Genomic DNA, 288,358 nt, shown 5'->3' with positions numbered 1-288,358 from the left:
TTCTCATTGTCCTTTTCTTCCGTCTTATTTCCTGCAATAATTATGATGTCTATAAAAAGCTTCAATGATGCAAAGAACAAGATGTGAATGTGTGAAAACATTTGCCAACGCTTGATGTCATGGTAACAACTTGGTTGTAAATTAATGTATCTTTGTTGTTCGGCTGCTGAATAGAGGGAGGAACGCGACACTGAAAGGCTGCTCATTGCGCCGCTGGATGAATACTAATAATCATTAGATGACTAATAGTCATCTTTTCTCTCTGTTCTTTATCCGGTATCCTTCAGCGCCTGGTTCTCATTCGTTCACGCAGCTTTGTAAAAAAAAGAAAGGGTCAAAGAGGAGCCTCATCAAAGGGTCATTTGTAAGTCCCAATGGGGATGTAGGTCTGCTTTTTTCCCTTAATGGGCTTGGCCTAATGCAACTGTTTTTAGGCGACAATGGGAATGGTTATGCTTCTAAATGAAGCTTTTTGAAAGCAAACTGTGAAATCAGGCAACTTTGTTTGCTGAAGAGAATAAATAATGTAGATCGGCAGAACAGTTTGCTGGAAAGCTATTTATATGGAAACAAATTTATGTAAAACCGTGAAGCTTGGCTTCCCAACCAGTCTCCCCTGCATGTATTTGCCACAAATGAAAATAAATGCACATGCTTACCTAAATTATATTAATTATTTGAGTAAGCCACTTTTAACTCAAATTTGCAGTTATATTAGACCTTATTTTTTTTAACTAAGCTGGTTTAAGTGTGCTGGATGTAAATGCATAATCATAGTCACTAAACAGATAAAAAAAAAATCCTGCCCTCATAGCATAACTTTGAAGTAATCTACTAATTTATAAAAACACACACATGAACACACACACATGGGAGCTGCTCCTCGGGCAACAATAATCAATTAGAATATTCTGGCAAAGGCTGGCTGCACCATGTAAATGATTTGATACAAATGAGCCTTTCCTAATTAAACGGTCTAATTTGCTAAAAGGTGTGTGAGCATGTGTGTGTGAGAGAGAAAGGAAGGCTTGTGCTAGGGCCAGCTGAAACATGTAACAACAACTAAAAAGCCCGGGGTGCTGTGGTAGATGATAAATGGTAGTAGAGCTGTGGCTTTTTTCTGAAGGTGTTATAATAAGCACGGAATATGCTTTTGTTTTTGAGATCCGTAGTGGTGCTTGTTTAACAAAGGAATGATTTTGTTTAGTTTCAGTTCAGTCGAGATGATCAAAAGTCATGTGCCTTAAGGAAAGATTATGTGAGTTAAATATGTTCAGATGTGCCCTGCAGAATCACTCTGCTTACCGGTATTTGTGCTCAGGCCGGCCCGCCTGACCCAAACCGCAGACCTGATCTCCAGGTTGAAAAGTGCAAACTTTAACTACAACTTGGACTTGGAGTTTTGGAAATGTATGCGAGAGGTCAGTGGTGTCCAGATTTTTTTTCACAGGGGCCAAATTAATCAATTCAGAAGTGCTGGCATGCTCCAAGAATATAAAGAAAGAAAAAAAGCAAAATTCTGCTGTGATTCAATTAAAAAAATTGTCCACCCAATACAATTGTAATTAAACACATTAAGTTTAATGTTTAAAGTTTAAAGGAATGTGTAAATCATTTTTGAACCAAAACCGAAAAAGCATTTTGAATGTTTTCCTTTATTAGAAGAAAGGCGACTAGGCTTTCTTTTGGACTTGATTGAATAAAAAATGAAAAGAAAAAATCGTCAGTGATCACTAAATACAGAGAGCATTTAGGCAAGTTTAATAAATAATTACCACCAAAGTTTGCTTTTGATTAAAAGTCACTGGATTACTCACTGTCCTGTTTACTCTGGAATTAAAGAGAATCTAAAAATTGTGGTTATTAAAATATAAGAGGAAAGAGAACACTTTGTGTTCTCCCTGACATTATTTCCATCGTAAGAAGATTTTAATTTGTCTGTAATAATTCAGCATTCCTTGAAAATAAAAAAATCTGCATTTACATCAATTGCTTGTGCTGGTTTTCTAGATTCTTGAATTACAGTCAAGAGCCACATAAAATCAGGCCAGGAACTGCAAATGGGCTCAGGCCAAACTTTGGACATTCCTGCAATATGTTGTGGGAAAGTGACTTCAAAGTCCCAGGAAAGTACAAGTGGTGTTATACAAAAATAAATACTTGCAGTTATTTTCTACATCATTAATGTCCTGTTTAAGTAAGTATTAAGTATTTCTTACTTTCGAGAAAAATCACCAATGGGGTAAATACGTATTATCAGCCATGTGATTAGGGGAAAGCAGATTTTCCTTTAAGAATAATTGTCTCCTTGTATTTGATACCAACTACGTCAGATTTATACACAGTTTAACAAGTTCTGCGGTATCAGAATCCCTTATTAAATCAATCAACAGGAGAGCAAGGGCTACATGTAGCACAGTTCTCCCCTGTGTTTCCTAACAGAAATGTGATGTATTAGTCCAACTAATGAGGCATAGTCTTAGCAGCATCAGCAGGTGATGTCAGGATCTGTGTTTTTCTGTGTTTATTTAGAGTTTTCTGTGTCCTTAAGTCTCTTCGTTGTCCTGTCCTCCCCTTGATTGTTCCCAGGTGTGTCTCGTCTCTGTGATTACCCTCCCATGTATTTAACTCCACCTGTGTTCTTTGTTCCTCGTCGGGTCCTCGTCAATGTTACGTCAATGTCTAGTCCGTTCGTCGTCGGTGTGTCTCTGTGCAAGCTGCCGTGTTACTGGACTTATTTATTATTAAATCATCATAATTCATCTAACCTGGGTCCGCTGCATCTGCCTCACCACTCTCACCACCCGCACTTCATGACAGAAGGACCCGACCAGACCGAACGGTGAGGCTGCTCATGATGGACCCAGCTGCATTCAGGAGGTTCCCTCCAAAAGAGCAGAGCGGAAGGAGGCGGAGATCCGGCAGGGAGGAGAGGGAGCTAGCTGAAGCCCTCGCCGACTTGCAGCGGGAGCTTTTCCGGGGGACAAGACTGGTGTTGGCACCCCCTGGATACGGCCCCCGTCGATACCTCCGTCCGGGAAGCCAGCGACCTGAGCCGCCGGTGGAGCCGGCCCCTCGTCGCCTTCCGGAGCTGTCACCTCCGCTGTCTGCCCGGAGACAGCGACGTGAGCCGCCGGCAGACCCGGCCCCTCGTCGCTTTCCGGAGCTACCACCTCCGCTGCCAGCTCGGAGACAGCGACGTGAGCCGCCGGTGCACCCGGCCCCTCGTCGCTTTCCGGAGCCGCCACCTCCTCTGCCCGCTCGGAGACAGCGACGTGAGCCGCCGGTGCACCCGGCCCCTCGTCGCTTTCCGGACCCGCAGCCGTTTCCCAGGCTTCGCTCCGGCTCACCTCCGCTGCCGGTTCCCAGGCTTCGCTCCGGCTCACCTCCGCTGCCGGTTCCCAGGCTTCGCTCCGGCTCACCTCCGCTGCCGTTTCCCAGGCTTCGCTGCGGCTCGCCCCCGCAGCCGTTTCCAAGGCTTCGCTGCGGCTCGCCCCCGCAGCCGTTTCCAAGGCTTCGCTGCGGCTCGCCCCCGCAGCCGGTTCCCAGGCTCCGCTCCGGCTCACCTCCAGCCGGCGCACCCGAGGCCGAATCAGCCGGCGTTCCAGCCGGCGCACCCGAGGCCGAATCAGCCGGCGTTCCAGCCGGCGCACCTTCCGAGACTCCCAGTGTTCCTTCCGAGACTCCCAGTGTTCCTTCCGAGACTCCCAGTGTTCCTTCCGAGACCCCCAGTGTTCCTTCCGAGACCCCCAGTGTTCCTTCCGAGACCCAGACCCCCAGTGTTCCTTCCGAGACCCAGACCCCCAGCGTTCCTTCCGAGACTCCCTGCGTTCTGACTCAGACTCCCTGCGTTCCTCCAGAGACCCTCTGCGTTCCTCCTGAGTCCCTGACCCTCTGTGTTCCTCCTGAGACCCAGACCCTCTGTGTTCCTCCTGAGACCCCGACTCCTGAGACCCCGACTCCCTGTGTTCCTCCAGAGACTCCCTGCGTTCCTACCGAGACCCAGACCCTCTGCGTTCCGACCGAGACCCCCAGTGTTCCGTCGGAGACCGAGACCCCCAGTGTTCCGTCCGAGACCGAGACCCCCAGTGTTCCGTCCGAGACCGAGACCCCCAGTGTTCCACCCGAGACCGAGACCCCCTGTGCTCCGACCGAGACCCCATGTTCTCCACCAGAGACCCTGCCTCGGGGGGCTCGTCGTCGCCGTCTGTGGGCGGCCCCCGGGGCTCATCATCGCCACCTCCAGGGCCGCGGACGGCCGCTGGACCGCCTCCTGGGGTCCCGCCTCCGTGGTTCCCGCCTCCAGCGCCGCGGACGGCCGCCGGACCGCCTCCGTGGTTCCCGCCTCCAGCGCCACGGACGGCCGCCGGACCGCCTCCGTGGTTCCCGCCTCCAGCGCCGCGGACGGCCGCCGGACCGCCTCCGTGGTTCCCGCCTCCGGGGTTCCCGCCTCCAGCACCGCGGACGGCCGCCGGACCGCCTCCGTGGTTCCCGCCTCTGTGGTTCCCGCCTCCAGCGCTGCGGACGGCCGCCGGACCGCCTCTGTGGTTCCCGCCTCCGGGGTTCCCGCCTCCGGGGTTCCCGCCTCCGGGGTTCCCGCCTCCAGCACCGCGGACGGCCGCCGGACCGCCTCCGTGGTTCCCGCCTCTGTGGTTCCCGCCTCCAGCGCTGCGGACGGCCGCCGGACCGCCTCTGTGGTTCCCGCCTCCAGCGCCGCGGTCGACCGCCGGACCACCTCCGTGGTTCCCGCCGCCGCGGACGACCGCCAGACCACCTCCGTGGTTCCCGCCTCCTTTGCCTCCGCCCACCCTGTGGGTAGTTTTTGTTTGTTTTTGGACTCTTGGCCCTTCCTGTGTTTCCGCCCACAATGGTGGGTTGTTTTTTGTTTTTTCTGGACTCTGGCCCCCCGTCCGGCGCCCCTCCGCCCACCCTTGTTGTGTTTTTGTTTTGTGGGCGTCTGGTAGCCGCCCTTGAGGGGGGGGTACTGTCAGGATCTGTGTTTTTCTGTGTTTATTTAGAGTTTTCTGTGTCCTTAAGTCTCTTCGTTGTCCTGTCCTCCCCTTGATTGTTCCCAGGTGTGTCTCGTCTCTGTGATTACCCTCCCATGTATTTAACTCCACCTGTGTTCTTTGTTCCTCGTCGGGTCCTCGTCAATGTCTAGTCCGTTCGTCGTCGGTGTGTCTCTGTGCGAGCTGCCGTGTTACTGGACTTATTTATTATTAAATCATCATAATTCATCTAACCTGGGTCCGCTGCATCTGCCTCACCACTCTCACCACCCGCACTTCATGACAGGTGATGCGATTGAAACAAGCCTAAAGGCTATCACAAGGCATTTTAATGATGGAGGTGTTTGATGTTAAAATGATTCATTTTCTATATGTTGAGTCTGAATTTTCAGAATACAGAAGATTCCAGCATAGATCTTCTCAGGTTGTTTGCTCTTGTTTACCCCCAGTAAAAGGAGGAGGGAGAACATCACAAACTGATGTCTTCGTCCGAGAGGCCAGATCACGGCACTGTGGTTATTTGCATGTAGGTCATGGATTGTCTGTTTCAGCTGCTTGGTCGGATCTCTGCTGCCAGTGCAATGGCAAGGCACAAAGCCAAGTTGAACTGCAAAGTGTGTTACATTAAATCATGTGCAGTGCTACCAGCTCAATGTTGTTATGATGAGCCGGTAAAATCCGTTGTGACTAGTCCTAGTCCAGCTTCAGATTCTCCAGTGACCAGGCAGTTGCTCAATCGTTGATAAGCTGCTGCTGCTACAACCAGGCTCCTCCATGCTGTAGCAAAGATGCAGATATGCTGCCACTAAGATAATGAACCCTCACCACTGAAACATGGAAGTACTATGATTTCTTAAAACTATTGGAGAGCTATAATGTTTTATCATTTGTGACAGGGAGCTTGTTTGTATTTTCCAAAAGGTCTCCTTAGGACCTTAGAGAGACCACACACATTCTGGCTGCTTTTGGTGCTGTTTCATAAAGAGGCCAAAACAGCAGCTATCCACTGAACCACAACACATTTTAAAGAAGTATTTTGTTGTTGTTGTGATCAAATCTTAGAAATTTGTTTTTAATCCCATCTTAATGCCCTATTAAGGCATTCTCAAGCGAATTTTCTCAAACTCAAAGTTTGACAGCATTCAAAACTCAAGTTCCCAAACTACGCAACTTTAAATGTCAACTTCTTACTGCTCACCTCTTTTATCTGGAGCCTATGCATATCACACCAACCATTTGTCACAGATTCTCTGTATGATATGCTATAAAAGCCTGTTACCAGCTCCACACAATAAGGTCACACATCAGAGTGTCAGGATGAAGGTGTTTGCTTTTTATTTTGCTTCACTCATCCACCCCCACAATCGCTCTTCAGCTCCATGCGCCCTGAAAGATGCGCCGACTGATGGATGAAGTATTTGGGGGCGTAGACTGTATTTATGACAGATCTGGGTTGACTGCTTCTCATCCTCGTCTCTGGATCCCCCGTGTCGTCTGCTTTACAGGAGCAACAGGCGGTCTTCTTCGGTGTTCCAGCACTAACCATCTGTATGCCGCATTAAACATGCAGCCACATGCAGGCATGCTCCGGTGGCTGTTTTACAATCTCTCCTCTCATTTCTCCCCAACATTTCCAGACACACCTAACTCGTCCTGACCCTGTGGCTCTCTGAATCTTCTGCATCACACTTTCTAATACGAACAGCTAGGCGTCCCCTGGTGTCAATAAATCATTGTTGAGCAGTTCCATCAGACTTAATCAGCCACTATGTAAACACGGCTACTAATCCATCGCCAGACAGCCTAACTCCCTCTTGGTGGTGTCCTCGACTTTATTATATCTGGCAGTGCTCACCTGGGACTTTCAAGTCAGTTAAGTTGTGAGAAGGACAATGTCTTGATGTTTTCACTGTCCATGGCCTTCAGTAACCTGCTACTCTCAGAGAGAGAGACGCATCGGACACAAAGGTTCTGATGGCACTCTGACAAAAGACAGATAAAAGTATTTGACTTTAGATGATGATTATTAATAAGAGATCTGATGACCAGAAAAATTTCTGGTCAAATAAAAACAGAGGAGACTTATAATAAAATAAAAATGTGGTGCTTTTACTCAAGGTATTATGAAAACCTTATGTAGTAGAAAGCAATGTAGTCTGGACTTTAAAGCTCTGTAATACTTACTTGCTTAAAAAGATTTGTGTGCAGACAAGCATCAACACCTAGAATACTAAATTAAACCAGATGTCATAAATGCGTGAGCTACAATCAATTTCCTTCATCTTAAAGTGCAAAACTTTATCCATTATCTAACCTACACTTGAAAACATGCAGTATAAAAGATAACAATTTCAGTATTGAACAACTAATATTAACATTGTAAGTGACCTTCCACTACCAAGCCAATGATTTTTCATTCTCACTCTCCCAAGACAGCAACATTTCTTCCTGCAGGGCTTCCCAAGGCACTTATTGATTTTTCTGCAGGCTATACATTAACCAGGCCCACTGGACAATATGAGAGAACAACACAACGTAAAGTTCAAAATAGATGATCTCACAGAATTTGAACTAACAAGACACTGTGGATCTGTCTCAGCTGCAATTTCACCATGTCCACACAAAAAACACACAGTAAGCATTTAATATCATGGTAAATCAGAGCTAATATCATGAATTAGTTAAAGTGTGGAAAGGGCAGAAAAAAAGAGGGTCAGAGGACATCAGTCTAATTTTTGTGACCATCATTAGAACAACATAATAAGAAGGAGGGTATCTAATTTAAAGGGAGTGCTAAGGCAAATTGCAGACACTAAAGCAGAAGTGAAGCAATTAAAATACAACAGTTTAATTTTCATGGGTTTGTTCCTCAGCTGCAGCCTCCTTTAGAAACATATTTTTGTCAAACGGAACCCAAACAATTGCATATCTGATTGCACAGTGGATTCAGCAAGAGAGATAAAGGGAAGGAACAGAAATGAGAAGGGGAATACATGCTGAGAAACAAAACTGAGTTCCATTAACATGACAGTAACCTCCTCTGAGAGATGCACCACCTTGCAAATGTGACAACTATACTGTCATATTTTCAGTTCTGTGTAGTGCACTTTGTCTTCTAGCAAGTTGCTGTGAGCCCAGGTTTTGTGTCTGTTAGTAAGCCGTGCTCCTCTTGCAATGTATTTGTCATTTAAAAGAAAAAAGACAAAATTGGTAGCTATGCTAATTGGGGCACAAAAAACATTAAATATTTTCAGATGTGATCCTAATGTAAAATACATCCTGAAAATAGGGATGGGTATATGTACAGCAATCCGCACACCACAAATTAATATGAAAAAATAAAAAAAAATACAAATTACACAAAGAGACATGATTATAGAGTATGTTCAAATTGCAGTAGCTGGTATAAGATTGAAATGATCCTACTATGTGTATCTGGGTAAATTGTACCAAGTTATTGTTATTATTGCAGAAATATTAGGTATCAAATACTCTGGGAAGAAAAACAAGAGTATCTCAAGGTAACAGCTTTTCCTGTTGCAAGTGCATTGTTTTCTACCACAATTTTTTCTTCCACTCAACTTTGCCTTAATGTATATGAGTACTGTCTGTCCATTCTCATATTTTTTTTTACTATGACCCTGCCTTCCATGTGCAGAATGGCTTTCTGCTGATCAAATATCAAGTTGACATTTTTCAAATGCAAATCATAATAGACTATTTTTACATAAAAATACACATTTCAATATTCCAATGATGTTTTCAAATCATAGTAAGATAACTCACGGAGACATTATCCATTACTGTATGCCTCACCCGTCTTTGGAATATGTGTGAAAAAGGACATGTAAATGTCACCATCCAATGTACTGTCACAGGTTATTGTTTTAGCTAGTTCCCATCTTCAGTCCCTTGTTAAGTTGTAATTGCAAAGGCTTAACAACAAAGTCCAGAAGTATTCATGTCTGGATGCAGTTGAAGCCCTACTGCATCCAGTAGGGCTTCAATTTTCCACATTTGTAGCAGCATCGGAGTTTTTATGTAAATGCAATCACAAGAACAACAACTAACCTTCTTCCAGACAAGCAACGATGGCTGAGAGTAGACTGTTGAGCTCAGGCTTCACAAACAGTTTCTTTTTGCTTTTATTTCAATGATAAAAAGTGTTTTGAAGAAGAAGAAATAAGGACAGCATAAAGAGCTGAGAAGCACATAAAAACAAAAAATTCTTCAAGACTAAACAATTTATGTTTGTCCTCGGAGCAAAATAGCATTCTCTGAGGACCTTGTCTATATACTAGAAATGTTTTTCTTTTGATGGTTCCACATAATGAAACATGTACATATAGATCTGACACATTTTTGTCAGACCTATCGTAAAAACGCAGCCTGTTTATAGATTTTGGAGACTGTATTGTTAAACTGCCACATTCTGGTTCTCTGGGATGACTAAAGGAACTTCACAGTGACTTTGCACAAACAGCAGCGAAGAACATTGCGGTTCTATAAGTGGAAATGTTAACTAAAAACGAAACATAATTTCCACTAAACTTTCTGTTTACACAGAGCCTAACCAGGTCACCATGGACAGCTAGCTGCTAAAAGAAGTTAGCAAATTCTACATGCTTACATTCATGATAGTGGGACAGAAAAAGTTTTGTTTTTTTTCTGGCATCACTGCCAGACATGTTGGCATGTTGTGACGGCACCTAAGTGACCTCAAAATGCTGCTTTTTGCTGCACATTGCAAACAGAGAGTTTTGGCTTTCTGCACAGTTTGCATTGTGGAAAGACAAATATTGGAGCAGTCTTGTGTCAAGTGCCTAAAACAAAATGGGCATGTGTGTCACATACAGTGTTTATGCCTCATAAATAGAAATACTTTTATTATCTAATGAAGATGGGTTTTTTTTGTTTTTTTTACAATGTGTGTCGAAGATTATAATATCATGTTCGAAAATAAAAACCTTACTGCCTTACAATAATAATAATAATAATAATAATAGTTTGTTAATGGATGAAGAATCAAAATATAGCTAAAATAACATAGTGCATAGCATTCAGAAAAAATACCAAGCATGTTTGTTAGATATTAAAATAGGCCATGACTGAAACTATTTTGCTCTCCGATAAGAGGCAGTTATTTACTTAGCTGTGCATGAAACCATGAAGCTCAATTTTAGCTGTTTGCCGAATTTATTTTCTAAGAAAAGGCAAATATAAAATGAGAATGACTTCGAAGCAATGAAATAGAAAGATGATTTATAAGTAAATGCAGGCCGTGTGTTTGTGTGAAAGAGAAGAAGAGCAGCAAAGTGTGTTGCTGCTTTATAAAATTCTAACAAGGGGGCAAAGGGATATCTCCCCTTTTCATTAGCTGACTGTTTTTGGTGCTCTCACATCTCCCTGGCTCTGTGCCAGTCCACACTCTCCCACTGTCTCGAACTCTAAATAACCGAATGCATTATTCAGCAGGGCCCTGTGCCCTTGCTTCTCTTAAATATTAAAATCTGAAAACTGATTTATCTTTCAAAATCCATCCGAATCACACAAGTCTTTCCTGTGCAAACATTTGATTTCTCAAGCAGATAAATGAGATGGTGGCTGGGTGCTGAGAAGGAAAAAGGGCAGATTTAGGACATTTCTAGCTGATAACATTATAACAAAGAATTTGTGTTGCCGAAGATTTATGATGACAGGTGTATGAGGCTTAATCACTTCTATTACTGGGGAGTGAAATTATTCATTCTCACTTTTCTTTTAATTAATCTGACATTTTTGACATAATTATTATTTCAGAACTTCACAAGAAGGAGGTTTAAGTTGTGGGTATAGTGCTGTTCAAAAGTCTGGGGATGTAAAATAAGCTGCACTGTTGACAGCTGACAGTTTCTAAAACTAAAACTAACATTTAGACTTTTAAAGGCTCAATAAAGGCCTAATTATATATCGTTCGTTTATAAGTTTTTACAAGTAGACACGTCTCCACATTTGTAGAAATTGTTCAGGATTTCCCAATCATTTCTGATCAGTATTGGAATCCAAATACAATTTCTTGTGTTTCAACAAGTTACACTTAATTGCTTCAAGTCATTAAACCACCTTTTTTTAGTGAGGTAAATATATTCTGGTTAACTACAAAAAGCAGATTTCAATAAATTTTAATGATTTTTCTGAAATTAATGAAAATTGATTTAATTTATTAAAGCTGCAGGATTCAACTTTTATTTAAAAATTGTTTTACATATTAAAACTGTATTACATATACATAATATTACATATTAAAACATAGTGATGTTGTGACACTATGAGAGAGATAATCTGTTAAAAAAAAAAAAAAAAAAAGACTCAAGCTCCTCCACCTGTCTTACAGCTATTGCAGAAATACACCGCTTGGTCAGAAACAACCAATCAGAGCCAGGACATTTACAATGGAGTAGATCTATTCTCCAAGTTTTTTCATGCACACAGTAAAAAAGAAGCACAAATGCTGATTTTCAAAGATTTGCGTTAGTTTGTCTTAAAGTCATGAAGTTTTTCTTACAAGCCAACTTTTTTCCCAGTTACTCTCAGGTTTGTATTTATAGTTTTTACTAAAGAAACCTGGGTTTGTAAGTAATCTTTGATGTAATACCTTTTTTTTTTGCATTAAGACAATGGATTAGGTCTTAAAACCTAATAACTCCCAAATTAAGAAAGAATAGCTTCTAACAAAATTATGTGTGTCACAGTTAATGGCTTCACTAGAACTTTGCTCTGTCTGCTTTTGCTAACAGGACAACTGTAGGCGTTTGGTGAGGAGGCACTATAAATATGGCTCCTTAATCAGCTTTGTTTGTTTTTATATTATCACACACATATATACAGAAAAAGGTTTATGAGAGAAACTACTTTATTGTAATCATTTCTTAATTTAGGAAGATTCCTCAGTTGACAGTTGCGTTTTCTTGTCTCTCTCATTTTGAAGAATGACTTGGGGCTTTGAGTTGAGTTGTATTTCTATCTTAGGAAGGGAAACAAGAAATTATGCATTGTAAAAATGACACACTTAAAACGTAAAACATGCATTATAAAAGATGCATCATACGATTATTACTTAATATTAAATTTCCCCTGAATAAAAGTTTGAATTTATTTTTTAAATGAGGAGATTGCTTCTTAAATGGAAGATGAATTTATTTAAAGGCATTTCACACACCACTACTTGAAGAGTCAGTGATTCTGGAGGGCACATGATGCTTAAACATCTAGAAGAATAGAAAGAATAGCTTTTTCCCCTCATTTCATGTTTAGCAGATAATGCATTTCCTTTTTGCAGTCTGGCAATCTGTTCTGAAGCACAAAAACAGTATTCATGGGCCGCATCTTCAATTTACTTAATAAGTCTATTCTTTTTGGAACATTTTTATAAATACCCGCTCATTTGTCTGTTGTGGTAATTACAAGCCACAAGCTATTGTGTAAGCTATACGCAGAAGCTACATCTTAAATAAAATGTCTGCGTGGGAAGCTGTGTGGGTGGTGGAATCATAAAGAAGCCTCTCTAATGTTTTAGAAAATATTTCTATTTGCCTTATGAAAAATGTTTCAAAAGCTTTCCAGACACAAGGGAGTGATCTATTTAAGTTGCTGATAGTCAGAGGGTAATTTTATTTGTTTGAGTGGCAAAATGTAATCTGAATCAAATTACACTCCATGAAGAAAACCAAACATAAGCACTTATAATAATCAGAGTGAAAACCTTAAAGAAGATGCTCTACTTATTGTCTCTGATTTTTTTATAACCTCTTTTTATATATGTTTGCTGTATTTGATTTGGTGCACTGTGGTTGTTGCTACTTCCAGAAGGTGATTGGGTTTTTCAGCAGCAAGGCATTTCAAAGTGCTTTAGATCATATCAAACACAGAAACACAATGCAACATAGAATCAACAATAAAAACACGACATTAAGTCAGGTTCCATCAATAAATTTGTAATTGATTACATTTCAAATACAATCCTAAACAGGTGAGTTTTTAGTTGAGTTTGCATCCATAAAATGTTTACCTGTTACACTCCAATCATAGGTCTGTTCTGTTTGGGGTTTGGACGTTCTCACAGTATATGCATTTTTCTTTCTCTGGACGCAGCCCAAAACAACAAGCATGTTAGGAAATTTGTGTTCTTCTATAACATAAAAGAGCAGATTATGGCATAAAATTATTATTTTCCCATTATGTCTAACCAAACATCAGAAACAAACACCCTTATCCAATGCCGTTGCTCTAAGAGCAACACACACCCTTATTAAAGTTAAGGATTTCAACATTAAAAAAAATTTATACACTTTGTATTTTGCTGGTGCTGTTCTACATGTAACAAAAATATTCTCTCACGGCCTAGACTAAAAAGTAGGGTTGAAGCTGGAACTATTGTTTTCCAAAGAAAACACTCAGGTCTGGCTAAGTTCTCAGAGAACAATGTAAAAAAATATACATACAGTATATTTGAAGGATATATTTGTTTATAATTTCAGAAGGCATGTTTAGCAAGAAACAGCCCTGATTATCAAAGATAAAACTGTGAACAGCTCTGTTTCCTCAGCCTCATGTCTGGCTTAAATTCTGAAGGGATTCAGAAGGAAAAAAATGAAAGTTTTGGAATGGCCTACCTACCCTGAGTGCAAAACTGAATGTCAGGAAAGCCAGTGAGCTTACCTTATAGTGGCTGAGGACAAGAGATCTGCTCAGGGACGGAGTTTAAACTGAGTAAATGTTTATTTTATTTCAATCAGATTATACATCTCAAATGTTACATTCAAGTTTTGGGATGATTTATTAGGCTCTTTTTTAAGGATGCTTAACCTTTTGAAAGCCAGTGCATGTGCAGTGATGCAACAAGGAGAATACAATATGTATTCTTTGTTAGGGTAAAGTTAAGTGTGAAAATTGTTTGTTATTATTTTTATTTTGCCTTCAGCATCTACTAAATCAGTGTTTGTCTCTTTGGGTTCAGTGTTGCTTGTAGAGCCTTTACTGCACTACATCATAAACCTTCAACAGGTTTTGAATCTGTCTTTTTTTTTTTAAAAAAAAACAAAAAACAAAATGAATGCTTTAATATTAAGTGTTTTAACAAGTGACTGATGTTCTACGACCAATTGAGATCTTAATGTCCCACTGTCCTCCTCCAGCAGAAGTCTAATTATCTCAACAGAAAATTTAGGTTTCAATTTAAACTCTAATTATATTATTTCCTATTCAATTGAACAGGTTTTCAGTTTCCAGAAAGAAACCATTCAAAACAGTGAAAAGTTGGCCGATGCTGTGAAGTGAAACTATTTCAACTGGACTGTTTTGCCCTTACTACAAAACTGCTCACTTATTAGAGATTATTTTGACTAAATCTGAATCGCTTTCCCATCTTCATTCAAATTATATTGACGGCACCTTGAAGATAAACCACATATCCAGCCACTAATAATTGGAGCATTTACTCTGGATATACTGCATTGGTTCCATTATCTTCACTGTGAATCCACTGCCTTCTGAGTATATTGCATCTGACATACGAGAGCACAAAAAGAAAATTCAGTGCTATGCATGGTCACTCTAGCATGGCAGCATTCATCTCTTTCTGTTTTGAGTTGCTGTAAATAATAGGCAGAATGCTCATAGTCTTCCTTCTTCATTTCCTCTTTGTCTCTCTCTCCTTCTGTCTGTCGTCCCCATTTTATCGATCTGATTCAATGCGCTGATGATGACAGAGAAATTGGCTTTCCCTACATCTACTTCCTTCCTCAGATAAATACGCTCATCAGCTCAGACCTCGAGGTCAAGCTCTGTAAGCTGCTATTTATTAGGCGCATTGATTCCAGACCAGCTGGTATTAAGAATACTTGGTCAAACTGAAAGACTCGCATCCCCGTTTTAATGAAATACTTAGCATGAGCTCATTTGTTTGTGTCTGCAAGGGTAAATACTGTGTCAAACGCCAGTCGATGCCCCTCAGGAATGTTTCTAATAACGGAGAACTCAGTTAAGTTGGGAGAAATGCAATTTTATTATGTTTTTTTTGGGGGGGGGGACGAGGGGACTTTTCCTCTAAGGGAAAATAGGTGTTTTAAGATTTATATGACACATGCAATACTTATATGCAAATGGACCAAACATTAGGGGTAGAAATCAAAAAGTGATTGTCAATATTTCCACTTCTATTTCAGAGACACTGAAACTTTTCCATAGTACATTGCAGAAACAACCCTCTCAGCATTACTAAAACAGCAGACTTCAATTATTCCCTGTGGACTGTAGATCTTTACCTTAATGAGCAGGTTTGCGAAAGGATGCCATCGTTTTCTAATCCAACTTTTTCTAAGACAGACCAGGATTGTAAACTCAAATGTGTGAAGCAGAGCAACTTAGCTGTCATATGTTTGGGGTTTCTTATAAAGTCTCAGCCTTTTTCCCCTCGCAGACACGCCTCGAAATACCTCTGCATGACGTCATTGTTAAACACCCTCTGATACAGAAAATAGCCACCATTAAAACTTCTTCGCTCAGTCTAAGTGTCCACATTGTAACGTGTCAAATTACTGTGACCTGGCTGCTGTATGGCATGGTGTGTTTTTTTAGTGGAAAAGCGTTTCTGACAGGCAGTTCAACAATCCTAGCTGAGCAAGCTGGAAATTGGCAGACACCAGTCAGCATTTGGTTTCTCTCATAAATGCTTCACAATGCAGTTCTGTAGGACTGGAGTTAAGTATTGAAGGGCTGCTATATATACCATGAGGGCGGTACAGTCGGGATATCAAATAATACAGGTAGTTGGCTAAGAAAGTTTAAACTGTGTGTATATTGGTAACTTAAGGGAGAATACATCTGACTAGCAGTAAGTTTTTCTCAAGCTAAATGTGGAACTTTCAAATGGAAATGTAAAACCTCATAAATAGTAAAGCTCACCAATGTCACCCTAAACTTTATGCTGATTTACTTTAATCAGCATAAAGAATGCCAATATTAAAGTCTGATTATATTCTGCCTGATTCCTACCTTGATAATACATTTATTTTTAATTTGTCATTTAATTCAGTCTCAATTTAGTTTATTTATACAGCGCCAATTCACAACTCATATCATTTTATGGCACTTCGCATTAAAAAGGTCAGTTCAATCCAACCATACAACCAGATTCCAAGTCAATTCCATACAAAGTTGTGAAACCATCCCGGCAAGTTCATTTTATTGTTCAACTTGGTTTAAAAGTTTTCGATCGAAGGAACCCCATCGAGTCACTCACTTGCAGCATTCATACCTTCTGAACAGACGTCGCAGCAATCCCTTATGATTAAATTGCATGTAGCGAGTGTGGGAAGGAAAACTTCTCTTTAACGGGAAGAAATCTCCAGCAGAAACACCATCTGCCACAACCGGCTGGGGATTTGAGAAGACAGAACATAGACACAAAAAATACAGAAGCACTCATCCAGGAGTACTTTCTATACTAAAAGAAAGTAAAGATTTAATGTCAGTAGAAGCTCCTTGAGTAGCTTTATCTAGGTGAGAAACAAATCTAGCAGATAAAATCGTTTCAAGTATAAAGGACAAAAGAGAGAACATAAAGGTAGTCACAGTCAAAGCTCAGGCAGTGGCTGTATATGTTAGAAACAGGGTTAAACAATGAAAGACTGGGTAAAGTGTTGCATCTGTAGAAGAACATAAAGTTGTTGGTAGCACAACTTTTTAAAATAATAATAAGAAATTCTTTTGGATGCATTAAATGGAAGCCTTTAAATCCATCAACCCACCCAGGATCCAAAAAACTAAAAATGACAGCCATTTGGGAGTTTGTTTTTACAGGATTATAACAGATGGTTTTCAAGACTGTGGAAAGAACTATAGAGAGCTTTTAATTCACATAAAAAAAATCACATCAAATCAGCAAATGGAAAAGCAGACATCTATGTCTGAGCTTGTCTTATTTCCCATGTTTTCCCTCTGTGACAGGAAACACTCTGAGTCTTAATTAAAAGCAAAACCACCCAGATTATTGTTTTGAATTGGTGTTTCGAAAACTATCAATAAATCGTTATTGCTTTTTGCTCAGAACATCTATAATGGCATCAGAGAAACCGCAGCTCAGCAAAGTGCTCCTCAAATACCTATTAACCTGCCTTTCAATGTGTCACACTGGAGAAAAAAAACTTGCATAACTTTACCTCCCAATGGAAATATCAAACAAATTGCTTACATAACATAAACATAGGGGCACTTGGGTTTTTGAGACTTTTTGTTGCTCCCTCGTCTCACTCCATTTTTATTGGTAAGGATGTGTGAGTTATTAATCTCGCCTCTGTTCTTCCCATGGCACATGAAGCACCCATACATTTAATTAGATAAGGTGAGAATATAAATATGCATTTTATATGTTGCTTTGTGTTAATGAGTCGGGATTTACAGTGGCTTTTATTCATATACTGAATTCTATGGTGCTCAATGGACTTAAGATATTGTTATCCAAAAGATTATTTACATATTTTAGGTTTTTCAGAAAACATAGACCTTCACAAGAGTTTTTCTTGCTTTTACAGTTTGTTCTTAATTTTAAATTATTTGTGCAGTAGACACACATTTCTGGGATGAATGAATATTATTTATGTGGACAGTTTTTACATGGGGATTTGCCCAGGTTGAAATTAGAAAGAGGGGATTAACAAGCTTCTTATAAATTTATATATAAATTGCACACTGAAAACATTTCCTACTAGTTTTATGCACTCGCACTCAAAATTAGAGGATCCAACTACAGCATATCTGCAATCACTCTCCCTGATTGAAGCACAGAAGACATAAAACACATTAGCATGATTTTTAGTTATTTATGTCAGCACATCAAAATAGTTTGAAGCTGGATGTGCTGCTTTGCCACGTGCAAAAAAGCTGAGGCCTTATGAAAACAGTTCTAGTTAGCAAGAAGATTTCTGAGATAAGCAATGAAAGATTCACAGATTTACTCTCATCTACAGTCATACGTTCTGCTAAAATTTTGCTTAACCAACGTTAAAAAAAGATGAATTGTGCAGAACTTTTTTTTTTTCAAATCAGAACTAAAAACATGATTGTTGCTGCATCTTTCCCACATTGCAGCAGTTCACTTTTGTCATGCTGTGGCTATTTATTTGTTTTGGAGATCAATATGTTCTATTTAAACCATACTGAAATTTAAACTATCTCAATATTTTAAATTTCAACATAGGGTCAGTTGTGTGTATGTTCAGTTGTCATTGGACGAGAGGCGGGACATACCTTTAACAAATCCCCTTTTTAATTATAACAATATGTTGGCATTTATTACTAATCATTAAGGCAACTCTTGAAAGTTTATTTGTGTACGTTTTGCTTCATTTGAGTTCACCTTATAATCTGTTAAAACGCACATCTGTTATATCCTACATCAGTGCTTCCCAAACCTGTTTTTTAATTACCCTTCCCCCGCATGTTTAGATGTGTTTCTGCTCAAGCACACCTGAATCAAATGATTGCATGACCTCCTCTGCAACTATCTAATGCTACAGAAGCCTGTTAATCACTCATTCATTTAAATCAGGTGTTTGGAATCAAGGAGACACCTAAAACATGCAGGGCAGGGTCACTTGCAGACCATGCTTGGGAAACAATGTCCTACGTCATTTAGTAGTAGACAGATAAAGAACGGCACAAACTTAAATGAATATAAATAAATATCCATTAGCATGATCTTTGTTACTGGGGTCCCACTGGACAGCCTTAGCAGTTTAAGCCTCACAATGGGATTCAGAAGCGAGATTGTTCTTTTGCAGCTGCAACTGACCCTGGTGAATAGCAGATTTCCCTTGGAGAAAATGCTCTTTTCTTTCTGAACAGTTTGCTAGCCTTTGCAGAACAGCTTGTGCAGACTGTGTTTAGCGCTTTATAAACGTTTTTAATCTCGCACGTTTACGTTTCATTTCGTTCAGTATAAACTACCACGGATTCTTGTTGGCAAATAATTAAAAACTTTTAAGATCTAAAGTTTATCTTTTTTTTTTTGTAATCCGACATGCTAAACTGAAGCGATACAATAAGGCCGTCAAAATGGCTCAACCCTGGTGACGCTTAACCTCTTCTTATATTCTGAATCATGCATTTTCTTTAGATGAGATAAGGAGCAATCAGGCAGAAGGGAGTAGATTTATTGCTTGTCAACTAATCTTGCCACATTGTTTTGTTTCTTTGATTATACTGGGAAAACTATTCCTCATACCATCACCAAAATCATTGTTCACTCCACTCAATAATTTGCTGTAAGTTTCCTAAATGCCTTGTGATTAATTCCAAATCATCATGAGTGTGCTTTATGTACACAGTTTGATTGAAACACGCATTGCATTTGCATAATTACAGTGCAGCAGAGTGGGGCTTATTGTTCAGATCCAATCTTAACCACTCAGACTCTGAGCTTTGTGTATTGAAGGGGTCTAATACGAAATCACACAAATGCATTGTGTACAGTGTTCTCAATTATACACAATTACAAAATGGCCTTTTGGAGATGCAGATGTCTATTCCAGGCAAACAATGTTTACTATAAATGGTTGGTGGTGGTTTTATAAAGTTAAATAGAAGCATAATAATTAGGATACAGTGAATTGTGCGGGAGCAAAAGGTGACAAAAGTCTGGCAACAAGCAAACTTTTCCATTTCCTCTACTCTCCTGCTAAGATGACTAAATATAACAACTTTAGGTTAGATTTAATTTGTTACATTTCTCTGTCAGTTTTATTTGAAAAGTGCCATTTGACTTTAAAATATAGACTCTGAATGTTAAAACTCCACGATTAAAAAATATGCAAAAAAAAGTGGGGGGGGGGGGGGGGGTTTATGGTGTTTGATAATGTGATCTCAAGTAGTACAGAGTGACAACTTGGATGAGCAGTCTCATTGATCAGTGCCAGAACAAACAACAGAGGATTGTCAACAAAAAGACAGAGCAAGTGTTGAAGACAGTAAATATATTCACAGATTTCTCACCAGTAACAAAAGTTGGAAAGCTGCTTTTTTTTTTTTTTTTAAACTGTGAAAGCCACAATTTCTCTTTTGTTTCCACAATCCCGAAAGACGAGCCAAAATCAAGACTGAAGCACTGCAAGCTAAATGTCACCTGATAGAGGACGTTCAAATCTTGATTTAAATGTAGCCGAGAACAATCCACATCAAGAAGAAATGAGGATGTCACCTCAATTTAGTTTTCATTGAGAATAGAATATCAAATTATGCTTATAAAATGTACCTTTTTACTTATTACACTGTGTCCTTCGATCTCAATTCCAGCCTCAAATTCAATATAAGAGAAGGTCAAAAATATTGAAAGCTCTCCTTGAACAAATAAAACCTGATCTTGGGAAACTTATTATTTGGCAAATATAGACAAAAGCAAATGTTGCCATTCGAAAATAGCTGCTTTCTTGTTTTTCTCTTTCTAATTGGGTGTAGGGATAAACTTCAGTGATGTACAGTGGACCCCTGCCCATTTGCCGTTCAGTATTGAAGAATTAAACTATTTATTGATTTGAAAAGAATGTGGAATGTAACTCCAATTTTTTTTTTTTTTTACTAAATATTTGCCTATTCACAAATTTTTATTACAACACATTCAAAATATTTAAAAAATTTTAAAGAAAAGAAAATCTTGGAGCTAAAAAATAACTTGCTGCAATGCTACTTGACACACTATTGTGCTGCCTTTTGCAAAGTAGTCCATGCAGGAGCGCCATTCGTTTTCCTTTACACTGATCAGCTAACAGTGAAGAGCAAAGATAAGGAAAACTGTAGAAACCAGCTTTTGGATTAGTGCAAAAGTGGCTTCTGCTGTCTGTGTTCATGCATATGGCAGGTGTTTGAACTATTAAAATATGCAGTTAGAAGTGTTTTTAGATGGGGTCACAAGTACTTGCAGATTTTTTGTAATTTGTAGGTGGCTGTGGTCCCTACCCCCCACAAATTATGAAGTCCACTGTACAGCAGCATAGAAGACTGTATAGGGGTTGGAGGGAAAGCTGACCAAATGCTAAAGAAGCAGACAGTCAAAATAAGACATAGACCACAGCATGCTTGTAGACAGATGTTGGTGCTAACCTGGCACTGCTTCCACTTTTCACTCTGTGATAAATGGATTATTTACAACTGCAAGTTAACTAACATGATCTGCACCTTCAAGTTAAAGTTGGCTGTGTTTTTGTTTTTGACCATCAATGCAACATTGGACAATTGTCTGGGTGTACTTTCTAACATCCTCCAGTCTAGATCAGTGGTTCTGAACATTTTTCTAAAAAGCTTGTGTTCATAAGGGAAGGGGGCCAAATGGAAGACTGAGTGTGAGAACAACAACAAAGAACGGAAGAGGAAAGAAAACCTAAATGGTAACAGAAACAAATACGGAATCTGACGGAACAAATCCAAACAATGGGGATAGCTGAATTAACACAAGCAACACACTAAATTGGGAAGATATAAGAAAAAAACCCAACAGAAATCAAAAGAGAAAATAACTGAAACTGAAAGTCCAAACAACCTGAGGATCATAACAGTTTTGCCATTTCTCTATTTTTCTATGTTTTCTATTCATACATTGTGCTTCATTTTTTATGTTTTTCAGAGATCAGATGCATTACCACCACACGCAGACAAGTTCTTTAATTATTTACAAAACAGTCTCAGTAGTCCAACATAACCTATTTTGTTTCCTGTCCCTTAATTTTTCTTCTTTTTTTCTGTTACTTCTAATCTGTGTTTTCTCCTCATTTGCTCCATTGCTGGTGAATAATAGAGAAGCTGCATGCAGTACTCGTGCTGTCAATCAGCCAGCAAGAAGCAGGGTGCCTGCAGTGAATACATATGTGCGTCTGGTGTGTGTTCATCAGGCTGCATACTGACGATTAGCCTTGAGGGGATCCCCTCCTCAACTCCACAGCCCCGCATATGCACACACACACACACGCATGTGCACCCCCACACACCCCCACACACGCACCCATTCGGACACATAGAGAACATGCACTCAGCTGTAAAACCCCTGCCTGCTGAGAGTATCGCGTTCGCGGCCTTTTAAATCCAAAATGTCAGAATTAGTTACAGTGCTTCTTCATTATGCAACCACATATGTTGGATTGACTCCAGTCTCATTAACTAACAATGCAAGTATTGAATATGGTTATGCCGCATTAGATGCGAGTGTCTTCCTGTAGTAGGAAGATCACAAATTAGGTCAAAACAGGGGATAAAAACTGGAGCCACAAGCAGCAATCGGGAGGATGGAAATCAAGGCACTGCAGGGCAGACAAGCAATTATTTTACATCTGATACTTCATCTGCTAGACTTGTGGCGAGACTACCGGGGCCCCTGCTGCTACAAGCAGCTGGTAGGTGGACTTGAGACATTCAATCTCTGTCTTTAAATTGACAGACTGACAGAAATACACACTGCAATAACCTGTGAAGGCCTCTCAACATGGTCCTCCTATTCAGCTGGCCAAATTGCTTGGTTGTTGATGGCATCTTTACATCCCTTTTAACTCAAGGAGAGCAATTGGACAAATGCAGCATTTGAGGTTCATGGCCAGTGGAGTTGTGCATACAGAACAGAAAGACTTTTCAGAAAAAGGCAAAGAATACAGAGTGGTATTGATCCAGTTACAGTTTAGATAAATTAATAAATAAGCAAAGAAATTCTCTCTTCCTCTGTTGCTTTTTATTCCTCTATTCTTCTCTTTCCCCAGTCCAGTGCCCGTCACAGCTGGGAAGGGGTTTTTGCTTGCCTTTGGCCCAATTAGTCAGAGCTTAAAGCTCAAAGCATGTTGAGTGGAGGAGGTCCAAGCCCGGTTTAGGCTAGTTCAGCATGGCTTGGTTTGGGCTTGGCTTGGCTCCCGTCTTTGAGCTGCTATGCAATTATAATTAAGGTTGTCCTCTGACACACACAAAGGGAATTATTCTGCTGTCAGAAATCTTTGCATTCTGTCTTTTAGCATAGACTCTCTGTGTTGCTTGTTTTCTACACACACACACACACACTCTGTTTGGGCTCAGTGATCTGGCATAGCTTCACAAAGATACTAAAACTCCCAGAAGGAAAAAGAGGAACAATACCATGTCATCCCTCTGTTGTATAGCCCCATCCTGTCTGCTTCCCTATTCTCTCTCTCTCTATTTTTTTAGAATCTCTTTTTTTCTGTTTATGTTTCTCTCTCCTTTGCTCCCTTATCACAATCACTTTGTTCTGTGAATTCATTAAGCTTTGCTCTTTATTGCCAGAGTCAAGGATCAATGGCTGCCATCGGAAAAGCTCCCCGCATACGCTGCCACGCATGGCCATTTTTAATGAGGCACGCTTCCATCTTCTCCACATAGGGAAAAAGATTCAATTTTCTGTTTTAAATTCATGCAGAGGTGGTAATGCTAATGATCCTTTGTGGGTCTGCAGTTGTAATGAATTGCATTTAATACCATAAATAAGTACTTTCTGTTGATTAGCATTTGCTTCATGTTGTCTGGTGTTGGAGTCACTTTACATAGAGCTTTGGTGCATCAAGACTCCACCAAAATGTAACAGAACAATAGCACAACCTTTTAGGTCCTAACATTCCTGCAGCTTTGAGGCTTTTAATGAGATGCCAGATAAAGTTTCAGTTACCTAAGTTTTCTCTGTGTGTATGAAGCCTGAAGCAGCACTACACTTCCCCTCCCAGTCTTGTTTCTGTGCACAGCTGACTGACTGAAGGTCCCGACACGTTTTCCTTGCAAGGAAAAACAAATTTGTGTGTTTGGGCATATTTCTATTCACAAAAGACAGTGATGGCAAGGAAACTCTAGTACAGAGTTTCCCAACCCTGGTCCTCAAGGCACGCTGCTTTGCATGTTTTAGGTATTTCCTTGCTTCAGTCCAGCTGATTTCAATTGATGACTGATTAGCAGGCGTTTGTTGAACTGCAATCAGTTGAATCAGGTACGTTAAAGCAGGGACACCTCTAAAACATGTAGGACAGTGTGCCTCGAGGACCAGGGTTGAGAAACACTGCTCTAGTAGTCCCACCCACCCATCATTATTATTTTACTATATTATTTTACTTTATTACTTAAAACGTACAGCTGGCATGGTTTAGCGTGTTGGTGGAATATCTTGTCACCACTGCACTGACAAGGTTCATGTAGATAGGCCTCTAATGCTTTGGGTTGTTTTTGCACAGAGGCATAGATAAACACTCTGTGACTCACAGAAAGACAAACGCAGAAGTGAACTCAGAGACACACACCACCGCCAGATAATTGGACAGGAAACCTTCCTCTAGATCAAAAACTTCTGTGCCAGCTGAATTCCTGCCTGGTCCACCAATGAGTCTCCAGATTGTGAAAAATGTAAGACTGAAAACAGGATGGGGGGAAGAGGGGCGAAAAAAAGCCACAATGACAAATCACCAATGCTCGTTCCAGAGAGAGAAAGATTTGTTGGAGACGCAACATGATGCATAATGAAAATAGATGCCTGTACCAAGGCATTCTGGGCACGCTGTTGGTCTCCATTTAAAATCAATCCTGTCAATGCATCATAAGTTACTTTGACAGGGAGCAAGAGGCACTTCAGGAAACACCAGTTTAATGATGTCTTTAACCTGCCGGTAATTGACCTCCAAATTGAAAGGGAGAAATCGTATTAAAAGCCCGGGGCAGGCGATTATAGTTCTCTGCTACTTCTGCACACTATACATCATTTCTGATCAGACCTGGGTCAGCATAAACCAAAGTGTTTTTCTTCCCCCTTGCAGAAAAACAGAAGTCTCTGTATACAGTAGCGAATGACTTTACTGGTGCTGGAGCGGATTTATGTTCTGTGTTCACTGGTGCCTTGTACTTTCACAGCATGGTTGGGTTGTTTTTACCCTAAATATAAAGACACAGATACAGCCAAAGCCTGAGAATCCCAAATATTTTGGGAGTCTGCAGATAACTGTGGCACACAATCAGAGTAGCATGAAAAGGAGCAGTACATAACAGAAGCTTATAACATAAAAGAGACTTGCATACTTACACTCCAACACAACAACAACAAGCTTACAAAGAGCATCATAGAGTTTAAAAAAAAAGCAGCTTGAATACCCACCATCTGGCTGCGTTTAGGAAACAAATGACTTCAGATTTATGTGTGACTTCAGGAACGGAGACATTATAGTCTGCTGTCAATTTACTTTTGCTTTGTCATGTTGCTCAAAATTTTAACCCCACATCTAATCGCATTCATTTTCTTTTGTTTTGTGGCAGCTTGCCTCATCTTGACATTGAGTCCCACGTCACATGATGCAAGTAGTATCAGAACCGCACAGCCCTGGCCACCCAGCACCACACAGGCATCAGCTGCTTGTGTACCCCAACCACGGCCAGCAGCAGCTTGCAGAGACATGAGTGCTAGCCGCTGTCCAGAGACGACAGAACCCGTTCCAATTTAATTAATACTAGAGCAGCCCACCCAGGCATCCTGAGCATCCCTTCTTTCCTTTTCTGGTTTCTCTGCTGTCTTAACCCCACAGCTTTTTTCAGGTGATAAAAAATAGTCTTGGATTCAGTAAAAGCTGCTTTTCCTGTTGAAAGGATGTGATTATGGAGTTTTAAATAGTTATACACATTTCTCTCAACTTTGCTTAGGCAAAAGTTCTTGGATATATGGATTTATGAATAGGTGAAATAATGTAGCTTCTCATTTGATTCTCCCACCGTAGCAGTCAGGTTTTCTTAAAAATCATAGCATAATAACGGCTTCTGTAAGGATCATAAGAAATGACATGCTGTTCATGTCATCCAATCCAAATCCATTGGATTTGGATTAGCCAAATCCAATGTTTTTGGATTTGGCTAAAGCCTTGCATGCTTTTGATCAGTTGATTATTATTAAATATCTTACAGATAGCTTTATGGTTATTCCCAAACATGATTTTGGTGCTTTTACAGATTTTCTTGAGGGTTGAAATAGATCCCACTGAGGATTAGATCTGATTTTAATTATAAGGTTCAACAAATACCTCATTTATACATGAGGGAACATTAAATCTATGAGTAGACCTGCTTTATTCATAAACATGTCATCCACTTTCAAGGAAAGAAAACCTACTGTGTCTAAAAGAGGCCCAAACTTGAGACATACTGTATATACAAACACAAACATTTAAAACTTGGTAAGGACTACAAAACAGAATGTATACCACACAATAAAATACCAGAAAGCCCCAAAAATAGTCTCAAGAGAGAGATTAGTTTGATTTAGTAAAAAATAAAGTTTTTACTGTTCTAGTGATGATGTTGCTGTAATAATATGCAGAAAAAAATTGTATGTGGCAGATTTGTTAATTTCTATAAAGCTGAAGCTCTGGACTTCATGATAGAAACACATTCAGCTTTTATTTTTATGTGAAGTCAACGTTTGTACAATTGACCATTTTGCCTGCTATTGATTGTGAAGTTATATTGTCATCATAATTGTCTGCTCAACATCCTATTCATCTTATGTACATCCTTATCACTACAGTGTAATTAAACACAAAGTCATTCTTGATAACTATCCTGCTATAAGAACAAGCAAATCATGGCAATTGTGATGATGAAATGATCAATTACCTGGAATGACTTTATTGATTCTGGAATGAATCAATAAAATCAAATCTTCAATTTGACTTGAATCTGCATAACTTCATGCACTCTTTATAGTTTTTTTGTGAAAACTATAAAGCCTACACAACCTTTGTAAGTGTTTCAACGTATTGTTTTCAATTAGTTTACTACTTTTTTATGTCAATAAAATGTGATTCAGCAACTTTGAGAAAATCTCCCTAGCAAAAGGAAACAAACCCGATTGAATAATGGGTAACGTCACACAGACAGCAGGGGAAGTAATGGAGACAACAGTGTGCTGTTGTTGAACAGGATATGGCAGAGTAGGCCTGCATGCTTGATTGTAATTGCAATCATGTTCTATGGGTTGCTCAGGAGTCATGGGGTGGAAGTAGGAGGACTGATGGTGGTTTGACTGACGATGAAGTAGAATGAGGAATGACAGGAGAGGCGGAGAGTAAGCATGTGCCCATATGCTGCTGGGATGGAGGAAGTCTCTGAAAGGAAATTTCACCTGGGCCAAGTCTCCACACAGCCTCAGGATCGATCCAAAGTTGAGCAGACCAAAACAGAGTCTCAGAGGGATGGAGAGGAAGAGGGTTTGTGGGGTGTCTGTTGTTTTCTGGAAGAGTAAAAAAAAAAAAAACAGAAGAAGGATATTTTAATGAACCACCAAAAGAAAAAAAAAAGGCTACTGGGAGGTTTTTCTTTTCTTCAAGATAAATGACATTGACATCATACTGTTTAATGCAGCTGAAATCAGTGAAACATAATTCATCCAATAACATTTGGATGACAAGAATATAGAGCTATACATCCTAACAGTTAAAAACACAAATTGTGCTGATTAGCTGCTTTGTATAATGAATCTACACCACAACATATATAGGAAAATTTTAAAAATGAATAATTTTACTTTAAGTATACAAACAATATAATGTATGTTATTTGAAAAATGAAACAAATTTAAAATTCAGAATTGGAAATTTAATTTTCTCAGAATTGAAGCAATAACAAATAATCAAATAAGTGCCTCCAGTTCCAGAACTTTGCCAGAGACGTACTATGTAACGTTATTTCACTCCTCTGGATTGAAACAATGTCATTATCAAACTCAACAAAAATAAAGCCAATAGCGAAAAAAATCTAGAAAATAAAGAATTATTCCTTGCATTGCCCTGCTGATGGTAATCCAATCTGTTATCATGTTGAGGCATCCTAGCCACTCCCAACCCAGCTGGCCTGATACTGTACAAACACAGTCATCCTGTCACCAACGCCGAGAGCAGCAGAAGGGACAACACGGGACAGGTGGTGGCTACATGTGAATCATTGTTCCTGTAAGAAAACACAACAAGTCCCACTGGTCCTCAAACACTCCTCCTTCTCCTTATTTCTTTCCTCTTTCTTCCTCTTCACCCACTCTTTTCTGTTCTTCCTCCTCTTTCTCAGATTAGGTGTGAAGAATAATTAGCAAGTACTGAGGAGTACTGGGTGGACTGGATACTCTCGGGAGCCTGGTCACTTTGCCACCAAATGTCCCTGGCAACACAGATGACGCTGCATCTATAGATCTGATCCAAGTTGGAGAAATATGTATCCTTTAACATGTTACATGAGCTTTCATTATTATAGTATACTGATTAGCTACTAGTATTCACTTCCGATTAATTAATTCTTTCTGAAGACATACAACAGGTCTAGATTGAATTTGTATTAAACACTAAGATTATTTTTTGGACCAAGAAAACTAAGCCTTGATAACGGATCCCTATTTAAAATGTGGAGGTGCCAGGCGAACATAAATTTAACCAATCTACAGATATAGTACGAAGGCAGTGACTACATAATTTCATATCAAGCTGTTGAGCAAACACTTGGCTCAATCCCCAGATGGCATCAGGAAGCAGAAGAGATGGAGCTTTGCAGAAGCATCCATACAGATGAGTGGAAAACTGTGAGTCTGTATAATATTGGTAGGGGGTGTTCCTGACACCCTGGCAAGTCCCATAATCGGCTTTCCTCAATGACAGCGAGGAGCCCAAAGTACAGTGCTGTCTGTCTGTCTTACAAAAGCACGCACACATATATACAAATGCAAACACACACAAACACCTGGCCTGAAACGTAGGAGGTCCAAGACTGCCAGCTGAAGAGCAGGATGCACATCAAGTTGGAGGAAAACTCGCACAAACATTCTGTGAGTGCAGAATTAAACCAGCAAGAAGCAGCTTCTGGTCCAGAGATGAAACGGAGATATGCGTAGCATGTGCATACTTCACACAGAAACGCATTAGAGTTGCATCTTTAAGAACTAAAACAAGTTGTGTATCTTTAGTCTTTTTGATTCTTACCACTTGCATGTAAGATGCTAGAGAGCACTGCTAAAAAGTGTGAGGGGATCATGCAGAGCAGCTGAGCGTACTGAATGCTTTAATAATATATTTCTAATGTGACTTTTGATATGAAATGCATACCAGATGTCAGTGACATTTCAGATGATCCACAAATGTAACCTAAATCAAACAATCAATACAAATAAGTCCTTAAATTTGGGTTTATGTGATTCAGAATAATGACAAAGGGAATAAGTATAGATCATATAAACATATTTGTCAGTATTTAGAAACTAATCCTACCTCCTATCAGGGCAAAATGTTAAAGTCATGTTACAGTCCAACTATGAAAATGTTTTTCATTTTCAGGTACAGAAGAAGACGCATATTGAGAAAGGAAGAGCAAAGAGCTCTCTCAGGACCTTCACTGCATTATTGTTGCAAACATTCCAATAATATTAGATACAGAAGTGATGCTTATTTTTGAATATTCTAATAAGTGGAAAACAACCTTTTAGCATAAATCAACAATTATCTGTCCAGATGTACCTCACCTCTCACCCAATGACCACGGGAGATGGGCACCAGCACCCCTCGCAACTCCACTAGGGATAAGCATGTGAGATAATGGATGGACAGTAATAAAGCAAAAAATAATAATGAAGCAGTGGTTTGTTATAAGATGAACCTTTTGATGGTGTTGGAGATTTCTTGTTTTTGTCTGGCTTATTTTCTGCTCCATAAATATTGTTTTTATTTTCGATAACTGCCTGTGGCTCTTACAAGTCACCGTGTTCGACAGCTTCATGAATAACCGAGCACGCTTACCTGTCCTGACCCACCTGGGGACATAGCAGGGAGGAAACAAATGTGAAACCCAGCGAGGATCAATACTGCCAAAAATGTGGTGGACTTTTGGTGGCAGAGGGGGTAATTTGGGATTGTTTAGCACTTAAACTTACGGGAGGAGAAACTTGAGGCTAATTATATTGCTCCATGAGAAAATTTTACATTTGAGCTTTTATCTCATGCTGTGAATAAATTTCATGACACATAAAGAGGGATCTCGTATTAATAAACAAACCGCTGCTAATGCTCATCTTGTTAGTTCGCTTTTAATCAGCGCAAGACCCAGAACTATTGATTACTTTGTTCTGTATGTGTATGTACTGGAATTTCTTTATTAATTAATTTCTACTTTTTTCTTTCTTGCAGCAGTACAGTGACCGAAATATTACTAAGGCCTTCTGCACATTTTCCCAGAACCATCTCTGGTTACATTAAATATTGTCTTTAATGGAACCAGTTGTCCTGACTGAAAACTGATATTAAAATTAGTTTGATGAGGTGAAACATTTAAGTATGAAAGAATCCAAAACAGAAGAAATCTAAAAGGGGGCAAATAATTTTTCTGTAGCACTGGATTCCACACAGTACAACTACATCATATCATGCACTAAATGAAGGAGGTGCAGGTTCACTGGGACATGCTAAATGTTACGCTAATGTTTTTGCAATATTTACAACACGTCTCTACAACTGCTTGCTTTGAAATATTTATTAGCTACTTGCATGTATATTCTTTTTAAAAGAATATTGGAAAAACTAGACTTAGTTATCAATAGTAGTGACCTGCTTGTATCATTAAGAGTTTATTGGCAGTATCCATACAAACTTGCTACCATAAAAAACCTGAAAGCTGTTTAGCATGTAGTTTTGTTTTTCTTGTTTTATTTTAGTTAAGTAACTAAACTTTAAACCTAAGAGAATTCAAACTTCCACAGTTTATTAAGTAAATATTAACCATGCAACAAATGCCAGACAATCTCATCTTATTATGGTTTTATTGCATGGCAGTAGTAGAGGCATGCTGGAAAAATAAAAAGGCAACATTGAAGTACATAACATTAAGTAGGATAAAGGCTTTGTTCAATAATGGTGATCTTTTTTTTAGTTTGTGTTGAGTATTTGAAGCAGACTTCAAAGTGCATTTTTTCATTATTTGTCACACCAATTTTATTGTACTTCAATCTCACAATAATTATGTACCGAGAAACATTACTGCAAATTTTACTGTACATGCAAACTTCTTATAGTTTTAAGCCTGAACAAATTGCTTCCAAAAACTATACAAGTTGCTCTCAAAGCCGTTCCAAAAACTGAACAATTATAAATCATTAATTGATAAAATATCAGTGTGTATGAAACTGGTGTCTCTTCAAAATACTCAAGTACCCATGAAGTAGTTCTCAGTTGCAAAAAGGTTGGTGACCCCTGCTCTGTAAACTGAACAGGGGTCACCTGCTCAGTTTACAGTTTAAAGCTCTAGTCTAGAATCTCTGCTGACTGTAAAACATAAAAAAAAGAAGAAGAAAAATCAATAGTCATGGTGAATATCTGAGTATCTTGTGTGAAGTAGGAAGTGTGAACATGTTAAGCTCATCCATCCTGGCAGACTTCAAGCTGACAAGTCTGTATTCTTAATGAACCTAGGGGGGATAACACAGCGAGCACTCACTCACTCTCCAGTCAACCTGTGCAAACGTCCTCTGGTGGCTGCTGCAAATGACTCGAGGCAAAACCCAACACTAACTGGCTGAAGCCCGCTGTAGATGGGGAGTGTCTGTGCATCTGCTACAAGACTGCAGAGGACCAGGTGGATGGAAGCAGGTGGACGCACATGTATACCATCTAACACACAGAAAGTGTAATTGCCTGCCAGCTGGTGACACTGGTATCCCTCACTCCTGCGGTGATCAATCTTAAAGAAAAAGGTAAACAATGCCGTGGCGATGTCCTTTAAGTCAGTCTGTCTGCCCTTGTTAAGAGGTGCAGCTCCTCTAAAGAAGAAACAAAGACACAATTGACATGCAAAATTAATTCTTACAGATTGAGAGCAAAATCTGTCTTTTTTTTTTTTTTAATGAGTATTAACCAACCACAGCTTAGCACCGTATGATAGAAGCTTATATCAGTGCTGAGATTGCTTGTTAAAGATATAGCAGAGAGTTGCAGCATAACTGCATTAATTATATCCCCATCAAAGGGAAGCACAGCCGACTGAATAAGCGTTAGCTGCTGTGTCTCTTCATGCCTACCTTTATGTCTTAATGTCCCATATGTGTTTGCACTTGAGTTATAAAATAACCCATCGACATTTTGCCAAATAACCGTCAGTATCTTGTGTATGTTTGCGTGAACGCTGCGAGGAGAGAGAGAGATGACACGTCGAGAGTAAAGCCATGACTGGTTAACAGTAAACACACCGCTGAGGGCTCATTAGAGTAGCTCTTCCTGCTTCTCGTTGCTCTGCTCCAGTGACGGGGCTTTGGTTCCAACCATATCTGGCATCCAGCAACAAGCTAATTAGCGGCTAGCACTCATTACAGTAAGGCTAGTGAGCGCAGTTCCTCTCCAGCTCATCATCTGTAACCTGTCAAAGAAGCAGCATGTAATGTTTTGGCTGCGCCTCGCACAGGAAGAAAGAATGGAAAAGGTTTTTCTAAACAACCTGTTCTTCCCACACTCACACCATGGCTCGGCACAATTACTGTGCCTTTGGAAAAGTTGTCGTGCCGCGCAAACTTTTCCATATTTGTCACATTCCAACCACTATCGTCCTTGTATTTTATTCAGATTCCATTTGACAGACCATCACAAAGTAGTACATAATTGTAACGTGAATGGAAAAATCTGTGGTTTACCAAGTGTCAGGCCACATAATTTTTTTGTTTATCTTGTTAAAATTTAGTGCCACAAGCTGCTTCAGGATGAACATAATCAGTGACTATCGTCCAACTCTTCAGTGAGGGTTTCAAAGGTCTGTTAGAAAACAACAGAGAACATTGTACAGATCAATAAACACAGCAGACATGTTAGGGAAAAAGTTGTGGTGAAATTTCAAGCAATGTTAGGGTATAAACAATATCCAGATATGTTATCATGTCATTGTTGAATGTTCAGTTCCAGTTAGCAAAACCAACAAGACCTTGATGTGGACATAAAATGACAAATCTGGCAATAAGAACATTAATTAGAAAAACAGCCAAGAGGCCCATGGAGCCGCAGAGATCAAGAGCTCAAATGAGAAAAAAAAAAATTGATATGACAACTATTGGTATACTCCATAAATCTGGCCTTTAGAGAAGTGTGGCAAAAAGAAACTTATTATAGAAAGAAAACCATTTGCAGATTTAAAAAGGCTATGCAGCATCAAAACATGTGGAAAAAGATGCTCTGATCAAATTAACTAAATATGGAATGTTTTTGCCTTTATAAAAAATTCTGTTTGAGAAAAATAATAACTTGCAATTTCTCTGAATCAGCACTAACGGCTCATGAATGTCACACCATTATGATGTCATCAGATGTGGACCACATCATAGCAAACTAATGATGTGGGGGACTGGTGCCGTACTTCAGCAATCATTGGGCAATACAACCTGGACAGGTTGGGAGTTCATCAGGGCAACATAGACACACACAGGACAAATAACCATGCACACACAATTTAGAAAGACCAATACCAGTCATATTTTTGGATTGGGAATTCAGGGGAAAACTTGCAAACTCCATGCATCTTCATTACTATTATTATCATCACTTATACAGTGGTTTCACACCAGCCACAGCTGAAGCGAAGCAAAGTGCTGAACATCAACTATAAATAGGATGAAAGAAAGCAGCAAATGAAATGACAAAGCTAAACAGGCTTATTTGAAATATAAATGTATTATACATCATTTTCTCAAGAGTATTTTTCATAAGTCCTATGCACAACATGACAAGCCTCCAAATTAAAAAAAAAAAAAAAAAAAACTAGTGCTGGACAGTACACCATTATAACACAATACAGAAAGTGGTGGAGACTTTAGTGCAGCTGCACAGACTAAACTAAGTCCATATGTTAGCCAAAAGGTAGCATGCAGCCTTAATCAAAAAGACTATTCATCACACAGGTTATATCCGCCATAATGATGCGGAAAGATAAGGAGCTAATAAGGTAAATGAAAGGGAGAGTTACGACAATGCCGTAGTCAGAATGCTTCATGCACTGTTGCATTGGAGATGAATGACTCTCCTCCTCTCGCTTTTCTTCCCTTTTTCCTCGCTGCCCAGTGCAGCCGCTTCTGATATCTGGAAACTGCACCTAATGATTCTAATGCAGCTTGTCAAATGCATCCTGACCTATTTGTGGCACAAGTAGATGTACAAATCTTTAGAAAGATGCTGGTAAGTAGACATGAACCTCTTGCAACTCACCTGTTGGAGCTGGCAGATGGTGGAGCCTCAGAGAACTGGTAATAACACGACAATGGCCAATTAAGGAGTGACGGAGAAGCTGGGGAGGACCAAGGCAGTTAATGGAAAGATTCATCCAATTAGTCAAATTTTCCATTAGGACCAGTGCCACAGAGACACACTCACACACAAAGTTGTGATTGCTTTCTTTTACCCACAAATCAAAAGTTTTCCATCATACTATTGTATGTAAAACTGATGAGCAGTACCGGAGACAGTCATCCCAAATAGACAGTGTAAAAAAAACTGAGTAGGCAGGAATTAATCCAAAGGAATGTGTAACCTTGCAACTTAAGTCAGCATTGACTGCACAACTGCATGCTCAGACATCTTCCAAAAAGCTGAGAAAAGCTTGGAGTTCAGACGCTGTTTCCTCTTTTCACACTCACGGGCGCATAACGGCAACTTTTTCATGCATTAAACATGCACAAGCATGCATGACAAACCACATAAACACAAACAGAGAGCTGACTCTTCCATCTATTTCCTCCACGTATGATGCACACACACGCCCCTGCACGCACACACACACATGTCAAAGATCCCCTGCCTTCAGATGTGCTCCTCCCTTCTTCATGACCTTAAGCTGTCAGTGTTACCTGCTCCAGACACACGCAAACATGCTGAATGCATACACACAAACTCACTTTGCCTCAATACACACACCCACACGCACATATGAATTGTAACAAACCTCATGGAGGCAATTAAAGACCTGAGCCTTTCATGTTGCTTTAAAAGCAAATAAATCCTCCTTTCTCGTACGGCGCTTTTAGTTTGTAACACTCATAGCTCTGTATTCTAAGCCTTCAAAACTGGCTGACAAAACTCCAACACTTTGATCATTGTTTGATTTATTTCTGTTATTCTGGGGATTTAAGATCATTCTGACTCTTTTGATACTCATAATTTCCTTTAATGTGTTCCTTATGTTCAGCGCTGTTTCCCCTTCATCCTTCATTTTTCCCTCACTGTTAACCAACTACTGTTGTATTGTTGAGTGTTCAGATCAGCACAGTGCTTTCTCACCCCTTTACTCCAGCATGCACAAGTAAAGTAAAGAAACCTGCCGGTTTCTGTCGCATAACCTAGTAACAGGAGCCATAGCAACCCTTCGCAGCCAGACACTTTGCATACAAATGATTATGCTCGGAGGAGGACATGCATTCGTGTTCGTATGCATGGGAAGAGATGGTGCCAATGTGCTGGTGGGTGGCGCTGCAAATTTAGTTGTGTGTCAGCGTGTTCTCACTTGCACACATGTGAATGTGATGGGAGAAGAGGGAAGAGCAGAAAAAAAAGACTAAGACAGACACTAATTAAATTTTACTCACCCTTTGATGATAGAGGAAACACATTATAAGTGCAGTGCAGGATTGGACAGGGCCTTTAGAAAATGTCATGCTCCTTTATGCATGAGATTCAAATTTCAACGATTTTATTGGGACTTTATGAGACAGAGTATTGCAAAGTTGCATATAATTAAGTCCATGGAAAATGTAAAATTTTTTCAAATTATTTCTCAAATATATTCAATTTAACCTCTCTTACTCAGATGCCCCTAAATAAAACCCAGTGAAACCAATTACCTTTACAAGTCACCTACTTAAATAAGTAAATTCTGTCTAATTTAAATACTGTCTATTATAAATTCTGTCCTTTATATAAATACAGCTGCTCTGAAAAAACCCGAGAGGTCAGACAGAAAGCTATGAAAAAGTTTGAAACGTGGTCAAGTTAGAAAGTGATCCTGCATTTCCACAGGGACAAACTAACAATAACAAATAAAGGCCCATCTGTTATTCCAGGCTCACACACTTTGAGGACGAGCTGAATGGGTGTATGTGTATGTGTATCCACTGTAGGTGCTTTTATGCTTGTAGGTGTGTGTAATTTGCGTCTGCCTGTAAATGTTCAGTTGTGTGCGTAACAGAGCAAGGAGGAGGCAGCATTTGTTTAGCAGTGGGGGGAGATTGTTCAGATGGTTTCTGCCTGGCAGCGCTCCCAACATCTGCAGGCCTGTGTAGTAGCGCTGCCGCGATATCAGGGTGGGCACAACCCATGATGGATTACACTCATTGCACAGGTACCCATGCAAAACTAATGTGTCTATAAGTTGGTGTTAACAGCTACGTGTGTGGGTGTGCGTGTGTGTTTGCATTTGGACTATATTCAGTATTTATGAATGTTTTAAAGGATCTTGAAAGAAACTGCTCATAGTATGAAAAGAAATAAAAATGTGGCCCAACTGGCTGTAAACATTTTGAGTATGTGTTTAATTGTGTGTTTTAAAAAAAAAAAAATTCATGTCAATTCTTCATCCATTTATGAACTCTGAAGACCAAATCCAAACACAGCATTCAACCGATTTTATCTGTCATACAGTAAAACGTTGTTACAAATCAAACTATTTTAACAATTCCTGGATTAAGAAAGTATGTGACGAATAGGAGATGCCCTTGAAAAATTACCCAACATGGCAATAAATTACTTGGTGGAATTATAATCTTGAATGAATTCTTCTCGAGAATCATAGAAAGTTCCCTTGGGTAAAAACAATAAACTCCACTTTGCCATTACTGATCTAAAAATTTGTGTATGATTGTGGAAACAAATCCTATGAATGTTGTAGTTTTACCATTTCACACACTGGTTTTAAATTGAATTGCAAAATAAAAAAACTTTTCCTCTATATTTCTAGCTTATAGTTCACAAAATTCCTGGTGTGTTAAAAAGCACTTTGATATTTTAAAACTTTAAATCAGATGTCATGATCTCGAAATTCAAAATAGTTAGCAGTTTTGATACACTGCTTTCCAATTTCAATATTTAACACATTAATTTATGTCGTTGTTGAGGTGGTATTTGCCTCATTCTAAGACCAGATAACGACTAATTGATTTTAAAGACCTCAGCGTCCTAAAATGTGACTGAGCCCATGCACGTCTCCACTCATCATCGGCTGCAACACCCAGAGCAGCCAGCCAAATCAGGCAGCTGACAGTTGGAGCTTTATCTATCAGATTTTTGCCCATTTGAGTGTGTTTGGTTCTCCCATTGGCTCCCCCTCTCTTCACATCGCCTGCATTGGCCAAGACTAAATGCCTGTCTATGAAAATGGATTTCTCGCGGTCTGTATTGCTATGGTGATGCACAGCTTAACGCCACTTGTGCTCTTTTAAGGAATTTGTATCAAAGTCGCTGCAGATAAGGAGAGCTATGGACCGGTGTGTCAAGTCTGATTCCCCTAATAATTGTTTTTCTCTTTAAAAAATAATTAATTTGACATTGTACAGAGAAACTCTACACACTAATACATACTTAAAGAAAAACAGGGATGAAATTTAAAGAATTATTATGTCCAGAAGAGGAAGTCACATTTCTACCAGCCATTACATCTGATTTAACTCGAGGTCAAAACCAGAGTTTGCAAAATCTAGGGCAACATTGTCCTATATTATTCAGATTCTGGGCCATTTTCCAAGCCCAAATAATTCATCTGACTTTTTTTTTTCTTCTTCATCGCTCAACAAAGATCCCAGGGATTCTAATTTTGCCACACGCTTCAAACATTTTTGACATCTCATCTTCCTGTACCAAACAAAACCTGCAATTCTTTGTGGATATCTGCCACTCTATCACAACAATCCCGCGACATTCATCTTTTTATGAGCCGCACAAGACACGTGGCAAATCACTGTGAAGTGTCTCGCTTGGAAGGATTTGGCAAGTTCTTATCTTACCTTTGAACAGAACTCTGATTAGCACAGAGATTTCAGATGCCTTGGATAAACAACCGGAGGTAATGTGGAGAGGGAGCTTCATAAACAAGCGTCTGAACTGAAAACGCAGAAACATCACAAGGTCTCCATTTCTACAGAGAAGTCAAAACATCAACCGAGTTTCAAAAATTTCACGAGCCTTTTTTTGATAATCACCGCTGTCATTGCTGCGAGTCAGGGGAAGAGAAAAAAGAACAGGAAGTGTTTTTGATCAATATTTCAAATGCATCCATCCCTGTCTGAAAGGATTAACGAGACAGGTAGTAGCTATTTTAGAGTTGGGTTTTAATGAGGCAAAGTGCAAGACAGCAATGATTAGACACATTTGTTTCTATTGTTCTGTAATCTTTGGCATAGACCCTCATGTGCAACTGATTTCTCTGTATTAAGAAGCATTTCTGCTGCTGAGTGCTTTGCAATGCCAGTTTTCTAGCATTCATTAGACGGCAGTTCTGAACAGACCCTTAAGTCTGCCATAGCCTTTCAAATCTTTAAGATCCCTTTAAGTTTACTCATTTGTCGTGTTACAACCACCAACTTTCATATATTTTAATGACAAGTAGGCTAAAAAGCAAATTCACTGAGAAGTTTGGCATTCATTTGCATTAACAAGCCTTCACAGTATCAACACATTTATAGTTAAACAGTTAGGTGATTGTGAAGGCAATAGGGTGCACTGGATTTTATTTAGTGATATCAGAGTAAAGTGGGGTGGATGCATACAGATTTGATACTTTTTCTGGTTTTCATTTGCCAGAAGAATTCATCCTACCAAACATCTCTTATCCTTCCACATCATAGTTTTGCACTACTTTGTGTTGGCTTGTCATGCAGGCTCTGAATAAAATACAGTAGATGGATGGATGCATGGATGGATGGATGGAAGGATGGATAGATGGATGGACTTTCTTTTTCAAAATAGGGTATATGCTGTATATATTTTTGAAGGGCAATGGATATTTTGCACTCAGGAACTTCCAGTAGGATGCATTCACAAGACTCTCTTTCACTTAATTCCATTGGATTCACACAAAAACTGAGATGACCGAAAGCTTCAGTTCCACAGTTTTGTTTCCAATTCATCCAGCCAGCTCCTTCCTTCCTACTTTGTCATCACCCAGGTATGATATTAAGATTATGGGTAATCAAACTGTTCCTGAAACTTCCTATCTTTTTAATTTTTGAAAACACTTTTTTTTTTTTCCTTACACCTCGATTCTCACTCCATCCTAACACATCCCGCCTCCTCTTTGTCTCGCATCAGTCCTTGTTTCACCTGCATCCTCCTTCCCCTTCCTCCTCCTTCTCTGTTTCCCTCTTGCATCTGTTTGGTGTATTCCCAGGGGCAACGAGGGGCCAGAAGGGTCCATGAATAAGTCATTAACATTGGCCCCTCAGACTCTGTGATCATCGGCAACCTGTTCAAAAACACGGTTCCCTGCCACCTCTCATGCTCCCTCTGCACCCTTCACTCTGCATTCATAAGAAATGAAAACATAAATAAATAACATGTTATGAAGTTTGAGTTTGTGTGTTTGTGCGTTCTCTTCCCAGTTTCTGTACGCTGAGCTTCAACATGTTCATTGGCTGATTGAACTGACATGGAGATGATTTTGCACTATTATTAAAAATGAGTGAAGGAAACGTGAAGGTCAAACTAAAGTTGTGTTTTAGTGCACAAAAGCTGGAAAACGTAAGAAGAAAAAATAAATTTTTGAATATAACTTTTATGCCTTGTGCTGTGTTGGTGGTTTTACACAAAAAGTATTTTGAGATTCAGTTTGTTTTTGCTCAGCCGTAAATAATGGCAATTAAATGGCATTAATGTTCAAAACTGGATATATTTGGAAATATTTCAGCTTTACCTGCAACATGCAATCTTATCCAGAGTGGAGACTGCTGCTATACGTTGTTGACTAAATAAATTGCAAGATTACATTTTTTTTTTCACATCACTTGCTAGTTGATATACACAACTCAATACTGCCAGAGACTTGCACAAATGTTTAAAACACAAGAACTGTAACTGTGTTTCTTGGCTCAGTGATAGCAAATCTCTGTTGAATTTAATAAGTGAAGGGTGTGAAGTAATGCTTAAGAACATAAACATTACTGTTATGTAGTCCAAACACAATAGGCTGAAACCGAATCAACTTTAAATGCCACCTCTGTGACAAACTCTCCTTCTCCCCCTAAGCTCCGAGCGGCTGCATAAAACAGCAGACCATGCAGGAGCGGCGGAGAATTTTAAGGAATTCTGGGTTCATGTTGTCAGCAAACACCATGAATTATAGATTTTTGTACCTATTTGTCGGCTGCATTACAAAGCTAAGTGAGTGTTTTTCGGGGGGCAGAAAATCAAGCAGAGTAGCAGTGGAAATCCCCACGAGACTTCGAAGGGTAAAATAAACGTTTACTTGTCGTGTTTACAGTAAATTGATGCAAAATATTAAGATGGAAATGTTTTTGCTCCTCTTCTTGTAGACGTATGGAGAAGCCATATGAAACCAAGCAGACTGGCATTAATTTCAGTTCACTGTGAGAAAAGACATAATTGGAGCATGCTGGAAACTTTACCTGATTTGACTGAGAGTAGTTTTTTTTTTTTTTTTTTTTTTAAACCACTCACAGGGGAGCACCTCCACTGTGTTGTCTGACACTTGCAGAGCAGATGGTCAGTCCCGTATCTGACTGGAGGACTCCTCTGTATATTTATGTGAACAGGATAATGAACCAACCTCTATCAAGTGGGAACATCCTTGTAGACTACCAGAGGCTCTCCTGCTGTTCCTAGCAGGGTGCTCGCAGCACATGAGCCAGCTCATCAGAAGTTGCACAAGGTGTTTCTCTTCCCCCTGCAGAGTTCAGCTTGTTTTCGTTGCTGCTGTCTTTGTGTATATGCGTCCATGCGTAAAATTGTCCATATGATCAATACCTCCTTTGTTGTGCATGTTAACAAGGCAATCAAAGTGTGCACTTAATCAAAGGGAGATTATGTGCACACTTTCTGATTCAAAGTCGAATTTATCATTTCAATTAGCTATGTGTGGATGAACTCTGTAACTCTGACATGAAATCTAAGTTGCGTTTTAGAATCAGAAACTTTGCTGGGTGTTTTGTTTTTTTCTGTTGGTTTTTGTGATAATGCATCCTCTTCAGGTTACTTTATGTTGTCAGACTCAAATCAAATATTATTATTTTATCTTTCCAAGTCATTACTGTGGTTGCCAAAGAGCTAACTAAAGCACTTAAGGCCACAAAAACATATATATGTATATATACAACTATGCTTATCAGAGTAAGTGACTGTAGGCCGCGGATGTAATGCTCTTATACAGTTTGCTTTATTCTTGTATCGACCTCTTAAGACATGACATTTAATCTGTTAAATAATTTCCTGGAGTCATGTTCAAAATGCCATCATTTACATTTTGATTTTAGCCTGAGCAGTTCCTAGCTTCGATTTGTAAGAACGCAAGACCTTAGGTATTCCAGACCTTTCTAACACTGACAGAGAAATCTAATTTCAATACATTTGTGCCTTGGTTATTTCACTTAAGGGTTAATATGAAAAAGAACGACAAGTTCATTTCATTCTGTAACTCACGGCAGTGAGAGAGGTTCTTGTTGCTGACTGCGTCCCTGACATGTCAGTGAAGCTCCCCCCCCCCCCCCCCCCCCCCCCCAACCAAGCAAGACTGGACGATTCGAGCAGAGTTCAGGCTGATCAGTTGTCCAAACATCCAGAAATCATTTTTGTCAGCACTGCTGCACTGGTTGTTCCTGCAAACTACATCAGAATTTGACTGCCTTTGCCTTTTTACTGTGAGACTTTGCTGCTTCCTCACTGTGACCTAAACAATCCAAACTGTCTGACATGCATGGTGAGAGCAACAGCAACACGCAATCTGTGAAGTGACCCCGAAGGCTGTTTCAAAGAATTTCGCAACAGAGTGGTGTACTAGACTAGTCTGCTTCTCTGCTGGGGAGCCTGACATGCAGGCAGCGACAGAGCAGTTTCTGGTCGGACGAGAAGTCACAAATGTAAAGGCTAATAAATGATTACAAACAAAGATAGTTTTATTCAAAAACTAGTAACTAAAGGGTAATTGTTATGAATGGGAAAAGAATGATTAAGATAATTAAAATGATCAAATCTAAGAGTAACCAGGACTTTATGATGTTTTTGATTGTAGTACTACAGCAGAAGAACCCTTACAAAATAGGTTTTAAAATGTAAAAAGGGAAGTTATAGGTGACCAAAATTTCAGGTTAATAGATGGCGTCCTGCTATTGAACATATTTCATCTCAAAGATGTCTCTGGACCTTTCATGTTTCAAATAAACTTTGCATATGCTCAACTCCCTACTGCTGAATTCACCCTGCTACGATTTCTGGTTTCAGTCGTCAAACGTCTGAAATATTGCATTCATATTTAGTAACACTTAGTACTAAATAAGTACAAAGAAGATTTAATGCTGGATGGAGAAGATGGACAACAACGTGTTTGGTTGTAGTACTACAGCAGAAGATAATGATTTCTGCTGTGTGTTTCTTATATTTGTCATATGAATCTTATATCAACTGTAAGAAGCATATTTCATATACTGAAATGTATTGCAGCAGCCTCAAACACAACAATGAACTGTATAACTACAAAAGCTGTAGCTATACAGTTTTTTGTCTCTCAGCATCACGTCACCAGAGTTGCAGATTGATTTTGGTCACTACACTGCTTCCATTCGACTGAATCTGAACTATACATCACTTCTCAGTCCCAGAGTAGCTTAATGTTCCTTATCTCAGCACAGCAACCTGTGTATTAAGGGAATTACAGAAACAAATGTGACTTTTGTACATTTTAAAACCCCTCAAGCTGAGCTTGCAATTCTGCAGTCCCCAGTCAGCAAGAGATAACAGCCAGGAATTCACAAAACTTAGAATAGCCTCATTACTGCAAAATGGTGTAATGTGTTATTGTTAAACTTCCAGACATAATTCATTCATTTTTAGTCTCTTAATGTGGGCTGAGAAGTAATCTCCAAGGCAGCATTCTCAGCTATTTGTAAATCCGGCTCTCTACAGACAGTGTGCTCCGACTAAAATGTAGGGGAAAGTTATATAAGTTGTGTTGTTCTAATAATTGGCTTTATTGCAGCTTTAAGGGGAGGATCTGTGTTTTTCAGTAACCAAAGCCAAATTCATACTTCAGACTGCATCATTATATTTTAATAGCTGTTGTTCCATTTCAATGTTTTAAATTTTAAAGGTCCAGTCCATCTGCCCTGCTCCATGCTTTACTCTCATTAACCTCAAACTTTATTTTATCCTATTTTTTTTCTTTGTACAAACTTTATAGGTCTGTCTCATATTCTTGGAGGCTCTTTTGCTCATTTTCAGTCCAGTAGCCATTGATTAAAAGTTGTTTTTTTTCTGTTTTAAAAATGTCCTTAAACTTAAGGGATGTCTAACCACAAAATCGGTTTGAACAATCTTGCAGATGATCATACAATCATAATATCAGATTCTTTTTATCCTTCAGTAATCCTTCAACACCTATTTTAAATCACAGTTAGCATAATACCCTAATTTTCTTCATTAGAGATTCCTCTACCGTCGCTCTTACTTGGAGCCTCCTCCAGTTTTTATCTTTTGCTGCTTACCATCCTAATCGTTTCTTCTGGAAGGTTTTGTCCCCTGTTGCTTAGCATGCAGAAGTCATCCCTACATTAATAAATAACAACTTGAATGCCAGTTTACTTCCTATTAGCCAATTACAAAGCTCTAAGTGGTAGAAGATCAATTCAAAATTTTATGGGCCAGTCTGGAAAAACTACTGGTGAAAGGTTCTTGGACCTGTGGTTCTTCTCCAAGGCCTGATTAGTGGCCCATTATTTTTATTTGATATACTTCACTCTGCCCTCTCAGACACATAGATGTTAGGCACAGATTTGGATCAGATTTATAAAGTTTAGTATTTGGAACCTGGAAGAAATGTTCAATTCTGGCCTCAACCTGGATTTGCATGTAAAATTAAACTCATGCTCCTCCTAACATCAGACCTGTTGAATACCTACTAATCCTAAAAACTTTTTCATACTTTTATTTCTTATCGGTGAAGTTGATAAGTTTCCTTTTGAGTGAAGCAATGTGACAGTGTGCTTTTCGCTGTCATTTAGTTGGGATGGGAATCTCAGCTCAGCAGCAGCCCCAGTTAGTTAGATTGATAAATTGCAGATTTTCATACGCCATGCAATTTTAATGTGCTTTGAGACAAGCTAGATGCAGATTGAAGGGCTCTTCTGGGACACACTCAAGGCAGAGGAGTTGCAACGCACAGGGAGTGGCTTTGCAGCCGTGTGGCATGCAGGACAGAAGAGGAGGACAGCAAGAGGATAAAAGGAGGGAAGGCAGGTGGGGTGGACTGGGTGGGGAGGTAAAGGCATCTGCCAGGGAGGGGGGCTGGCTTGGCTCTACATCGGAGAGAACAGAAGGAAGAAGAAAAAGTCTCTGAGGCATTCTGCAATTTTCTTTACCCATTTATCAGTCTCTGGCTTTTCACTCTCCACCTTCTCCACCCCTTTTTCACACAGCATCTGGACTCACTTTTCCCTTTTCAGCTCTGTTGGATTCCTCACATTGCCTCTGTTTCTCCTTCCTAACCAGGCGTTATGTGTCCCCGACTCTTTTCATCGTTGCTCTTCTTTCATTTCATTTCACAGCCCTCTATCGCTCCTCGCCACCTTCTTTTTGCTTGCGTCTCTGTCTTTATTTTAAAGATCTCCTCATTGCTCCATAAATTCAAACAGGGAAGAAAAGATTGGCTCGGGATCTGTGCTGGTGCAGTCGAGATTGCACCACCCTACCAAGAGAGTGGGTGTTAAACACAGACATCGGCGCAGCCTGCCAAAGAGATGGCACCACACTGATGCCGATGGCTGCAGAGAAACATGAATATATGTCTGCTTCCACCCACTCACACAAGAGCATGTCTTTGGTTCACTTTTACACAAACGAGGTTCCTGATGTTCTGTCCTTAGTTTTGCCAGAATGGCGCTGCAGTCGGTCAAATGCAGTGTCCTAATGCATCCAGAACTTGTTTACATTCGTTGCCGTCACAAATCTCAGTGCATTCTGCTGAGATTTTATGTGCAGCTCCATCACAGAGTGCTGTAATTGTGAAGTGGAAGGAAAGTGAAACGGCTTTACAAATTACTTTCCAAATAATCTGGATAGAAAACATCTTTAGGCATCGATTTTCAAGTCTTGTCAAACATTCTTAATTGCATCGAGGTCTGGACTTTGACCGGACCTTCTAACAAACAAATACGCTTTGGCGTTTAAGGATTGTCCCATTTTTAACGCCATCCATCTTTCCATCAACTCAGTTCAACTCAAGAACAAGTGAGACCACCCATAAAAAAATAAAAAAAAAAAAAAAAATAAAGGAACATTAACGCCAAAGCAGAACTGTATCCTGAAACATAAAATTGACCCATAACGTAGCAGTAAATCCCCTGAGGACTGACTGCGTAGAGTCGATGCTCAGGCCCTGATCTCATTGAAATGCTGTGGAGGGACCTGGAACTGCCTTTACATGCAAGAAACCGATCCGACATCTCACAGGTGAAGGAGAAAAGTGAGTCAAACTTTACTCAGATGTTATGCCAGATTGCTACAAGACATGTCTCTTTGAACCTAATTCAGCCAAAGGGGAAAGGATGTCCTAATCTTTTCCTCAGAAAACACACCTTATTGATACATTTTGTTAAATGAGTAAATTCTTGGTGCTTTCCCAGTAAGAAAGTATTTATCAGAAATAAATATTTAAAAGAAAAAAAAAAGCAAATGAGCTATCTCATTAAAAAAAAAGAAAAAACTTAACTTGCTAAATCAACATATGACATTTACATTTTGTGGAACGTTGGTCAGAATAGTGAAAACTATATTTAAGTGTTGAATTTAAATCCCCGTCTCAAAGCGTGTGTGGCGGGCCAGTAGGGCAGCCCAGTTCTCCCATCCTCGTGCCAGCTGTGCGGGATTACACACAGTCTGTCCCTCTGACAGTCATCCTCAGTACAGGCCTCTAATGCAAGTGTCGATACACTGTGAAATGCTGTGTGCTGTCATAAAAATACTCTGGAAGGCTGTCTGGAAATGCTGCTGTTGGCTTGCTTAGTTCTGCGTCATGCAGATTAAGACTTGCAGTCTCTACCAGATCGGAGAGATCGCTAAGCTACAGCCCGACACTTTGAAATTCCCCATCAGCTGAATTTAGTTTTTTCAAGCATTTGTTTAAAGCGAGTCAAGGAAGTAAACTAAAGAATTTCATAAAAGAGTCAATATGTATAACAATAAAAAAAAGTGTGCTTACATTTCACTCTCTTCAGCACAACAGCTATATTTTTTGTTGATTTCTATATTTATATCAGGCATTTAAAAAGAGAAACCAAGTTCATTTCAGAAGTCTCTTGCATGCACATTTGTTTTAATTAGGTGTGTAACATTGGACATTGAAAATGTCCCCCATAGACTGTACCGTGTCTTTGGCTATACATAAAAGCCAAAGGCACTAATTGAGCATTGCCATTTATACATTGACAGCACATAAAAAACAATAAATCCAGCTATGTCTGCCATGTTTTTTTGGGTCGCTGCTCTTGTTCCTGCTGTGAGTTTCTATTGCAAACCATTTCACAGGAACGTCTTGAATCTCACAGCAAGTAGTTTATAATTGAAAGACAAATTTTGGTGAAATATTCAAAAGACGTCTCCAGTAGCTCTGCTCAGAGTCTGACGTGGTACAGCAACGTTTTTCTAAAGAGTTTTATTCATAGATTGTGTTTTGATTCCACTTCGAGCCTCATAAATCAGCAGAACCACAGAGCTCCCTTCAGGTAACTCAAAGTGAAAACATAATTTAACTTTACCTTATCAGGGAGCAAGTCTAACAACACCTTTCAAACAGTCAACAGCAAGGATTGTGTTGTATCTTACCAAGTTGTTTATTTCATATATATATATATATATAAGAATTTGTGAAAGAGTGAAAAACAAGACAGAAGGGAGAGATTAGGAGACAAAATGGAAAAGCTCTGTGCAGAGATATACACAGAGACAATTAGAACACAGAACAGAAAATGATGGTTGAGGTAAAATGATGTGGTGCATCTCAATAAATTCCAAACATTATTGGACATTTGAAAACATAACTGTTCAAAACGAGCAGAAATATGGAAAACTGAGTGGAAGGAAAAAGTGTGGTAGCAAAAAAAGTCCAGATAACTACTACCCAATTCAATAATTTGAGAAAGGTTTACAAGTTTCGCTGCCACTGACAAATGACCAAGGCATTACTGTGGTTGACTGACAGGCAGCCTGGCCTAAACTAAACACCATTAAAAATCTATGGAGGTTTGTCAGAAGAAGCATGATAGACACCAGACCCAACAATACAGGTAATTCAGTTGTTCATGCAAAAGGAGCCTTAATCAAAACGTTAGAGCAATAGGCCCACATTTCTGTATTAAATATGTATTTCAGACACTTTTGTAAGTAATATTCAACATTCTAAGTTTCTGAGAAAACTGAATTTTGAGTTCTCCATTAGCTGTAAGCCATAATTGTCTAAATTATCTAAATACCAGTCTGTGTGTCCTGAATTTACTTTTTTTTAATTTACTTACTAGCATTAATGTATTCAGCAGGTAAACACAGCTCAAACATTTCTATTATTAATGCACTAACTTGCTAAATTAGGAACAGGCCCTGGAAGATGTAATGTTTTCTCAGATCTGAGGACGGGTCACCATGGACTCAATGACTCTTTGAAGTTCTGAAGGAAAACATTGTGACAATAAACACTGAAGTATGAAGGCATCAAGACAATCCAAGATAAAACAAAACTAATGCAGGGCTGGGGAAAAGATGTAGAACATGCTATTTTCAGAATACCGAGATGTTTTGATAAATTTAACATATAATTTGGCAAAAGTCTTCAAAGTGAGGCACAACATCAGTAAAATATCAAGACAGTTCCTATTAGCAGACGCTAAAAATCTCTCCACAACTCCTCTACATAAATCTCTCTCGACATGCAGGGAAAAATATTACACCCTCATACCCCTCCTGTACGCCCCCAGCCCCAGTGGAAGCACCCCGAGATCAGCAGTGCGACCTCCGGGTGGCGTGTGGCCCGAGCCGGTGTGACGACCCCGCTCTGACAGAGTGTCAATACAAAGCAATTTACAAGCGCATGAAAAATCGACCCTCGATAACAGGCAATTTCTCTGCTCCGCTGCCTCAAGAGGCATGACCCGCCTCGCAAAAAGTGAGCGAATGGAGGGAAGAGGAGGGAAGACAAAGAAGAAGGAAGAAGAGGAAGAGGAGGAAAGGGGTGATCATGGTTCACTGGGTGTGTTTACAGGCCACTGTGCTCCAAAAGCATGGGAGGGAGGGAAAGTTGGCCTGTAATGGGGTAAGCAGCTGTAATAGCAATATGGGGAAACAAATAAATCACTATTTGGAGTTGAGAGACAAAGATGACTCAGAAAGGAGGAAGTTTCAAGAAAATCATCATAGAAGCCGTCAGGAAATGGGGATGAGTTCAGCCAGAGAAAAGTGGTTTGTGGAGAAAAAGCAAGGAGGTGGGGAGAAGAGGGGCTGCTGTTGTTGATGAAATGTGGTATGTGATCGTCTTTGTGTGTGTAGACTTGAGGCCACAGGTGAGTACAGAGCTAATGACCTCATTCCTCTTCTCTTTTTGCCACGACACTTTCCTCAGCACCACTCTATTCATCAAACCCCATATCCATCTCTCTGTCCCTTTTTCCTTGATTCTCCATGCTTTCTGCAGAAGAGCCAGAGGTCACAGCTACTCCCAGACAGACAGGGACACACACAAAGGAACATGTCGCGGTATGTGTCTGAGAAAAGTGCCTCATCACAGCAAGCATACGTGTTTGTTTTGGTGATTTTGGTAGAACACAAATTTATCTACAGGTGTTCAAGTGTGGGATTTCTTTGGAGGATTTCATTTTTTTATCTAACTGCTCATTCTGGGTTGCGTGAATTGGGGTTGATGACATCACAAGTGGCACAAGACCAGAGCTGATCGGCTGACATTAGTCAACAATATTGCAAATGAACAACTTTTGGCGGATTCTGAAGCGTTCGAGTTGAAAGGGTGTTCGACCTCATCTGTTTGAGGCAAAAGACTTTCATTTTCAGAGAACACTGAGTTCCTTTAAATCAAGACTACAAACCCACCTGTTTAGAGTTGCTGGTGAACCATAATAAATGGAACATTGACCCAAATATTTGATGTGTATTTATGATCTTTGATGATGGCACTCGTCAAAATGTAATGTCACTGGTTTCTCAGTTGTTGACTGCATGTTGCTTTTATGAATTATTTTTGTGTTTTTATGATGTACAGCACCTTTGTACAGCCTTGTTGCTGAAATGTGCTACAAAAATAAATTAGATTTATAGATTTATCGAAGGTATAAAAGAAAAAATTCACAAACATTAATGTGCACAGTGCAGACTGCTCGGAACGTGCTTAAAAAATTTGCGGTAATAGATTCGCTCTGACCATCGCATCAGAGGGTGGAAAACTTCTGGCAACATTGTGAGCTTTCTGTGCTAAAATCTGATTGGTTAGAAGAAGAAAAAAACACGGCTCCACAGTTATATCATCTATTTAACGTAGCAGGTCTGCTTTACTGAAACAATGATAACGGGAAGTAGCGCAGCCAGGAGAAACATAATAAAATAAGAGAAAAGACCTTTGGAAGTGAAATTTTATTGAAAAACATTATAAATCAGGTGGTAGATATACGTTGGCAGTATTTATGCCAGTAGAAACGGCTCACCACTGATATATGCCACTAAGCCAGACGCACTGAGGACCAGCCCCCAACATCTCTGTTCACAGCCCAAATTAAGACACTGAGAACATGAGATAATCTTGAGTTATTTTCTGAAAATTGCAAGCTTGGCTTACTGATAAATGTACTGCACAGGCAACACTTCTTATAAATTGACTTCCAGGGTGCAGCTCAAGCAAGCTACAGCCAAATAAGAAGAACTTGTTGCCTCATTGTACAAAGACCTGCTGCCTTATTGTTCCAGGTTCGATTACTCACACTCATGCTTAGACACACAAATGAGGGCGTCCAAGGAAATGTGGCACCTGTGCTATTGGTTTTTGAAGGTGTTCCTGAACCGCAGAAGGGAAAGGCTGTAATGCAAAGAGACGTATTCAGGTCACTCACACACAGCTGGGTTGAAAGAAGAGAAGAAAGAAAGTGCGTGTTGAAGTGGTGGAGGAGAGTAGGTGGAAGAGGACGAGGACGGAGAGAGCGAGAAACCGAGATGGAAGGAGTGTCACAAGTCCTGCAAGAAAATCTATGTGGCTGAGAATGTGGAAGCTGTGCATGCAGAATAAAAAGAAAAATACAGTATAAGGCAATTGAGAAGGGAGGGCTTGTGGGATACAAATGGAGAAGGTGCAGGAGAGGGCCAGGAAGAGAGGAGAAAGAGCAGGGAGATGGTAATTGACATAAAAGGAAAGTGACAAGTGAAAAGATGACTACATAGGGAGGGGAAGAGTCAGAGAGAAAAAGAGAATTACTATTGAATGAGGAATGCGAGGGAATAGAAAAAGCTTTGGAAGGCGATGCAGATGGGAGGGGAGAGAACATGCTGTCATACGGCGCCACACTTGATATACAGAACTCACAAACGTCTTAAATCATTGAACAAAATAGCCTTGTGTAATGACAAGAGATTGTACTTTGCTGGCACATAATTCATGAAGCAGCGGTCACACCCATTTCTGAAGTCAAGATAAATGGGGACTTCAATTTTCTCTTCATCTGAAAGATGCTTGGCAATTTTTTTTATTTTATTTTTTTTAACTTTCATCAGCCAAAACATTAAAACCAGGAACATATGAAATCTTGTTACAATGATGTCTGGGAAACATTTGGATTTTATTCTGATGCATAAACTACTCAAATGTGGTTGTGGATCAGGTTCTCCAGGGCCCAAAGAGCCCAGAGCCCAAAGAGAGACATGTCAGTTCTTGGGAATGTCAATGTTGCATCATCTTTTATTTCCTGTATTCGTTGGCATAATGCTCCTCTAAAATGAGTTTGAACATAGTGGTTAAAATGAGCCACCACATGAGAGAGTGTGCTCACTTATGCAACAATATTTTAGTTTTTATATCTCTCTTACATATTTTAGCTTGTTTTTCAGTTGATTTGTAAAGGTTATAGATCAATTTAAATGTGGAACATGTTCGTAAAATGTTTATTTTTGGTTTTAGACCTTACAAACCTGGTATTTTAGCAGGGACGCGTTGGTTTTTTGCCTCGACTGTAAATTTTAAACTGTGTGTGCAGATGTGGTGTGAGATTTCAGATGTGTCTGGTATGTTGTCTGTAATTGCCTGTCTGGTACCATCCATCACAGTGCTGTTATTTTTTTTTTTTCACTCTCTTCAGTCAAACTTGTTCCTGTCTTTGGCTGAAAGCAAAATAAACTCTTTTTTTTGAGAATAAGTCTTGCAAGTGTTTTTTTTTTTTTTTCTTGGTTTGTTTCCACGTTGAATGAAAGCATGCATAGCAAACTTTATAGAGGAAGGTTTTATGAGTGTGTGTGTGATTTTTGGGAGGGGGGCATAAGGGGAGGAAGAAACATCATATCTGCCAAGCACCAAAACAATAAAGGCAGACAGCATTGAGTTGTCAACAAGTGTGACACCACCAGATCCCATCCTGGGAAAATGAAAAACATTGCAATGACACAAAACAAAGCCTTCTCTATAAACTGAGTTTTTTTTCACTCATCTTCTCACACAGTGGTTCTGCTTTTATTTTCCCAGCTTAGATAAACTTTCCTCAGGAATTTTCTTGGATTGTCAAAGTGACTTGCAGTGTTTCAACACTTTCAGATGGTTCAAGTCAAGAGTTACATTACAGTAAAAAAGCAAAGATAATTATTTACCAACAAATCATCCAGACCATTCAGTAAATTGTTCACAACTGTGGTAAAATTTAACTCTTACGTCCAAGAATCAATAAATTAAGGTCTATGATATAAGAGGGACCTTTATAACTCTTTATAACTTTATTACCCTACGTTTGACTGTTTTGGAGTAATAAATTAGGACAGGGTTTTGCCAGCTATTAACCACAAATTATATGAAGGGTGTTTACATTACCACAAAAATACTCTCCGGTCACTTTAAAGAACAAGTAACCATTGTAACCATGGCAACACATGCAGGAATAATTGATAAATCAAGAATCATAAAATTATCAAAGGGCTGTTCTAAAATTGCCTCAGTTTTTTGCAGGCCAAGATGACATTTCATCCCCGTTTTAACTGAAATTTTAAAGTAATTTGTGATAATCCGCTTTGTCTTCTTTAAGGCAAGTTTGTACAACTCCAAAAAAAATCCTCAGGGTTACTTTGGGTTGATTTACAGAGTAAAATCTGTCATTTTGTAGGAGTCAACTGGCCTACGTGGGGATTAGAGCCACAATCAATGTTTCATACAGAATAAGTAAAAAACAAATCTGTTCATAAGGAAAAGAAAAGATTTTTTCAATATGATTTTTTTATCAGTAGAATTCATCAAAAGAATAATGAATAGTTAAAAACAAGCACAACTGATGGATAGTGGCTACGAATGGGTAGAAACTCGTAAAAGAAGAGACAAAATGTGACTGTGTGGGTAAAAAGTAGCAAAGGGTCAGAATTTGGATTCGTTACATGTTTTCTCCTAAGATTTGTGACACAGTCTTCACTGTCATTTGTTCGTTTAGATTTTTTAATGCCACATCTTTTGAGATTTATGACAGCAGTGAGAAATTTTGCAGTTTTGTCTCAAACATATTTAGGAAACATGAGTCGGTAGCAAAAGTGTTGAGGAGCCTCAGAGGAGCTCTCTGACAAGCGAACTGAACTGTCGACTGCCAGCTACATATATAGAGAGAAATAAAAAAAAGCACACAAAGATACTTGAATGGCGATTTGACAAGAATATAAATGAGTTCAGCTGGTTTCTTGTAATTTGTAAAATTCAAGCTCACATGTTTCGCACTGCTGAATCTCTTTTGTTGCTAGGCTGCATTAAATATACTCTCATCACACTAAAAGCATAAATAGTCTGGAAGTCGGTTACGCTTGGCACATATAGCTCTTTCACATTAACTAACACCACAGATACAATACCTTGTGTAAGCACCCAGGCATCAATTAAAAGACAAACGAAGTGGGTATGATTTAAAAATATCACTGCATTCATGTCTTGATGTGAGTTACAGAAAACACTGTGAGCAAATTCTCTGAAACCAGAAAGGAAAAGGAAGATGCTAATTGTTTTTTTCTTGCTTCTCTGGGGACCCAATTCATTTTTTAGGAAAGACCCTAAAAAGAAAAAAAATTTAAATGAAAAAATTGAAAATGATCAAAGTGATACTTCCTTATAACATGACGGCATAAACCTTACTGGACTCAGTTTGGGAGCAATAGATATTCACATATTCATTGTAATTCCCTGACTATTAAACTAACTGATAGCATGTAGGCTTAAAAAGACAATTTACTCAGCTATTCATGTTCTGATTTGTAGTTGGAGGGCATTTTTATCATGTTGCCAGGGTACTTCTCACTGACAAATAACTCTTCAATGACACTGGTCACGGCGGCAGGTGGTTAGGATTCAGTCACTGATCATTTTTAGAGCCTTTTGATCAAAAGTAATGGATGTAGTTTAATAAACCGCCACCTGATTTTTTTTTTGTGACAACTTCAGGTTAGTAAGTGAAAAAGGCACATAACTCACTTTATCCAAAAAAGGTTAAAACCTCCTATGTAAAAAGAAAAAAAACAACTAAAACTACAGGTACCACAAAACAAGTGGTTGTTGTGAGGCAATAATTAATAACCACTTGATGACAGACAGATTAATGCCAAATTATTAATTAAGCCCCAACCTCTCTGGTCCTCGCCACAAAATCCCACAGTTACAGCATAACATGGCACCACTGGTACAGCTAATTAAAGCTGAGATGGTATCTAAATAACAGAGTAGAAAATGATCAATGCCTATATGCAACTCTGCAGAAAGTCTCATAATAAAAAGCCTTTCTCCATTTACTGTTCACAATGTGAAATCAGATCACAGCATGTTAAGTCGATAATTGAAGACTCTCACAGATCCACTAAAAACTCATTTCACATGCTGATGCACATCGGAACAGATATCATCATTAGGAGAATTTGACAAACTGAAATAGCATGTAATCTATGACAGCAAAGCTGAACCTTCAAGGTCTTCCATCATCACCTCTGCTGCTACACAAACGTGTGAAAAGGATGTAATTTACACATCATTTTCAGTCAATGAAGCCCAAAATAATGTTTCATTTGTAAAACCTTGGTCTGCTGTTTTTAATAGCCGTTTTTTGAGCTTAGTTCTCATGACAGAGCTGCAACATCTGAAGTGCTTTGCAAAGGATTTAGATCGTTTTTTTCCTCTTTAGAAAACCGTAGAAGTACACTGTGTTAACTGGATCCTCATTGAGAGTTTGTCAAGCAGAAGATGTCAATGCAGTAAGACAGAATAAGCAGAGGATGAGGATTTCTATCCATCCATCCATTTTCTAACACCCTTGTCCCTAGGGGGTCGGGAGGTACTGGTGTCTATCTCCAGCTAACGTTTCGGGCGAGAGGCGGGGTCACCCTGGACAGGTCGCTAGTCTGTCCAGGGCACCGTTAACAGGTGGAGAGTTTGTCGTCAATACAGGATAAATCCATGATGGACACTGCAGCTCGTGTAGCACAGGTGGGTAAAACTGGGTCGTAATGACTGCATTTGTCTTTCAGAAATGTTTTCTCACCCTTTCAACGTCATACTTTTTGGGTTAGAATCACAAATTATAATGTTCTTTATTACGGGGTTTTTTTTGTTTTCTTTTTTATTGGTGTTTAATGTTAGTTTTCCCACCACAGTGCATTTTATTTTCCATATTGTGGTTAAAATTGGTCTCATCTAACTGAACTACATTCTTCCACATATCTGCTGTGTTGCTGTGAGTTCTTATCCATTAATAATGTTTTTTTTCTTAACACTCCTCAATAAATTAATGGAGGGAATGACACATAATTGTCCTGTGAATGTGAAGTACAATGGTACTTACTGTATGTTGGGAATAAATTACACACAGGTGGAATCAATTTCTACTAATTAGGTGAATTCTAAAGATTTTGGGAACAAATTTTAATAAGAGAAATCGGTGTAAAGGGGACTGAATACATACACAAAGAATATTTACAAGGAATATGTAACATAAAAGAGGGCCTTGGGTCATGATGGAAAACTTTTACTGATTCTGATGACAATGGTTAAGTGCAGCACTAAGTTGCAGGCTAGTCCCCTTGTCTACTCCCCAGCTGTCCAATCAGCGATCTGGCTGAAGGGCCTGAAGTCATTAAGAACCCAGGTGGAGGGAAACGTTGGAAGGTGCAGCAGAGATGGAGAAGACGCGCCATCTCAGAAACACTTTTCCCGGCTCTCAGATCCTCTTGTCTTCCTTCCACCTCTCTTTCCTCCACTGTCGCCTCTTTTGCCCTCGAGGACACACTGGAGTGATGGAGGAAACAGAGCCGAGCTATCTCCACCTGGTCATTACGAGACACACACCTGCTGCCATTTTGGACTCATTTTCTCCCGTCTCTCACCTGGCTTAGTTCCTTATTTTCCTCCAATAGGATTGACTTCTCTCTCTTTCTTTTTTTTTTTTTATTACTCGAATCAACTTTTTTTGTGTCTCGCACATTTTGTTCCGCAAAGTTCCATTTTTATTTAGAACCCTTAGGTAAAAACTAAGGTGAAATTGGTTAAACTGGTGCTTTTTGTCGCTGAGAACTCTCTCCTAACTGTGAGGATGCTTGTCTGATAGGTTACCATGACTACCTGACACCGAATGGACCTCTTCATCCATCTGTGCAGTAGCAATCGCTTCCACCATGGCAAGCACTAACCTTGCCTCTGTGCCTTCCATCATTTTTCTCCCCCCTCACCTCCAAACCCCCTGCAATACAAGTGCCATTAATTCAGAGAGGGGAAGATAAGGTCGAGGCTGCTGGCTTTTTGAAAGCTCTGCCACCAGAAGAACCGAAATCAGTCCACAAAGGCAGTAGAGAGGCAGCAACAAGCAACCAGAGCTATAAATGATTTATAGTCGATATAAACTCCCTGTGAGGCTGAGACGTGTGAACTATGCACTGAAAACTTCAAGTCCGGACCGTTTTCATTTCTCAGAATTTTACTGGACGTGAGACAATTGGAAGCAATACACATCTTGTTAAAAACACAAACACACACACATACAGGTACATATCGATCCGGCTTGAATTCTCACTTTTCTCTGCAGTGTCGTCATGCAAACAAATGCTCTCTGCATCTGAGCCAACACACTCATCCCTTCTTACTAATTGCAAAGAAGATGAACAACGCAGCAAGATGTCTCTCACAGTGGTCATTTTTATGTGTCCACTGCTCAAGCTGATGTATGTGCTGTGATATCCTTGCTGCTGCACCATAAAAGCGTATCTGACCATTCGGCAGCCTGCTCGGTTGGCGGAAGAGCAGAAGCAGCAGAATTTTCATATCAGGCAGTAATTCAAGCAGCAGTTTGCAGCGTGAAGTAAGTAGCAGCATGAATAAAGGGTGTCACACTTTAATGATTTGTGGACTGCTGAATTGCGTCCCCCTTCAGCAAAAGTGTGCAAGGGTGTCTTTCCTTTATATCCAGATATTCAAAGTGGAGATTTCAAGAGACGGTCGGTCTTCTTGTGTGTGTTTGTAAATAATATGGAGGCCGGGAAAGTACATTTCAGCCAATGTCTGGTTTAAACAATTGTGAGGGATTTACCCTCTCACTAACAGGTGCTGTATTTTGTACTTTCTATATTCTAACTAATCTAACTGGTAAACATATTGTTTTTGTTTGGGAGAAAGTTTAAACCTGATTTATTTAAGAGTTTGTTCTAATCATTCCCTTCTTCTCTTTGAGTTCACCTGGTCATGTGTTGCCATGGAACCAGGACCTGGTTCCGGTTCAAGGACCTGATGTTTTCAATCAGCCTCCCTGGAAAAATCTACATTGTTTGAGAGGGAGGGGAGATGTTTTAGATTTTGCTTGGGCCCAGATTTTGTTTTAGTTTTGAAGTTGTTAAAGTTAATTATAATTATGTAAATGTTTTTTTTTAGAAATACCGTTGAGTATACATGTGTATTTTCTATCTGAAAATGTAAATGCTGACTCCACCCCTTAATTAGGCCTGATGATTTAAAAGCCGGGCGGCTCAGAGAAGAGGGTGACTCTCTTTGAAATCACGTTTTGCTGTGAAACTGTGACAAAGTGTTTTTGAAGAAGTGCATATATAAAAAAAGAGCAACATTTTTGAATCCTGTCTGGTTCTTGCATATTTGGTGGGCATGGTTTTGCTGCAATTTTTAGGTCTGAAAGAAGTTTGACACAGATTTCAAACCACCAACAACAATATTGGGTCTAGAAAATGAAAGAAGAATCACAACATCAACATTACAGTTGATTGGTTGAAATTGGTCATTTTTTATTAAAATTTGAGTTGCTTAAAGGCAAAACAAAAATTGTCGTTTTAAATGTCATCAATATTAGGATATCCAAATAAATTTTAAGAATGAGATTACAGAAAGGAATCTGGAAGATTAAACTATGCTACTATTTGCAATAAATTTGATTAATTTGCTGTTTTTCTAATCTCCAACATGTCAGCCTCGTTATCTTTCACCATATGTAATTTTGGTGGCGTTTTGGGATTTTATAGCTCCATGCATCTGTTTTTGCGGCAGCTTCTCTCACGGAACATTTCTGTCATAAACCAACAAAGACGTGTGTCCTCTGAGCTCCCTCTGACCACTCATAGATCACAGGTGATGGTTTTATTCCACACAGCTGTGAGGAAAAAGTATTGCTTGCTGTGAGGCGCCATGCAGCATCGACGAAAGCCCTACTTGTACCATCTGTCGTATCATTGTTTTTTTAAGAAACAAACTCACTGTAGTAACCATGTTGTTGGCTGAACGATGCAAATTTAAATGAAACGCATCACCGTTTTTGCTTTTTCTGGTAGAACATGATTCCTGAGTCTTGTGTTTGTGATTGTAAATCAGTCGCTTGCTGGTCACGCAAACTATGTCATCACCACATCATTTCCTATTTTAGTCAGTCAATTCAGGTCTGACTACTTCAGTTTGGCTGATTTTTGGCCTCCTTGCTGTACTTCTTTCACAACACATATAGGCGACACCTTAATCCTTTCTTGAAATATTTCATAAAAGGGGCAAGACTTTGCAAACTCATCAATTCATTCAGCCATCACGACCATACGGTTGCCCTTTAAGATGGCAATATGTAGTCATTTTTCCAGTGTAAGACAATTCACAGCACATATTTATCAACAGTGCCACTGGAGATGAAGTGCACTGGTTTTTTGTATTTTTTTGTTAAACAGTAATAACAACAACCATGATCATGAATAATTGAGGGGGAGCTAACTCTCCTCACTCAAGACTTAATAACTAAGCTCAGTGTCTCTCCGTTCTCAGGTATTTCTGGACAGACTGCCTGGATTCATTATATTTAAAGCCAGGACTGTTGACCGAACTTGTCAAATGTTTACAGGTTACGGCTCACACAGGAGACTCAGGTCATTACTCAAGTTCACATGCCGTGGTTTGAGCGTTGTCTCACACCATCCCATATGGCATCTATAGTTATTAAACTAAAAGGTCAATAAGAAATCTTATCTGCTTTAGTCAGGAGGTAAGGGAACGCCGTGGAGCACATCAGTACTCAGAAACATTGTTCGATTCTTTCGTCTTCGCTCAGTGGCCTCATGATGGACTGTGCACCAGTGGTTTAAATTCGACCCCCAGCCCTCCAAGCCCTCAGCTTCCTGGTTAATAAATTGAGCTAATTAAGGCCCCCGTTGTTAGTTTCCCTGCCAGGGAATGTCAGCTTCTTATCTCAATCCCACAATGCACTAGATCAGAAGCGGCGGTGTTCGAAATGTTCCAAGGGGAGCGATTCGTTAATTCATGAGAAATCGGCTGTTAAAACACCCTGCGTCCCTCCGACATCAAAGTGTGCAAAGAGAAGGGGAGCAAAAGGAGAGCTTAAAAACAGCAACTTAGTGCCTTTTATTGTTTATCTCATGTTTGAGACAAACTGACAAGCTGAATGTGTGGGGTCAAAGGGCAAAACTAAGGAAAAAGTAGGAGGGATTTAGGATTCACGTATCAACCTCTAATGCAACTTATCAGCACTAGAGATACTTGTGTGATGTATTCATACCACAAACTGTCACGCTTTGTTGACCTCATGCTTCAATGTATTTCATTGCGACTTTATCTGATAAACTGACTCTGTTAGTAGTGACTAACAGGAAGTTGGAGGAAAATTAGCTTATTGACATATAGGCCTACACTATAAAACAACTTTATACATGACATATCTTCCTTTGCTGTTGACAATGAAAGCTGAACAATTCAGAAATACAGAGTATAGCACAAACTTGGAAATAATCTCCAAGAAGCTTAATCTTTGAGTGAACAAGTTATCAATCTTGATACCAATGAAAAGCCAGCATCACATTTGTCTCCCCATTAAAGAGGAAAGGATACTTTTTTTTCTGTATTTGATCTCCTCATGTCTCAGACTTTTCTCCATATCCTGTTCTTAACCTGAATTATTTGCAGTCCTCCAGGAATGTTTGTAGGTCTAATTCTTATACAAAGATCCCACAATCCTTTGCAATTCTGGATATCTGTTCAATTTCCTTATCCTTGCCACACGTGTTCTGCCATATTTTGAACATGCCATATTCTTTTCTTAAAAGTTGGGTAACTTTATGCAACTGTGTTGTGATCATATTAGTACAAAGCCACTAAATCCTCAGAGTTTCAAGCATCCTAAAGGTTGAATGATCTTCTTTCCTGTACATATCCAGGTGAAGAAATGTCATTGGCTTCTTTGGCCAGCTGTTTCTGTAGTTTTCACTTTGATTCTCTGACTTGCATTTCTGTGTGCCATCTGTATTTTGGCATGTGACAGGTTTTGTTATCTTCATTTGCTCTCCATTCCCACACAATTTTTGTCTCATTATGTTTTTCTTTAAGTAGTTTTTTTTTGTTTGTTTGTTTTGGCTTTGAGATCAACAATGCCCAGGTGTAACTCTTCCTTATGAGGCACCTCTAGATCAGAGTTTAGTCAGGTCACAACAGAACTGCACTTCACTTATAAAAATACGGTAACTAAGCCGCAAATTGTGAGTTGTCAAACTTGTTCTTCCTGTCTGGTCAAAAAGGCGGATGAGAACGTGACTCATTACCTTCTGTTTACTATTTGAGATTAGTCAGAAGAAGAGAAGGGTTAAAAAAACTGATGCTCTTCTCTCAGCACTTCAGTTTGATGAAACAGTAGCACTTAGCAACAGGGCTCGTTTTTAGCATACCGCCCAGCAACTGTGGCTCATGAAGTTTAGAAAGACGTACATTTCCTGTAGTTGGTTTGGATTGAGGCCGCTCAGTATTCACATCAGAAGAGACCCAAAGTTCGTTTGAGAGCAGACCAAGGCCACCTCAAAAAGTGGGTCTCAGTCCATTCGTTTGGTCCACATGAGTGGACAAAATGACTAAGGGGGAAAACAAACTCTGGTCCATTTTAAGTGGACAAAATGTGTCAGGTGTGAATACACACTAAGAAAAATATATACTCGCAAAAATCTGTAAGTATCTAATGTCAAGGCAATATATTTTTTAAAAAGTGCTGAACTAAGTTTGCATTGCTACAACGCACGTTTAGAAGACTGAGGCCAGATCTTCTGTTCTCAAAAATCCAAAAAGTTCCTACACAGTCCTACAGTCAGTGACAAAAAGAGTCAAAGCTGTAAGGAATCAAGCGTACAGAGAGCAGTGAATTGCGTAAATACAAAAAGCAGTTTCCAGTGATCATTTTGTTCTTCGAGGGGAAACAGCCATCAAAAGGAATTAACAGGAGATGATCATGTAAACAAACAACCTGAGGGCACCTGGTGCCGACAACCTGCTCCTAAACTCTGTCCTTTATGGCTGCAAATGACTGGAACTGGATCGGAATGATTATTGTCTATAGCAGCTCATTACAGTAAGACTGAATAAAGTGATTGTAAACAAATTTAAGGAGAAAAAGGAGAAAATGACAGCAATTCTTTTCCCACTAATGCAGCTTCATACCAACTCAGTTTTCTGTCCCTTTTTTTTACTTACTGTTTTTATTTTCAAGGTTAACTGGAAGGATTATGTTTGCCTGACTTATGGCACATTTTTGAGCTAAAACCAGAAATAATGCTTAAAGTAAAGAGGATCTGTTTCAACACCAGGAGTGTAACAAATAATTAAGTAATCAAACAAAGTTGGGGTTTTGAGGATGCTAACAGAGAAAATTATGCCATGTCACTAGAAAAGTGGATACTTAAATTTCGCTGCATTGTTTTCCATTTACACCGAGAATGCCAATTTTCACCTTGAGGCACAAAATGAAATTAATAAATTAGTTATCTTTGTCCAAACTCAAACTTTTAGATATGCGATTCTTTAATCTGTTCCCGTTCATTTTCATTTGTAATGTAGTGGAGAAAAAAAAAAAAAGCTTGTAGAAAACCTTTATGAAACCTGCTGGATCTTTTATATGTTACTGCCATATATTGTGGCTAATTGCTTAGTAAGGGAAGCAAGACAGATAATTATTCTCTGTCTAAGGAATTCACCTTTAAAGAATTATTCAAATAGACTAGTGAAAAATGTATGCACAACTATTTGTCTTTTCTGTCGCTCCCAGTCTAAGCTTCACACCACAATAGGCCGAAAGAATGTCAGTCTTCTCTCTGAGGAAACGCAATGCCTTTCATGTTTCACTGAAGCTGCAAGTGAAAGGAAAGAGGAAAAAAACAAAACAAAAAAAAACAATCCTGCAGCCAGAAATGCATATTTGAAGATCAAAACAGCAGGCTGGACGGGGTGTATATTTGTATGTCAGCACGTGTGTGAGAAAGACAATGGACTGCAGCCATTAAAAACCATTTTTATCAATTTACTGCACACACTCAGCTTGTTGAGTGGTGATTGAGTTGACCGACGGCCTCCTGTGTGGGATGTGTGCAGTTTATCTCAGCGATCGCATGACTGCATGTGAGCCATTCATGTAGGCCGAAGGATAAAACATCTGCATGCGGAGGCATTTCGCGTTCATGCAGGCTGCCTCACTTCTGAGCGAGGGCATAAGGCTTGGTTGCGCTAATCGGACATGCTCCTCTGAATCCCTGGAGTGTGTGACCCCCAACCTGGGAGGGGGAGCAAAATCAAGACAGACCTCTTACCATTCACAGCAGGGGTGGCGGCGGGGGTTCTCAGGAGTATTCTTGAAGCGAGTGCACACCTGGAAGACAGAGAGGCTCGATCAAAGGTGGAGGAGGTGACAGTTAAAAGTTTTCAGCTTTTTGATTCCAAAGAAATTGGAGGGAATATGTGTCGAGCGATTTAAGAAAAACCATTAAATCACAAACCCCCATCAATCCAGAGTCTGTGTTCAGAAGATTAGAACCAGAGGAGACTATAGATGGGGTCTTTAAGAGGTCTGGAAAGCTCTATATAGATTGTTATCCCATGTGTGTTAATCAGACATCAGGACGCTTTAGGTCAGTGGAGCAGGGAATGGATTTTCACTGGCTCTGACAGAGAGCTGGAGTGCATAATGGCTTCTACCTGTGGAGAAATTAACAAGCCAGTCAGAGCAGAGAAACATCCCATCTGAAATAGTGAAGCTCAATTCCCTGAGACTGATATGAAGTGAACGCATCCTTTTACAATCTTCCTGAGTTGATATTTAGAAAGCTTTCATGACAAGTATGAACAGTTAGTAGAGATTTGACCCCTGAACCAAATGTCTGTTGCAGATAAAGTTATGGGGAACAGAAAGCACAACCTTTTTCAATTCCAAGGTTTTGCACAATCTGGTGTTAAATTTATTTAAATCTGACAGAGTGTGCTAAATTACAGCAGAAATATTAATACCGAGCCATAATAGAGAGGCTGTTTGTGAAAAACTAAGAGTTTAGGTATAGTCAGTCGAATGTAATTGTTTAGCTAATTAATAAAATGAGTGACCACCTCTATAAAAGCAAAGGGTTCGGTTAGCATTTCAGCTCACACAGTCTGTGATAATCAAATGACATAAAAGATTCAACAGCTTGTTTGGAAGAGTTTCCAGGTCCAAGTTTCTGACCCGAGTACGCAAAGCAGAACCAGAACCACAAATCTTCTGGAACAATGTTTTCTTTGGACAGAGGAGGCCAAATACACAGAAATATATCTGGTGAAAATCAAACACAGCATATCAGCACACACATAACTTGCCAGTTTTTGCACATGGGAGGGTGGAAAGAAGATCTGAGCTGATCTGCAGCCACAGAATCTGCAAATGATATTTCATGAATGCTTAAACCATCAAATTTATTTTAAAGCATTTCTGGTCAGCATAACTGTCTCATTTAAAATTAAATTAGTATTTGCTAACTGCGCAAATTAATAACATTTTATTGATTTTTACAATACCTCGTCAGTCTGACTGGAAAAACTTTTTCACTTTTTATGTAAATAAACAACTTCCCAGTAAATTACAGCATAATGCAGACATTAAGATAAGTAAAATAGCAGATGCATAAACTATTATGGCGTTCAGCTGGACAGTCAAGCAAGATAAATGTTTGTAGAGTTTTCTTCTGCATCTAAGGAATTAAGAGCTTCCAACCTTTTAGCAAAGCATCAACTCAAAACTCCTGAATTGTCCCTTTAAGGCGAAGAAAAGCTGTGCAGAGAACTGCTTCATGTTATTTTTCTCACTTTAACCATGCCTGGATTTACTACGCAGAGAATAAATTGGCCATGAATTGAACCAACATCATTGTATTCTTCTTCAGCTGAGGTTTCTAAATTGCAGCAGCGCTCCAATATGGGTGTTTATGTCAGTAGTAGGCTGAACGTTGGCAAACACCGGTACTTAACACCCACTGCTTGTTTTCCAAACAGGGTTGTTTTTTTTTTAGCAGCACAAGTTAAAAAGGTGACAGTAATCCAACTTGTAGCTTCCCTCAACGAGTCACGCCTGTCACCTTTCTCTTGCTAGGAGCGACTGAACCACACACCGGATTTAGTGGCCCTATGGATACCGTTGCCAGTCACGGGGTTTCGGATACGCCACGCACTTGATGTGAAACACTTTGACATACACCAAACGGGCTGAAATAGAATTTCAATTTCACTCGCTGCGATAAAACAGAGAGCTCTCCAATTGTGACTAAACGAGATTAAAAAAGGAAAGAGAAGAAAGGGGACAAATTTAGATGGTTGCTTTTTTTTAACTATGGCGACGGAAATTAACATGCAAAGAAAAGGTAGAGGGGTGGGAGGGCAGAGGAACGAGCGTCGTGTGCTCTTTGCAAGGAATTCATCATAATGTTTGAGCCGTGAGATCATTTGCCTCTTGACAGGATCATTACGAGAATCAGCGCTCCCACGACCATTACGCAATTTCAGCGTTCTTCCTTGGATGGAATTTTAATTGAATTAGCCAGGCTGGTTACACATGGTGTGAACGATAACATTTTCTGTCTATCCAGCCTCCTGGAGTCCATTGAGATGAGTGCTGACGTTTTAAGGCAGGATACGGAGGGAGAGGAGGAATTAAAAGTAGTGTACTCCAGCCATTTCTTCTTGGTCTTTCTTCCCTCCGTCTCTCTGCTCCATCTCTTCCTCTTGTTCAGCAACAATACGTGCTATAAAAGTCAGCAGCCTGGCCCATCTGAGTCGACTGACACTCTGCTGTGTTCCTCACACAGAGCTGCTCTTCCATGCAAGTGCTCACGTAAGCTGAGGGCAGTGCAAGCGTGATGTATGGCTACGAGCTAAACGTGTTAGTATTACCTCGGCTGGAGAACAAACCCCCCAGCAGCCAGCCGAGTACATTTCTGTGAAAATGATTAATGACGCCCGATCGGGTTGTGAAACGAGACCGCTGTCTTCGCTGCTGCCTGACAAGAGGGTTCCTCTTGATTGGAAATATTCAACATTAAACAGATGATGGAGAATGACACATTCCATAAAGAGGCAAGACGTGCAGCACTTAGAATGTTTTTTTTTTTTAAAATCAGCGTAATATAAAAAAAAATCCAATTGAGAATTTGTGACATGAGAATGTATGTTCACAGACTTTTTCCATCCAATCAAGATTTCGCCTGACCTGTTTTGCGAAGAATGACGAGCAAAGAGCCTAGTTTCTAGATGTGCCAAACTAGAGGCAGGCGCCAAAAGACTAAGTAACATGGGCAGAAAATAAATGTAGACCACACTTTTCAGAGTTTTCCACCAGAATCCAAAGGAGGTCCATTGGATTGCGATATGGTGACAATGAAGACTATTGGTTTGCAGCAGACTCATTGGCTGCCCAAAGTTGTGAGAGGTTTTGTAACCCGATGCAGACTGACAGATATCAGTGAGTTTATTGCTGTAGTCTTCATGTTGCTATGCACTCTAACAAGCTTCCCAAGCCAATAGCATCACAGCTCCTCTGTCATACTTACAAGATTGAAGCTCTTTCCACATGTTCATATTTAATTTCATGGAGGACTGTGACCAAACCACAAAAGTCCATGCAGAGTTCAACAAACTCCACCTAGTCTTGTTCCCGTGGACATGTGTCTAATTATGCCAGGTGGTTGTTTGGTTGAACAGAGGAGTCGCTGGAATGCATTTGGGTTTCTTCACACCTAAAACAATAATTACAACTTTCTACGGAAACTGTGTAAGCTTACCTCAAAATAAAAACTTCAAGCCACTTTTTTTTTTTTTTTTAGCAAAAAATGTTTAATCTCTTCTTGATGCGTGTTTATTTACAAGTAGTAAATCTGCAAAATAGGAAATAACATAATATTTACACAATGAGTGTTAACCTGCAAACTCGTGACAGTCGCTTCAAGTCTGAAACTCTAAAAAAGCATCAGTAATTGAAGTATTAAAATTCTCTTGCCGACTATCTGAAATTCATTTGCTTTGTGTTTCCATGGATCCTAAGGAACAACCACTCTGGGACAAAACTAAGGGGGGAAAAAAAGTATTTTCCAGATGGAAAGGAAAGCAGGAAAACCAACTGGAAACCAGGTCTTACTTTGATTCAGCAATTTTTTTTTTTTAAAAAAAGGGCCAAAAACGACCAAAAAAGTAAGGAATTATACACCACTGTGTGCTGAGTCCACCCAACCTGAAAGTGGAACTGTAAAATCTGACATATTTCTAAGTTTTGAGGCATGAAATCCAGCAAAAAACAAAAAAACGAGTTTCTTGTGAAGAGCTGCAACTTGGTTGCTGACGGCGGTGCTTCAGATGACACACTTTTAGACATTCCACCACCTCAGTTACAGTAAATGCAAATCATCGGCCATATTAACCAACGCAAGATGAGAGATGGAGGAGCCAGCAAAATGGTTTAGACTTGCAAAGCAGGTCAATTTAAAAAAGCAAGTAACCATGAAAAAGTGATAAATGAATCTGACCTCCGTATTCAGCCAGGATGACACGAACAGAATCAAAAATAAAGAAAGCTGAGAAGGTTGAACTATTTTTAACGAGTCCGACGGATCGCCAGCTGGATACTGAGCAGTGTGCTGATTCTGTCCTCTGCACTTAGACACATCAGTCAACAGAGGGCCCTTTGCTGCACATCTGAGCTTCAGCAATCTATTTTCATGCCATGTTATTTATACAATAAGAGCACCAAAAATGTTAGAATGCAGCAAAACGTCAGAGGAAAGAGACAGTGAATGTTCATGGGTAAATTAACCACAGTAACCCTAGACTTTGTGATTTTAGATTTTGAACTAGATATGACCAAATGCACTCCAGAATCCTTAAAAGACTCGAATTCAAAGTGTACAGGAAGTTGCTTATTTAAAAAATTAATAATCAAGTTTAACCTAGCTAACATGCCACAAGGTGGCACTATATTTCAGTACAGTGTTTACACTGTCCACAAACATTTTTTCACACACTTCCTACAGACTGAACGTGGAAAAAGGCTAAAGAAAACTTATTGGGGGCATTTCATGGGATGGGGATAGCTTGTGCCGCCCCCTAGAGTAAAGGCGTCCTGGGCATTCAGCCATATTGTTCATATACAAAGCACCAACTGCTGACAGCACAAAGAAAGCTATATTTAACAAATCAGATTATTGTGGAGTGTTTTGTCCCTTATTCCATCTAACAGGAGTGACATAAAAGCCAACGTTTGGATCTAAAACAGACAATTTTCCATTATTGCATGGGTAGGCTTGTTTGCTTACAGTCTACAGGGTAAACAGTCAAATTCAAACAAGTTTCCAGTTAAAAACAGGTTGTGACGCATGTCAGTTCTCAGACATGTATGGTAAACAAAGTGGTTGGGTTGAACAGCGACAGCATTCATGATGACAGCCCTAATGTTGGATAGAAAAACAAAGGTACAAGAGTTAAAGCAGCAAGTCACATTTCCATCACGACGACACAGAGGCTCATCTGACCCGAGGAACCGTTTCACTCCGATCCTTCAGATCAGGGAAAACAAAACCTGGAGTTCAGTCAAGTACTTCAACTTCCGGTGAGCTGAAGAAAATTTTTTTTTTCTCTTCCATGTACCGTAAAAATGTACAATTTACATGTCGAAACAGAACCAAAACCAAAAAAAACAAAATAAGAAAAAAAATGGTGAACCGCTTTTGTTCATTATGAAAAAGTATACAATTTACAAATGAAAACATTAACAAAAACATTATACAGACCACAGTTTGGTTTCTCGGCAAGCAGAAAAAAAAAAGTAAAATTCTCACCACAAGGTCAGAAACTATGACGTCAAGGCCTAAAAAAAAAAAAAAAGAAAGGGAAACAGAAATCCTCTTAAGAGAGAAGCAATATAAAAAAGCTTAAGCCACACGTGGCAATAGGCTAGTTTTAAAACAAGAGCTGCAGGCTGAGGAGAGGATTACCCAGCCTGATGTGGCTAATGAACAGAGCTGCTTCTACAACCTCAGTGTGGATAAAAAGCTAAAACCCATATCTCAAATTCAGAAGTTTAGAGGTGGAGAGAAATGCTCAGTTGATCTTTTCCATGCCCCGTTTTTGGGGGGTATTAACACAGAGGAATGCTGGGGAATAATGGCTGGAGGATGAAAACAGCTTTTCTGACTTAGTTTTACTTTTTAAGGGGCAAAGCTAAATGCTACCTGAACTCATAGTAGTAGTCTGTAAGCACCAAGAGTTTGGGAAAACGAATAACTCTCTCAGTAAGGGTAAACAGAAAGTAACAAGCGGTGGAGTCTTGATTGCTGCTGCATCTCAGTAAATAAGAAGACTTGAAAACTTCATTTGCTTCAATATTTCAAGACAAAAAGTGAAACTCGCAAAGATTCACCATGTGCAGAGTGATGGATTCCAACAGTTTGTTTCTGTTCATTTTGACAATAGGAGGTTACAGAGAATGAAAACCAGCCATTCAGGTTGTTAGAAAATAATATTACATATAATCAAATATAGTTTTTAAAACAGAAATGTAATTTTGTAGACTCATTAGTCATGGGGAAGACTGTTGAGATGCTGACATTTACACACTGCATGGGGAAAGGACGCCACACAAGGTCATTGTTAAAGGAACGGCACGATCAGAGTGCTGCGTTCAAACATACTGAGGGAAAACTGAGTGGAAGGAAGAAAGAAAATGACAGAAAAAGGTGGACAAAGGATGGCGAAGGAAAGAGAGTTTTGGGTTTGGACTTCAAATTCTTCAAGAGCTTTCACACACACACTTCTAGGACTTGGGCTACAATAGTACATTCCAGTCCTGAATCACAGATTATGACAAAAGCACCTAAAGGATAGGAGTGTTGCTCCATGCTCCGATGTACTGATGTAGTAATTCCAGCCAAATTCTGACTCACATGGACATATTTGTTTTGTAGAATTTGAGGTTTTCATAAGCTGTAAACCACAGTCATCAAAGGTAACAGAAATAAATTGAAAAACATTTCTTTGTGTACAATAAATCTGTATAAAATATGAGCTTAAGTTACTGATTATCATTACTCAAAAATGCTTTAAATGACTGGGATGCAGCCGTGTGACGTTTGCGAAGCATCGGGGAAAACTACGGTAAAATATTTTAGGTAGTGCAACGTAGCCGCTTCATTGCTCAGTCAGTAAATGACAGATCAATCAGCTTAGACAAAAGCTGCTGAGGAGCTGGAAGCTAACGATTAACTAGCTACTGTGTGATATTTGGCTTTTGAAAACCAACAAATTGCACCGCCTGAATCCAAACAGCATCTTAATGAAGCTTTTGTCTGTCGCTATGTTTACTTCCACGTTCAAACGATGATCTCGATCAGCTCTTTTCAGTCACTAGGCAATTTTCATATTTATAAGTCAGACTGTATCACATTCCATCTAACAAAATGTCTCTGCACTAAACAACATTCAAAGAAAACATGGCACAGTACAAATTTTTTTATTTTTGCTTTTTTTTTTTCATTCAGTTTCTGCCTACTTTTGAGTCTTTTCTTCTGTACTTCAAGTAGCAAATCGTGTTTGACTGTTTTGTTTTTATTGTATTTGTCGGTTTAAATGAAAAAGAACAACAAAAATGTTTTCTCCCTAATCTTTCATTAAAAACTGTATTTATATATAATATCTATATAAGTCTTGCTTTGTAACCTTTCTGTAAATTGTGCAAATTCAGCAGTAATACAAGTGGCGAGAGATCAAAGAGTGGGCAGTTGATTACATTTATACAAAAAAAAAATTTAAAGCGTGACGACTGAGTCACATGACCTTCCAAGCCACTCTTCACTGGCTACAACAGATTGGTCCGCTCTGTTCATGACACCATGTGTAGAGAGTCTGAGCTTCTGTCGTTTTTCCTGATCATCATCGGCGTCATAATGACTAATTCTTCTGAAATCCAAAAGGAAAAAAAAAAAAAAAAAAAAAAACTCAAGCAAACCACAAACACCAACATCCACGATAATCAAACGCTGTCAAGGACTTGTTCTCCACGTATAATAGAGTGTGTGAAGTTGTCTGGAGTCCAAGTGTCTCTCACACAGACACAAGCCCACGCGCCGCGCTGCGCCGTGCCGGGGCTGCAGACGAACACAAACATACACATGTAAGCGTACACAGGCCCGCCCATCTCTGCCGAACCCCGGCCCGAGTCCGGAGTATACTGCTTCGGTCCTTTTGCAGTTCGTGTTTCTGGGGTTTGGATTCTTTCTGTTCGTTTGTTTGTTTGTTTGTTGTCTGAGAAGAGCGAAGGGAGACAGAGCAACAGATGGAGACGAGTAGTGAGCAGAGGGAGCAGGTGGATTGTCCTCAGCTGGCCAGGGCCATTGTGTCGATGACCTGCTCCAGCTTGCTCCTCAGTCTCTGTCTCCTCGCCTGCTCGTCCCGCTCCAAAGCTGACAAGATCTGAAAATAGAAAGGAGAGCAAGTCAGCCAATGTCAAACGTGCATCAGCCTCAGTTTTCACAGCATGTGTGGTCTTTTGAAGGCTGGCGTTGAATAAAATCTTGTTTTCAAGTAAGCCGCTGAATTTTTCTCATTTTATCGTAGAAGAAAACTGTGAACCAGCAAGCCTTCAACTACTTTAGAGCCATAGTCATAAGAAGACCAAATGCCTTTAAAATGTTGTTTCAGCACTGATTAAACACAAGCTAATCCATCCATCCATTTTCTGTACCCCCTTGTCCCTACTATAGTCGGGAGGAGTGCTGGTGCCTATCCTCAGCGAACATTTGGGGTGAGAGGCGGGGTTCGCCCTGGACAGGTCGCCAGACTGTCACAACACAAGCTAATATAAACTAATCTAAACCATTGCAGTATCGACTTCACTTTTGACACAGAACAGCGTTCCAGCAGCTTAAGGTGGGATTCCTTCCCGTCTCTGTGACATAAACAGTCTAAACACCCTATAAAGCCAAGTTATTTAAAACAAGGAGTTTTTGTGTTGTTTTCACAACAAGAAAGATACCGGTCAATCTTGGACTTAATACAACGTTCTGACCTTGTATTAAGGTCAGAACGTTAATACACTGTTTTGTGAGGCACTGTTTTGTCCTCAATTAATGTTTTATTTCCACCTTGCTACCTGTGGTGGTTTACTTTTCTTCCTCTGTTCCTGTGAAGGTTACCATTTTCTTTTGAAAAATTTTAAGTTATGAAAATTGCAATTCCTAACTCACTTGACAACTTAAAGTTAAACTGTGTTTTTTGGAATTTAACTTGAGTGCTTTCACACCTACATTTCTTAACTTTGATCGATTAATTATATGACAAGCTTCATAACGAGTCAACAAGCAAATCATTAAAATCTCTGTGTTGGATTTTAATTGCCTAAACTTCTCCAAATCACCCCAAAACAGCTAAATTCCTCAGCTAGAGCAAAAAATCGCACAACAAAGAAATCCCAGTAACACATTAAAAAAAACAAAAGAAGCAATGATGCAATACATGTAGAAATTTATTCTTATCTAAAAATAAATCTGGGCAATTGCAGAATGTTTTATGGCCTTTTTAAGATCTTGCAGAAACCATATAGTAGGTTGGATGTACTTTTACTGCTTTTAATGTCCACACCTGACATTAAACAATGGAGAGCTTATTGAAAGAGAAAGATTTGAAAGAGTTGACATAACGACAACAACAAAAAAATGAAGAAGAGTGAAGAAAAAGTAGGTGATCGCAACCAATATCGTCATCTTGGTTGTCGGTCTAAAATTGTTTCCTGATTTGCTGGTTATCAAATTTCTGAACTGTTTAATAGGAAAAACATCTAATCTGACCTCATCTTTGTACTTGACAATGTAGGAGTAGATCTCGTGTAGAGCTGACATGCTGTTGAACTGGTTGGCATGCAGCCGGGACTGCTCTGCCAGGTAGGCACTCATGTCCTGGTCACTGATGGCGGGCATCCTGGAGATGTCCGAGTAGTACCTGGGAAAACCCGAACAGGAGCTTACAGCCTGAAGTGCTGGAAATAATCGTGAAGTATTCGCCATAAATTCCATCAAACTGACTCACCTTTCAACCCAGTTCTTGTAGTTGGGGATGTCTTTAGCATAAAGCAGCTTGTTGGAAGGAGAGTCCTTCCCCAGTTTGTGCTCTGATGTTGAACATGAGTCCATGAACGTCTGAGCCACCACAGACAAGCAAGCGTCTGTGATGCTGTTCTTGTGGATGTCAAAGACAAACTGCGGGTTCTTGATCACATTCACCCAAAACCTTAGTGGAAGACTACAGGGATGGAGGGGAAACGAGGTGGAGGTGGAGGAATGGAGAGAAAGACGTGTGGTGTTAGAACCAGGTGGCGTATTTCAGAGAGAGCATCCACACTAAGACTGAGAAAGGGCAAAGAGACGAAGACGACAGTCAATGCTGCTGCATTTTCCCTCACCAGTTGCTCTTCCAAGTGTGCCGTACGTCAGGGTCTGTTATGGAGTGTTTGTCCGCCTGCTCGTCCAGGAAGTCAAACATGTATTTGATGGCGAGCGGCAGGGCGCTGCCCCGGTGTGCTGTGCTGAAGATGGTTTCAAACAAGTCATCCACAAACTTTTGGAGGGTACCCTGAACAAGAGAAGGTTGGGAAGCATTCGTGAGACAATACCAGACAGAATTTTATGATTAAAAACTGATACAGAAGGTAATTCGACTCTAAATGGACAGGCAACTTCTAACAAACGACAACATTCGGAATAAAGTCTGAATAAAGAAGGAAGCTTCTTCTTATTCAAATCTTTAAAAAGCTCAAATCAACTTCCGAATGTTTCCAGACTTTACAGACTGTAGGAACCTTCTAAATATTGATAAACCTGGTAAATGTGCACACATCAACTATAATACAATTTTTTCATACCATTCTTTCCCTTTCCGGGAGTGATCTGTTGGGTTATGCTTAATTAATAATTAAGAAGTCAGTCTAACCCAAAACGAGTATCCCAGTTTGACCTATTGTGTTGCAGCTGAATCGGCTTCCACCATCTAGCTGCAGGCGCAACCTGCCAGGAAAAGGTTTTTAAGAATGACAGTGCTTTGCTTTCAGTGCTCCAGCTTCCTGAGAGTTTGTGATGATGGAGAGTGCTCAGGAGTCTTTACTGTACTCAGGAAGGGGCTCAATGGGAGTTCAGCCTAAGGCTCCTCTGCCATGTTTCTTTTTTTTTTTTTTTTTTTTTTTTTTTACTACATAACACAACTCTGGAGAGACTGAATCCTTACAAAGTTGTTTGAAGTTGAAACTGTTTTATATTTTCTACAAGCCTTTCCTTCAAGCAACCTGGCCACTTTCTGAAAAACTTCATTTAAACCAGACAGAAAATTCAAGTTGCAGTTTTGTACCAACACATTAACAAATCTGCCTCCTAAACACACAAGGCTGAGGGGGATGTAATAAGTAGAAGCAAACTGCAGAGCTCCATGTTGCCCACATTTTGTTCCTCCTCAATCATTTCCTCATTGAGGTTGTGGTAATACAGCTATTCTTCCTGGAGCCATCAGGAGGAGAGGAACAATGAGGCCATGGATCTTCTCATTGCTTTCATTGTAAATACGACACAGAAAACACAAAGTTATTGCCAGAAAACAGTTGTGTGGATTCGTTGAGCTCCCAGGCTGTTTTTAGAAGCAGTTGAGACCCAAAAAAGTTAATTTTGTATATGAGATTAGGGTTTTTATTGAGTCAAAAAAAAGTATTCACTGTCCCTTCAAGTAGGGCTGAGTGGTTAATCAACGGTTTTTTTTTGGTTTTTTTTTACCCCAAAACATAACTTTTAACACTTTGTTTACCACCTGAACAAAACTTGCTGCATAAAAACGACCAGCTCTCACATCTGTGTGTTTTGGAGGACACGGTGAAATATGGTGCGTAATGACCTGGATCTAGAAGCTCAGAGGCCGCCAACAGAGGGACCAGTACCACCAAGCTAACAACTCAATAGTCAAAGGTCAACCTCCTAATTAAGACTGTACATATGTGTGTCTTTGTGGAAAAGGTTATGAAAAATGTTAATGAGCTTTGAGACCACCGCCAAACAAAGGTCAACAGAGACTGCAGGTTTAAATGGACTACATGACACGGTCCGTGTCGAAGGGGGAGGATTGGTTTCTTGTTACCTTAGTGGCAAGCAGTCTGGTCAGGTAGATCTCTGAGACCATCTTGCTCCCCCTGTCTCCCTCCCTCTGGTCCGAGTGGTCGTGGTTCTTCACCAGATGCCACAGCTTGGTGCCGCTCTCGAGATCAGGGGTGATCATAGGCGTTCGGGAGCGCAAGCTGTCCGGACTGCTGGCAGTCCTCAGCATGCTCTCTGGAGATGATTAAAGGAAGGTCAGTGAGATGTATAGAGAGAAATTAGGAATTTCACTTGGATTTTTTTTTGTGTGTGTTTAGTGAATCATTAAGACAGAGAGAGAATTTCAAATAATCACTTCAACTGGAGTAAATCTATATGTGCAGAAAACAGTGTCCTCTAGTGGAGAGGGCAGCACTGTTTAGTGTACATTTACTGAAAGAATAAATGTTTGCAATATACCAAAACTATAATGTTTTTCATAGGGATTTTAAGTCACACACCGAAACAAAATAGTGCATAATTGCAAAGTAGAAAGAAACCTTCTTGTTTTTAGTTTGCATTTGTATTTATTATCCTAGCAATGACAGCTACAAGTCCTTTCATTAGTAGTTCCACCAGCTTTGCACATCTAGAGACTAAAACATTTGTCAATTATTATTTGTAAAATAACTCAGGTCCAGTCAGTTCAAGCCTTTCCATTGAATTAAAAAGTCAACTTTAGATCTGCACTGCACCTTTCCAGCACATCCATGGGGTGTCCCTCACTTCAGTTAAAAGCTTTTTGAAAGGTGACAGCTGTGTCAGTCTTTCATTCCTGAATAAAAATGTCTGTCATCCTCCACCTCCCTCCACTCCCCATTTATCGAACAATGATCCCATATTTGTGACACAGAGCATTATACTTTCCCTCCGAATGCTTGTCACTTGTGTGACAAAGCAGGAAAGGATTGAGAGGTTTGAGACGACAGGCGGGAATGTGGACCAGGGACAGGCGGAGTAAAGGTAACAGGGTATGTGTGAGTAGATATCTGCAGCAAGTATTAGACTGCTAAAAAGCAAAAACTAAGAAATAAGGTGCATTTCTGTAATTGTCTGCAAACTGTTTACATACTTTCTCCAACACTTTTGATCATTTTATATCTTGTTGCCGTTCCACAAATGGATCGAGCATTCTTTCTACAGTGGAGAGGTGCAGTTCATACATTTAACACTGTTCACACAAATGACAGTGACAAACAACAAACCCACAGACAGTAGTGCACGCAGACAAATATATACACAGACACACATAACACACACACACACACCTTCTCTCGTACCATATCTGCTGAGGGACTTGGTGAATGTGGAGGAGTTGGAGATGTTGTAGGCTGAGTTCTGTTTGGGCACCAGGGCAATCACAGAGCCATCTGTCACCTGCAACACAATTTCCAAGTTGAGTTTTACAGCACAGCAGAACGGCCACCAACAGGACTTTACCGCCCCAAATGTTTTCTAGAATCTGTTTCCAATTCGGCAGATTTAAAGTGGCCTTAATCGATTGACTTTCTGATCCGGTTTAGGTGTTTATTGGCATCTGCTGCTTTTTCATTCTTGTTTCCCCTTTTTTGGCCATAAAAGCAGGTTGAACAACTGGAGCATGAAAAACCAAGCAGCTATTGGGTCCTTGGGACTCAGCTTGTAGATTAATGGTATGGCCAGGCTACTCGTATGACCGTATAGCAAACGTTTTAAATTTACAAATTTAGAATAGCAAAAAAATATATATATAATAACATGCCTGATATGCTTTTAGTGAGATGCCAGAAAAGCGTCACAATGTCAGAGTTTTCTCCAGCTTCATTAAGTATGGCGTAATGCAATAATGACCCTTCTTCACCTGTTGCTCTTCAGCACTAATCACCTGGTTAAAGAAAATCTAATGCTACATGTTTTCATTTCCTGGGGTAAAAATACCAGGATTGAACATCACACTTTTTGAGGTAAAAAACTACAGTTGGGAAAACTGCAGCTAATTGGAGGCTAGTAACCTCAGCAGACAGTACAACTTATTAACCAGTAAATACCAGTCCCTTATATTTGTGTAACACTACAAAGGCCGTAAACTATTAATACATTTAGTAGGTACTTTTTCCTAAGTTTTAGTATCAAACTAACAAATAATGTTATAGAAAACATAAATCTGTTACATTATTTCAGAAGAAGAGGAATAAATATTGCTTTTCTGTTCAAAATAAAAGCAATTTTAGTTTTAAAGCCCTCGGTAAATTGTATAACTGTGGTATTTCAGCTCAAGGAATGATGGTTAAATACTCATACCTCACCTTTGTCCTAGTGACAAGTAAACTTAACGCATGTTTATTCTTTGAGTTGAAGAGCTATTCATATCTGAATAACTTATAGCTAAGACTAACATGACGACAAAATGCACTACTTTGAAAATGACCAGAATCTGGAGTGCAAATGAGCTAAAAAGAACTTTAACAGATTACAATTAAGTTTGATTTCATGGTTTAAATCTGTAAGAAAATTAGGGCTGGATTAAGTCTTTTGCACTCTATTGCACTTGAACTAGACTAATTATTTCAGATAAAATAAGACATATAGAACTGTATATATGGAAGATCTCTGCAGCTGGATACCTGGTAGTGAGCGAGGGTGTTTAGTCTCTTCCAATCGTTATCGATCTTTGTGGTGACGTCCTCGTCCTGAAGGATGATCCGTGCCATCCTGCCTTGCCGCCACTCTGTCAGAAAGCAGAAAACAGATAAAAGGAATCAAACAAGGCAAGGACACGTTTGCACCAATTTACCACTTCAGAACAACAATGCATGCAAGGAAATTTGATATTTTTGTTGAAGAAAAGGAGCAATTTTAAGAACTCTTGAAATGTTTCTTTTATTCTCCTTTTCTTCCAGGTGTGCATTCTCTTCTCTTTTCTGAAGGGCACCCTACAGCTTCAAAGAGCGCTTGAAAAGATTCCTTCTTCACCCCCTTTTCCCCCCTGCGCGCTGAAACACGCCTTTGTCAAGTGCGATAACTCGAAGTGTTTGCAGCATTTTATTCTAGCCAAGTCCTCACCCAGATCCATATCTGAAGCCTTCGGTCTCTGGGAGTACGGGGTCCCCTTGTACACAGCGTCCAGCAGCTTTTCCTTCACCTGAGTCACTGTGTCACAGTTAAGGGTCTTCACGGTCACCTCGGGGGCATTTTCATTCTCTGGGTTCACACAGTGCAGCGTCTACATGGAAAAAATAAAATGCTTTACGTATGGACTAGGAGGTGGGAATGGCTAATTTAGAGGAATAAATTCTGTTTCAGGCAAAAAAACCCAAACAAAAATAAGACATTTATATTGATCACATGCATAAGAATGGGTTTACAAGACTGCATGAGTACTGACCAAAGTTTTGTAGTCAATTTGTTGTCTGATGAGTTTATCCTCACTGAGGGAATAGCGGGCTTCGCCTGTGATTGCATCTATTGGCCCTTTTTCCATTTGCTGCTTCATAGCACAGTAAAGCATGAAGAGAGGCTCACCAGCACATTCCTGAAAAAACCCCCCCAAAAAACATAGAATCAGATGTGACTTTTGTATAAATGCAACTTTACAAAAACATTTTAGCAAAAAAGGTACATGGATAATTCTGTTGAGCATTCCACTAGTTATATTTATAATCTTCTCTGAGGGCAGCAGAAGAAGAGCAGGAAAGGACAAGGCCATGACCAATGTTGGCAAACAGCACAGGACAGACAGAACAACTCTCCCCAGAGTCCCGTCTCTGAGGGGGAAAAAAACGAGAAAAAAACCACGCTGTGAAAATCTCTATTTGTGTGCGAGGGACCGACTGAATGGGCGGGGAGGAGGAAAAGAATCAGAGAAAGTGTGAGTGAGACTGAGTGGCAATTGATGGAGGAGTTAATAGAAGGTTAATGACTGAGGGCTGGAAAACGCTTGGAGAAGCACTTTGGTGTGCGAGACGTGTCAGCCAGGCAACAAGCGCTGGGATGTGGGGGTCCCCTGTCTGTTGCTCCGTCTCTCTCCCTGCTCACTTTCCCCGCCTTTTCATCCAGTTGTTCAGCTGACCCTGCCATCTAAGCACTGCCTGCGACACCACTTCTTGAAGTCAGGCACTGTTTCTTGCAGCGTTAGCCGTCTTTCTTATTTATATAATAATGCCATTCAGAAATGGAGACGGAACCATAACCACACCACGTACAGTTTCATAAAATACAGAATCATTTCAGATCTGAAGACACTCTAAAAGGAAACTTCACTTCTCTGTTAAGATGGGTTTTGTTTTAAATTGCATACATCAAGTTTACGTTCAAATCACATAGATTCAAACCATCTATGTGCATGAATTTGTGTATTTACAGATGATCTTTGAATGATTAGTGTGAAATGCTTTCCAACTATGTCAATTTAAATGGATGAATTAAATGCATCTTAGGTTTTTGCAGAATCATTCATAAATTTTCTCATTTTGTCAAGTTACAACCAAAAACTACACAGTATTTTAATGGCTGTAAGTAATTTATCGACACAAGGAAAGAACATAATTGTGAAGATTGCTATAAAATATCTGACCCCTGTTACTCCAACAACCCTAAATAAACTAAAGACAATGTAGCACCACTACCAGCCCAAAGCCTTCAGAGGGATGAAACTACCAGTTTTGTAAAATGTAGGGACTTAAATTTTGAAATCCTTTTCTAGAAAGCAAACCATCAATCAATTTCTCATTCATTTTGCAGTTGTAACAATTTTGGCTGCAGGAATGTTCTGTCTTCAGCTCCAGATGACCTCCCATTACTTTTGACCAACTTTTTTGTCCTCGATGAAAACATCCCCACATCACGATGCTGCCACCACCATGTTTCACAAAGAGTCATGTCTTCAGAGTGATGTGTAATATTGGTTTTCCATTGTCTCGATTGATCGTACTGGAATCTATTTTGGGGTATTAAGAGTTAATGGAGGTTAAAAAGCAATACAAAGTCATTGCGTTCTCATTTCTCCAACTCCCCAAATTAAAAAGTAAAAAAAATAGCTTTACCATGCCAGTAATGTATTTGGTGAAACTTTAAGCAGCAGAAAAGAACGAGAGCTTTAGGAGAATATTAAGATATTTGTGCAAGTTATTAATAAAATATATCTATGTTGCTTCATGGTCAAAACAGCAACTAGTCTTTCCTTATGTGGTGTAAGTGTTTGCTATGAACATCAACATGAGGACATTACCACAGTCTGGACAAGTATTTATCTAAATATATGTCTTCACATTAATGTGACATTAGCCAACTATATAAAATTTCACTTTTACCTAATACTGTGCAGACCCACAATACACAATCTGTTACTGCGATGTCGCAAAATGCAGAAAAGTTCAAGAAATGTGAATATGTTTGCATGGCACAGTATTTCCCTGTTCTGCATCCTTCAACCAGGTTCACACATCAACAGGACACAGCCATGTTGGCGAGCTAGAAGACGAACTCTGTGGGATCATCTAGCTCCGCCTGCCTCCAACGGTGAAAACACAGCAGACCAGCAGACGTCCTCTCTTTCTAGCAGCATACGAATCTCAGCCCTTCTGTCTCCTTCAAATGCTGCCAGTGTACAAATCGGCAGCTCTCACTCTGTGCAGGCTTTAGCGCTACCTCTCCCTTGTTGACATTTTTTCTTTTGCAATGACAAAACAAAACCAATTTTATGCAATTATGTGTGATTTCACCAAAAGCAACAACCAGAAATTCCAGGTTTAGAAACAGAACAAAAACATGAGGTCCCTGACCCTCCCAAACAGGCCAGGGAAAAGAGGACAGGTGAACTTTAAGAACAGGGTAATGGATTGAAGATTTCTTTTTTGTTCTTCTGCTCTATGTTTCCTTTTATGGGTAAAAGCTCCATCTCGTCTGCCCCACCGAAACACTACTTGACCTTTACCCATCTCTGTTCACACCTGGCTGAATCTTGAAATTGTTCCGGGCCTTTCTTCTCCGTGACCCTTGAAAACTCAGGAGAAAGTAGAGTCGCAAAGGTTGGATAAAAGCTGTCGTGTTTTCTCCATTCCAATTTCCGTCCCCCTCCCCTTCTCCGTGTTTCTATTTTTTTTTCCTTTACAGCTTCTAAAACGTCTTCTTCTGAATAAATTTCACCTTTTTCGCCTTTCTCTAAACACTTTCCACCTTTTTCGTGTTTTGCCTCTGTTGTCTTAGGCTGGTCTAAAGTTCATAAACACAGCTGCTGAATAAATCCCCAACAGCTTCTCTCATAACCCACTCTCCTTTTACTGAACTCCACTCCGGCTGTCCAGTCTCGCATTTGAAGCCAATTCACACACATGAGCGCAAGATCCAAGCCCGACACACTCTCATACACAGATGCTAACTGGGACCCCTTGGGGCTTGGCCGGTTTGCTGTCCAGCAGACTGGCTGTTCTGACAGGGTGTTTAAAGCCCCAATGCTAACTGATTAGCTCCAGCAACATTTGAGTGGAGGCAGCGCATGAATTTAGCAGTATTTAGTGATTCCCTCTCATATGAAATCAGACGGAATTATTCAAAGATGCAAAAACACACATACAGATTGAAAGAAGCAAGAAAAAGACATACGATTCTACATCCTAAGAGAGAACGGCTTATAGAGACACCAATATCACCGACTGGTGAAGAGGCTTCAGTTTCTGCAGATGCAGTTAGGAAATAGGAGTCTTTCAAATGAAAGGCGAAGGTGTGGCTCTGCTGTCTTTTCTTATACTGCAGCTGTGTGTGAGTGGGTGTCAGAGCTGCTACCGCTCCAGAAGTTCGGTGTTTATCCTTGTGACAGTTTTACCTTGAGGAACTTGTAAAGCAGGAAGGTGAACCAGTTGGTGAGCATCTTCTCCGCTACCGACTCAGTCCTGCGAGAGAAGGAAACAATGATTAATCTGATTGGTTGGAGTCTGAGCAACAGAATAATGTAAAGAGACTGAGACAAAAGATGTTTATATCCCTCCACACACACACACACACATCCCCGGCTCATACAGGTAGACCTCAATAAATTAGAATATCATTCAAAAGTGAATATCTTTCCAAAATTCGATTACAAAATTAAAACATTTATTTTATTGATTCGTTACACAAAGAGAGATATATTTACATTGTTAATTTTAGTTTATTTCACGATCTTGGTCTACAGCTAGTAAAACCCAAAACATTTGATTTTCAAAAAATTGTAAAATATTACATAAGACCAATAAATATAAGGATTCTAATGTTGAAATATCAGCGTACTGAAGAGTAAATCCTCTGTATAGAGTAAATGAACTCTTACATGTTCTGGCCTCCTTTTGCATGAGTTATTGCATCAGTCCAGCTTGGCATGAGGGTGGTCATGCTTTAGCAGCATCTGCATCATTGTTTCTGGTATCTCTCTGCTTCTTGGTACCTTTGTGAGTGTACTGTAAAGGTAAGGTACGACGCCTTTCTTGTTTTGGCTAATTTAGGAGAGATTTAACACAAGGAATGCAACTATTGTAGCCCATGTCTTTGATCCGTCTGTGCTCCTGTGAATCTCCTCCAGCAAAAGCCTGTAATGTTACCCCTGTTGTACATTTTCCCCCAGTGTTTTTTTCCACTTACATTCCCAGTAATATGCCTGGATGCAGAAACCAGTGTATAGCTAACTCCTTTAGCAATGATCTGTATCAAAAGTATTTTTTATTGGTCCAATGCAATGTTTTAATTCTCTGAAAAATTCAAATGAAAAACAATGGAACTAAAGCTTGAAATATGCATTCTGTGTGACATGAATCTATGCAATAAAATAGATTTACTATTTAAACTGAATTACACAAATGAATTATCTTTTGAGTAATTTCTATGTTTTAATGTTTACATGCACATGTATTGTAGCTACAATTGGTTCCCATTGAACAACGCTTCGATCAGATACAGCGGGACACGATCAGTCTCCATGCAGTAAATCTCTGGTCTCCTTTAAAAACCAAATTGCTTTGCAGAACAAATGCCTGCATTTCATTTATTGCTAAAGCCCCTTCTCGCTTTCCCTTTGTTTTTCTAAGTGGGCTTGCTTCCCATAAGCAAACCCACTTATAAAAACAACAATTAGTGTAATTCAATCACCTCTCTTGTTAATCATAAATTTGCAACGCTATGAGGGGAACATCTGCTCATTTACTTATTTCGTAAACAACAGAAGCATCAACTAAATGAAATAAAAAGAAAACAATTAAAAGGACAGTTCTTAGCAGATGCATTCTGTTCAACTTTCTGAACACCTGAGAACAGTTTCAGCAAAGTCAGATTTTCTTATTTAAGGGAATCGGCTTAACTAACCTGTAACATTAACAATTATGACAGTAACTCTCTCAGGACTTGTTCATGTAAAGCAAGTGGAGCTAGAATTAATGGACCAATCAACATATGCTGAAAGGAAAAGAAAAAGCCAGGAAATGAGCAAATTTATCTATTTATTAATCTGGCAGCTGAATTATTAAGGCATGATTAAAAATAGCGTTTTGTCATTGAAAATGATGTGTTTAACTCTGCATGTGTCACCAATTGGACATCAGACAAAGTGTCAGTCTTAATCTCTTGCAGGCTGTTAATTTGCTGCCATTCAGAGTACATATGTCACATTAAACATTTTGTGGATGGTTTGTAATTTTAAACATTTAAAATGTCCTTTTCTTGACAGAAAAATGCATCCATCAATTTGCGTATGGATGCGCAGACTTGGAGAGTACGATATGGTCAGACATTTCAGTATCAGTGTATTTTTTCAGACAAAGGTATTTTTTAATATTTTTTTTTTCTCCCTCCAGGGGGTCTTTTGTGGGCTCTAGTGTCCCTTATATAAAAGTAGTCTGACAGGAAAGGGGGAAGGGGAGAGGAAAAGACATGCGGCAAATGTCACCGGGTCCGGGAATCAAACCCGCGACGGCCGCGTCGAGGACTCAAGGCCTCCAAACGTGGGTCGCGCTAACCCCTACGCCACCACAGCACGCCCAGACGAAGGTATTTTAATTAAGAAACCATATTCGTAGTTTTTAAATTTGAGCTTCAGATAGGATCTAATTTTATCCTAACCAGGTTATATTTTAGGTATATTGACATCTATTCTACTGAGATCTTGGACAAAAATGTTGGTTAACCGGTTTATATTTTTCATTTTCCTGGACAGTATCTCGTTCAGAAGTGTGCATATATGAACATACATATCATCATGAAGAACTTCCAACAGATCTCCAACTGTGTTTTTGTCCAGTTTGGACGCGACAGAAGTGATAGACGGGTTGTCCAACAGGGGGATCCGTCATTCCCCTGATGTGCTACTGTTAGAAAATTACTATGCTATTTATTTTTCTAACATTTTGATTACATTTTTAATGTAATGCAAAGTAGGTTAATTGCTATCAGGACCATCCTCTCAACATACAACAATTAATTTTTAATGTTATGTATTCTCTGTCAATATGCAGTCCAAAACATGCTGTTTTCTGGTCAATCTTCCACTAATGTTAAAAGCTTTTCATGATAACTGAAGAACAGAAAAAAAACGATGGAACAAAGGAAAAAGTAGGCCACTATTTGAGGGAAATCAGTGTGAGCCTATGGACAAAGATGGGAGATGAACTCTTGCATTTCTAGGAGCCTCCCGGTTGGACAGGTAAGTGTTATTTGATGTATGTCACTCTTTTTTTTAATTCATCTGTCAGAAACCTATCAGATGAAAGGAGATGCAATGGGGAATGAAAGTGCTAGGAATGAAAGAGGGCAGTGAACAGGGACAGAAAATGCTGCTGGGGTATACTTTTGCATCGAGAAGCTTGAATACCCACAAACTGGGTTGACAGACTTTAAACAGAGCAGCAGGTGATGTTTTCCTGGTCGTATGCCCACAGGTCTCAACTTTTAATGAAGACACAAATATGTCCAAAGCAAGAGAATATTTCAGCAAGAGAAGTAGAATTAACACAGAAAACAGTTTCCTATGAATAAAATCATTATATATCTGTTAGAATGTCTAACATTAATTTTAATAAGCTTAATGAGCGCCGCTCCTGACGCTGCTGCAAATAGCAGGGACAGTGTGTTGTGACTATATGCCCCAGGAGCAGATTGGAAAAAGGCTTCACACGGACTCGGAGTCATTTCTTGATTAGATTTTTAATTAAATATCTTCCCAAGGAGTGGAGGAAGAGAGGGGAAAAAGTAGCTTTTTATCATTAAATGTCTAATTCCAATTTATTTGGAGACAGACCATTTCTTTAATTGTGTCTTTCCTTAACTATGGGTATCTTTTCATGGCTGTCTGTCGCAGCTTCCTTTTCTCTCCCTACTTTTAGGCTCTCTCACCATATTGGACGGCTCTACTGTGCAACAGCCGTACTCTTCTCCCTCTATATGTTTCTCCCCCATCAATTTCCCTCAAGCCTAAATCTCCCTGTAGACATTTTGCCTTCTGTTTCTGTCAATCACCACTTCCCTGCGTCCCTGGAGCTCCATCCACCTTTCTCGTGCTGCCTCTTCCTCTTTCACCTCTCATAATTTTTTCTCCTCCATTGCTCATCTCTCCTTTCCCTAGCAAGGCCCTCCTCTCTCTCTGTTCTTCACACCTGCTCTGTTCCTCATACTTCCTCCCCTAACTACGTCTCTCGCTGAGAGTGCAAGAAGAGGGGATACGGCGGCCTGTCTCGCAGCAGCAGTGCATGTGTGCTCAGGGGTGTAATCCTCTCTGACAGGGACAGGGCCGAGAGATAGAGACAAGCTATAGTCACAAACGCCTCAGAAGCCGTAGTCACCGTCCCTCGCATTCACTTCTCTTAGCACAGGCCATCAGGACAGGAAAAATCACTGGCCTGACAATCTCACAGCGCACTGTCCTCCGCTTTTGACAATATTCTTTTCATTTGATTTTATCATCTTAAGAAAACCCAAACACAAATCCTTGCAAAACTACTTACACCCCTTAAATTTGTTTTCCCCATTTTGCCACATTACAACCACAAACTTCAGCGTATTCAATTTGGATTTCTTGTGATAGACTAAAACTAAAACATCATTAAAGAAGAAGGAAAAGGATGAATGCTTGCGTTTCTTAAGTTTAAGATTTGAAAAGTGTGGCATGCATTTGTATTTAGCCCACATGAGTGAATACTTGAACAACATTACAGCTGCAGTGTGTACGGTTTATGTCTCAGGCCTCTTTGAACATCTAAAGTCTGACAATATTGACAATTCTTTGTAAAAATAACTCGAGTTAAGGCTTGCCACAGATTCTCAGTTGTTTTGCTCTGAACTTTAACTGGACCATTCCAACGATTGAATATGTTTTGATCAAAATCTTTCCACTGTTGCTCCAGCTGAATCTTTAAGGTTGTTGTACTGCTGGAAGAGAAATCTTGATTTTAAGGTTTTTACAGTTTGCCTAGTCTATATTTAGCTCCAACAATGTTCCCATCAATTTTGACAGCTTCCTTGTTTTCAGCATCATGCTGCCATCGCTAACTTTTATCTTGGTGATTTTTGTGCTCAGGGAACTGCAGTGTTGGTTTGGCAATATTCACCATAAAGTTTAGTTTTGGCATCATCCTATCAGAGCCCCTTCTTACACAAGTACAAAGTGTCACTGCTATGCCTCGTGGCAAAATGCAAACAGGATTTCTAAAGTGTCCTTTGAACAGCTTGCTACTCTGTTATCAATTTAGTAATAAAGCAAATAGCTAAATATTTTTATTTAGCCAATTAGCGCCAACTTACACTAAAAAAAACTCTCCTAAAAGACCCTCTGAATGTGTGAAGAGTTGACTAAACAAAGATTTGAACCCACACACAGGCACAGTCCATAGAGCATTAACTTGAAGCTGCTCTGGAAGAACCGACATGTTTTGGTGCCGTTTTAACTGCTCTCCCACCCTCTGTTCATCCCTCCTTTTCTTACCGCCTGAGCAGCAGCTTCGGGTGGTTCTTGCTCTCCAGGTTTTTGTCGATAAGGTCAGACAGGAGCTGTTTGAGGACACCTGTGGCGTACTCCATCTCCCCCTGCAATGCTGTCATGATGAGAGAAGCCACGTTGCCTCTGTCTCGCATGGAGAAGGACCTCTGAGCTTCCAGCGTGCGGATGAATGTCAGCAAGAAGTGCTTTTTGGTCAGCAGCTGGCCAAACAACGTCAGGGCCTTCTCCACATTTGCTTGGACCTGGTGGAAAAGGGAAGACAGAAAGAGTGAAAATAGAGAAGAGTGGGGAGAATACGAGACATAAAAAGGCAATTGTTAGAATAAAAAAAGATGAAGGAGGTGTAACTGAAGCAGGTTTTTGGTGAGAAGAAGAGAAGTATGTGAAAAAAAAATGAAGGATATGAAACTAAGAAGGCGGGTGGGTAAAGGTGTGGAGTAATTGGAAAAGGTCACAGACAAAAATAGAAAAAGAACAACAAGAGTCGACTGAGAGAACAGAACTGATTGTGAAGCATAGTTGTGAAATGAGGTGCGTGTGAAAATTCGGGTACATCTACAAATAAATCTTCAATTTGTTCCTTTACACGCATGTATGTAAATATCTCCGGCACAAAGTGCCTTGCTCATTTTCCTCACAACCCTCTTTTTCTATACCATCAGGTGCAAGCCTCGCTTTGCCATTTTCTCTTCTATCTTAAAGCAATGGCCAGGCCTCCCCTTGTGAGAGCCACAAACACAGATTTGAAGAAAGAATGTGAACTTCATGCTGTAATAAGAAATTGATCTGCCTGCTAGCGCACCACTGTGGCCTGTGATTGCCTGGGCCATACAAATGAAAATCCAATGCTGTGTTACACTATCCCTTTGGAATACAGTTGATAGCACAAGCACATAGAGAACGTCTCCAAGGCCTGCTCCTGCAGCCATGACAGAGGAATACAACTCTGCATTTTCCAAAGGGTGTAAACATTTCGGGCTGGACGGTGATGCGGTTTGCAGTACTGTTGCAAGATTGCAGGAAGGTCATGGGTTCAAATTCCAACCAGGGTTTTTTTCTTGTACACACCTCACCTCAGATTTGTGCTAATTCTCAAAGCGGTCAATTAAAGAGGTCTAGCGTTATCTCAGGATATTAATACAATATTTCCGGACAGTTCCTATTAGCATCTGGTGCAATAAGTGTAAGTTATTATCATGACTCCCAGATAAAAATACATGTGCTTAAATCTCTACAGCCTCTATTTATGTTTAAGACTCTTATTATGAAGAAAGAAATGAAGCAGTTCCTGTGTTATCATGCATTTTGGGTACTGAACAGATAACAGTAACAGAGTTACAGACGAGATATAAACGATTTGCAAGCAGCTGGAGAACCATCAGTCATTGCCGTCGTTCACAACCTCTCTTTCTGACCACTGATTGTTCTGCTCAAAAACCAACCAGAGAGGAGAAAGGGACAAAGCCCAGACTGAGCTGGAAGCAAGAACTTTTTTTTAAGCGGAATTACATGTGAAGGCAATAGCCAGGCTAATCCACCTCTAATTTACTAATTCCAATTAACTATTTCAAAGTCACAAGGATATAAGTGACTGCTATATAAACTTGTTAAATAAGGCTTATTTTGTATGTGGGTGTGCATGAGTGCAGAGCGCTCTTTACTGACCCGTACCTCCATCTCCTTGAGCACAGGATGGTCCTCAATACCAGGAAAGAGGACCCTCATGGCATATGTTCGGTAGTCCAGGAAGGGGATTCCTGCACCATCCAGCTCCTGGGTCAGTTCATGGATGTCTGTCTGCAACTCTGCAAAGGCTGCGAAAATGGCAAGGAACATTGCTTAGACATGTCAAATGAGCTTATAAACCATCCTCAAGAAAAAAGTAATTGCACTTTGAAAGCTTTCATGTTTCAAAGACGAAAAAGCTCAAAATATGAGGCTAGTAGGAAGAAAAAGAGAAACTAAAAGGTGGAATAGAGGAAAGGCATTTGGATCTGGGAAGCTGGAGGGGAGTGCAGAGTGTTAGAACCCACACATTACATGCTGCCACCTCACAAACTCTTGTTACACACACACACATTTGTTCTGCTTTGGCCCACAGCTAAACACTCACCCTTGCGCCCAGATGATTTATGTGAAAGAATGTCAGTGTTTGTACACATTCTCAGCTCCCGGACAGCATGTGTTCTGACCCCATTCATTGAATTCGACTCCTTTTAATAGGGGAAAAAACTCTCAAACATATCCTAACTTTTGTTAAACTGTCTCAAATGTGTTTTATATAGAAAACTCCTTGAGGACAAAATATGGAACTCTGGCATTAGGACAACTGTGTGTCTGTGTGCTCTGTTGCCTCATCTGAAATACGGCACACACATCGATACGTAATCCAAACAAATAAACCAAAGCCCAGACTAACAGATGGCTCGTGTCACCCTGTCTTCCCTCCCCATCTCTCTTTCTCCCTCTCTCCTGCTATCAATGTGACATCTTTAAAGTCACCTTTCTACCTCTTAATCTTCCTTTCTTTCCTCCCTTCAGATTCCCCATGTACTCCACTTCTCTCTCTACTTTACACCCACGTCGCTTTCTGGTAAAATACCTGGTCTCTCATGCATGGCCCCTTGAACTTTTTCACATTTTGTCCCTTGACAAAAAACTTCAATATATATTTTTTGCTATTTTATATGACATACCAACACCGGGAAGAATATAATGGACAAGTGCACTAATGATTGGTTTGGTGGTGAAATCATTTTCAGGCACAGCGTTTTGCAAGGAGAGCATTTTCCTGAGAAGCTGCATTGAGGTTATAACTCAAGAGGAGCCTCAAAAATCCACAACTCAAATGGGAGAATTTGTCAACAAGAAAACTATTAGTTGTGCACTCCACCAATCTGGCCTTTATGGAGCAAGGCCAAATAGATTTGGTGTGGTTTTAGGGCCCACACAGCGGTGGATTCTTCCTTGTCGCAGGAGGCTATATCCATTCTGAAGCCAGCGTCTGATCCGATTAATGACAGACTGGCACTTTTACCTAAACCAATTAAGTTGATATCCTTTCTGAAAACATTTGCACTTTAATTTATTGCCCTTGTATATATAAGGATATACAAAGTTTTAAATCATTTCTTTGTTAGATTTTACTTTGCTTAAATCTGTAGTTTGAACTTTTAATGTATACTTCATGGTACCTATTTTGATGTTTCTGAAAACATGTTTATAGTACATTAAAAAAGCTAACTGTCAAAACAACACAACAATGCATCTAATGTATTGTGTTTACATATTTTGCATGCCAACAACTTTTCTTGATAGAGTTTTCGGTAACACTTTATTTGACGGGTTGTGAATAAGACTGTCATGACACTGTCATAAACATGACATAACACCTGTCATGAACATGAATAAGTCTTCATGAATATTTATGACTGTTGTCATAAAGTGTCATTCAGTAAATCATGACACTTTTAATACAAAGTTGACATTATTCAAAATGCTTTAATAACATAAAGCTACATAATTTTTAAAGTTTAATCAGTAATACTTTTATAATAAATTTATGTCAGATCATGATTTCTTGGTTAATGTCAAGTTGTCATAACTTTGAATGACGTCAAATTTGTATTAAAAGTGTCATGATTTACCGAATGACACTTTATGATAGCAGTCATAAATATTCATGAAGACTCCTTCATGTTGATGACAGGTGTTATGTCATGTTTATGACAGTGTCATGACAGTCTTATTCACAACCCGTCAAATAAAGTGTTACCGAGTTTTCTTTAAAGACAAAAGTACGAGTCGCAGGTGATCAGCATAGGCAGCTGATGCTAACGCCAGCATATTAATTTAATGAATTAAATTTGACTTATCTGAATAAGATTTGAAAAAAAGAAATGGAAATGTATTTTTTCCTTCAACTTCACAATTAACTATTTTGTGATGGTTCATCACTCAAAATCTCAGTGGTTGTAAAATAAGAAAAAAAAAGTTCTTCACTGTATTTGCCTCTTCTCATATCGTTTTTATCTCCAATTTAACCTCTTTCTTTATAAACACCTCTTCCATTCCACACATTTTTCATAACCTCCTCTGGGATTTTTTCCCCTTATCTGGCTCCCCGTTTCAATCTATCACTTTGTTCATGTTCATCTACCTTTCTTCTCGCAGACAATAGTGACAGCTGGGAAAAGATGGGGTCGGGGAATGTAGACTTACTGTTGGCACACCCCAGCCAATCGCAGCGTGACCCGCTGTGTGTGTGTATATGTGTGTGGGATTGCAGGTAGTTTCTAAAGGGCAGGAAATGAATACAAGACAGGGGGAGAGGTGTGAAGTGGCTACAAAGAAAAAACAAAAGTGTTGATGTCTTTATCTGAGGGTCTCTGCTTTAAAGGCCATCTAAAATCTCTGGGTATGAAACGCTGAAGCCTCACAACATCACAAGATAATTTTAATACAGCATTTTAAATTAAGCCTGATGTTTTTACTGTATTTAAAAACCAGCCTGGCTGATGAATGTAAAAGAAATATCACAATCTGCTACTTAAATCCCACACTAGCAACTTGTCTTGAGGCAGTTTATTCAGAGGTTGCAGGTGTGTTATGCATCAGCTCATGTAGCCTCGAGCTGCTTCAGCCCAAGCAAACACTTTTAATGCAGTGTGAGAAGCTCAATCTGATGTTTCAACTTCCTCCAGGCAGTTTTTCAAAATATACAGCAGTACTTTCCTGGTCCTATAAATATATTCTGTTGTCATATCATGTCTACGACTGTCTTGGTTACCGGTTTCTCTAGCCATTTATCAGACGGCATAGCACAGAAGAATATTTGATGTCTATGACTCAATTAAAGCTCCTTTGGAGTTAGAAACTCACCATTGCAATATTGTCGGCCTCTGCTGACTATGTCATTTTTATTACTGGAATCAGTTGATACCTGTACTGATCAAGACAAAGATCCAGACTCCATAATCTGATACTAAAATGTGATGCAGTTAACTTCTAAACCTGTTAGTTCTTTGGGTTGGACACATTTAATATTATTAATTCAGTGTATTCAAAATAAGGGTGAGATTAAAAAAAAAATGTATGTGAGCTTATGGAAATGAAATAAACAATGATTTTAAGACGTTTGAAACATCTTTATCAGGGATGCCAACAAATATCTCTGAATATCTGAGTACTTTACTCTGTATGTAAAGTTTTGTGATTTCTGAAACAGAAACAAGTTGGTATTTCATTTTGCTGAATACAGGAGGTAATTACAGAAAATAACAGGACCTATAAGAACACAAAAGTAATTCCATAAAAACAGAAATTTAGTAATGCGTCGCAATAAATCTGCTTGATTTTATTAAACTGCAATGGTGTTTTTCTGGATGTGTCTTTTTTTTATTCTGATAAGAACATCAGGACAGTTTCCTGAGTTAAACTTGAACAACTAGCTAAAAACCAGTGCAGACTAAACTGTACATTTATGATGCGAATTTATTCAAGTCTCTCAAAACAATGGAACAAATGGAGTTATTTCTTTTAGATATATTAGGATGATCATGTTATCAGTATTCTCCTTTTCCTTCACCCCATCTGCTTCACTCACTGCTCTGCCAGCAGCCCAGCATCAGCAGCCTCTCCCTGGATCCATGCTGCTTCTTGCCAAATGAATATATGCTAAAGCACTGGTGTGTAAGTTTCATTCAATCCCTCCCTGGGCTTCAGCTGTTGCCAAGCCACTCCTTCCCTATAACCCCTTACTTTCCCACCTCCATGCCCCGTCTCTTTCTATCCCTCTCTACCCTCCCAACACTTCTTGGTGTAGATGATAGTAAGGCCAGCCAGGCTGCTCCCTCATGGGGAGGAGAGACAACATCTGGTGGCTGGCTCAGATCAAAGTGCTCCTCTGGAAATGCACCAACACCCATGCAAACATACACACACACACACTGCTGCGACCGAACAGCAGGGGAGTGTTGGCATCGACTTGGAGAGCAAAGCAGGAGACCAAGGGAGAAAGAGCAGACAAACAACTTGATAGGACTGTTAATAGTATGTTGTGCAGCTTTGATGGAAAGTTCGAAGGATGGAACACAGTAGAGGAACAGCAGCATCAACAGTGTTTGTCGAGTTTGTTGAGAATTGAGTAAGTTGGCTTAGGGAAGCACCTCTTACCCACCACTCACCTTCTTTGCACTCCAGGGCGACCCTAGACTCTAGATTATCCATCTGCAGCTGCAATCGTTTCAGGGTGCGGTCGGCATCCCGGGACTTCCTCTTGTAAGCGATCAGAACCGCAATGATGACAAACAGAAGCAGGCCGCCACCTATCCCAATGCCAATGATGGCAGGCAGAGTGAGCAGACTGTCGGAGTAGATCTGCAGCGTCCCAGGTGAAGCCTCAAATCCTCCGACGCGGACCTGGCAACAACATTAAGGCAATGAAATTTTGGAAGTTCATGAAAGACTGAAAAAAGGGGGAGATAGAATAATAATAGTGTCCTGTATTCAGCGACATGAGAAACCTTTAAAAAAAAAAAGTTTTTTAAAATGCCATTGGCATTTTTATTGCTCTCTAACCTGCAACATTTAAGAACCTCACATGGACTCAGGATGAAAGCAACTTATTCAAAAGGCAACACCTGCACAAGGAATATAAATCCAACAAAATTAAAAATAAAGAGACACAAACCATATTTTTGCAAAACAAAAAATAACAAAGCACTAAGTTTCCTATACATTTTCAGGACCAAACTACAGACTCAAAACAACAAAATTCTCATCTATCTTTAAAGTAAAAAACACAAATGTTAACCGTGAATTTACTGTGGAAATATTTCTCAAGGTCACGCTTTAATTAGAAACCCTGTGAAAAATAGGTAGGAAGTCAGGATAGAAAGAACATATGCAGTGATGGAGTCAAGGGAAAAAATCAAGGTGAAATAAGGAGTAAAAAATAAAGGACATAAATAAATGAGTTATGAAGACAGAAGGAGGAGAAGAAAAAGAACAGGAAAGGAATGAAAAGGGAGGAAGAAAGGAAAGAACGAAAGGAATAAAGCAGCATTTAGAAAAAGAAGCAAAGGGAGACAGGAATAAGAAGGAAGAAAGGAGTCTTTTTCTTTCTTTCCTTTAAAATTCCGACAAAGATGGAAGGAATGGAAAAGGAAGGAAAAAAGTAAAAAGGGAAAAAAGAACAAAAAAATAAATTAAAGGAGGAAGGGAGAAAGGAAGGTCGTAGAGTAAAAAGGAAGTAAGGAAGTATGTATAGGTGGATACGGCACTGAGACAACAGAATCTGACACAAAGATAGTCCAGAAATTCAAATAATGTTGCATCCTGGAAAATACGTCTCTAGGAAAGTATTCCAGATTTATTTTATTTTTTCCAGGCAGGGAAACCTTTAAGCATCTAACATGAAAACAAAGCTGTGCCGGGTCAAGCTAAGAACAGATGTAAACTCCACTAAAATATTTTCATTTCTGCCAGAAGAGAAAATATCTGCACTCTACACATTTTGGACCATACCTTAAACAGCTGTAAACTGCAAACATAAAATGAAATAAATCCTGAGAAACACTCCCTCCAAAACATGTTCTTTTAACCCCCCACCCCCACTTCATACCCCCTTTTAACAGGCTTAGGTCTATGAAATAGGAAATGAAGGAGGGTAAAAATAGACACAAGACCTCTCATGCCCGCTAGCCATTTTTTGGTATCCACTGAATACCAACACTCTCCAAATGCCAGGGAGGATGCCAGCCAAACCAGACTGATCAAAAGCCTCTAAGACACAAATACAGTCACAAGCGCTGCCAACATTACAGGAGAGGGGATGTGTGTGTTCGTGCACTCGCAGCTATCTGAATAGGATAAAATGTAGAGTAATTGGAGGTATTTGGGTCGAATAGATGGGGGAGAAGAGAATGAGATGAATGAATGAAAAGGGAGGAAGTGGATTGACGCATCAGAGGGGGATGAATTGAGAAAACAGCATATTGAGCAGAGGATGTCAGATAAAAGTGACAAAAAGAAACGTGAATGCTCCATCAGTTAAACCAAACTCATAATAGTGGAATAGGAAATATCCGCTGCTAATCAGGAGGAAAATATAAGTCAGGATGGGATAAAGCTTGTTTTCCAGTTGCATATGTAAAATCTGCCTCCTCACTATACTTTGCTCAAATAAGGTCAAAATAAGAAAAAAGGAAAAACAAATCGATTTAAAAAGCTTACTTACTGTGACTTTAGTACAGTAAGGAAAACCAAATACATTTAAAATGTTTACTTACTGTGACTTTATGCTCTCCGGTCAGATTAGGTGATTCACACAGCAGCTGACTCTCAGACACGGTGAGGACGCAGGGCATTTCTCCGATCAGCACCGTGTAGTTTAGCTTAGAATTTCCTGGGGCTGCAGGAATTAGGTTGCGGCCCTGGAAACAGACACACAGGTAGCTCATCAGCTCAGAGAGTGGGGGTAACAGCAGTCATAAACAGATTCTCTGCCATTTTTAGCATGTTAAAATTAAGACATTTTGAGAGCTCTTAGGACTATATGAATTATTATAGTTCTGAGAATTTAAAAAAGCTGAATTTACTTTAAAAGTTGCCTTGAGTTTATCTGCGTTGTTGGGTTTAGATCTTCCAGGTTCGCTATGCGATTTACGTCAGATGAGCTTACTGAACAACCAACACTTACGTTGTAATCATAAAAGCAGGTATTTGTACTTTTTGACAATATGTGTTGGTGCCAAGTTCAGACTCTGGATGAAGTCATCACCTAGTGGATCCTTTCCAAACTCTTGAATGGACTTTTCTTCACGCTGATCTCAAGAGCAAGTTACATTTTGCTTCCACTAAACTTTTACTCTCAGATACAATGCTCTGTGAACAACCAATCTCTGCAGAAATACCTACGCCCTCTTGTGGAGGGTGTCAGAGATTGTAGTTTCCCAACTGACCATGGAGAGTACATGGTCACTGGAGCCAGAACATTTTCCTATTAAACATATTTCTTATGGGTTTTATGCAATATTCACCTTTTACAAGAGAGAGAAATTAGTGTTTCCATCAGCCATAAGCTATAATCACCTACATTAACAGAAATAAATGCTTTAACTACACTGCCTGGCCAAAAAAAAGTTGCCACCAAAAAATGGTCACACTCTCTAATATTTTGTTGGACCGCCTTTAGCTTTGATTACAGCCCGCATTCGCTGTGGCATTGTTTCAATAAGCTTCTGCAGTGTCACAAGATTTATTTCCATCCAGTGTCGCATTAATCTTTCACCAAGATCTTGTATTGATGATGGGAGAGTCTGACCACTGCGCAAAGCCTTCTCCAGCACATCCCAAAGATTCTCAATGGGGTTAAGGTCTGGACTCTGTGGTGGCCAATCCATGTGTGAAAAAGATGTCTCATGCTCCCTGAACCACTCTTTCACAATGTGAGCCCGATGAATCCTGGCATTGTCATCTTGGAATATGCCCGTTCCATTTGGGAAGACAAAATCCATTGATGGAATAACCTGGTCATTCAGTATATTCAGGTAGTCAGCTGACCTCATTCTTTGGGCACACAATGTTGCTGAACCTAGACCTGACCAACTGCAGCAACCCCAGATCATAGCACTGCCCCCACAGGCTTGTACAGTAGGCACTAGGCATGATGGGTGCATCACTTCACCTGCCTCTCTTCTTACCCTGATGCGCCCATCACTCTGGAACAGGGTAAATCTGGACTCATCAGACCACATGACCCTCTTCCATTCCTCCAGAGTCCAATCTTTATGCTCCCTAGCAAACTGAAGCCTTTTTTTCTGGTTAGCCTTACTGATTAGAGGTTTTCTTACGGCTACACAGCTGTTCAATCCCAACCCCTTGAGTTCCCTTCGCATTGTGCGTGTGGAAATGCTTTTGTGTTCACAATTAAACATACTCCTGAGTTCTGCTGTTGTTTTTCTTCGATTTGATTTGACCAAACGTTTAAGTAATCGCCGATCACGATCATTCAGGATTTTTTTCCGACCACATTTCTTCCTGGAAGACGATGGTTCCCCACCATCCTTCCAGTTTTTAATGATGTGTTGGACAGTTCTTAACCCAATTCTAGTAGTTTCTGCAATCTCCTTAGATGTTTTCTCTGCTTGATGCATGCCAATGATTTGACCCTTCTTAAACAGACTAACGTCTTTTCCACGACCACAGGATGTGTCTTTTGCCATGGTTGTTTAAGAAATGAGGAGTTACTCATTGCATCAGCTGGGGTTAAATAACTTGTTGCCAGCTGAAAGATAGTCGCCTATGCAGTACTTATCCAATAGGAGGCTTGTACCTATTTGCTTAGTTAAATCCAGGTGGCGACTTTTTTTTTGGCCAGGCAGTGTACATTACTACATATAATAATTATATGGGGAAGGGGAATCCAGTCAGGTATTGCACTTAAAGAACTGTTGGTGAAATTTACTTAATGCAGATTGCTTTCTTTCCACCTTAAGTCATTTTTTCTTCATATATACAATTGCTTTGTTTTGCAGAGAGAGAGAGAGAAATCATTTCCCTCCTTCCAAAAGACAAAAAAGAAAAAAACACAGAAGCTTTCCCAGAAAATATTTACTGGATTAAATTTTTGGTGCATTTCTGAAAATTCTTACCACAATCAAAATTTGTCACCATGGTATAATATTTAAAGATGTATAGGAGAGCGTTGCTAGTCTTCATTTCCTAAGCCCCTCCCTGATTTGAAGGAAAAAGAGGCTTTGGTTTCCCATGAAATTGTATGATAATTTCCCTCTCGCTCCTGAAAGGCTTTGAAGTTCAGGGGTGAGGAAGTGGGGGGGTGTCATTAGACAGAGTGGGTGGGTGGGACAAATGCACACAGTATACAAACGCACTCTGCGGTTCATAGTAAACACGGCTGTGAAGTCTCTCTTCAGATGTTCTTAGATAAAAATCTGAGCAGGTGCCGTAGCAACACATGGACCCACTTTAAAAACATGACTTGCTTTGCACCTGATTTGAAAGGAATGGTTTAAACATTTTTTTTTCCCTTAAAGGTCTTCAACACCCACTGGAGAAAAACAGGTGGAGAAATATCCTTCAAGATTGAGCCACATTTAAAAGTGAGCCGTGCTGAAAGACAGATGGCGAAAAGCAAATGATTTCAAACAATTATCAGCAGCTTATTAGCTCCATTGAAGAAATAGTAAAAAAAAAATTTCAGCCCATTTGCGAGATTAATTGTTAAACACTTGACAAGTACGCACATTACAGGAATCCTGCAATCTACTAATGCAGCCCTTCCTGTGCACCGACTTAGTGCTAACACTCAGCTAACCTTCTTTTGTCCTGAACTCCTGGTGTGTGGAGACATTTCTGCCTCAGCTTCAGAGAGCAACCTTCAATATAAAACAGCTTTCATGTAAAACCACAACAAACTCAGCCCATACATTCAGACTCCTCTCACACACTCCAGGTAAACAGTGAAAGCTGACATAAAACGGGAAAGATGAGGCATGAAGGAGAGAAAAAGCACACAGACACGTTGACTGGGAAGGGACACAGAGAGGAAAAATGGTGGAAAATATTAAACACATCATTTAGCAGAAGAATAAAAAAAAAAAAGAGTTTGGCAGAGAGAAGGTCGTAACAGATAAGTGCCATGAACACAAAGCAACTTACCTTGAGTATGAGTGGTGAGCTGGGCTTCAGCTCCATCTTGGGACCGAGACTTTCAAACTCTGGGTCTGGGTAGTAGCTGAAAGTCTCGTTTATCACCAGTACAGAGCGCACGCCATCCATGACGAATCCAATCTCATCAGGACTGGTGCCCATCTCAGAGAAGCTTTTGCCAGATTTGGCCACAGAGGGCGCCAGACAAACCATGACTGTGTTGTTGAGAACAGTGCAGTTCTAAAATACAGGGAGAAACAGCAATACAATAAAGATATGTCTTGAGCAGGCACTAGCCATTTCATGTCACCATTTCATTCTTTTTAAATTTTAGTTATTTGTAACATATTATGGATCACAGAGAATTACATTTTTCATTATGATTATTATTCTAACAATGGTAAGGAACAAATTTCAACAGTTTTAAATAATTCTGAACATTTAAATCTAAAAATCTTCTCTCAGTTAGATTGTATTATCTGTATGATAAATGAGACAGAGTTAAAAAATAGTGGATTTAGTTTAAAACCCTGGTCTACAAGGGTCTAGATGCAAAAAAAAAAAAAAAGCAATGAGATAATAATTTCGTACTGTTGAACGGGTGTGAATTTATTTTTAGCTTCTGTCAAAAAAACTTTAAGCCAAAATAACCAATGGGCTGGCAAAAGAATAGTGTTTAAATGTTTAAAATAAACAAAAGTGAGCATAATCTACATATGAATCAATATGAAAGCAAGAAGTCCCTTTTTTATTTTTATTCATATTCAGCTGTCTTGTCTGTTCCTATTCAGACTTAGCATATAATAATGCAACAAAAATCCAGACTTTTCAAGATAAAGTAGAAACCCTACTTCCTACTCTGAGGCAGTTTCACTGGAGCAGGGAATAAAAAGGTTAACTCAAGCATGAGCTCTCTTATAAGGGCTTAAACAGGGTTATGTGATGCAACTGATTAAATGTGTCTGTAACGACATAATGAGGAAAAGGCGGCCTAATAACATCAGTGCTGTAATCAGTGTTGATATCATCTGGATATATCCCATGGGTTTCGAAACTTAGAACAAATTAGCCCCTAATGACGGAGAGAAACTGAAGTGGTCAACTCATGGTTGCTAACGGCAACACAGGATAGCAGAAGTGACCTTGGATAGATTCTCCTCCATTGTTAAAGCGCCTTGAAAAAGTTTTCAAACCCGTTGAAAATGTTGACAGCTGTATCTAAATTCAAATTAAGTTACACACAGGTGGACTCTATGATCCAATTTTGATACTTCTGAAAGAAAATTGGATTTTATTTAAGGGTATCAAACTAAAGATATGAAAACGTCTGCCAGGCGCCACACATTGTATTACATGTGTCACAAAGTGAAACATCTGTTTGTACAAACACCTTGGACGAATGGTGCTTATAGGTCAATAAATAAACCTCTCTGCAGTTATGTAGGAGGGACAAAAGGAAAGTGTGGGATATTTTTATTTTTATTTTTTACTTTTAGCTCGAAGTGAGAGAGGGAAAAAAAGGTTAGTTGAGCCCCGTGGTGAAGGGTGAGGAGAGGGGGATTTGCAAGAGCAGCTTTATTGCTAGTTGACATTTCAAAGGTTAAACTGCTAAAAGAAAATTCAACATCAAAAACAAACAGAAAATGGGCAACTTGACCGACAGGTCAAGACTATGAGTGTGTGTATACTGAGTATGTATAATCTACCAGTTAGATTGTCCACAGAATGGGAGAGATGAAGGCTGAATCCCATTTCCTAGGGTTACCCACAGTCCTCCCCCTCCATGTTGGCACTTAATCAAGTTGGGGTTCAAATATTCCACTGAGGAATGTGACACTCTTTGAAGAAGCTGATAAAAATATCAGTTCAATTTCTTAACTAAAAAAAAAGTACATTAATTGTAAAGTAATGTTGAATACGGTAATTTTGTTGCTCACTGAGAATGAACTAAAGCTTTATAGAAAATTTGTTATATAGTTTACAAGACTTTTGCTCTGGTTACTGCATACTTTAAAGAGAAACTTACTTTTTTCCCCCTTTTTCATTCACATATTAATCAGAAGTGAAAATTATGCTCACTGACCAGTTTATTAAGTACACCTGTTAACTGCTCAATGACATGGCAGAAGTACATTTAGGCATCTAGACATGGTGACTTGCAGAAGTTCACACCAAGCATCAAAACAGAGAGAAAAAAAAGACTAAAGGATTTGGAATGGCTGTCTATAGTATAAAACAAACATCTGATATCTTGTGGAAAAATAATGGTATCCAGAATCTAGATAATAACTCGAATACACTTGTTACATTCAAGATATGTGGAAAATTGTGTCAGAGCCACATCAAGTCCAACCTTGAACTGACAGGCTACAACAGCAGAGGACCGCATCAAATGAAACTCCTGTCAGCCAAGAACAGGAAACTGAGGCTAGAATTTACCTTATCAACATTAAAAGTTCAAACACTAGAATGAAGATGTCTGAGAAGACTTGATTTCAGCAGCAATGTTGAAATAAGGGGGCTCAGAAGTTGCCATAGACAACATGAAAGCATGGATTTATCATTCTTTGTTTAAAATGTTCATGCTGCTGGCGGTGCTTGTATAATCCAATGGGGGAGGAGGAGACTTTAGGGTCCAACTGAGAAATGTTTAACCATCACACCCCACATACTGCTGCGAACATGTCCAACCACTATGACCACATGTTAGTAGGTGTTGCACCATGTCATACAGCTCAAACCAACTCAAACTGGATTCTTGAACAAAGCATTGAGTTCACTGCACTCCAATGGCCTCAAGTCAGGAAATCTCAAACCAGGACAGCAACTTTGAGATGTGTTGAATGAGGACATTAACATGAACCCAGTTCAACAAAGTGCACTTAAGATAGCTGATAATATTAAACCACATGCATATGTATGTTAAAACATGACAGTCTACTTTTTATTTTCATGTTGGAATAATTTAAATTCAGATACATGTTTTTTTTTTAAAGTTGAACCAAACATGTTAAAGCCATCACAACTGATATAAAGACTGTTATTGTGCCATTAAAAATATGTGTAATATGTGTAATTTTTCCTCTAACTTACCAAATCCAATCAGTGGCTGTTTTGTGCCGTCAATAATATTCATAATAATAATAAAGAAAATAAAAAGTGCAGGTGCAGACTCTGAAACTCACATTTTCTGACTGTCCCGCTCCGTACTTGGCTCTCATTTTGGGCTCTTTGATGGTGGCCAAGTTGGTTCCAGTTATGGTCAGCATTGTGCCTCCACTATAAGAAATACATGTAGAGAAAAAAAACCAAACAGCTTATTAAAAGCAAAAAAAAAAAATCTAAATGACAATTATGCAACAGAAAAGAAAAGCACGATTTTTATAAGCTCTTATGCTTCCCACTGTGTTTTCCTGCTGCTTTTATGCAGAGATAAAAGTGACTAAATCTGTTCTCTGTGGGATTCAGCAGGACCCTTCAGATGGCAATTCACCAATAATGTGCAGCCTTTCACCTGCTTATTCATGAAAACCATTTTTGCTGTAATGAGTGTGATGCTACAACCGTCATCTGAATGTTAAAAGCTTGTTTAAACCCAAATGTAGGCAGGGGTGAAAACGAGGTGAATATGTAGTTATTTCAGACCGCAGAAGCCTCTGGCCTCTTTTCACTACATCTCAGCAGTCAGAGGACATACAACCAGTGTAATATCGCTGCATTCTGGTATTTTTAATAGGAAATGTACATAAGCACAGGTGTCAAGACACACAGTTTTGACCTTTATGGGAATATATGATGATGACCGGCGGGGACATGGGATAATGTGGGCGAGACGCCCGTATCTCCACACGGCCTCGTCGACAGCCTCTGCTGGCCCATGAGGGTGAACTTTATCTGACGCGAGGCTTCCTGACAGATTCTGTTTAGGTTAGCTCACAACTTATGCAAGTCCAGAGCTAATGCAAGTCACCCCCAGCATAAAAATGATGCACTGGCTGAAGATCCTTTGGCTCAAACAATTCCCGAACAAGGCAAAGTACTGTCGTAAAAAAAAAAAAAGATGTTCTGTATCTAATACTGTGTGAAAGAAGGTTTTTGACCCTTACACTAATCATGTTCGTCTGTTCTCAGCAGCGCCACATAAAGACCCTTAAGCCATATAGCTTAGCATTATAAAATAAAGACATACAACAAGCCTATTCTCAATTTCCGAGTTGGCTATGTTGAGTTTGTGCCAAACAAAGCTGTTATTAGGGGGGAGGAGATTTAAATTGCACAGCTTTTAGTAAAATTGGCCTTGAAATGGACTGAGACCAAGCAGGACGGGAACGTCACCTGAGCCAAGAAAAAGCTGAGAGGCTTCCAGGAGGCCACACGGTGTGGTTTCTGGGGTGGAAAGGGAACACATAAGATCGCTTCACATGTGGTTATATGTTTTGTTGGTGGAAGAATAGAAACCACAGCTGTAGAACAGCAAGGTAGACACACATGTATCAATATAACAAAACTCTGACAGGCAACACATGTCAAAATTCTATACTTCCCTTTAAAGTTTATATTTCACTAAGAATCGATGACAGATTTTTCAAAAGGGGCTTTCAAACATCTGGAAAATACCTGCATCAAATGCCAGATGCTTCCAGAATGTGCAGGAGGCCTGTAGGCATTACTTTAAAGTTGTAATAGGACTGTTAAACAAAATCAAGTTCCTCTGCCTTCTCTCTTTGGTTCCACAGCCAACTGCAGAAATACATCAAAGTCAGGTGGAGAGCTTAGCAGTGTTAATCACTCTGGTGTACCCGCTGCTCACAGCCTTCCCCTTGATCTCTGCTCCACTGCAGCTCCTCCCCCACACTGAAACTTGTCATGAATGCACAGGCCACCAATGAAGGTAGATAAACAATTTTCCAGTAAGGTTGTTGTAACCAGCAATCTTAAGCTTGTATGCGCTGTGCGGAGGAGGGTTTTAGCACATGATTGACAGCCCCAAGTCCCTCCTCCTGGCTCTGATTGGTTATTTCTGACCTCTATTTAGTGTTTCTGCAGATGGCAAAAGGAGCACCGGGAGAAGATTTTTTTTCCCACAGATTATATGACTCACTGTAAAGACATAGTGACAGTTTTAACAGATATGTGAGTAACATGCTTGTATAAATGTTACAAACCGCACCTTTATGCAATTTTTAGTAAGACACCATTATGATGTGTAATGACTACAGAGCCATGTATCAGTGCTTTCAGTTGAAGGATGCTTCTTCCTGAAGAAAAAAAGCCAGTGCATCTCCCCAGGAATACACAGTGGCCAAAAGGAGAAACTGTGACAAAAACAGCATTCTGAAAAAAAAAGCCTGATTGGTCAGGTGAACCATGTACCTCCTTCTCCTGGGTGCACAAAGTAAAAGAAAAAAAACCCAACAAACTCAAATCAAGCACTGAGGTCATTTCCCTCAAGGTTGTAGCTTTTGCTTTATTCTTCTTTCTAACTCTCAATCCTCAGTTCCCTCCTTTTAAGATTCCTCATCCTTTCACACCCATTTCTTGTGATGTGAGAGTTTGTTTCCCTGCAGAGTTTTTAAACGCTTTTATTTTCACCTCAGCCCCCTGTGTCAACGCAGACGATGAGTGCTACACTTGACACAATGTTTGGAGTGAGAAAAATGGGACTTGGTACAGCAGTCAGGGTTGAGATAAATACTAAAGTGCCTTGCAAAAGGATTGGAATTAATTGAATTTGTCCACATTTTACACAGACTTAAAGTTACTTAAAAAACAAACAACAACAAAAAAAAACTGTGGCATGCCTTTGCATTCGGAGATTTGTTAGAGACCCAGGAACACATCAGACAGGTCAGCTATGGATACATTTAGAGCATGGTTAGTTGATAAAACAAAACACCAAGCTTTGAACACCTCACAGCACACCGTTTAATCCAACACCTGAAAATGGAAGAAGCATAGCACAACTGCAAACCTACTAAGACATTGAAAATGACAAGACGAGCAAGGACAGCATTAACCAGAGAAGCAGCCAAGAGGCCTATGGTAACTCTGGAGGTGCTGCAGAGATCCACAGCTCAGGTGTGACAATATGTTGACAAGAGGATAGCCCTTTTAAAGAAAAAACACTTCATAAGAAAGTCTCATTTGCGTTTTGCCACAAGCCACCTAAATTACAAAGTAAATGCATAAAAAATGAGCTCTGGTCAGATGAAAACAAAAATGAATCTCTTTAGCTTACATACCAAATAATTTACATAGCAGAAAACTAACATTGCATATCACACTAACACACACCATACAAATGGTAAACCATACTAGACATCATGTGCCTGGATGCTTTTCCTCTGTAGAGAGTAATGCACATTTGATGGAAAGATTTTGAAACTCACATATCCCTTTCCCTCAAAGTTACAATTCTTCACTACTTCCCGATGGTTTGTCTATTATATAAAATACCAATAAAATAAATTGAAGTTTTTTTAATACAACTAAATAAAATGGGAAAACTTCTAGATACATGAACTATTTTGAACGGCACCAAATCTGGACTTTATTCAACAAGATACCAATTAGTTTCTCTCCGAAACTAACATAAACATTTCTATCTTTTGCTTAGCATCTCTGAATACTTACTTCTGCAATTGCAATATTTTGAAAGTCTAAAAGGAATTAAAGAAAATGCAGAACTTCCTGGAACTACATAGCACTTTAAAAATAACTAGAGAGTTGAAAGTGTGTTGGTGTCCCTTCAGAACCGAACAGCAGAGGAGTTTCTAGGTCATGCTGGAGAGCCCATTAGGATGTGAAAGCTTCCAGCTTTGGTTTTCTTCCCCTCTCCATGGCAGCTTGAGTTTGCAAAGGAAATCTTCCTGTGGCTATGCAGGCTGATTTCAATAAGTCAAGAAATATTTACAGATACATCTCTGTTTCAGCTCATCAGTGCACTGCTTCAGGAGCCTCTTTTTACCCCTGTTCTGCTCTCAAAGGTTTACTTTTGAAACATAAACAGAATAAATAACATACTTTAAGAAAGAGAAATGACGGTGACGATGGAGAGGGAAACTTTGCTTTTCTTTGAGAACCAGACAGGGAATGTGCAGGCAAAATAAAACATTCATCACGCTTCACGGAGAGTTCGTGTTTGAGTTAGGATGGCTGCGCTCCTTTAAAAGAAGAGTTTGAACCGGAGGTCTAACCACCTCAAAGGATTAATAATGTATTGAGGCTTTTGTGTGTGTTCTGCAGACGGACACCACATCAAGAGGAATCGGAGATGAAAACACTGTACAGATGTGAATTATAGATAACAAAATATCAAATATCATGCAAATTTATTCAACATCAGCCATATGGAAACTGGAGAGGGTCATTTGAATCGCAGCATTTACTAACGACAATCAAACCTGTTTTAAATTTCCTCTAAACTGTGGCAATCATTTCATAAGGTTGAATTTCCAGGAGAATTGCGGAAAGGCTGCGGCGGCTGCCGTACCTGGCGATACTCCAGTCAGGCTCAATCTTGAGGATGGTGGGATCGTCCGTGTAGTTGAACTTGACCTCTGGGTTCCTCAGCTCTGCAGAGTTGATGTCCACCATGACCGGAGTGGGGGTCGGGGACTGCCCCGCCGGCGTCACACACACAATCTCCTTGCTGCTCCGCCTGGATGAGAAGAAGTAGGACAGGATGGAGAGACGAGATGAAGGTTCAACTTTTTGCTCCAAGAACTCAGACTGGAAAGAAATAACGTATCTTTAAAATAGCTCATAAATTATTTATGAAACACAAAAAAATAGCCGAGTTGCACGTACAACTTCTTGCTGGGAATTACTGATCCACAAGGTAAATATCTTTGACTGAGAGCTAAAACCACAATGTGGTGAAGTTCTTAGTTGTCTCTCCCTCCTGTGCTTCGTCTGGCTAACAGATCAGAAAAAGCTGATGTAGTTGGTCGTCTCCTAGAGTGATGTAACCCTCTCCCTGATGGACACAACCAGCTACAGCCAGCTGAGAAACTTCATGCAACGACTTTGTAACAGTAAGTTTGGGCATCATTGGGAAAGGCTTTATGAGAGCTTTAATATATCCTTCTAGAATAAAATTCTGCACATCTTTACTGTGAGAGCATTTTAACACTTTCACACATTTTACCAAATCACAACCATAAGCTCCACTTCACTTTATGAGAATTCTTTGGCTATAGACCAACAAAGGAGTTAACAGTATTACAGAGGAAAGAAAATGACACACGGCTTATTTATTAAAAAGGTACAGCGTCTAAATTAATCAGACCCATTTCACTAAAACTTAATAAAATCCAGCGTAATCCAGTTCTGGTAGTTCAGACCAAAGCATATTCATATGTTACAACGACTCAGACAAAAACTACGTCTTACGCCAAATGAGAATCTGTAATAAAACTTGAAAATATCTCCCCATCTAGTCTAATAGAGCCTGAGTTGTTTTGCAATGAAGAATATGCACATTTTTCAGTTTGTATATGTGCAAAGCTAGTAGAGGCACAGCTGAAACGTACTGCCACTGTGATTGAGGTGAAAAGTAGCCCTAATATTTATTGAATCAGAATGCTGAATGAATGCTGCGCAATTTTCATTTTTGCTTCTGAAATTTAGAAAATCATGTCGAATCATCCTTTTCATTCTGCAAATGTGAAATTATCATAATTATGCACTATTTGGTCAAATAAAACTCACTTAAGTTTATGATAGTAACAAGACAAAATATGGAAAAGTTGCGTGAACGCATTTGTGTATAAGTAGGGTATGAATGCTTTTGTAAGGCCCTGTAAGTGACTCAATAATCTTTTTAAGTCCTTCAGTTTTCCTGCAGATGCTTGTACAATGTTCTGGAGCAATCTGATCACGAAGGGAGCAAGCCGATCTATACACAACTCTTCCTTCAAGATCCGCTGTGAAAGTAAAATGAAGATGGAAGATGGAGGAGAAGAGGTGTGAAAACAATTTCCTGGAGCCCGTTCTTGGCAACTTGCAGTTTTCGAGGGCGAGATTTGGGCAACTGACCAAAAATCTGGGTTATCGGGCGGCTTTGTTGAACATGTTGCTGCTGCCTCCCGGGGGAGGGACCAGTTCCAACAACGACGACGTCCTCAGACCGAGAGGAGACAGAGCAGGGGATGAAATTGAAGGACAATTAAAAAAAAAAAGAAGAAAGACGAAGAAGACGAAATGGAAAAGATTTTCCACATTCCTCTGGTGCTGTGTTTCCATGACAACCACTTTCACAACATCGTCGAAGTCGAGTGCGCCTGTGGTGCAGCGAACGTATTTTTTGACAAGGTTGCTGCCACACAAAAGAAGCCAAGAGAGGATATGGGAAGAAAAAAGGAGGAGGAAAGAAAACGGGGGTTGCACGGGGAGATAAGAGGATGAGTGACTCGGGGTAAATAGGCTTTGATTAAAGCAAAGGCCCCACTGAATACAAAGACGCATTAAAAAGATAGACTCAACCAGGTCATTACTTTGGCCATAAAGGTTATTGCTGCTCAGTGAATGAAAGGCCAAGACTATTATATTCACCTTTCTGGTGATGTGCTACAGAGCTTTAAATTGGCTTCCACTTTTTCTTTTGATGTGCTTAAAAAATCTTGAAGGATCCAAGCTCATTAATTCAACCCGTCACTTGTTGCATCAGAGAAGGAAGCAACTTTCAAAACACATGTGAAAAAGAACTGGCTCTAAAAATAGACAGTAGGAATAATTTTCTGAGTGATTAAAAGTTTTTTTCAAATGTATAACTACATTCTCTTACCGGTATGCCAAATAATAAAAAAGAAATTGTGAAAAGAAATTGTGAAATATGGGTCACACATAACTGAATTTACATCTTGTTGTGTAACCCTGGCACATCTTAGCCAAGCACAAAAATATAAATATGAAACTAAAGCAGTCAACTAAATAATCAAAACAACTATTTCTAAAATATATATACGTATATGTAAGGACTAGGGTTCAGCACAAGTTACATTTGTTACTGCAATCATTCGCAACCACATCATTCCTTTAAAATTATAGTCATATTTCTGACAAAACGAGGGTTTCGCACTTGAGCCTTTCACAACATAGCTGAACAGTGATATCAGTTTCCTCTGAAAACGCTGCACTATCATTCTCAAAATTGCTGTGAATTACAGTCCTGCAGGTCATCATCTTAGGCGCTGCATTCCTCAGACCTGCCGCAAATCACAAACAGTAACCAGAAACTGCTAATACATAATTATGGCACACTTCAAATAAAGGGAGAGAATGGAAGCTGGACTGAATCTAACCAATAGAGATGAAGCAAACACTTTAGTTATTGGCTATGAAGAAACATGAAAAAAACCCCAAAAAACTAGAGATTGCTGATCAGAATTTTGTGGTCACTATCTGACAGCAGTTTTTATTTATTTTTTGGTAAAACGATTGATTTGCAGGTATCAATCTCAGCCAATTTTGATTTCTCTGTATGAGCTATAAGAAATGATTAACCCTTTGAATTAGTAGTAGAGGTGACCTCACAATGTATGTGTGAGCATGTCATATGAGCTATTAGAGCAGTTAGTGCAGCTAAGAGATACAATTATTAAAACAGCAGTGTGCGTGTGTATTCCTGAGAAAATGCAAGTCTTTTAATTAAGATTTCCAAAAGACCGTCAGCATTTCCAAATCCATCATGTGTGATGACAGAGAGGGATAGAAAGCTTGAAAAGAAAAGAAACAACAACTTTGCTATTCTACGTTCGAAATTTCTGTTGTCTACTTAAGATTTTGCTCTCACTGGGAGCCAGAATGAACAGCAGACACATTGTAGTCAAATACATTTAAATTTTAAAAATAGGTTCTTACAACTTTGTGGTTTCTCAGATGTCATTTTAAACACTTTGCTGATACTAATAAATAGATAAATTACTGTTGGCATGAACTGCTAATGCCTAGAGACGGTTCCCTATTTGGATTATTGAAATTTCAACCAGAAGGGTCGTTGGTCAGGGCAAGTAAAGCTGAGACATGGTAAATTCAGCTTGCATCTCTAACTCCAACCAAAGCAATTTGAAAACACCGAAACCTGTTTCAGCAGTAACTTTAGCTACTTTTGATTTCAAAATCTTGCAACAGTCAAGATATGTGTACAACACTGTTGATAAAAAAAAGAGGTTTAATTGATAGACTACATTCCCTTTAGAAATGCAACAATATTACGTCAACTAAAAGTAAAGCATCTCCAAATGTGTGATGTGAAACAAACAACAATTGGCAACAGTTCAAAAACAAAATCTCAACAAATGCATTTTAAATATAATTATTTTTACCTTTCAAAGGTGCATTGGTGAAGGCCGATCCTCACAATTACAGCGCTGCCTGCATTAAGATGGCTGCCTTCGATGGTGATCCTTGTTCCACCAGACAGAGGACCGGCGGAGGGGTGGACACGGGAAAAATATGGAGACTAATGAAGAGGACGGAGGGTAGACAGGTCAGGAATAACTCTGTGCTTTTAACATGGCTGTCAAATGCAGTTACAAAATCAGAGTAGAAACTGTTGTCATAGGTGTATTTTAAATTAGAAACACTTGCCACAAAGGTGAAGGCCTTTGATGAAACAGTTTTGTAGTCGGGGTTGATGCAGGGTTGTTCCCCCACGCAGACCTCCACCTGAGCCTCCTGCACTCTGTAACCCGTTGCATCAAGCAGTCGGCACACTATCCTAGAAGAGACGGAAAACACAGCGGCGTTAAAGTGGTTTCTTAAAGGCTGCAATTTTGTTTGTGGAGAGTCGGTGGAAGTGAAATGCAGAGATATGTGTAAAATTAGTATTCATAAACTTAAAGAACAGCAGTGTATGTTGTTGTTAGTCCATTTTGATAAGAACATTTGCAACCATAACGAATATAAAAAAGTGAATAAATGACTTATCACTTTTAAATAGCACTCTTAGAGGCCTGTAAAGAAATGCAAGAGGGGCAGAGGAGGTTCTCTAACATAATTCAGATTAATCACATTATTTATTGTCACATAAAAGTGTCTTTCCTACTTAGGGTTACCTATTTCACAGCAGCATGTTACGGGGCTTAACATATAAGGAGCGAAGGACAGCAGCGAAAGGTGAAAGGTTTCCATGACGGAAACTGCTTTAGTTCACACCCCGCTTTACAAAAACTTACAACAAAAAAAGATGTTGGGGAAGAAAGATACAAAGAGACGCTCAAGCGAACTTCATGATGTTCTGAACAGAAAAACTGTGTTTTTCCTAATCCGTCGATGTGAGTCTAAAATCTGTCTGTCCTGTAGCTACAGTGTGTCCTTCATAAAACAACAAATGTTCAGAAAAAAAAATAAAAAAATCTCATCTGAAATGGAAGAGATTTCTCTGCTCCTGTGTACACTAAGCCTGCATTAGCTCATACTGTAGAACCGTAAGCAGAGCACATGGCCCTGGGCGCTGGCTGGCCAAATGAAAATCCACTGGAGAAATTATCGAGCGACGAGAAGAGTGGTGGTGCAGCCTGCAGGGACACACACACACACGCACGCATGCACACCCCATACGCACAAACACACAAACTTCATGTTTCAGCCACTGGAGACACAGTTGACTGTTAATTAGCCAGAGCGAACGAATGAGACAGAGAGAAAGGGCGAGAGTGCAGACCAGAGAGAGAGGAAGAGAGAGCTCAGAAAAGAAGGAGAAAGAACATTAAAGAGAGAGAGGCTGATTAATTGAACGTGCTCATATCTTACACATCTCCTCAGCTTCCTCACCCTGGGATAAGTTGTTAACTCTGCTGCTTCCTTCCTTCCCTGCAGGTGGCCATAGCAACCACAGCGCGGCGGCGACAATGAATTTCACATTCCGATACCGCGCGCATCAATTGTTTTTACTTTCCCTTTCATTTATTCCCAGGTCTCCTGGTATGACAGGGGGCCGCGATTAAAATGCTGGACATCTCTCAGTTAGAAATGCGGCTTCAGCTGCAACAGAAGACGGCTGGCTACACCAACCTGGCACTTAAGTACTTAAAAGGTACCTCATTTAAATTATTACATTGAAATGTAAAATAGTAGAGAGTGAAAAATATCATATTGTGACACATTACTATTAATAAACCAATAGCTTTTTTCCCCACTACAGGCTTTTCCCAAAGTGAAGTCAATTCCTTCAATTCAATCAAAGAAACAGAGACCAGGTGAAAGGTGGATAACAAGTGCCGGTAGAACAAAAGGGATGAAGAGCGGTAGTGAGAACAATGTGTTCACATTTTTACCAAGCTGTCAGAGGACCTAATCCGCCCCTCTTTTTCAAGACGCTGACCTTTGACCTGTGCTGTCAGTCCTAAACACTCCTCTCCAGATCTGATGGGGTTACAGGAACATCGAGTGAAATCAGGCCACTAATGGCTCCATATGGCTAACATCACTTATAATTAGGATGACAGCCTAACTGCCTACCACGCCCTCCTCGTCTTTAGTGTAGCGCTGTAACAGATTTGCAGCATCACAGAGCTGAAAAGGTTAAACTACAAATGTACCCAGTAATCAGCTGGTGACTGAAATTGGATCATTTTATGCTTTGTGAACCCTAATTGGTAAAAAAAAATCTTCTATTTTAAGATCAGTAGAGACATTAGACCTAACCGCTAGCTCATCACTCTGACAACACTCTTCGACATAGATGCTGTTACTGAGGAAATAATACTAATTTTGCGAGTATTATTATAAGTGAAAGTAGTAAAAGTTGAGATGGAACCACAAAAGTTGCAAAATTTACTTTTGGCTAATTTTAAACAAGACATTAAGCATATAGCAAATTTGGAGTGTTTTATTTTTAGGAGTTATATCACACCAAAATCCTGCAGGACTAGAAAATGTTGGCAATCGTTTGGAAGTCTCACATTTAGTCTACAGACGGTATTGTATTGTTTGTATTGTTTTTCTGAGATAATTTGACTAGGGACTTTCCTTTGAATGAGATTAATAGTTGGTCTTATCTTGTATTTTCCTTTGATTCGACTTGGAAAACAAAACTCAGAGCAGAGAAGTGCATCAAACCTCAATTATTAACTCAATTATTAACTGGTTGCAAGATGGAAAACAGTGGAATTAGCCAATCATTGAGGCACTACTATTAATATTACAAGCCAAAAATAATTCAATTTGGTTTATTTGTATAGCGCCTGTTCACAATAAATGTCGGCTCAAGGTACTTTACAAAAAAAAGTCAATTCAATCACACATGCAATCCAAGTAATACTAGTTATCAAACAGTACATTAAACTCAATTATTCAAATTAGTTCAAAGAGTTCTTTGAGGAAACTCGGCAGATTGCATCGAATCATTGACTTGCGGCATTCATGCCTCCTGGACGAAATAATGTTTTTCTCTGTTTTATGCATTAATGTACAAAAAGAAGATGTTAAAGATACTTTAGATATGTCTGACAGAGCTTTCTACAGAAGCAGAGGTCCATACACAAGCACTACTAAACAATGTATATTGACCATCATCATGTTTGGCAGGCATATTAGAAAATAAACTTAGGGTTAGTGTACAAGCTCGGAGCTTCCCAGTTGGAATTAGGATTTTGTCATATTTTCGACTGGAAACTCAGAAAATTCTACTTCTGAGCACAAAAAGATGCATCTTTATATAGAAAACATAAAGAAACTGATGGTCACAGCTAGCAAATTAAACATGATCATTTCTAATATTTGTTAAGAATAGTTTAACCTGTCGGTCATGGTTTTTTTTTTTTAAAACATTGTCAATACTTTATTAACTGAAGAACTAAATAACATCTATTTTGCCGCATTATTTACATTAGTTATATAAATAACTAATAATGATTCAAGACAGACTGCTCAGCCTAATTTATAGTTAGAAATACTGATTGCTATCGTTTATTTAATAATCTAAAAAGTAACACAAGATCATGGCCTTGTTATTTTTGGTTTTATTTTACAAACACTTTAACTCCATACAGAAACAGGCAGCTCCATAGCTAACTCTGCTTTTTTTTTTTTTTTTTTTTTACATTTTATGTCAAACATTTGATTAAAAAACAAAGGAATTAGGAATCATTTTTGTGTCATGAGGACAGTTTTACAAAAATCATCCCTCCCCAAATCCTTGATCAGTCCAGAGATCGGTCTGATCAGGTGGATCTAATGCCTAAATGCAGCCACACTTATGCTTCAATGAGACAGTCTGTGAGGAAAAACTCACCCTTATTCCTCTTGAATCTACCGCTATAAACGGAAAAACAAAATCAGAGTTCGTAAATTATAGATCACAATTGACATGTCACTACCCATTTTGGCGACACCTGTCATCGCTGGGGAGAGCAGCGCTGCGTTCTGTTGTTTTTACTGTCAAACCATCAAAGTCACATTTCTTGCCTTTCCTTCAAAGTGAGGAGGCAGACAGAAAACTAAGTCAGCTGGGGCTGTGCAGCAAAACTCAGCAAATGAAACATTTGTGTCAGCTGACAACTACATAGCAAGGACGTGAAGACCGAAGACGTCTCAAACTGTCACGAGTGTCCCAAATTTCTTCCTTGTCCCAAATTTTTTTATTCTCTGCTTCAAGAAAAATGAATTCAATATAAGATAGACTGCAACTCCTGTTGGGTTCCTTGCAAACTTTTCATACTCATTAAATCTTTTCTCAATTTGTCACATAAAACCACAAACTTGTGTTTTATTTTTATGTGACAGACCAACATAGAGTAATGTTTAATTGTAAAATGGAAGTCTAAGGACAACTAATCCAGACTGTTTGCAAATAGCAATGTTTATAACCAACCCGCGTCACAAAAATTTTAAAAGGATTCAAAACTTATTAAATAAAATTCACCTGTGTGTAATTCAACATTATTATAGAATAAACATTTGAATAACTACTAGTGGAAGACAAAGAAGTTTGCAAAGAAATTGCTCTGGCTACACGAGAAGCAAAATGCTAAGTGTGGAGATAAGGTAAAACTTTGCATCACACTTAACAGCACCGTCTTCATAGTGAAAGTTGGTTGGTGGCAGAATCATGCTGCAGATAAGCTTTTCGTCAGTAGGGGAAAGAGATGCTGGTCAAAATTGATGAGAAGATGGATAAAAATAAATACAGGGCAATCCTGGATCAAACCCAGTTAGTCCAGAAGAAAACAACCCCCCAAAATGTACACCCCCTCCATCTAATCATACTCAGTTTTGGCTATTAGCAGAAAAGTAACAGAAACACAGTATAGTCTCTAACTTTACAAAGCTGGATGATGGATAAATGCAGTGAAAGGTGGTTCTAAAAGGCAACTGGACTTATTTAGACGGTAGAAGACATTTCATCTCTCATTCAAGAGGCTTCTTCAGTTGTGAACATTGGTTGAAAGCATCACACATATAAAGTGTAGTCAGAACAATAACACTAAACCTTAATTACCCCATTAGTGACCTAACAGCACTGCTGTTGTGACTGTCCCTCCTTTGTGTTGGTCTAAAATCCCCCACCCAAAAAAATCAGACTTAACAGATAAAAGCCTGTGGTTTCAAGGTGACAGCATGTGAACAATAATCAAGGGCTATTAATAATTTTCCAAAACACAGTGAAGCTCAAGCTATTTCTGAGTAGCTACAACAGGGCACTGTTTATCTTTCTGATGGCAACCGTAGTGTAATGCATGACTCGCATTATATTACTTATATCTGAAATAAAAAAAAAGCTCTGTACGGATGAAATGACCTTTCGCAGTTAAAACAAAGACCTCAGTCATATTAAAACAGACTGTGCCAAAACATAAAGCGAAGGGACTTTTCTGGCTGTTGCAAATAATGCGCTTCCCAGAATGTACTGCTGCAGTTATTAAATGAGAGTTAAATTAAATCTTCGACACCCGCTGTGATTCAGAATTTCCAAGAAAGCAGTAAATATAACTTAATGAGAGGAGGCGTTCACATGCCAACCATTTAGCTACAAAGCAATTTCATAGGATGAAAACCACCCACTTCCAATTTTAAAATACTATTAATTTGGTGCATCTTAAAATCAGAAGAGTTGGAAAAAAAAAAAAAAGAATCCGGCGTAGGAGGCAACATGACTCAGTTGATTCGTTGTCATTATTTGCGGAATGAAAGTTCATTGTTATCTGCCGTCACATCCACATGGACTGCACGTCTGCAGCGCGGCGGCGGTACCATGCACAGCTCGGGGCGCTTTGAAAGGAATTGGTTCTGTTAGAGAGGAGGAAACAGCTTTTAACCTTTACAGGTTTTATGAAACGGTGTCTGAGAGAGAGACTGCTGTGCTTAACGCCCGGTGTCACATCGATATGGGACTAGAACAAGCAGGGGAAGTAAAGCGTGTTAGACGTAATGTGAATGGATGGGAAGACATCTGACGGTGTCAACGTACTGCTCAGCGCTGATGAACTGGTCCTCCTGAGGGATGCACTGCACCTTCCCGATGCGGACTCCGCCTATGATGTCTTTGAACTGCAGACCCAGGTTCTCACCGGTGATGGTCAGCATGGTCCCTCCCTGTCTGGGCCCCGTCTCCGGGTACAGCTGGCGGAAAGGCAAAACAATAAGACATTTAGTAAATTCATAGAAACTTAATGTGTAACACATGTAATTTGTTTTAAAGGACTAAATGACTCAATGCAAAAACAGAACAGTTTCTTGCAAAAGTATTTATACTTTTTAAATTTTCTCATACACGTTTTTGATTTTGTAAAATATTTGGACATTTTTATAACACAGAGCAACACAAAGTAATACATAATTGGGAAGTGGAAAAAAACTGATAAGGCCTTCTGGGGCCTTTATAAGAATAACTATTTCCTTTACTCTGACACCCCTAAAAAAATCAAAAATCAACATATGGTACTTAATGAAGAGGCTCTGTGTTTACAATAAGCACAGTAAAAATACACCAGAGAAGATATGTATGGAATGTCAGTCTGAACTGATAATCCTCCCTATAAAACATGGTGGTGGTAGCATGATGCTGTTGGGATTTAATTTCTTCAACAATGACTGATGTCTGGTCAGAGTTAATGGATCAATGAATGAATGGATAATACTTTATTAATTCTTAGAGGGGAAATTCACTTTTAAGTACAGCCCATCCAAAGAACAACAACCAGCAAACATAACGGACCTGGGTAGACGGGTCTGAAGCTGCCCTTTCGTTAGATGAGAATGACAACATTAAGTTAGGTGATGGGGAAAAAAAATCATTCCAAAGGTTGCAAAATACCTCTGAACATGAAAGCAACACATTAACAACATAAAGATGGGGGTGCAGTTGGCCTTCCGCTCCATCCATCCTTTTGAAAAACAAAGTAAAAATCCTGGAAGAAGGTTTCAGGCAGTAAAAGACTGGGATGCTGTAATTACATCAAAACGTGTTTGTACAAAACATGCGGCATGGGGCTGGGGCACTTTGTGTTGTTCTTTTTTAAAATCCTAATATAATAATAGATCAAGATTTGGTTTGTGAAGTCACAAAATGTGAAAAAGTTCAAGGGATTTAAACAGCTTTTCAAATCGCTCTACTAAGCTGCGTGATGAACGTTGATATGGTCAGTGTGTTGTGCGAGAAGTGCTACTTTATCAGTCCCATTAAGTACATCTCTGTTCAGTTAAACAATCCCAGTATGCCAGTTCTCATATTGGACCCATCCCTCTAAGACTCACTCCTATCTCTCGCTCAACCAGAAATGATTGATCTGTACATTTAACACTCACAAAGTCTTTAACTAGGGATCCCCTTTCTTTCCCCTCAAGGTCTGTGAGAGGTGAGCAGAGGTGCTAATAGCTACCAAGCGCCAGCCTGGTCGCTAATCACTTCCTATTCATCCAGCCCTATATGCAGACAATAGTAATCAGTCACTTCTACCATAATTAGGCCTAAAGCTAATTGGATTAGAGCATGGCAGGGCAGAGGGGTCATTTGAAGCAACACAGAGGGGGGAGAATGGGGCTGGACGAGGAATGTGGGAGAATCTGCCGGTTGGGTGTCATGATGTTAGTCGGGTAAATGTTAGATGTGAAACTTACAATTTAAAAAAAATCTTGCATCATATCAAAAAGTTATAATAATAAATGTGTTTGTTCTGTAATTACAGTGGTGAGATTAACCATGTTCTGATGTTTGGTAACTGTTTTTCAGGGAAAGTAGCCATTATTTTTATTAACTTGTTCTTACAACCCAAAAGATTATATTTTTAGTTTTTGTTAAGATTTGTTTCCTCTATGGATGTCTTAAGTCGTATTCATCATACCTTTTATTTCACTACAGCACTTGTTGCTATTTTTAGATTACCAGTACATCGATGCAGACGTGTCAACAACAACACCACACTGACTGAGTCCCACTTTTAGAGTGAGCTTTGCTTAAAGTAGAACTTAAAGTTTCAAGCCCTGCCATAAACAAGATTTGTTAAATATCTTATAATAAAATATTTATTTCTATATATCCTAGCTAATGTATGCCTCTCGTTAGCTCTCATAAAATAATTATAAAATCCTTTCATAAAGGATTTGAAAGTTTGCTCCACCCGTATAAGTCACAGTGCTGCATACTGCTTGTCAGCTGTTGAAATAAAGCTAATATACTCCCCCCCTCGCTTGTAACAAGGACAAATTGGTTGTTTGGAAATCTTTACAAACAAACAAACAAAAAATACCACCTGTCATGCAGTGGACCCTAGAGGAGCAACACCCCTCAATCTTATAAGGGTACGATTTTTAAACCTACAGCTGGCAGGTGTGTCTATTAAATCGTCCACTACAGGCTGGCAACCCGAAAAGATAACACAAAAAATTAACCTGCCAATATGTGAAATAACTAAAAAACTTAATTTGAATCAGTTGGATAATGTTTTATTTACATTTTTATGATAACTTTGACATACAGTGAATTTTCTGGAATTTTTACTCAGGCTCGTCATATTCTCAGGATCTTATACTTTTAAACAATAGGAAATTAATTTAATAAATCAAACTTGATGAAAGTAAAACTGGACCATAGTGTGGACATCTGTTAATAACAACACTTCCTGGAGGTGTTTGAGCCCTTCTGGATAATAATGAGACTGGTCCTTCAAGGCAACGTTTTTCAGTGCGATACCTTCCACGAAAAAACTTCGGTCAAATAGAACTACGGAAACTGTGACTGGTTAGTGTAAGACGCAGCTGCTCCAAACGCTGCTGATAGAAGCGCAGTGTCACGAAGGCCAGAGCTGAAATGCCACAGAGATAAAAATAAACTGCTTCCCATCTTGCACCAGCTCAGATGCTGATGAGCATCTCTTCTCTTCTCCCTCTCGAACCTTTTCAACTTTCCTCCAACTTGCAGCTTTTGCTCTGCTCTAAATGTGCATTTTTAAAGGCTCCGGAGTAGTTCCCCAGCCAGAATCTTCAGATATGTTAATCAACTTCTCTTTCTCAATAAGTGGCAGCTTATCAAACACACATACACACGAGCTGCTACATCAACAGCTAAACAGCAGAAACAAAAAGGCCTTTTTGATAAAAGCCGCCAGCCTAAACACTCGCTCTATTCTCCGCTTGCCGTCACAACGCTTTACGCCCATTCAGAGCCTCTTTTTTTTCTTCTTTGTAGCATCCTTGTCCTGTTGTGTTGAAGGCTTTGTGTCAGGCCCATTGTGTCTGACTAAGCAGCAGAGCACAGATAGCATCTGCTCATTATAGGAGGGGGAGGAGAACAGGAGAAGAAAGCAGGGGGCACGGAGAGATGATATGCATGCTGCGTAAGGCCTCTGAAGTTATCTGCAGTGTGAAAGCCTCTCACAAAAACAAAAAGTCACAAACAAACTGATGATGGTACTGACATACATATAACAGCCTTTACAAGCTGGCTAAGTGAATTATTAATAAGATAATCAATGAAGATGTGTGAAGAACATTATGTCAGAAGTCAAAATCCATTCGGGGCCAATTAGAACATTCTAGCTCAACTCTGAGGACCCAGAAAGAATCGTAAAAAAGTAAACAGCTGACATCTTGCCGTAATTGTTCCTTTATGGACAGGAATTGCAAGCATTTACACCGCCACTAGCCCATTTTATGTCTGCTTGTGCAGTAACAATGAAGCTCAGCACTAAAACTCGATCAGCAAATCAAAGCGGTCCAGTCGATAAAAGCCTCTAAAAGGAGCAGAAACTATCTCTGTGTTGACAGAGGTCGCTATAAAGATGGGAAAATGACAAGAGCATTGGACTTGTAGAGGAAAAACATGGGAAAAAAAGGAAAACTTGAGGGGGTACAGATGCACAGAGGAGAACAATTAGATGAGAAGGCTGAAAATCTTGGAGCTAAATAGCCCAGTGTAGAGAAATCACTGGCTTTTTCATGTGCACATAAATGACATTTGAACTTCTCCGCAGAAAAAGCTGATCATTTACGTAATCCACTTTCTTATTTTCAAAAGCTGACAGAATGCAAAAAACTGTGCCACATGCAGAAGCACTAAAAATGCACCATTACCGCCCCCACGCTGGCACGGCCGGCTCCGTTTTAATTGGTTTCTGAGGGCTCACTGTGATACTCTTTCTGTCCCAAAGGAGGGACAAGCAGGAAATGATGGATGATGGTGGGCCAGGTAGCATCCAGGACCAGTAAGGGGACATTTCCGCTCAATACTGGGACACAGAGGCACAGTGTGCGACTTTGAACATGGTCTTGAGGACATTTATACAGGTCACACCAGCTGGAGATTGTTTTATTGCTCCAAATGTCGACTTGTGAGTTAGAGGGGTTTTGTTACGTATAGGGCCATGCAAAAATATTCGACATTTTCACATTTTATCACTTGACAGACACAGACCTCTGTCTATTTTATTATAAGATGCCAACACAAATATATGTGGATTTATATTTTTTGTAGTTTTACCCTTTTTTTAGATGATGGACTGAACAGTGCCTTGAAAGACTTAAAAAGCCCAGGGCATTGTTTTATAACCAACCCTTTCTTCACACCTCTGGCCTATCTGCTGTGTTATTTTGCCTTTGTGGAGCTGTTTATTCACTGAGGTCTTCACAAGAAAGCTGAATTTAACATTAGATTCAAATATAAAAAAGTGGATTCCATTTACTATTTAGGACATATCTGAAGCCAATCTGCTGCAATTCTTCTTATTCTTCTAATATCAGAATGGAGGGGATTGGATTAAAAAAAGCACACTTTCAAATTTCAAATTGCAAAAATACTAACATACCTACTTAATCATAAACTACTTTTTGTTGGTCAATAAAAGAAAAATCCATTGATGTACACTTGAGAATGTGCTCTAAAAGTGACAATATGTAAAAATAAAAAAATAAAAAACTGTACATGTATATGTAAACGCACACACAAGTCTGAGTTCGGTGGAAAGAGTAAAGCCAGAGAAACACTGCAAAAATGAAATCAGGACTTCAGCAGCTTACGGTCCTAATTTTTGCCATTTCTAAAATCAGAGTTTAACGCCCAACATTAACTGCTGTTCAGATGCTGGAGCTGTTATGGAAACGGTGCCCAGCTGACCACAATCAAGCCACATCAAATGGGAAGTTGCACAACAAACAGAGGCACTACTTGCTGTTTTCAAGTCTCTGGCCAACTGTGTCGACACTTGTTCAACGTTCTGTGGCGTTTCCTTCCTGGATCAAGCGCCGAGCAAACCTCCAATCCAAGTGAAATTAGAGGCCACAGAGCAGCTTCCATAGTGCAACACGAAACAAAGCTGCCAGAAATAAATAAAGAAGAGGCTTAAAAAAAGGGGGCGGGGGAGAAAGGACTTGGCCAAGTGACTGGTAGGAAGCAAAATTGTACTGAATTTTTGTGGCCGATGTGATGCTCTTTGGCTGACGGAATAAAACGGCGAATGAAAAGAGAGAGAGATTGTCATCTGCGGATGTTCTTTTGGCATTAAATGTCAGACTGTAAATGTCATAGGTGGAGAGGACGGTGGCGGAGTGAGGCGATAATGCCTCTTCCCGGTGTCTCCCCCAGCTCGGCTTGTCTTTGTCTCTCCTCCTGCCCTCCGAAACCAGCAGCGACTCTCTCCTGCTGATTCTGGAGCTCGTCTGTGCCAGCTTTTTGACTGCCACCAACATCTTGCCCAGAGGGTAAAATTTAGCCCTACATATGCATGCAGGAGCACATGCTTGCTTGCCTGCCTGCCACCACCCCCTCACCTCTCTCTTACAGACACAGCCCCTCGTCTCTGTATGCTTGTTTCTAAGAGATAACTGAAGCGAGGATGAAGAGAGAAGGAGCATAAGTTCAGGGATTTATCTATGTGCCACTGCTCCAATTATCCAATATCTCCATTAAGGATTCGAAGCAACACAGCCTGTCGCACAACAAAAGTACTAAGGGGTATAATAGTACAAGTCTCCATTAATGAAAGGAGAAAGCATCTAAAATTATGTATATTACCTATGTATTTCTCACTTCTTTCAGCTGTTAAACATAACATCTATTTCAGCTAATGTGTTGATTTTTCAGTTCTATAAATATGTTTTGATTAAAAGAACAACATAATAGGTAAATAAAACAGGAAAAAGTGACAGTAGCTAAAAGGGCTGAATGTCAAGACATGTCTCACAGACCAGTGAGTTAGTTTCACACTGGGCTGTGTGTGTGTGTCCATACCAGTGGTGAGCACTGTGGGCATCGTGACCCAGGTCACAGTCAGACGAGGACCACCGCCATGGTTGCTGATGGCAACAGATGGTTACACTGTAGTGTTTAGACGCCTCAGCTCCCCCAGCCTATCATGCACACGTGTGCAAAAGAGCATACGAACACGCAGGCTACCCGCAGTGGGAAACAATAAGCAGAAACACACATCTTAGGTTTGCTCCCGTCTTCCTATTCAGCCTCTTTGTGCCTCATCTATAATCTGGTCAGTGTGCGCAGCGTCAGTGTGTGTCGACTACCCCCTCCATGCTCGCCCGTCTGTGCTGGTCTGAACCACATATTGTGTAGTATAAATAAAGTATAAAACTTAAATTATTCATTGTCTTTTCTTTTGAAAGCAAATTATGGCTTTCAAACACCATTGTCCGAAAAAAACAAAGTATGTGACAAAAAAAAAAAATCAAAGCTCAAGAAAAAGTGGACCCTAAAACATGACAACGACTCACAACATACTAGTAAGTCTATCAAGGACTGACTGACAACTAAGAGACTGAAAAATCTGGGCAGAGTTGAAGCTTACTTCAACTCCTTTTGGTCAAATCAAATATTTGGGTGACTTGATCAACATCTGAGAGCTGAAAGTGAGGGGTGGGAGAAAGTTTCTTCACACTGATGTCTGTCAAAAATGACCTAGCAAGAATATAACAATAGAAAAATGGCTACTTTATGGGCAGCAGAAGAAAGAGGACAGAGTGACCTCCTTTCGCAAAGATCCTTGTTGCAAGAAATGTGGGTCAGCTTTGTGAAATAGGTGAAGAGAACACATTTTGCCCCAGGATTATAACAACATTGAAAACTTGGCTTCAAGGGATTCAACAAAGTAAACCTGAGGGGTGACAACATTACAGTTCATTCAACCGGAAAATAAATGGATCCAAGCAAGTACCTATTCTGACCAATAATGTCACCAATAAGTGTTGAATGTCAGCATGAACTTTTTTTTTTTGGTGTTACAGTTTCTCAGTTAAGTGAAAGACAAACTATGTTTCAGCAATTAAATTTTCTTCCATCTACCACATAGAAACATTAGCATGAAGAGACTTTTTGAGGTGAAACAAAATATAAGAAACAGCAGACAGTAATACAAGGGCTGATAATGTGTAGAAATGTGGGATGTTCATCTGCTTCCATCCACTGATAACTTTTACAGAGCCATTGGACTGGTAACTAGGGCTGCACAATAAATTGCAATATCAGTGTGAGCAATATTCATATCGCAAAGGACTGTTCAGAGTGAAATAATTGCTGGCCTATATATTCAAATTATTATGAACTTGCATTTTAAATGCTAATGTAATATTCAGACAGTTGGACAGTCTCTGGTGGCAGCAGATGGCAACGTTTCTCTGAACTTCCTCTTTGTCACTGGATAAATCAGCATAAAATTCCTCATCCTTATGATGCCACATTAAAGCAGGAGACACCGCTGTCACTTCGTCTGGTCTTGGGTTGACATTGTTTTATGCACTGATAATCAAGTTTTCTGCTCCAAGTGAAACGTCATCACTCGTCAACAACTTTTGGCTGTATTCTGTCTTATCGTGAGCTACAACTCAAAACAGAATTGAAAAAGACAAGTTGTAAAAGGATTATACATTCCCTTCAACTTCAAGTTTATATAATTAGGAGCTTATACAGAAGTATTGATGCCTGCTGTGATGTTATGGTGTCAGGTGACAGTGAAAATCTTTCCCATTTGATTTTTTTTTTTGCAATTATGAAGCTCGCTGAGAAGAAAAAAAAAATTCTGGGCATTACTGTCATTGCAAGAAAAAGGTTTGATAAAAGGACAACAAATACCTGCCTTCTGTTGTTTTCTTTTGTTTGTTTTATAATGTGACTAAATGTTAAGAATAAATACTATGTTACCGTAACATCACAGATATAATTTATCTTTCATGCACACCTTTTCAAAATCTTATTATGCATTATTGAAATTGGGGCTTACCTTTGTGATCTTTGGGTGTGTGCAGCGGCTGTTTCCAGTGGTAGCGTGCATCCAGGTGTTCTCAGGGGGAGTGCACTCCTGTCTGAGGGAGCACTTCTTATCTCCTACGCACCAGCCACACTCGAACCTAGGGTTTGCCTTCAAACACTTGCCGCAGCTGCCTCGTAGCGCAAAGCACTTATACAGGTGAGCTGAAGATGAGAAGAACGGGAAAAATGTTGCGATTGAATTGTTTTCCGCTACTACAAGAGCAAGAGAAGACATCGCTGTCAACAATTTCTTCAAATTTTTATGAGCCAAGCCAACAAAGAGAAACAACACAGGGGGTTGTTTTGAAACAAACTACTTTCACCATTCCAAGGTCTCCATGAAAATGTATTTCATAAGACAAAGCTAAGACTTCTTCACTTAAAGATCACCTCACTCTCATCCCAATTTTAACTCCAAATCCCACTGGTAATGCAGCAGCTTTTAAAAAACGTGTTCCAATTACTGGCAGCTAAACGATTTCCCTGTAATTACACGAACCTAACCGTATTTATGATAGAGAAGGATCGCTAACACTCCACCAGATGTTAACTCTGATGGTAGGGGAACATCTTTGTCCTGCAGATGCCCTCTGGATGCACTCAGGAGATTCATATTAGCGATAACACACAATGCAGAGCCACTGATGCCTGATGCTGATACTGTCTGAATTTGTTTGTGCAGACACGCGGTATACTTTACAGACACACTTGTATGACATCAGATGCAGCTCAGCAGCTCGAGAAACATGTGAAATGTGAGACAACAACAGCTTGGCTGGCACATTTAGACAACAGGGATTGATCAATACATGAAGTGACTTATATTACTACCAAATGGCAGCAATCACCATTTTACCAGCATTAAAGATGAAACAGCTTGAGCATATAGAATATGTCAAGCCAGAATCCCTCAGCGTCTCGCTTGTGTCTGCAACCCTCAAAGAGCAACAACCAGAACCAGACAATGACACTCCCTCTGAATGTGTGTACATCCACTCTGTGTACATCCACAGGACGTATCGAACACTGGTGATGAGGTTATTTTAGCTCACAGCAGGGGGATAATGTTATAGTCCCCCTGCTGTGCTGCATAAGCCACAATAATTATAAAGACAGCCCTACAAAGAGTGTTTTACCAGTAATTATATCCAACAGACATGATCTCATTGTCTTGTCCCACAGTGTTGCATAGAGCATGTATGAGTTTAATCAACACCCGCATAGCTCTTTGTTTGGAGAGCAATTTGGGGTTATAAACCAGAACATAACATATATATGCAGATTAGAGTTTACACAAGCGTTGTATGCCTAATTGTATAGTAACCTGTTTAACATCTCACCTTTCTTTTCCTCACTGGCTGGCACTAAATCAAACAAACCTCTTCCTGTGTTAGGTCACCACAATTTTTTCTAATTGCTAAATTTCAGTATAATTAGAAAGAGCTTCAGTTGTTTTTTATGTAAATGTATAAATTTGGTTAAAAATGTACTTTTGTTCATGCTTATACGCTGAGAATCTCATCCCAGCCTATCCTTAGAGCAGACAGATCATATCAGTGTAAGAAAAAAAATACATTTAATTTGATTTTACATAAAAGTGTTAAGAAAAAAATTAAAGCAGCAATATGCCCATGTGTTGAGACCAGCTTAAGCACAGTACTAATGAGCAAAAAATATGAAACATACAGATGGTACTATTAGGAACAGTAAAACTCAAAGCTAAACAGTGTAAATACAGTATTAAGTGAATGATATACAACTAACTTACCTTTAATGTTGTAGGGGTTGTCGATGACAAAGTTTCCATTCCAAACTACAGACAGATCCACTGGCAAGTCGCTGATTTCGTCCCCTTCGTAAGTATACTGAAACAGAAAACAACATTAAGCACAAGATTAGTACAAAGTTGCTCATCTAAACTTTTTTTTACAATAGTAAAACTTGCATTAGTTCAATAAAAGAAGGAGAATGTAGGAGAAAAATGAGAAAGAAGAAACTGAGTTCAGCGACTAGCTGCTAGTAATGTGATATGCTACGGCGCTCACCCAGTCAAAGGGGCCATAAAAATGAAGTATGAGAGACGGGCTATATTGTGATTTTCACACATGGCACATCCACGGCTCCCTGGCAGAGCGCGGAGTTGATTAAGAAATTGGGATCCCCATCACTGCATGACTCATTCCATCCCAGTGATGAATGAAAAGCCTAATATATCTCCAACAATAATATTCTCATCTAATTTCATTTTTGCATCCTGAACTAATAAGAAATGAAACGTAATTGACTCCTCATCGGCATAATCAGTTTTATGGATTTGCTTTAAATGAGACAACAAGTCTCAGAAGCGGTAATCTGATGGCGGTGTGTGAACTGAAGGGATGACATAGAAAAAAGCTCCCTTGAGACCTCTCCTAACAAATAAATAACAATTATCACCACCAAATAAAATGCAGCTTCAGAGGGTACACCTCCTCCCCTGAGTCACACAGGCGTAAACTATCTTCTCAAAAGATACCCAGGAGCGGTGCTGAAAGCACAAGCTGCGTCATCACTTTCTCTCTTCTCACAGTGCCAAGCACGTTTAAGCCAACAGTCTCCTTAAGCAAGATGTAGCCTTAGCTTTTTCTAAAAATGTACACTTGCTTTTATGTTGATCAGACTTTCCAGAGACTTCTAATGAGTAATTTATGACTTTGTTTCCACTGGTTATATATAATTATTTACAATATGACACAGAGGTCCATATTTTTAAGCCACTGACCACTAGATTTGGAGGAGCATGTTTACATCCATCTGGTCACCAGAAGCAGTAAGGAGAATAAACTGAAGACAACATCCCAAAGATAACTGTTGTTGAACTGCAGCAATGAGTGACCTCTTAGGGTCTTCAAGTTTCCAAAATCATTTACATGCCCACCGACTCATTTGGAGTAATACCAAAAGAAGATTCTTCTGTCCGACTATCAGAAGTGAGGTTTGCCTAACTCTACTGGCACTTTAACGGGAACTGTGTGCCTTCTTCTGATGACAATAAGAGCAAGGTTTTTTTTGTTTGCCACAAACACTTCACATCAGGTTGGGATGAAACGAAGGATAAAATGTTCAGAAAACCACCTCAACCCCACTGTTAAGGCCAGTGGAGAGTCGATAATGCTGGGAACCTTTTTTGTCATTATGCCATTCATTTGAATGAAGTTTTTAAAAAAACAGGAGACTTCATTCAAAAAATCTGGTGAACCCAACTAGTAAACTTTCAGCCTAATAGTTATGCAAAATGTGTGGTACGTCAAAAGAGGAATGGTTCCCTAAACACACAACCTTCCTCAATGGACACTGTCCACATTAACCTGGGCATTTTCAAACAAATTGGGAACATCTGCACCATTTCTACTTCTTGTCCACCAGGTGTGCTTAGTGACAAAAAAAACAACATTTTCAATGAGAACAATTGTTCTCAATGAGAACTATGAATGTTTGCTGTGTATTTGTGTGAAATGGTCATTTGGACATAACTAGAGCAATGACATACAGTATATCCTCACTTTGAACAACCTCAGATGTAACATGAGCAATTGAAGATTTGCTTCAAAGAAAATGTGACCCACAGTAGTTTTAGTGATACTTAAGATGTTCTTCTTTTGAAATTTTAGCTAGTTAATATCAACATGAGTATTTACTGATGGAAAATTGGTAGTACAGCATTTATAATCAAAATCTAACAGACCATATACTGTAGATTTAGATTAAAATATCCTGTAGAGTAGCTGAACATCGACCTAAATTCTACATAAAACTTTGGCACTAACTGAGGAAACAAAAGACTAAGAGGACCAAGTAGTTTGGACAAGCCCTTATCTCTGTTTGCTCAAACATTGCGAAATGTTATGGGAGAAGTTCGGAACTGTCCTTTTGAAACAATAAAAAGGGCTGTGCAACACAAGGTGACTTTGTTCAAAATTTCTTACTGAACCACTTCCCCCTCCAAAGCTGACTAAAAGTACTGGGTTTAAATGTAAACTTTTTCTAAAACTTGTCAGTGCAGGATAATGCTACTCCAAAACAAACAAACAAACAAAAACAGGAATTTATTGCAGCCACTGCACGTAATGCTGATGATATGTACCATATTCCCTGATGTAGGGATGATGGCCTGCAGGAATTGAGATACGACATAATACCGTAGTCACTCAGAAGGTGCCCAATAGCTTTCCCCTCCTCTGCTATGGTCACCATCTTCAGTAGCTTCAGGGGGCAGAGATAGCAGGCCTCTTCTCTTGTGGTGAAGTGGTGATAAAATCTAATGTGAAAGCCCCCGTCCTGAGGCTACAGGGTCCTCGCAGATTGAATCAAGCTACAACTTGCTACCACTATGCGATATCTCCCACTTCAGAGCGATACTGTGAGATTTATCTGAGCATCCGTAATAATAGTGATTTTAAATGTGTTTTAGCAAGGGAGGAGGTGAAGAAATGTGCATAGACAAGATAAGAAAAAGAAAGGACATAGCAATGTCGCAATTTCTGAATAGCTGATTAATTCTTTCTTTGCCTCTGTGATTGGATGATTTGCATTTAGTGTGCCCTGAAGGTGGAAATGAATAAAGAAACATGTCTGCATGCAGCTCAGATTAAAAGTGTAGTTTCTAATTTTAAATAGGAAGTCCTGTCAAAGTGGGATATCAAGCCCACTTTAGCTCTGATTTTGACAGGCAGTGGTGTACTACAAACCTGGGATGTTAACTGAAAGATAGTTAATGCCAAAGTACATACACTAAGTTTAGATGTCATATTTACCAAATCATCGAGGTGAATTAAAACCAACATGAGGCAAATAACGATTAGTGTACAAGAACATGCTTGTAATGTGTGATAGAAAGTCCAGAGGTGAGGTGAAATTCAAGAAAAGCTGTGGAGAAGAAGCCTGATCCAGCAATAAGGGAAAAAGAGCAGAGAGCAGATTATTCAGCAGCAGGGGTGAAGGAGAAATAGCAAGGCCAAGATGGATAGAGGGAGGTGATTGTGTGTTATTCCGTGGACACCATTCATTTACACACGGAATAAGAGGCCATGGCTGGGCTATAAGCGCTTGAACTGGTGGGGGCTAAAGTGAAATTGGCATTTTCAATTTGTTCTCTGACACGTCTGCCTTGGTCTATTCACACATTCCTCTGCGCCTTCTTCTCTCCCTATCCTCCTCCTGACTCCCGCCTCTTCCCCTCTTCTTCCTTTGCCTCTTATTATTCCTTCCCCACACCTCTGCATGATCCTCTCCTGCTATCAATCTCGGCCTGACTTTCTCTCGTCTATCTCCATGCCCCCAAAACACCTGCAGTCAAACAAGGAAATATGAAGCAGATTTCTTTATCGCATATAACAAACATCTCAGGCGCAGTGCTATAAATACGCATCCCGCACGTGGGGCAGTTTCTGGAGAAGGTTGTTGGAAATTTCATCAAAGACTCATGTACAGGAACCATAAATGAAATATAGAAAGACATGCAAACACAGGAAGAGGAACCGCCACACCAACACCGCGTTCTGAACGTTAGTTATTATTTTTGTCCGGTCCAAACATAAGGATTTCTTCAGCATTCCCTCCCCCATCCATTCCTCCCAGTCCTCATCACCAAGAGACCACCCAGAGTGCCTGAGAGCAAGACGTTTTCTGCAAGGGGTGAAGAGAATAAAATAGTATGTTTGAGTGTGTGAGAGTGTTCAAGACAAAAGGACAGAAGAGAAAGTGGGGTAAGAAAGATACTCAGGGACACATCGCTGCTGTAGGTTTGGATAACGAAATGCAACAGACAAGTCAGAGTCGGAACTTTGCAGAATCAGCAGGTTTGCAAATCTAGAGACTGACATTTTTCATGTTTTTACTAGTAAAGTGAACTGGAAAGTAAAGCATCAAGTCATGGTCATGTCACTTATTCTAGATCAGATTAAGATCTTAACTTAAAACTTATGTTTGTAATGTTAAAAATGTGTAAAAGAAAAAATATTGAGGGGCAATACATTCACAAGTTTCTATGAAATGCAGAACATTTACAGACTGCATGTGGCACATGCTAAAGCTGATACAGGTGTTTGAGATTCATTAACTTTTACAGCAACCACCATCAGGTGTGTATCTCACATTCACACATTTGTCTTTCAAGAAGTAAGAGTCTAGTTGGAAACTAGGTGGCTACTAAAAGCAGAATATTAAAAATCTAATTAATCTTCATTAAAACAGACTCAAAGAGACAAGGAAAAGTTTGTAATTGGGACAAGACAAGCTGAGGTGTTTAACTCGAAAAAAGAAGGATGATGAATAACATCTTTGATTAATGTTGTAGTGAAGGATATATGTCAGCACATTTTCAGTGAACCCAGAAACACCAAACAGCAGGGCTGAGGGAATGGTTTCCCTCCGGTAATATAATGTCATATGTGTTCTATGGCTCTATGCTGAATCCATTTCTATATTTCAAAGTCATTACCTGTGTCTTTGTGCTGCTGTACCGTATCCCCTCAGGACAGATGACCTGTTGGAGGTGCCTTGACCTCCTGGACACCGTTCACTGTCACTGCCGCTTTTCTGCTGAGCAGTGAATGAGAACATGCCCTGCTTCCCCCTGAATCAGACAGCCAACTCCACTGGATAACCTAATAGATGACGGATGTAGGTGTTCCCCTTAACCCTGCTTTACAGCCAGACGAGTAGTCTCTTTCAAAATCTACACCACACACACCCCTATGTTGAAGGCATTCGCTGACAGCTGGGAACATCACTGTTTAGCCTTTACTCTCCGTTTTAGTCGGTGGTAAAGGTGTCTGTGTTCGTACATCCATCAACAAAGAGGTGAGGATTAGTGCGCAGAGTATGGAGAAATGAGGGTTTGTGGGGTCTTCATTCAAAAAGCATAAATAATTAGTAAGGGAGAAGGTGTGGCTGGGCATGTACATGCATATAATGGGTAACACAGGGTTGGGGATTGTTAGGTTATGATCTAGAGCTCATCTTCTGTCACTGAACCAAAAGCTTATTAAAGTTTTATAGTAAATCAGCACAGTGGCACAATGCATATTTAAGCGACAGCAGGAAAAACACAACTAAAAAAAAACCCCACACACTGTTTGCAAGACACAATACAGACTAACCACAAAATGTAAAAAATAAAGCATTATTCTTTATGTCAACCAATTATTATTTAAAAACATGATGAAAGAAAAAAATTTGTTTAAATAAAATGTATTAACAGAATATTCATATTAGTATAATTATATAATTTCTAGCTTCAGTTATTTGATAATTGAAGCTAGTTTATTGAATAAAAAAAAGACATTTTATTCAATAAATGTCTTCAGTTATTGAATAACTGAAGCTAGCATGATTCTAAAAAGCTAAATCTACAATTAGGACAGACGCAAAGAGAAAACCCTTCTGCCTTTCCAGACATGTCTCCATTCCCACTATTAAATAAGTGTGTATACAGACATTTTTTTCCCCTGAAATGTAACAAGTGTCTGATGCAGTGGTTCCCAAAGTAGCCGTTGGGAGCCTGACAAGGGGCGCGAATCAATAGTCATGGGATCTTTAGAGTTCCCTTTCGAAATCTCACTAAACATTTATATTCATATAAGTCTTTTATAATCTCACAATAGAATAAATACAACAAAATAAAAACAAAAAAATTGTTAATAGCGTTATTAAGTACAAACATATGGTTGTGTACTCCTCAGTGTTTAATATCAAACAACATTGAGAGCATGTTGTTGGTTTATCAAGCCACTACCAACATTTAAACAGGGTTTTTTGGGGGGTAAATTTATTGATACTTGCCAATTAACAGAAAATGTTTTCTTCAGAATGTTTGTAGAATTGCAATTACCCATCCTTTAATCTAACAGAGATGAGCTGTAGACAAAGTCAATGTTTGAATGTAGCTAGAGAGATCAGTGGGGCAATCAGTGACCCTGGAGAAATAAGTGTTATACGTGTGAGTTTATTTGTATCTAATGTGTTGTTGTCAGCATATTCCTGAGAGAGACTAACGAGAGACAGAACAAACAAACAAACGGAGAATGAATATGAGAACCAGCAGGAACTATGGTTGAAGGAAGCTAAAAGTATAACAACTGCTACTTTCTGAGGGTCACAGTCATATAATTAGTCATTCTGAAGCCGGACACCTAAAAATATCAAACTTGCCCCGGGCAAGTCTATACCGATGACAAGACAGGCTTTTCTCCATCTCTTGACAGTTTTCCAAAGGTGATGACAGGAAAGTCAGACCTGACCGAACACATCCTTCAATCAACTGCAGATCCTTCCAGCTATAAGATATCTCACAAAAGGACAGGCGATGAAACAAACAGAGGACACTGACGCAAAGTTGGTCCATCTGAAATAGCCTTTACCCGACTAGATTAGGTCCGACACATAGTGTCTGTCCAAGTCAAGATTTACACATCGCTATACTCATTTATGCACAACACATACACATGCAGTCAACTTCCAGGCAGATATGGCCTCCTAATCAAGGCTCAAGTGGTAATCCTTCTCACAGCTTAGGGAGTGTGAATGTGTGTACACTATGTGTGAGGTCAGGCAACTTGGAATCACTCCCTGCTCATAATAGGAGACTGTTAGCCAGTGCTAATCGCTAATGCTAACAGGATTGGAGCATGGCCGGACCCAGTTAGCCAGCTTATCTCTTGCACAGAGACCCATATACACACACACACACACGCCCACACACATGCACAGGCTTGGACTAATACTTTCTACACTAATAGAAAGAAACACAGAAAGAAGGGAGCGGGAGAAAAAAATGCTGGCTTGAGAGAAAAATAATGCTGTCATAGTCAATGTTTCTTATTTTTCAGCCAACACATTAAGCTAGTGTAAGCTACAAGACTTCTTACAGAGGGAAAAAATCTGATATGTGGTACTTTGCAGAAATGTCCATATTTTCAGTGTCACCCTTTTGCTTCTCTGTCAACTTTGTGCCATTCATCTGGCAGCCTTTCTCCCCTCACCAACTCGCCAGTAGGCTTAAATAAGCACATGTATTTAAAAAAAAACAGAGTTTTGTGGCATTCATTCATCAAAAGAACAGCACTTTAATAAAGTAGCCTTTACATATCAAGAGAAAGATAGCTACAGATGACAACTTATAGTTGGTAAAAAGTTTTTGCACATTTTTATGTTAAAATTTTAGACTTTTCCAGTCTTAAAACTCCAGAGTTCTCAATACATTTGCTCAATTTAAAAGAACAAATATGTTTTTGTGCCTCTAATGAGATATAAAAAGATGGATGGACAAACATGAATAACTGAAACTTGGAATAAAGTTTGGAAATAGAAAAATTTCTTCAAGCTTTTTCTTTAGTCCTACTTCTTTAGATCTCAAAAGTACCATCAACTTTTCATGGCTTCAATACTAGACGTTTCATGTACTCTACAGAAACACTGCTATCGAAGTGTCTCATTGACAGTGCCATTTGAGAAAAAGAGTTGATGCCATCTTCTGGCAGAAAACCATTCATATGGAGTGTGTCTTCCCCTCCCAAATGCAACCACATCTGCTCAAAAAGACAAAATAAATCGGGTAGCTCTGTTAGACCCTGAAGGCAAATTCTGTTCTTGCTAATCTCCTGATAATCATGAAGAAATTGAACTGGTAAAATCCAGAGCGTGTGTAGAGTAAAGGTTACAAATTGAATGGATGTGGGGGAGAGGTAGAAATGAAAAATGGATAATTAAAGTGGGGTGGAGGACGGGTGGAGCAGTTGGCATATGATGATAGCTGTGCAGCAATTAATTCTTATTTATCCTAGAAGGGAGCGTGGGCGTTCTGATCGTCACCTGGAGGAGAGACAGAAAGCTGAAGATAGGACGGACAAAGAAAGGAAGTCAGATGCTTAAAACAAATAAGGAGAGAAAGGTTTTTTTATGGTTTCACAAAATGATTTTTCCCTAAAACAATTTAAATCTACTCTTATCTGGACAAATAGACAAAAGATTCTACACTATTGTTGTTTATTTACCAAAGCTGAATCTAATATGTGCAAAAAAAACAATGTACTCTTTCAGCAGCCTGGTGCTACTAAATAAAATCATATGAATAATGGATCATTGGTCTGGTGAAGATGTGTGCTGATAAAATTCCAAAGCGGAAAGATATGAACAATCATCTTAAAGCAGTAACTGCTGCTTCTCGTCAATCTGGGGAACATTAGGGAACATTAAAAGGACATTTACAAATAATTTGAGGTCGTCATCATCATTTAGGGCAGGAATGGACAGGAGCTGTCCAGGAGTGGACAACCCAATAGATTCATCCTGAAGTTGGCCAGTAACATACTCAGAGATCAAGCATTTTGATTTGAAAGGAAGGAAAAAGACAAGCTGAGCAAGACAATGAAGGACTGTTAGATATCAAACTCAGTGGAATCAGTGGAAGATAAGCGCCCAGTGTAAATAAATGCATAAATAAAAAGCACCAACTTCAGCATTAAATGACTCAAAGGCTTTCTAACTGACATAGTAAAAAAAAATATGTTTTTGAATAAAGTACCAATTTTTTTTTTTAAAGGAAATACAAAAAAAAATTGCAACTGTAAAAACACTGCACTCCCCTGAAATCAAAATCTGATTAGTGTCATCTGAGCGATCACATGGCAGTCTTTAATTTACAGCAGCTCACAGTAGATTCCAGCCACTGCCCCCACATGTTGCACACACACACTTAAACACACAGGCAGTCTGCAGGCCAATTAAAACAGAGTCAGTGTGTGGTATGGCTGAAAGAGGTGGCAGGTCCACTGTTTATATCTCATTAAGCTGTGTAACGCCATGCCAGGCCAGACTTTACCATGCCCCACCGCACCTACCCTACACAGAGCAGCACCAAGGCCCTCATTAGCCTCTTTCCTGACACTTTTAACGGCGTGAATGTCTGAAAATATGTGCACGCTTTGATGTATTGAAAATAAAAAGGTTTACGGCCTCCGGTTATTGCAGTCGGTTAGTTATATTAACAAATCTCATAAAGTCATAGGAGTGAAGCTTGCGTCAGCACCCTGACTCATTTCTTTCACATACACACACACTGTCAGGATGTGTGACAGACTATCACTGGACTGTCCTCTCTCCCTGCAGACATGTTTGGCCCCTTCTCCAGACCTCGGTTTGCTCTCTGCATCCATTCATTTATCTGTTAGTCCATTTTTTTGGTTTGCCATTTTTCCTTCTCATTTCCCATTTGAAGTTATTTGTTCTCTCCTCTACAGCTGTACTTTTCTTTCACCTTTTCTCCTAATCTATTTTTCAGATTCTTTCTCAAATCGCTGCATCAGAACTTTCTTGCTTTTGTATTTTTCCACCTTTCCCATCTTTCCTTCACATTCCACAATTTTCTCCAAATCTGTTGCTTTTGTAGTTGGCCGTCTTGCTGTACGAGGGGGTGCGCGCGCGTGTGTGCGCTCTCAAACACACCCACACCCACACACACAATGGTGTTGATCTCCGCAGCCAGACTGCAATTCATCATCATTTTATCTCCCTTAATTGGATGCCATCAGGACCTCTAAAACATCACATCTCTTCTTCAACAAACAGCTGCTCTCTACGCACGCTGAGAAAACACACACAGACACACGTCTTATATCCAAACTAGATTTTCTCCTCCTGACCCCACGTCTGCTTTTTCCTCACTGGTGAAGAGCAGAGAGAAAAAAGGAGGGTGATGGAGTGGCCGACTGGTTTATCAGACGTTGAGGTAATGGTGTACGGCTTGAGCTGATATCATCTGTCCTCTCATTCCTGCCCTCCAGGGAGAAACAAGGAAAGAAGGTTAAAGAGGGAGGAAAAGGGAGGAGAGTGGAGACGTGCAACTGAAGTAAAAGCTAACAACACTTAGGGCCATAATGCTAAGAAAAGTAGAGTCTATAACAGTTTGAGCCATTTCGTTCAGTCTTAATGTTAAAGAGATCTCCAGATGATCTTCCCCAGACTCTTTGGTTCTGAAAGTACTGGATTTTTTCCATGTCATGTTTTCTACAAGAGATTTCCAGGTGTTCTATTGGGATTTTTCCTCAACAGAACACACAGTAGTGCATCAATGTGAAAGGTGAAAGGAAAATTAAACAATCTAAATTGCAAATTAAGAAGTGAGCATTTCAGTTCTGCCCCCTTTACCATGATACACCCAAACAAAACTAACAAACAGAAACATGATAGTGGCAGTATCATCCAACGGGAATGCTTCAGAAATAACTAAATGCCACTAAAAGCAATTCTACAGAAAAAAAACCCTCGGAGACTTAGTGTGAGTTAATGTAGGACAGCTAGACTAAACATAGTCACAGAAATGATTATAAAGTTCAGAACCAACCCTAACGGATACTCTCTTACAAAACCTGAAATTAGATAAGTGTAGTTATCCAATTAGCCTGACAGTAAAATACTTTGAACAATGGGTACAAGTTTGAGTTTCTAAATGTGTAAAACTGATAGTAAAAATGTTAACTAATGTTCTCTAGCAAACCTCTGAGGCACACACATTGAATTTAAAACTTAGGTGACTCCTATGTAGAGGCAAGATTTGCACAAAATGTTATTGAGGGCTATTAGAAGAGAATTCTCAACATTTTATTTGTAAAAATATTTTGAAAACTACATTTCCCTTTCCTTCCATCTCACAGTTCTTCACCTCATAAAACCCTGCAACATACCCTGAAATTTGTGGCTGTCTGAAAATAAAATTAGAAAAAATGTTAGGGCTGTGAATACTTTTACAAGGCTGTGCGTGTGGGCGTGTACAAGTGCTTGTTTACGCCGGTGACCCCTTTGGCAGTGCAACCGCAGCCTTCACAACCCCCAGCTCAGCATCCTATTGGCCCTTTCACCCGAAGCGCTGCCTCTGATTGGTCGACACACACCGGGAAGCTGTCTCTTCCAGGTCAGAAAAGCGGACAGCTCTGATGCAGACACCAGCTTGTTGTTTTGGTGGCTGCTGACCAGAGTTTATTTCCACCATAAGTTCTGGCTGATGGTTGTGAATTTGTCAGTATCAATGTGGGCTTTTTCTGGCAAAATGAAATAAGAAGGAAGCAAAGAGGACACGCTTTTCCTCCTCATCTCCTCCAAAATGATCAGAGCGCTTCTACAATTTATTTGCTAGTGGACGTTGGACAGCGAGTTATTTTATTAACTTTACCAGGGTATAAAAAATTTTACTTTTTGCAAAATTCCCAACTTCAAAAGCCAGATATGCAAACTGCTATGAATTATTACTTGTGCAATACAAACCCAATGAAGGCTCAACACAGCAAAATTTAGAGCTTTGAGCAGTTTTTATAACGTAGGAATCTTCAAAGTCTCAACACCTTAAATATGGCCTACTTGTTTTATGTGTGCTTGCGAAAGCAAGTCTTTTACAGTCCTGCCTTCTTTCTCCTCAGATCTATAATCCACTTGGTCTTTTTTTCCCGTTGGGATCAGCTGGTGTGTGCAGGAACTTAATACAAAAACACTGAATTCTCCCAAGAGCACATATGGATAGCCAATACCCAACATGGGTAATATAGAGCTGGAGTTGCACTATCATATATCCTGTGTACCACATATACAGTGGGTTATTGACAGTCTCCTCCTAGGGGATCCTCCATAAGAGTATTATGTTATCATAGTCACCGTAGAAACAGCAAAATATGGGAAACTAGTGTTTAAACCTGATCTGACTGTGGATGTTCTGAATATCCTGTGGTGAAGTTGTCTACTCTTGGATGGTGTGATATTGTATGAAAGAGAGGAGAAAGAGTTCTGGCCTCAGGAGAGACTTTGGAGAAGATTTTCTTCTCTCACATGCTCTCATCTCGATCCCCCGCTCCTTCCCTTATGTTCTTTTCGACATCTCTCTCCCTCTTCCACTTTCCTCCATTCATGTAACCTGAAATTGTCTATTAAGCTCCAATTTCCCTAGTCCATCTAACACCCTCTCATCTTCATTTTTTCTAGTCACTATCTCTCTCAGGCATTACATCTCTTTTTGTTCTTGCTCAATCAGTCTCTCTTTCCTCTGGTTCTCTGCTTTTTTTCCCTTTACAACATTTGTCCTCCTCATCTTCTTTTGTCTACTCCCGATCCCCAATTCTTTCAACATTTAGCTCTCAACACCAGGGGTTTAAGGGAATAGAAAAATGAAAGCATATGTCTTGTCAAAGTGAAACGTGTCCTGCACCGTGCAATTCAGTTGTTGTCAGCATGTGATTTTGACTGGTGAAGTAAATTACAGCTATCATTATTTTATACTTTTATTTTGAAATAATAAGGAAGTAGGTTTTAGCTGCCATGTTACACTGACAAAGTTTGCTAAAGTTTGCTAAGTTTGGCCTTAAAGGGGCAAGAAGCATCACCGGATGTTTGGCACTGGGTGTAAAACAAGGATTTTGTCCTAGATTGGAAAAAGTGCTGATGAAACAGCGCCTACCTCGATGTGGAGGTGTGTGTGGCAGAGGAAAATTGAACTGTCAACATTGAAATATGTTGAACTCTGATTTCTGTGCGCTGTGATGCGTACTTTTGTAGTCGACATAAACTGAATATAATTGATCCTTATTACACACAATGGAGCTGGTCAGTGTGAAAACAGAGTTTAGAGAAGATCAGCTGTACTGCACCAAGTTCAAATGAGGAAAAGGCAACATCACCATCGCTGAAGTGTTGCAGCTTTTAATATCCATTATCTCGTTCTTCCTTTGAATCTTGTCCTTTTTGTGTGTATTGCATTAAGGATGAACAGAAATCAATGCTATCGGTATAGTTTTCAGTTTAGTCCCACAGGAGTTCCTACAGACTCCCGTGGGAAGCTCAGCGCTCGTTTCTTTGGAAAACCACAGATTAAAGTTTTATTGTTGGACTAGCCAACACTACTCCATTACTAAAACGTGAAAGAAAACTCCACCACTTTTAGAGCAATTATCTGGTTGAATCTTTTGTACTTTATTGCCAGCACAAAAGTGTATTGACAATGAAAGTGTCTTGTCTGTTTTTCTACACAAACCACTAGCTAACTATTAACTGCTAACAATAGCGGGAGGCCAGAGGTGTTAAAAAAAAAAAAAACACCATTAATGACCTCAAGACAACGTAATTCAGCTTTCACATTTATGACAAGAAACAAAACACTGGTCTAACTCTTGTGAGTAGATTTTGACCACACCTATTGTGTGAACTAGCAACATACAGCTGTTGTTCAATACATTAGTCACACGCTTGGTTTGAGCTCTGAACACAATTTTCTCACCTGAGTCAAATATGGCAAAAATCTCACAGAACACCTAGCTGAAGCTCCTTGGTAATCCATTAACCCATATTCAAAATGGATGCTGCACATGGTGAAATAAGCTCCTTATTTGTTCTTCTTAAATTAACGTAGCAGGGCCCACTGTACTATGACTTCTGTTACTGAGCTCGTTCCTTTACTGTTTGCAACCATACAATGAAGAGAAATACATTATTATGGGCTAGTAATTGATCGCCGAGAAAACCAATTAGCAAATCCCACTAGTTTCCTGAACACCAACTAGAATGTTCTCCACTCTGGAAAGATGTTTGTCTCAGATCAAATCAAAAGCAGCACAAAGTTGGCATATCTTGTAGCGCTTCTAGTCATGCTGACTTAAAGGGTTATTTCACGGTTTCTTAATGAGTCTAAACATCATTTGATAATCTCTACCTCAGAACTTATACCCAAATCTGATAAACTGGATAATTTCACACTGAATAAAGCTTCTATAAAGCACAATTTGTGATTTATGAAAATCTATTTGTAAAAAAAAAAAAATATATATATATATATATATATATAGATTTCCACAAAATATTACCACAATCTTATTTTTATGAGCCCAATATTCTGCATCGTCCTCTCAGCTGTATGCATCACTGTATCCATAACTCAACACAACTCTCGTTTCTCTGCTTGTGCTCCTTTCTTCAGCTGTGTTAGTTTAACCCACGAGTTTTAGATAAACATTTGAGTCACTCAAACACAAAGACAAACCACTGGTTTAGCATCCCATTGACTAGCCATAAAGCAGTGTTGTTGCAGTGGTCTGAGGGAAGTGCAAATCCAAAGATGCATACAGGGCTATCATGGGAGACTCGCAGTAAGCCATGTTGAGAGATGCACATGTCAACGTGCCTACAGACAGTGATTAACCCCTCTCGCCATAGGTGTGTATGTGCGCGTGTGTGTATACAAACAGATGCAGCAATGTGTACACAGCATAGGAGATGAAGTCTATTTCCACCGCAGTCATGCATGATTCATAGACTCCGCGCTGAACGCTGTCACAGCATGAGCAAACAGAGAGGAGCCTGTGTGAAAACTAGAGATATGAAGGTCTATAAATGGATAAACTAATATTTAAGACCCTATTCTTGTGAAATATTGCTCCTCTGCTAAAATAAGATCCTCATCCTAATAATTCATGACACATAATTAAACTCATAAGCTCAAGTCTGCATGAATTATGCCTTAATAGCAAGTTCATGCAGCTGGCACCTTTTTCATCTCCTGAATCTAAATACGGGTGCATGAGGACTCTATGCATGTGCTACATGAATATGTGGTGTTGCAGTCAAGTTGCCGCAGCAAATTGCTAAACAAGGACCAAGTGTTGACAGCCTGAGGCTAATTACTGCTAGCATGTCTGGTTGGTGGACATCAAATAGAGATATTTAACTTTTGGCCAGAGCTGGACTTTGTTGCTTATTAACACCAGGCTTCCAGCTACAATAAAGAGTCAATAAACAGACATCTCTGTTGAGAGACAACCCTGTAGCAGGATAATTATCCCTGCCTTCCCTGTCAAGTGTGTGCCAACACCTGTAGACTATCCGTCGATATGGACAGAATACTGTCACAGTGGCTAGTCGTCAAGATCTACGGCTAAGTACGGACCGCTGCTCAAATATGTAAATGACAAAACCTCAGAGTATTATCAAGTGAAAGAGCTCCACAACGAAAAAATGACATCTAAGTGGTTCTAATTTATCAGATCCACTATTCTCTGTTGCAGTGACACCTCATGATCCTGCATGAAAAACTAAATTAAAAGCATTATCTATCATCTCTTTTCCAAAAATAGAAAACACTCTGGTGAAGAGTGCAGGTGAACATGTGCGGAAGATTGAGCGCTGAAACCAGGGAGCAGCAGGAAGGCAGAGAGAAAAAGATGAACTCTGCAGGAGGACGGAGGAAAATAGAGGGAGAGGTATAGAGTGGAGGTGTAAACATGATCAATCCGCTCCAAACTAGGTTCAGAGAGAGACTTCCTCTGCACATTTTCAGCCTCAATGAAGCGCAACGCTAGCTACCTCTTATCTGTCATGCTATTTTGAAGCCACACATGCGCGTGCAAAAACAGCCATATTCCAACATCAAACAGCCATGGACCTACCTGCAAATCCTCTGCACATGTACAAACAAAACGGGTTCTTACTAGACAGTGTGCAGAAAAAAAAGCCCTATGTGGGAGCACTAAATCCAGTTAATATGCACCACTTCCTGTTAAAGTCATGAGCACATACAGAGCCTTGCAGTGGTGTTTATACCCCTGGAACTTTGTCACGTTTTGTCATGTCAGCATCACAACCATCAATGTGCTTTCACTGGGATTGTGTGATAGACCAACACAAAGTACACAGAGCAGGATGTAAAGGGGAAAGATTTTTAAAATTTACTTGCAAGTAAAATCTGTCAAATTTGAAGTGGATTAAAGGATCAGGGTGATGCGAAGGACTTTGCTTTCTGCCACACATGGCATTTTGTATGTCATCCATAAATTGGGTGACTTGTGAAAGCAACTGGTTGAACTGGTGTTTATTGAGAAATATCAAAGTAAAGTGGCCGACAACAAATGCATGAAACACTTTTTTTGATTTTTATTTGCCAAGGAAATTCACTTGAGAATGAACTACTTCATCTTGGTCTGTTACATCAACTAAATATGTTTTTTGTTGCCATGTAACCTTATGAACACTTTTGCCAGCGTCGTAAAACCAAGCTATGAACATCCACTCCTCAGCCTTACTCACGCTTGATCAATATTTTAAATCACGTTCTAGGAAATCCAATGTAATCACTTATGATTTGGACTAATAAAAAGACCGGGAAAATCCTCATTATGTATACATGCATCTTAATCATAAGTTTAGTACTTGACAACAATATTTATTTGCCAACTAGCGGTTCAATGCAACGTATAAGAATGGGGTCATATATCTAGACTGTCAGCAAGCCAGTATGCAATGAGTGCATAGTGATTCATCATGATGGTGAGCACATTTATGTCCAGAATGGTCATTAGCTGTTGGAGGCAATTATTTAACCTTGACCAAGTCAATGCCTTCTATGGGATCATGATTTAGTTACCCAGCTGTATTGATTATAACAAAGTAATGAGAATGCTTTCTGTTTGAACCTAATACACCACATCATTTGCACTGCAGTTCATTAAATAGTGCAGTTTTTTTTTTTTACTTTAGCTTTGTATGTTAAAATATGATCTGGCATTCTTATGTTTTACACTTTAGATTTTTCTCTGAAATGTTGAATAAAGAACATGCCACCTCCTGTGTTCTCCAACACTACTGTGCAAAAAAAACGCATTTCCTTAATTCACAATTTACCCAGAATTCCCATAATCTTTCCGATGTTGCTCACCTCGGTTTTCTGGCACTGGATGGAGGTGCTGTTGAAGCGCAGCGCAGGAACACTTTTGGTCAGACCCTGGATGTCGAAGACGCACTCATAGTTCCTCTGTGCAGACTGTGGCTGGGGAAGGTTCCTGGCTGCCAAGGTGATCGGCTTGGTGACTCCCGCTGGCATGTAAATCTGGGTTGATGGCAGAATCTGGGGGCAATCCTGGAAATCATATGAATAAAGAGATACTTACATTTTACTTCTAAAAGAAACAACAAAGAAAGGTAACAAAGTAGCAAGAAAATATGCAATAAAATCAAATTTGTTGCCACAAAAACTTCTAATATCTGTGATGCAGTAGCAACATATGCCTTGCAAAAATCACACTCTTAAATGGAATTGTTTTGTGAAGATCTTAAGGTTTGTTTTTTTTAGATAATTAGTGAACAGACAGCATCATAAAGATGGAGGAACAGCAGACTGGTCAGAGTTAAAGTTGTGGGGATGATGAAAGCTTGGAGGAGCCTTATAACCAATGGTTAGGTTATAAATAGTGGGGAAAAACGTGATGGTTTGAGGGATATGAACACTTTGCAATGCAATGTAAGGTCAAACTCCCTCTGGCCTTACAACAGGTTGAAACTCATGCTGTATGGCTTTATACAAGATATAAAGGGTATTTGTTTTACCCATTAAGAATTTGTGCTGGTGTTACGGCAATGAAGTACCATCATGTGTGAAATAAAATAACAAGCTCTATAATTGTTGCACATTTTCGAGCATATGCGTGCAAGCTTAGGATTCTGGGAAGATCCAAAACCCTTGTTATGATCATCTGGAAACCACCCATCAACTGCAGGAGCAGGGTGTGTGTTTGAGCATATACCCTTGTACAGATGTGTTAGAGACAAACAGCTCCCTCCATGTGCAATTGGATTAATTAAGCATGTTTGGGACAAGAATAAGACGGGGCAAAACGCTCGGAGCATAAACTTTCCGAGAAGTGAATTTGTGCATGTGCTGGAAGAAATTAAGTCATTACAGTGACCATGTTGCAATTTGGCAGAGGGACACACATCTCATCAACACGGAATGGAAGGAAGAGAAAGACCACAAGGGTGTGGGTGATACAATTTCAACAAAATGAGTTAAAGATCCCAGCCTGTACGTTGTCATACATATCACAAAATTTACAACATGGAGACAAATGACTTGCATGATAGGAGATATGCAGAGCCAGGAAATTCACATTCAGCCGTTCATATAGGAAGAAGGGCCCTGAAACAATGCATTTGGTTTCAGATAGATTATTCCCCCTAAACTACTGAAGTATCTATTTTAAAAACAAGTCCCAGCTGCACTAGGTAACACACTCTTATTAGAACTTTAAAAAAAAGGATCTTTGACCAGATCCTCGTTTAATATTCACTGCAGATACATCAGCTCACACTCGCTCACCTCTCTCTTTAAGCACATATCTGACTCCTGGTCTGTAAAATTTCCCTTTACCCTTTTTCCAGCTGTAGCAGCTGTACATTAGAAGCTTCAGTGCGTCCCCGGGGCCCGAACACAATGCCGGAGTTTGTTCATTAGCCTGCTTAGCCCTGGCTTGGTGTTTCGGATCACACACAAACACGAGCCCTCCCTCCCCAACACATAATGAGGGAGGGGAATACTACAGGAGGAAGACGAAGCAAAGTACAGAGGACCAGACGTATAATCAACTAGGAGGGAGGCGGGGTGAGCAGAGGAAGAGAGCAGCAGGAAAATGGATGGTTAAGAAGGAAGGAGGAAAATAGGGAGTGGAGGAGGGAGGAGAGGGTGAGGAAATGAAAGGAAAGAAATGTGAGATGGTAGTTTAATTGGAGGGAGAAAAAAATGAAACAGAGATGTTAATATCAGCAAGTGAACAACTTAAAAAAGGACCATAATCAAATGGATGTTGAGAAGAAAAAAAAGTACAATAAAATTATATTTTAAAATAAAAAAAAGGCAAAGTGGGACGTCCGTATCCCCTACATCTTTTTAATCTATTTATCCATCCATTCATCTCCAGCCACATCGTGTACAGAGTCCCCGACAATGTCCTACTTAATTAACTGCCTGGAGTCTCAGACAGCTCTAGAAAATTGATGGAAGGGACCAGAGATGGAGGGAGAGGCAGGAGACTGCGACAGAAGAGGAAACAGAGATTGATTTGCACTTGTGGCTTTTGAAGTCGAGTCACAGAGAAGTACTGTAAGCTCAAGTCAAAAGCGGCAGACTTGCATCACCCTGGGTGGAGGAGGGTGGGGGGGGGGGGGGGGAGGTTTGAACACCCTGCTGCTATGTCAAGAAAGCCTCTGAATTGCAAGCTAGCACTGCCTGTAGCATAAGCTGATGCTAACTGATGTTTTATTCATCCGTCTATCGGCTTTGTGTCAGCTCCGCGGTCTACTTTTTGCTTCTTGGCCAGTTATATTTCCTTATAGTATCTTTTCAATTGAATCACTTCTCACTTCTAATGCATACACAAAACTAAAATGTCAAATAAAAATTACAAAAGGAAACTCTTTATTTTATATAATACATATACTGAAAAAATTTTTAATAGAAAATGCTCAAATGAGTTACTTTGTATTTATAGTCTCCTTTTAGACCTATGAAATTAATAAAATATGACATTATGACCCCTGATGAAACCACCATCAAAGTTATTTATTGGAGTGATATTTTCTTTACAGTAGACTGAGGAGATTTTTTGACATTGCTTTTATCAAAGCAGATATGAAGCTTTCTCATGGCAGGCACAAACTGCTAAACTGTTTATGAAACCTCCTGGGTGGACCACACAGTTTCAAACCAAAAAAGTCAGGAACAAATCAACCAAACGGAGACATGTTATCTGGATTGCCATTGCTTCCCCATCTGACAATCAATCTGGTAGAGAGGGGGTTTGATTTTGAGGTGGTTTTTATGGTTTAGGCTTGGTCCCTTAGTTCTAGCCAAATGAACTCTCTTTGCATCCAACATCAGTGCCTGACCTTGCAAATGCCATCCTGACAAAATTACTAAATAAACACTAATAAACCTTGTGCAGAGAGAGTTGGAGTTACAGCTATATAAAGTGGGTCAACTCAGTGCAAAGCTTATGTAATAGTAACAATAAAATAAGAGATAATGTGCATGTAAAGTCAGGCTTCTCAATATTTACAGCATTACATTCATTTATACAGAACATTTAACTAGCATTTAAGTATGCTACTTCATCATTGCCCCTGTTTCTGCAATGCTGCATTTGAAACAAAGAGGATTTAAAGGGGAACATGAGGCAAAAGAAAGCAAAAAAGGAGGATACTGAGGGAGAGAGGTGAACAGAACACCATTGTGCAGGGAGAAACAATTTCATCAGTCTTTGTGACAGGTGCCAAAACAGTTCAAAGCCTGCATTAGGGCTACAGAGCACAGAATACACTGAAACAATATTTTACCGAAGGGAATACTTTAAAGCTAGAGGAGAGTTTTTCTTCTTTTTTATTTCCTTCCTTTTCCCGACTTCTCAGTTTTCAATTCATCTGTGAAGACGGATGCTTTGGTTTGCTTTGCCAGATGTGACACAGCATCTGGCGGATATAGGAATGACCAACAGGAAGGAAGAGCATGTGTATTTTTAAAATTATTTTTTTTTTGAGTGTGCGACTCCAACCATGTGGGCTTACTGCCAGACACAGTGTGTGTAATAAATGCCTCAGGAGCACTTAAAGGTATTATACTGAGTCAAAAGTCTCACAGAAGATCAATAAAAAAGCAAATTGCAATTTAAGCTTTTCTTGACAAACAGATTCTCCAGACCATGAACTGTTTACACAGACCAGCAGCTCGCTTCATAAGGGTCACTTCATCTTGCTCCACTGTAACAGGTAACAGGCGCTTTTAGTGAAGCTGTGTGTGTATCTAGGATGTGCAGGAGATGCGTGAAAGAATGCATGACACAGATGGTTTTGTCTTCAAGAGAATGCGGCACAAAAACATCTGCTCAGTTTTGGATTCTCATCACTGTCTTTGCATTCAAACATCTTCATAAACTTAACTGTCAACACATGCAAAAGCCAAAATAGAAAACCAGCATTTTGCACAAGCAACTAAAAATTCAACGGTAGCTTTAAAATTCATTTACTAATCACAAAAACACTAAACAGTATGTATGTGTACCTGGATGTGTGCAGAAGTGTGTTTGTGATGGCTGATATCCAAGTAGCCAGAGGGGTCTCTTAGCTCTGCATATGTGCTCTACCTCCAAGGCTGCTTGAGGCTACTGCTACAATTTCCATGTTCTAATGGCGTGTATAAATATGTAGATTATGAAGAGAAAATGTAAACATTCCTTCAGATCCCCCTGATTTCTTATTTTCTGCTAAAAAGCTAAGTTGTTGAATGAAGCTGCAACTTAAATAAATTTATTATGAGTTCATATTGGGCCCAAACTCAATGTTCCCTCCTGAAGGTGATGGGTCGGGAATGACGATTGGATGGGAGAGGAGGTAAGAAAATCCCAGATACAAACAGTTGAAATTAGCATTATCTGTAGGTTAGCTGGGAGCTATCATTATGAGCAACTATGACATCAGATGCACATCATGAAGTACACCTCTGTTATTTTCCATCAAACAACCAACTATGGCAGACAGCCAATTCAGAGGGAAGCCAGTGATCCTTCTCAAATCAAACCTTTGCAGAAGTATTATTAATAATAATAATAATAATAATAATAATGCATTTAATTTGTTAATGCCTTTCAAAACACTCAAGATTGCCATGTCTGTCAAAGCAATGCAAGATTCCAGCAATATTTTCTGCCTCAGTTTGCCTCAAGAAGTTCAATGAGGGTAATTGATGAGCGTTCATTGACAAGATGCCCCACGGTGATCCAGATGTTTATTTTATTTCCTTTTAGAGACAAGACAAGAAGTCAAGTCATGGAGTATTTGATAGCTTTGCGAACTTATCTTCCAGATACAGTTTACCTGGTACGCATTTATTTCGTTACTTACAAATCCAGAATTTTGCCTCTAAATGTTTCCCAAATTTTCCTTCTCGGAAAGGTGAGACATTTTGCATCCTAAGATGTATTTTTTTAAATCACTGGGTTCCCATCTGTTTTTCAATTCGAAATTCCATACTTTTTCAGACTGAACTGTACAGTATATTAGGACATACACAAGGATGAACACCTATCTGCTGCTATTTTTTTTGCTTATACTCTAAATGTCTTAAAGATTAGACTTCATTTGGTCCAAACCCTGATGAAACTCTGTTAATGAAACTTATTGCTTTCGAAGGTTGCTGACCCTAAAAAAAAATCTGTCATATCTGAGGTGGGAGTAAACATTTAAGGCATTCAGAAATGGTTTTTATCAACTCATTCTGGGAATTTTAAATACTTGTCAAAAAGTTAAAATGTGGAAAACATTGAATGTTTCTATATTCAATCAGATCTAGGAAAACAGTCAAATCAAATTCCAGAGTTTTCAGGACTGCTTAGAAACCGTGTGTTTATAAATGCCCGGATACCATATTAGATTAGATGCCACCATGAATCTTCTTACAGGAGATCAGCTGTCACTCCACATTAAGGCAGGTTTAATACATTTCCCTTTCGTCAATGTGCTCAGATGTGTACTATTCCTTTTCCACTATTACACTTTCTAAATAAAGGCAGACATTAATAAACCAATGTTTGTTGGAAAGAGGTAATCTCTACATTGCAGGTGGGCCAAACACCTTTTAACATCCGCCAAGAGCAGATAATGAGACAGTCAGCGGGAAGATGTGTCAGTGTGTGTGTCAGTAGGGGTGTGTATGTATGTGTGTGTTCATGCAGATATGTAGAAAGGTGAGAGATTAAAATCAAGACATTAGGTGGTGATGGGTTTGGAGGTGGATTGGGACACAAGTGTGGGAGTAAGAGGGGGATAAAAGCAGAAAGCAAATGTGGGATGCTTTATTAATAAATAAATTGAATAAAAGAGCTAAAAGTGTTCTGAAGGTTTGGCATAGCCTGACAAGGTATAAATTAATAAAGTTCCAAAAACACTGCGCATTCGTAATGAGGCAGATGTCTGGTCGTTGCTTTTTCTTTTTTTTAAAAGAGCCCCTCATCTCTCCAATTCACACACACACACACACCCACACACCCCTCCATCCATAATTAATTAGCTGCTTCTGTGATGTGCAGACTATAGATCAGGGATGAGAAAAAATAACATGCTAAATAATGAAGTAAAGCGATATGGGGAGCCTGGGGGAGAGATGAGATGGCAGCGATGGTCACAGAGGAGCAAAGGGGACACAATGGTACAAATAAGGGGATCATTGTGTGTGTGTGTGTGGGGTGCGTGTGTGTGTGTATGTGTGTCACAAAGAGCTCACAATACAGGTACATAAAGAATGCCGAACACATCCTACTGTCTGTAGACGTCGTCTTTTAGGTTCTCTGATAAAGATTTTACACAAGTTATAGCATATAGGCTGCTACAGCCAAAACATAAGGTGTTATTTTTATTCTATATAACAAGGAGGGCCGTACATAATGGGGCTGATACGAAAGGGTATCAGCCCAAGGGCTGATATAAAAAAACAAAAAATTGCTCTGTAATAAAAGTGGCACGATTAAATACATAATTCAGCTATTCAAATTCTAATTTAACTTAATGGTTCTAAAAATTAGGTGGCAAAAAACAAGATCTAGCAAAATTCAGAATCCATGAAGATTTATGCACCAAAGCAGTGCTAGTGACAACTATAAAATATGCAGGTTTAGATGCATCCACAAAGATTTACTATTAATTATGTTGGGTATTTTGTTCTTCACAGTGAAAAAAAGTACAATAACTGTTTTACAAAGTCAAATAAAGACTGGCAGGACTGTGCTAAATCTTGCTATTAATATAAACAATTTTAGGTATTTAAATTATCTAATTGACAAATTACCAGAAAGATAACTGACAGTTCTGTTTAGGAGTTTTTATAAATTCATCACAGAAAAAACACTATTTTTCTTTTGCAAACCAGGTTGATAAAGCATACAATAATGATTTTAAAAACGCAAAGTGTTCAAACTTTTGTCTGCACAAGTTTCAATTTATTGATTAGTTTTACGTTTGGGATCTTTATCCTGTTGCAACACATAATTGTGTCCACTTTGTAACCTATTGATTTTAGGCATTCCAGCCATTTTGTGGAAACAAAGTGTGACGAAGACATTCGGCATAATATCATCACATTTGACAGTTTTTCTCGTCAAATTGCTCAAACCCATGTCTCATCTGACCATAAAGTCTTTCTGCAGATGGAGTGCGACTTGGGTATCCAATTATTTGTTATTTTTTTGTTTTGATCCAACAATTTTTCTAGGATTAGCCTGACTAGAGCCCACAACAAATAATGTCCATGTCAATTATGATGAAAACTTCTGAGCAGAACTATGAAATGGCTATAAAAAAATAATAAGACTGCTTATAATATAAAAATTTTTTGGTCAAAGCTTTTTAACCATATCATAGATGAAATAAATCATGAGAGAAAGGCAAGTAGCTTTTTTTAATCGTCTACACTCCGTGTGCTTAAGACTCTACAAAGTCATCTATTAGTTAAATTAGCATCATAACAGCTATTTATAGATATACAGAAGAAAAAACAACACGGTGGTAAAATTAGCTAAAGGTACATTAGTATGGAAGCTGTACATTGCATATTTTACACAGAAGCAGGGTAAAAACACGTGTGTACATGTAAAGGCGGCTCATTAGGACGCAAAAGCCAGAAATATGTTTTGTGACCGAATACTTACTGCAGGGGATGAAAGGAGCGATAGAGTGAGGAACAAGTTAATAAGGCGGCAACATGTAGAACAGTGCAGGAGCAAAAGGATGCAGAGGAAGAAAGGGGACTTTGAAGCTTGAAAGGGACTGTGAGATTGTCTGCCCACAACCATCTTTCTGAGCAGACTGGTGATGCAGAAAGAGAGGATGAGAGAGAAATATGGTGAACTCTGAGTGCAGATGAATGAAGGAATGCATGACTTGAGTACCTATTATTCAGTTTTGATTGTTTGTGCTATTAACACCTTCCAGACCTGGAGCTTGCCTGAATCTAGCATACATCTACTCTCTTTACTCCATGTGCCCACAAACTGCTTCAAACTCTGGCCTTTGATACATCAACTGTAGAAACATACATTTCTGATTTCATCTCGTAATCCCTTATCTTTGATTTACAAGCAAGCCGGCAACCGTACACAGTTTATCCCCTTGACACACATGATGCCGTGCGCTATAAGACAATAAAAATAAAACAGGAACGTGGGATTTTTTTCTTCTTCTTTTTGACGGAGCTCTTCATTTTTCCTCCTTATGGATTTTCATAGTGTAGAGGGGGAAGGGTGCGGGTGCCTGGCACCCCGTTTCATTCTAACCCAGATATGTCAGCAGCAATCAAACTCTGTGCTTTTCAGCTTTTCAAAGACGAGCTTTGATTTCAGAGGTAGATATGCTCTTCTATCTGCTGCCCATGGCTCTTCTCTACAGACGGCACAACACTTCAGAAAGTCTGGAGTGAAACCAGAATTTCACCGCTAAGAGATAGCTGGATTTCACGTAAATAATAAACATTAATGCTTTTATACCCAGTTATTACTACAGTGATTAGTTACTATTAAACTCAGATTTATAAGATTACTGATGTTTTTAAGATAAATAGAATAAAGCATTAATCTATTTACAGGCATAAATTATTTCTGAAGTCAAGGCATCCATCTACCTCCTTTGCTGCTTCAGACACTTAACCAAAAACGTTCATTCAGATCCATATTGGTTCCAGTGCATACATACAGCAGGTTTCTAGCCACCTCTAATAACCGTCTTTATCTACAATAGAGCCAACTTGGAACCACCTGATTAGGTCACTGTAAATGTGTCAGATTAAATTTTTCAATTTAAAAAAAACAAAACAACTTTTTTAAAGTAATACATTTCAAAACTTACACCTTGTGTGGGTGATGTTAAATTAAACGACAGGAAGATGAGAGACAGCAAACTATTGTTACTCCACAGCAAACTTTTTAGTGATGCTCATCTCTGTGCTGTTACATTCTTTCCCCTTAATAGGCAGGTCAAACAAAACTAAGAAATCTACATGTGAGAGTCAACATATTTTTATTAGATTGAGGTTCTACTTGATCTTACTCTAAGTCCTGACAAAAATGCTTCCTTCCTTTGATTCAGCTTTTAATTAGACAAAGTAACAGTTTGATATTGCAGCATACAGAAACAGTTTTAATATAGAAACTTTTTCACACAGATCGGGTAGAGATCTTACTCTGATTTCAGCTTCTGCTATTTTTGTGATTCAGTTTCAGCTTTTGGCGTTCTGTGTGCTTCTACTGAGTTTTTAAGCTTTTTACGATCATTCTAATACTTTTTAAAGTGTCCCTGCTTCAGTTCAGCATCCTCAGCAGATCACCTGACCAGTTCAGCTTGAAGCATGTGGTTACAGTCCAAGTTTGCCATCTTGGATTTTCCTAGGGAGCACTGAAGTGTTGTAAAATGGAGGCTGAAATAAGAATCAGTGAGGGCTACTTTCTGAAAACAGCATGGTGAAAAGCAAGACATGACAAACTCACTTAGCTGGTCTTGTGAGATTGTCCACTGGCTCTCCATCTCAGCAGGCGTTTGCTGTTTCTCAATCACAGTCTTTGCTTCTGTGATCTGCCTGCACTTTGGAGTTTGTTTTTCCTTTAGCCCATTCTGCTGAATTATTTTCTAACTACCCTGCTCTTTCTCTCAGTGACTTGGCAGTTATTTCTTCCCATCCCTGACACACAGGCAGTCTGATGGTAAAAATGCAATATTCATCTGTGTTCACCATTAGGCTGGCTGGCTGTGAGGGCTGTGGAAATGAAGATTTAAAGCGGCCTGAATAATTAAACCACTGGGAACTGTGACAAACACAGACACAAACCAGCATGCACACAAACACTGACGTGTCCATGTGCACAGCCTGCAGCAACGGCCTGTGTGTCCATCAGTGACATCTTTGCTACAAATTAGATGTTCATTAAACCTTTGCTGATGCCGGATTCAATGGTGCAGTCAGTGTGTTGGCATGACTGGGGTGAAACATGCTGCACTAATGGGGCTTGGATTATATATGGAGAAGAGAATAACCCAGCAGCAGTGCTGCACACCAGACTGAACTGAAGTTTTAATGTCTAATCAAAGCACTTTAACTGATTTAGCCAAGAAAGTGGCCTTCACATCTGCATGAAGTCAATATATTATGCATGCTGAGGTTGCTAAATCTCAGCCTCTTCCATAAATATCAATCTGCTGTCCTTGTCTACTAAGCAAAGTTTTTTGATGATCAGAGTCTTGCCACGGTGTCCCAGACGAGGCAAACCACGTTCTCACTGGAAACATTTTCCAGAACATTTTCTTTCCCCGAAAAAGCTAACATTTATCTTAGTCTTACATTTTCTCCAGTCACAGGTTAGTATTTAAGCTACCATTACAGCAGCAGGTTACGCTGTTTAAAGAATCAGACATGCATCCATCTGCAAAAGTATTGTTGGTTTTGCAATATTGGGCTAAGCTAAGTTAGTTTCCCATACAGAGTTTGGATTTTACTTTTGTATGAGGGTTAAAGAGGCTATTTAAATTATTTAAATGTCTATGGAAAATAATGGTTAAATATCCTTCTATACAATTAAGGTATAGAAATATACAGAAAAATCTAAGGGGTACACACCACTTCATTTCTACAATGTTAACAAATGGCCACATTTCTATATCTGTTCTCCAAGACCTCGCACTTTCATTCACTTAATTCATTGCTGATTTTTGACAAAACAGAACTTTTTACAGGTTTGCCCAAAACACCTGCAACAATCCCATACAGGTGGAAATGTGATTTATGCATCAGAAACATGTCTGAAGTTTTCTGTTCCCAAAAATTTGCAAAGTTTCCAGGGTTGAAATGGTTCAAAAAGATAAAGCGTCACATGAGCAAACTGAACCCAAGGTTCAGTTTAAGTCACGGTTTAAATTAGAGCTGTCTGGCAAAGAAGGCAAGAAGTTACTTCATCCTGTTGCCTCCACTTTCTTTTATGCTGTTGTCTTCTCTCTCTTGCTCTCTGATCTCCAACTTTAGAGCATTTGAAAAAAAAAAAAAGAAAATTGCATTTCTCTCAGTTTTATCTGTAGCTTGTCATGGTCTGGGTTTTTTTTATTTGCCTTTCTGATGTCACCGTTGCTACTTTACAGTGTTTTTCTCCACTGTTTTGTGACATCTGCTCCTAATTAAAGCATTTTATACAAATCTTTTGGTTTGCTCCTAGTATAATATGTACTTAACTGGAAGGAGTTTATTGTTTAGGCAAACTGTATGTGGGATAATTCATCATACCTCCAGTGATTTTCTTATTTATTTGTGGCCTCTTTACAACACAGCTGGTTATTTTAAATGCAGCACATGCAAGTAATGGGTGGAGACAAGTGGTTTTGTTACAATTTAAGAGAAGCACATTTAAAAGATTTATGTTTAATAGACAAATAAAAATCAAGGAAATGGGGATGAACATTAAGTTGGGACGAATAGAAGAAAATAAGTGAAAAAAAATACAAGTGATGCACCCAGAAACCATCTGTTGACCAAATCAAACTATTTTCAGCTCAACAGCTGAAAAAGAAAAGGTGAAAAGTGAGTGAAGACAAATATCAACGGGTACAGACATCTGAAAGAAAAAGAGGAAAGAGAAAATGGGAAAGTGAATTTCATTCGAGTACCCACACACTCCTGCCTCCCCCTCACCCCTGTGCCCCCTGCAGCCCTGCACTGCTGGTTGTGCTTTGTACTGATAAGAACCAGTGACAGTCACACAAACACACACTGAAAGAGTACAGTCAAACACATACGAATATCCGCACTCAAAGAAGGGCCCCTCAAGCAGCCTTGGCCTGCAGTCTGTGAGACGGTCTCTTTCTATAAAGAATGTGTGTGAGTGTGTTCTGCTCAGTGTCTGAGTACCAGCCAGGGTAAACACAGTGTGCCAGAATGTCACGGTTCGGGGCCTTCACACCTCCGTAACAAATAACCCAGTCAGCCGTGGATTGTGTGCGCCGGTGAAAGGCAGCGAGAGTCGGAAACACTGACCGTGTGTTTCTGTGACTGTTTGGAGAAAGAGGAGGTAGGCTGCATGCGATAAGTGTAATCACATGGCTAACAGTGTGCGAGAGGAAGACGGTGCGTGAGAAAATGAGCCAGTGCACTGCAACGCTTTGTTCAGACTGCAGTCTATATGGAGCCTCTCTTGTTAATGTAGTGTCAAGGGACAGAGTGTGGATGAGGCTGTTGGAAAAACCACAGAGATGATTTATATTGCACTCTTATCTGTACAAACTCTCTGCAGTCAACAGGTTCTTTGAGGATTTAAAAAAACCATATATCAAAATTGGAAATACACTGAATTTCTTCCCAAGAGTAACCATGGAGCCCAAAGAAGTGATAAACTGGGTCTAATTTTTGAAGTTCTTCTGCTCCTCTGAGTTTCTTCTGGTTGTTTTCCAAAAGCCTAGAGCCAAGGCTTAATAAAGTTGTTAGATTCATTTTTTTTGTGGCTGTTTTACTGGTGTAGGCAAAAAAACAAAAAAGCAGAAATAAAAAAGAACACATTGTTGTGTGACAAATAAAATAGAGCTTAAAACAAGCTATCCAAATAGATTAGGCCATATGTAAAGAAAAGAGTAAAAAAACCTACAAACTCCTCGTGCTTTGTGGTAAAATCTGCCATTTGGTAGCAGAGATAACTTGCAATGAGTCTTCTACATCCCTGTGGATGAACTTGGCTTTTTATTGGCCCAATTAAAGTCATGTCAAAGCACCTCAATAAGATTTAAGTCTGGCCTTTCATTAGACCACTCCAAAACCTTAATTTATATGCATATATATTTATTACTATTTTAAGGTAGACTTGCTGGTGTGCTTTAGGTCATTGTCTTGCTGTGTAACCCAGATGAACTAGTGATTGGCCAGACCTTCTCCTTTAGGATTTTCTGCAGAATTCATGGATCATCAATAACAGCATGGCCCTGAAGCAGCAAAACATCTCCAGTCCTTCAAACCACTACCAACATGTTCTACTGTACATATGTTGTAGTTTTCTGTTGTCAGTCTACAGAATATTTACCAAAAGGTTTTGGAGGCAAGAGCGAGACAGGGCAAGTGTGTTTTGGAAAAACTCAAAGAACAAAAATAAGTTACCTGGCATCTAAAAGTCCTCAGATATGGCTTTTTCTGCATACCTGAGGTGTTTTTTAGTTTGTTCACGCTCTGACTGAACTGGGCAGATGGGTACCAAAGAGTTATTAGATGAGTTGTCACAATGTGGTGACTTAAAAGAGGAAAAAGGGAAAGGGAAGAAAGCCAAAAATAAAGGGGCATGAAAAAAAATTCAGAACTGCTTTATAAGTTCAAATGTAATGTGAAATAGGGGGAAAAATAGAAAATAATTTTTAAATTCAACCATTTTTTTCTAAAGGTCATATGGTTATTTCCATGCAACATAGTAGAATAAAGAGGATATGTTTTAAGGAAAATGTAGGAAGACGATCACATTTTCCATAAAAATCTGTAAAAAGAAAAAAAACAACCAAAAGTATTTTCTGTGTGTTAAACCAAACTCTAATGGTGACAACACAGAGGATAGCACAGAGTGACAATGGAGGTGCAGGAGAGAAGAAGAAAGAAACAGAGTGCTGCCTTCATTACAATTCTCAATCAAGTTATCCGGCGCCTTGATTGCTCAAGTAAGACTGAGCCTTGCATTTCAGCAAAACTAACACGTAAGCATGTCTTAGGATAGCTGAGCCCAGCCAGGCTGAACTTTGCCTGGCACTCATCAAGACGTTGGCTCAGATAAAACGCTAGGGTTGTAAAGAGGGGAAAAGTTGAATACGAGATAGCAATCAAGGAGCAAAAGCAGAAAGAAGGTAAAGAGAAGAAAAGGAAACTATGGGAGGAAAGAAATAAATCAACAGGTTGCAGCGCTTCATTCTCTTCCTTAAGTCTCCCTCCGACTTTTTTGTTTTTATGATAAAAGTAACTTTAATTCCTCTCTTGCAATTTTCCGCCTCGTCGCTCCTTAATTCAAGAATTTGTTTGTTGTGCCATTTGGAGGCTTTGTTGATTCATGCATATTTGATTTGAAAATGTCACTCATTATACATATTTTCTCTCTGCTTACTCTGACAAGCTGACTTTCCCACTGTTTCCCTCCCTCTTTAGACAAAGTCTATTTACAAAAACATAAATAATCCCTTTTTATTATTATTACTGTTCTAGTGGCAGAGTGGGGGGATGCAAATCAGCAACACAAACAATTTTGGAAAAGCATACATAAAAAAAAGATGATTTAAGGGTACAAAACAGCCACAACAAAGAGTTTTTGGATGTGCTACTTTTGTATTTATAAAATTTACACCAAACTCGTGTATTATTTCGAGCAACAATGCTTGTTAACGAATGTGTGAATAAAAGCAAAGCAGAAAGAGAACAAAGGCTGATCACGTTCATAATTCATCCGCTAGCTTCATTCTTTGATCTCAACTGTTCTGTCTGGTTGGTCCAACACCAGTCAGACCAAAGAGTGATACAGGAGGAGCATTCATCCCTCAACTCTCAGTGAACGCTCTCTCTGGCCTTTGATCACAGTCTGACAATGAACCTCATCCCACCCAATCGACTGTTTTCATCTGCAGATGAGAGCGGTGAAGGTCTGAGTTTACCGTCTGCTTTCAGGAGAGAGAGAGATTTTCACTGCTGTTTGCATTGAGAACGAAGATGGAAAAACAAGGATAATCTGAGGAAGAAAATCAAACGTGTACACATAAGGGCGCATCTCAGTAAATAAGTTGGTGAGATTTTTGTAGTGCAGTGAAAAAGGAAAACTCGTATTCTACAAAATAATTTCACGTAGCTGTAGATTTAAAGTATTTTTCTGGTAGTTTTGATGGTTAAGGCTTACAGCTAAAGCTGAAAAAGTAATTGCAGTATCAGTGTCTGCAATGTTGCAATCGCAAACCCCCCCCCCAAAAAAAACAAAAACAAAAAAAAGGACAACTCCTTGAATACCACTTTTAATACAAATGATGTTTCAAGTAACCAACCTTTACGACTGACACTTTGATAATATATTTAGTAACTTACACCAGCCCTAGTTACACTTAGTAAAAACTTCAAATTCAGTTTCTCCCATCACATGAATATTAGATTTTTTTTAAAACCAGAAAAGTTGTGTCATAGCCAACATGTCTGAAGATTGTGGACTTGACAGTTTTTCAACTGACGGACTTTGGCAGCCTCCACTAGGTAAGTATTCCAGTCCGCTGGTATGTTTAAGCATTTAATTGGAAAGTTAAGTGGAAGAAAAATATGTGGCACAAATAGAAAGAAACAACAGAATTAAGAGCAGTCTTTATATACTGGACTGTAGCTGGATTGCTTCAATATCAGACATAGGCGAAAAAATTTACATTTATTCAATTAAATCACTCTTGAATCAAACTAATCAAATTAACACCTGCCCTCACCACTAAAAGTAACAATATCGTATTTAAAGATTATGGAATGACTGGGTTTGAATCTCCAGCAAACCGGCCTGACATGAGTATTGTCCAAAGGAAGATGAGAAAAACCAGAGAAAACAACACAGAAGAGCTGAAGGCTGATATTTCACTATCATGGCTTCCTGAACGCCTCAGCAGACCTTTTTCATTAGCTGTAAGCCGCAATCAATAAAATTAACAAAAATAAAGACTTGAAAGTTATTCCTCTGTGTCTAATGAGTCAATCTATTTGAGTCAATCTCTACTTGAGATGTAGAAATAGAAGACCTCTTGCTTCTTCTCTACAACCAGCCAATAGAGGGGAAGAAAAGCCAGAAGGTGCTAAAAACAAAGGCACATTTCTGTTCAATTTGTCCTTTCCTTCACAATACAAATAAAAGAAAAACAGAAAATGGGACACAAAGACAAAAACGAATGAGAAAAAGATGAGGTGACCGAGCATCAAAGTGGTGAAGGATGAGGTGGCGAGAGACGGGGCCTGCCCTGGAGAGGAGCTGGAGAGAAGCAGGAGGAGGAAGGGGATAAGCCAAGCCTTCAGGAATAGCATTTCTTGTTGGGGCACTGAGGGCAGAACTAATGGATATGGCAGCTAAGAGAAGGATGATAAATGACTTGGTTCATGGACTGGTGTGTGTGTGAGTGTATGCAGGTTACTGTAAGATTGTTTACACTTTTCTGCATGAAAAACACAAAGCATAGTATTTATGTGAAATTATGGATTATCAGATCAGTGGTCTGTGATCTTTAATCTCTTCAACTTTATTAATTTCTCTGCTTTAATGTGATGACTTTATACTTTTTCTGCAGAAGAAATATCTTCGTTAGAATATCTGATATCCTGGAAAACATTGCTGCATTTTAAAGAATAACAGACATTTTGTTTTAATGCATGTTACCTGTTGATGTCTCTGTGTTTTTTTCCACAATTGGGAGAGAGTGAGGCTTTTAGTAGATAACAGGAAGCCTGAAGTTCTTAATTTAGAACTGGTTCAGGCAAGCTGACACTTTATAAAAAACTGTGGATCAAACACCAACAAAACAATTTTGATGTACGCATTAGAACGTTGTGAGCCTATCTCCACCAAACCCCTCTAATCTGAAGTCCTGCAGATAAATGACCAGAGATGGTATTATTATATAAAGCTGAAAAGCAATGATAGCATATTTTCTATTTACAGAGTTTCTAAATATTTATGTAAAAAAAAATAAAACAAAGAAAGAGAGGCAAGAAAACAATAAAGGAATGACGAAAAACAAAAAGTAAGTTAGGACTATTCATCCCTCACTCTTTATGTTTCTGGACCAGCTCTCTATGTTATCTAGATGCAGATTAAAGCCTCCCTCCGTCACTTGTCAGCAGAGTCTGAATAACTGGCCTTTATTAATTGCTCTGCCTTAAAACTTATTGCTTTCCTCTTTATCTGCTTTCCCAACCGGAGCTGTAGCTGAATCCTAAAGACAAGCTTGCTAAACCACAGCTTCTATGCCCTGTAATGGACGAGACGATGGGCCCAGGACAGCAACACACGCATAAACACAGGCCTCTGTCTTTTTTTCCTTCCTTTGTTTTGTCTTGCATCTTTCCTCCCTCGTGTTTTTTCTTTCTTTCCTGTCTTACTCTCCTTGCTACCTTGCTAACTGTGTGTTAGGACTATGTGTTAGGACAGATAAAGCACTGGTATAACCGTCAGTCACTGGGGAGTGATACTGATTCCTCAAGTCCATTTTGAAGATATGAATTTCATAACATCTGTTAAACTTTGCATCCACCTCTGCTGAGGGTGTCAATAAAGAACAGCAGCATAAAACCCCATGCAGGTTGGTGTCCAGCCCTGCATGTACTACAGGACGTGACAAATGCTTGATATGCCTTACATGAAGCCTGCAGTCACTGCCACTTGGCACGATTAATATTAGCTTTTATGCTAATGCAGTATTTGGCTTTGTAAGAACAAGGCAGTATTTCCATAGAAAGTCATTCATCCCAGCCTGTTTATGGCCTTATGGGCCACGACAGAATTATTGCTGCACAGTACACAAGCTGTTGTCACTGTGCCAAAAGCCAATATTACACATACAGACAGCAGACACACAGCAGGATGAGGGGAGGAAACCCCAGAGGCAAAAGGCACACAGGATGGAGGTGCAGATGAACTAATATCTCAACTCATTGCTATGTGTGTTTGTTACTGTATGTGTACAAATATGGCAGTTATGTGAATTTGATATATTTAATACTTGCACATTTTGAAGCAAATGGTAAATTTTTTCAGTTTTTTTTTTCCTAAAGAAGTAGCAAAGAAAACAAATGTGTGCTGCTGAAATGACAGCCGTGCTGACTGTGGCGAAGCATCGGGGGGTCTTACCTCAGAATCGTTGACACGTCCCTCCTGGAAAGAGCAATCGTTGGCGTTTTGGGTGCACATGTGGCGGTACTTGCACCAATGGCATGGGAAGGAGCCATTCACACAGGAAAGGCAGCTGAAAATGGAGATTGGAGGATACCATGAAGATAGTTATCAGAGTCCGATGCTTTTTTTGACAGCTTATTGCACCTTCATGTTAAATCTAAATAGAAATCTTTATTTTCTTTTTTTTGCAAAACATTTGTAGATCCTTAAAACTATGACAGGTGGAATAATGGTAGTATAAACAAATTGTGCTTTTAAAAATCATAACCATTAGTATAGGATTGACAAATGAGGTGTAGAAGGATCTAGAAAGTTTTAAAATGACTAAAATTTGTTCTTACAGTCTGAGGTTCTTTTAAAATGATACCAAGGAAAGTAGCAGAGTCACCAGAGCTTCATTTAGCTATTCATGGTCACAAAAACATACTGTGATGACTTAGAGGACAAATATGTAAATATTCACATTTCCGTAGTTCTTAAAGGCAAAGAGCCACACTGGATGAGGAATTGGCCATTAGACAACCTATGTGACACATTGTACACTTCACATTTTTAAGTGCAAACAAAAATGTAGAAACTGTGTTATTTCTACTCAGGGTTATTTTACTGTGGGAATCTCTTACCAGCTGGTTGGCTGCGTTGACCATCTCCCAACAGAATACCTTCCTAAATATCTTTTTTACTCATCTTTTTTCGACATTTGTTCAACCTGTGAAATGATTCTGTCCTTTTCACCTTTCATCCCCCCATCTTTAGACTTAAAGCCTGCCTTAACATCCCTTTCATTCATCTGCTTGCTTGAACTTCTCATTGCTTTCACCTTCTGCACATTCATAGACCTCTCCAACCACCATCCGACTCTCTGCATACAGTTACGCTCTTGTTACGTTCTTTTTATCTGCTCAGTGGTGAACCTTCCCTTATGTTTCACCATCTCTACTAGGCTCTCTATTCACATACCCCTCTCCATTTGCTTTGTCCCCCCCCTGTTCTTTCTCTAAAGCTCTCTTTCATCCAAGGGGCTAAGAGCCCTCCACCGTTTTTAATTCACCTGCTTTGGCAGAGGCGAGGTGCCGATAGACCGGCAGAAAGAGAAAGACGAGAGAAAGAAGAGGAGCAAAGAGAGAGAGAGAGACATCAAAAGCAGGTGGATTTCCCTTACAGAGGTGTATATACCAGGTATCGTGAGAGAGAGGAGGTGGAGAGGTGGCGGTCTCATGGGAGACAGATGAAACATAAGCTTGGATATCTGAAGATGATTATGAATCTATATGTGCGTTCTCATATCTAAAGAAAACCCAAGGAGGAGAGTCATAAAGGTTTATGTATGCAGCTTCTCAAATAAGTGGAGAGAAAGTGTGCAGCATACTCTAATAAAATCATTACTTGTTAGCAAATAAAACAGCCTCATGCCATTGTAAAGCTTACTAAAGAGCAATTTACTAAAGCGCAGTTTTAGGGTTTCATCTCTGTGCCTTATTTAGCTAGGGATTTGTGTCAGCCTATGGTTTATTGGGAAACAATGAAATACTGCATTTAATAAAGCTAAGATAGTAAGCAGGTTGCTTTGTATTTCACCACATCTGCCAAGTGTAGATTTGTGTGGATCTGTCTGGAGCGACAAAAAGCACACTCGCCCTCCTGACAAGCTCTGGAGTGTGTTTTAACCCTATGTAAAATGCCAGCTTTCCTCTTTTCCTTATCCGCATGAAAAATGAGGGCTTTAACTCTTGAGCTCTGAGATGGAGCCCACGTATGAATCCATCAAACCCTGACGTGGATTCATTTGGATCAATTAGGGCCGCTCGTTTGTTAGGTGCACACTTTAAGTGATCATTTCCAGCCCAGAAACCCCCTCCTTTTGAACGAGATCAGAGGCTGGAGCTTAATTCAATCCCACTGCCGCTTTAATTGACCAATTTAGCATTGTGCTGACAGAAGCTGTCCATTTAGAATAAAAGATGTGCAGCTAAGGAAATAACAGGCCTCTTAATACCACACAAGAGCAAAGAGGAGATTTGTCAACGTTGCCAACAAATGGAGGGAAAGCGATTAGGCTATGCTGGGCAAGCATGCAGATTTAAAGTCAAAGCTGGGATTTTAGTCCAGTGATTTGTCCTCGAAAGAACAGATGAGAATCCACAGATGGCTGGTCGATACAGGACAAATCAGAACATTACTAGGGATGTGCTGAGATCCCAAGAAAATCAAACTATACAGAATTTCTTGACAAAGTGAAATTTGTCCTGCAGCATCCTATCCATGTAGTGGGACACTCCTTACGCAGAGAAAAAGAGACAGTTGGCTGTCCTACAAATTGCTACGCATTAGAATGTAATTTGCATATTTGAAATAATTAAAGTAAAAGTCATCTGCACCTTAAGTGAGAAGAACCGTATCCACACCAAGTAACCCAAAGGAAGTTTGTGATCAAACTTTTTTTCCATATGCACTTTAACAATTTAACTATGTCAAAAAGCTACAATAGAAATGCACCGATTTGTTTTACCATCACGATGCAGAGAAGTAGATCAAACTACCACAATGAAGCTTTGACAAAATAAGGCTATTTGGGCTTAGGTATTTAAGACAAAGGCAGTTTTGTATTTACATCTAACAATGGCTGTCAGTAGTGGCTTCAAGCATGTATTATTTATATACAGTCTGGATGTAGAGGGCATGAACACGTCCTGCAGCTGGGAGGAGTGGACCGCCTGGGAGTGTTTTGAGAGAGGATTACAGTGGATGCTGCTTGAGAGAACAATATTTTCTTTTACGTCAGAGTCACAGAGAGGCTCCATTAACAACAGGAAATCCCTCATTGCTTTTTTGAAAAACAGTCAGTATGGGGTCAGAAAACTGTCTAAATGCAGCAACAGGGTAAAGTTGACAACATTGGCATTATCTAGTCCAAGTCCAAACCCCGTCTAAATTATGTACATATCATCTAAAACCCAAGTTGCAGTAAAATTGTGATCAGAATGAACTAGGTGTAACAAAAAATGGATACTTAGCTTTTTGGAAAATACTATTAAATGTTCAGAAAGCAATTTTCATACTAAGGAGTGAAACATTAAGTATTTTGCATTAATTAAAATCAGACACAGAAGATACATCAAAAGCAACCAAACTAAGAGAGCAAACAAAAAAAGATACATTTGTGATGACAAAAATTACTTTTAAAAACTTCATAACACTAAGAGACTAATAAAAACATAAAAGCCCAAATAATAACGCACAAAAAAATACAGTAAAATGGATAGTATATCTGCAAAGACGTTATACGATATTTTAAAAAATACCCCAAAAACTTACCCCAAAGGAACATGCTTAATTTTTTTTATTTGTATTTTACCTTACCACTTAGTGCAATGTGCAATTAGCCAGAGTCTCCAATAACACCTGAATACATTTCTGGATTTGCTGGAAGTTGCGTTTTTGAAAAGTCACCAAGAAAGACAACAACATCACTAAAATGACAACACTGCTCTTGAGGAACATGCATTGTTAAACCCTTAGATATTACTGAGGCGAAACAAATGAACATCAGCTAAGTTAGCTGGGCTCATTGTAATGCTTGTAAGTGTCTGTTCAAACAGAAACGATCACAATTCTGAATGTCAAAGAGCTTGGTTCAGCAGCTCAACGTTCATCAAAATACACTTCAACATCACCTTAACACAGCAGGAAACCTGAGTCAAACAGCGAGCAGTACAATGTATAGTTAGCGGCCCACATCAGTCATCACATCTGTCGCATTACCCTAATAATAACCATTTTCATCCAGCTTACATCTTTTATTCATGTCAAATCAAGCTTGTTAGTCTAGCAGCGACTTTGAAATAATGAGAAAAATATCAGCAGGTAACTGCCTGTGTTTCTTTCTACTTTTATAAGCATGAACTCTCAAATAAAAGAAGGTTCCGTTATGCGTCCAATCCAAGGCCAGCGGCAGCAACCCCCTGCAGCTCACTCTTCGATTGCTGCGCTCCCTGTCACGAGCTGCTGTTGGATCTCAAAGTCTCTATTACAGGCCGGGTGCACCCCCTCGTCAGAAAAAGCCCACCTAGTGCCATTGGAGGGTGTTTGGTTCTCTTTATCAAGGGCAGGTTCTATTTTTCAGACCCCCCAGCAAAGCCTTATTGCGCCTTCATGTCCTTTACCGTTGCCTGCAGCCAGTCTGAGGCTTTGAGCAGCTGGAGACATGCTCCCTGTATACCCACGCTCGCATTGTTAATTTAAGCCTTTCATATTCAGATGCTAATCGAGATACACTAGCAGTGTTTCTTCAAGGCCAACACAATAGACTGATTCCCTGCTCGAGTGTCTGCTTGGTCAGTTTGAAAGGCTAAATACAAGCCGTCCTCCAATGAGGCATGTCTGACTCTCCTGCACTTGGGCAAGCTGCTTATTGGCTGCTCTTCATTTCAAAGGCGAGGAGCTGAATTATTTAACTCCTCCAAGGAATTGTCAATCAATTTGATTCCTAGATCTCTTAAAAACTGACAAGGAGAAAAAAAAAAAACTTGGACTCAATATTCATGCAAAACAAATGGTATTACTGCATGTCTGAGTTTAGATTGGAAGAAAATTAATAGTTCTTAAGCCTTTTTTTAAGCTCATCTTTTCAAATACCTTTCTTCTAAAAAGCTGATCTTTAAATTAAGTTGTTCTGGGGTCCACCTCAACACACAGATTCAGAAATGATCTAATCTATGACCAAATCAAACTGACCACAGTGAGGGGAGGTGGTTCATATGACCTCATGCATACACTTGAGCTTCAAATCATTTCCAGACTCTCCGTCTTTATTAACCACGGGGATGTGGAATGAAAAGAAAAAAGCATATGGAAATATTTAATTAAGCAGTAATCATGGCTGTGGGTGATTTTCTATTTCAATCTCAGCAACCCTCAAACTTAAACTCTGGGGAATCTAATTAGATTAATACAACTATGCAAATTTATGGCATTTTTAAAGGAGCAGGGCCACGATGTAATCTACTGAGTAAATAACGAGGAGGGGCGTGTGCTCAGGAGGACCCAGGGATTGGGCATCAGAAAAATCTACACTGTATTCAACATTAAAGATTGATGATACACAGGGAATTGATGCTTTCCAGTTTTGAGGTATACCAAAACTTTAAAAAGTTTTAGTTCGAAGAACAGCATAAATGTTTCTACCATCCTGACCATTTAAAGTCCAAGAGCAAATGTTCACATAATCGTGCAGCAATGGAAGACATAAAGGTGTCAAAAATGATCAAAAAACAAATGTTTGGAAACATGTCCCGAAGAGAAAAATGGAGACACACCTGAAGTGAAAACAAAACAAGCCCCACCTATTTCTCCTACTAATGTAAAGATGTTTTAAAACTAAAACTAGCACCTCTTAAGAAGCTGACTTCTTAAGAGGTCAGCTCTTAAAAATTAAATCAACATCCTCATAAAGCTCATCAGCAGAAGGAAGCATGAAGTGCTCTAAAACAATGTTTTCTCTGGCTCAGAAGTGGCTTGACATGAGAAATAAAACATTTGTAGCTCATGTGTGGGATTCATCTGTGTGTGGTTGTTCTTGAATGTCAGCTTCAGTCTCTGCTGTCAGTATCCCTAAGACGTTTTCCATCTACTCAACTTTCTATGAGTATGCTTGACCACAGCACTCTGAATAACCAGCTGCTTAAGCCCTGGCCTTTTGTGGCTCACCCTCCTTGTGGAGGGTGTCAATGTCTTCTTGACATCTGTCAAGTCAGCAGTCTTCCTTCTGATTGCGAAGCCTGCTGACCCAGACTGAGAGATCATTTAGAGGGTCAGGAAACTTTTGAAGGCGTTTTAGTTAATTTGGTGATTAGGGTGAGACTCCATGAGTTTCTAGTATTTCTCTTTTTTTTAATACTTTCTGAAATATTGAAATCTTGGGTTTTCATGATTGGTAAATCAAAATCATCAAATTACAAGAAATAAAGGCTTGAAATATTTTACTCCATCTGAAATTAATCAGCATAATATAGGGATTTCACTTTCTACAACATGTGACAAAAATATTAAAACTTCTCATTTAGATCTCCAGAATTTTTGGAGATGTACCTGGATACAGCTAGCCTGGTGCAAACCAGCCAACTGTTTTAAACAATTTGATTCATGCAAAAGGGCTGGACCTTTTGCATGAAGGTCCAGCCAGCAATAGTATTGAGAAACTATTGCTGGCTGGAGGCATGGACTATGTTAAAGTTTTAAAAGATTGGATTTAACATTACAAATCACTAAGGTTTGGTCATGATATACGTAATGTGTCAGCTATGAAGTTTGCAGCTGAATGTGCTGTAAACAACTATCATCCACTGTGAAGAGAGAAGTGTTGAGCCAAACAATATTTTTGCCAACAATAAATTGTCTTATACGTTCCTCCTCATAAAATTCAACCAAAGAAATCTAGCTCAATGAAAGAAATTCCAGACGGAACACTTAAAGGGAGATGAGAATCAAGTGGAATTTTGTAGGTGTGTAGGTTAATTTGGTTCCCCCTTCAGACCGATATGAACAGTGTGTGTTAAAGGCACCAATTGATACTGTTGGTTATCCGTTTATTAGAAGCAAGTAGATGTGCATTTGTTTAACATTTTTGTGCTAATAACCTGATGTCACTCAAGGTCAGATTATTACTGAAAACTCCTACTCTCCTATCCCTGATAAAATCTTCGGATCCATTTTCAGAATTAGTGTTTTAACACCTTTCAATGAGGACTTCTCCTTCACAAAGTAAACGTCTTCAGTATTTTGAGAATAATTGCTTTAAGTGTAACCTTAGCTCTGTCAGGAATAAAAGAGCGTTCTAGAAACAAAGCGGCGCATGTGGCCACGCAGCCATTATGGCAATAACATTACCAGTCTGATCTCATCAGACTCCACACTTCGAAGGCCTGCCAGCCTCTGCATGCACACAGGACAGAGTGCCAGTTCCAAATGGGGTTCTTATCGCTGCATCTCGCTTCACCATCAGAGTTACTGGAGAAGACGCGACGTGGCCTGTCTGTAACTTCATTAAACACGTCCATTACATCACTCAAAGGTTGTATTAGATCAGCACAGAGAGCGGATACTATCAGAGTTCATTGGGGGAATAACTTCTAATGGGCAACTCTCTGTTCTGCATTAGTTCCTCTACGCTTCTTTATTGTTAGTGAGAATTTAAGGCAATTGGGGAAAACATCCAGCGCAACTTTATTTCTTTTATATGATTTCTCTCCTATCAATTGGGAATATACAACCATAGGGTCGCTCATCAGATATGAGCGGTACTCTAAATGACTTAAAGTATTCAAGAGGTAGAGCAAACACAATGAGGTCCTCATGGGAGATAATTTAAAGATGATCTGACACCATAAACCACCACACCCTTAACCAGCTGAGCTAATCATCTTTCTGAGGCAAAGGATTTGTCTACAAGAGTGGGGAAGTGGGGCGACTGGGTTAAAGGTCACAATAACAGATTAGGTGTCTAAGACATCCACAGCACCAGTTAGCGCAAAGTGACACAGTGGGGAAAGGTGTGGTTGTGCATGCATGTGTCTATGCCGCTGTGTGTTTGTGGACAATCCTCGAAGGAGGCTCATCCAGTATCCAGAGGGGGGGAAGCTAGAGCGGAGTCCTGCCTGCACCCGAGGGGCCTCTGAGCCATCTGCTGCCCTAGGGCTAATACCCCACCAGACGTTTCTGCCTGCCCTGGATCAGCCACGGATTGACAGGAGGGACAGTATTGTGTGGGCTGAGGTAGAGGAACTGGAGGATTCGTTTACCATGGTGGGGACTGACGCAGGGGTGTGGCTGTAAGGGTGGTAGATTTAAAAAGGCACAGAATTAGGGGCATGTTAAGCTAGTAAAGTTTATTAAAAGGGCACAAGGTTTTATTTCCAAGTACTGAGTGTTGCAGCTATTTTTGTTTTCAATGTGAATAAGTCCAATACAGCAAATTTATAAAGTCAAAAAGTCCAGTCTATTTTTTAAAATTAAAGTCAGAGTGTGTTAACTGAGAGGAATTACAATAGACCACAGTGTAATAAATAAATAATTAATCATTAAAGTGTTGTCGGTTATGATAAAAAGCATTTAATTTCCATCTTGAAACTAAAATGTTTCACATGTACGGCACATTTGATTTTTCACTTCAACTGTAACATTAGCCTCCAGTGGGGGTAGAAAAAGGTGGAAGTGTGTGTGTGTGCGTGTGCGCGTGCGTGTGTGCGTGTATGTCTCATGATGTGTGACATGAGACGACTCAAAGGCAGACTAGAGGAAGAAGAACAGGAGGAAAAGAAGCCAAGGCAATCACTTGTTTTCTTTTTCACATTACAAGCACTAATATTAATGTAATTTAGCTTTTTACAGAAGAAAGGAAAGAAAAAATGGATACAGTGAAATAAGAAAGCAAAGACATAATGAAGGAAGCAAGGATGCAAGCCAGAAAGGAGCAAAGCAACCAAGGACAAATGGAAGTACAAGAACAAAATGACAGATAGAAGAAGGTGAGAAAGAAAGGAGGAAAGGTTACTAAAACCAAGTACGCAATGCTGCATGTGAAGGAGAAAAGAATAGAGAAAGAAAAGAGGGAAGAAGGGCAAGACAGGGAGTACAAGTACACAAAGGCAAAAGGACAACTTTCAGAATAAAGAAAGAAAACATAAAAACTTTCCCACATTTCGTAGGAGTTCAGTGCAACCAATTTCCTTCCTACGTGGCCTATTTAGTAAATAAGGTCCTGTGTGAAACTATTGAAGCCTCAGACGTTTATTGTCGTCTCCTGTGAATCATGCAGGGAACACAGCAAATATGTGATAAGGATCTTCTGGACAGATGAGGCCAAAACTTATGTGTGTTAGAAGACTAAGAATTCACACCAGCCACCACCGCATAGTAGTGGAGGCATCACGGTGTGGGGATATACTGTTTTCCTCCATCAGAGAAAGGGAAGTATGTCAAAGAGGAGAATGATGGATGATTGTTCTTCTGACACTTTATCAAATCTGACTGATCTCGAGCTTTTTGCAAAAAAAAAAAGAAGACGAGCATCATTGATATTTGATAAGATGATTTAAACATTCTCACTTACGATTGATGGACGCTGCAGTTGTAGAAGACAAAGTCGACACTGGCAAACTTTTTGCCCGTCTCTTTGGACTTGAGGAAGAGCTTTACCACCCGCTTGTCACCTGCATGGCATCCAAATGTAAATATATTAGAAACTATCTACACTGTTGTCTCTCAAGATTTTGTCTGTATTTAACTTTTCTTGGTAAACAGTTACACAATCGCATAAGAACAACAAAAATAGGTTAGGGCATTTTTTAATATAACTTCAGCACCGCTCCAGTAGAACACTTTTTAATTTCAGATTGTTTGACCAGAAGAGATTACACACACACTATAACATAGCAACACACTTCACTGCAGTAGGGTGTCTTTAAAAATAGCTCCAATCTGCATTCGGATGCCAGTAATGATGAGTGCTCCTAACAGGACATAATGGGCTGAACAACTTCTGAGTTGTCTCTTTCAAGAATCCCGAAGCACACAGTCTGACATGTTTTTAGTGCTTTGAATATGAAAACGATGCAAGATTAAACTTCTGTTAGTGTGACAAAATTGGACATGAAACCAGTGCATAATTCCCATGAATAAAAAAAAAAAACATAAAGATGAGGATATTTTTATAACCACACTGAAGTTGCTGCTTTGAAAAGAAGTTACCAAGAAAAAGCATTCATTTAGACACAAAGAAGGCCAAATTGAGACTGACACAAGGAATTCAAAAGCATTTCTATTTTCAGTACATGAATGTAGAATAGTGTATTCTTCTCTGAGGGTAGCATCTGTGTGGTAACAAGAACTTCTAATAAAAAGTAGCGATTGTAACAGCCTTTCGGGTTAATTTAACTCTCTCCATTAAACAAATAACAAAAATTCACGAGAAGATGCATCAGCAGAGATGCACCCAGAAACTGGGTGGTGGCCTCCATCAGTGACCAGCAAGTCAGAATTTTTACTAATCTGATGTTTTCACAGTGAACCCACTCCTCGCCCCCACCCATACCCCACCCCCCACAGGGAGGCTCAAAAAATATTCAGAGTCTTGTTCTTATAGCTTCTTCTTGTTTAGTTCTAAAATTAAAAAAAATCTGATTATTGCCTCCTGACAGTTCAGCCTTAATGCACGTCATATCATGGTAGTAGAAGGTCTAATAAAAGAATGGCATAAAAGAAATATGATCCATAAATCAACATGCAGAAATGTCATCGAGACATATCTGTGTCTCTAACTACCCCTGACCACACCCTGGCTACCCCAGTGACCTTACTACCCAATGACTTCACACTCATCGACTTTTCAAGTCCTAACCTTTGTTCCTGGTGATGGGGGCGATGTCCCTTGCAGAAGGAGACAAGCAAAAGATATGTCCTCCCTGAATCCGTCCCTCTGTCTCCACGTAGTCCTCAAAGGAGCAGTTAACCCCCGCTGACAGATCGGGCACATTGCGAGCCTGGAGGACCAGCTATGGAGAGAGCACGAGCGAGACGATCAGTGCAAGATCAATGGAAGGACATGGCGTAACATGGATTGTTATAAGATATGACATGGGGGTTAATGGGAGTTGTGGAGAAGGGGAGTGAGGCGTGGGTGTGGGTATGCATGACAGGAACAGGAATAAAGGAGCGAGAGCTTGTGTGAATGGGTGTGCGCATCTGTAGCAGATACTGGGAGGTTAATGTGTATCGTGCAGACGGAAAGTGATGGAAAGTAATCACTCAAACCTACATGGTCACATTAAGGAGACTTTGACAGAATGGGGGCTGTTAAAGACACAGGCGTTTGTGGTGCTTTAATCAATGGAGACAGTGAAAAGTCAGGAACTCATCTAGCTGGTTATAAACTTGGTCCTTGTTGGATGTTTTGGTCCATAGGAGTGTCAGGTTCTCTTTACCTAAATTAAATATTCTAGTAGCTAAGAATATTTGAGACAAACTTAAAGTGATTTTATTTTAAAGAATTGCTGGTGCCTTAGAAAAGACAGATGTTAATGTCCATGCTTGAATTTGTCACTTCCTTTATTTTATAATGAACTAGATTGTGTTTGGAGGCTTCCTTTTAATCCCAATCTAAATATCTTCAAGAATATAAACTAACGTTACTAAAGTCTAAACAGAAAAAATGTTCTGATAATTTACAAAATTTAGAATTAGATGCAATGTAGTTAAATTCCTGAATGAATATTACAGAAATGTTCTGTATTTTGTGATGGAAATACATTTCGGAAATGAAGTCATTTCCTTTCTTTAAAGTCATTTAATCAAGACTTCATTGTGAGAAGAGACAGAGTGAAGATCATTACGGAGCTACAGCTAACATAAAGAAATTGTTACGAGTTACTAAAGGCTCACAATACTTTGTGATCAAATGCACCTTTCAACAGCAAGAAATGCAGCTGCCCCTCAGAGCTACGTCTTCCATAAGGGTTCAATTTAACCCTCATTGAACTGAGATACAGTTTGCTTATGAAACTCAAACATCAGACCTTCAGCCTGGATGACATCTCAAGTCTTCAGAGTAGGAGTCTAACTCGTGTTTTGTATTTTTGTTTATACTACTAAGTTCAAATCAAGACTCAGATTTCTCAACTCTGGTTGCTTTTCTTGTCTTTTAGCTTTCAGCTAAAATAAGGGAACTGCCTGGTGCATCACTTTTCTATATTCAATGTCAGTACTGATCTTAACATCTACCTTAATTTAAAAAAAAATAAATAGAATGCATCATTTAGAAAATATAAGGGAAATTACTGAATTAAAAAATCATTCAATGAGAACCAACATCTTTGTTCATCTGAATCTGGAGTAGGAAGAAAATGCTCTTCTTAAAGCATTTTAAGATCTGCATGAGTCCAATGCTTCTTGTGCCATCTTTTCTTTAGCCTGATGATTAAAACATAGGCACAGCTGGGGTATGAGCCAATGGAAAGCATACATACCTGAACTTCAGACATGGTGACAGATATATTTCTTGGCTGAACCGTAAGCTCCACGCACTGTCTCTGGTCCGAGGCGAACCTCTGAGGCTCTGAAGCTCTTTCACAGCGGTCCTTACGAGAACATCTGGGAGGAGACATGGAGGAGAGGGTGCAAAGGAAAAGGAATAAGGGAAAGGAAGATATATGGAGGATGATGAAGACAAATGAGGGGGGAAGAAGAAGGAAAACAGACAGGTTACAACAGAATGTTAATTAATAGCCATATCAATATGATAAACATGCAGCTATAAGTGTCAAAGAAAAGAGAACAATATTAAAATATAAAGAGGGCAAAAGCTTCCTCTATTTTAAGACATTATATCATGATTTTATTTCTTGCGTAACCTGTGCAAAAATTCCTAAGGTGCAAAGACAACTACCTCTCCAGCCCCGCCCAGAATCTCTTTATGCTGCAGGTCCATCTTAATCAAACTTCTCTGGAGACACACAAGCAATCTCCAACATTTCTTTGGACCGATAAAATGCAATTCCAGCCTGCCCCACATCACCAGCGCTCCTCCTCCACCCGCCTTTTTACAAACCGACTGATCGTGCTAAAAATCAGCATATGCCTCGGGATTTTTGTGGTCGTCCCGCTATTAGCTATTCATAATGCATTTACTTCACCTATGCACTAACAACAACTGGTCCCAGTGGTGAGAAGAAAGTGCTGATGTGGCACTCCGCAAGGCTTTAACAACATGACAGAGGCAGAAAAAAATGCTAACTGCCTGCTCCGTACAGCAGCTCCCCACGTTCCCTCATTTGGTTAGCTTTCACTCTCGCTCGGAGGGAAAACGCTGTCGCCAACCACTCCCCAGGGAATCACTGACATACACACACACACAGAGTGGGGTGACAGCAGAGCAGTACAAAGGTATGGACAGGTTTTCTCATTATGAACCTCTTTTCTTTTTACTGCTCATGTGATGGTGACTGTGTAACGCCGTAAATGAAGTCTGCTCTTTTGTCAGGAAACACCTGCATCTGTGAGCCAACGTCTTAATTTCCCTTCAATTCCACTGCTGATGGAGAACACTGTGACTTTTAATAACATGTGGCTGAAAGCACCAGAGGGCTAAAACAAAAGCTTATAAATAATTTACCTATTAATATGTTGCCATATTAAGAGCGTTGCACAGATTTGGCAATATTAAGGTGGGAAATAAACAAGCTGACTAAAGGACACAAGGTTAACGTGAGCCCAAAGTAGAAGGTTATAGCTATTAAACTGGGACTCAGGTGGTGTGTGCCTTGAGGAAAGAAAAAGGTGGTGATATGTGCTGTAAGTTTAATTAATGACACGAGAGATGATTTTATGGCAAGCATTTGAGGCTCTCCAAATAGGGTTTAACATTCTGGCAGATTTTAACAATATGTAACCAGTCTACCTCCCCTGGGTGCACACACAGCACAGATGGGAAATTAATATACCATATTCTGCTAAAGTAGTCACACCTATTTAACTTATTTTGACATTTGATCCATATGTATTTTCTCTCTACAGAGCAGGGAGTGCATTAATCATAGAAGAAGAGGCCCATGGCCACTCTGGAGGAGCTGCAGCGATTGTCAACAGGCAAACATGCTAAAAGGTGTCAAACTTTTTGGATTACATACTGTAAGCTTTGCCAGGAGGAAAACTAACACAAACCTTAAGACGCCAGACAATGTAGACAGGGAGTTGATGGGAAGATGAATGAAGCTACTACAGGGAAGTTCTGCAAAACGTAGGACAGCTATCCTAAGCATACAGCCAGGGTTACAATATAATGGTTTATATTGGTCCAGTCAAAGTCGACAATAAATTATATTTAGACCTGATCTCACTGATCTCAAACTATTTTTCAAGGAAGAAAGGACAACCATTTCAGTCTGTAGATGTCCAAAGCTAGTAAAGGCATTCCCAAAAGAACTGCAGCTGTAATTACACTGAAAGACGGCTTTTCCATTACCACAGAAGAGCAAAGAGAAAAGTTTGCAAACCATTCAGTTTTGTATCAGGAATGTCATTATTTCATTATGTAAATGAAAAACGATGTGTACATGTGAAAATTTTTTCTATTCATATTAATCAATGAGTTAGGGTTTATTTAGCCAATCTGCTGATTCATCCAAAGATTAAAGTTCCCATCTTGTACAGAAACTTTAAAGCAACCAGGACCCAGCTCAAAATCCCACAACAGCACTTAAGGTGAAGCAGTGCAGGTGTGCTAAACTGTGTTCACACCAACAAAAATAAATTCAGCAAAGAAAGACAATGGTGTCAAAGAGGAGGCCAAGCTGTGATTTTATTTGTGTTCCAACAACAGGTTTATTCAGCTGACAGATTTACAAGGTTTTATGCTCTTAGCGGCACCTCAATAAAGCTTTAACAGGGTATTCAAAGTACAAGCTGCCACTTTTGTTCACTTTCACAGGATCTTAGGAAAAAACTGTTTTAAATAGTAATGATTCAAAAATTTTTAAAAAAGTGACACCATTGCTTTTTCAAAATTTCCACTCATCTGAACTCAGATTTTTCTAATTTGTGTAACAGAACTTTTATTATCTGCGGAGATCTGCTAAGGATTCTCACAGGAGGTCACATTAACCTTTTTGAAGTCAGGGTAAAAGTCTTCAAGTCGTTTGTCATATTGACAGGTCGGAGCACATGGATCTTGAACTCCAACGTTATTTATTTCACAGGCATAATGTGACAAGCAGCTGTAGACCACCTGTTGGAGACCATTGTCAAGCTGGGAGGTTTAACTAGCTATTGATTAGCCTCATCGCAGATGAAGGCAAACAGTGTTTGAACCAGAAGCTGGAAAACTGAGTTTAACCAAGCAAAAACATAAAACCTGTGCAAAACCTGAGGAAAAAATCCCTGTGTGTTTCAAATTTTGAGAGACAGTCTAATTAATTATCAGAAGGCTGTCAAATTAGCAAAATCGAAATATTTTATTACTTTTGTAGCTTCAAATAGGCATAGGCCGCAGGTCCTTTTTAATGTCCTGGATAGGATTGTCAATCCCTCGATTATATCAAGTCCTTTAGACTCTGTTGAACGTTGTGAGGCTTTCTCTATGTTCTTTATAGGAAAGATTGAAGCTCTTAGAGGCTTGAATAAGCTGGTAGACTTAGATTCCCTTGGAATGCCACAATGCCCAGCAACTCTAGAGCACTTTCAGCCAGTTTCCATGGATGAACTGAAGTTGGTTATAAACCATCTGCGGCCTTCAAATTATCCACTGGACTGTCTTCCTACTCGTCTGATAAAAGACATTTTTCTGATTTTTGGCAGCTACATTCTTAAGGTGATAAATACCTCATTGCAGTCAGGTTGTGTACCATCTACTCTCAAACATGCTGTGGTCAAACCTCTTCTTAAAAAATCCAATCTAGACCCCAGTGACCTAGCAAACTTCAGGCCCATTTCTAAATTGCCTTTCTTATCTAAAATTCTTGAGAAATTAGTTTTTATTCAGCTTGAAATGTTTTTAAAAGACAATAATATAACTGAGAAGTTCCAGTCTGGGTTTAAAGTTGCTCATAGCACTGAATCTGCCTTGCTCCGAGTGTATAATGATCTCCTCTTAACAGTTGATTCAGGCAACATTGCAGTTTTATTACTTCTAGATTTGAGCTCTGCATTTGATACTGTAGATCATCAAATTCTCTTACATAGATTAAAACACTGTGTTGGCCTGCGAGGCTCAGTATTCCAATGGTTCAAGTCTTATTTAGAAAACAGAACCTTTTCTGTTCATCTTGACCAATCCTGTTCTGGGGCCAGACCATTAAAGTATGGTGTTCCCCAAGGGTCAATTTTAGGGCCCATTTTGTTTATCTTGTATTTACTGCCTCTTGGTAAAATTTTCCAAAAATTTAATATTTCCTTTCATTGTTTTGCAGATGATATCCAGATTTATTTGCCCCTTAAATTGCAAAATGGTACAACTGATTCTCTTCAGCTGTTGCTAAACTGTTTAGCTGAAGTTAAATTATGGTTGGAAAAAAAACTTTCTTCACCTCAATGAAAGCAAAACTCAAGTTCTATTATTTGGTCAGAAACTTCAGACTACAAATCCAGATCAGATTCTTGGTTCTTTAGCTCGCTCTTATCAGACCTCTGCTAGGAATCTTGGTTTCACTTTTGACAGCTCTCTAAAGCTACATAAACAAGTTAGTTCTGTCGTTAAATCGAGTTTTTACCACCTTCGGCTTTTAGCAAAAGTCAAATCTTATTTCGGTTTTAAGGACTTTGAAAGACTTATCCATGCCTTCATAACAACTCGACTGGATTACTGCAACTCTTTATATAGAGGGATGGAAAAATCACAGATTCAGCGACTTCAAATGATCCATAACGCAGCAGCACGGCTTCTCACAGGAACCAGGAAGCATGACCACATAAGGCCAACTCTGGCATCTTTACACTGGCTGCCTGTTTTTTATCGAATAGATTTTAAGATTCTTTTGTTAACTTTTAAAGTTTTAAATGGGTTAGCCCCCCCTTATCTTCGGGACCTTTTAAATTTCCAGTCTGTGTCCAGAACGCTACGATCAAATAATCAGTTATTACTTACAGTTCCTCGAACTCGACTTAAGAGGAAAGGAGATCGAGCTTTTTCTGTTGTTGCCCCTGTTTTATGGAATAACTTACCTTTCCAGATTAGATCTGCCCACAGCCTGGACCATTTTAAATCGCTTCTTAAAACTCATTTTTACTCTTTGGCATTTAAATGATGTGTGTTCTGTTTTGTCATTGTGTTGTTGTTTTTGTGTTATTGTTTTGTGCAGCACTTTGGTGCAGTCTTGTCTGCTGTAAGGTGCTATATAAATAAATTTGACATTGACATTGACAAGACATTTTCTACATTAATGCAGGATTATCACAACATAAAAATATTCCTTCTGGCTGAAATATAACTTTCTCAGCATAATCAGCAGGTGAAATAAATGAAGGAGCGAGATGAAGTCTCTGGGCTCACTATGTGTTCTATCATGTGTTCAACATGCAGTCTTACATGCTGAAAACAGGCACATTTTCTGCATTCGAGATTCTGCCTAAAGATCCAAATTAGGAATCTACTGAAAATTTGTCTGACCCGTGAAAAATTTGAACTCTAGTAACATCACTATAATAATCACATTTATATTTTTTTTTATATACCTGATTATCCAAATTATGAGAAAAGTTTAGTTTGATTTAAACTAGAGCAGGTGGCTGAGTTTGTTAGAGATATTTCTCTTGTTGCAGACATTTCCCTTGTTAAGGTTCCTAACAAGGTTTTGCTTTTTCACCCTCATCTGTCACCGCTAAAACTGAAATACTAACTCCTCCATCTGCATTTCTGTTAACATGTTTGTCCTATGGTCAAGTCAATGAATTGAAATTTCCCAGATATAATTTTTGTTGTTGTAACCAAATTTTAATTGTTTCAGGAAACAATGCTTCAAAGCGCTTATAAAGTAAAATAACATTTAACATTAAACACAATAGTCTGTCTGACATACAAGGTCTTAGTAAGCACGAAGACTATGCATGAGCAGGCAGTAGCTACCAAATGTAAGTTGATATCTACTAAGAGACTGAATAAAGTCCAGTGCAAGAATGAGCATTTATTTACAGAATGCTAATAAAGGACTAGAGCTGATGCTTTGACAAACACACACACTCTGTAAATTGTAAAAATAAATAAAAAGTAAATTATAGTGATAACTATGACAAAAACAATTAATCACTAAAAGTAAGACTGAAATATGCCAAGTAGAATAAGGTTGAAAAGGGGACACTAGTTATTTAGAACTAACACAGTTTATTCAAAGATAAATCATTCCTTCTGTGTGTGATAAAATTAATTACCATTTAGGTTGTAGAGGGACATAAAAAGGAGTTCCTCTGATTCTTACTTTTGTTGATGCAAGTTACAGGAAAGATGGTGCCATTCTAAAATATAATATCGCAGAAATATGTGGAAGTTCACGTCTTCAACGTGAAGAACTTACACGTTGTGGAGAACACACCAGCCACAGTGAGGGTCTCTGGAGCCCAAACACTCCCCACAAGTAGTGTACTGCTCGCAGCTCTCCACTGGAACTCTCACCACCTGCAGAGAAACAAAAACCAGAGACAGAGATCTTAAGAAAAGGATCAGTGTCACCATAATAAAAGGAAAAATATACAGCAAAAGTCAAGCTGCACACATTCAGTTTCAAATATCTGCTCTGCCAATAGTCAGTGTGTGTTTGTGCCGAGGCCTTTTTCTCTCGTGAGAAGTCGGTGCGTGTGTGTGTTCTGGCCAGCGACTCCAGGTTCAGCCGTGTGTGACAGCCTTCAGTCAAGCATGCAATGGCTGTAAGACTTGCAAAGCATGCTGGGACACCTGACAGGTGGCTGTGGCGACAGCGGCTGATTGACGGCTGACCTCAGAACAGCAACAGGAGGTGGAGGAGAAGGACATTTCAGAGAGTAGACTCTCAGGTCTGCAAAGCCTGCTCAGCAGGGCCTTGTTGCATCAATGTGACATGACTTTGTGTGTGTGTGAGTATGTGTGTAATCACCCCGACACATCACCACCACCCTGGTTGCACCAGCCTGGTGATAGGCTACAGATGTTACCTACGAAACAAGATCAAGTGTGCGAGTTTAGCCCCTCCACTTCAGTTAAAGCTGATGACAGATGGTTCACAACATCGCCCCACCGGGCCTTACAGTGTGCTTGTGTGTTTCAAGATATTCACAGGAGATCGAGTGTGTTTCAACGTGTGACGGACAGATTGCTAGCATATGTTCGCAGAGCCGGTGTGCAAAAAAAGTGGCCATGTGTTCTGGAACGCACACAAGTGTTGCAAGTGTCAACGCTGCATTTAACTTTTCTTCACTGACGAACCCAATTCTGAGATGCCGCCCGACTCGCGTTTCATCATGTGAAAGAGCACACACAGATGAAACCAGATATTGAGGAGTTGCATAAAAAGTAAAAGGCTATTTTTCCTTTGTTTTGCCTTTGGTCTGGGGTTGATACAGATGTTTCGTAGGCTAATCTCTGGGACATAAAATGGTTGGAGATTTAAATGGCGTTTATGGTTACATGTAATTACTGGAAGATGTCATACCTGGAGTCCTTTCTGTTCCTAATATTCTGGCTTATTTCTTTTTTAATTTCCCTTTGTTCAGACTCAAGGAAGCAGTGTTTTTTGTTTGGGTACTGTTTAAAGGCACAGTAATGTTACTGTATGAAACTTATGAATTTGGAAAAAAATATGTAATTATTAGGTGCCAATTGTTCGTACATATAAACTTGCAGTAACAGACCACAGCTGATTAGTGATTAGCAGAATCAAACACCACTTTGTAAAACCTTTCAACACACGTAGGTATAATGATCAAAGTGTTATTAACATAAGGGTTTATGTTTTCAGGTTTTCCCACGAAGCAGTGATGAGGAAAAGAGACAGTGATGGATGTATGGAAGAGATCAAGAGAAACCGGTTTGTCATTAGCTGCAGGACAGAACCTTGGTGGACAAAGGATTGCAGTTTCAAGCTCTTTAACTGGCCCCAGGACTTTTCCATAAACATGATGAGACTCGTTTGTTGGTTTGGATTGTAACTTGAAGGACTAAGTACCATGGTTTGAAAATGAAACTGGACAACTACAAGTAAGTTTATAAAGATAATTATCAGTCAGCAGCAGGTAAATCTGAGATACTTTGGTTTGATCAGGCGTCATTATGTGTCATAAAGGCCCCAACAGGAACCACATTCAATGGAAATAAGGTGCAATTATAACTCTTCGTAAAAAATGCACAATTAAATAAAATGTTGCAGTATATGAGCATTTTTTAAGAATGTTTATCTTGGTGATTCTGCAAGAAATCTACAGGCATCCCATGGTGAGGACATGGGTTTAAAACATGTTTGTTTACAGGTAGAAAATTTAAGTGAAACGGGACAACGTGGCAACATGGGTAAAATAAAGAAGATGAACCAATCAGGATTTTATTGGGCCAATGCAAATTTTGAATCTTCTTGAAAGTTTTGTTTCTATAAAAAAAATTTTTAAAAACCCATAAGGCAAACGGTATTGGTTTTGAATCCAACACTGTACAAAGGAATAGCAAACAAATATTAGAATTTATGGACTAAAGGATTCGTAACCTTGGTAGAATTAAAGGAAGTGCATCAAAATACATGCTGTAGCTTAATGCATTTCTGGAGTTCTTTATTTTTACGTGTTAAATTCAACATGAAAAAGCTAGAATATTTCTGTATTTGCCTTAACAATCCTTGATCGGATCCAAACAGAGAGGAAATCAACCAACTCCTCATTTCTAGGAAAATAAATGGTAAATTTCTGGAGAGAAACAAGGATATGAATCATCTAAGAGGCAAACAGACCCAGAGAGGCCTTTGGTAAAAATATCTAGTATGTGGTTACATATTCTTCACATAACAGTTCTTTTACTAAATGAAAAATAACCATACAAAGTAAAAATGGTTCTTTAACCAAGAGCAAGTATTACACAAATGTGGGTCAGAAGAAAATAGTGCCTTATAAACTATTTGAGTGAAAATCGGTGAAATCAAAAGACATTTGTACCAGAAGAACAATTGAATTTCCACCTCTGCACATCACAAGCAAGGCTTCACGTCTAGAGGCCATTGCTTCCAGATTTCTTCAGCAGGACATTTCTTTCCCCTCCATCCTCTGTCTGTTTTCCCACCATCATCATCCCTCTCTGACCATCCCATTTATTTATTATATAGCCAGAAACAAGCAGCCACTCCCTCAGTTTCAAGTCAATAAAGTAGAACCCACTACAGTAGCTTTCTGGCTGGCTTTGAGCCCAGAGAGAAAGATAGATGAAATGATGCAAATGAGCATTGAAGGGAGCTGGAAGGGAAGAGAGAAGAAGGAGGTCATCTCCTGGAAGTGCAGGCGCGATGGATGAGTGGAGGAAAAGTGTAATTGAAGACACACACAGGGTGAATTGGCAAGGACATTTCACTGAGTAGATGGAATACGGTGGCAGACGTCCGGCTATGTGTTACTGTCAAGCTGAACCAGAGTGAGGTTCTCATCTTAAAGGGGTGATAAAAGGGAGACAGAATTAAGTACATGGGTGTCTTTGATTACATAGGGAGGACAGAGGTGGAGAAGGAGCTTGCACAAGCGAACAGATGATGGATAGAAAGCTGAGAGCGAGAGGACATCCCACGGGTCCCCTTTCATTTACTTTATGATTTAACAAAAAAAGAAAGAAAACAGAGAGACGGGGTGAAAATGTATGTTCCCAATATCACCATGGAATCATCCCATTCCCACTTCCTTCCTCATAAATCATTTTGTCTGTTATTAAGGACAATGGTTTACATAAATCATGCTAACGGGATGAGTCCTTGGAAGGCTGCCATAATCTTATCACTGGCCTGTGTTGTAATAGCGATTGTCTGTCATCCACAATTGTTCCTGAGCTCATAATGGTGAAGACTTGGTGTGCTATTTAGTGGTGGTGCCACAAAGTTGTTAATGTGGTGGGCAAACCCATCACTGTTGCTTTTCCCAGCGAGGATATAAAATACTGGGAGCTGGGGAAGCACAAACTGCAAGAGGATGCACAAAATTTGTACGCATGTGAATGTGTGTGGGGGTGTGTGTGTGTAGGGAATGTTGTCTAACCACAGACACACACAAATTTTCACTTTCCCCCCACTTCTCGTGTCTCCTGATGGCTCTTTTAATGAAAGCCAATTCCAGACAGCGCGCCACATTACTCCTTTAAATGACCTTATAAACCAGACCCACCATCTCCCTTCTCTAGCAGTGACTTTATTTACAACAGCAGCCGCTGCTGGAACTCAGTTCTCCTTTCCTGCCCCTCCTCCTAACCATATAGCTAAACCACGACATCTATGCGCAATAAACTTTCCACCTTTCCTCTCCAATCTGTTTTTACAGAGCGTCATCACCTGCCTTTAAACATTCAGCTAAAAGGCTTCGCAATGGTCACCCCCTCCCAAGACCCAGAGGAACTGTAAAGCTTTCAACGCAGCTTTTCATTGGTTGTAAAATCTAAAGACATAAAAGGATCAGCCTTGTTGGAGGGTCATTTTCTCCCCCCCTTTAATTCAAACACTGAGGGAGTCCATAGTACAGTAGAAAAAGAGAAGGCGGCTTTATCTGCTTTATCATAAGTGAACACCTTTCATTTCTAAACATTAAGCATTTTGCTTTCTTTCTCTAAACTAAGCCTTACGGCAGTAACACTACAGCTCCTTTTAGTGATACGACAACAAAAATGAGCCATCAATTATTTCCAGTTACCCAAAAAATTAATTATCATGCAGTGGACAGCAGTGAAGCAGGACCACCCACTGGTGATAATCAATACTGGGCTATCTCTGAAGTCAGAACCTGAATCTGGGAACGACATTGAACCCAACTGAACTATTTTACAGTAATATTACAAAACCTGCATGATTTGCTAGTTACTCCTGTAGCAATATTTTTATCACTCTTCTAAAATATAGAACCTGCAAAAAGTTGGCCCGCAATTATATTAATGATTTCATTTCTCATACAGATTTTTTCATGTATTTTTCTGAACAAAATGACATGCATTTAGTTTTTGGATTAAAAGTCCAAGTCTAGGCCAGCTTCATAAATTATAAAAGTACTTGTTTTTCTTTCTAAAATCTTGTGCATTTTGCATTTATTTAGACAACTCAATAATCATCAAAACACACAAGAAACTGCAAAGGATACCGAGTTTTACACACTTCTGGTAGAAGTGGAAGCTTCATATTTCCAGTTAGATCCATCTCTCAGTCTGCAGCTTCACAATCTTCCAAGAACAAAATGTTTGCAACACATCCCAAAACTTTTAATGGATCATGAAAATGTATCTCAGGATGGGACAAAACTTTGGTGAGATATGGCAACAGTTTGTATTTTCCTTTTGGAGGGTATATAACAATCTGCAACAAAAAGATTTATGAAATATATATCATCAGAAGTGCCAAAATATTTTCTTCCAAACTATCAGAAGGCTTTATTTGAAAGCCGTGCATGTGAGATCGTGATTTCAGAATTTGTGAGAAGCCTCCAATTTTCCCCTCTCTAAATTTCAGCTTTAAGGGACTTTCTGGGAGGTTTTGAAGTTTCAAACTTGGAAAATCTCTTTTGAGTAACTGTGAAACACATAATTATGTGCCGTTCTTCAACTAAATAACCAGTGCAAATGGATAAACACATTTGTTTCTCGTAACCCTGATGAACTCATGTTTCAAGCGTCAGCCAGTGAGATGGTACTAGGAAAAACTTTGTATTTACTGAGCTGGCACTTTTTCGAAAATGTCTGAGAGTCATTGCTTTAAAGCCTCGGCTTGTGGGGCAAAAAGAGGGCAAGCATAACGACAAGCATCATCATTGCTTCTCAGTGGCCTCTATTCTGTAAAGCTACATTAACCACACATTTATTATTTCAATAACCATCAGTCAGTTTATAACTTCTCCTGGATTAATTCAAGCAGACAGTAAAAAGAAATCAATTTCTTTCCATATAGCCACTAAATGCCCCAGGATGACAGAGGAGCTGAGATCACACCGTTTCCTAGGCTGCAAACGTAGCGCCAATAGGAGCTGTGGTTCTTTATGCTTTGACATTAGTGCTTCTTGCCAACAGCGGTTCATTACAACTAAGCAGAGGTACATTCACCCAGCTACCCCTGAGGTGCGGTATGAAAAAACATGGCTGAACACAAGGTAGCCCTGTTATTAGCAAGACACTTCTACCAGCACCAGACTACCTGCTGAGAGCAAGCGCGCATGTTTGAGCGTATACGTCCAAGCGGGGGGTCATATCGAAGACTGGGTTAGCATGTGTGCATTGAGTGGATTGTAAGGGGCTTAGGAGATCAATGGTAGGCTAGACTGGGCTTGATGTGTTGACTGATTCCAGATACGCTGGGAGGCAAACACAACAGGCAGAATTCGGCCCCAACTGCTCCAAACGGAGAGAGGGCAAAGGTACGGCTACAATGAACCTGTGGGACAAACATGAGAGAAAATAACATGACATTATTGGGTGTGCCACTGAAAATCACCTTCTGTCATGTTGAGCTTGCTGAAAGATTGCTACTACAATCCAACTGTCATTTTCTGCAGGCCTGTTTTATCAAATTAGGCCTTTATGTCTCACAGTGGAACAAAATAGTCTCCTCTGTGATAGCTGTGATATCTGACAACTCCCTTCCTCCAGTATTTGCACCTACCAGCCTTCCTCCTGTCCTTGCTATCTTTATGTGTCTCATATCGCGGCATGAGCTCAGTTCTTTTCTATGTTTTTCTCTCTATATAATTCATCTCTCTTTATTATCTTGCTCAGTTTTTAACAGCTGCTTTTGTGTCGCTCTCATCTGAAATACTGCTTTGATTACAATTCCAACACAAATAAGAGGCGGATCAAGCAACCCATTTGTTTGAGTGTGTATATCTGAGTGTGTGCAGATTGTGAGTTCAAGGACGAAAAAACATTATAATTCAGATTCCTCAAAAACATTCCAAAAAAAAAATTTGTATGTAGAGTGTATAAATGAATATTGTGCAATCAAAACAAGCACATGACTGGATGCAACTTTAGACTGTGCCTCCTCCTTATTAAAAACATTTGGAAAGCATTGAACTCATTCAGAAATTAAGCTGCAACTATTAATATATAAAATTACACTAAGCAAATATCATGCTCTTTGCCATTTTTGCTTTTATTGTTCAAAGCTAAAATTCTTTGCAATAATAGAGACAACAACAGAGTGGTTACAAAAATTCATCCCTCTTCATCACCATCCTCCTCGCATGGACTTTTCTATTACCTCCTCCAAAGTAAACTAATCTCCAGCTATAGGTCAATATACTCTCAGCCTATGTGCAGCCACTGTTCATTATAATCTGTCTGAGAAAAACTTGGACAAAGACAAAGAATGATATAGGGGAAAAAAAACTACAGAAAACAAGGAACTAGAATAGAGGGACTGTAAAAAGGGAGGAAATAAGGAAAAAGGTAACTGTGGTCAACTGAGGTATCTAGGCCTAGAGGTCTTCTAATTAAGTGAGAATGCGAGCAGCCGTCTGCTTGGTAAATGACTCTGTCACTTTAGTAAATGGACCTGGTGAGGAGTGAGGAGCCACAAAGCTGGCATTTCCATTAGTACTGCCAGGCGAGCCTCCACGATACACAACAGCTGAGGTAAGCTGAGTAGAAGAAGAATCGAGGAAAGAGTAGGTGGATCCTGCTTTTCCTGATTAACTTTCACAGGCAACTGTAACAGAGACACACCTAATGTGACTGACAGACCGTAGCTTGATGTTTCATGTGTCACTCAAAACCACCATAGCAACCAAAGACAATCAATATTTCTTGAGGAAACCCATCCTGGATTTATGGAATTAACACAAAATTATAAAACAACTATGACATGATCCAATGGCTTTAATTTACAACAGGCTACATGTTTGTCACTTTCCTTCAGGGCAGTAGAAACAGTGGTTTTCAGTTTTTAGCCATTTTAAAGCTATTTCTTTAAAATCTTGAAACAAATTGCTATCAGTCATCAGCCCATCCCTAATAAAAATGCATGGAGAGGATCGCAATGACGCTTTAAGTCTACATAGAAAATTCTGTCCAAATAGGGTAAAATGTACAGGCATGAATAATGTGTGAACCTTCGGCAAACAATCACAAAATAAAAAGAGATATGCAGAAGAGCCCTTAAGGACCAACAGATTGTTAGAATTGCCTGAATGAAGAGTGAAGCCTCAAAAGAAGACAGCAAATGATTTGCTGTTGAATTCAATCTTTAACACAGGAGGAAGATTTGCCTGTCTACTTTCTCCTATTTGCTACTTCATAACTGGATCCGACGAGAAGTAGCATGTATGAATCTGAAAGCAAATTTGATCCAAATTCAAAACAAGTCCCCATTTCGCCATGCATGACCAACTAGTAATTGTTCTACCCAGCATGGTGTCTGGTTAAGGCACGAGACTCCAAACTGTGTGCCATTTGGAGCATTTCCACAGGCCATGCCAACTTTGATTGGCCTTGTTCCACCGCCATCAGTCAGAGCCACATCCTTCCGCACCAATCACTGTCGAGCAACAGGAGGAACAGTGTATGTCTGCTTGATGGTGATTGAGAAGAAAAGCGAGTGGGGGAAAGAGAGACACCATTAACCTCCCTATCCATCTCACCTCCTTGCCTAAGCATATCATTCTGCTCTATCGCATCATCCTCTGGGAGAAGACGGTCGAGTGAAAACAGAAAGATGAGAGAAAGACGGAGCTATCTAGTGGCAGCTGGGCTTCCATTAAGGCCGATAGCATCAAGCACAAGACAAGTGTCTGAGCATACTTCTCTGACGAGGCGCATAAACACACAAAGCATTTAAAGAAAATGTGAAAAATCACAAGAGAATGATACTTGAAAGGAAAGAAGGGCAGTGAGGGGAAAAGCAGGAAACATAATTAAGAGAATAAGAGGAAGGAAAATGTGAAACGCTTTCCCTTGAGTAAAGACAGAGACTTTCTGAATCTCCTATCATGGTTCTGAAGGAATTATTAGAATACTCATTACATTACAGAGAAGATGAGGCTTGAAAAGGGTGATTTTTGACCAAGACACATGCACATAAGAGTAAATTATTCTTGCTGAATTGTTGCAGAGGGAGATAAGAAAAGCAGAAGAAATTCTTTAAGCAGTATTTAAAGTGTAGGGGGAGCTGCATTCATATGTTTTTATTTATTTAATTGCTGTCAAATTTAGAAACTCTTGAACTACTTCATTCACATCATACAAGACCATTAGTGCATACTGTAATATAATCTTCATTTCAACTAGAATTGGCAACATTCTGATTCAACAGCATGGGTATCAAACCAGATGTTAACATTTTTTTCTATAAATAGACAACTACTATTTTATTGTGCTGTTTGATGATTATGCTCTCAATTGTTTACACATACGCATGACATCAATACTTCTTAAACATTGTAACCATTAACAGTACAAATGCTCATACAAAGGGACTAAAATCAAGTGATTTTCTAAACACTGCAGCTTACTGTAAATATTAACATCTGAAGTTAAGTAATTACCAATAAAGAAAATATTAATTCAGCTGAAGGCATCTCAAAATTACATAAATATAGCTGACAGTTCATCTGATTTGTTTATGTTTTAACTAACCCTACAATCAAAAGCATAAACAAAAGTGCAAAACTTTAAAAAAAAAAACTATCAGCTAAAAGTAACGCGCGTCTTTCCTGGGGTGCTCGAATTTGTCTAAAAATACAGGTAAAAGTACTCAGATAGTTGTTGGAAGTTTTTTCTTCATAAAATGCACCAGAGTGTGAATGAGGCCACCGACACACAGCGCGCAGCAGTGCATGACGAGCCATATTGTTAATCATACGCTGTGAGAGCTCATTCCTGTGCTGAGAAAAGGTGCTCTAATAGTTTGAACTCTTGTAATTGAGTGCCATATACCTACATGACTATACCCCTCCACCATTTCACCCCGGCCCCTCCCTCCCAGTGACTGTACTCCTGTGTCCGCCTCGCTGCACCAGGTCTATTAACATTTCCATAACAATGACCATCTCCTTGGTTAAAAGTCTGCATGTCTGGAGTGTGGACACATGAGCACTCCCAGAAGCTTTGCAGCAAGTGGACATAAAAGCTAAAAAACCAGAGTGCTTATAAACCTAAATGAAGAGCAGGAATGCCTAATGGGCTTGGGTAATTAATATTAGCAAGAAAAATAATAAATTTAAATAGTCCCTCCTCTTTTATCTTACTCAGCTTCTAACAGTAGCCCATGCTTAAACACTACATTATGTGCTTGTTAACTTCAGGATTTCCTCATTCAACCAGAGTTTGATAAATTGTGGGAAATTCATCTTGAAGCCACTTAGAACTGACTGATTAGCTGTATCTATCCCAGTGAAATGGCAGTCTAGTCTGATGCAACCAGCTGCTTATTATGTATGTTGATGTCACTCTGTGCTAATGTGTTTGCTAACGAGATTGGCAGTGAACCAGTAATATGTGGATGTAAACAGATCAACACACACAAACACACACAGAGGACTGGTGTCTGACGAAGGCCTTTGGGGAGGATATTACTTGATGAGGCCATGTTCAGAAACCCAACAACACAAAGAAGACCATTGTTTGGGATTGTAGTGACTCATACCAGTAGCTTGTAAATGGCACGAGAACTGTGTGTGTATAGTTAGGGGCTTGAGGCTTCATCCTCTTTTGAAAGAATTTTGTTGAAACATTGTTTGGGGAATTTATTTATCTTTTTTTTTTTTACATAATGCATGAAGAAAGAGACAATGCTGCTGGTTGCCACGCAAACACAGTCTGCAAACATTTGTGAAAGAGTAACTAAACCCCAAATCAACCCTTTTGTTGCTGCTTAAATTGTTCCTTAAAGGCGCTGTCCTTAAGTTTCTGTGCAAATTGTGACATTTTCATGTAAACCTGTTTAATTCTGCAATATTTAGCATAACCTTCTTTAGTTAAATGGTGACTAATGCGGTTGAATTTTCCTATTAGTTAAAATGCCTTTCCTTTACACGACTTTGGAAGAGCTCGTAAAAAAGTTTAGAATTAATCTCATGTTTCACATACTGCCATACATTTACTGTTGCCTATCCCAAGACCTACTATTGTTTACGGTCTTGGGATAGACCGTAAGCAGAATTTCTTATGGCTGTCTTCTTAGGACTCTGATAGGCAAAACTTGTGCACATGATTATAACTTTGACATTAAGCTTCACTGCAACTGTCTCTCTGAATTGCTTGCTGTGTTGCTGGTTATTCGTGATGCCGTTTTCAATAATGTTTAATAACAGTTGTATTTATACAGAAATTGAATTGTACACAGTTGTACTGTTTTTACTAATTATGCAACCTCTGGAGGCAAGCAGTGCTACTGGATTTTATAAGAGGAAATTCATTAAAGAGGGCCGAATAAAAATACACACCAAAAGGTTCATATTTTTACGTGAAGTATTTTGTTCTAGCCACAAAAATATTTTTTAGGTTTGTGGTTCTAAATTAAAATGTAAAAACATGTTTTGAGTCTGAAAACATTTTGTGTGTAATATGTTGCGTCATTAACACATGAAGGTTGTCCTTACACACAGTTTTCCACAAGTATATGGGGTCTGTTTCCTGTTTCCAAGTTGGTCTCTTTTGCTCCAAATGCAAGTCGCCTTCCCACACCAAAGATGAATATTCATGCTTCCAGCAATTAGCCAGTGTTGCACACTAAGGCACTACCATATTCAATAGCTGTCTTGAAAGGAACAACGATGTGTGCGGCCATGTGTGGATGACATTAAGGGCGAGCAGAGAGAGAGGGGAAAAAAACTCTGGCTGAGGCTTCAAACGCTGTCACAGCTTCCTAACTTTGACTATAAAATAGAAAGGGAAGTGATTTGATGATGAAAAGTCTTGACTGAGCCAAGACACCATGAGATGATTTCTTACGGCGAGAGTTTTGCTCAAGAGATGCTTCAAAAAGTTGGTATTGACTCAAAGGGTGACATTGCTTTTAGTGAAGCTCGTCGTGCAGATAAAACAACTCCAGCGAAGCAGAAGCACAACAACAACATCACTGCTAACCTGGTGAAAAAAAAAAAAAAAAAGATTTGCATCCGTTAGAAGATGTGTGCGTGGAACGTTTGGAGGTTACTGAATGGATCATTGTTGCCGACGTTTAGATTTCAAAAATGTCAGCAGCAGGTGACTCCGACACAAAGTGAAATCTGCCACGGTGATAAACAATAAGCTTTCCAGTGAAGGACACAGAGCCAGCAGAGTGACTGCAGTCAAAAGTAAGCTGATCTAAATTTCCTGCAATAACACACCATCTCATCAAACACACACACACAGCGGGGCCGTCTGCTCCTGCTGTCATATCCTCCATTGATAATAACGACAGTGATGAATATAGCGAGGACCGAGTGAGTCATAAATCACTAGGCCTTGCCCCCCCATCTCTAACTCACCGCCTGCGCCTCCATTTGTGTGTGTGTACCAGCGTATGTGTATGAGGGGGGGGACTTGTTGTAAGCTACGCATCACTGGATATGTCCACTGACACCTTAATGTGCTTGGCTTGTCTTAGGAACCCCCACAGGCAACCAGCTACACACACACATGCGCACACACACAGGGTAAATACATAGGTGTGTGTCTTCTTCCAGAAAAATAAGCAGAAAAACTCTTCCATTCCGTCTTTCCACACCCATATTTCTCTAGAACCAATGATTTTCAGAGATGCACCCATTTGAAATTTGAGGTCTATTTCTGGTAATCAGTGTTTGCAACACTTTTGGTTGGTTACATTTTCTTTTTAAGGCCTATTATGTGCATTGATAAAAAAAACATCAGAGAAGCTTGGGACCACAGATGGCATCTTACAGTCAGAGAGGAAAAGCAGTTATTTCCAGTGAATACACAGAGTCACTTAGTCACTGGATGACGATGAATCATCTTTGTTGGATAAAATTGAGTACATAAACAAGGAATTTGACTTTGGCTCCACAGTGTAACAAGGTACAGAAAGTGTTTGTCCTTCCTTTTATCTGCTGAAAGTCTTGCTCTCTCACAGACTGAACGAATGGCAAAGATATCTTGGCAAGAAATTTGAATTAAAACAGCCTCTGACATCTACATGTATGTTCTTCATCTGATTTTATTTCAGATACCTCACTGGTAATAAAAATAGCTAACTGTGAGTCTTCCTCACTCAGTACCAGTGATACAAAAATGCATTTATTGATTAATGAAACGTCAGCTTTTTGAGTCAATCAAGATTGAAAACCATCCGATTCTGGTCAACAAATAGTTTAAAGATACATCTATGACAATTCTACTACTGTTTAAAATTTACAAAGAAAAAAAGTGTTAATGTGTGTATGTGCACGAGGTTGTATGGGGGCTGCAGCAATATCAAGAGATCATTAAAAATATGGGAATGGGATCAGTGGAATGCATTTGAGAGGGGAGGGCTCAATTTTGGCTTAGACAGAAACATTAAGAGTGTGTAGGGGTGCGCATGTGTGTGTGTGTAGCAGCTGAAGAGAGGATTTTAAAAAGTAGGGATGGGGGGCATTGGTAGAATAGATGGAGGGCAGAGGATAAAGATGAGGGTAGGATGGAGGGCGAGCGAGGGGAATTGCCCCCTCGAGTCATTAGTGCTGAGGAGGAAAGGGGTGGGGTGTAGCTTGGAGGTCTGGCAATGGTAGAACCCCATTCTGCTTAACCCAAGCCTGCTAACCATTAATGGGGATCAAACACAGCGAGATGAAGAAGTGGGTACGTATGTGACAGATTGAATGTATGGTGTGTGTTTGAGTGGGGAAAAAGGCATGCTGGGTGTATGGAGGCAGAATGTCCTCGAGTGTGAGAGGCTATTGGGGGGTGTGTGTGTGTGTGTGTGTATGAATAAACCATTTGAGTTTGAGTTTAAATTCCCATTTTGTGTTTGGGTCTATACACAACACTATTTGTCCATGTGGCCCACAGGCTCTCAGCTGCCACAAAGTGTGTTTAATCCCACTGGTGCATGTATATTAATGCATTAGCAACTGAAGATGCATCAATTAATCTGGCATCCAGGTCAAATGGAGAAAACTGACAACAAAGGTTCTCCTAGTGTTAAAATCAACAAGAATTTGACAATTTAACCATCATAATAAAACAACAGATTTGGTCTTCATCTATAAACAGAATAAAGTACCTATTGTCACTTGATAGACTTTTAGTTTTACTGTTAAGTGGTAAACAGTTTGTCTGCTGTGTAAAAACAATTTTGTTCTGCTGTATTAAAGCCTGTGTTGTTTCATGTAAGTCATGTGGTCTCTAATATTTCTAATAAAGTTCCCAGTTGTTTGTGCTTTGCTTATTTTAAACCAGAAAAGGGTAAAATAGGGGATTTTTAAATATCACAATATGTACACAGCCCGTAGTAATTTTGAGTCTTACAGTGATATGTGCTGTTAGCATTTCGTACTGTGCAAACTTAATGAGGTGAAATGTTTGTGGGAGTCACTAGCTGTTCATGATTCACACAACTATCCAACCAACAACACGGCAATTTACAGGTTAATTTACATTAACAGACCTCAGTTAAAAATGTTGTCGTAGTATTCTGCTTTTAATCAAAAGTTTAGTTATTACAAGGAGCTGGTTTAGGAAGTTTATTGATTTTTGAGAGTAAACTTGCATTATTATGCCATTACCATTGTATTACTTGAAATGGCCTCAAAATTACAATATTATTTATCGTAATTGGTATTTTTAATCATACCAACTCATGCCTACACATACAGCTTTTACTCCAGTAACAACCAATTTTTCTGTAGACCAAGAAATATCTTCCCATTATGCTGAACCCCACTTTCCTTCCTTTCTCTTCCCTCCATCTCAGCATCCTTCACTCACGGCACTAATGAGACAGAAAAACGAGGGGAGCAGCTGGGCCTGGGGAGCGACAGAGATGCGACATGCTCTCCTCTTCCTCCTCACTTCCCTGCCTCTTCCTCCATCTAGCTCACCATTAAAACAGAACAACCTTCACCAGAGGTGGGGGCTGCTAATGACCACTTGAAAACACACACACACACACACACCACATGTGACCTGTAACACTCCCTATACGTCTCAGTGTGTGAAATTTCTTGATTATAAGCAAACTGTTAGAGGGGTAATGTGTAGCGGGGCTGAATGCGTGCTGCCTTGCAATTAAATCCAGTGGGGATGCACTGTGCAGTGATTGTGCAGTGGGGAGGAAGGTTAAGATATACACAAATAATGGCTAATGGGGGTGAGATCTGCTCTGGACAGCTGGTAATAAGGCTACTTTGGGGGAGCGGATGTTTCAGGCCAATTAAATTGCGAGTGAATGTAAATCACCTGTGGTGGGAAATTTAATGAGGCACACTGTTGATAGCTACATATGTGTGTTTGTGTTTAACACATGTAGGAATTTCAGACACCTACTTCTGGATCGCAGCTGCACAGGGAGAAGCGATGGACGTAACATCTGCAGAGCATTTGCAGCAATAACCTCACCTGTCTGTCAGTCAGAGTGTAGATGTGCTGCAGGTCAGGGCTGAACAGCATGTCTCTCTGTAAAGGACTTCCTCCTTCGCTGACGGTCACCTTCTCGTAGAGCACCGTCGGACGGTTGGAGCTCACAGAGTTCACCAAGATCTATGAGGAAATACACAGGAAAACCATTTCAGACGGGAACTGGTAAAAGGTTTTTTACTGGCAATTCCTCAATTTTTTATTTCACAAAGTTTTCAAAAAATACCATCCTTATTTCTTCATTAGAACCCATTGAGATCAGGCAGTGCAGATCCAGATGAAGTCTCATCTGAATCAAACCTACTTGTACGATTCAGCCAGTAACTTTTTAACCTCTGCAATGTGAAGTCGCAGTTCTCTCCGCAGCTCTTTCAGCATGCATGACAATCGCAGTTTGAGAACTAATGTAGCTGAGGACTGCAGTTCTCAAGTAACATACCATAAAGGGATCCAGATCCCTATATGACTATTCTTTCTATTGGGAATTTGACATGTCTTAAGCAGCCCTTTATTCTTAAGCAGTCAAAAGATGGTAAGAGTGGGGATTTCCCACTCAAGTCATTTTTGTATGAGGTCTTGTATACATGTAGCTGGGTCTTTATAAAAACAAATCTCTTCAACATTGTTTGAAAAAAATAATATTCTGCACACAGTTTTGATTTAAGTGTTCATCCACATGAACCTGCTGAATTACACCATGGGCAGTGTTTTAAGCATGCCAAGCCCATAGGGGGCAGTACAGGGTAAACCTAAAACCTATGTCAGCCAATCAAAATCCTTCAAAACAACTATGACTTCCTGTTAGGAGTGAAACATGGCACCAGGTTAAATTTGTGTGGACAGACAGTGAGGTCCAACTACTTTTAAATACCGTGTTAGAATATAAAGTTAATGAATAAAACACAAACAATAAATTGGGAAGCACTTTTTTTTTCTTTATAACTCAATGTATTGGAGCAACTGGGTTTGTAAAAAGAACAAAGCAAAACGTGTCTGAGCAAACAGAAAAATCAGCACCTTTCTGAAAAAGTCATTTTTCCTCCACTGCATTCCTAAACAATAATGGTCAGATATGTGATGCCAGCACATTATTTGTTACTGACTATAATGCACAGACCTCTACATTTCTGGTTTCCCATGTGCACATGCAAACACGTGAAAGAAGAATTTCCAAAACTCCACCTTGGTCTGAGTGTTTATTAATAATCACTTTTAGTGATATTAAATGGAGTTTATAAGTGGATGAAAGGTCAAAACACATAAAAATGTATGTGGTTTCTCAGATATCCGGTTCCGTATGGACTAGGGCTCAGAGTTCCCGACTAAACTCCTTAGTGTAAAATATGAAATTTTATACCAGTCAGATCTCCAGTGAGCCTTTCAGAGCTAACATTTAAAAGGAAAAATTAAATATTTTGACATACATTGTTTGCAAAACTGCATCACAAGCTTTGCAAATAATTTTTGATCAATCTAAAAAAATATTCCAGCTTTCCCCGCAACAACCAAAAACCTCTTTGTAAGTTTCTGTCATAAACCTACAAAGACGAGAACCCCCTTTCTGAGCTGCCTTCGGTCATTCATAAACTACTGATCAAAGCTTGCAACATCCCGCTTTAAAATACTCTCTGGCTTGCATTGCAGAACCAAAGAAAGCAGGAAGTGGAGCTCTGTAGCATCAATACAGAGCATAAAACAAGAATCCTAAATCACCTTTTTTTGTGTGTGTAAGAATGCACTTATATGGATGAAAACCTGCCCAGATAAAGCCGCCGTGTAAACAACCCTAACTACTCAGGAGCAAACATCAGCACGCTCACAAAACAGCCCGTATGGAAACACTCAGATTTTATTTCTTAGCTTCCGCAAATAATTTGCCCAGATTTGGAGCGTAATGGTGCAGATACAAGATAGGAGATTGGCTGGCCGAGATGGCTGTGAGCCAAATCCATCTCAGCAGCAAATGAAAAGTGCAGAGCGACGGGGGTGTGGAGGGGTGGGCTCGGACGAGCGTCGGCTCTCTATTACCGAGCTTTGTAGGCCGGTGCAGCTATCAGCCCTCAGTGACAAGGGAAGGACAGCAGGCGATGAGTTGCTGGAAAATGATCCTGAACACACACGGAGACAAATAGGTTCACATACAGGTAGATGGGAAGAAAAAAAACCCGGTAAGATGAAAGCTGACGTACACAGACAGAGACGGATACATATGGTAATGCTGTTTGTGCTTTGATGTGTACATACACGCAGAGACGGGGAGGTGGGGGGGGAGAAACACATGGCTGGGTGCTGAAAACACACACTTTATAATGGAAGAATTTATTTACAATCTCACCAAAAGAAACCAGAGGCAACAATCCCATTATCTCTCTCTCTCTGTCTCTGTGTGAGGGTGTGTGTGCGGGTGTGTGTTTGTGAAACAGAGCGAGATAGAGAGATAGAGTGAAAGAGCTCATAAGGCTGTGATAAAGCACTGGAGATGAGAGGAAATATGGATGTTATTATCTAGATAATGGGGCCGTAAACAAAGGATACATTTCATTCAGGGATGGCTTGCAAACGCACACCGCTGCACAGTTTATACGTCCACACAAAGAGGCTGATATGCAGAGGGAGGAAAAGAAATGCTTTTGTTCGCCGAGGTCCCTGCATCCTACAAAATATGAGACTTTTCCAGTTCACTGGCTAATGACCAGTCCAAGCCCAGACTGGTTTTGCGCACAGAAAGATGAGATAATATGGAGAATGAAAGGCAGTCTGTCAGCCTTCCTGTTTTCTGTTCGAGTCCATCTGCTTGTTGGTCTGTGCTTTCTATTGGTTTGCAAAATCCCCAAATTACAAACTGATCTCATCATCCAATCTTTGCCTCTGCCCACACCTTGTTCTGCGCCTCTGACACCAAAGACGCAGTTCATCCGCATTACAGACACTTCTCGAGAAAGAATGACGATGAGGGAGACGGGAACACGGGACGGCGAGGGAGCGAGGGTAGGTGACGTGGAAAAAAAACAAAAAAACATGGGTAATAAATCGCTTCAATCAATTTGTCCTACGGGCGCCGCAGCCAAGGCTGGCCGGTGAAACAGGCAGACAACAAAAGAGTGAGGGATGCAAGAAGTGAACAGACGGGTGGAGGAATGAAAAAGTGGGTGTACCGGACGCATAAAGAACGTCTAATTAAATCAAACTGAGCGACTGTGCCTTGGAATGCTGCGTTTAATCTAGTATGGTTAAACAAATGTGTGCGCTGGCAAGCTTGGTGGCATCACGCACACATTTGTGTTGGTTTTCATATTCATCTGCGAGCATTATTAGCGCGCAAAAGTCAGCTTGATTTACAAAACAAGGAGGGTATCCCTCCCATCTGTGTGCATGCTGAGCATTGTGAATGCACATAAACCAAGCTGAGAAATCAATTCAACAGTCTGCAGTGACAGGAGAAGGGGCCTTAGTTTCATTGTTTTCTCTGTATTGCTTAGCTCTCCACTAAGTGCTTGATGGATGGCTTCACAGAATGATGCTGTGCTTGTGCTTTCAAGACAAGCTGCAATCCTATTCTCTTGTCAACATGTATAATGTAACATTAACAGACTTTAAACACATTATAGGCATCGCTATAAGTAAAGGGAAAGGAAAACAGGAAGGAGAAAGTAGAGAGATTACAGAAAAAAAACACTGAGTTAACTCACAATGCCTGAAAAAAAAACAACTTCACATTCATTGAAGTGTTTTTTTTTTCTTTACAAACACAAACTTCAATGTTTTATAGTGGGACTTTACATGTTTGAGCTACGCAAAGTTGAGTGCAAAAATAAATGTTTTACCAAAAAAAGTTTGTAAATGTGTAGTAAATCTGTTGTTACACCTCTTTATTCCCATACTCCTAAATAAAATCCAGTGCAATAACCTGAATAAAGAAGTCACCAAATTAGTAAATAAAGTCTGACTTTGTGTAATTGAATCTCTGTATAAATCTAGCAGTTCTGTTTATTAGAAAACGTTGGTGAATACAGAGCTTCATGAAGACCAATCACCACAACATACAAGTCTTTGAACATATTACACAGCACCGTCATACAAAAATTTGAAAGAATGTGGCACAAATCAGAGATGACCATTCATCTAAAGTAAAATAACAGGCAGGGCATGGGGAGCACTAATTAGAAAAGCAGCTAAGAGACCCATGTTAACTCTGGAGAAGCTGGAGAGATCCAGGGTTCAGGTAAGATAACCTGCTAACAAATGTTAAACTTCATGACAAAAAGGCAAAAATGAAGGTGCTCAAACATGACACTTAAAGATTAGAAACTCCAAACATAAAATTCTTGTTTATTCCATCTTTGGTAAAAGGGAACAAACAGAGATAAAGAGGAACATCTTGCTCTCTGGAGAACGCTGCCCCCATCACACAGAAATCAAAATCTGATACAATGACAAAGGAAAGTTTGTTTAAGGGTAACTTCGGCTACAAAAGTGACCATTTCCAACTTTCCTCGACATCCCTACGGACTTTACTACCAGACATTCAGAAACCCTGCATAATCCCTGTGAGAGAAAATACGACTGCAAGTAAATAAACTAACAACAAACAATCACCACAATGCAACATTCCTGAATACCACCCATAATCCTCCTCCTACAACATCTAACATTCATTTCTCATCTGTACTATTAGCATTAACATCTCCCCTCTGCCTGCCGATCCACCAAAAAGCCCCCGGTGTTGGGTTTTATCTGTGCCAGGCAGGCCTGGTTAGCTCTGATAGAAATACTGGATAGCTCGCTTGCTGATTGGGACGGCTGGCAATGTGAGGCTGAGAGAGGTGGGTGATAAGACAGTGGCACACCGACAAAAATGACGCCTGTTGTAGCCGTGAGTTAATTTTAGATTTTATAACATGGATGCATTTTATGGGATGAAAGCGAGAGGGAACGAAGGGAGGAGCTCATACAGGGGAGTGGCTGAGGAAGCCGAGAAGGAGTCCAGCAGAAAATTGTTGCTTTAGGGTGTAAACTGAAAGCAAAGGATGAAACGCATTAAGAGGAGGTAAAGAAAAGGATGGAACGGTCCATCGTAATTAAAATCAAACTGAACGATACATTCCAGGTTTTGCCATGTAGATCTGAGAGGTGCAGCAGCACACAGTGCACATAACGGACTTGACATTTCACAGCAAAGTGTGAACGTAAATGCGCAGATCTCCACCAGCCTGAACAATATAAAGAACGTACACAGCAGAAACTTGACAATAACTATGTGCGGTCGAGGATAATTGCAACAGGCCTCTGCATTCCTGCCTTTGATGTGACAGGAGGCCCCATAGTAAATGTGCATGTGTTTAAAGAGGGCCCGGTAAAGTGGGGAGTTTAACATGAAGCCCTGCAGAACAAAAGGAAATGAAAGGAGCAGCATTATGGTGATGATGACCAGGAGAGGAACAGCGTTCAACAACAACTGAACTAAAGGATGTGGTCATGAGAAGGTGGAAGGAGTGAAAACAGAGTGATATAGCGAAATGACTTGGATACCTCATCCTGGCACATTAGCAAGGCCTCAATGTTGTCATTTTTAATCATATAATATGATTTCAAGCTGCAGAAGAACTATAAAATGCCCCTCTAAAGAGGAATTTTAAGCTTAGTATTTAAAATCATTATAGATAAAAACGGAACATCTCTTGATAATAAGGCTTTATTCCAAATGTCATCGTTATTTCTAAAGCAAGGAGGCATTTCTATCAGGCAAACACAGCCTAGATAATGCTTGCTTCTTGTGAAATTCTCTGATTCCATCTTTTTTTTTTTTGCTCGTCTTAGCAGTTTTCTATCTCTAGCACTGGTATTCGGGTAGAAGACTGGAATCACTCTCGTCTTATCGCATCACAAGCTTGGCGGGATCTGGGTTGTGTGAGAAAAACAGATCTATCAGCTGCTCTTAAACAGCAACAGATGCTATGGAAAACACCCATTTTTCTTGCTAGATATGTGTGTGTCTCAGTTTCAAACAAAGATCCCTGGTTCCTCTGCTCCATATCTGTGTAAATACCATCCAAATATTCTATGTTCACTCAGTTCAATGAGAAATTCATAGTGTCCCATATGTAATGTTTGCTAATAACACAGTTATTCCTTAGTTGATTGGCATTCTGTTTGTAAATATACCATCAGAGTTGCTCCCCCTGTAATCCTTGACCCAAAATGTCTTTTTTGAAAGAACGATCCAATATTAACTATTTATGGACACCTTTATCTAATTATTAAACCTTTAACTACAAAGTGAGACTTTTGACCCTCCAAAAAAACATAGCAGAAACACACAGGCACATAAACTGTTGCCCAGGGAGATTCTTCTTCATGTATAGCAGAATGTGTGCACATATATGTCCATCTGATCCATGATTGGCTGTCTTTTAAAGGTGGAAGCAGATGGACCAGCACATATGAGCGATTGCCATGATACATCTACGGGACAAATCCCCCACTACCACCACATACACACACATTCTCAGCACACAGGCCCGACACATAGATGGGCTTAGAGTAAACCTTAACCATATGTAGGTCAGACACTTGGATACCAGGCAGCCTTTGCCTCATTAGGACCATGACAGACTAAGAGGCATGGTGACATTGATGGAGGAGATGTGCCCTAGAACATATCTGTTCACACACAAACACAGGAATGTGAGGCAGTCGGCTATCAAAACACTTCAGGACTGGTTTGTTTAATGCTATGAGAAGAAAGGAAAAACTATCAATCTTTCTGAAAACTTACCAAGTTAATTCATTCATCAATTCAGTTCTGTTTACACTTATAGAACCGATTCCCAACAAATGTCACCTCAAGCGACTTTACACAAACAAGTCTAATTTTATGTAGAAAAATACAATCAAATCAATGTCACCAGAACAAATTCAAATGCTCATTAATTGTCTCAATTACACAAAAAGCAGAAAGAGGAATGCTTCACTCACCTCTTCATTTCACTAATTTAAAAATGTTTATTAATGCAGACGGAACACAGAGGATGCATAAATAAAGTTAGAGCTCTAAGCATTTTGCGAAAGCAGGAAAGGGATAAAGAAAAAAAGCAACAAACAAATGAACAAAGGACATACATTTAAGACAGTGGGTTAGCAAATAAAGCCTGAAAATATTTTTCGAAACTTTCCTTCTAATCTTCTTCCATACTTATCCAAACCGGAATAATACTGGAATCAAACTGCAAACTCTTTTGAATGTTTCCCTCATAATTTTAGTTTATTGCAACCCTGATGTTTCAGGCCTTGCTGCACCTGACACATCCCATCAGCTGACAAGATCAGATCTGGGTAATCTGCCCAACTCTTTTGTATCACTTTACTTGCACTCTTGATCCTCATTGGCTAGATTTGGTATTCATCCACATGTCTGCACTGCTATTACTCGCGTGTGTGCGAACCTGTGGCCTTTCACCAACAGTGCATGCTAAAGGTCACAGTCCTCCTCAAGATGCAGCTGCAGAAACAAGCAACAGGCTGCGGATAGCTGGATGGGAAGAACAAAGGCCTGAGCTACATGTGGCATTATTCTGTCGCCGTGCATCAATGCATACGATGTACAGTGAGTATGCCGCCCAAAGCAAATTAAACCTATTCATCACTGTTAAGGACTCTAATTCCCACACTCGCTAAAATTAAAAAGACGCTGTCGTTCCTCTCTATCGGCTCCATTGTCTTCTTTCCTTCCGTGCTCATGAATTCATCTCCCTCTCAAACCTGAGCATTCCCAGCATCACTTCATCTCTCCCTTTTCCTCCCTCTCTGAGTCTCTCCCTGAGAATTAAATGCCTTTAGCGAGCAGTCGTCAGATAAGTGCATGTAGCGAGTTGCTAGACACGGCGCAGCGGCAGCATTTCATCTTCCGACCATCACTAAATCACACTAACTCAATCATCAGCATGGAGCTACACACACACACACAGCTGCGAGTGTGAGCAGCGCCACGTCTAGAGAGGTGCTTTACTATGACTGATTTTATCAGCTGCCTTGCAAACGGGGGGAAGAAATTGCACCACAACATTATCATATACAATAAGATGAGGCTGCAAGATAGAGACATCCAATTGAACGCCTTTTTAGTGTCGCAATTCAAATGAGAAAAGACCTCCTCTTACGCCGAGATGCAACACAAATCCCTTATGGGATATCTCACCCGAAACAATATTACACATTTACATCAAAGGCTGCTGAGAGTGTAATTTGCGTTAAAGAAGTAACATGCGCCTCAAATTTAATATGTGTATGTGCACATGAGCGGAGCAACTTGTCACATTGCTCCTGCAGTAAGGCAGGCATTTCTGGATGCCTGCAGATCATCTGAGCGAGCGAGGGGGGAAAAAAAAGGGGAAAGCTCTGCTAACAAGCTGCTTGCTGCCAGCATTATCGCAGACAGGAAGGTGGAAAAACTAAACAAAGATTGAAAAGAAAGCTTAATGCAATGAGGGGAGACCAATGGAACCATACACATGGTCTCTATGCCTGTGTGTGGCGTGTAGTTTCGCAAAAGCAAAAAAGGGAGTGGAGTGTTTGCGTTGAGTGTGAGTAGGAGTAGAGGAGGCTGAAGGCTGAAGTGTGTGCTTGCTTTTCTATGCAAGCATTTGCATGAGAATAAAAGTACTTGTGTACAGTAAATACATTATTAAGTCAGCGATAAAAAAGAGGAAACAAAGAACATGCACACGCTCTCCTGCTGTTGACGTGAAACTATGCAGCGCGGCTTGACCTGCCATTTACAGACTGCATCAGCCATTCACTGGGATTATAGCGAGTGGGACCTCATCTTCAGCTGTAATTACCGAGGCAGGTGTGTGCGTGAGTGTCTTCCTATGGGAGAGCCAAAGTGATTACATGGCCACTGGTGCCTCTAATAACATCTTTTAGTGGGAGGGAAGAAGGAGAAAGGACGGGTGGGGGTAAGATGAGTGATTTCCATCTTTCTTGGGGACGAACAGGAAAATTCTAGGGGCTGTTTTGACTGTGCTGTCTGCTTTGCGAGTGTGTGTGCAGATGTTTGCAATATATGTAACACAAGACTCTAATGGGGGAGGCATGGTAGAAACCACATTTTGGAGTGACGTGTGCCAAACCATTCCAGGCCGCAAACTGCCAGCCGCATTCTCCGCTCTCCTTATACTTCGCCCTCCCCCTGAACAGACTTCTGGGAAAGCTACCATGGTCACGCCAATCTTCTCTCTTTCCTTTTATTTTTGTATTTGTTTTGACACTTTGTTTCCTCTGTTAATCTGCCTCTTTTCTTCAAGTGCCATCTCTAAGCGGCATTTTCATCCTCTATTATTCCAAAAACACAGCCAAAAAGGAAACGTTCTCAATAGCATAAAGTAAGCCGGCTGAAAAACTGAAAAATCAAACAAGCACAAAGTGGAAGAAAGTTAGCACAGGAACCTTAAATTTGCAATTTTAAACATTTATGCACAACAACATACAAAGTTTGGCAGCTATAAAGCCAGTGGAATGTTGATGGAGTTTAAAATGAGCTTTTATAGTGTGGGTTAAAGTGATTTATAGCTGTGGTCGGGCTAGTCGGTACTTCATCTTGGAGAAGCAGTAAACAGGAACACAAGCTTTTGTGCTTTTTCTGCATCTTTGTTTTTCTTCCTTAATATTAGATCTGAAACTGTTAACCAGGGCATGCCTGTTTTGTTACATAACATTCACAGACGTCTGAATTTTTTGGAGGTAAACTAACCCAACCTGCCCTATAACTGTACGTGTAAATATGCCTTTGGATTTACCCCCACGTGTCACTATTTTGTAGCTTTTGGCACAGAAAATGTTTTAGCATGTCTGTACCAGCTTAGTACAATGCAGTGACAGAAAGTTTTACCCATTTTTCTTTGCAAGCTGACTTCAGCTCAGTCAGATTGGATGGAGAGAATCTGAATGGCAACTTTTAAGTCACACATTCTCAGTTGGAGTCAGGTATGAACTTTGACTTAACACATGAATAAGCTCTGACCCTTGCAAAGCAGCTCTGTGTGTAATTGTTCGTGTTCTCCTGCTTAATAGTGAATACTTATCCTCCAGAGTCTTGAGCATCTTTGATTTTTAATGTCATTTCTTCCATGTGCTTCACTCCATCCGTCTTCTAATCGATTGTGACCAACTTACCAAATGTCTGTTTCAGTCTGGTCGGCCAGACTTCCACGTGTTTGTTGGGTGCCTACATGGCTTATGGCTTCTGGCAAACTCCACATAGAGCTTCTTATGGCTTTCTTTAACAATGTTTTTTTTTTTTCCTTGCCACGCTACTAAAAAAAGCAAACTAACCATTAACAGATTCTCCTCCAAAGTTAAGATGGAGTTCTTGGCTGCTCCTCTTTTGGATGTTACTTTCATTGCTGGGTTTATTAGTTTTGGTGTTTCAACTCTTTCCATTTTCAAATGACTGACTGAACAATATTCAATGAGATGTTCAAAGTCTTGGGCAATTATTTTATTTATCCTCCTAAGACGTTACATTTAACAACTGGTTTTGGTTCCAGGAGAGCAGCAATGAATATCAAAATCTATTTTAAAAATTATGAAATGCAGATATTGTTTTATGTCAATGACAATTGATAGCTTGATGCAAGTGAGTTCCTCTAGTAGTCTTCTTGATAATCATTGAGTTCTTCATTTTAACTTTTTTTTTTTTACTTTTAAGAAGAATATTTGCGATTGTAGGGCTCTGTCTGCAGAAATATTGAGTCAAAGTCATAGAATCTATTACCACAAAATGCTGTGATGGATATTTAAATACTCATCTTCAAATATCATAAACCAATTAAAATATCACCCATTTCCTTCTTGCTATACTGTTTTCTAATTGAACCTTGTTTAAAGAGTGAATACACTGTACATAAAACAAAATGACAGCGGTTTCCTGAATGTGCAATTCAACCAGTCTTTTGAAATGATAATTGTCTGTTCATGTCACTATCATACAGGGTTATTCATAGAGATAAAAGTGCCATCTTCCTTCCTCTCAGTGGATGACTGGGTCAAAGGTGAAAAGGCTGTATGATTTGCATTTCATATCAAATTTGTGTGCCGCTTTTTATCCCTGTAGAAAACGAAACGGTGTTCCTTTCATGACTGCATTAATTTTGCCTGCCATTAAAACCATCTACTGCTCCATTGCATGCATCAGTATGGGTGTCTGCTTCTTCATTTACATTTTGTCAGAGTCAATCTATTAAAAAAGAAAAAGGACCAAGATAGGTTTCGTAAATTCCCACACTTCACATGGAAGACACTGGCATGGTAACCTCAAAACAATTACAGCACAGAGTTACAGAGGAAGTGAAAGCAGAGAGTTTGCCTGTCTGTCTGTCCAACACTTCACAGGAGCAATGGGGGAAAACTCAAAAACAATAAATATGCATTTTGCTTTTGACTTTTATTTGAAATGTGGTATGTGACCTGTAGGTCTGGAAGGGATTCTGCTGTTAGTTTAACCCGGCTGGAGTGTATTTGTGTTTGTCTGTAAGGCAGAGCTCTGTTTTTCTTGGCGTGGGGTTAATGCATTACTTTCTGCTGGGAGTCAGAGAGAGATGTCCTCATGGACATGGTTAAAATCATCTGGGTGGAGGAAAGTGTGGTCAAAAGTGTTTCAGGTTAAAATACCATCAGTCACCTACTTGTCAGTCATGAACAACATGACAGAACTGAGCATATTAACAGTAATCAACGGCGCCTTTTGTTGACTGGCAAAGAAACCACTTTTTCTATCTGGTTTTTTATATGATTTTTGCATGCACACATTCAATGTAGGAATTTAGCTCTTTTTTCATCTCTTAGCTGATTTCACTTATTCAGCATCGCCACTCAAGCAAAGACAGCATCAGCTGCTTTCTGAAACCAAAGCATGTCTGACTCAGAGGTCTGACGAAACAAAAGCTAACCATTTTCCTACACCCTTCCCTGCCTCTTCCTCAAACGAGGCCACCCACTTTTCTGGCCAGATTGCTAACCCCTGTTTGAGCAGATTTGTTTAATCTGTAACTGGAACTGAAAAAATGTCAGAGCAAGTAGATTCTGGATAAAAGTTAAAGTAGGCTGGCTTTCATGCCACTCCTGTGTTCTTTTAGCACTTTGTCCTCTGCTTTTTTTTAATCTCCTTGTTGTTCATTCTGCAATCATCTCCTCTTCATATGTATATATCTCTCCATCTCTTCCAGCTCCCTCCCTGGTCATTCTGCTCTCCGAGTGTGCTGTAATGGTCCACAGGGAAGGCCTTGGCTGCTGCTCTCCAAATAAAAGGAGAATAACTGATTTAAGAACCAAAAGGCCGGACAGAGGGGAAAAGAATCACGTGTGTGTATGAAAGATAAAGATAAACACAGAAAAAGAATACATGAAATCAAGTTCAAACCTGAATAAGTTGAGTATGTCAGAACAAACATATTGGGTACAAACGGAGAATAGCTGTAATTGAACCTATGTGTGAAAACATCAAGGTTCTCTGATAAAACAAATGCAGAATGAGCAAGTAAAAAGATATACTCCATGAACACACACACACACGCCTACACACAAATGACAAGTGTAATGAGACCTTTCAATATTACAATGTACAGAGTTGTCTGTTGTCTGCACAGAGGAAAATACATAAGAGCCCTGGATGTGTAAGGGCCCCCAAGTTCAACACCCCATTGAAGCCATTTCAGCATTTCTTTAACACACTATGAAAGTTATGCAGCCTTCATTTTATTTAGGACAAACACAAAAAAGAAAAATGTTCAATACATGCCAGCATTAAAACAACATCTCCAGTTAGACAAACATAAAAGCTGCAAAATATGAACTAGTCAAACTTGGACCAGAACATGCCACGTAGATTTCAGGTTCTTTAAAACCAGGTTTGTGATCTGCTTAACTTTTCCACTATCAAGTAAAACTCAGTTTTTTATTTATATTTTAACAGTTTGTTAATTGCCCCTTTGAGGACATTCAGGAACTTGATTTTGCCCAAAATTAAAATGAGTATGACACCCGAGCTGTATGAGAATAGCATGACTTCCTAACTGGTTATCCGCTAATGATGCTAAACCTATCTAGCTTTCAAATGGGACAAATCTACAGAGTAATTTTACCATTTAAGAAATTTGGAGAATTTGTGTTGTATTTGATCTCCTGTTGTTGAAAATTCAAAATACTTTAATACTTACTCAAAAAATATTTAATTAATTTATTTTTTTTTGCCAACAGGAGAATAGAAAATGTTCCAAAATACTTTGAAATGATTATAAATTCTCTGTTTAACAGCTGTCTCTATTTTTTGAAAGGTGATGCAATAAAGACAATTTCTCATTAAGCTACAAAAAACAAAAATCTTCATCCTGAAACCAGTATAGTGCATTGGGTTGTGTCATGGGGTGACTATTTCTTTACAGCTCTACAACAAACAAGCTTTAATAATTTCCATAGCTCATGAAATGACTCCAGTGGAAAAACAATGATGATGATATGTGTTTGACATTTCTTTCACCCCACCCTTGTGCATTTAAAGATGGCAAAATGCTTAAGTTTTATTGCTCAACATCTGAATTTCACAATTTTACTTAGTCTTGAGCAAACTCAACACAGTCAGTCAGGAGGATGAGTTATGAGGGTAGAAGAGATTTAAACTTAGGTTGTCTTTGTGAAACGATATATGGAAATAAAATAAAAAATAAATAAATACATAGAGATAACAAATTCCTTAGAATGTGTTCAAAGACAGGTGTGTTGCAGTGATTCATAAGCAAGACTGCTGTGTCCCGAGTTTATCAGGTATTCTTTCATTCCATCTGGGCCGTTGAGAACATGATATTGATTTTTATCTCACTCCTCCCCTTTTATGAAAAGACAACCACAGATTAGTGCCAACATGGGAGTGAGTCAGAGCAGTTCAGCAGCTGGGACTCACTGGGAGGAGGAACGTCAGGAATGTGGTTCGCCCTGTTCAGTTCTGCACCTGTAAACTGTAAACACACTATGACTGGTTTCTTTCTCTGAGTTCTTCCTCTTTGTGCAACAGAGCAGGCCTTTTTCATAATTTTAAAATCTGACACTAATAATCCTAAAACAATAATTGTCTTTGTCTTGTTATTTGTCAATAACAAACTTTGTCTTTTATATTTATTGCTATACTCACTACATGTCTTCAAAGACAGGCTTATGATACGTTATTACTGTCAAAAATAATTAAAATGCCAGTTGAAGACAGAAGCCTTCCAATAGGGGATCACAGTTTACTGCTAATTCCCAAGTTTCAATCTGAAATTGAACCACAGTGCTTATGATACAAAGAGTATTGCTTGTGGAAGAGGGCAGAGGGCTGATAACAGTGCAAAGGTTTGTTCTGCCTCCCAGTAAGGTAAATGTACAATAAAGCAGATGTTGAGCTTCTGCCAATGAGAAGAGCTCCAAGGTAATAAATTATTCTGCCAGAACATTCCATTGCATAAGAAGCAGTGACTGGTACACTGAAACAGGAAGTGGGTGAAACTCTGCAGCCTGCAGCCTTTGCTTTGTAAACTCACTGTGTGCTTTTAATAATCTGTCAATATTTAGAGTGTATATTGCATGCATATGAAGGGAAAAGCAAAGTGCTTTGCATTAAATGGAAAAAGGAGGCATTGAATAGTCCAGGCGTTTGTGTTTCTTGTTGAATAATTTAGTCAACATTCGACAAACGTAAACAAAACTAAGAAATACAAAGAAAAAGTTAATTAGAATACAAATAAAATAGAGTTAAACTAAAATCCACAAAATAATTAATCATCGCAATAAAACAAAATAAGCAGTTTAGTAAATAAATAGCAAAGGCAAACTAAAAGGGCAACAAAACTACATTATATAATTCAATTATTATAAGATTGAATTAAAAACAAATTATCGAAATTGCTCAAATTGTCCTTTTTTGCAACAAAACAATGTTACATTTTCCTTTGAAAACTCAATAGTCTCTGCTGCAGGAGAGGGGAAGAGCAGAATGGCTCCCTGTGGGATTTTGTTCACATGCACATACAGTCTAAGTGTGCTCTACACTTGGTGTGTCACTCTCAAATTACATCTATTAATACCTCACACAGCTCTGTATAGTTCACAGGGGTTCACAGACCTCAGCCAAAGAAGTTTGCAGCATGGACAGACAACAAGGGGATTCCCTCCACCCTGCACTCCGCCTCCACTTGAGTGGATTTAAAAACAGACACAAGCAGGTGCACGAACACACACAGAGAAACGTACACTCCAGGAATGCCACAGCAGCAGCACTGCAGCAGCTGGCGTGACCAGGTGGAGGACAGAGACCCCGCCTCTGGTTTGGACGGTAGCCATGGTAACAAAACAGGGCCTGACCAATGGCCGCTGTGCCCCAGGAGGACAACTCGGGGTGAAGTCTGTGTTTGACATCCAAAGCTGTCCAGATGATACAGCCCACCCACGTTCAACCACATTCCTGCCAAATGATGATAATGAGAAGCTGTGAGTGACTTGTTGGATGTTCCTGCTGGCGCCTGATTTTAGTCCAACAATTAGCGAGAGCAAATCTGGCAACACCCAAAGACACACAGGGGCATTACCAACCACAAAAACGTATCAGTCTTACAAAGCCTTTTGTTTCCAACCGTTTCTTTCCCACAAGAACAAACTGTGTTTAAGTGACTTATATTACTCAAAAACCACAAGTAAAAATATTATTTTGCAATGTGCAGAGAGTTTTGGTTCAGTCTCAGATGGCAGACAACAAGGAAGTATGGCGGATATACAGTAGAACACAAATACATATAGAACACAATAGATTTATGAGTGATAGATCACCGGGTAGCTAGCGACTTATAGATCATATGTCGGTATGTGTGATTGAATGAAATAAGAACGAAATTGAAAAAAAAGAATAAAGTTTCTCTGAGGTGGTGACTCAACTCTTATTCCTGATGGTTAGCAAGGAGGAGCGGAATGAAGAAAAGGAAGGGAAATAGAAAGATAAAGTCATACGTACTAAAGTACAGAAAAAGAGGAACATAAATTGAATCCAAGTCAGCTGTATATTTCCCATACATTCAAATGTGCTACATCAACTCATTCACAAAATAACAGAAGTAGAATAAACATTCACAAGAATATCAGAAGCACTTCCCTTATTTTTCTCTATTTTTCATGCAGAGCAGGAAAAAAAATATCAACCCAATGATTAAAGAAGAAACTGAAACTGGCTGAAACAATAAAAGCAATACAGGTTTACATGTTTACAAAAGGCATCATCTGGTTTCCTACATCAAGGTACTCTTTGTTTTCTGATGCACAGAAACTATCTATTGATAGAAGCAAAGAAGAAAAAAACACTTGAGATGACATGATAGGAAATGGCACAATCATAATCTAATCTAAGGAAATACCTCCAGTGGTTGTTTTTGTGTTTGTCCCTGCGTCTGTCTCCATTAATCATAAACTCTCATTGTGCTTTTATTTCTAACCGGGCTAAGGTAAACATGTTATTGCAGAGCTGGATGAACTTTGGTAGATTTTAGTGATGAAGCTTTGAAAGTGGTGGATACATCAAAACCAGAAGAATTAAAAATTGTAACCTATAAGTCATATTTTCGAAATCACAAATTCACTTTCCTGATCACGAAGCCCTAAAAATGGCTGTCTCCCTTTTCCTCCTTCAAAACATTCAAACTCTGCATGAATGTACATACATTCACAAACCATGTCTGAAATGATTTTCAGAACATTATCTTCCCTAAATAAGCAAAGAGTCATTGTGATCTTAAACACCTTTGACCAGATATGAGTTGTCAGGATGCCCAGACTAATTAAAGGCTCCTGCTTGTTCTCATGTGGTGCTAGGATGTCAGAAAGGCATGTAGAGAGGTATAACCTAAATCTGTGTTTATGCTGCCAGAGAGCAAATCTTTTTCAAATAGCCGGATTACTTCATAATAATGTGTTGGCATCATTTTTTTTTTTAAAAAGGACTTTACTTCCTTGAAAAGATCGCTCAAAATCTGTGTGTGAACACACACATTCAGAACCACCATCCTCATCCATGTGTGGCGCACAGGCACAGGCCTGTAGCCGCTATCAACGGAAAGCAAAGGCTTAGAAAAAAAAACTTTGCTAACTCAAAACAGTCTGACTGTTTTATTTTTTTAATTGAGATGAGGAAGAAATGTCAGATTGATAGGAGTGATGCAGTGCTGCCTCTACCCCACCTGTTGCCTGACACTGCTTGTCAGCTGCCTGAAAGAATGAGCCTACACTTTTCTACAGTCTGAAATCAAAATAGCAAAAGATGCATAACATTATAGATGCAATAATCAACATGTTGTAGTATTAAGCAGCAGAAGAGAGCATTGTTGTTTCTGCATTTTAAATAAAAGAAACTAGATTGGGTATGTTTTTGTTATTTTTTTGGGTGAATGCTGGCATACTGTGGTGTATGTAGTTATGGTTACTAAACCACCTCTGGTGGAGCGAATTATTTCAGGTTTTCAGTTGACCTTTATTCATGTTAACCACGTCACCAGTGCAGTTTGCATAGGACGATATTAAAAATCATGCCCAAAGATGAGGCCATTTTTTAGAATAAAAAATACATTCTTCTGCAACAATCTTGTTGAACACACCATATTTTACCAAACCAAACAAATTTGTGCAATATATTTAGTTCTCTTTGATTTGATCTGCTCCTAAAAACTTTGAACATTTCAACTCTTTTTTTTTTCTTGATTCCCTTTCCATAATTGTCCATTGTGGAAAAACAATGACTGCTAAACTATATTTGGTAAGTTCAAACAAAAAGAGAATGTTGGACCTAAAAAGTAGAAATTAACTTGAAACAGAGAGGACGTGATGCTGAAGAGAAGCAATGAAGTTGTGGGAGAGAAGAAAAAAAGCCATGCAAAGTTATCATCCAGTCAGCTGAGGGCACTGGACCATCACAAGGCCGCTTTTTATAGAAATGATTTTTATTGTGTCTCTGTTGGTCTCGCACACAAACACACACACTCTCTCCCTCTCTCGTTTAAACAAACATATGCCTCCTTATCTCGGCCTTTTTCCTCCTCCTTGCTCCCACCACTGCACCACACACAGAGACAGGAAATTTGTATGAGCAGAGGAAGCCGTCCATATAGAAAACAGAGGAAATCCTTCGTGCTCGATTGCTTTATCTCACACATGTGAAGCCACGAGCGCACACACACACACACGCACGCAAATGTACAAGATGAGACAATTACAGAGACAATGAAAGAGATGAGGGCTGATTGGAGGTGGTGTTAATTATGGCACAATGACACACAGTATCGATGATTCTGCTCCTGCTGTGCTGACTTGACAGGAAGCCAGAGGAGTTAAACGTCTGCTCCACATGTTGAAGCTGTACAATGTGCAGCTTGTGTGATTAGATTAGCTCAGAATCAAAGTAAATTACACTTTGTGCACACTTTTGCAGACACAAAGTGGCTGAGGAAAAGCTAAGATGAAACCTCAAAGCTTGAATGGATTACCTTTAGTTAACTTCTCTTCCTACACAGAAATAACAGCGTTTCGACATATTTTTCATGCAAACACGTCTGACTTTTCCAGACTCAACTTTTTCGGAGTTTTTAACCTATGTTACTTTTACTTTTGTTTTAAAATAAAAAAATACTCAAGTTGAAGATGAGTTTATGGTCTATAGTGAGCAGAATTTATATATGAAACATTAAAAAACACAAGGGAGGGAACCAAGAACGAAAATAAAGAAGAATATAGTTAAGAAGAGAGAAATCAGATGGTAGGAAAATGATGTTGGACAACAGAAGGAAATTTAGGAAAGAAAGAAGAAATCAATGACATGGACAAGAGACAAGGAAGGCAAAAAAAGGGTTCAAAGAAATACACAAATCAGAAAGAAATTAAGAAAGAAAGACATGGTTGGGAGGGAAGGAAAACACAAGGAAAGAAGGAAGAAAGGAAGAAGTAAGGAAGGATATGAGGAAGGAAGAAAAGCAGTACAGAAGGAAATAATGAAGGACACGGGAGGGAGGAAGCGCATAATACTGAGGCAAGAGGGTAAGTAAAAACTTCTGGAAATACAAATATTCTTCCATACTTATCCAGATGTGGACAATACTCAAATCAAATTCCACCCTGCATAGGAATCCTCTGATAAACACCAAAATCATAACACACACTGAAGATTTCCTCAAAGGGTAGCTGTGCATTACCATCGGCTCATTAAACACAGAAGGAGCTTTTGTACTTGCTTACTCACTCTTTCCATTCACATCCCTGCAGACCTGGACACAGATACGCATTAAAGAAAACACATGCATTCGACATTAAGCAGCAGCATGGGCGCTCAGCAGGATTTAGAGGACAATTAAAAAGCTCAATTAGACTTATATTCTTATTTCTACAAATGAGCGTGTTACAGATGGCGTGGCAAGCTCCTCGCATCTAAAAACACACTCCGGCGGTCTCCTCCTGGGAGTGAGCGCGCAGGGAAACGTGAAGAGAGGAAGGGAGAGATGGATTGGATGTAAATATGTCTAATGGCGCCGCCTGGAGAAAAGCAGCTGATGAAAGTTATGTCCCACATCCTTAGAAAGCCATATCACCAATACTAATGTAATACTGCATGTTTTCAAAAGGCAATTCACTTGGAGGGCTCGAAATCCCTTCAGTGAGGTTTTCTCACTATGTGATTACAGCTGTTGATAGATACTGTTTGTGCCTTTCCACAAATACATTCATGTGTTTGTTTTATTTCCTTTCTCCATCGTTTCCTCCCGATGCTCTAAAGCTACTTCCATATGTCATCCAAAGCTGACCGTTCTCCCGGATGTTTTTCCTAAAAACTCCCTCTCGTCACCCTTCTATTCTGTTCATATCTTCGACGTACTTTAGAATTAGTATTTTTGGTAAGGAATCAACATGAGGTAGAGCATAAATTTTAATAAATAAAAATAAGAAAATTGTGAAAATAATTGTCAACAGAAGAGCTAATTAGTAAATAGAGTCCACCTCTATGTGTTACTTCTTTTCCAGCTGTTCCATGAAGGCCTCAGAGGTTTGTTAGAGAACAACAAACAGCATCTAACAGACCAACAAACCTGGCAGACACAGCCAGCATGTGAAGGAAGCTTCTCTGCTAAGATGAAACAAAAAGTGAACATGAAAACACAATCTGTGACAGAAAATTTGCATACCACATCTCCCTGAACCATACCATCCCCACAGTAGGCCTGTCACGATAACAAATTTTGCTGAGCGATTAATTGTCTCAAATATTATTGCGATAAACGATAATATTGTTTGAAGACCTTTTTACACTTATTTAATGGAAATGACGTAATAATGCATGCGATTTCCTGCCAAAGATAAATACACTTTATTTTCAAAAGAACACTTAACACTGGAACTGATAAACAAAATAAACAAAACAACCAAAAACAAAAATAAAATGGATTCTCAGTCTCCATTAACAAAAAAACGCACTTGAATAAAAACTAAACACAAAGCCAAAGTGGAAATAAATACTGTATTCAACCAAAAGAGTGCAGATTATGTAGTCTGTATACTATATTGCCCTTCAGTAATAATTAGATTTAAATAGCGAAAATGCAATAATTCACACTACACGTTTTTTTTGCCCCTATTGTTTCCCTTACGACAATCTTAGAACGTTGGTCTTTCTAAAATTGTCGCTTGAAATTTCGTAACCGATTATACTGTAGTAGTTACGGTAGATTGTCGTGGCCGATCCGATCTAAATCAGGGATTTTCCCCGACTGGGAGAGTTAACGCAGCCTGTTGAATGTGACATGCAGCCAATCAGAAAGCGCGGATTCTCCTCCACGCTTTCTGAGGGGAAATTACGTCGGGGAATCCCAAACAGCTGACGAGGCGCAACCCGAAGTCCAGCGGACATTGGAGATGATAGTGGAAACAACATTAATGTTTATTCAACATTTCATGCAAAGAATATAGAAATGACAAGGGGAGGAGTTGGAGCGAAATTGCTACCGCAGTTGATAAATCCGGTAACTTTTCAGCTGTTCTTCGGTAAATAGATTATAATGATTTTCATTCGGTCAGGACTTTACGCTGACACTAGCCACATGCATTGCAGGTAGATTGTAGTAAAGCATTGATTAATGCCTGGTTTTAAAATTAGTTCACTGAACTTGTAGCCATTATTTTGTGCCCATTGTTGGACACCACACGGCAGGAACGGAACCGATCGAACCGTTATACCTAGGATTTCTGTCGGCTAATGTTTGGTCTGTCAGGGTTTGAAAATGGGCCGACAATCGGCCGACAGCTCTAAGATCGTGTCGTGTGCGCTGGGCTTTACACTAAGGAAATGAGGAAGGGAGGAGTCAGTGAAGAGCACCGGAGTTGAGCCATTTTTCATTCAGTGTCAATAACAGAAAGAGAAAAAGGCCGGAAGAGACGATAATGCCGATAATTAAAATGAGGTTGATAGTTTTAATTTATTGTACGATTAACTGATTTATTGTTTATCGCGACAGGCCTACCCCACAGTGACACATGGCGATGGCAACATCATGGTTTGCAGCAGTTTTACTTCAGCTGGAAAAGCTGGTCAGAGTTGGGAAGATGGATGGAGACTGTGGCTCTTTGGTAGAGTAGTCCTCTTGTGATCGGAAGGTTGTAGGTTCGATTCCACATGTCAAGGCACTTAACCCCAAATTGCCTGCCTGCGTATCGGTGTATAAATGTGTGTGTGTTTGTGGGTGCGACTGGGTGAATGTGACTCTAGTGTAAAGTGCTTTAAGTGGTCAATATGACTGGAAAAGTGCTATTTACCATTTAAATACAGAGACACCTTGAAAGAAAATGCATGAGACTGGAGCAGAGGTTCAGCTAAACATATAGCCAGAGGTACCATAAAATAATTTAGATCTAAGGAGATCAAACCAGTCAAAGTCCAAACTCAAATCCAATGAGAATCTATAGAATGACTTGAAAATGTATAACTCCCTCCATCCAATCCATCTCTGAGAAAAATGGCCAAATATTTCACTCTCTAGACTACCAAATCTGACAGAGACACTCCAAAAGCCCATGCCGCTGCCTAATTTTGGATTGAGGTATTGATTTGGAGGGTCTGAACACAAATGCATGATGCACATCATAAACCATGATCCTTTTCTTCCACTTTGCAAGCACTATTTTGTGTTGGCCTGTCAAATAAAAACTCCAATAAAATACATTTAATTTATGCCTTTAAATGTAAAAACCTAAGAATTCATCAAAGTATTCAAAGTAGATGAATACTTTTGCAAAGCAATGTAAACCTGCTGCCTATAAATTTATATTTGTGTAAACTGTCCTAAGCTGAATCAGAAATGAATAACAGACAATACCTGCAAAAATAGACAAAAGTCTCCAGATGGTCCAACCTGTAGGCTTCGTACGGCCCATTAGATGCAGGGCAATGTTTCACTATCTACTTGGGCGGGGTACATGTGCATAAACATAAACTCTGTTGCACATGGACAGGGGGTAATAAATCCGAAGCAGCAAAACACCACCCCCGCAAAAAAACATAGCGGGAGCAGCAGCTAATGCCAAAAAAACATACCAAATCCCAGAGTTCATTCGGAGGTAAACTTGATTCATTGTTGCACAAGGACATGTGCTGCAGTCCAACAATGAAGGGACTTGGCATCACATTAAAGAACTATTTTGGCTTTTAATTAAAACTTCTGAAAGTCTGATTGGTAAAAGGAAAAAGAATTACTCAATGTATGAATGCTTGCCTTTTTTGGCAATAAAACGATACAGTCCCTCTTATCTGTATTCGTGATTTTATATATATTAAAGAAAAAAAAAAGAAAATCACAGCAGGCCGAAAGAAGTAGGGGCTGAGCTCACATACATTCATGAATGCAATTTTTAATGCACGCATGCTGAGCAATTTGCATTCCCACACCTACAAATGCATGAAAAAGAAGAACTGCGACACACACCCACAAGCAAACATGCAGAGTGCTAACTCAGAGCTGGAGTTGAGAAGTCCCGGTGGGAAAATCCACTTTCCGGAACATTTTACCCAATTTGCATCGCTCTTGGCTCCATCGCTCTCTCCGAGGAGAGAATAAGGAACAGAAGAACAATTCAGCGTGCGTGCGTTCATGTGTATTTATCTCCAATTGTGTCGTAACTTAAAGGGCTGGAGGAAACCATGTAAATCAAGGTAGTTATCACTAGGATAACTGCAGCAAAATGTCCTGTTTAGTCTTTTATTTTTCTATTCCAATCTACTGGGAGAGAGATTCCACTGGTCAAGTTGATGTTTTCCAGTGTTTCCGAGAAGCATGTAGTGCAGATTTGGCTTGCTGATGAAATGTTAAAGTCCTTTTGGGAGCTGTGAACAAGCACACAAAAATGCATTTTGGTGAAAACCCAACATTTCACATCATCAGGACATGCCCTTTGCTGTTTTTAGACTCTTTTTTTAAGAGGACTGCTCAAACTCAAAACTGTTCCTCACATGGACAAACCCAGCAGGAGAGGGGGATGTAGGACCAATGCATTAGAGAAATGATGCAACGAGACGAGTCAGAGCCGCAAGCAATCACTCTGATTAAGAGAGTGTGTGTGCTCTGCTGTTGAAGCTCCCTGCTGTAATCCCTCATGTGCTGCTTCCTCTGAGGAATTAGGTTGTTTTTCTGAGGTTGGACATTATATCATCTGGTTAGGTGCACCTGATGGTGAGTGGGTGACAATAAACACAGGTTTCCATACATCACCAATGCAACAAAGTTCAGCTGAGAAATGGGTAAGACGGTCTCTGTGCAGTCAACAAAAGTCCTATGCAGAGATATGATTAAAAGCATAAAAATGCACGACAACACGCCTCGCTTAAACCGTAGAAAAACTTTTAAATCATGTTTTATTTCCCCATTATGCATTCAAACATTTCCCTTCTCCTTGAGTGCTCCATGGTTGGAAACTTTCAGCACCATCTCCAAAATCAATCCACATTAACACAGACAACACATTTCACCTGGTCTTTGCTTTTTGGTCCTGAAGGTCAATTACAATACGAGCTCTTTATCAGAAGGGCCAATCGAAAGCTAATTTCCCTTAAAGCATGTCTCTTTACTCTAATTACCCAGAGGGACAAACAATAGCTAGAGGGGGGTTCTGGGTGTAACCTCCTTCCAGATGAATTCACCTCAGGCCCTTCTTAATAACCAAGTGGCTTTTTGTCTTTAATATACTTCTAGGGCGCTTGAAGAAATCTGGATTTTTGTCGGTCCTGACATCAAGACTAAATCTATGGGCCACAAAGTTTAGATCTGATCTCAACATAAAACTAGGAATATCAATAGGGTTGCACAACATCATATTGCAATAACAGTGTGTGGAATAGCAATATTTCAAAGGATAGCAGCATCTATATTTCCATATGCACACTTTTCTATATGTAAACCCAGTGCTTTCAGGTTTGGGGACTTTGATGCTGCTGGTAGTTGTAAGTCTCCAGTACAACAGCAGCCTGTGCTTTGCTTGCCATTGGTGGAGAATGCATTTTCTATATCGATCACATTCATTTAATGGGGCACGGTCAAAATAATGACCAAGATTAAAATTTGATTGATTTTCCAGCCCCAAGGCCAAGAAGCTAATGTAAAGCAATGTGCTAAACAGTCACACCGAGGCTCAAGCATAACTCAATTTAATTTGAAGGGCTGTGCATTCAACAGTAAATTAATATTCTTAGTCTGAAATCTACCAGCCACTTTGTGATTTATGTAGCTGATCTCACACACATATAAAAGCATTTCAGTCCGCGGCAAGATCTGTCAAAGGTGAGTACACAATAGCAGCTCTGCCAGTTACTGCACATGAACTTTAGCTGCCTTTCTTTTCTCCGTCTCTCTAAGCGTTTATTCCCAGCGGCAGCCTTGACCCTCTTGCCTCCACTTCACTCCACTGCATCACTAAATGCAGCCATTTTGGCTCCCGTAGGGCCCGTGATGGAGCTCCGGTCGCCTCCCGGCCACATTCATACCACTGGGCCTGTAATGAAACTATGGATTTTCCATCGCGGTGCTGACACTAACTGCCTGTTTGCCGTGCATCCAGTCTCCAGCCTGTATCCTACGTGTGGAGAAGAGATATCCTCTAACAAGAGCATTTTGCAAACCTTTTTCACAATGGGGTTTCGGTTTGATAGCGTGATCCAAACCCTGACCTACCATTTGTATGTTTAGGAGCCTGCTTTAGTTCAGTATTAAACTTTGGGAACATGTATGAAAGCAGACTCATTCTTGACTGCAGACACATGGCTCATCTGTAAAGAGTAACCATGAAAACACTATGAATGGAGAGCACATGAAAACGTGTGGTGCCTCTGCAGTTTCTCTCTCAGTCAACCAGAACATACACACATACACACCCACACAGATGTGCACAAGGGTAAACATGACCTACAAGCCCACTTATTTTCCACCCCCTGTTACAGACTGCATTCCTATCCCTGCTTTGCTCATAACGTTCGGCAGCGGCAACCCAGTTTCGGCGCTGCGACTGCGCTGTAATTCCCATGACTGTATCGCAAAACATCAATGCTCTGCGACTCCCCTCTTCTCCCCTCATCAGCCCTTACTCTTCCTCAACATCACCAGCCGTGGCTGCCCTGACTACTGTTGCCCTGGCAACCGAGGAGCAGGCCCAAAAAACAGGAGGGTTTGGAGACAAGTTGAAGAAGAGACCTCTATGTTAGGGGAGAATTATTACAGTGTGTCTGCTTGGTCGAGCTCGGGTGGTACGTCTGTTAAATCGTAAAAAAAAAACAAAAAAAAAACGTTTATATCTTCTGCGCAGCAAGACAACGCGGTTCTCATGGGAACATCAGAACAGTCAAAAGCCAAACCAGACCATCATGGCAGTTGATGGTGACGGAGCATGCAGTGAGCACAACTCAGACCCACATATATTTAAAAATGAATTGAAAACTGAGGAAGACGAAAGAGTCCAACACATCCAGGAGAAATCCAGTGCACCCATATTTTCTCCTTCACACCCTCTGAGCTGGTCATATCCATTCCAAGGTTATCAGTAATCCAATAGGTGTCCTTGGAAGCAGGCGCTTTTCTAGAGACGGAGCCGATATCCTGATACGGGAAACATCCGGAAGGAATTTCTACCGAGTGACACAGCGTTCCACATCCCTTCCTTTCTTCCTCTACGACAGGATAGTGTTTCAAGAACAAACTGTTAATCCTCACAATCAGACAGGAAAGCGAAAAAGTTCCCACGCCTGGAGGCAAATCGTGTCCTGAAACCTCCTTCCCTGCCGTGCTAACAAAACTGACAAACCATCCGTCACACAGACGCGCCCTTAAAACATATGAAAGCATTATTTTCTCCTAAATTTGAAGTCTGTCTCGGAAACCTCTGCCTAGTTGGCATATTATTTTATATAGGAATGTAAGTATAAGCTGTTATTTCGAAAAGGTAAGTTGTTCAAGCTTGGTACGCTGTTTTTATATACTTAAGACTCTTATTTTAAAGTAAGAAATTAAGTTAAAAACAGTGACAGGCAAAATATAGAAGATCTTAAGCATTAATAATACAGTGTCAGGTTAACTTTAGCAGCTAACTGCTAGCATCTGTTTACAACTGCTACACTAAAGGGCTATTTCACACTTCAAATTAGTCTGGATTAAATTTGATCATTTAAAGTTTGATCTCCAATGCATGCTACAGCTACATCACTCTAGATTATCTTTTAACTATTAGTTTGATGTAAAAAAAAAAAGTCTAGACAAAATTAGATAGATGTAGGGAAAACATCCCCAAAGAACTGCATTAGGACTGCTAAAATGACAGAATGAAAATAAAGCATTAAATCATGTTAATAAAGCGTTAAATCATGTTTTTTCAAAAACAAACAATGACCAAGACGATTTCTCATTTGTGGCTGCAGAGAAACGCCAGCTATGTTTAGAATGATGTATGTCCACTTGATTCTTGTTTTCTATCCCTCTCCATTCATTGGACATACCTGCACTCTTGCCTTCATTAACAACTACATGCGTTTAATAACGTGCATGGTGTGGTTGTCTGCAGCCTCTCCTTGGGGACCTTGTTTGTAGCACTTTAATTAGCCTAATCCAACAGTAACACATGGACAGAGGAGGAGAGGACTGTGTGGATGGCTGGAGTGTGAGAGGTGGCAGAAAAGAGAGGTAGGAGGGTAGACAGAGGACAATATTTCTGTCTAGCATTTGTTACTCTCCCTTCAACAAGCAAACACACACACGCCAACATGCGCACACACACACAGGTCTCCACGTTGGCTCTTGGCAGTGTCAGTAGCTGGCCAGGCCACTGTAAAACCCATAGAGAGGAGGAAACTGTCTCCGAAATGGCCACATGGGCTGTTGGTGGCCAACTAAACCTTGTCCAGGGAGACAAAGAATCCAAACTGTGGCCAGACTAAATCACCAATTAAAAATAATAGTGAAGGCTTAATTGGTGTTAGCCAATTTAGAGTGGCAGTGTGCAATTATTGTTTCAGAGTAAATGTGGAGGAGACTGTTGGGAGCTTCAATGTGTATGTCTGGGCTAATTTAGATGCTCAAAACAGTATTTAAGGGCCAGCACATTTTCACAGAATTGGAGGAGAGCAAGACAGAGGGGAACGCAGGTGTAAAGAAGGCAGATGAATTGAGAAAAAGCTGGGAAAAAGTTAAAAGAATACAAATAGGAGATGATGGGTGTGAAGTGATGATGGGGTGAGGGCGAACGAAAGAAGATGCATAAACAAATACTAGCCTTGGGAATAGATGCAATCAGCTCGCTCAGTCAGCTAATGACCAAATCCAGAGAGGAAAGAGAGGAGCAGAAAGAGTACTGATGGTTTGAGTGAAATGAAGGGAAGAAACAGAGGAACTGAGTGAAACAGAGAAAAAGCAGAGAGGGGGGGAGACAAAAGACAGAGCAGAGAGATGGCTGCACACATGACTAATTAATCAGTTTGAAACATTCAAACCAAAGAAAAGCATGGGTAAATATTTTACCAAGAAGAGACAATCAGTGATTAGTGAATGCAGATGGAGAGAAAAGAAAAGAGGGCTGCAAGGACAAAGAGAGGCAGTGAAAAAGATATAACACTCTGCAAGACAGTGAATAAAACCGGGCCCAGCAAGCCCCTCTTAAATGCTCAATTCTTCATTTTTAAGGCTGTAGCAGATGGAAATTATACTGGCCCAGGGTCAGCTGTACAAACTCTTTTAACCGCGTTTTCTGCAACCTGTGCTGTGCAAAGCGCCTTATATGGCACTAGAACAACAGCTACACTCCTCACTGATGATAAACAAAATAAAAATCCTCTAATTAGAGTGAACTTGTTGCCCTGCACAGAACTAAAAATGTGTGAGCTTGAGATTGGTGAACTGAAATAAGTTCATATCAGATAGCACTAAAAATGCCTCACAAAAGTATTCATACCCTTTGAACTCTTCCAGATAGTTTCAGGTAATTATACATAATAGACCAACACAATGTAGAGCCTAATTGGGAAGTGGATGGAATCTAATACATTGTTTTCAAAACTATTAAAATTCCAATGAATCTTAAATGTGCGAAATTTGTGTTCAGTCCCCTTTACTCTGATGCCCCTCAACAGTTAAGTTACCTGCTTGTAACTTAACCACAGCTTACATACAGCTGTTCTCTGAAAGCCTGAAACTTTTGCTTCAGGCACAGGTAGAAGAAGGCGCTCTGGTCAGATGAGGCCAAACTGTGTGCAACCTTTGAAACATGTTATTGGCTGCATCATGCTGTGGTGATAATTTTATTTAGCTGGGACCAATAAAATGTTTAAGAAATGTAAAAAGACTTTAGGATAACTTTAGCAGCTTTAGAAAGTTAAAATCTTTTTGGAGTTATTAGAGTAAAAATGCTTTACCTTTCGGAATCATGCATTATTTGACTTCTACAAAATGATGCACTTTGTAAGTTTATTAGACACACTCCCTATCAAATTACATTGAAGTTAGTTGCTGTAATGTAACAAAAGTGGTATGAATATATTTTCAAGTCAATATAAGTTGAAACATATTCCAATTTGTCAAAAGATCTTGTGGTGACATCAGGATGTATGAATGGAGTTTGAGCATTTACTTCAGTCTGGAAAAGAAAGCAAAGACTGATAGCAAAATATCTATTTTGACCTTTTCATGCTCCCAAAGCATATGATGAAACAGCAAGAAATCCTTCAAGTAAAACGCATTTCCCTCGGTGTTACCTAATAACAGACTTCACGCGAGGATAAAACGGTGTGTGTTTTCGCTTCAGTACGCACAAGTGGCAAGCATCTTGCATCACTAAAGCAGAGGAACTAATCAAAACAATCTATTAAAAATCTATTAGGGTTGCAATGAGTAATCTGATAAGCCGCCTACAGTTACTCCCCATAGGGCCCTGTGTGCGCGAGTGTGTTTGAACTGCAGCGCTGTCTACATTCTTCACAGTAGATTAGCTAATTTGATAGTAACTCATATTCACACTCATCATTTGATGTAATGGAGCTGAAGAAGCTTCTCATATTCATCTATTTTGCACAGATTTAAAGAAGCATCAGAGAGCTGTGTCTTGTTGAAGTACGCTTCCTATCTCTGGATGTTTTTATTCTTTCGTAAAAAGCTTTATGGGTTAAGGGCTAAGCAGCCCACATGTGAGGTTCTTGAAAATTAGTGGAGAGCTGTGCGGCATTCTTACTAGAATGCCGCACAGCATCTCTTCTAAATTAAAGCATATTGCCGAGTGCTGCTGAGCCTGAATGTTCAAATGAGTGTGTGAGAGACGCTAAATGGCCTGTATGTGAGATAACAATCAAAGCTAAGCTATGCCTGCTGTGTCCCTCAAGATAACTAACACTCTAATAGCAAGGTTGAATATCAGGACATATCCAACCTTGTGTGTAAGGTTTTTTTTAAAGGTACAGTTTCCAAACGACAAAATATTTCCATCCTACCACGTTCCTACTGTTTAAAATCTTTTTAATGCAACGCTATAGAAATGCTTCAAATTAAAAGTGACCGATAATGTTACAAAGTCAAGTGGTGGTGACATTATGAATAGGATTGGTGAAAATGTGGTGAAAATCTTTTGGATGCTTAAACTCCCTCTTTGACAATACCTGTTAGCATCTTGGGTAATGTAACCTGTGTCAACTGTGGCTCTCCCTGTTCCATTTACAGTGAGACTATCTAATATGTTGACTATCTTATTAGGATGCAAAGTGTGAATGAATAGGCAAACAACTATTGCATCCCCAAAATATCTTTGCATTATTAATATTGTGCATGCTGATTTCACGGTGTATTTGTGCAATAAATGGAGCCCCCTCTGATGCAGCAGTTTTAAAATTGATGGCAATTTTAAACAAAATGGCAGAAATGCCCTCGGAGTTTGATTGTGAAGTTGAAATATGTAGAAAAAAAAACTTTTTCCAATCATGAGAAATGAGCCATCAGATTATTTAAATTAAGATATTTCTGTAACATTTGCTTAAAATCTCATTCTGCTCCCATCCACAGTGTTAACTAGAATAAACTTGTTTATGACTTGCTACTTTGTTAGTCTTGGCAGATGTCTGGCTTTCTGCCATCCACCTGGTGTGATTGCAGTAACATTGGGCACAAACACCTAACTGGACATTGAATTTCCTTTTCCTTATGATCAACTTCCCTTTTCTAAAACGGCTTATTCACATACAAAATGATGTCTGTCACACTTTATCAGAAAAAGGAACTAACTTAAAAGGTTTGAAAAAAGTCAGTAGCAATATATGAGAATAACATGTTAAAAAAACGGAAGTACGTTGATGTTCTATCCAGAGATACCTAATGGAGATGACCTACAATCTCCCTCACTTGGTACACGTGAGCATCCCAGCTTGCATCCTGACTTCTCCAATCTTCGCTTAAAAATGGATTCAAGCGTAATACATTTATTATTCATCTCCTCTGCTCTCTTTTCAACAGTCTCCCTTTCCTTCCTGCTCTGATCTGCTCCTCACTTTGGCTCATTAACCCCTGGCAGCAGCGAATCAGGGTAGGGAACATACAAGAAGTGAATGAGTGCAGCGACACACTGTTGGACCGAGCTAAACTGCTTTAGCACCAAGATTATCAAGGACTAAACTGTTATCGTCTGTAACATTAGGTGACATTGTGGCTCACTGTAACTTATCCTGCTTTTTAAAGGTGATTAGCTTTGAACATTCATCGCAGTGCTTGTTAAATTCCTTCTAATAATTGGCACTCGGATTACAACATATATGTGAAGATTAGCCACAATGACTGCCAAGTCATTCTTTTTTTTGTCACCTATGCTTGTTAGGGAGTCTGGAAGTATGAGTTATCAGAGGAGATATGACTTTGTAGGACAAAGGTGCAGAGATAGAGACGGCAGTTTTAATGAGACTGTGTGGGTGGATTCAAGCAGATCTGATGACATAAAAGTCTTTTAAAAGGACCCTCATTACTGTCTACCCTTTCAACATAAATGCTACAATCCGTGTCTTAGTATGTGTATGAATGAAAGTGTTGATGTTGTGCAGATGCAAACTTGCCACATGTACACATATATTTATAAAGGCACTATTTTTTTTATTTAATTTGAGAAAATGATTAGAGGAAAAACAGGATCAGTGCATTCCTTGATCGACTATTATCAGCGAGTGGAATGTTTGATCAGAGACGGAGAAAGAGTAGAAAGAGAAAATGTGAGCAGCACATGAAACAGGAATACATAAAAAAGAAAAAAGAGAGAGAAGCAAAGAATCATTTTACTAATTCATAAAACGGGTGGCACATAGTGGCCAATTCAGATAAAAGAAAGAAGCAACTGATGTGTATTGGGCATTGTTTGAGCTTATGGTGGTGCAAAAACAAAACAAAAAGAAAATCAGGGGAAAGAAACAAAGCACAAATGCCAGTGAATGTCTTTAAAAATCACAGTGGTTAAATTCTGACCCACTATTCTGTGCATAATTGTTTGAACTTAGCAACATTGGGAACCTGTGTAAAGTCATCACAATTGGATGTAAATCTGTACTTTAACTAGAAAACTAAACTCTTTGTCATTCAGAGGTGGTCTATGGCTCAAACTCTTTTAAAAAAGTGATTTCTTGATCCTTTATGTCAGGCCTTACAATCTGCCTAACGAAATGCAGCAACGGCAAAAAATTGGTTTGGAGAGCTTTCAGACCCTAATGACTGAAACCATCATTTGAAAATAGCAGTTTGTACTTACTCAGGTTATATTTGTTTGATATTGATTGCTTGACAGGACTGAAAAAACAACCTGCTACACACCGACCAAACGCAGGGATCTCACATCCAGAGGTGGTGCAGAGCGTTCTATTTGTGAGATTCGACAATGCCAACCCAAAGCCTCGACTGTGCCTCTGGATGAATGAATTGGAGACATCATTCACAGGAAGATTGTGCTCATCTCTAAGCTGACTGTAGCCACATGTGAGGACATGCCAGCAGATGGGAAAAAGACTCAGGCTGGCAATGATGAGAGATAATTGATATCCACATGCTTCTGTGGGATACACATATGTACACACATATGGAGGCAAATTTGGTCTCGAGAAGGATGATATATCAGTTTATATTAAATAAAGTTGTCTGTTATTTATGTAAAAAAAAAAAAAAAGATTCGGTCATTAAAGTCGGATGCTTACTCCCTCTCTCAAACAAAAGCACCGACTCAAACAACAAGTTTGAGTTTTGTCAACTGACTTCATCTTGGAGATGTAAAACAATAAAATACAGGCGAAATTATTCGTTTGCATACAATCATTTCTTTAGTTGCATAACAATGGTTTGAGATGCAAAATAATAAAACATTGCCAAAATTGAAAAGTTGTTGGCAATGATCAACAGATTTTTGGTCGTTTCTCTTTCCTTTTAATCCCATTACAATTGCTTTGAAAATCATTGAGTTAAATAAGTGCCATTTTTTTTCCTATTTGCTCTAAGTTGTAAGCAACATGTTAAACTGACATTTCTGCCAGAAATGTGTCTCGGACTTTACCTCCTCAGTCTATTTCTCGTTACGTGTCTACAGCAGCATTACCAAACAATAAATTGTTTTGAAGCATTTGATGTTTTATTTGTGCATTATCGGATTTAAAATGGGTCACTGTGAACTGAGACGTACTGAAGATATTCTGGAATGTGTAGGAGAGATAACTTGACATTCCTACTGCTCCGTTTCATCCTCCTAAAGCGTCATCAAAAACAAGTAAAGCCTTTAGTTTCCTCAGTTTCCTCTTCTTATCCACGACTGATCAGCAATGTAGTGTAGAGGGGACAGTGTGTGGACAATGCAAACACAGTTCACACTCACACACACTCACTTATGATGCAGATTAGCAGATGGTACAAAATGTAAATATTTAGACAAACACTGATTTTTATCTGTTATTTTATGGTGGCTCTTTGTGTAAATAAGCTTTTAATGTTTTTTTTTTTGTTTGTTTTTTTGCCCCTTCACTGTGTTAAATTTAAAACTCTTGCAAATTGTGGATAGAGTGTAGGATAAAGTTAAATGGAGAACACAGTAAATATATTTTTGAGTGCGTTTATTTTGGAACATTGTGATAGGGTTGACTGTAAAGCAAACAAGCAGAACATGTCAGGATTAAATGCAAGAATAAATCATAAGTTTTGTTTTGAGCGCCTGGTCTTAACCTCCTTGGCTTCTGCCACGCCTGCTTTCTTTCATCCCGCTCTACATCTCTATCTCATGCGCCGTTTGTGTGCTTGTGTGTGTTTGTGTGACCTTGTGCGGCTGTGTGAACTAATGACCGAGAGCTACCAAATGCCTGCACAAAGCCAGTCTCTGTACTCATGCCCGGGCCAAACAACTCGTGGCTCGGGTGGTTCAGTTAAACAACGGCACAAAACGCATTCACACAAAATGAAGAAAAGTCAAGTTTACACTTCGGGCTAAACAGAAAAATTAATTATGATTGTTTTTTCAGACTCATTTTACGCCAGAAAACAAACTGATCAAACAAAGCCATCATTTCTCCGAACTCTGTCAAAAGTGGAAAACTGGGGAGTTCCCGCAAAAAGTTTCGGTTCTCATTTGGGAGGAGAACATGCGGCACAGGGGAGGTGGTAACATGGATTTAAATGGAAACCATAAAAACTCGTGCAAGCCTGCACATGCAAGCACACAAGGGGATTTTGACGAGACAGCATTATCTGCAAGAAACATAATCATCCGTCAATTAGGCCATGACATGGTCTCTTAATGGTGACACATCAGTCTCAGTCTCAGAGGGACGTCAGTGACTTTATACAGAAAAATACACATAAAAGTGACAAACTGTCAGATTTTATTAACCTCAGAAATATTATGTAACCCTTTAGCATTACAGCTGAATCCAAGTCATTACATTCATAGAAAGACATACAAATCACACCAGCACTATATTATCATGGTCTGACTAAGTTCTAGGGCTGCATGAAACACAAACAAAAACTCATTGTTCAATTTTGCAACAACAATGAAAATTATAATTTGACAAAATGTGTTGCTCTACCATGTTCCAAATTATACTATTACAGTGTAAATCAAAAACTGCCATTTCTTCCTTTATTTTGGAGTTGAAGCAATAGCTAAGACTATTATGGTCTCCTTTACAATGGGTCAAAACCCAACCCAACATAAATTTGGAGCCAGAATTTGGGGGATTTCAGCAAGCCAGTGAATGAATTCTTTAGGGGCACATCAACAACATCAAACTCTTGGACATGATTGGGTGAGAGTGTTTAAAATGATTTGAGTATCCACAAAACCTCTGTGGTGAGATTGTAATTGATTACTTATTGTGGCAGCAGCGTGTCAGGGTTCTGGGTTCTTATCCATGGTACCAGCATAGACTGGCGTTCAATGAGTGAACATGTTGGTGTCATGCCATAGGACTGGTAATATGTTAAGTATTTTAATCATTATTAATTGTCTAACAATAATTCTCTTGGAAGTAGTCTCCATGCAGGTTGTGTCCCACCACTGGTCTGGCAGGAACAACTAGAACCTACCGAACAGCTAAAGCAAACAATCCATTATTTGTCTGTTAATAAATAGTGTGCTACACTGAGATCCTTGAACAGTTGGTATGCAGTACTCCCACAAAATGGGTCTCTTTGCTTTGGAAAACCACATAAAAGTCCAAATTGCACATAGCCTGACTAAACAACCTATGAATAAAAACAAAACCTTTATGCTGTCTAACTTCACCACTGTTATTAGAACCCAACCATCGTAACATATTATGGTGCAATAGCTTGATGGAGTTTAACCCCTTTTTGTTTTAGATTTTATTTTTTGTGTTTATTTTCCTTCACGGATGTACATCACATTTAAGCTAATCAGAGAAACAATCTATCAATACTTTGTCTAGTACATGATTAAATAAGTGCTTAAAGAGAAAGCTAATTGACTTCTACTTTTGTTTCTTGTAGAAGAAACAAAAGTCATGCCTTTTGCATGACTGAAAATGTCATGCAAAAGGCATTTGAAGTATTAGCCTCATAAGCTGCCGGCAACAATCACACTAATGGGGCTGATGAGATCACTAATCGGACCTTTGTCACTTGACATGCCAAACATTTCCCAACAATGCCGACATCAGAGTGGTCACATGACGGAGAACTTGTGAAAATAAGCTGATTAAGAAAAAACATTTCTTAAAGCTCGTCTCTGAAAAACAAAACAAAAAACGCAGAACCAGGGAAACTTTTCAATGGACGAAGCAATATGTGGCCAGGAGAGGAGATAGACAAATATTTGAGTTTACAAATATTAGTAATGCTATTCTTATCAGTTAGCTGTGCTGTCGTACAGGTACTGAGTGTCTTCCTTACCATGTCTGAGGTAGGCTAAAAGGTTTCAACCTTACTGAACCATTTTGTTTCTTGCCTAGCCTACCAGGAAAACTAGCCTTATATGGCGACAGTGAGCTCCTGCTATCTGCCATCAGAAGCTGGGGGTTATCCTCACTCATCCACTGTTGAATGGGCATCAGGCAGCATCTCCACACCGGGCCACCTGAGCCTGGCACAGACACAACAGACACCCAGCGGGCACTCAGGGCTCCGACCACCTGGCACAAAGGCTGCATGCACATAACAGATGGCTTACATTGCCCCCCGATGGTGTGCGCAGCTGAGGAATCCTAAGTCCTGTCTGTGTGTAAATGTGTGCACAGAATTAAAAAAAAGCACAATTAGGTATTGGATTATTGACTGGAAGGCTCTCTTTTTGTCTCTGCCCCCCCCCAGACCACCCATAGGGACTTTGAAAATGTATGGAAGTGTGTCCCTGTCATGGTCAATGCCCTTTTATTGTCAATGCTCAAAAAGCCCCGAGGTGCAGAAGTGGCCAGTCACCTCTTTCTTTAGTTAAATAATAATTGATGTGTACAGCAGTAACTCAGGTGCATCACTTATTCAGACAGAAAAGCAGGGACTACGGAGCTCATGTAGTGTTGGGAGATGGAAAACTGGAGAAAGGCTGAGGAGCTGAGTAAAGCAGAGCCCTGCTAAATTTACAAACTCATAAAATTAAAAACACATTTTAAACCACACAACATGAACATTTTATTAGGATTTTTGCAAGTTAAGTCAACATGAAGAAGTGAATAACTGGAAAATTGGAAGACGACAATTTTCTCATTTTATGAATAAAATTCTGAAAAGTGTGATTTGCATAGAAAAATTGCACCTTTTAATAATGGCTTTGCCACTTTTCAATAAAAGTCAAAGTTGGAAGTGAATAACTAACTAAGGAAGTGCACAATCTTTATCCATAGCAGTGTCTGGATGACCACTAGAATTAAGTGGGCATCACCCCTTTTTATCACTTCCTTCTTTCCTCCATCTCCTATTGCTTCCTTTATCTGTCTTACCGTTCTATCTTCCTTCCTGCTCCTACATCTCCTCAATCTGTGTCCCATCAAACCCTGACTCATTAGTGAAAGCTTCCCATGTGAACGTCCCTGAGAGTGAGTGTGTCAAGCAGAGCACAAAGGGACTTCATTAGTGCTCACTTTAAACATGTTGTTTATGCCACTGCTTTGTTGCTCTGGACAACCTTGAACATCATTGTTAATTAAAAATAGACTGAAAGGAGATGGCACGAGCTATCAAAGCTCTCCCGTCTGCCCAAATGATGAATCAGGAGATGAATCTAAGAGAAAATGAAGTAGTGTACTTGAAAGATTATTAAAAAAAAGAACGATGCTCAAGGATCCTTAGAAGAAAGATCCATTTTTCACACACCGGTTGTTTTTACCTCAGCCCTTCAATCAATCCTTCCATCTATTTTCCTCTAAAAGTGCAACTAAAAAAGCCATTAATTCATCCCAGCATTTTATGACTTCATGGCTATCGGGAGTCTCGGAGTGCGAGTATGTGTGTGCTCAAGGTTTTGTATTCTGGTCCCTCTCAGCACATCCAGTCTTTTCTGAGACGATATCCTTTTTTTCCCTGTACTTTCAGAGGCAGCCAAAAGAACTGCAAGCGTCTTGTCTTTGTTGTTAATGCACACGAGAGCAACACAACAACCTCCGTCCCAAGTGAGATTCCACACACAAATATACCTCAACCGGAGTGGATAACTCGGAGCTCGGAGGGAGAGACATGCGAGAACAGCTGAGAAAATAAATCGGTTGTTGCCAAGCTAAGTGAATGGGCGTCACGCTGACAAATGCAAAGCACTGAATCTTAGTCAACTTGTATTGTTTGTCTTCTACCTCATAAACATAAACACAGACATGCACATACAAACCCACGCCATCACAGGAGAACGCATTATTGCACATACAGTGAGTGACAAACACACAAACGCCACATGCATACGCAAACAGGCATTAAAGGCACAAAAACACACAGTCTGATTATACATTCATAATTTTGAATGGATGACAGGTCTTGAGCAGTGAGGAGGGGAGCGGGTTGAATTCTAACGAGTTGCCATTTACATGAGAGTCCTTTTCTTTATAAACTGAATACACAGAGAAAGTCTCAGACGTTCAAATTATACAAACATAAAAACTGTTAGTTCATGTCTACCTACCATACATTCACAAAACGAAATTCGTAGTGAACACATTCAGTTGTCATAATCATCCTTCCTCTATATAAAAAAATAAAGGAACGCACTTGTTTCACTGCTGGGGGAAAATTGTATCTAATGTGGGAATAAACTCTTGCAAATAAAACTGGTTTTACTTAGAGGTCTCAGCAGAGAAGCCCTCTTTCGGCCAAGTTAAATATAGTTTTAATATCCAAGGTGAGAATACACATGACACCGGGACAATGCAGTGTCTTTTTATGTGATGGAATAATAAAGCAAATCCTACTACTTCATTTAAACCTTGAAAGAGTCCGCTGAAACGTCCAGTTAAGAAAAGGTCAATGACCAAAGAGAGAAAAGCGAGGAAAAGGATATTCACATTCAAAACTTTGAATGATTGCACAGAATAAAGAACAACCTTTTTCCGTTGTCAGAAAAATCAATACATATAAAATTGGTGTATTCAGATATGTTTATAAATAATTGGCATGCAACCAAAATGTCATCTAACAGAGTCATCACACACCATCTCAGTGAAGTATCTTTCACTGTGTACAATTGTCCAGTCATAAAGAGAGCATGCACATTTAGCTCGCTTATGCAATGTCAGCTCAAGTCCTCAAAAGCTGGTCGTTGTCCAACAGCTGCTATATTTGTCTTTTAGTCATTTTTGGTTTACTTATGCACAGACACAGAGGGGCAGTCATTTAAAGAGTATTAAATAGACACTGCTTTACAAGCTATATCAAATGTCTTCAACAGAAACTGAATCCTCTCAGTTTAAAGATCAGTAAATCGCTGCTTGAATTTAAAACGCACAACAGTTGCTTGCAGCCAAAACCAGTTGAGCTAAAAGTAAATTAAGACAACAAAACCAAAGAACATCCGTTCAGCTTGTGCAAATCAGATCAATATAGATTAAACATAAAAACAATCCTACCTTCTTCAGTTTACCATTGCGTGTACCAACAAACGCCACCGTGTTGCCACGGTAGTCGTAGGCAGCCACCGAAGTCATGCCATCATCTTTGTCTATGAAGAGAGGGGTGCCCTCAATGGTGCTAGTTCCTCCAAGAGGCTGGTTGAAGTCTTGTCCACAGAAGTTGTCATCTATCTGCAGGGGCTGCAAAGTGAAGACAAAAAGTTAGCAACGAGGCAAAAGACCTGACATTTTTCCAACATAATAAAACATAATAGTCTAAAGATGCACTCACCACTCCCCAAAAAAATTATCTCCTGACCAGAATTATCTGAGATTATTGACACAAACAGTTAGCACCAATCCAGATATTCAATATGTTAATGTTTTTTTCAATGAGTGAACAGAAAAAACTACAAACAGTACAACGGTACTCTTTGGTGTGGGCACTGTTACTAAGTGATGCCTACTCAAAGTTAGCCATAAAATAATCAAAAGGGGAAAAAAAGATGCAAAAAGCCATTTAAAAAGAAACTATTTTCAAGAAAACGTTGAAACATGGTTACACGTACGTCTCATAGATTTGCCAGAATTCAAACAAACCAGAATATCCCTTTAATGTTTTGAGTCCTTATTGAGAGCTGAGGATAAGATAACAGAAAGTCCACTCAGACCCAGGACTTGCAGCACTCCATCCTAAGCACCCCCAGAATCTTTTCAAAACAGATCTTAAAAGCCCCCAAGCTGTGTTCAGGTCCGCATGGAGCTCATTTTCATCGCCCAGTGGGGATTGCAGTGAAACCCATTGGTCTCTAATGCTTCTGATTCCGTTGCTAACACAGTAAATAGGTTATTCAAATAAAGAGCCATTCATACCGACAAGCTGCATTCTAACAAGCACAATCCCACCCAGCAAAAATCTTTTTCCTCAGCTGCGTTCAGTCATGGCGGTTACACCGCGACCATGTGACAATATCGAGAGCATTCCGATATCACGAGGGGCACATCACCCAAGGCGGATCAGTGACCCATATGATCCCTTAACCAGTCACCACACACACTCATCAAGCCTATGATGCATTAAAAAGGGTTCAAGTGCCAAAATGAATCAAACCTTTTGCTTGATGATGAATGACAATGTTAAACCAACACATTTTGTAATTTTGTAGACGGTTTCCATGAATCAAGCCGTCATTATTATTGTTGTTGGATTAGCGATCAGGTTGGACTTCATTTAATTACTGGCAGCAATATTAAGCTTCGTCTATTGCAAATTGATATTTATAACAAAATAACTCCATCGGACTAAGAAAAGGGATCCTGGTTATGACGGAGAGTGAAAGTCAGACACAGTTTGAGTCATTTCAGACGCTGCTTTGTGTTACTGACAAGCAGCATATTGGACCAGAAGAACAACACTAAAACCAAATGGCCATCAGTGAGTTATTCAGAGCCAGTACACACACACACACACACACACGCCTGCACTTGGGGGAGTGTGTAAATAGCAGTGTAATCCACAGACTTATCACTACATCATCTGATTGATCCACACAGGAGAAAAGATAACACCTCCCTCCTCCACACACTCTCTCCCGAATGATCTACCTAAATTGCCTGCAGCTCAGAACACGTCAATAAAGCCTTTTTCGACATTCTCGTTCTCCTTTAAAGCCTGTTTCTGGCACCAATAGGAACACTGGAGCTCTCACTAGACAATCTAACTGTTTGCATTTCTGAACTTTTCCATTTTGTCATGTTGCAAACACAAATGTCACTGTATGTCAATGGGATTTCACATGATAGCGCAACAAAGTAGTGTTTAATTGTGACTTGGAAGCTAAATGTGACATGGCTTTAAGGGTTCTGTCCACATGAAAATATGAAGTGTGGTAAGCATTTATATGCAGCTCCTTTTACATTCATATCCCAAAGTAAAACCCACTGTTTCACATAAAATCCCACAAATAGGGTTTGAATTCTTTTGCATGGCACCGTTTTGCTCTAATTGCTTCAAGTCACCCTTCATACACCTAAATATGTTCCCCGAGAAGTGTTGAGGCTTTCTGCTGTCTTACTTCCTCTGCAGCAGTTCTTTAACAATAATTAAAAAGGATAATTTTCAGCTCATAACTGAGGGTGTGTTCAAGTAACAGAAACACACGGCTATAACTGAAAACTACATTGTTTTGTAACCACTGACGCCTGAGGGGTAAATTCCTTCTCTCAAAGATAGCCGACAATGCACTCACTACAACACCAATATGGTCTAATAATCCTGCCATGTAAAAAACCGATAAACACATTAAATCAAAAGTATTCTCTATAAACAGATTTGCCACAAGCAAAATAACTACCATCCTCATCTGAGCTACAACTAGGGACAACAATTTTATAGTCATGTAAAAATAAATGTAAGAAAGAAAACGTGTTCATGTCAGTCAAACACAAACACATGACATTGTGCCTGAGGGACACAAACAGAGGGTTAATTCATCATTGTAGCTCCTAACATCACTATGTACAGATTCCACAAGACCCCCAAAAGGGTTAAAACATTCTACATCAATGCATTATACAGTACATCAACATGAATACCCTACAGCCTATCTAGCCATCTCCCTGGGGCACATGAAGGTAAAAGTTCTTCAATTTTCCTACAATCTGGAAGCTTTAAACAGCCGAGATCAGCAAGGAATAAAAGCGGATTCCCTTGAGGATAGGCAGCCTTTTACAAGGGCAACTTTCTGAGTATGATGCAATTTAACGCAACAATAAATTCCCAGGAGATTTTGGGCCAATAGCCGTGGTGGAAGACGTGTTTCTCACAGTGGTCTCTAAAGGTTATTGGCTGGATACTGTACTTAAAGTTCTGCTGTTTTTTTTTTTAAAAAGCCAGTAAGCAAAGACTTAAAGTCTAAAACCTTCATCTGACTTTGGCAGCAGAGATGGAAATGAGGAAAATATGGTTTCCTGTTTTTATCTTCTTTAAGTTAATGTGCTGCACGCACCAGTGATGGGTATCATCAAGAGAAGTTGTGTTTTCATTTAAATTTCTAAAACTTTTCCAACATATTTTCCATTTCAAGATTCTGTACTTTTCCCAAGTGAGATTTCTATGTTTTTCCATCACATTTTATGATGTTTTACAAATTTGGTTTTATTATCAGTCTATTTCATCTAACATTAAAAACATGCTGATGTGGGCTTTCAATTTGCCAGCAGAGTAAAGAGTTATTTTAATATGACAGCTAGTGCCACCAAACATTACATTGACAACTTGAATTCATGGTACTTAATCGGGTAACATTTTCTGCACACCAGGGAATTCTTTGCAGAATGATTGTTGCTTGTAATATTATTACAATTATAAATTTGTGTTAAAAAGTAATCAAGTAGCAAAAAAAGTGCTAGAGTGACTGAAGTATTTCCCTGCTGATAAAAAAGTAACAGTGTTTTGAAACTACTATTGGAGAGCTACAAGCACTATGTGTATTAAGCTGTCAACCTGCGCAGATAGCCTTATTAGTGAGCTCATATCAGTGTGTTATTGCTGTGCAAACATGCATAATACCCAATAACCACTGGAGATATAGTGAGTGTGAAGTCTATTTATTTATTTTTTGCTTTTGTTTGTGTATCCAAAGTCAAAATAACATTGAAACATTTTTTAAAGAGTGCTCATGTGATATTGCTGATGTTGAAGGTCGTAAAGAAATGTGTGACTCAAACACAGTTAATACAATATATGAAGCACATTAACACTAACACAAGCTAAGCTTTTAGAAAAACAGGTCATGTGTTAGTGGACAGCGGGGTGTTTGTTTCCTCATGGGTGGAGCTTTTTTACTCTATTTTGTACTGCAAAGCTCTGATATATCGTCATTCCTGTGGTACCAAACACGTGTGTGCACAGTAACCCTGACTGATTGCACATGTGGGGAGGCTGAAGTGCACTGAAGGAACTGATTGAATAATCATTTCCCTGTTATTGCCACTTCTTTAACATTAGGAGTCACATAGATATGCCTGGGCAGACATCACCCAATACTCTACTGGGATTTGTCAATGTGACACCTAGTGTCAGTTAAACATACGGAAACAGCAAAGTACAATAGTACTATATAGAAGATCCTGATAGGACACACTGCTCTTGATTACAGCTAATAAGGTGGGAGGAAAAGACATGAAAAAATATACAAAACACTCATTCAGCATCATGCAAATAAACTGGACAGCCTGTTCCATCTCACGGGTGCCATGTGTCCCTTTAAATAACAGCTCAGCGAAATAAATACTAACATGAAAAGCTGCCTGATAAATTGAGTGGACAGGACATTACGGTTACAATTGTAGTTCATCTGTGTGTGCCTTTCTGCAAGTACTCGTGCACCATCATACTTTCACAAGCATCATCATTTGAATGTGTGTGGGAAATATCAGGAAGAAAAAGTTCAAAATGAGTGAAGAGAACAAACAACATGCATATACATATGCATGTTGCACCCACTAACCCATTAAGTAACTGCTACTTTTATTCTGTCCATTATTCTGACAATTCATTGTATAAAGAAAATGGCCACAATTAATACTATTTTAAATAAGAAAAGACATTATTTTGTTGTCTAAACTGCAACAACATTGCATTTGCCATGTTCGCTTGTAGCGAAGAATTCATCTGCAGTTGAAAAAAATATTTCTCACATCAACAGGTGAATAGGACTGATCTGTTGACTATATGTTGGATTAACTAATTAATGATTGGCTAGCAAAAAGTGATAAAAAATTAATTTGAACCTGGGTGCAGTGGGGTAAGTTCAGTGCTGAATGCTCTACATGCAGACCTTAGAAATCTTGAGGAGTTGGCTTGTCTTCAGAGCAGTGGTTGCAAAATCTGTCACCACATATTTAGGTCACAATTGATGGAGAGATACAGAAATATTGCAGTGCATTGCGCAAGGATTAATATCCCTTGAACCTTTTACATTTTTTATTTTTTCATGTCACAACCACAACCTTCAGTATTTTTAATGAAAATTTATGTGCTTAACCCACATGAAGTTAGTGGATAAATTGAGATGTGGAGGGGAAATTACTCAAGGTTTTAAACAGTTTTTACATATGATAAACCGAACATGTGGTTCACATATGTATCTACCCCCTGATTAGAATCACCTTCTGCTACACTTGCAGCTCAAATTCTTTAGGGGTGTGGTTCTAGATGTACACATCTAGTGATGGTTATCTAAATGCCTTCTCACAGTAAATGGGGCCGAGTACAAATGCACACAAGATTTTTGTCTAGTTAAAAAAAATGCATAATTTTCCATTTCCATCACTGCTCTACTTTGCCCCATGAAACCTCCAACAAATTCAATGAGATTTATTGTTGTAGTGCATAAAAAAAGTTATTAAAGTTTTCAGGAGTGTGGATGTTTTTGAAAGATGTCATGCCTAGTGCATGCAGTTTGTGCAAGAAAGAAACAATGCCTTCTAAATGCATACAAATCCTAGTAAATATTGTAAAATTAATATTTGCAACAGCTCAGCATCAATTAGAAACCAGAGGAGGACTAAATGGTGCCCTCAAGCAAAGTAGTTAACCTCTAACAGAGCAGCTCCGTTTCAAGCAGGGTAAAAATGGAGTCCAAGCAGCAACAAATGTTTAAACAAGATGAAATATGGCAGAGCAGATGATTGAACATTCTGAACTTAAGATTAACATTATGAATTTAAGATTATTACGGAAAGAAAGCGTTGCATAAATCTCCAAACTGCACATTTGTAGCCACATAAAAACAGCTCAAAAAGAAACCACCAGCACGTGCAATACAAGCACATCACTTCCCCTCACTTCCTGATTACATCTGATAATGATGCATGCAGCACGCCACCCACACACAGTACCGATCAATACATAATTACACTGACGATTAGTATCATTAGAGTTGTGCTATAGCTGCTAATTTGTGGAGCTAAACACTCTTCAGAGAGCGAGAGAGGTCAAAATAAAATAAGCAGCTCTCAGTCTGTATGGGGTCTTTTCCAAAGGTTTCCTATTGTTTTGTAATGACAGAATGAGAAGGATATTCAAATGTGACAAGATCAGCGGAAAAAAAAAATTCCTTTCTGAAACACAGAATTTCTTTCCTTACTTTAAAACTATCACATCGGCAGATATTAAATGATCCAAGCTCATTAGTTTGAAATAACTTTTAAAGGTTGGCGCTCCACTGACGTCTCCCTGCCCGACTCATTTAGTCTGTCAATTATCTCTTCATCAACTCTGGCTCAATTAATCAGGTTTAATTACTTAAACACATTTGCTGCCATATCCTTTTAGATTAGGTCCACAGAAATGAGATGGTGTCTTACAAAAGACCACAAGAGTGTAACACTCATTACATGATATCCTTAATGATGGATTTAATCGGGTTAGAAGATGGTCTCACAGTCAATTCCAACTTGCCTTAGCTGTGAAATGGTAATCCAGATGTCCAAAGTGACCTCAACTTGTTTCTTTGTCCCTTTTTAATACAGAACACAATGCGTTTCAAGAAAATAAATACTACTTTAACTTGCAATTTTTTAAAACAAGTTCCTCAATAAAAATGTCAAAGTACAGAAAGCCCTCTAGAAAACTTTTGACAGCTACACCTTGAATGATGTCTTTCAGTGTTTGCATCTTCCATTCTGCTGCAAGCAGAGACCAGATTCAGATGTGATGATTTGCTTTCAACTCAGCTTTTCTAAGCAACTCAAACTAAAAGAAAAACTTGTGGTTTAACTGGTGCTGTGGCCTTTACAGAAGAAATTTAACTTCACATATTCATGGCTTAAATTTATGACTACAGATTAAGAAAATCTTTCAATATTGCCAGGTTCTTAAAAGGTTTTAATAATCTCTCTACCTATAGTTACAGACCAGTTGGTACGTTATTTGGTGCCATTAAGTGTTGGGCAATATGGACTTAGAATTTTATCACAATATTTTGTGGTATTTATAGAAATAATGAGCGCGAAAAATGTCTTAGAAATTCAACGTGGTCTTTTTTGTGAATAGACTCCGTGGTTATGACTATATCTCATGTGTGTTCTTGGACAATTAGAGTCCAAAGAACACACATGATCCTCTTAAAAGTAAAGCTAATCTAATTCAAGGCCCTTACCAAAAGGGATACTGAATAAAACAACTCCACATAATCATTTCAAAATTAATGATATTTATTAATGTTCCTATGGAACCGAAAGTGGAAAAAGCAGCATTTACAAGGTTATCCTTTATTTTTGGGGTTTACAAACATCATTAATTATGACAATAACACTCTCCTAGGACAGTAAACTTTAGTAATTGCCCATCCTCAGTGCCAGAATGACACTGGTTCAAAATAAAGTAAAATTAAACTTAGATGCAGCTTTTAAAGATTTATTGTGTTTGAAAATTAAAGTTTCACTTTTAGTTTTTAGTGTTGAATCTTTTTTTTTCTTGTAAATGTACTTTCTGCTTCTTTGTGCACTGTTGTTTCTAAGAACAACAGTGCATGTCCATGTGAAATAAGCTAAACATCTCCACCTTCAAAGCCTTAAATTTATGGTATTCTTAAAATAATAGTTATTTAAAAAGTATTTGGCATATTATCTAACAAGCCGTGTCACAATATCTTTACAGAAATAAGATTTTAAATAGCATGTGACACTAAACTAATGAGTAAATCTAATCTTAAACAGAAACAGACAACCTAACCATTGATTTCAGGTTTAGTTTCAAAATCTCACCTTTGACACCGCTGGCCAGACAACAGCTGGTCCACGAGGCCTTAAAAGACGTTTACTTAAAACCGACTGGTTTCCTAGGATTGATTCTCTGATTGATGCCCTGACTTGTGCCAAAGTTCAGAACTCTCCCATCCATCTTGTAATCAAGAGAAAACACTGTGACAGTTTGAGTAATCCGTTGGAACAAGAAGAAAAATGGCAAAGAGTGGCACTTCCCATGAGAACGGGGAATATATTAACTGCCATAGGAGGGAAAGACCAGCTGCACAATGCCTTACTGTCAGCATGACATTAGAACATATTACAATTGGGGTCTGAAAGTGATTGGTAGCTCTGGATTTTGACAGTCTGCATGACGTCTTTAGTCATTCAGACGAAAAATGTAAATTCACCAAGAATAAGGAACACCAGAATGATTCATTTAGATACACTTTTCTTTAACTTTTTACAACTTGATAAAAAAGTCTTTTGTTACTTTTCATTACCAAATTAAACACTACTTAAAGAGTAAAAAATGTATTTTCTACAAAGTAAGCCCCAGAGCAAAGAGGCTTTATGACTGCCTCAACCCAGAATATTTCACAGACACACAGAAAGATGTGTGCTTCAGAGCCCTCATTAGTATGGCACCTACATTGGAAACACACACACCCTGTCAAAGGGGCTCCGACACACACTCTGAGGGTTGACATGACGGCGAGACATATGGCTGAAGAGGACAGAGCACTGGCCAGGTGAGGGACACCGATATTATTCGTGCGGCAGTCAGTGTTCAATCACGCTCTCCTTCTCTCCTTTCCCTCTTTCTGTCATCCACCCTTTTCTCAAGCTGTTCTTGGCAGCGGCAGTGAAAAAAAGTTCTGAGGCCATCACTCTTCCTCTGGCCCTGCTCTCCCCTCAGCCGGTGAATCATTGCCCCTCTCCTTCCTGAGCACACTGGCTGTAAAAGGCTTGCTGCTCCCTCCTTGGCTGTTTGTCGTTTCCTCTTTTCCTCCACTGCAAAGCTTTTTCTCTTAGTCCATTTCATTAATTCCTAATTTCTCGTGTCCATCTCTGTTATTTCCCCAGTTTTTCCCTCCTTGTTTGGCTATGGTTTAGCTTTTATGTTTGTTTTTATATAGTTGTGCAGAACCCAAAATAAAAGAAAAAAACATCTGAATCAAAGAAGAGATAATCAGTCTTTCCACTAATTTCTAAATTTAATTTAGCTCAAAATGGTGAAAAAATCTGACATTACATCCAAAATTAACCAGCTCTGACTGAAGCAAAACAAATCACGAGAGACGTGACTTCATTTTTCATTAAGCCAGTCTTATCTATCCATTTTTCCGAGTGTAAACCCCCCAATTAATCAATTACTGTATATGTTTCATAGAGTCTGTGATTCAGCAGTGGGGTAACACAGAGTAGCCAGAAGATCCAGTGGGCTGAGAGTGGTGGCTCAGAAAAGCAGATCTAATTTGGTAAATCCAAAACGTGTGGGTTATATATGGTCAATACATAAATGTCAAACTATGATATGATTCTGATTGCTGTGCTGTGTTTATTATTTCCCAGTAAGTTTCAAATATGAAATATTAAATTCTGTGTTTATGTTTTAAAAGACGACTGATTACATTTACTATGTGTCATTTCATTACTCACTGAAAACGGTGTGGGACAGTAGCCAAAACCGATAATGAGTCAGTTCAGTTTGAATACCCATATATCAATCTCTGAGGCCTTAGACTGATTGTGTAAAACAGAGCTACACAGAGAAATAAGCTCTGTGTAGCTTATTTCTACACAGAGCTTGACTGATCAAAATTACACCAATTTCAATCAGAACTGAATATTAACTTTCTAATCACTTTGTTTTGAAATAACAGTGAAATCCTAATGAACTGCACAGCTGTGTAATACACACAGCTCTCTCTCTCATACACACTGTGTGACGTCACCTCTGGTCATCACTCTGTTTGTCATGCCACACTCTTAAAGCCCCTGTACAATTACATTAAAATTCCTTGCTCATAATTACAAATCAGAGATTTCTACACTTAAACATTGAGCCTCATTGCTGACAAATACATAACCAACTTAATTCAACACAAACTGATTTTGGGGTTTTTCTTTAGTTGCCTCCAAAAGATCACTTGCATTTTTCACTTTGTTTTCCTCACATCCTTATCTCCTTACTTCAAATTTCTCTACTCTCTTATGCGGGTTTCTTTGGCATCCAACTCTTCCTCTGGTTCGGACTCCCTCTGGTTCTTTCATTTTTATCTCCACCTACATCTTGCACCTCTCTCTCCTTTTGGTTCAGGCTGCCTCCCTTGTTTCGTTTCTGCAACATTCCTGTTCATCCTTTCATGCTCTCACCTCTACACAGATTCTTCTCTCCTGCTTCCCTTCCCATAGCACTCCCTCCCATATTTTCAGTCATCTCTCCTCCTCGCTCACTCCTAACTTAGCGACTCGCCTCCACCCTCTCATTCTCCTTTTGTGGAAATGGTTTGTATTGATCCACTCTCAAACTGGGGAGAAGGTCAGGGGTTCACTAATAAAGCTCAGGGACAAAACAAGACCTACACACACACACAAACACCCCAACACTGCACTGCACACAAACAGGAGACAAATATAGCCTGGTAGCAGAGCTGAGGTGCTAAACGCTATGCAGTGAGCGTCAACGCTTTGTCAAGGAAAACATATTTTACCAGACCTGCATCTAATGCGCCTGAAGATTTGTGTTTACCAAAAACAGATGAAGTGCAAATGCGACAGTAAAACACACCAGCTTGATGATGGCCACAGGCAAGAAATGATGATCCAACGCTGATCTAAGCTTCACACGGGAGGCTGATGGTGCTCTTGGTGATCAATCATGGCTCTGTGGTTAACAGCTGTCCATGCCTGTCCAGCCCACCACCCACAAACCAGCCCTGCCTTGCCCTCGCCTCTGCACCATGGCAGGGTCAACCTGAGAACATTCACCCTCAGCATTAAGGAGTGTTTCCCACACTGCTAAGACTGCATTTCAATTGCTCAGGTTGTTCAGAGGGAACTTTTGGGACTCTGTTTCATGCAATAGTTTAAAATTTCAAGAGTTTACACCACAACTGTGGTGTAAATATTAGATTTTGATGTTGGCTTTTTATTTATGCTCAAACTGTTTTTGCATAAGACTAACACTAAAGTATTCAAAAGTAAATATATATATAAAAAAAAAATAACTCCATCTAAAAATTCCCCTAAATCCATTGCAGTGCACATGTTCAGTAACAGAGGAGATTGTGATAGGGGGTCCAAATCAACACATTCTATGATTCTCTAAAAGTCTCTTCAGAACCAAAGTGTAGTTGATGGTGACTCGACTAAATATTAGACATGCATCAAGGCATGTGCTGGAAACCTTATTGTCAGCTTGGAAACTCAAAAGTTCTCTTTTGTTTTTTTAAATTAGGAAACAACTACCAGACTTTCACTCTTCTATGCAAAAGATACATAAAGAGTGAAAACGTAACTATTTTAAGTACTTGTGGGGTATTTTACAAATGAAGCCAGAGAAAGCAAAATCTGCAAAAAGCTAACCATAAGAAAATTGTATTTTCTACGTTACTTTGTTGACCGTTTAATCATGCTTCTACAACAAAACTAGAGGGTGCCAATTCCTTAACAGTTTTCAACTATTTCCCAAATAATCTGTTTAGCTTTCCAAAGGCAGTGAATTCTCCTGGGACCTTGTTTCATCAAAATGAAAAAAGGAGCCAACTGAGGAAGAGACAACTTCAGAAGATACCGGAAACACTAAATAGAGAAGAAGCAAAATTTACTGGTTTTATCCTTTCAGTTTTCAACGTGTCTGTTGTGGAACAGGACTGGATATAGAAATGTTTGCAGGCTTTTCTGAGAGTTCTGATAAGGGTATGCATTCACTAACATATATATAATAAAACTGATGTTGGCAGCTTCTAATACCAAGTGTGCTAAGCATGTAACTTATTACACTAAAAGCATTTCTTAAAATTCTGACCTAAAAATAATTTTGTCTTTGTTTAAAAACAGTAAAAACTAAAACCATGTTTTACAGCAACTTTTTTTTCTGGCACACAGTGTGACGTCACCTCTGCCCCCAATACGAAGTACTAATGGGAGTAGTTTGACCACCATTTTACATTTATTCAACAACAATCTGAACTTTACTACATGTCTTAAATTTAAGAAACTGCAGCTGTACATTTCATTTAGTCATGCGAAGAACATAATATTACTAGACAGCAGGAATGACTTCATAAGGTATACAGAAAGTACACTCTACATACTCTGTCATTAGTGATCTTTCGTTGGAGATCATGTAAGTTCCTAACACTGTAGTGTTTCTGGCTTAGGTTGTTTTCCCATCTAACATCTAAAAGCATTCAAGGCTAAGCTGAACTCAGTGCATACAGCATTTCAGAGTGTTATTACCAGGGTAATGAAGATTAATTAAATCTGTGGAGGAAACTCAAACATCTGTAAGTAGTAATTTATTCAAATTCAACTTATGTGCTCTTAACCATTTTAATTATTTATTCTTGTAGGACCTTTATAAATATACTGTAGTGATAGCTGAAATATAATTATAGCAAAAATAATCAGCTTTTACAACTGCGTTTAAAAGAAAGAGATGTTATACTCAGACTTATTTTTAAAAGACAAAGCAACTCGACCACACAACCAGATTTAATGCATTACTGAATTATGTACAGTAACCTTTTTCACCAGGTTATATTAGCTAGTATGTGACTGTTTCTGCCTTAATAACTTATGGGATATTTAGATCTCCTCTGATTGGTTATCTTGATGTTTCGTTCCATTGTCTCTATTTTACTGTTGGCAGTTTCAAGTTATTTTACACAGTCCCTGTTTCCATACTGAAAAATGATCTCGGAATCAAGCTTTTGTGGAGCTGAGGTCTAGGCCTGTTTAGGGCAGCTGAAATTAGGTCAGTTTTAAGGGGCATTGGAGCAGACATCATTAACCTGACGCTGACCTCCTAGGTCTTGCTGCTGGTCTTGGGGTCAGCTAGTCAGCTCTTTTGTGAAGCCATTACATTGTCATCGATGACGGTTTTCAAGGGACGGCAGGTTTTAAGAGGTTGTCTGAGTGACAAATTATTGGTGGATGTAATCCTCACCAAAAGCACAGAAACCATGGTAACAAGCCGTACAGAACGGGATTGGAGGAATAAAGGAGGGATGGAGTGAGGCATATCAGTGAATTTATGAGTAAATGGATCAATGAATCTGTGGCAGGGAGAAAACATGAAGGTTGCAGCAGTAAAAACATTAAATGTTATCTTGGTGGCATGGTATGTGTGAACAAGGAAATTCTTGAAGTGAAAGAAAATCCAATAAAATATCTATAGATCTGCATGTGATCGAGGATTTATTAGGGTTTGATGAAATTTCCAAATCAAGCTCGACTTTCACATCTAAATTTGGTAAGAACATGGCCTGAGAATTGTTCAATTTTAAATGTATTCCTTTGTGTTAAATAAAGGCAAGAATTGGTCAACTTGTTAGTATTTCATATGTAAAATATTTAACACCAATAGCAGGAAGATTAGAAGAAAATGCTTTCAATACTGTTCTTATAGCTTTACATCATTCTTACGAAATCAGAAATGGGTAAAATGACCATTAAAAAGAAAATGTTTTACAAAAACCAGAAAGTAGACATGATTCTGATCTTTGAATATCTAAATAGTGAGGTTAGTTGACCTGTGTGACATAGAACCAGGTCATCCAGCAATGTGCACCAACAGTTCAGTTTAATCAAATGAAAATAAATGAGATCCTCTGTTTTACAGCCTTAACATAGACAGTCTTATAAACTAGGAACTGAAAATTAAAGCAACAAAAAGAGAGGAAAAAACCACCATCTCCAGTAATTCTACAGAACGTAGCAAGAGGGAGGTAAAGGAGATGAAAAGCAGCACTTCCAGAAATTCACGTTACTTATCACAAATCTGTACCCTTATGCTAATGAAGACTAACAAAGGCAAACATTCCCATTCCTCTAAATTATCCTATTCCATTAGATGCAACACAAGCTGAATGCTTTGTGTGCATTTCATCTTATAACAACATCTGAAATCAGAAATATGTTGACTTATAGGAAACACTTTACAACACTTTTTTTATAAATGTGAGGTCTAAAAGGTATATCTGTTCCCCTGCAGTGTTGTAAAGTCGCTAGTATGCGTCTGTTTAAGCAGCGTTTTTTGTAATGCATGCAAGGCCATGATTTGAGGCTTAGTTGGTGAAAAACAAGTCTAAGTTGCACTATATCCCAGGATCTAACACTGCAGAGCACTGAATCATGCTGAGTGCAGGAGTGTGGATGTGCCTGGGTGCTCCTTCTGAGTGACAGTTCACAAATCCAGGGGACTGGGCTAATGATGTCCCCTGTCTGAGTGAATCAACACTATAAGAGTTTGTTGGGGGACAGAGGGGAAAAAAAAGAATAGAAAAAGTAAGGGAAACAGCAGGAGATAGACAGCCAGAGACTGTTAATATTCCACAACTGCAAATCAGATTTAGCGTCAAGAATAGCAATTTGTTCTCATTGCTTAAATTGGCTTAAATTACTACATCTGTGTTTATCAGTGCTAATAATTTTATCTGGATTGTCAGAACAAAATCTCAAGCCAAATGTAGTCAACAAAATGTGTTAAAGAAAATATGTGAGCTAACCGAGTTGATGCAGTCGAGCTCCTTGTTAAGCAGCCAGGGTAAAGAGAGTTTCCCTTCTCCCCTGTAGCAGGACTGAATTCGTTCCTTAATCTTCTCCTTGATCTTCCTCAGGGTGAACAGGCACAATGCAGACTCTTTGGGTGGCTTTGCCCGATTTTTCTGACCCTGAGAGAAAACCGTGAAAAGGATGTCTTCATTCTCAGAAATCCCCAAAGAGTTGGCCAGCTGCCGGCCTGGTCGGGCCAGGAAGGCGTCCTGCACCAGGCGGTACTCTATCCCGTCTTTGGTGCAGCCAATGGGGAACTCCACGTAGGAGTAAAACTTTGGGTCGTCCATGCAGAGGCGAACAATTTTGGAGGTGAAGAACTGCTCCCCACTAGCATCAGGTGAGGTCAGTTTGGTATCTAGCTGCATTGTCAGATAATAGACAAACTGTTCACTGCTGAAGCTGTACACATAATAGATGTCAAAGGCAGGGAACTTGGACAGAGTGTCTGAGGGGATCTTAAGCTGAGAGGAGACAAATTCATCCTGATAGACGAAGCTAAACATGTCCGCATTTTCTTCATTCTCCATGAGTTTGCGGCTGGACAAGGTAGGAAAGTACTCAGATTTTCCATCAATAGGTGTTCCAATGAATAACTTGCTGGTAGGACTTTGAGGGGAGCTTATGATGACCCCTGACATTGTGCCCGACTCCGCCACACTGGAGAGGTAGTGTTCCTTGCGGTGGTGAGGCTCGCCAAGTTTAAAGAGGTCATCCAAACGCAAGAACTGGCAGATGCCCTGTGAGGTGCTGCCACAGGCGATGAGACGGTTCTGTGGGTAGTCTATCAGGAGCAGCTTGTTCACGTTGGGGGTTTGGGCCAGGTCGTGAGGGCAGGACTGGACACTGGGTGGAGGGTAACATTTCTCATTGTCCACCACTGGGCCAGTCATGTGGCTGCGCAGTTTAGTCAGGTTGCTGGACAGCTTGAAAATCCAATTGACAGCTCCCACATAGACTTCTCCAGTCTTGTTGTGGATGGCTAGATGTGTAAGAAAATGGTCAGCAGGAGCAAACCTTTTGAAGGGTGGGGGTTGACCTCCAGAGAGGGATGGGACCATAAGGAGTAAAACCCCCAACAGGAAAAGCAAGTTCCCCTGGCCAGGGAAGGCTAATGTCCGAGAAAGAGGACACATATCTGAAGTGTCCAGCGGCGAGGCTTGGGGGGCGGGGGAGGAGAAAGGAAGAAGGAGAACAATCTTTGTTGCTTAGATCCAAGTCAGGATTTTATTCTTTGCCTCCTCTGCTACTAAGGAATGAGAAAGGAGAGCTTGAGGGAGGGAGAAGGACCAGGGAAGGAGAAACAAAACTCCTATTGATCCACTGTCCTGTTTTCAACGCTGTGAGCAGTCATCAGGAACATCATCCAAAGAGGCACAAGGTTGCAGACCTGAAAGGCAAATAAGAGAAAATATGTTAGAGTCTAAAAAATATTTCTTATTGATTAGGCATCAAGGAGGAAGAGAGGCTTAAAAATCACAAAGATTACACAGATAAATGAGAAAAGAGCAAGGTTGACATTTGCCTTGGTAAAATATAAATAATATCAAATCAGGTCTGAAGGCAAATGTGTCTGCAGTGAATTATGGGCAAAAATGCAAGGGAGCCAGGAGTCTATTATTAAAAGCTCTATACACAGAATTCAAGTATAGCCATGAGTTATGGTCTCACAACATTGAACCTACTAATATTTCATAACTTTCACTGTTACAGTGCTGCTTTTGGAGATTTGTTCTTGGAAAAACTGCTACTGGGGACTGTAGCATTGACTGCAAGCAATTTATAGCTTGGTCTGCTTAAAGCTTTTCCTGTCATGGTTTGTACTGTAACAAGTTTTTCCATATTGTAATTACCCATGGAGCTCTGATGGGCTAGAAATGGGCATCAGAGTTGTATAGCAGCCAAAACTTCATAGCAATGCAGGGTAATCTGGTAGTGTTGCCTGGGCTGAGAGAATCCAGCCCAATACATTAAGTACATATACAAATTGAAAAATGGTAGAATCGTTTTACTATTCACTGCTGCGACAAATGTTTTATTGTGTTTTTCGGTGTCTCACACTTATGGAAGTGATAAACTTTTAAACATGGCGTTAATGTATACATATTATCTTAAGTGCTTACAATAAAGCCCAAATGTTCTTCTTCTTCTTTTTTTTTTTTTAACACTTAAAGTCAGTCTGAAAACTGCCCATGCTGTAATGCGTCTGGCTCCGTTCCCTTATCCACTGTAGTCCCTTCTCTGCTCAACAAAGCTCAAATGGAAAACTGAAGAGTGGGGGTTTGGCAAACATTTATTTTGCTTAAAAGTTTACTCAAGGCGCACTCCAACATATTGTTAGCACTCAGTGCCGATAAAAAAAATTTGCTATTTCAAAGAGGTAACAACAAACATTTTTTTCTGGATATCAAAATGTTAGAGAGAAATTATAGAAATCGCTGACAGATGCGATTATGTTTTATGTAATTTTGTAAATGTTAATTCACCCCATCACCTGAACCCACTTATCCTTGAAGTTGGAGTACAACCTGGACAGGTCACCAGTTCATTTATTTATTTTATTTTAGTTTTTCTTTGTATTATTTCACAGGGACAATGCAGTCCAACACAGCAACAGAACAGTGTCTATAGCTGATGCAATGCACAAAGAGTATATAGCTAAAGCTAATTCACAACTCCAGTCCCTCGTTGGGCCTTTCTATGCAGCACACACACGAAGGAAATTCAGACACACACAGAACAAACAACCATGTGCAAACAGATTGAAAACTCGGGGTACTTTAGAGTAACACATCATGTTTTTGGGCTGTGCAAGGAAGCTGAGTTACTCAGAGAGAACCTAAGGATGTACAAAGAGAACTTGTAAACACTATGCAGAAAGACCTCAGGCTGAGATTAGAACCTATGGCCTTCTTGCTCCAGGGCAACAATGTTGCACCATGTACTCTCTGCTAAATCAAACTGGTCAATGACTCAAAAACATTTGGAGACCTCAGTTCTAGGAGACTAATCATTCCAATTTATAATGCCACACATGCTAACTGCGCTATTCTTTGTTACACATCGTCTACTGCTCATCATTGTCTCTGGCCTTAAAATAACTAATTAATAACAGGACATAGAAACATATATTATGAAGGCTGTTGGAGTCTTAAAATTGTTTGATCCACCTAAAATCTTTGTCAGCTGCATTGTCAAAACTGAATCTCAGATCTCTGATTAATTGATTTGTAGGCACAACAGAAAAAAGTAAGTGGACGGATAGGCAAAGGAATGCTTAGAAAAGCATAGCAAAGCTACTGTTCTGTAACTGACTGATTAGCTTAACTTAAGAAGCAAAGAAAACTGTCTATTAGTCATTAAGCACACAGATCTAAGGCTGATCTGTTAAAGTCTGGTGAGAGGCCTCAATCTGCTGAATAAAAAAAAAATAAACAACTTTGTGACAACTTTGAGGAAGCAGTTCAGTAATAACTAAGGCAACGAAACACCTCTGTAAGAGCCATCTTTGAAATGCTCATTATCATTAGTCACTCTGCTGCACAGTGTAAATAACAGGTGAGAGTGGAAGAGAGCAGAAGGGTTGGTCCATGCAACAGTAAGCCAACACTCAGCTGGCACAAAGCTAGCCAGGTTCAGGAAGAGGCTCTGTCATCTTACACTTCACCTTGAAAATCACTCATTTGTATGAAACAGAAAAACTAGATGACAGGGAAAAAAGCAGTAGAAAGCTGAAGGCACGCTCTGTAAAAGTGGCTAAAATGGATGTCAACAGCATTTTAAATCAACTACACCTTTGCTTGAAGTAAACATCAGGGGAGCCCTGGAGAATGAGGCACTTCAGCAAGAAAACTGCAGACAGAAGGGCCTGAGCTGCAATTATCAGATATACCGCTACTCTCCACTCTGTGAGATTAAAACGACTTGACGCGGATCATGGCCTCTTTGGCACAGGCAGATGCAATAAAGTGACGAGCCGGCCTATAAAAAAAAACAGAAAAAAAACCAACTAATTTCTTGTTCAACAGTACAGTCGCGCTGCGCGATGAGAGCAGATGTCAATTTAAAGCGTGGCAGCGCGTGGGGAGGCCGGCTGCCTCATTTTCCTTTGTCATTTCCAAGAGAGGCAAAGACACAATGAGGCAGAGAGAAAACGCCAGCTAATGCCTGATAAAGAACGCGAGAGAACCTGGGAAAAAAAATTTCCCTCCTGTAATTTCTCTTCATTTAGGTCAGGCATAGCTTGATGTAAGAGAGTGTGAATCTAACGACAAATTGCATCTCGAGTCTGTGGCTGCTTTTATCTATTGGGCAATAAGGCATAATGAAACACGTTTTAAGAGTTAGAGGGGATGATGGATACGGGATGGAAAATGGAATCATGCTGATAATGTCCTTACTAATGGACCCTGAGGAACATTCACCCTCAATCCTCAGTCCCCTTCTTCACACACTTAAGTTTCCTACATATTTTGCCTGTGAAGAGTCCAGACTCAGTTACCCAGGTCCAAGTCCTTTCTGCCTCTTTTATTTACAAAACGAAAAAGAAAATCTTTTATAAGCATAGGGTACCATAGGGATGGGTTAGGATAGGAATGAATGGATGGAGCCTCTTGTTAATGAGACAGTTTGGATATACAACTATTACTCTGCACTCTACCTTTGGTTGCCATGCTTTAATCAAGATCTGTGAAACAAATTCCTGTCCCTTCCATACTGTGCAGGAATCCTGTTAAATTGTAAATGGAGGTTTTGACTCGACTTCTTGCGTACATTCCTCTCACTCAAAATTTTCCTATTTTCTCTCCCCACACTTATCCTCAAAAACCCTCTTCAATTTCACTTTCCTCCAGAGCTTAAGCGAAATGCTGGGAAGAGCACTGGAGGAAGGATGCGAATCATATTTGGCTCCATCAGGGGAAAACATGTCAATCATTTGGGCATGAGCCCGTCTCCTGCCTCAGGAATGAGGAATCAACGAATTGGGGGAGCCGAAGCCTTTATCAATTAAGGAGAAAGCATTAGAGACACTAGGCTGTAAAGGGGTGAGATGATTGGATTTAATATTGGCACATCCTATCAACTGACAGGACAGGAAACTGTTCCAGTAGGAATTGGAAACTGGGAAATAAATTGAAAGTAAAGGAGGGAAGGGATTCCTCCTCCCACCCCCATCTGATTTTAAAGACAGGCGAGATGGTTGCATGTTGTTAAAAATCCAGAGGCTGAGGAAGAGGTAAGCCGTTAGTGAAGCTGAGCTGGCTAACTTGCACTCTCAGTCTCCCCTCCAAAGAGGCTGAACCTGTCCGTTCAGATAACGTTCCCACTGTAAAGCCGGGCTGATTTATTGCCGTTGGCATATCAATTACAGCCCTCAACACTGGGAGGAAAGAAGGAGGAGAAGAAGAAGATATCAAGAGAGAAAAAGAGAGAGGTGATGAGTAAGGAAGAAAAGCAACACATGGACAAATTCTCTGTCTGAGGCTTTTCATTGCAAAATCTGGGTCACATTCATTGAAATATCAACACTAAATCCCACAAAGACAAACAATAATTCACACGGGCAGCAGAAATATCCATTACCGTGTTAAATTAAAGAAGAAATGACCTCCATGATGATCTGCCCTCTCCCTCCTTATTCAACAGCTAAAACACTCCAGAGATTGGATATTTGCCCAGGGGAGGAAAGGGAGACGCGAGAAGGGTGGGAGAGGAGCTGAACGGCACGAGGAGACGGCAAGAAGCAGGTGGAGGGGGTGGGACGGTTAGAGAAGAGGACAGATAGAAGGGGACCCAAACCCTGAAGCCTTAATCCTCTTGCAGGGTCTGCCTAATCCCGCCATCACTATCGAACATATGGGAAGAATGGATTACCATCCCCCCCCATGCACTGAGGGGTAGATAGGATAGGCAAAGGAGTGGGTAACGATCCCTGGATATGCTGTAAATGTAAAACAAAAATGAAGACACACATCTAGTTGAGATGACAGAAATTGGGCTTCTTCTTATTTTTGGGCTTTGAAAAAAAATTTAAATACACTTGGGTTTGTACTCTTTCACTCTTTCTGCCGGTAGGTAAGGTGTTGGTTAGTCATGCACAGGCTGGTTACACCACCAGTCTGGCATATGTCCCAGTCAGAGGGTGTCCATGCGGCTGAGACCAATAGGAGCAGGAGTTAGGCCTAACCACCTAAACCAATCTGGTTGACAAAGTGCCTGTGCCAAACCACAAACTCAAATCTCACTGCAACTAACTAATCACTCCTCTCTGGAGAATTCCTGGAATATTCTCAAAAATATCCAAACCCATCTGTCACCATACATGGACATTTGTTCATACAGGGCCCATTTTTCCAGCTGGTTGGCAGAAGATTTTAAACACTTGATTTCTAGAGTTATCTGAGGTCAATATAGCCATGTACTGTAATACCAGTAATTATTTTTTTGTCACTTGAAATTCGAGAAAAAGACATTTGGTGCTGAAAAGAGAAAAAAAAAAGAAAATTATAAGGCACTTTTTAGGTGCCAAAAACAAATACCAGTGGGTTGCATTCAATTCATCTATTAGGACTTGACAGCTTTCAGATGGAGAAACTGAATGGCAGTAAAGCAGAACTCCATTATGTGGTGTCTTCTATTGTTTCCTTCCTGTCTTTGCTAAAGAAACAGACCAACTAGTACGTCATAAGTAGTACTAAAAGCTCCTATGACAGCTCTAGAAACAAGTGCATGCATCCTTCCTGGCTTACATCTGTGAAGACGAAACTAATGCCTTGGGTTAGAAGTGCTGAAAATGTTTCTCTGAGATGTTATACCTCATACAAAATACAAAAATACCACTTCAACTTTAGTGAAAAACTTCAAAGCGCATAAATACTTTTTGTAATGATTTCTCCCTAATAATGGACAGATGTTTCAGCCCAGAGGGACAGATGGAACCTTGTAAAACACTGCCAAAGTTCTTCCATCAATGCAAGAGAGGAAAATAGGCCAAATCATCATCTTTGATTTGCTTTACATTAATTTTGTTCAAGTATGTTTGACAAGAGTAAAAGTTTTACAGCAGCCATTTTACAAGCTGGATTAATGGAATCCCAAAACTGTATATAGATATATATAGTTTTAATTTTCACCTAAAGACAGAATCATGAGACATGGAGCAATAAAGCAAAATATAGCACATTTTTACAGCCAATCTTCATTTTGTTGGGGCTTGTATCAAAAGGTCGGAACTAGTCTGAAGATAGAAATTGCAAGACTGCCTTTTAACAAGTTGGCTTAAAGACATATTAATCACGCGGACAACTGCTTCCCTGAAAACCAGAGTGCCAGTGAAGTAACCACAGATGTGTGACAGCTGCCATTCCAAGAGTGGAGACAGACTGTGGGCACTACATCACACAAATTATTCCTTTCCTCTTTCACTGCAACTATAAAGTCACTCACACACATGTATTTCCATAGGAAATGTGGTTACCCTCCAACGTATTCAGACAGACAGCATTACACAAATATATGGCTGCATTTGTATGCATGTCTGTGGCACTTAAATGCACCTGTGCTTGGTGGCTTATTTGACCACATCAGATTGGACCGCCTCATGCATTAACAGCACTTTATTTCCTTGAGCACATGATATTCAGTCATATTATCATGTGCTGTACATATATTCAGTCTGAGGATCTAAGGATCCTTAGATCCTCAGACATCCTCATTATGTCTGAGGATGCAAGCACAACAAGTGTCACTTAAGTAGAGCTGGGTGATATAAACAAAATATTCCTAAATATTTTTTCTGTGTTGCACTTTTCAGTGAATAACAAAGACTGTTTCAAATCAACAATATAGTTTCTAAGACTGCCTCTGGTTCACAACAAACTGAAAGAAAAAAAAAACATTTTTAATGAATGAGGTGTATTCAAAGGTTGCCATGAACTGCACAATTTTCTGAATTGTTATGGGACATTCTGGATGATAAGTAAAAGAAAAATACACAATATGTTGATATACAGAATTAATATGCAGTACTGTTTAAGAGACGAAATAGGTTCAAGTATAAACCAAAATGATGCAAATCTCTTCTGCCCCTTATAAAAGCACATAATGTGGGTGACACATTACCACCTTTTTTATGGCTATTGTCATTTTCTGTTCTTGGATAACATATTTTAATTGTTTTATTGCCCGTCGTTACCACAGGCATGTTTGCATAAATCCAAAACCACTTATGAGAGGTTAAAGCGCAGGATGAAGATTGGAAACCACAGTGTGCCGAAAACAGCAGTATTTGAGGTCATGACAGTTTTTTTGTTTGTTTGACAACAATGTCACAAACTTTAATGTATTTTATTCAGAATTTATTTCAGAAAAAGAGGAAAAAGTACATACTTGAACATTTTTAACAAATCAAAATCTAAACCGTGTGGTGTGAATTCAGATTCAACCCTCTTCAGTCTTGACCGGTAAACCTCTCGAGACATGGCAGTCCACCAACTGCATTAATCAAAGCAGTCAAGGAAAGGTTACATTTACATTTATGATAATTAGGATATACATTTTAAGACCAACACCAATAAAGAAAAAATTATCTGAAAATTTAATAACTTCCGAGTTACTATACACACCACAAACTCTCCATGCATTTTGAAGTTATACCTTCATTTGTGAAATTGCACAGAACAAAGGTGTACATAAATAAGATAAATCTTGCGTTTTTTTTAAATGAAATGACTTAAATACAGTTTTTCTGGACACTCAATAAGATCAGTCATTCCCACCCACGCACACTCCCACAAGCTGATGGTGGTGAGCTACTGGATTGTAGCCAAAGCTTCCCTGGAGTAGCCTGACAGAAACAAGGCTGCCACACACCGGCACCACCAGCCTTTCTGACCACTACCAGTATGCAATGTGGGTGAACTGTCTTTCCCAAGGACATGACAGTTGTACAAAGCGCAGGCTCGAACTGGCAACCCAACAATTATGGGACAATCTCCTTTATATCTACAAAATGGTGTTTTATACATATAAAACACTTTGGCAATCTAAGTTGTCAGCAGCATAGATGCAGAGAGTCTTTAGTGTGAAGTTATGGGCACCTTTACACCATACAGTAATGGTGTTCACTGTATCAGTGAACAACTTTACTGACTTTTAAGACTTTAGAAAGACTTAAAAGTGGAAGAGAAAAACACAAACACGGTTTACACAAAAATTTTAAAATAAAAGTGTATTCAATACTCTTTACTTCAATACCCCTAAGTAAAATCAACAAAAGTTGTAGATAGGTGCATACACCTTTTAATCAATTCTATCTTTCCAGTTTTTACAGCTGGCACTTCTGAACTGGATCAGAGGGAATTATCAGTGTGGAATTCCACACCTCTTCAAAAACACACAAACCAAGCAATCATCTGTTGTGCCCGAGCTTATCGTTGTGCCTTCAGACTCAGCAGCCGTTTGGAATCTTCTCTGAGCAGTTTGAGCTGGATGGTGAACACCACCATCCTTGTGCTCCGAATGGTTTATGAGCATTGTGTCTAATTTGGCTGCCGAACACTGACTTGAGCACCCCAGGCTGTCTCCCAGGCATGCAGCCCTTGTCATTAAAATAACACATGAAGAGCAGACAGACTGTATTTGTCTCCTCCTTTGCAACTATCCCAATAATCCCACCACAATCACCTTATTTCTTTCTTCTGTTCTGCTGAAAAGCTCAAATTGGAGTACTTTTTCACGTGTTCTGCGTCTTCTTAGCTCTAATGCAACGCAGACGGCCAACTTAAATACCACATCTCCCAAACCAAATTTAAGGCATGAACATAGAAGCAGATTTCCACCTCCAGATTTCTTCAGCCAGGGTTGAAAAACCACACAACACAAAGACCATGGTTCCAGTTGCTATGACAGACGAAAGCACTGATGAACCAGGAACCAGCTATAATCAACCCACATTTTAAATAGGAGCACACAGACACACAAACACACCGAGATTAGTGGTTTATTCTTAATCTCTGGACTGTGTTAGGCGACTGGCTCTTTCTTTCTGTGATAAATCCTGTGTCTCCCAGTGTCTGTGGGAGTGTATGTGTGTACATGCGATGCGGTGGGAGAGGTAGGCAACATGTAGGTCAAGGTCAAAGGTGCCTTGTTAAAAAAAAAAAAAAAATCACCATTTAACCACCAGCTCAGTAAAGCAAGATCGCACTGAGTCGTGTGCTGCTGCCTGAAGCATTACACTAATGCTCTTCGTGTTTGATAAGGCTTTAACTGAACAAGGGCAGATGAATGATCAGCGGTACAGATGACAGGGAGCAACAGGATGCTGATTATCTGGGATATTAAAAAGATTCTTATGTTTCAAGTAGCATGAAATATGTTTTTATTTCTATATAAAAGCCTCTATTACTCTTCATTCTAGTCTCATTGTTTACATTCCGTGTGTGAACAGTTTAGCTCAGGGGTTTTCATTTGATTCTGGCATGTAGAAGGGATGCATCTAAAAGTTGCGGGATAATAAATCTCTTGAGGACCCAGAAAAGTTTAGATTAGGATCACAGTTAAGACTTCTAGAGACATAAGCATGCCAAGTTTTTAGGGTTTAATTTTGGAAACGTTTAAACCATTTTTCTTCCTATTCTTAATCATGTCCCACGGTTCTTGTACTCTATGACATGAAACACAATAAAAGTTTATAGTTTCAAAGTGATAAAAAGTTAGGACGTTTACAGCTTATCCATATTTTCTAACAATATTTATTGTGTCTCAATAAATATCAGATAAAATGTTATGTTTTCAGTTCTAATCCCCCATCCCTATGGTAAATGTATATGAAACTAGTAGAATCAACTTGCTAATGGTGACCTATAAATGTTTTACGTAAAGTCACTGAACATTCAGACTGAGTTGTTTTTATGAACATCCCAATATAATCATTATTACAGATTTGTTAGGGATCAAAATAATTATTAATACATATGTTTAAGCTATATTTTGATCCAGCCTCAACAAGAACAGCCATAGAACCAGGCCTACAGGCCCCTACATAGAAAAACTATTGATTACAACTAATGATTCCTGTCCTTTAATCAAAAAGGTCACAGTTTCTCTAGTGAAAACTTTCTCCTTGAGTATAGAAAGTTGTGGTTTTAGCTGTCCAGGCTGGCTGTGCAGGTGCTGATATCATGAAACCACAGCCGAGGAGAGATCCAGTCAGCAGACTGGTTGAAGTGGGACACAGCTGTGATAAAAATGAGGACATACATGATGAATGTGAAATGACAGAACACCACGGAGTGTGTTCGTGAAACATAACCCAGACTGAAGTCCACTGTATAATGCATGGACAAAGACAAAATTGTGTTAACAGCTCTTACTGTTAAAACAAAGCATGTGCATTCCTCCGTAGCGCTGCTTATATTGGACCTCTGAGCTCACTATAGAGGAATGCGGGCCGCTCAGGCCGAAACAGCTTATTACTAAACACTGCGGTCCTGGACTGAAACTCCCTGTTTACTTTCCCTGCCGAACAACCTTCATCTAGGAGCTTGTCTGACCCCTGACACTTGGGGCACTGCTTTGTAAAAACTTGCCGCCGAGTGTTGATTGCTGTAAAAATATGCATGCCGCTGCAAATCGACTCCCAAATGATCTGAGGATTGTTCTGGTCAGAGTGGTAATGAGAGGGAGAGGAGTTGCATCGAGGAGAAAATATACAGTATATGGTATGAGGCCAATATGACACAGATGTAAGAGTCCTTTTTAATCTCTTCTCTGAAAAGATTTGATTTCATTCATACAAACATTTAACAGATTTTATCCAAAAAATTAATCTACCAATACTCTGGAAAGGCACACACATCAGATGTGAGCATGTCAGTGAATCATCAGTAAATGGTTAATCTTCACATCCCTGTTAAGCTCAAAACATGTTTTGACTGTGTACTGTTGAGCAACTCACACCATTGCTACAGCCTTGCCGCATTCTTGCTATTAATGCATTACAAGATGACAGGAGGAGCGTAACAGAGGATGACTCTTTGATCTTACATGATAAAGAAGCTGGCACACAATCTAGGCGATTCTAAAAATGTTATCACTTCTGTTGCAAATTTTTGTCTAGACTTAATTGTTTAAACTGAAACAGACATAATAGGAATCAGATCTACTCTTTGCTGTAACATGTACATTATCCAGAGCATTTTTTATACCAAAAAATATATTATGCTCTAATAAAAGCACTAAAATCAAAAAGTCTCATCGCACACAGACACAGAGTGGGACAGGACTGGCTCACAACTGACTCGGACAGCGGCCTTATCCATCTCTGTCCATTAAAGGCCATACTGTTTCCGGATACATGCTGTTGAGTAATATCAGTAACCATATCAATAGTTATGACGGCATGGCCCTCTCCCAGCTCTAAATGCTTTAAGACGGGCGTGTGGCTTGTGTCAAATGGCATTTAGCAGATTTATGTCCACTTGGTGGGTCGAAAGACAGCTGGGTAAACGCAGCTATCTGAAGCAGTGGGAGCACAGTTCCTCGATAGAAAATCAGAGCTAAAGAGAACAAAGGAAGCATATCCCAAAAATGAAAGTTAATTGTTATGTGATTGCAATAAACTACGCCTAAACCACAAGTCATTACAATAAACATGAAAATCCACGACAGTGTCAACACTACACAAAGGCAGAATCATGTCCAGGAACTCAGTGGGACGGGACTATTCATTCATTTTGTTTGGCACAGTCGCATCTGAGTCATGCAAGGCCAACTCCAATTATCTCCTGACGCACCGTTGTGAACCTGAAACAAAGGAAGCCCATCTACCCCTGCCGCTTTTAGCTCAGGAGTCCCGTTTTATTCCAGGCAGCAGACGGTGCAAGTTGGAAAGCAAACCTGTGAGTTTTGCAGATTTCCTGTCCTGTCCGTGTTTTCAGTCGGCGCATAATAACACAGCTTTGCATGCATCACCGATTCACTATACATGGAAGACAAATGTGTACATGTACTGTACGTGTGGGTGCAAATGGCTAGGATAGGATTCTTGAAACAAACACACAATTATTGACGTGCACAATAATCTTATCAGACGTCACATAAGTAACCTTAATGAGAGAAGCAGCCAGTAGGCAATGTTAACTCTGGAGGAGTTGCAGAAAATCTGTTGACAGAAAAAAATATTAGTCAGGCACTCCACAAATCTGGGAAGAGCAGAAAGGAAAATAAAAATGTATCAGAAGCCCCCCAAGTTTACTTCAAGCTCTGTAAGAGACTCAGAGAAACAGAACAACAGGCTCAGGTCAGATGAAACAATCAAATAAATTGTCTTTCTTCATAGAACACTATTCATAAGAGAACTACTAAATAAACTAAAATGTATATTTAATTTGAACAACTAGTGTAAAAATTAATGACAAAACATAAATAAGTAAATATGATTGTTTACAAATAAATCTAAAACAGATATAAAAGTGGAAAATGACAGAAAAAAAGTTGAAGTGAGGTATAAATAGGGTTGCAAAAATTGAGCCGTTTGGCCTCCAAGCAAAAAGGCTACAAGCAGAATTGGCAATTTAGCAAAAAGCTAAAATGCCAATTCTGAAATTGGCAGAAAGCCTTCACCGATTCCAAGGTGAAATTAGTGAAGGCAACATCATATTTGCAGGGTTACTTTTCAGCAGCAGGGCCAGAAGGTAGTTAGAGTTGATTCAGGTAGATAAGGCTAAAAACAGGACAAACCACGTAGAAAACAAGCACTTGATGGAGATTTGTCTGCCATCCTGAAAATGACCCTAAGCATACAGCCACAACTATACTGGAATGGTCAAAGCATCATTATGTGTCATGGTCCAGTCAAAGTTCAGACGTAAACTGATTTGAGAATCTGTATTAATACTTGAAAGGAACCATTTACAAACTTTGTCTGTTCAGCTCAGCTTGACGTTTTTTGCATAAAATAACCAAAAATGTCAGCCTGTAGATGAGCAAAGCTGTCATTTTTCTGCCGATCTGTCACATAGAATCCCAGTAACATTAAAAAAATGTGAAATATTTTAAGGGGTATGCAAGTCATTGTACAGCATTTATTAATTTATCCTGGCACAGATTAAATTTCCTACGGACAATAAAGAAAATGAGAGCAGAAATATCCTGAGTGAAACCAGGTGTATAAATGACGCCGTAAAGAAGGAGAAAAATGCAGAAGTTAAAAACAATGTGGTGGTGAAACCAGAACAAAAACAAGGGAGTGATAGAGGAGCAGGATGACAGAAGATGGTGATACCTTCACAGAGAGTCACCGGGGTGTAACGAAGAGGAATGGAGAGAGATAAGAGGAGAACAATCTGTCTTTACATGTTTAGCCAAAGGGGATTTTATTTTCAGCAAGTGGGCACCTGAGTGCCTGACATATAACAGGCAGCATCACTTCAAATCCAGCGAAGTACTTCAAAATAAGCAACTTTCTTAAGGATCAAATTTTTAAGAGTTTAATCAAGTGCTTTAGATTGTTACTTATAGGCTTACAGGCATTATTTCTGCTTCTACTTAAGCATACCTCCTTATTCTGAAAGCATCAAAGAAAAAAAATGTTTGAAATTAATCTTTTCCTCATTATCATTTGCATTTCTAAGTAAATTAAACTAAGTCAGGCAGGCACCCCGAATAATTTAATCTTATCAGTGAAGCTGAGGTGTAAATTTTCACAAAGCCTTTTCTCTTTAATGGCTTTTGTCCAGCAGTAATCATCTTAAGATCTCCTGAAAGAACAGAGCTCAAGGCTAAGACGTTCAGCATTACAGTCCAAGTGGAATTCCACTCTTCCCTCCAACATGATCAGAACAGCATGTGAGGAGCCTAGCTGTTCTTGGAGCCTTCCCAAAAGGAAGGGCCGGGCCTACTGGTCGGTCCAGAAGGACAAGTAACATCTGTGAGAGTCACGAGGCCGATGTAGGGAGAGTTTAAACACACGGCAACCTCGTTTTCATTAGGTCAAATTGAAGGGATTGTCCTTAGACTTGGCAGGGAGCACATTTAATAAAGTCGCAGCAAATGTAAACTGGGAGTGTGGCCACATTCTGGGGGTCATCAACGTCTTTTGTTTCCTTCATAGTTTGCTATAGTTATCGCCATGTCTAAATGTAGCGAGAGACAGCAAGGCGGCGGAGAGACAAAGAGCCACAACTGTGTCTAAAGAGCTTGTCAGTATCGTTGCAGGAACAGAGCCCTGGACGAGGTAGAGCTCTGGGGAAGAGAACAGCGTGGAGGAGGATAAGAACAGACATAGAGCGAAAGAAAACACAGTGGGAGATGTGTTGGAAAGACAGAAATGTGAGCGCGGAGGAAAGGAGATAAGCAGAGACTGGTGTGAGCGGGGGAAGATGAGAGGAAGAGTGATGAGTGAGGGGAATGCCAGAGACAAAGTGGCAAGAAGACAGGGTAGAACTAAATATATCAGTGCCTTGCTCAACACGACACTGAGCTTGATACGAAGAGTCTGAGGCGCGACAGCAGCGTCTGGAAAGACCGAGGCCTCTAGATGATCAAGTGCACTTTCTTTTCCTAGGCTGGGTTTTCTTGACAAGTGGATTCACAAAGACGACAGACTTTTCTTGGGGAAAAAAAAGAAGAACCTTACAAAGAAATCCCAGGAGATCCATAAGTTGTAATCAGAAAGACAAAAGTCACATCTTTTGTTGAAACTTTCATAAGCATTTAAGTACAACACTCTTCTATATGGGTATTATTAGTGAGTGTAGATGATATAGAGCTAAATCATTTCAATAACACTGAGATTTTAAGCAGGAGCTGGTCTCATTCTTAGGCATTTTGTACTTATTTGTTGTGGTTGTGTTGCTGTCCTGGGATCATCTGCCATGGGACTCAAAGCCTAATTGACGTCTCGCCAAAGTAGGTCGACCAGGAATCACCTTCAGCAGACACTAGGAAGGCTGAATAATTACAGCTATGTAGCTGGGCTCATTTGAGCGTTCAACCTTTGTATGTTATGGAATATAGTGTTAGAATGAAAGATTTTTTACCATTGTGGTAATTTTAGATTATTTCTAGAATCCATATACTCTACCAAATACACACGGAGATATAAGGATGATGCTAACACAAGATGCAAAAGATCATGTTAAATGTGTTTTAAATGAGTAAAAGCCCATTTTACAACTCTTTCAAATTAACACAGCGGAAAGTTGTCACTGCTCCTACTATAGATTTAGCACAAAAAGTGACAATTTCTGCTTGGTCAGATGTATCTTGGTTGTAAAAATGCTTCTGGGAAATAATTAGTGTGATTTTGGAAAGCCAATTTATTCCCCTTTAAATGATGCCATATCATTAAGAAAAATCAATTTGTGGGTTGAGCAGTAGAGTTCAGTATGTGGGTTGAGCTCATGCTAAAATCCCTATTCTGATAATATTGGTGAGTCCCACGTTAGGAATTCACCAATTGATTAGATGATTGAAGTTTAACGAAGCTAGACATAGTAGCAATTTAGATACATTTGTTTAAAAAAAAAAGAATCCACAACAAATCTCTGCATCTCTACCCAAAGTCCTTTAAATTAAAAACTTTCAGTACATTAATATTCTGTACCGTGTGGTTTAATGAGAGAGGTTAATGTGCTTCAATCTGGAGCAGTACGATCATGTTTTCGATTTGTTTATATCCCAAACGCCCCTTCAGTTCATCTTTGACATCCTCCACCAGGCATCCCGCTGTAGTGTTCTAGTATATCACACCAGTATTGTTCACATAACAGCCCTGCCATGTTCCACAGGCCCCCGGGGGAACGACTGCCACTCATAACTTCCAAATCCCTCGCTCATTTCTGCTGCCAACCGCCACTTTTCCTGCAGATTGAAAATATGTCAGAGGCATTACTTGATCGCCATCATCGGACATTGTTTGGATATTTATGCATGGCCGTTTGCTCTGCTTCAAAGGTAGGTGGTTGGCATTGGCAATGATGCAAGGAATGCTGGTATGGATGTTTGTCATGGTGGGTGCAAAACAGGATGGAGCGCAGACATGGGGGCCTCAAACGTTTACGTGAACAACAGTGTTAAGACAGAATCATGACAGCAATGCTGAAGTGCCTCCGAGGGTTGAAAACTAACTCAGCGTTTCACATCACCGGAGAACTCCAGACATGATCAATACTAATAAAAACTGAGGTCCCAGTGTTAAGCTATATTTATCAAGGCTTTTCAGATATTATTAGGGTTATAACAAGGTTATTCTGCAAAGCAAATAAGATCAAGATTTCCTATAAATCAATATCTGAACAGATTTAAGGCAATCTTTCTTGATGGAAATCAATTCCAAACAACTTGGGAATTAACCCACAGCTTAATGGTATGAGCCGGTCTTGAACCATGGTTTAAAAAATGCAGTTTCATAATGAGATTCAGGAAAAAGCCGGTCACCACCTACTTTCCTCTGTGGGTAATATGACCAGTCCCTTGATGTGGTCATGGATGGCTTGTATGATCCATTTTATCTTGTTAAAACTCATGTGATTTCAAAGGTGGAAAAGGTTAACATTCACTCAACAACGAGAACTTGCCACCAGGGTGATGCCTACGACCTCTTCCTGCCAAGACCATGCAGCCAGAGACATTCTTAGAAGGTCCCAGTCTCTCTCTTTCGAGAAATAGCTGAAGTCTCTACCTATTCGTCTCATTTGAATTTTAACAATTGCCTTAAAGTCTCACAGACACACTCTTACACAGCGGCTTTACAGTTCAATTGGCTGAAAGAATGCTGAGAGAAAGTTCTCTGAGGTGACAAATAAACTGTGAATTTGTTTGTTGAGGAAGTGTCTTACAATACGAACTGACTTTTCTGCAAAGGACAAAGTGAATCCATTTCTCTTGGCTGTTTCTGTATGAAACGCAAGGCAGTAATTACTGAAGCCTAATGAGTAATTGAGAAAAAAAAAAAAGCGCTGGCATACTCGTGCTATTTCTGCTCACCTAAAAGGCTACATTAGCATCTAAAATGAAAATTTAAATTGTATCCGCAATATAGACAACTTGCTCCTACGGACAAAAAAATTACCAAACAAATGAACCCTCACTATCCAGCCAAAGTCCTTTGTGGATTCATACAGGAAGATGGAAGAATCAAAGAAAAACTAGGGACTAGAACTCAAAATTACTGCAGCCAAGCTATTCTCTGATATGAACTTCTTAAAGGTGTTAGAGCAAATAAGAGTGTTCCTGGAAAGTCTCAACTATGGCATTATGATGTAAGCATTTATTTAACAAGATCCCAGCAAAGCACACAACTAAATCTCTCACTTCACCATTCATTTGTAAGCCATCCATCAACGTGTGGAGTGCAGTGGTTGCATGTGAATGGATGGCAATGGCAGGCGATGCTTGAGGTGCTTCTGTAAGTAAGCGTGATGACTACGAGAGGCCCAGCACCAGCCTGAGAGGGAAATGGGCTAATATAAACCCAATGTGGGTCAATGTGTGACTGGCCAGGCTCTGTGCTTCTTTAAGCTTGGATAAACATACTGTACAGTACCATACAAAAGCGTTCATGCATTTTAAATGTTTTCTCATTTGTCGTGTAGTATCCACAAACATCAATGTATTTCACATTGTGATAGTCCAGAGGTCGGCAACCCAACATTTTGAAAGAGCCATTTTGGACCAAAAAAAAAAAACAAATCTGTCTGGAGCCGCAAAAAATTAAAAGCCTTATATAAGGTTTATAATAAAGGCAAAACAAGCTTTAAGTGTTTACATTAGCTATATTAGCCTATTATCAAAATGACTAAGTGTATACATCAGATGTGTGCCTTTAACTTGCTCGCTAATGTTCTCCAACACACCGCTAAAACCTTGACAGAACTGTATTTGTACTGAGAAAAATAATTATTCAGAGGCAGACTTTTCAATAATTAAGTAACTTCTAGACAACTGGCTGCAGTGAATTTTATTGAGGGGTCCCTCAGCAAAAGGGGTGAATACAAATGCACAGGAATCTTTACAGATATTTATTTACAAAGAAAATGAAAACCATGCATCATTCTCCCACTTCACAATTGTGTTTTTTAAATCATATAAAATACACTGAGGTTTGTGGTTGTAACATAATAATATATATAAAAAAGAAGTCAATTCTTTTGTTTAAGTACAGCACATGCATGGAAATTGCACATGCGGAACTGGTTAAACTTCATCAATGGTCTGTTATTCAGCTGTGTGCATTTCCTGTGCTAAGCTAAGCTAGTCCTCCCTCCATTTATTCATAATATGGTCCTGATTAACAGGCCAGTGGCGGTGGTGTCTGGCTCACCAAGGTATTCCAGTTATGTGTTTGTACTGGGGTGGGTCCTCTGGGAAACATGTGTCAGCCTGATCCAAAGCACAGACAGTACCTTCACTGCCACTTCCCCCACAGGAACGCGACACAAAACGATGAAAGGCAGAGAGAGTGAAGATGTATTGGGTTTGAACATGGACACATGGATTATCACTGCATTTTTCTTTCCTCTATCTGCTTGAATTGCTGTTTGGGGTTCAGATGGTATATACCCATAATTATACACCCATTTAGCTTGGTAGTTATCTGGAACTACCAAGTGAACAGTTGGTGCAAGTTTACAACTATAACATCACGAATAAGTGATTTTACAATATTTAACCTCTCAAAGCAAATGTACCATCCTGTATTTCTTCAGTTTCCTCCAAAAGACGTTACGGTAGCTTTAAGGCAGGAACTTTTTAAGCACTCAGCTAAGATAGACGGGAAGCATAAAAAGAGATTTAAGAGACAACATTGTGGTTCGAGGGGTCTGATGCACATAACCACAGAGTCTGCTGAGCAAACAACAATCTGCAATGTACACCTCACTTTTCCTGTTCCACCTGTAATATCACCAAGAAGGCTTGCACAAACACACAGCCAGAGAGGGCACAGGGACGTCGCTGCAGCAGAAGCTCTGAGTAAACACGTCCTGAAACCTACCACACACGCACAGACGTGGGGCTGGGGCTTCACCACGGTGGCGCCGGGGCAGGGCATGCGGCAGCAGCAGCAGCTACTAATTAAGAGTCGCTGGCTGAACAGCTATAGTTAGGGCTGGAGTTGCAGGGCTGAGGGGAGCACAGCGACAGGTCTGACACTGCGCCTGTGTGAGACTGTGTGTGCACGCGTGTGTGTGTGTGAATATAGGAGCGTATGTGAGCTACTACCGGCCCCGAGGCTTTGGGGTAAAGCCCCAGTTCAACTCTTGCTGACTCAGATTCAACAGTGCCTGTCTGACTGCAGTCCTGCTGGCACAGCCGGAAGGGGAGGAAGAGAAGCAATTTCACTGCTTGTTCACTGTCAAACTTTTGCATATAAACCCAAAGTTTGTATGCATCTTTTGGTTTTGCTTCCACTTTTACCCTAATTTGCCACACTGCTCAGCCATTAGAATATTTCCCAACATCTTCCCCTTCCATTAGAACCATTTGATTTAATAAACGTTATCTACAGTCATGTTTTTTTTTTTGCAGAGCAGGGCTTTAAAAAAGGGTGGAACAGGAAATACAGTTGATTTAAATACTGATTAGTTTCCTAGATAGTCTTTCAATTTTGATTCCCACATGTTGAAACTAGATATTCATAACTCCCTGATATTAATAAATTAAACTTGATGGACAAGTTACAGATTTACAGCTCTTCTGGTTCAGTTCTTCTTTCACCATAATGGAAAGGTGAGACTGAAGAGGTGTCAATGCATTGTGATATAATCAAAACATTTATCTCAAACAGTTGAGAACCTGTATTTAACTGTCTTTGAACTGTCTCTCTGTCGTAAAATGACTAAGCACTGAGAAGTGTGTGCTTTAATGATGATGTCAACTAGTCTTTGAAGTTGAATCTTGGATGTGGAAATAACTACAGCCCCACTGAATAACTATGTCCTGATCAAATATAAGTAATTCAAATTGTAAATAAGAAGTGTAAAAACAAAACTTAAAATGACTTTTATATTTATAAAAGCCAAATTGCAAATCAGCCATTTTGCTTAATCCAACTAAAACAGGTTTACCTCAGGTGTGACGTCAAATTCAGACTACTAAGCCTCACTGAATGCAATATTAACTTGCTAGACGAGGTTTCTCAATCTGCGCAACAAGTGTGATTAGAGATTCTTATGTTGTCTGTAGAGCTTAATATTGGTATTAAACACTTGCAAGTACAGAATTTTCAGTTGACTATCAATTTCAAGGGTCATGCATTCACATTCTGTATGACAACACATCTGACAGCTAAATGGTCTCAAACTGGCCTTGATGCACTTCATATGTAATTATTTTTAGCAGGTGAGTCAGAGCTCTTAAAAAAAAAACTCTTACTCACCAATCTGGTTTCTCAGTAGTGAACCTGAAAAAAATCTGGGTTTGAAAGTTTGCAGGCAGTTTCTAACACACTCTGCTAGAGAGATGATTGCATTGCACAAAGCGGTAACACCAAAAAGGACCACGTCAAGTTATTTGCATTCATCTCCTTAGCAACTACCAGGGTGTGTAGACGTAACTGCACCATTGGTGAGCCTCTTCCAGCAGCCTGTACTTCAAACACCCATCTGTGGACTCGTTCCTCGAGCTCTGACCATCTACCTTTCAGCCCAACCGTGAACACTGTATGTGTCTCCGCTAAGCTGCGCACTTTGCTAGTGAAGCACAACTTTGTTTAGGTTTTGATTTTTTTGCATTTTGAAAACTAACATCTGTGTTAAAATGGCACATGCTGTTAAACTGCAACCTTAAACATGCATTACGGTAACAAAGTTTTTCCTAACTTATTTTATTTTTATGACCATACAGAAACTTTGTTGTTTTACATGTTACAGTACGCTTATTTTTGGAAAACTAGAAATTTCTGAGATTTCTAGGATTCCATTGTTATTGTCTCCGGAGGCTTAGCAATGAGATTAACGCAAAATTCTTCCGTGTGCTTCCTAGTTTTGCTGAAATAATGTAAAAATGATATTTTGAATTACGTGTAGGCCAACTTTGAAAGTTGAGAACCTTCTTCCGGTCTGTTGGAAACAAATATTGGAGCGGACATGGTAAATTTAACATCATGCAAGATGAACATGCCTCAACATTAGACTCCTTTTTGGACCAACAATTCAAAGTTTGCCAACTGAGAGGGAAGCTTAAATGACATATGGATGCAATCTAACAATGTCAGTGACCTAAAATTTTCAAGCTGTCTATTTTACTTTTTTCTAACTCCCAGGACTGGAGTTTACTGACCTGTACACAGACATGTACTCACATACACACAAACGCTTTTACTCCTCTGTGTTTACAGTCTAAACAGAGTGGAACGGGAGAGTAAGTCTGTTTATTGTTTGTCTGTTCCTCTCTCTCTCTGTGTTCCTGGATGTTTACCTCTACAGAACAATGGAGTAGGCTGGGAAAAACCTGAGCACGGAAAATCATAGCTGTGTGCGTGTTCTTGCATCTATTGTATTTATGATTTCATTTTTATGTTCCCTAAATAGCAGGCAGTGTAGTCTGTAAAATACACCCCATCCACACGCTCAGATGAACTACATCTTGTGGTTTATGCACTTTAACTCTCATTTCTTGCAATAATAGAACAATCAAATCTAGTTGCCCAAAAACAAATAAACTATTTGGACTTAAATATATTTTATGAAACCAAAACATCAAGCAGAAAACCTTTATAATATAGAGATAGGATTTCTCACTACATTCTGACTACTAAGAGTGTATTTGACCATCATTGTGGCTATACAGTGTAGATACCTATAGCTTCTGAAAGAGAAAAATATGACTCTTCCAGCTGAGCAGCATGTGTCAGCCTCTCAGTGTGTGGGTGCAAGATCTGGGCCTCTCACCAGCCAACAGTTGGGCTACATGTCTCATGCAGACTTTCCAGCTGAGGCTAACATTTGTATTGTCCATCACTGAGCCACAAATGTAAATCTAGCTCTGAAAGCAAGCAGCTATACATGAATCTATGTTCAATGCCTTGATGGATCTCTTTATGTCTATGTGGTATTATTTCTGTTTGAAAGCAAAGCAACCGATGTGTTACTCATAAATATTTCTTTGAGTAAAACCGCTTTAGAAATTATGATGTAAATTATTAACCTCATTCTCAGTGATGTTTCTGGAAGAGATGGAGTTTGCAACTTCCAGTGAGACAGCAACAGTTGCAGAAAGCAATTTGTTTTGATAAATGACCAGATGTAGTGACCATTGTTTCTCGAGCTGCAGTTTGAGCTAAAATTCTTCTTTTTCTGTCAGTTTTGAAAATCACAGAGTTGTGGACTTATCTACAAACATAGACATGTTAATATGTACAGCATTAACACGAGAGTTCTTGAGAACTCTTAGCGAGAACTTAGCGAGATCAACCAAAACCACTGAGCTGCTCCGGGTAAATGTCGAGTATTTTTTCATAATGAAACCTCATCACAGCAAGAGAACAGAGAAGCCGAGCACTGTGCCCATCCTCACTCTGGCCCTGCGCCAGGCTTGCTCCAGCAGAGGAAAAACAGAGAAAGGGAGGCTGCCGAGAGCGTGCGTGGATGTGTTTGTGTGTGAGAAGGGGCAAACATTCCCCTGGCAGGATCCCCGGGACCCGGCGGAGGGCAGGGTTCAGCCGCTGAAGGAGAGGCTGCGTGCCCGGCAGTCAATTAGCAGCTCGCATTTACACAACAAATGGAGCTCCCACGGTTTCTCTAGCCCTCACACACATGCGTGCACACACCACTCATGAGTGTATCCACTCAGCGCTCATCAGCGCACGCCGACACAAGGTCATAGAGAATAGGAGGGAGAGAGAGCGAGAGTGTGAGAGAGAGGAAGAGGCCAGCTATCTGCTGGAGTGGTACTCCACAACTACTAACTCGTTGGCTGTATCAGAAACACACGAAGCGATGATGTACGCTTAGAGCAACAATCTGAATGGCTGAATTCTGAAGATGTGATGCAGACGGAGATACTTTTCAAGGAGTGCATTCTTGAACTATGATTGACCTTTTCTGATGCAACTGCAAAGGCAGATATTTAAGACACAGCTGAGAGTCAAATATAATTGGCAAGCTGACAGTAAAAACTAACAATTGTAATGAATAGTAATAATAGTCTTCTTTTGGTAAACATGCTGATTTAGAGTTCCTAAATGTGATAATTGGTGAGTAGTATTTGTTCTTCCAAAAATAGTTTAAAACAAAATTGAGTGGTGCAGTGCTCTACTTTTGTGGGGCACATTACACTTTGCCACGCTACAACCAAAAACCTGACTATGAATTGTGTACTCTTAAAAGTCTGAAACATTGGCGTTCTTTGGCAGCAATTACTGCTGCAAGTCTATTTGAGTTTTTACTCCGAGTCCAGATAGTGAAATCTGCCCATTTTTCTTTGCTTTGCACAAATGCTCTTTATGCAATATAGCTCTGAGGTTGAGGTACTTTGCGATGTTGAAGTCTTGCCCCAGTTCTTCAATTTGAGTTTGGCTTGGGGTTTGACTGGGCCACAGTAGCTTGAGATGGACAACATAGCATAATGGCTATGCTTTGATTCAAGCTCTGGCTTTATAATTGGGGTTGCTGGAAGATGAATCTCTGCCCCAGTTATCAGGTCTTTTGCAGTCTGTAGCAGGATTCCAGGATTGTTTTGAATTTAGATCCACTGGCTTTCCTATTTCTTCAGGCCAGCTTCCCGGTTTGTGAAGCAGAAAGGGCTTCCCACACCATGATGCTGCCACCACCATGTTTAACATGGGGTTGGAGAGTTTAATGTAATGTGCATTAATTTCCTCCTATAAAGTCACCCTTGCAAAACCACTCAGATGTTTTATCCACTGATATATCAATGGCCAGAACTTTAAAAAAGACAAATAATATTTTACAAACAAGATTAAGTTAGATATGCTTCTTTATGAAGTCTTAGAAAGATCAGAGAAAGAAGATAATGATACAGGCAAGAACTTTGACCATACACTTCATGCATCATTGTGAACTGGGAAGGTAGCATGGAAAATAAAAAGTTGAAGGGGAGAATGTGGGTTAATGCTAATAATGTGTGCATACACCTCATTCCGAGAAGGTCGGCTCACTAAAATGCTCAATTCTTTGCCCAACATCCACTGCATATTTTCAGCACATTTCCCTGCCTGTAGATCAAACTATCAATTATGGGTGAAAAGAGACCAGAGGTATGCTGCAAGAAGTGACCTGTGCCACAGAACAATCAACACCAACACATCTCTCTCTTTCTGTCCAAATCACTCTCCCTTTTCTCTCCCCCTCCAGCTGTGCTCTGAACAGGCCTTTAAATCACTCGGGCTGTGCCCTTTGATTGGTTGACCTCTCTGCATGATTAAACAGCCATTTTCATCAGGGCCTCCAAGGGAGAGCAAGAAGGAGAGAGAGTCGCAGACAACGGATGTGACTGAGCTCAACAGAACAGGATTCCTTCATCCTCATGATGAGAGACTTTTGGGTAAAAAGATGGAAGAGACTGAAATGCAACATGAGAAACCTGGTGTGAATTTCAACTTAAAATGCATATCAAAATGCAATTGTCAAAACCTAATGAAGTCAATGTCAATTTCAATGCATTTTATTACACATATTGACGCAAAACACAGAAAAAGTTCCAAGTATGTGAATACTGTTGCAGCGTAGTGTACCTCTAACTGCTCATTCATCCTCCCAGGGTACTGTAGCTACACTCTGACTGAATATATTTCTGTGCATGCATAAAAATATTACTATGAGTTAATGCGTTTTAGTTAGTCTGGCTCAAAATTTAATAACCTGTGTTTATTATCTTGCCTCCGGGAAAGCAACACAATTACAGGCTGAGATTAAGTAAGAATCCATAAAGCTCGGAAAACTAACAAGAAGTCAGAGTCTCACTCCGTGTTGCTAGGATGAGCACACAGCGACAGCAATTTACTGAACTCACCACAGTAAGTGAGGAGTTTAATTTCCTCCTCTTCCCGGAAACCAAACCTCTCGTCCGATAAAGTTGCCACCCCCTTATAACATCTGTTCAGCTTCCAAGTAAATAAGAAAAAGCTGTAACTCGGGTACTGCAGGGTGGTGCAAGCAACAGCAGCTGTTCCAATGCTGCATTTAGACCTTAATTAAACTTTGAATCAGAGTGACTTAGTTTTCCCCTCATTCCTCTTTCACCACTCCTCTCTACCTCACCGTGTCTTGCATATAAGCGCTTTTCTGTGCAACGGCATTTATTATTCTTTGGTGTGAGCTGCCTCGTTGCTGTTCTCAGTTAGCAAGTGCTGCCAAGTTCCCTCCCTCGTTTCTTGGCGGTCTTATTCTTTTCCCTCCGCTGTTTCTGGCAACGTTTTGTTCAGATTCCTTCTTTTTCCCGCCCTTTACCAATTCTAAGCACTAAGGGCTTTTATATTAATGTAGCTACAAGCAGACAGGGAGATGGGCTGCTTTTGGAAGTGTCTGTGTGGTGGCCAAGTCTGAATGACGAGGTGTGGCTAAAACCAGCGAGAGCTGTGTTTTATAACCATGCTAAATGGCAATGTCCTACACAAGAATGCCTGAATTCAGCTGAAACTAGTTTTTACACGCACTGTATTGAAGAACCCTTACTTTCAGACATTAAATGGGACTTTCTGTTTTAGGTCAGTTAGGAATATCAGTATTTTTATATCTGCTTTATTTTTCAAGTATTTGTTAGAATTGCCTTTTAAACTGTCTGGATTCGGTCAAACACATCAGACTTTGGGTTTCCTTCCACAACCTTCTCACAATAGTTTGTTGGAATTTTGGCTCACTGGCTCCTGACTGAACTGGTGAAACTGAGTCACATTTGTAGGCCGAATCACTCTTACATGCCTTTTCAGCTCAGATGAGACTGAGATCAGGGCTTTGTGATGGCAACTCCAACATTTAATCTGGTTTATCGTTATGCTTTCAGACCACATCAGTCCAGGACTCCACTGCAAATTATGACACGCTCTTACAAGCACCAACCAGCAACTTCACAAGGTCTTTAGCTTTTATTCAGGACTTGAAATTGTTATTTAGCACAAAAACGGTGGACTTTCCAAAGGCGTTTGTATTGTATGCAAGCCAAAATAAACCAGACTTGTGGAGGTTCGCGATGGTCTTTCCTAGATCTTGGCTGATCGCTTTTGATTAAATCAGGATGACGCACAAGGAAGAAGGGTATGTGAGGGTTGCCTTAAAATGTATCCACAGCTGTACCTAAAAAACTCACATCCTTTAAAACTTTTCCAATTAGTTTTAAGCCATGCAAATATTAGTGTAGTACACTTCTGAATATGAAGAAACTAATAAAAATTGTCTGAAAAATAGTGCTCTCACTCTGTGATTTAGCAAATAAAAATAATTTTGTCAGACAGTGAAACAAAGGTGTGTTTTGTCTTGTTTTCCCCACACTGTATGTACTCCTCGAGTTTCAACTGTAAAGATATGAATGAATGAAATGAAGTCTTCAAAACACTACAAGCTAAACACATTTTATATTGCTCCAAATGCCAGTACTATCCATCACATTTCTGAGGACAGTGGGACTATTGGTGCATCTGAGGCTATGCCAAGCTGAAGCAACTAAGATCACAATCTATAACAGTGAAGAACAGAGCTGATCATGCAGAACAGTCACATTCCTTCACATGCAAAGGGAACCAAGGAAATAGTGGATATCTGCGAGGAATGAAGGACTACTCTAAAAGAAAAGGACTTGCATAAGAAAGGACACGCCCCCCTGGTCGCACACATCAACACACCAGTCACAAGTTACACACCCCATTTCATTCAAAATGCTGAATGGTATCGTAGACACATTCCTTCATGTTTGCTGGCTGCTTCGTCACATGTTCTGCTTCTTTATCTTCTCCCAGAAAGACTTGCTGTAGCAAAGATACCCTTCAGTTACCCAGTGTCTTCACGTGGGAGCTGGCATGCTGCTGACCTCTGTGACAGCTCCTGGTAGGGAGAGTAGAGGCCAGGGCCAGAGGTCAGCGAGCACAACTGCAGTCATCATGGGACAGCAATGCGCAGCTCGCACTCACACCCACCTAAATACCCCTCCCCCATCATGCAGTAGCAGACCGTTACCCCAGGCAGGGTAAAAAGCAACAAGAGAGCCCTGGCAATAAGACCTCCGCTGCCCCACTACACCTTTAAAGTAGGGATCAGTCTAACCTCTGACCTCCCTAAACCCATACCTCCTCCTTCCAGTTTGAGGCCCCCCACCACCGCCTCTCGTGCTCTTCTATTTCTGGCTGCACCCCTCCCCACCCCCCAGTCTGCTTCTGAGGCCGGTCCACCATTGTCTGTCCCAAAGCACTTACTCCCAAAGCCGCTTCTCTCTGCTTGCCTTCACTCTGCAGGGGGTCGAGAAGGGCGAGACGACTTAAGAGCACCCCCAGGATTTGTTCCGTTGCAGAGTGGAGGTAGCCCAGGTCTGCTAAAAGAATTATCCCATGCAGCAGCTAATGTTCTGCACAACATGCTGTCGAGTGGTTTTTCCCTTAACAAGCTATGCAAGGGAGGAGACAGAGGGTAACTGGGTTTTATGGTCCGAAAGCACATGTTTCCACTGAGGCAGGAGAAGAAAACCAGAATCTTTCTGGGGCATCACTGAACTTGTTTCTAAAGTTATGGATTGTTACAAAATCACAAGGAAGGTGTAAGCAAACAGTGAAACAGCAAAAGGCAAAATAAACTATTCAATTTAATTTAAATTACAGAAATTAAAAAAACAGTCATGCTAATAATCATGCTTTCACAATGTTTGCATTAGTTTGCAGCCACTGATACTACTGTGTCAGTGTAGCACAACGAAATAAAGCGAAGTCCCTTGTACATATGTCTGTGGTCGACATGCTATGCAGTGGCACAATGCCAGCACACAATGAAAGCCAGAGACGGTGAGCCACTCATCACTTCTCCCTCTTTAACCCTTTGAGAGGAGCACAAAGGAGAGCTGACACACTGGCTGAGGAAAGAGAAAGGGCCAGGAGAGGGAGGAGGTGTTGGAGATTTCATGCTGTTTCAGCATCAATTTAAAAGTTTCAGACAATATTTTAATTTGGCTTGAGGGAAAAGACACAGTAGAATCTGAAACTATGACTTGTGTGACAAGGGATCCACAACACAGTCCTTTGTTCAATTTTTAGCTTATTGTACAATTCTAAACGCAATAGTTTACTGTCAACTTTTAACAAAATTACAGATGTAAACAAGGAAGAAACCAAGAAAGTAAGGATGTAAGAGGAAACAAATCTGACAAGAATAAAGCGCTGTGGTCAGAACTGAAAACCGTCAAATATTCCTGTATCTTTTGAGGCTCTAAAAGAGAAAAAGTGCTTTTGCGACAGACTAACTGTGAAAAAGTGTCTAAAGATTCAGCTATACTGAAACAGTTTAATTTCAAACTCTGAAGTGCTCCCTGAAAATGTTCCCCAGACAGGTCCTATCTGACTCAGTCATAAAAAAAATTATTTAAAAAAAACACATACACACACACACACAGGCAATTTGAAATTATAATCTGAAGAAGTGAGAAGCCGGGATGCATTTCAAAGAAATTCAGAGCAAAGATCTATTTTAAAAACCACAGCCTTCTGAAATGGATACAAGAAGACTTGATAGATACTCTAAAGTATGTATTTTTTTTTCTTTTCAAGGCTGCATCTATAAAAATGTCTACCAAAAAACTAACCAATGAAATGCTAACTCTGAGAAGGTATTAATGAACAGTTATTACCATCTGGTACACTAAATGCCTGTGCTTACATCAGGATGAACAGTTTATGAGCCATGGTGCATGTATGTATGTGTTATACAGATCCAACTCAAAATCCAATTAAAGAAGGAAAAAGAACAGCATCCTGCATGGATTTGCACACAAACACCCAATACCAATCACCGCCTCAGGGCCAACGCCACCCTGCTGCTGACCTCTCTGCATTAAGTCACCCTTCCTTCCGCTAACATGGATGTTCCTGCTTTGTAGTCCACAACGCAGCCACAGTAAAGGGGCCAAACAGGCAGCTAGCTGATTTATAGGCTAGCCCACAGCAATGCTTTCCCTGGGCAAGTGGCTCTCTTCAGAAGCCTGCCTTCTATTAGTCTTATTTACAGGGCTGGGGAGTACGGACAGCCTGAATTATTTAAGGTTCCCATTGGTAAACACAACAGGAACCTGGAGGGTATGCATACGCAAGACCAGGGCGGAGCAGGATGAAAGAAAAGAGTAAAAATGTAGGAGGTAGGGAGATTGAGAAGAATAAAGAAAAGGGGCAATTAAGAGGTGCAGCACCATAAACATTTATCACAACTATTAAATGCCCATATGTGGAGTTTTGTTTCATCCTCCACATTGGGGAGGGCTACGTTACACACTTCCACACACTTCGCCACTCTGCCACAAATCCACTGCAGCAACATCCCATATACGGCCGTGCACATCTGAAAGCGCACGGACGATGCTCGGCTTATCACCATGCAAATACATGCAAAGACAGACACCCACAGCACGCTGCCTCATCTCTCACACAGTGGTTCTCATTAACAAGCCAAACATGCCTGAAGACGCCGACAGACTCTAGCGAGCACGGTAAACAACCATCGGGCTTCCTCATCCAAACTTAGACTATCTCTGCGAGCAAGACCGACAGAGAATCGCTGAGAAAGGCTTAAAAATAACGTAGAGCGACTTGTGTAACGGCGTATTCAGCAGGACAGGTAGAATCACTGGACAGAGCATCTTTAAGTTTTTCCAATAAACACACTTGTTGAGAGACATTTGCTGCATGTAATGTCACTTATATTAACCAGTTCTCAAACAGCTGACCAACACTTAATCCTAAACTGCCTTTTCCAGATTGATTGAAAATACTTGCTGTAAAGAAACCAGATAGAGATAATTATAAGATTATCTCCATTTATGCATCAAATCACATCTGAATTATATTCAATTACATACCAACTACATGACAGTGGTCTTTTGCAGACTGATGTAACTCCACCAAATAGTAGGAAGTAATAACTTTGGTACTGGGCATGCCCGTGTCACATTATTATTTTAATGACAAAGATTTCTGTCAATCAGTTCCTGACATTTGAAGTACTTTTATGAAATACAAAGAAAGTGGCTTAAGCAAAATGGATAGAGTAACACACCACTGCACTCCCACCATGTGTTGCCCTGTGTCCAGTGAGGGCTGGCTTACACTCTGAGCAGAAAGCCCCACTAATTATCAAGCTTGTTTAGCATCTTGATAAACTTGTTTTACTGTTAAATAATGGAATAGGATGACAGTATTCATTCTGTGCAATGAACACTTGATAACTTTGCTTTGGCCCATGTTTTAAATATTAAAATGAGAAATAAATGTTATCGATAACACAATTTTACCTTTAATAAACAATATTTTGTGTTATTTTAACAGAAGCATGTATGACTGTATCTTTCTCTTCTAAACAAAAACAATTAGGTCATGTTATGCATTTTGTTTTAAATGTTTTGTGCAGAAAATCTTAAATTGTGTTTTGTCAGTCAAGATTTTCATACCATGAGAATCTCATACTGGTCTATGCAGCTACTTTGTACAGACTTATGAACAAAAAGTGATTTGTCTCTCAATTTTCAAGACCAATTCTTAAAACTCAAAGAAAAAGGAGTTGAAACTGTACAAGAATTGACAGGACGAGAGAGTTATGTAGTGTAGATTAGCTCGGGAGTGAAGATTAGACCAGAATAAAATAAGTGTATAGGTGTCATCTAATGTTACAGGAAGGAACTGTGGCTTCTCAATCGATTGCAGATTCAGACTCTTCTTCAAAAGAGGAAACACAACAAGAGAGGGCTTTTTTTTTTTTACGTCCACATAAATCAGAGACCCTGGCCGCCTGTCTGACTCAGTGTCTGAAGGGAGATGGATGGAATGCTGACAAGAGTATTAGCATGCTGGGGAGGAAACCACAGATGCTGAGGCTGTGCCCGCTAGCTGCAGTGGCTGTGGGGTTTCCACACAAGGCCAGTGGGTCAGGAGAGGAACCAGATCTTATGAGTGCCACTAGAACCCAATACGAGCTGCGGTGAGCTGAGGGTCAGATACAACGGACGAAAATGTTTCTTTGGTTTGGATCAGAGCCCATTCCACAAATGAAATGTGGTTTATTCTCGGCCACCAAGCTAATCAACAACAATTAAGACAAAAGGACAACTTCAATTCGGTTCTCCAAAAGACAAAAGGGGACTGCGGTAAAAACTTATTTCCAATTTGTAGCCACATTTATTGGATAATGTCAGATTTCTCACTCCAATTCGTCTTGTCGGAGTGGCCTTTTTAGTGCCTCCTTCAAAAAGCGTCTCCCATACCCGAGCAGCTGTCACTTTCAGCAGGCACCGAGGAGGACGGAAAGCGGGGGAGGGGTCCTTTGAAGAAACTGTTAAAAGTGGGCGATAAAAATAAACTGGGAGAGAGGAGAAAATTAATTATACATAACAGACAGTTCACTTGGATGAGCACACGACAGAGGCACCAAAAAAAAGAGAAAAAGAAACTAAGGCTGCCTTCCTTAGAGACAGAAAGCAGCAAGACAGCTCAGCTCTGCCAAAGCTCTGGTCAAATTAATTTGGCGACAACTGAAGGGAGGGACGCAACAAGAATCTCTTTTTTTTAAAGGAGGTCAAGCCATTGAACAATGCACACTGAGCTTTCGTTTTTAAATTCTGCACACTTGTATTTACACGGAGTGCGTGGTTTAATACAGACAGTTTCCAGGGACCAAAATAAAGCTGCCAGTCCCTGAGACTACCTTTAAATTCGACTCTGATTGGCGCTGATGAGGGTTTGTGCTGCCGTCTCACCAGCGAATTCACCTCTCAATATCATCAGTAATGCAGCGGCACTTTGCAGTTCAACACCACCTACAGGCGCTCAATCCCAGCTTCTTATGTGGGCCAAATGGAGGTCATTCCAATTTGAGCAGTCAGTCAAGACGGACCCGCCAGGTATTGGTGAGTGAGTTTATTATATATTAGTGCTCGTCGGCTGGATGGGCGTTGATACCGTAAGAGGCGTGTGTAGAACGGGGTTTTCAGATAGAGTTCTAACTGCTGCTTCATCTTTAGAGCGTTTAATATTCCTGCCGTTGTGTGGCTCCTCGCCTCGGGGCTCCAAGCAAAAACCCAGAGAGACTAAGAGAAATGCTCAGACAGAAGATTGAAAAATCACACTGCAGAGGAAGAGGTGGGACTCAGGTGTCAGAAGCACCAGGCTTCTGAACAGATTTCCACATAATAATTGCAATGCTTTCTCTGACTCAAATTTCCAGAGCTCTCAACGTAACTTTAGTGATTTTAAAGCAATCTATGCCAAATACTTCTACAGAGGTCCAGATTTGTCCTCATATTTGAACGTGAAAAATGTTTAATTTTTTTAGTTTTCTAAGACAGTATAGGAGGTCTTCAGACAAAAAGAACTGAAGAAGATCAAAGAAAAATAAAAGGATGTAGACTGATGCACAACAAAAGTAAACTCGTAGCAACATGCCACTCTAGCTATAACCTCTTTAGGATGACTGACACAAATGAAAACTTATGTAATAAAAACAAGCCATCCTCACCGGCTATTATATGACAACAGATATTACATTACAGCAGCAGTGAGCCAAGAAAGTGCTCGCGCATGGCGGAGAGTCTTAGGACTACAGCATACCAAGCCGTCTCTGACACAACCGCTACGTCTGTTAGAGAGGAGATCCTCTTTCAGGATGATAAATGCTTCCTCAATGAGCACCAATCTGAAAAGCAAGGATGGGACAGACGCTGGCAAACTACGAAGACCAATTATCCCAGCAAGAACATCCTGGAAAACCGGTTGTACACAGACACACACAAAAAAACGGAGGATCCTTAATCTGCCAAGGTGCTTGGAGAGCAAATGAAAGGCAGGAAGGTATAAGCCTTGCATGTGCAGGGTAGATATATCTCTGGAAGGAAGGCGAATGAACCATGATGCATTTTCGAGTGGGTTAGCATTTGAAAAACAGAGAGACAGACTGGAAAAATTAAACATGATGGCAGGAGGAGAGTAAAATGAAGAGGGAAGAGGTAGACCACACTGACAGCAGGAGTGGGTGAGGCAAAAACGAAAGGAAAGGGAATGTGAGCAGGAAGAGAAGCAGAAGAGCATAGGCATGAGAGAGAAGGCGAGAAGAGGAAATGCCTAAAGATGAGGTTGGTTCAAAATGTCAAACTAGAAATGAGCACACAAGGAAGACACTACACACTGCAAGTGGTACCACTCCATAAAGAGGTCTGTAAGGACATTTTTCCAATCAAGCTATAAAAATCTGCCTAGTGCCTGCAGGAAATTCATTTAAATTCTCATTGGCCAAAATCCTTTATCAATAAAAGCACTAGCAGCACTACGGGAAAATATTAACGACCAGTTTGATTGTGTGCCGAGTGCAACTCCGTTTTTCACTTCAGCAAACCCCTTGCTGCTCTAGTCATCCACCAACAGTCTAATCAGACCTGCCGACTGAAAGATCCATAGGAATGCAACGCAGGGAGAAGCCACACAAAGGCAGGGCCAGAGGGGTGCAAAGTGCACGTCAGCTCAAATTCCAAAGTTTGGACATCACCGATTCAGTCTTAACAACACTACAGCTGGGCAGACCGGATAGCGCTAACTCCTAAAACTCCTGACAGCAACAGCCCTTTGTGGCGCAGATCTGTATCATAATTAGGGACGATTGAGGCAAATTGCTTGTAATGTTCTGGCTGGGTTGCCAGCTTTTATGCAGAAACGCCATGCAAGATGACACTTTAGGGAAGCAAAAATGATTTACGAACATCTTTTGACTTGCACAGGAAACGTTTTGCACAATTTTTAAGCAAACAACACTAACCTCCCAGAGCGTTTGGGACAGAGTTTGAATGCTGGTATTTAGGCTGCAGCAATGTGATTGTGTGGACAAGCTTGAACATGTTCACATATTATTATCCTATTACAGCCTGACAATTACTCTGGCATTCTTTCCAAGAACAACTGATCACAGGTTATTCTTCATTTCAAGCAGACTTAGGCTAGACAAAAAAAAAAAAGAAAAAAAGTTATTCTTAAAGAAATTGCATAAAATGTGCAACTCATGTACTGCAAAAATTATCTTGGATATTTCACAGTTAATATAAATGTCTACATACTCCTGAGAATACACACATGGACTGATTGCTGTTTTGCTAACAATAGCCTCACTGATTCCCTACATCAAGCGCTGAAGGCAGATTACAATAAGTTCAAATAATTTGTCCTTTATCAAAACAGCAAACTGGCTTCTCCTTCACACAACTAGTGTGACATCACATACAGCCCCACTATAAATAATTAACCCACCAAAACACCAAGATCTACAAATTGAAGCTTCATAACAAAAACACTGGTGCATCTGAAGTTTATACAACTGCCTCTCTTTTCCACCAGCCCAACATTAATAGAAATGCTGTTTGTTTTGACAAAACAAGCTCACCACAGTCCCGTTGTGTGGCTGGTGAAATGTCTCTTTACCTGCAGCTGGACGCCACCTCTTAAGCAAACACTCCAGTCACGGTTCAAATCCCGAAACATTTACATTTGAATGCAGGTCCTTTTAATTTAACTGAGGGAGGCTCTCCGATCATCACGGTACCTTTGATTGTACAGATTATATCTGTAATAATCAATCATATTTAATAGTCATTAGTGATTTTGATACACAGATTTAGTATGGAATAAATCCAGTTAAATTTGCTTGTATGAAAGTATGACAAGTTGATGCTAGCTGGTTATTAGTCTGGCTATCTGCCCTGCAAAAACAGTAGTAGCTTAAGATGAGGGGAATGCAGGGAATATTTGTCAGACACCTGAACTTGTCTTTCTGGGTAGCATTTGAAATGTGTGGGAAATTTTCCTAAACTAGCTGACCAGCAATGCACAGCAACCTTTGGGAGAGAGGCTGCATCACCTGGGTATGCTGCAACAAATACAACTGGCTTGCGGATTGTGACATATCTGTGGCGACCGGAAATATTCCCACGTCTTTTAAAAGGGGGGGAATTGCAGTAGTTGTCTTGCAACCAGCTCAACGGCAGTGCACAGCAATAGGTGGGGGAGGGGCAGCACTGCGCCACTCTATGTCTCAGACAGCAGGAGAAAGCTCAGGTGACTAACAAGTTTTAAAATCTCATCAAAAAGGATTTCAAACCATAACAGGTTGAAGAAAAAAAAATCTGAGCAAATTCTGAAACCATAAACCCTTTACGCCGGCTATACTTGCCTGTCCACCGGTGCTGGGAGGAAAAATATATATAAACACTGTGGTCTCAATTGAGAAAATCACCCTCTTATTACGACCTGATATACTGTAGGACTTATGCATTAATTTTTAAGGACAGCTGCAGAGATTTTTGTAGATAAGCTGCACTCTGGCCCCAGTCATCCACCTCTTCCCGTCTCTCTTCTCGCTCTCTCTCAAAAAGAGACACATTTATATTTAAGCATCTGCTAATGTAATACAACAGATTAATTCAAACAGCGGGTCGAGGTGAGGTGTGACGACTAATTTGGTTAACAAGTATTTGATTTTAAAACACACACACACACACGCATAAATGAGGAGAATCCGATAGAGCAATGAGAGCATTTTCAATAGCTGACAACCAATGCGCACTCAAACACACCCACAGACAGCCCTCGCCTCTCACTCCATCCTTGCTCTGCTCAGAAATTGGGGGTGGAGTGGGAGGGGGGGATTCAATTGCTGTCGAATAACAAAGCCCGCAAATTGCCTCTCATTCGTTAGCAGATTAACGCTCTTTTCACATCGCACAAACACAATTTCTAATTATTTCAAAGCTAATAAGGGGCATCGATTTTTTCCCCCACCCTGTCCCTCTCCTTAAGGAATCTAACCCAACTCCTCCCAGAGGTCTATTTAAAAAGCAAGTGTTTAGGATAAATGAAATAAATAGTAACGCATAAGAAGAATATGTATCCAAGAAACATTTAAGTGTCAAGCTACGAATACCTGTAATTATGCATAAGGGTGGTTGCGGTGGCATTCCTCCTCCTTCCTCTGAGGAAAAGCGACAGCAAGACGCACCCCGAGCTACCAAAACATCGATCTCCGAGGCTTGTTTTATTTCTTAAAGGTTTTAAACAAAAATCTAATTTTAACTGCAGACGGTCAGAAACTTAGCGCCCACTGCGCCAAAGCAGAGCGTACGAAGGAGAAAAACACCCAGCAGATAGTAGTTTCTGCGCCAGGTGTTTTACCCGAGGTCATTAAAAATGTTCAAATCAACCAAGACGCCTAAACAACTTGTTTCTGCGCGGATTCAATCCGAAACGTTCTGCACAAACCTCCGAACACACTCTCTTCACCTCCACCGGTCCCGGTTTCCCCACAGCTCTCCTCCAACTCGCACAGGGAGCCAGTCCCCGAGAGTCGGGGAGAAACACGGGGACAAAAACTCGCCACACGAATCAACAGCAAAATGTAGGGGAAAAAAAAGAAAAAGAAAGAAAATCATAACCTCAAAATTTCCACCTAGAACTCGAGCTTGTTCCACGCGAGAATAGGTCCCCTCGCGCCGGGAACTTACGGGTTCAAGTGATCCTAAGGGCTGATATCCCCGCCATGGTTTTAAATTCCACAACTTGGGCACATTTCCACGCTGGTCACACGGAGTGGCGGCGGCGGCGGTGCTCTCTGTCCGACGGCTCCCCTGCGTGTGAATGGAGAGGAGAGGAATGCAGCCCGTGCTCCGGGAGGAGGGAGGAGAAAGCGCACTGCCTACCGCTGCAGTACTCTACACAACCTTTAGAGGGCTTCACAGCACAACTTGTCAACACTTAGAGGATCTTTATGCTACAATCGCAAACTTCAGTGTATTTTAATGGGATTTGGGGCGATAGGCCAACACATTGTAGCCAATAACTATTTTTTTTTTTTTTTTACAAGTGAATATTTAAAACGCGTACTGCGCAATTGTATTCCCATTTTACTCTTGTATTCCTAAATAAAATTACAATATATGAATATGTGTATCTCATTTAATCTTAGAATAAATAAAGCGATTCTGTGTAGCATGGTTAGGTTTATTAGAGGTAAAGGGTGAAAGTTTGAAAGAAATAATAATCTATCTTAACTCTACAACTATTTCTCATGCACTCCAGAAATCTGGACTTGGGGCCTATTATCCACATGCCCCACAAGACCAGATTAATGTGTTCTCTCTCCCAGAGTTACAAGAACACAATTACATCATTCTCCTCCTGCAGCCCTGGTTCTGGAGTTCTTGTAGCTTGTTGTTGTCATAACTGGGGCAGAACTTTTTCCTGTGTGACGTCAGAGAAAAATGAAGCTGGTGTGCTGCAGTGGCAGAGACTTGTGAAAATTTCATAGGAGTTCTGCACTCAAGTTCTGGTGAATTATCAAACATCATGATCAAAAGGTATATAGTCGCCTTCTTGGAATCCTATTCCTTTCAACTTCAGAAATTATTTTCAACTTTTTATTGAGATAATGACATACCACATACTCACACACATGCACGCACACATACATCACAATTATTGAGCTGACACTGTTTCAAAGCCACAGTTGGGAAGCTATGAGCTCCATGTCTGTTGAGTAGCTAATATTGTCTATCGTTTAGCATTAAAATAACAAATTAACAGTTTAGACAACACCATTAGGACTGTAATGATAAATGTGAGATTTTTAGCAGCGTTGGGAATTGCTTTTCTGTTTTAAATAAAAGTAATTTGATGATTATTTGACCTTTAATTGCTTTTATGTTAAATGGTTTGTTTAATGAGGATCATCATACAATGAGAATCATAAGCTAGTATTCACATAAACTACTGCAATATTTTGTGTTTTTCTTTTTTTTTTGCAATTTCTTTTTCATATCAGATATTCACTCCAGCCAGAGGTAATTATGATCTGTTTACAGTAACTGTTTCACATAGAAAGATCATTAGTGGATTACCACCTCCTCGCTCCCTTCCCAGTGCAAACATAGTGCTGACTTAAAGATTCATGAATTAAAATTTTTTTAAAAACTGGCAATTTGTAAAAGCATAGCTACATCTCTGGTGTATGGTGTAAGTAAAAACATGTTATGACTTTTCTGCTTGACACCAATAATAAACTGATGAGCCATTATTTAGAGGTGATTTAGATTCCGTCGCGTTTGGATTTTGATCATCAGCAGATTTCAGAAGTTTAAATGCTCTGTGAATAGAGCACTGCTATGTTAGTGTATGTCTTTGCAGTGAGGAAGCTTTTGGGATAAGTGAGTTATTCAAACAGGCAGCTCGGGTTACCAATTGCACTCAAGAGAGCAGAGAGCAAGATCTGGCACTAACCACACCACCTGGCCTCATATGCTCAGTGTGTGTGTAATAAAGAGAGAGAAAGAAAAAAAAGAGAGAGGGAATACATGGATTCAAAGAGGTAGGTGGAATGTGAGTTTTTGATTGAGAATGATAAGGACATTTGTGTGTTTTGCGTGAATAAAAGACCAGATGAATTTCAGCACTTCTGAGAAAATTTCCCCTGGGTGAGTGCCACAACCCAACTTTGAGCTCTTTCCTAAAGCCTACTGTCTGTCTTTAGAATTGATTAGTTTGGTCATAGTAATACTAAAAGATTAGTCTCACTTACCACGTGAACGGCCCCTGGACAAAACCGTCCTCCATCTAACTCTTAAACACTAACACATTGATTAGCTTTGGGTTACTGCGGCTCACATCCTTTCAGCTCACTTCAGGCTTTGCACCATTATCATGGGAAGAATTGATAAATTATGAATTACAATGCTAGCCTTATGAAAACTGGGATCAAAAGACAACCTGCAATATGAATTGTCACTTCCTTTTCATAACTCAGACATGTAAAACTCAAATGATAAAACAGTTCAAATGAAGGTACAGCTTCAGTATTCTTACCTACAGCATGCAAACCAAAAGTTGTTTTGTCTACAGTGCTCAGTGATGCTTTTCCAAATGAGCCAGATTAATCTTAGCTGTCATGATTTCACTAGGCAGTGCACAAGCTGAGCAGCTTGCGCTGAAAGCAATGAGAATATTAAATAAATTTATGCATTGCTGCTGTTTGCTCTCAATTTGCTTTTTTTTTTTTAAATCCATGCACTATTAATGGGTCTGTGTTTGGCAAGAAGAACAAACATTTTAAGCGAATGGAGAAGATACAAGAGCTGACTGATCATGGAGTGGGGAGAGAGAGTCGTCCTTGCCCTTGAAAGTACACAAACGATGCTCCGAAGTGCAGTAGCACAGATTCAAATACAGTTATTTGAAGTGACAGTCTGGAATGTATAGATGAGAAAAGAAAAATGTTGTGGAAAGAATGGCATAAGTCCTAACTGCAGTTTACCCCTGCATTAAAGCGTCATGGTAAACAGAAAGTAGAAGGTGCTCTGTCAAGTGGAGGAAAGAACTGAATGTCTTGACATACAAAATGCTGTATGATTAAACACTAACTCTAACCTTAGTCTTTAAAGCTCCCTACATGGTTGGCCAGAAGTGCTAAAATCAGTTCCCAATGCCACAGTTGCAAAAATGTCATAATTCTGTTGTCAGGCTCATGTGTTCTACCCCTTCTTTTAACAACCTCATTGGTGAACTTTTTGATTTCCCCTGCATACAAAACCACAGTGTGAGTGGTCAGAGTTTTGTGGGAATGTTTATCAGTAAAAAGCTCCAATGAAAAAAAAGCCAATTTTTCAGCCAGATACCAGAATGGACAGTTTTAAGGAGCAACCGGGTAAGGCTGTAAGGAAGTATGCACTGTTGGTCCAAAACACTGACTAAGCATCACCTGAACGCTTAGTCAAGACCCGAGTGATCTGTTGTAATGTGACAACTGGTAAATGCCCTTGCAAGACACCATATGTATGAAAGAGTGCATAAAATTCTGTGCACACATGCAGCTA

General features: G+C 39.6%; 1 protein-coding gene across 4 annotated transcripts; it reads right to left on the bottom strand.

Moving 5' to 3' along the window:
• Nucleotides 1-66,412: 66,412 nt before the first annotated feature.
• On the bottom strand, nucleotides 66,413-285,141 carry plxna1b (plexin A1b). 4 transcript variants are annotated; one of them, XM_032548434.1, is made up of 32 exons: nucleotides 284,999-285,141; nucleotides 247,276-248,711; nucleotides 232,802-232,984; nucleotides 193,666-193,806; nucleotides 178,520-178,620; nucleotides 172,487-172,610; nucleotides 170,863-171,016; nucleotides 169,576-169,675; nucleotides 160,425-160,539; nucleotides 142,424-142,624; nucleotides 125,474-125,570; nucleotides 123,677-123,867; nucleotides 115,429-115,580; nucleotides 109,608-109,737; nucleotides 109,343-109,479; nucleotides 105,508-105,675; nucleotides 101,201-101,294; nucleotides 98,025-98,255; nucleotides 94,634-94,777; nucleotides 92,528-92,762; nucleotides 88,008-88,156; nucleotides 86,328-86,584; nucleotides 81,213-81,279; nucleotides 77,778-77,924; nucleotides 77,456-77,615; nucleotides 77,017-77,120; nucleotides 75,682-75,790; nucleotides 74,418-74,608; nucleotides 72,706-72,875; nucleotides 72,333-72,545; nucleotides 72,095-72,245; nucleotides 66,413-70,721 (listed from the first exon to the last, which is right to left on the bottom strand). In XM_032548434.1, exons 2-32 carry the CDS (start codon nucleotides 248,455-248,457, stop codon nucleotides 70,626-70,628), a joined length of 5,694 nt encoding a protein of 1,897 aa, XP_032404325.1. In that variant the 5' UTR covers nucleotides 248,458-248,711; nucleotides 284,999-285,141; the 3' UTR covers nucleotides 66,413-70,625. The 4 variants fall into 4 exon arrangements, with proteins under 4 accessions (XP_032404325.1, XP_032404327.1, XP_032404326.1 ...); XM_032548436.1 differs by having other exon boundaries at nucleotides 75,694-75,790; XM_032548435.1 differs by having other exon boundaries at nucleotides 88,014-88,156.
• Nucleotides 285,142-288,358: the final 3,217 nt, after the last annotated feature.

This window comes from Xiphophorus hellerii, chromosome 20, assembly GCF_003331165.1.
Source record: "Xiphophorus hellerii strain 12219 chromosome 20, Xiphophorus_hellerii-4.1, whole genome shotgun sequence".
Taxonomy (NCBI): Eukaryota; Metazoa; Chordata; class Actinopteri; order Cyprinodontiformes; family Poeciliidae; genus Xiphophorus; species Xiphophorus hellerii.
The sequence above is the reverse complement of the archived record's forward strand: the minus strand, read 5'-3'. Positions and strand labels throughout refer to the sequence as shown.

What these genes read in the sequence shown, in the direction of transcription:
- plxna1b (XM_032548434.1), bottom strand. Translation starts at nt 248,457, where the DNA reads ATGTGTCCTCTTTCTCGGACATTAGCCTTCCCTGGCCAGGGGAACTTG. An exon ending in CAGATATGGTACGAGAGAAG is followed by an intron (nt 74,609 to 75,681) that starts GTGTGTGTGTGT and finishes AATCATCTCCAG; the next exon opens with AGAGCATGCTGAGGACTGCC. An exon ending in CCAGACTGCTTGCCACTAAG is followed by an intron (nt 72,876 to 74,417) that starts GTAACAAGAAAC and finishes TCTCTTGTTCAG; the next exon opens with GGTACCCTCCAAAAGTTTGT.